The sequence below is a fragment of the Schistocerca americana genome, chromosome 2 (assembly GCF_021461395.2).
Source record: "Schistocerca americana isolate TAMUIC-IGC-003095 chromosome 2, iqSchAmer2.1, whole genome shotgun sequence".
Classification (NCBI taxonomy): Eukaryota; Metazoa; Arthropoda; class Insecta; order Orthoptera; family Acrididae; genus Schistocerca; species Schistocerca americana.
In genome coordinates this window covers 719658780-719947137 of record NC_060120.1, presented here as the reverse complement: position 1 = coordinate 719947137, position 288358 = coordinate 719658780, and the positions used below count along the sequence as shown (strand labels likewise).

The 288358-nt window shown below is 46.2% G+C and overlaps 1 protein-coding gene across 1 annotated transcript; it reads right to left on the bottom strand.

Moving 5' to 3' along the window:
• Nucleotides 1-90227: 90227 nt before the first annotated feature.
• On the bottom strand, nt 90228-221990 carry LOC124594376 (juvenile hormone acid O-methyltransferase-like). Its single transcript, XM_047132745.1, has 5 exons — nt 221820-221990; nt 185692-185909; nt 180750-180882; nt 126510-126660; nt 90228-90403 (listed from the first exon to the last, which is right to left on the bottom strand). Exons 1-5 carry the CDS (start codon nt 221988-221990, stop codon nt 90228-90230), a joined length of 849 nt encoding a protein of 282 aa, XP_046988701.1.
• Nucleotides 221991-288358: the final 66368 nt, after the last annotated feature.

Genomic DNA, 288358 nt, shown 5'->3' with positions numbered 1-288358 from the left:
GGTGAGTAGCTCACAATTGGTTCACCTCTTACTTTAGCAACAGACAGCAAAAGTTCATTATTCACAGTGTTAAGAATGGCTGTGATGTGGGGTCTGAGTGGGGTACAGTCAAATGGGAGATGCCCCAGGGATCAGTGTTGGGGCCACTCCTCTCCCTTATTTATATAAACGATTGCCCTCTAGTATAACGGGTAGCTCTAAAATATTTCTCTCTGCTGATGGCAACAGCTTAGTAGTAAAAGATATTGTGTGCAACATTGGCTCGGTTTCAAATAGTGCAGTTCATGACATAAGTTCACAACTTCTAGTAAATAAACTAAAGCTAAATCACAGTATGACTCAGTTTTTACAGTTTCTAACACACGACTGATCAAAACCTGACGTTTTAATTTCACAGAATGGGCATGTGATTAGTGAAATTGAACAGTTCAAGTTTCTAGGTGTTCAGTAGATAGTAAACTGCCGTGGAAAACCCACGTTCAGTACCTTGTTCAAAGACTTAATGCTGCCATTTTTACTATTCGAACGGTTCTGAAATAAGTGACCGTTTGACACGAAAATTAGTCTACTTTGCTTATTTTCGTTCACTTATGTCGTATGGTATTATATTTTGGGGCATCTCCTTCCATTCTAAACTAATGTTTTTGGCCCAGAAACGGACGGTTCGGGCAAAATGTGGTGTAAGTTCAAGATCCTATAGTCTATCCCTGTTGACTAGTCTGTGTATTTTGACATTTCTCTCAATATATATATTCCTCACTGTCTTTTCTTGTTAACAGTATTAGCTTGTTCCCAAGAATAAGCAGCTTTCACTCAGTTAATACTCGGCAGAAACCAAACCTGCATTTGGATGCGACTTCGTTAATTCTTGTGCTGCTACAAGACTTCAAAAATTCTAGGCAGTAATCCGAGTGCCTTCTAATCGAAACTGAAGAGATTCCTATAGGGTCATCATTCCTTCTATTCTGTCGAGAAGTTCATTGAAAAATTACGCTGATTCTTGTTCTATTGCTGATTGCGTTTATTCAAACTTACGGCTTGACTTTTTTTCGGGATCATAAACATTTTATTTTTCTCTGTTATTACTTTCACGTTGTAATTTCACGTACTGACACGTTCGATAACCTTGGAGATTTACTCCTCAATTTGGTCCTACAGACCTTGACGTGTAAATGTAAAATAAATAACCATTACATTAACGTAATTTTAAATTCCGACGAAGGAAGTCAAATGGCACATCATTTTATGCTGTATAATACACTACTGGCCATTAAATTTGCTACACCAAGAAGAAATGAAGATGATAAACGGGTATTCATTGGACAAATATTTTATACTAGAACTGACATGTGATTACATTTTCACGCAATTTGGGTGCATAGATCCTGAGAAATCAGTACCCAGAACAACCACCTCTGGCCGTAATAACGGCCTTGATACGCCTGGGCATTGAGTCAAACAGAGCTTGGATGGCGTGTACAGGTACAGCTGCCCATGCAGCTTCAACACGATACCACAGTTCATCAAGAGTAGTGACTGGCGTATTGTGACGAGCCAGTTGCTCGGCCACCATTGACCAGACGTTTTCAGTTGGCGAGAGATCGGGAGAATGTGCTAGCCAGGGCACCAGTCCAACATTTTCTGTATCCAGAAAGGCCCGTACAGGACCTGCAACATGCGGTCGTGCATTATCCTGCTGAAATGTAGGGTTTCGCAGGGATCGAATGAAGGGTAGAACCACGGGTCGTAACACATCTGAAATGTAGCGTCCACAGTTCTAAGTGGCGTCAATGCGAACAAGAGGTGACCGAGACGTGTAACCAATGGCACCCCATACCATGACGCCGGATGATACGCCAGTATGGCGATGACGAATACACGCTTCCAATGTGCGTTCACCGCAATGTCGCCAAACACGGATGCGGCAATCATGATGCTGTAAACAGAACCTGGATTCATCCGAAAAAATGACGTTTTGCCATTCGTGCACCCAGGTTCGTCGTTGAGTACACCATCGCAGGTGCTCCTGTCTATGATGCAGTGTCAAGGGTAACCGCATGAGTACACCATCGCAGGTGCTCCTGTCTATGATGCAGTGTCAAGGGTAAGCGCAGCCATGGTCTCCGAGCTGATAGTCCACGCTGCTGAAAACGTCGTCGAACTGTTCGTGCAGATGGTTGTCGTCTTCAAACGTCCCTATCTGTTGAATCAGGGATCGAGACGTGGCTGCACGATCCGTTCCAGCCATGCGGATAAGATGCCTATCATCTCGACTGCTAGTGATTCGAGGCCGTTGGGATCCAGCACGGCGTTCCGTATTACCCTCCTGAACCCATCGATTCCATATTCTGATAAGTCATTGGATCTCGAGCAACGCGAGCAGCAATGTCACGATACGATGAACCGCAATCTCGATAGGCTACAATCCGTCCTTTATCAAAGTCGGAAACGTGATGATACGCATTTCTCCTCCTTACACGAGGAATCACAACAACGTTTCACCGGGCAACGCCGGTCAACTGTTGTTTGTGTACGAGAAATCGGTTGGAAACTTTCCTCATGTTAGCACGTTGTATTTGTCGCCACCGGAGCCAACCTTGTGTGAATGCTCTGAAAAGCTAATCATTTGCATATCACAGCATCTTCTTCCTGTCGGTTAAATTTCGCGTCTGTAGCACGTCATCTTCGTGGTGTAGCAATTTTAATGGCCAGTAGTGTAGGCTAATTGTGAAACATATTGACAGATCTCACATATATGTTATGTTTACGTAACATATTGATAGATCTCGTATTTATTTGATGTTTATATCAAAAACAAATAAATTATACGCAGGACATTGTTGAACTGGTGTGGAAGTATAAGAGGATCATTCCCCCTCATTTCGTCAGTGACCTGAGCTACAGAAACGGTAAGTGATATTAACTGACAGACAAATCTAATGTATTACCGTTACTCCGAAGAGATAACTATCTGTATAAGCCTATGAGTAAACACGGGATGAATAAGTCTAATTGCATTTTAATCACTTTATTCACATTGAAGGTATTAATTTATTGACACCGAAGGTGATCTCACACTAAAATTAAACATTCTAAGATAGTAATGTTGCAGGTCGTTCGTATTATCTCCTTGTTTTTCTGTCTCGTTTGAATCCTATGGTTTTCCTGTAATTCTGTGTCAGGATTTACCACAGTTGATGAATAAGAGTACCGCTACCGGTAGTTTAAAATATCCTCCAATTATACAACAGCACAGTAAGTTGCATTTTATAGCCGCATATAGCTGGAATCGTACTCGTGGGGGCTAACCGCAAACGGATATGTGCGGCGCGTGTGGCATGTACCGTTCAATGGGCTACCGGCACTGTGACTGTGGCTGCAGCCGTGGCGTTATACTATTTCACGCCCGTCGTTATTCGGCCGTGAAACAGAGCCCTTTTCGATGAAATGAAAAGCAACTTATGGACACTATAGACAGAAGTGTGGCCCTTGTCTAATACCTCATTCAGCGGTCGGTTGCCCGAAATGAACCCGCAAGCTGTTAAAAATAACACTTGTATCAGATGCACACAACACGAGCTCACATATTGCATGAGAAAATCAGACACCACAGTGAAAATCATAAAAACCAAGGATGTAATTTGCCATGTCCCCGTTCGGTTCAATTTATTTTATTCTATCTAGGATGCAATAATTACTTCGTTAAACGTGTGTGGCAATCGGACTCGTAAATTACGGGAGACCGTAGCGCTTTTTAGGTGGCGATGATGCGGGAGTTTAGTTCAACATGAACCACTTAAATTCGCAGCAATGCCTAATATTAATATGCCTATATTCACACATACGTATTTACTTTAAATTGGGCAACACTTTTCATAAAAATTAAGGTAGTGAACTTTTATTGAGTAACGTGATAAGCATTGAAGATATTTGCGAATTGAACGGGTAAAATATTTAACGTTAATATTATAAAAATTGTTCGGACAAGGTATGAAAAAGTTTAAGTCACTTGGCAACATGTGATCAGAAGCGTAATGGGCTTCAGTTACTACCTACACCTGACTTGAATTAACATAAGCTTAGATTTCGTCACACGCCACCGGTTTCGATTTGCAAAGTACACAAGCCACCACACTTTTCTTAAGAAAAGAAGTAGAAGTTTCACTTTAGCTTGTGGCGTCGTCTTCTCAACGGTAACAGCGACGCACAAACTTTATTAAAAAGTCTGGCTGGTTTATGATTTATATGTGAAAATGTCAGTGTAAATCGGTGAACGATGTTGTATTCAAATAAATACCAGCTTTTATCACTGTAAAAATCTTTGGTTAAAACACTGAAACTATGAGGACGTTGATTTTTAAATACATAAACAAACAAATTATATAAGAATTTGCTTTCTAAATAACCATTATTTTATTATTCAACTAGCAGTTCGAATTATGTCATGGATTTTACACTTTCGCTGACATTGTTTGCTTTCTCGAAGTCCACTTTACGTCATAGCACAAACAACATAAGACTGTTGCAAGTTGTAGCACAGACCAAATAAAACAGTTGCATTTACGTGATGACGAGCTATGTCCTAGTCTCTTTAACAAATGCTACTGAAATATGAAATGGCAGCTTAATATTTGTAGTTCTGAATGCTACAGGATCTTCAGTTGTACGTGCAGTCAGCAATAAGCCTCTTGCAGCTTTCAGAGCTCCATGATCCACAATACAACTGAGTTTTTGCTTCCCAGTAATGGCCTTGGCGCTCAGCGTTTGTGTCTTGAGAGATATCCAGAACGACGGTGTCCTGAGAGGAGCATGTTTGAAGCAATTGGTCGTCATCTTTGGGAGTGTGGGACATTTAAACCCAGTACTCACTACTTGGGGAAACCTAGAAGGACTATAACACCAGAACTGGAGAAGGAACTTCTGCGCCCAGTTGACGAGAATCCTAGTGTCATCGTAAGAAAATAAACTGCAACAAGTAATGTTGATCACATGAGTGCCTGTAGAGTGCCACGTTTCTGGACCCATGCCCATATAATATATTCTTCTACGTGTGAGGCCATATTTTTTTTGTTACACACTGCATTTGGCTACTCTCTGCATTGACTTGCAGACAAAACTATTCGTAATAGTTCTCTTTCTTTGTTTACTTGGATCCTGGAAGTAAAAATATCTGTAATGTTCCACAGTCTAGCTAATTCTTTAACGTAAGACGCAGAGACATTACATAATTTTTAATGTTATCGAGAAACACGGGTACTGCGAATTACAAGCAACGCTTTAAAGAAAAACACTGTATACTATCTACAGATTAATAGCAATGATTCTTCATTACTGGCATTGAAGTAAAGATGTTTTACACAGTGAAACAGCTAAAACTTCTTGAGTGTACATCTCAAATATACTGTTAGGACGCGAGCATCAGGAGGTTGAACGATGACCGGGGGTGAGTGATCCTGTAGAGCGCCAGGGAGCTAATGAAAAATCAGTCACATAAAAACCATTTACTGGCGAGAGTTTTACAATCAATCAGTCTCCTTTCCACCGTTGCCTAGCAGCAACCATCACGAGCCCCCGCTATTTCAGTGAGCGATGTGGCACATCAGTGCCTGGCGAGGAACTAGCTGAGCACAGATCCTGGCATTGTCTGTTGTCAGCGCCGCGGCCTGTAGGAAGGTGTGGCGACCGTGCTTCTCCGCAGCCCAGCTTGGCTGTGGACGTCTGTCACAGCCTCACCGCTCGCGTTGATTCAGTCTGCTCTTAGGCTCGATCCCAGAACACTGCATCACCCATACCCGGATGTCGAGATGGCGTGAAGGCAGAATACTCAACAGCAACATGAAGGACACACTGAGTAGCAGTCGCAGCCTGCGGCCAATAAGGCGGTACGTATACTGCCGCTGCCCAGTAGTAGCGACACATGCGTCGAGTGCCCACGTTCAACAGCTCGCAAACGGGCAGATCAGTTCTTCATCCATGGAAGATCAACTCGGCCCCATTCCTCAGTCATCGCTGTGACCAGGAGGATTGCAGCTTGTAGATCGAAAATCCCCTCCAAGATCGGACAGCTGTGGACTCGTAGCAGTGGACTCTAACTTCTTAACTGTTGAATTCACCATCCTGCAAATAAATAGAGCTGGTCTTCTACTGGTATCTGTGATACAAATGAAATGGTCTTACTCTGAGAACGAGCGGAGGTTCTATAGCAGGCGATGACGTGATCCCCTCCACACTTGTGACAAATGAGTTCTCGTTTTCTGAACCTGTCAGTGCTCTCGGCTGCTGTAGTGTTTAAGTTCAGGATTTCAGAGTGTTCCTTACTGCAAAGTTTGCATCCAGAGAAGAACTTATAATGACACCTCTTGGTGAAGTTACTATATTTAGCCTCTTTACACCACAATGTTCTGTCTGCTCTGCACTGTTATGAAACTACGTGATTATCTGTTCTTGGCTTCCCTCTCGCATAGTCTGATGAAATGAGCTCCTAGCATGTTTGAATTTCAGGCCTCCATTACTGACATTCAGTTACTATACCACTGCTTAGCCGGCAGATGTAAGCTACTTAGCGACGCCTCAGTTGGTTTCTAACGAAATATTATTCTTGTACTTACTTACTATTGTATTGTGCAACTAAAAGTTCGAAATAAACTGAAAAGTCGAAGAAACTAGTATAGGCATGCCTATTCAAATATAGTCAGCGCACGAGCGATGGGACACAGGATCTCCGAGGCAGCGATGAAGTGGGGATTTTCCCGTACGATCATTTCACAAGTGTACCGTGAGTATCAGGAACCCGGTAAAACATCCAATCTCCGACATCGCTGCGGCCAGAAGAAGATCGTGGAAAAAAGGGAGCAAACGATGACTGAACAGAATCGTCAAACGTGACAGAAATTCAACCCTTCCGCAAATTGCTGCAGTTTTCAATGCCGGCCATCAACAAGTGTCAGCGTTTGAACCATTCAACGAAACATCATCAATATGGGCTTTCGGACGGCTTCACGACAGAAAGCTTTACACCTCGCCTGGGCGCGTCAACACCAACATTCGACTTTTGATGACTGGAATGATGTTGCCTAGTCGGACAAGTCCCGTGGACGTGTACCGGTATGAAGACAACCTCATGAATCCACGGACCCTAATGTCAGCAGGGGACTGTTAAATCTGGTGGAGCCTCTGTAACGGTATGGGGGAGGGGGGGGGAGAGGTGTCCAAATTGATTGATGTGGGAACCCTGATACGTGTAGATACGACTCTGACAGGTGACATGTGCGTAGGCATAATGTCAGATCACCTGCATGCATTCGTGTCCGTTGTGCTTTCAGACGGACTTTGGAAATTCCAGCAGGACAATGCGACACACCACACGTACAGAATTCCTGCAGAGTTCCTCCAGGAACACTCTTCTGAGCTTAAACACTTTCGCTGGCCACGAAAGTCCCCCATGAACATTATTGAGCATGTGTGGGATGCCTTGTAACGTGCTGTTCAGGAGAGATCTCCAACCACTCGTACTCTTATGGATTTATGGACAGCCCTGCGGGATTTATGGTGTCAGTTCCCTCCAGCACTACTTCAGACATCAGTCGAGTCCATGCCACGTCGTATTGCGGCAGTTCTGCGTGCTCGCGGGGGCGCTACACGATCTTAGGCAGGTGTACCAGTTTTTTTGGCTATTCAGTGTATTTTCAGTATTGCAGAATGAACTCATGGGCATTTGTCTTACAGTAAATTATGTATTTGACACTTGTGTTGCTACATGAAGTAACTAGTACTGATTCATTTATAGAGCAGAGAACAAAGGTGAGCAGCAGCAGTACCTAGTTCATATGTAGTGTTGTGACCTCTAGCCGTTACGAAACACAGCCACACATACATTACTGCCGAGCTGCCTATTATGCAGGTGCTACTGAGTAAAGACTAGCCTCCAACAGAGGGCGGACAAGACAACATTTATTTCATGCTTCCTCCTTCCCTCATACAAATAGTTCCAATGGACATTTATCCCCGAGACACAGTTATGAACGGACACACAGCTCCTCTCACATCAGACAGTACCGCAAAGTATTGCAGAGCATCAGGACAAAGTTTATAGTCGCCACCAATGAGAGTGTAATTGGAATCACACAATTACTGTTCACTTGAGTGATGACTAGATGAGAATTAAATATAGATCAGTGCAAGAGATTACTGAACTGCTGCCACGCGCCATCTCACAAGTATTTCTGATGTTTCTATAAATAAATAATTGGTGAATTGTTGCTAATCTGTGTTGCCATTATTTTGCCGCAGCTGTTACCTAATTATTTGGCAATGTGAAGAGACTATCTACATTCTGCGTGCAAGCAGATCATCTCATGAGGACGTTCTCTTCTTGCGATATTTACACAGTTCAGTCACACTGCAGCACAGACGTGCACAAAGAGAGTTAATGAGATGGTGAAATGTACTGAGAGGGATGTGGAACAATACCGACCCTGGCGCCACGGCCAGCTGTTCTAGGTTTCTCGGTTGAGGTTCCATAGCACGAACAGCCCAATCGAGCTGTCCCTTCAGATTTTTGATTGGGTTTAAATCCGAAAGGGGGGGGGGGGGGGGGGGTTAGTGGCCAGGAAAGTACAGCAAAGTCATCATGGCGCTCTTCTAACCACGAACATATACTGCGAGCTGTATGACATATTGCATCACCCTGCTGGTAGAAGCCATTGTGCCCATGGAAAAACAAACAGCATATATAGGCGGACATGATCCCCATGGATAGATTCATACGTGTGTTAAAGCACTGTGCCTTCCAGAATGACGATATCACCCAGGGAAGGCCACGTTAACATTCCCGAGCCCGTAATGCTCCCTCCTCCGGCGTTGATCTTTTTGCTTACAGATGTTTCACACCGCACAAGAAAACGGACATCTGTCCGATGGGGCATAAAATGTAATTCGTCTGAGAAGGACACCTGTACTTCCAGTTGCAGTACTCGCTTGCAAATTCCAGCCTTCGTCGTCGACGAACAGCAGTCGGCATGGGCGCACGCAGCAGGCACCTGCTGCCGAGGCCTACACCCAGCAACGTTCGCTGGACCGTCATTGGGGAGACACTTTTGGTAGTCTGTTTACTCATCTGGGCAGTCAGTTGCAAGTCTACTTGAAGGTTAACCTCTGTCATCTATGGTCCCCAGTGCACCGCAGTTGCCTCAGCACCGATTTCTGATCGCACTCTTTTGCCATGCACGGTATACTTTATCCACAGCAGTACGCGAACATTTTACAAACTTAGCCGTTCCGGAAATGCTTCCACTCTTGGCCTGAAAGCCAATGATCATGCCCTGTTGGACGCCACTTAGATCTCTCCGCCTCCTTATTACCACAAAGACTGCACCGTTTTTCGCATCCCCTCTACATGCTTCACACAGCCTCTACTGGTAGTGCTGCCACCATGCAACTGCGAGTGGTTATTGCACGTTCACATCGAACACAGTCGATGATCACATTACTATATGAAGTGTATTTTGTGAGTAGAATATGTAGCTTCTAGTTTGCTCTTTTTTGTACGTGCTTTTGAGCGTAACAGACCAAAAGCTGTCTATTTGGTGTGGTGAGAAGTGTTTTCTAGTATTTAAATATTCTGCGAGCGTTGCTGTTGTCTGAGCTAACTTCGTAGACTAATAACGGCTAGGAGTAGCATAACAGCAGTTCTCAAGATGATAATTTGGTACTACTTGTGTTATTTAATTTTTTGGTGTGAATTTAGTTCGAGGTAAATAGAGACTGCTACTGTTGCGTGCAGATTCAGCAAAATTTTGCCTCTACATGGAAACAGTTGCAAGCAGACAGCATCGATAGCGGTTGACAGACTATACACTGCTGCCTTGCTCTGTATTGGTGTTTAGACGCTTACAGCGAAAGCAATGGCAATCCTGGTGTGTGTAGCTTCACATTGGATCGCCGATGTCGCACCGCCCTCCCATCTCCCCTCGTCTCACCCGCTCAAGCTCACCTGAAGGTGGGTGGAGAACACTGGTGTTGTGACTAATCTCTGGCCGGAGACCGGAACGATACAGGCCGCCCAGCTATTTCCCACGACTTTAAAAGGGTTTCTTATTACATTATCTTCATTGTGGGTATATCTGAGAATATCAGTTGCGACTATGGTCGATGTCCGTGACAGGTGCTGATATGTACAGTGAGTGAGCTCGCTGGTAACTAAGAGCTTCAACTTTAAGCAGGTGGTAGCCAAACAAAAACTGAACCAAATCAAAAATAGCGTATGTAGAGCCACAGGCAAAGCTTTCAAAGAATGTGAAATGACACTCCTGCTTGAATACCGGTTCCTTGACTTCCGAAACACACTCGAAACAATGGTAGCTTACAAAATATTCGTTCGACCGATTGTCGCTAATTCCTCCAGTCCGGCACTATTATGAGGTAGAATAGACAGGAAAGGAATAAAAGCAATGTTTGCTTAGTATGACCGAATGCGTAATGGATAAGCTCATCCAACACCAATGGGAAGTCGTATATTGAAGAATTTGGGTACCACAGTGTGGTTTGGTGTTAATGTTCGGAGAGCGAACGTTCCCGAAAGATTCAGTTCATATATTGTTCCTTCCTATGTATCGATAAAAGAGCAGAAAGATAAAATTAAAGACATTCGAACTCACAGCAACGTTACTATCAGCGGCTGCTCCAGCGCGTCATTCGCGACTGGAACAGAGGTGTGTGAATAAGTGTCAGTGGTGACTTTACAGTCCACTACACACCGTACGGTGGTCCTGTCGTAACAGATGAAAAAATGTCAGTCCATTTTACAATCTCCATACAGTATAATGAAATGTTGTATGCCACCTTGGTTTCAGTGTAACTAGCGTTTGTGGGCAGAGGGGCGGGGGGAGGGGGGAGGGGGGAGGGGGGGGGGGAGGGGTTGGCAGGCCATAACAAGTAATCGGAAATTCTATTTCAAACTTCAAACACCATTCACATTTAGATGGCAAAGTTTAACAAACATTTATTTTAAAGAATTAATTTACACATCAGGAATAATGAAATTACTTGAATCTTGATTCTAAATCATCTATAAAAGCAAATTTTGAGAAACAATGTTTAGATGGCTGCCTTCGGCGATAAGAATTAATTTGTAAACCATTGATAACGAAATTGCAGAAATCTTGATTATACCACTTGTGTAGTTAATATCCATTTGTCTGCGTAGGCCTACGTGGTAGTGTTCGTGCTGTGTGGGGGTCATCGAGTGGCAGAAGCTTCTTTAGCAGGTACTCTGCCGCACATCTCCAGCACTGCGTCACTGTAACGTTTTGTCGTTTTAGTCTTGATATTACCGTTGGTGTTTTTATTCTCTAGTTCGTATTTTGACGTTCTCTCCCCCGATGTTATTCTGTTACTTAGTCCTGACAAAACTATCTCAATGGCCCTATCTTGTTTTTTGTAATTCATCTTATCGTCGTTTTTCTTCAAGACATGGCTGCAGCATGATTACTTTTCCTTGTGTTGTCTTTGCTCGTTGGTAGTATTGTCTTTTGTCTCGCGAGTCCTTCCTTAGTTTCCTTAATAATGTCGACCACGGTATACTGTGTTTACGTATGTCATTAGTTTGTGGGACTGCAGTAAGTAATTAATATGTGTGCTCTGTAACCAATACTTCCTCGGCTGGTGAGCAAGGGGAATTTTCTATAGTATCTTTTAGCGGCTGCCAGTTTGCCCTGTTCAGCAGCAGTCGCAGGTGGTGCTGAGCGAATGTGTGTGCGTTTATACGTGTAGCAGTGTGTATAACTATTGCATTGTGATCGCTGTGTGTTTGTTGCTCATATAATTGCTGGTCAGCGATATGTGTTTCAAAAGTTCCGTTTGTTAATGAAATGTATGTGTTACCGATACCTTCAGCATTTCCACTGTATGTCGGTGCTTATCCTGCCTTATTGAGCACAAAAAGGCTGAACTCATTTAAGATGTCCGTTATTGCTTGTCCCTTGGAATCCATCCCATCAGCATGCCAGAGTGCTGAGTACGTGTTAATATCTGCGAGGGTGAGCAGTAGCAGTATTTCACCCCTGGAGAAACCTGGTGTTTCCCTAAATGAGTTTGCAAAATGCTCAACGTCATATGAGAGCTGTGCGTCAATGATATGACTATTCATTTCTATTGAACAATAGGTAGTTAAGTAATTTTTGTCACTGTGTTTGTGTGTTGGTCACCGTGTGTGTTGCATCGGCGCTTGTACTCATGTTATTGTCATATGTTTGTTGGGAGAACAGTTAATTTACAGTCACGCATGTATGGTTCCTATAAACAAGCGACATCCACCTGTACTTTCTCCATCAAACTGCTTAGTTCTTTCTAACCACTCTTCTACTCATAAAATTCGGTTCTACGATCTTCACAACAGTGGGTGTCCTGTGTATGCGTATCTCCTGGGTTCAGTTTCTTTAAATTCTAAGTAAACTCGCGCGTGTGCTCTCACTAAGTCCTAGTAGAGTTTATTTAGGGTCAACCTCTCTTCCTTTCGTCTCATACCACTCCCAAGACTCTCGTTTGACAGTTGGAAGGTTTTCTGGTCATAGGATCATGCGATCAGTCTGTTCCGTAGTTGGGAAACATATTTTATTTCCTCCTGGCTGCTTGACTGGTGTTACTAACCGCAGGGCAGTCTGAAGTACATATCTATTTTCGAGCCTGCTTATGTGTAGATTCTCCTTAAGGTCCCTGCAGTCAACTGTTGTTCCTTTATTGTGTTCCTGTTTATTGTTCTAATCTTGAAATGTGTTGGTTTGTCGTTAGTGCTTTTGTGGTAGTCGTGTCTGGCTTTGTTGTTTGTGTCTTGTAATAGCTCGTGTTTGTTATTTGTCCTTACTATCGATGTATCTTCAACAGTTTGTTCATCATTGTTGCTTCCTGATGGGTATGCTGTGCCTGAGCTCTTGGTTTATCATGTATGTTTATGGTTTGGATATCTTTTATGGATACTTTTATAGTTTGTGTCTTTGTGATGTCGCATTTCTATTTGTCTGCTTCTATTGTTTCAGTCTCAGGTTCTTGGCTGTTTCAGTCTTGGGTACTGCCACCATGAAAAATACATACTGGTTTAATATACAGTTTGCACTTCGAGGTGTCTTATTCGGGTTTGGTAAACTGATATTGTATCGTTTTGTAATCTGGCCTTAGATGTTGGTCTTCTTTATTGAATCTTCATGTGCTACTTGTTGTGCTAGTGATTGGAGTGTTCATAGTCATGCCGTAAATGTGTCTCTCAGGTACCTTGATGTATTTGCAAGTTTGACTAATTTATCAAATTTCTCTGATTTTTCGTTATCCCTGCACACTGTTTCGTCATCCAGTTCCTCCAGTTGTAGAAGAATCAGAGTCTGGAAGGACGCCCACTAAAACATGTCCTGTTTAAGCCGCCTAGCTACGTAGTAGTTAATGACATCTTGTATACATGCGTCGCCATCGTAATCTGTAATACGAATGTATTAGTTCTGTACTATTTCACTTAATGATTTTGATATCACTGTCTCGATATCTGGGTCAGTAGTTTGCAGTAGCAGCATTTTCTGCCTTTAGGCTACTATACACGGCCAAGCTCTTATTTTCGTGCACGGTGATTTGTGTTTGCGCCTGCTGTTGTGATGGGAGGGTAACGTGTCTCCCATGTAGCATTACTCCACATCAGTGAACTTTGTGGAAAACTTATTCTGTGCTCTGAATTTGCCGTTCATATAGCTGTTTGTATCTTGGGCGTTCTGGGTTCCCTGCTTTATCGCAGACACTGTTTCGGTATTTGCATGAGATGCAGCCAATGGTTACCTCCCACTGACAGTCTGCCTTTTTGTGTTCTGGCTTTGCACATTTGTCAGATCGTTTAGGTGAATGTCCAAGGCCGCAGCAACTGAGACATTTTTGTACAGTTACATATTCTTTGGAGTAGGAGTATGCGAACCCTCCGGGCAGACCTCAATCGTGTTAGCTGCACGCTTCCCCTCTCGTTCTGTCTTGGATTTTATTGCTACTTCTTTAAATTCTTCCTTTCAAACATGATCACTCAAGATTATTTCATGAAGTTATTCTCGGAAGACTCATCTGTTAGTGTTGTAGGTATCTGATAGACACCCAGAAGTGGACTAAGTTTTTTGGGATCCTCACGTTTGATACTGTTTACCTGTGCAGTTTATGATTTTTCTTTTATTCTCCTGTGTCTCCGCTTTCAGAATAACCGTATTTGCTGGTGACCTGATGGCCTTGATTTTGATCTTATCTGTTCTATGGTTGCTAGTCTTCGTTAGGGTTTCTGTTACAACCTTACCAACTTGACTAACCGATTATTTAAAGAAAATAAAGCTTGCTTGTTTGTTTGGCTTCAGCTTGTTCAATGGATTTTCCAAGCCCAATTTTTGGTTTAAATGTTGCACCGATTGCAGTGATCGCCGCAAATGATAGTGGAACGGGCCTGCTTTTTCTTCTGCCTTCGGTTCTCTCCTTTAAGGTCTGTTATATCTGCCTCCAGGCGCCAGATTCTGTCCTGCGTATCTGGGGTATTGGCAACGGCCAGTTCTTTCCGCAGTATATCATTCTCTTTGCGAATTTCTTCGTTGAGGCCTTCTAGTTTATATTTTGTGTGTGTGTGTGTGTGTGTGTGTGTGTGTGTGTGTGTGTGTGTGTGTGTGCAAGCGCCCATATCTTGTTTCGTAAATTGGCTGAGATTGCAGTGGATGCTCTGTTCTGTTTGAATTCGTTTACAAATTCAGCCGAGATGTCATCAACTACAGCGACCTCGTCTGCATTTGACGCATCTAAGTGTGTTGCCATATCGGCAGAATAAGGCCTTCGCACTGCACCAGTGTTACGTCTGTTATTTCCCCCTCCTGAGGGTATGGCGCTGCCACTAATGGAAGTCGCTGTGGCTGCAGCCAGCTCGGAACAAGTAGTTTTTCCAGTGCCTCAGAGTAAACGTGGGGGCGGAGACGACAAAGTCAAAGAAACGCGGAGCACACATCTTAAATTCTTCCCTGTAAGAGGTAGACTGAAGCGCCTAAGAGACTGCTATAGGATGCGTATTCAAATACAAAGATATGTAAACAGGCAGAATACAGCGTTGCGGTCGGGATCGCCTATATAGGACAAAATGTGTCTGGCGTAGTTCTTACATCGGTTGCTGCTCCTACAATAGCAGGTTATCGAGACTGAAGCGAGTGTGGATGAGGTGTTACGGTTGGCGCCCGAGCGATGGGACACAGGATCTCCGAGGTAGCGATGGAATGGGGGTTCTCCTGTACGACTATTTCACCAGTGTACCGTGAACATCAGGAATCCGTTAAAATATCAAATCTCCGACATAGTTGCGGCTGGAAAAAGATCTTGCAAGAATGGGACCAACGACGACTGAAGAGAATCGTTCAACGTGACGGAAGTGCAACCCTTCCGAAAATTGCAGCAGATTTCAATGCTGGACGATCAACAAGTGTCAGCGTGAAAATCATTCAACGAAACATCATCGATATTGGCTTTCGGAGCCGAAGGACCACTCGTATATCCTTAATGGCTACACGGCACAAAGCTTACGCCTCGCCTGGGCCCGTCAACACCGACATTCGACTGTTGATGACAGGAAACATGTTGCCTGCTCAGACGGGTTCCGTTTCAAATTGTATCGAGTCGATGGACGTGTACGGATATGGAGACATTCTCATGAATCTATGGACCCTACGTGTGGGCAGGCGCCTGTTCAAACTGGTGAAGGCTCTGTAATGGCGTGAGGCGTGTGCAGTTGGAGTGATATGGGACGGCTGATACGTCTACATACGACTCTGACAGGTGAGACGTATGTAAGCATACATTCATGTGCATTGGGTACTCCGACGGACTTTAGAAATTCCAGCAGGACAATGCGACACCCCACACCTTCAGAACTACTACAGAGTGGCTCCAGGAACACTCTTCTGAGTTTGAACACTTCCGCTGGCCACCAAACTCCGCAAACATAAACGTTATTGAGCATATCTGGGATGACTTGCAACGTGCTGTTCAGAAGAGATCTCCACCCCCTCGTACTCTTACGGATTTATGGACAAACCCGAAGAATTGATGATGTCATTTCCCTCTAGCATTACTTCAGATATTAGTCAAGTCTATTCCACGTCGTATTGCGGTACTTCAGCGTGCTCGCTGGGATATTGGGGGGGGGGGGGGGGGTGAGTGACGGGGGCTGGACCTACACGAGGTGTACCGGTTTCTTTGGCACTTTGGTGTATTTGGAATTAGTGTCGCCTTGGTGTCGATATAATTCTTTAATAGGTTTTGACCAAACTGGCTTTTAAGATCCACACACCGCCCGCAAGAAGAGCAGTCGTACGAAGTGCACCGTCTGTAAAGGGATCTTCTGGTTCCGCTTGCTGAGGCAGCCGTCTAGATATACTGGGAGAGCAGAGAGAATCACTGGGGACTGCAGACGTGTTGGTTGCCGTTGCCGCTGACGTCGAGGTGTGGTGCAGTGCTGCGAAGCTTGGCGCGGTGTGCTGACACCAGGCGCGCGGCTGACACACCCCGGTCGGGCGAGAGGGCGGCGTACTTCTCAGCTCACGCCACGGACAAGCGACGGCGAATGAATCACCACAAAACGTCATTCGTTCTTCCTGTGAAAATTACAATGTGTGACGAGTAAGCTATAAATACACTCCGTAAAAAACCAATCTCGGCACCTGCGAACGTAAATATCAACTCTTCTTATTCAACTTTAACCTAAGAAAACTGCGTCAGAATGTGGAACCACATCACACCACTATCGGCTGGGCAGCCATCTTGGAAGTACAACCACAGCAAGTGTCCCCGGCTCACCGCGTTGGTACTTCATCTCGCTGCTCACTTTCTGATGCTTGGCCGAGGCGTACCTGCACTGCTGCTGCCCGGTGATTCGGAAACGCGCTAACCACAGTTCCTCGGCGCATGCCATCTAGCTATTGCTGTGTGGCTCACAGTCAAGTGGTACAAGTTCAGACGCAAAACGAATCGATAGGTGCCTCCTTGGGTCAGATGGATCAACACACCGTTGGCGTGAAACACTGTCTAGTACCCGAATGTGACTCCTCTAGAATTTTCTTTTGGTGCTACATCTGATTTTATCTTTATGAGAACCTTGTGCAATCGGAGAAGGATCTGGTTCAAAATGGCTCTGAGCGCTATGGGACTTAACATTTGTGGTCATTAGTCCCCTAGAACTTAGAACTACTTAAATCTAACTAACCTAAGGACATCACACACATCCATGCCCGAGGCATGAAGCGCCTAGAACCGCACGGCCACACCGGCCGGCGGAGAAGGATCTGGAAGTGCGCATTACCGAGGTGGCAGGAGTGGTTCGTCATTTTATCAGCATAAATACCAATTGTGCTTCAGACATTATGGTCGCCATTTCCACTGCACCATTCTGATACGGCAAACATGATACTATACTCTATGTTAATTTAACAGAGGTATCTACAATACTATAGCTATTCTCAGAATATTAAATTACCCCTGTGCACCAGAGTTATGTCAACTAATTATTTCTCAGACGAAGCCTTGAGCTACACGAAATTAGGTTTACATTAATAAATGCGTCATGAATATGTTTTACATGTGTAAGATACGTACGATAAAGTAACGCCAATAGAATTATCGCAAAGGGGGCCACACTTAGCAGCGTAGGAAGAGAACTGAAACCCATAGTTGGATGAAAACATTTTTTTTTTCGCTACTCAAATTGCCATCACCAGATTGAAAGAGGAAGGAATCTAAGGCAGTGCAGTTGCGGAAGACTTGTAGACTTGTTATTACTCTTACGGACGACGAACATTACTTACGAGTCCTTACATGCTTCAACTTTACACTAGAACTGAACCTGATACGCGTAGAGCGGAACCAAGTTGTTTCCACTAACTACTGTTCATATTAAAGTTGCTATTTTTACTAGATTCTTAGAAAAGAGAATTTCGATATATAACGGAAGTAGCCAATGTCACTATGGATTAAAAACATCTCTTTATCAGTTAGTCAAAATGACCATTCGCGTACTTAATGGAGTTACTGAGAACGGTTCACACTTGTTATGAGCTGAAAATACAAGGAAAAAAATCTGCAAGCAATTAAAAATGCGACTCGGATTGTGTTAGAGAGTTTAAAAGGTAATAAACAGCCGTTTTCCAATGAAACCAGGCGGATAATCGTGTTATTTAAGGGCGAGCGGGAGCGTATTCGGCGGCTTGTTAAAAAATTGTTGCACAAATTAAATGCGTAACACGGAGGCCATAAAGAACAGCACGCAGACTCGGCGGACATTTGAAGCTACACGAGCTAATTTACATTCATTTAAATGCATTCCGAGTCGTCGCTGCTTTCACCGGCTTGCAATTAAAATATCTCACTGGAGGCGAATTAGCCACCTGCGCTGTGGAAAAGAGACTGTCGCTTCTCACTGGATTTGCGTAAGCTCATAATATAATGGCTGACGAGTTTTTATGTTTCGCCGAATTAGGACGAAAACTTCAATTAAAAAGAACTTATACTAGTACTTTTTTTCTTCGATACTTGTGAAACAGAAACAGCACTTTTTTCCTTTTCCACGGTTCTCTGCGGAACCATCAGAATATCCATACTGGTTGTAAAGGGAGATTTGTGAGTAAAGACAGATCTGCCTAACATTAATACCGAAAAACTGCTGTATTTCATGAACGTGATCAATGAGGTTTTTGTTGTGTGGCCTTCACCTACCTTGGAAACCCTTTCATTAGACGTCACATTAGCATCATGCGTGTGAATGGCACTGTTTACTATATGCAAACAATTTCTTATTTGGTCTCACAAAGCTGAATGCATTATTTCCCAGATCTTTCTACATTAAGATAACATTAAGTGGCCACCTGTAATACAGCCGTCGAGTTCTCCACATCAACAGGCAGTAGCACTGGTTCCTACAATGCGGTGTTGACGATTTATAATTATTACGAAACTCTACGAGGATGTACAAAAATTTGGGTAATGGGGAGGTAAGAGAGCGACATTGCTACATTACATTCTAAATTACAGCATGAGGAGCGCTTGTATAGGTCAGTTGATAGCAAAAGACAAAGAGCCCACCTAACATCCAAATCACCGTGGAGTTAAAGCAGACCACTGCTGTTCAACATATACAGGGCGTTTTTTTAATTTCAATCACACATTTTAAAGCTGGTAATACGAAACGAGGAATTGTCGTTGTAAATAGAAATCATTTCCGCTGCCGTAACATTTCCGTTCTGTAAGAAGAAACTGGTTAAACAGTGTGATCAGTGTTCCTGTGTTGGCTGGAGACAGATAGAAATTACTGTGACTCAAGTACACATTACGCCGATTTGAAAAGATCGTTTGTGAGTTAATGAGCATTGCACTCATATTCAAAAATATAGCCGAAAAAGTCAGCCTACAGGAATTGTGAAACGAACCCTGTCGTCCAGGACCGCATGCCACAAAAGGCGCAGATTCACCACGAGATGGGGAACCTGACAGGAGTCTATTGTCCATTGTCGATCGAGGCCTAAGCGCTGCAGTGTGCGAGTGAGACAGACGAGAACCCACGTCATAGGGGAAACCCAGTAGAATCCGTTTGTGGCCAAGGAGAGATAGCAGTGTTAAATATGGCGGACCTAATATCAGCTGTAAAGGGAAACATTTATGAAAACTATTTAATTCTTTAGTAATGCAGGGACTCAGGCTACAGTAATTTTAATGTGCCAATTTTCAAGGTGCTCCCACTTAAAGGTGAATACTGATCATATCTATAATATTGTAGAATTTACTGTTAAAGTGAAATTAACAAGTAATGTAACAGAGATCTGTATGCTAAACTCTGATCGCTTTGGTCGATCTTAACGATCGACATTTCATAGAGAAGCGAATCATTAAAATGACAAACGTTGTAAATATCAACTCTGTAACTTTATTTATTCAAAAGATATAGTAAATTTAAATTACCAGTATTTACAGTTAAGCATCAGATCATCGTTTCCTCCACACAAAACACACTGAACGCTGACAGCATGAAACCTTACTGAATCATTAGGTAATAGAATATTTGGTGTAAAGTTTAGTGCAAAATAGTTACTTTGGTCTTTATTTATTTATCAGGAAGCACATTGGTGCAAGGCTTCTGGCCGTGGCATTCAAAGTTAAGAAGGAAATTGTATTGGTTTAATGAAAAAGAATTTTACGTTTATTATGTAGTGGATATTATTGTTACTTTATTAAGAGGGTTTGAATTTAACAGTGGCAACTACTTATTCACAACCGATACAAAGGAAGTTACATGTTTGCACCTATTACTGTCCTTCAAAGTAGTCACCAGTGTTGTGTAGAACCTGTTGCCAGCGATGTGGAAGGCGTAGTATACCGTTAGCAGAGCCTTTTCTGTTGATGGTGCAAATGGAGGGATCTAAAGTTCTGGTGATTCTCGTGTACGACTGTAATGATGTTATCCTAACGCATTCCGTTCCTGCACGGCAGACCGTCAATGCACAGTATTACTGTTCGCTTTTGGAGCGTCACCTGCGACCAGCTTTGCGAAAGAAGCGGCGACACTTTCTGCGCAACCCACCAATCATTTTGCACGGCAATGCGCGGGAGCATACAGCGCAATTTGTGACTGATTTGTTATGTCTATGGGACTGGGAAGTACTGTACCATCCACCATACTCCCCAGACTTAAGTCCTTGTGACTTTGATTCCGAAGATGAAGGAACCACTTCGTGGCATCTATTCAGAACTGTTCCAGAGACTCGACAGGCAGTAGACCGCTCCATTCCCACCATCAACAGAACAGGCTCTGCTAACGTTATGCTACTCGTTCCACATCGCTGGCAACGGATTCTACACAACGCTAGTGACTACTTTGAAGGACACTAACTGTTACAACCATTGAACTCTGTCGTATCGGTTCTGAATAAGTAGTTGCCACTTTTTAAGTTCCAGCCCTCGTAGAACGTGAAAGTGGTCAAGCTTTGATTATTTAAATATGTTAAAATGTAAAATAATGTAGAATAAGAAGTTGACAATTAGATGGACGGCTTCAGTGAAGGAAACTGCACTAGTCAGTTGAGCGACGATGCTCGGCACGCGGGAGACGCGGCCGGGGACTTGCAGAGAGGGCAGTTCTGGTATAGACACCAAAGGGTACAGTTGGGCGGAAGACACCAAAGGGTACAGTTCGAATTGAGACGCGAAAGCGGACAGTCGGTCTTTAGGCAGCGAGGAAGTGAAACGACTTAGGAAATTTCGCATTGTGTGATATCGCGCTGAGAAGCCACGCGCCTGGGGTGAACTCTAACTTTTCGCGCAGGTAACTTGTATTTCGCCATAAGATTGCGAATGATCGAACTGTGTCAAATGTATATGCGCTCGAGTGTAACAGTAACTCTAAATGCGGCCACTTTCGCTATTAGTTTGCTTTCTGATTAAACATTATTCTAACCAAATCGCAACTGTGTGGCCTACATCACTTATGGGTTGTTAATTTAGTTCCCGATATTACTATTACTGTTATTATGTGTTATATTAACTTCGTATTTCGCAAAGGGTCACAAGTGTCTAATTTAGGGCGCGTAGTGCGGCACGTGCGGTTCAACCCCTAGACGAGTTTGAGCCAAGACATTTCGATGAAAAGCAACCGCATGTGAGCCAGAACATCTTTGGGACGTTAGCCCGCAATTGAACGATAACCGGTATTACTGCAATCGTGCAGTACACAGACATCCAATAGAAGAATACCTGTCTGTAACGGAACCCATGAATAGCATACATTCCGCGTGGATCTCAGTTTTCCGTACAGTGGAGGTGGGAGAACACAAAACTTTGTATTAACGTCTGCTGTCGTGGTAGGTTTATAACCAGTGCGTTCCCCAACACAACCGGTTAAAGTTCACGTAATAGAAGGCATGATGTCTCAGGGAACCGTACCGATTTGTAATCACAATTAAGAATGATATCGTCGTGGACAGTCGAAATGTTTTATTTGAAGAACTGGTTTCGTTCCGTGACACACGTCGTCGTCAGAGTCATACATCTAATTTCTGCGAAGCGCAGCTTGACAGTGGCGCGAGGATTCAGAAAAGACTTACATGAACTGTATTACAACCATCAGCTGTACATTGGAATGACGACAGAAAACTCGAAGTCGCATTCCCCACTTATCGCGAGCGCTGGCGTGCACGTCGTACACACATTGCTGACGACATACGGAAAAGATACGCCGAGAGCCAGTAGTAATTGTCCAGGTGAACTAAACTTTTGTCATGTGATAGGGAGGCACTGGAGAATTTGAGGAGGAAAAAAGAAAGATAAGGAAACGCAAAGGGTCTATAACACTACCTTGGGGAACGCCAGAAATCACTTCTGTTTTACTCCATGACTTTCCATCAGTTACTACGAACTGTGACCTCTCTGATAGGAAATCACAAATCCAGTCACATAACTGAGACGACATTCCATAAGCACACAGTTTCACTAGAAGCCGCTTGTGTGGTACAGTGCCAAAAGCCTTCCGGATATCCAGAAATAATGAATCGATCTGAAATCCCTTACTAATAGCTTTCAACACTTCATTTGAATAAAGAGCTAGTTGTGTTTCACAAGAACGATGTTTTCCAAACCCATGTTGACAGTGTGTCAATAGACAGTTTTCTTCGAGGTAATTCATAATGTTCTAACACAATATATGATCTAAAATCCTGCTGCATATCGACGCTAACGATATGGGCCAGTAATTAAGTGGATTACTCCTACTACCTTTCTTGAATATTTGTGTGACCTGTGCAACTTTCCAGTCTTTGGGAACGGATCTTTCGTCGAGCGAACTGTTGTATATGATCGTTAATTATGGAGCTGCTGCATCAGCATACTCCGAAAGGAACCTAATTAATATACAGTCTGGACCAGAAGACTTGCTTTTATTAAGTGATTTAAGTTGCTTCACTACTCCGAGGATATTTGCTTCTACCTTACTCATGTTGTCGGCCGGGGTGGCCGAGTGGTTCTAGGCGCTACAGTCTGGAACCGCGCGACCGCTGCGGTCGCAGGTTCGAATCCTGCCTCGGGCATGTATGTGTGTGATGTCCTTAGGTTAGTTAGGGTTTAGTAGTTCTACGTTCTATGGGACTGATGACCTCAGAAGTTAAGTCCCATAGTGCTCAGAACCATTTGAACCATTTTTCACTGATGTTGGCAGCTGTTCTCGATTCGAAATCTGGAATATTTACTTCGTCTTCTTTTGTGAAGGCATTTCGGAAGGCTATGCTAGTAACTCTGCTTTGGCAGCACTGTCTTCGATAGTATCTCCATTGCTATCACGCTTAGAAGGCATTGATTGTTTCTTGCCACTAACATAATTCACATACGACCAGAATCTCTTAGGATCTTCTGCCAGGTTTCGAAACAAAGTTTCGTTGTGGAAACTGTTATAAGCATCTCAAATTGAAGTCCGCGCTAAATTTAGAGCTTCTGTAAAAGATCGCCAGTCTTGGAGGGTTTGCGTCTGTTTAAATTTGGCGTGTTTCTGTCGTTGTTTCTGCAACAGTGTTCTAACCCGTTTTGTGTACCAAGGAGGATCAGCTCCGTCGTTTTTTAATTTATTTGGTATAAATCTCTCAACTGCTGCCGATACCACTTCTTTGAATTCAAGCCACATCTGGTCTACACTTATTAATTTGGAATGAGTGGAGACTGTCTGTTTTTTGAATAGGTATACTTTTCACTTATTTTTGGAGGATTTGGGGATTACAATATTCAATCTCGCTACGACAACCTTGTTTTCCCTAATCGCTGCATCAGTTTTGATGCTCGTTATTAACTCAGGATTTATTTGCTGCTGAGAGGTCAAGTGTGTTTTCACAACCGTTACTATTCGCGTGGGCTCATGAACTAACTGCTCGAAATAATTTTCAGAGAATGCGTTTAACACAATTTCGGATGATATTTTATGCGTACCTCCACCAACATATCGAGGGTAAATTAAAGTCATCACCAACTATAATCGTATGAGTCGGGTACGTGTTTGAAATCAGACTCAAGTTTTCTTTGAACCTTTCAGCATCTGTATCATTTGAATTGGGAGGTCGGTAAAAGGATCCAACTATTATTTTATTCCGGCTGCCCATACTAACTCACAGGAAGTATCTACTTCAATTTCACGACAAGTTAAACTACTTCTAACAGCAACAAACACGCCACTGCCAACCGTGTTTAGCCTATACTTTTGGAACACAGTTAGGTTCTTCGCAAAAATTTCGGCTGAGCTTATATCCGGCTTTAGCCAGCTTTCAGTGTCTATAACGATTTGAGCATCAGTGCTTTATATTAGCGTTTGGAGCTCTGGTACTTTCCCAACACAGCTTCGACAATTTACAACTGTTATACCAATGGTTCCTGTATCTACGTTCTTCCTGTGTTCAGCCTGCACCCTTTGTGACTGAAGCCCTTGTTCTGTTTTCCCGAGACCCTCTAACCTAAAAACCACCCAGTCCACGCCACACAGTCCCTGCTACCCGTGTAGCAGCCCCCTGCCTATAGAGGACACCTGACCTACTCAGCGGAACCCGAAACCCAGCCACCCTTTGGCGCAAGTCTCGGAATCTGCAGCCTACACGGTCGCAGAACCGTTTGGGCCTCTGATTCAGACCCGCCACTCGGCTCTGTACCAGAGGTCCGCAATCGGTCCTGTCGACTATGCTACAAATGGTCAGCTCTGCTTTCATCTTGCAAGCAACAACTTACAAAGGGCTCATCATCATCGCTCTCATCCAAATTCTTAATATACGCACGACTGAGGCAAAAATGAAAGTGACAGAGGCTCCCAATGGGAGAGAGTTAGGAAAAAATAGCATTTTCGATACATGCAGCGAGACATTAGCCGTACAAGATACCGTGATGTGAAGGAACAAGTTGGCGCAGCGCAAAGATTAGAGAACGGTAAACCGAAAGTTGTAGGATCGAGTCTCTCAGAGACCTTTCTTACGCTGCAAATAAAACCAGATACACGCCTTACATTCCCTTCCTGCAAATTTATTTGCAATGTGACTTTTTTTTATGCCGTTCCTTTTCGTGCCTTTCATTAAAGTATTAATAAATACGATGTATTCAGCATTATTTCGGTTTGTTAGTGTTTGGACTCTGCTACTCACTCCAACTGCCACCTAGTGGCAGCTTTCAAACTGGGCAGGTCAGATTGTCCAGTATAGTCAGCTCCCAGTCGGGGAAACCTTGCAACCTACACGCAGAAGTGGATCTCCCAGGTCCTTTGTGCCCGCAGGTTGTAACGGCCGAGCAGGTAGCTTCAGGACCCCGTAGCGGACGTACGTGTATGTCTCCCAGCTAAGCCAGGAGCCGCAGTTGGCGCACTGCCTGTGCAAGTTGTAAAGTTTATTCTAATAAACACTTATACCACACGACTTATTCCAGCCAATTACTGAGTGGAAATAAAGGGAAAATAGTGAGTCATCTCGTACTGTACACTCACACTCACACTCCAATGCGCCACCACAGGAGGAAGAGCCTGTGTGTACATTTTTTGGTCCACCGGGCCGGGTAAAGTGATCACGCGGAATTTACGTTCGCGCAGATTTATTTTTCAGTATTTCTGAACTTTTAAAAACACACGTGTGAGTTGCGCACGTTATCGGTTTCGTTGGTGACCGCTATCGAGTGTCCCAAGGCCTGTTTGGGACTTCGACAACTGTTTCAACAGCCGAAGTATCTTCCAGACTAAAGTTACCCCGAATCTTAACAATGGTATTTCTTGATCACAGTACTGTTAGCTGTTTCTCCTCTCAGGTCTTCAAAACGTAGAATGTTATGCTCGTATGTTGTGATTACTAGAAAATACATGTTCGCATGACCAATGAAAATAGCGTTTAGAAATTTCAGATGGCAACTATCCAAGCGAAGAACGATCGTTATCATTCACGACTTAATCGGTAGAAGACAGTCCACGGTAACAGATGATTGAGATCGTGATGTACTGATACAACCAGTAAAGCATCGTGTCTTAGAAAGGAGGTAAAATAAGTTCTATTGCATTCCCATTGCAACCTCGCAGTCACTGCAGACATCAGCTTCTCGAGTATTAACATACCTTCACTTTTTGCAACATCGGCGCGCATCACAGTCTCTCTCTCTCTCTCCCTCTCTACTTCTGAGTCATAAGGATGATGGTGTTACTACCGCTAGAACACAGTTTTTCTTGTGCTACAATTCATTTCCATATTACGAGATGTTTGTGCCTCTATCTTCTAACAAAGAAATGCGGACTACGACTGCCTCGGTAATAAGCTTACTGGCGCTAACCAGAATTTAGCATTAAACTGGGGTTTCAATGGAAGGTGTAAAGCAATCTCGCAGTGTAGTGGAGTTTTAAGAGAGATGCAGCACTCTTCATGCATTTATCGTCTTAAAAATAATCGCACTTGGAAACAAAACAGCGCTTACTGATGACGTGAACACTTCCTAGACAGATAAATATTACCAAGAAGAAGAAGACGGAACGATTACAGTTTTATATCTCTGGGAGCAATATTTATTGCACTACAGAGAGTAATTTGGTTTACTTCTGTTTTGTGTCGGGTCACAGTGATTAGAATCGCAGTGTCCAAGATTTAGCTGGATGAACTATTAGGTACAACTAAAATCATCTTGTGATATTCAATCTCACGAACACTGATTTTCTCTTGCAGTTCCTAGTGGGCGGTTGATTGTTATGGATTCTTGATGACAAACCCTACAACACTCCAGACGGTTTTTATTATAGATATATTTGGCAACTCTGTTCGGTACAGCGCCTGAAAGAGAACACGTGGAGATGGCAACGGTGATCGGGACATATTTGTGAACGTTTAATGTGTCTCTTATTCAAACTAGAAAAGCACAGAAACGTGTCGGTGCCAGCATCATCGGTGACGGTCACCTCTTGCTCCCGCCGAAAATTCGCGCCGTCAGAGACTCCAGCGCCTGCCTGCCACGCCAGCTGCCAGTGCCCGTGACGCCGCTGCAGCCTGGTAAGTGCAACTGTTGGCTTCCTGCTATCATCTTTCCCGGTCCTAAAATGGAGCCCTCAGGGGAAACAAAATTAGTCAAGTAGAGAGGTGTAGCAAAGGCCGCAGCATCGAAATTTGGAGTCAAAATTAAGTCGATTGACTCGGATTCTGACCGAATTTGAATCGTCTCTAACATGGCAGGAAATTGAAGACGAATCAGCATATCATAGAAAGGACAGGGCAGAATTCGAGGGATTTCGTTGAATCCACTATCAAGGGTTTAATGAGGAGGTACACCCAGCTTTCGCAGCCTTTGGGCTCGAATCCATCAGGCAATGTCAGTTCTTTGAAACTACCTGCTATTAACTTGCCTTAAGTGATCGTCATACAGGGATACATTTTTGAGCCTCAATATGAATAACAATTCAGTTGATGACATTCAAGAACTTCATTGCCTTAATTCGTCTTTTCGAGGCGAAGCTGAAGGCCTATTGAAACATGTACCTGCTACAGCAGGAAACCTATCGATAGCCTGGGGACTCATTACGCAGAGGTATAATAACTCAAAAATAATTGAAACCAGACATGCTAAGGCTTTATTGGCCTAACCTACAGTCGGCCATGGCGCAGTGAGCGATTATAGGCTACTAATTAATCGTGTATATAGCCGTTTGAAGGCCTTAGAAGCTCTCAAATCTGATATTCCACTTCATGAAGTTATTCTTTCGGAAGAGATTCTGTCTAGTATGCGACCCACGGATCGTCATGAATGGGAGGTGAAGATGTCAGGGTCAACATTCACCGCATTAAAACAACTAATAGATTTTTTGGAAACAAAACGTTAGGCCCTTGAGTTGATCAGATTCAGGGATAACACCTCAACGAATTCGCAAGGAAGTGCCAATAACTCAAATCAAACGAGACCTTTGAGGAGGGCTCATCTCGCTAATGCTGATACTGAGGAGTCATACAATTTTTGGAGTTAACCTCATACTATCACTAAATGCAAGGGGGTTTCAATCACTAAATGTCGATGAGCGGCGGGCATATATTTTTTGTGCACCCGTTCTGGTCATTTATCAGAGAAATGAAAAATTTCTCCTTGTAAGACCTGTAAAGGAAGGCACAACATACTGTTTCACAGGCCTGCTGAACCAAGTTATGGGCAGAATAGTGAACCAGGAGGCCATTCCTTGGCCAATCAAGCTATGAACGGGAAAGCAAACATCCATTGTAATGTTTTGTTGGCAACAGCAGTTATTAACATTAAGGACAGCATGGGTGGACAGCAGGCTTGCAGAGTTCTGCTAGATAGCGTGAATCAGCTATTCTTTATATCTAAGGGCATGACAGAGAAATTAAAACTGAAGCGAAGTAACAATTCGTTTCCTGTGAAAAGCATAAACAATACCTTCGCAGCCTCAGTGTCTTACACATCTGATGTTGAGCTGTCGTCCAGGCTCAACTACTTTCATGTCAGAATCACTTGCGCTATCGTAGACCATGTCACCATTCAACTACCAGCGAGCAAGATAGACACAAGGTCCTGGAGTGTCCCATGTAATCTCCCGCTCGCTGATCCAGAATTCAGCAAGCCTGCCACAGTATATTTAATTCTTGGTGTTGAGGTTTTTTGATGTTTGTAAGGAAAGGCGGGTGAAACCAAGTCATCCTTCACTGGTCGAAACAAGATTTGGCTGGATTTTTTTCTGGTAGGATGCCTTCAGCTGCATGCAACATGCCTCATTCTACAGTGACTTCGTGCTTTGTTAAAGGTGACAATTTAGATACCAAACTGCAAAGGTTTTGGGAGTTAGAGGAACTGTCTACGAAAATGATGAGTAAGCAGGATAAAATATGTGAAGCTCACTTTCAGCGCCACAAGGCACGAGATGAAGAAGGGAGATTTGTGGTTCGACTACCAGTGAAACCAGACTGTAAATCCTTAGGTGAATCACAACAACAAGCCTCTCGGAGACTTAAATCTCCTCTCAAGATTTGCCAAAGGCATCCGAATCTACAGAAGGAATAGGCTGCATTCATGCATGAATATGTCAAAATGGGACACATGGAGATCTCTAAATCTCAAGGTATTATTGGTCAAAGCTGTCTTCAAAAAATGCGGCTCCACTACTAAGTTGAGGGTAGTATTTTATGGCTCTGCTGTCACTTCTAATGGAGTATCTCTCAATGATATCTTGATGGTTGGTCCCACTGTCCAGACAGATTTATTTTCTATTATTATACAATTTCGCTCCTTTAATGTGGCTCTGTCAGCTGACATAGCAAAAATGTATTGCCAAGTGTCCCTCCATCCGGATGATAGGAACATCCAGAGAATTCTACGGTTGGAATCACCGTCTGAACCGATGCAAGAATATAGACTGTGTACACTCACATATGGAACCGTTCCTGCTGCCTTTCTTGCTATCAGGTGTCTTCAACAGTTGGTTTTGGAAAATCAAAACAGGTTTCCAATGGCATCGCAAGCCCTGATGTCTAGCTTTTATGTGGACGACTTCTTAGGTGGCTCAGTTATGGAAGCTGAAGGTCAGGAACTTTAAACCTAGCTGACTCAACTACTTGCTTCTGGAGGGGGGGGGGGTTACACTGAGGAAACGGTGTTCCAATAGCCACAAGGTCATGGAAAAAAAATTCCTGTGGAGGAAGGACAGAGAAACGTCTTTGCCTTGTTATCTTACTGGTGAACAACCCATAAAAACGTTAGGCATATTATTGCACCATGGCTCCCACAGATTCCAGGGCCATGTGCAGCTGAAAAGTCATCGGCTCTCAAAGGTTACCAAATACAATGTCCTGTCTACAACAGCGTCAATCTATGACCTGCTGGGGCTTCTAGATCCAGCAGAATTGTTCTTGTAGCCCTTGTGGCAACTAAGCCTTGATTGGGATAAAATTATTCCATCCAACCTCACTGATGAATGGAATGCTGTTTGTGTCCAGCTGCCTGCCCTAAATGGTATTTTGATTAACAGGAAAATCATTCCTTACCCCCAGTATGTTAAATTAGAAATACATGGTTTTCGTTATGCCTAACAGTCGGCATATGGTGCGTGTGTATACGTCAGATATGTTCTTCCCAATAACAGTGTGTTGGTCTCGCTGGCTGCAGCCAAATCTCGGGTTGCCCCTGTAAAACAACAGTCTCTTTCACGGCTGGAATCATGTGGTGCTCTGCTTCTTGCTCGGTTCATTCACAATGTGCCTTAGACATCATAGATAGTGGCGACATTCATTTGTGGACGGACTCCACAATAGTTCTCTGTTGGCTGTAACGTAGTCCTCTTCACTGGAAAAACTTTGTCGTCAACAGAGTCTCTGAAATCCAGGAACCGATTTCAGATACCAGCTGGAGACATGTCAGATCAGAGGATAATCCTGCTGACCACTTAGCGCAGGAAGTTCTGGATCCCCAATGACCGTAACACAGTGAAAGGCGTTATCACGAAATGATTAAAATGCTTTAGGCTAAGTCCAAGGCAGCAGTGCTACTGATGGATCAGCTACCTGCAGCTAGAGTAAACCAGTCTCGTCTGTTCTATCACTGTGGAGTAGATTATGCAGGCCCTGTTGCTGTAATGCATGGTGGAAGACTGAGTAAAGGTACCACCAAGGATTATATTGCTTTATTCATTTGCATGGTAACCAAGGCCATCCACTTAGAGTAAGTTAGTGACTTGGTAACAAGCCCATTTTTGGCTGTCGTCAGGAGATTCACTGCAAGAAGAAGGAAACCTTCTCACATGTACAGTTACAATGGCACCACATTTGTAGGTGCAGACAATGAGCTTAAATGTTTTTTCTCTAATGATGCTACTGTTGATGGTGTGGAGAATTTTTTCGACCTCAGAGGGATTCAGTTGGAGGTTCGCTCCACCTCGTGCCCCACACTTTGGTAGACTCTGGGAGGCAGAAATCAAATGCATGAAGACACATCTCAAACGCCTCATCAGCAATGCAGTACTGACATTTGAAGAACTGACTACAGTGTTAATTCAGATAGAAGTATGCTTTAATTGAAGGTCGTTGTGTCTTCTCTCTGATCTAGATTCTCCTGCCGCTCTCACTCCTCGTCATTTCCTAATCGGACAGCCCATTGGTGCTCATCCTGAACCCACTGTCCTTGAGGTTCCCCCAACAAGTTGCACAGATGGCAACTTGTACAGCAGTTGCATCAGTCCTTCTGGAAGAGGTGATCCACAGAATATGTACATGATCTGCAGCAACGCAGAAAATGGGCATCGAAAGCAGAGTGGCAACCACAGGTTGGCGATCATGGGCTGGTCAAGGAGGATAATTTCCCTCCCTTGGTGTGGAGGCTGGGTGTCATTGGCCAGCTGTTTCTCGGTAATAAAATGTGTGTGCGTGTGGTGATGGTAAAAACTGCTACTGGGCAGATTAACAGATCTATAGTAAAATTATGTCCCCTGCCTAAGCAGTGAATCAGTTAAGTGTTCCCTCAGATCCGTGTAGAGGTATATGATACATAACCACTGCCGAATTGCCATTTACTGGAACAGCTTCATAATTCATAAGATCAGTTTGAGAATCTGTGGATGTTTCTTGTGGAATAACTGCTGTTAGTACTGATTTTCATGTTTTTGTGCAGAATGATATTAATACTGTATTGCTTTGTGTCCTACATGTTAGTACCCATCGTATTTCACATGTAGCGTGAAAGTGGCGTATGGTAATGTGGACATCCCAAATGTTAGTGTATTCATGTTTTATATACATTGATGTTGTGCCTAGTTATATTTTTATTGTTTTGGGTGTGTTGTTTGTTAAAATTACGGTTATTTGTAAAATGAGAGAACTCTAAAATGAGTGGGAGTATGTTTGGACTCTGCTACTCACTCCAACTACCATCTAGTGGCATCCTCCAAACTGGGCAGGTCAGATTGTCCAGTATAGTCTGCTCTCAGTCGGGAGAACTTGCAACCTACACGCAGAAGTGGATCTCCCAGGTCCTTTGTGTGCGCAGGTAAGACTAGCGGTTGTAACGGGCGAGCAAGTAGCTTCAAGACCCCGTAGTGGACGTGCGTGTATGTCTCCCAGCTAAGCCAGGAGCCGCAGTTGACACATTCCTCGTGCAAGTTGTAAGGTTTACTCTAATACACACTTACACCAGATAACCTGTTCCGTCCAATTATTGTGAGTGGAAATAAGGGGGGGGGGGGGTGGTAGTGGGTCCTCACGCAATATGCACTCACCCTCCAATGTGCCACCACGGCACGGGAGGAAGACCCTGTGCATTCACTTAGCAATGTAAGTAAATAAAAAAAAAAAAGAAAATAAAAAGAAAAATTTGATCCCCAGAGACAGTCGAACCCACGACGCCTTAATTACCGCTCTTTACACTTACCGTTGCGTCAACCGCTGCCTGAAACTACCGTAACGTATATGGCACCTGTCTCACCCTATTCACCCCGAAAAAGCTAATTGCTTCTAAACGCTCAGCTGTCTACAGCTCGCAGAATGTCACTTTCATTTTTGACCGAGCCTGCATATGTTGCACGAAATCCGTGATGACTAGTACACTCGTTTCCCTTCTAAGTCCTATTAAGCCTGAAAATAACTCCTGATTTCCAAGGGAATCCTGTCATTGTTGCTGTCTTCCTACAGATTATGATATCTAGAAGTTAATATATTGACAAAAAAGTAACACGAAGGAAGTTTAATCTGTTAGTGACTCGTACAAGGTCTATTTCCTCGCAGTTTGCTTGCAGAGAGCAAGTCTTTTTGTATCAAGATAAAGTAATAAGTCTTCAAAAATTCACATCCCTATTGCTACAAGAAACAAAACGCAGGACCTTACTCTTTTTTTTTTCTCGAATCTTCAGATGTGTTTCCTAGCTTCGTTCCATATTCGTCAGTTTGCAGATAACGTACCAAATTCGCCATTTGGAAGATAAGGCAGAAAAAGAGCTAAACGGTGAAAATAAGAACGTTAATCAATGGCTGTTAAACAACGCACTATCAACATCACTAGAAAAGTCAAATGTTCTATTACTTTCGATGAAGATCCTCTGCAGAACTTTGTCTTGACTGGAACTGGTCTCAAAATTTCCTGGAAGATTAGTACGTTATGCTGTACACAGACCTGTTGGCGTTGCCTTTCGAGCTGCACTAACTCAACCATCCGTACAGAAATCATTACTCACGCTCACGGGTTTACTTTGCCTAGTACCTCGCAACCATCTTCCAAATTCCACAGACGTTTTTCCATCACACTTTTCGAAACTTTCACACATCTTGAAAGTTGTGCTGTGTGGGCAGGTCGTGATTTGTGTCGGAAGAGCTTCGTTGGTAGAGGTAGAGGTAGAGCATTTTCCGGCTGAAGGCAAACATTCTACGATCGTGTCATGTGTGAGACACAGTTTTAAACTCCTACGAAGTGTGAAATCAAGCACGCTCTGCTGCGGACTGAGATGTCATTCTGGTTCTGGGCTTAGTTACATTTGCACTGAAATTAGATTCCTCGGAACTCAGCTTTATATCCCATATCAATTATGTAATTGCAAGCTCTAAACAGTCACTTAAAATTTCGGGCCGGCCGATGTGGCCCAGCGGTTCTAGGAGCTTCAGGCTGGAAACTCGCGACCGCTACGGTCGCGGGTTCGAATCCTGCCTGGGACATGGATGTGTGTGACGTCCTTAGGTTAGTTGGGTTTAAGTAGTTCTAAGGAGGACTGATGACCTCAGATGTTAAGCCCCATAGTGCTCAGAGCCATTTGAACCATTAAAATTTCGAAACTATAGTAGGGGATCACATCACAACCTTTTGCTCTTTGTTCTGTTTGCAACCGAGTGAGATGGCGTGGTTAGCATTTGAGAGGACGACGGTTCAAACCCGCGTGCGGTCATTCTGATTTAGGTTTTCCGTGATATCCCTAAATCGCTTCAGGTAAGTGCTAGGATGGTTCCTTTGAAAGGGCGCGGCCGACTTCCTTCTCCTTCCTGCCATAACCCGATGGGATTGATGACCTTGCTGTTTTTTTTTTCCTTCTCCAAATCAACGAAACTGATTATAGCAGATTACGGCCGAATTTTGGAGCGCAGTGCTAACAATATCTGTGCGGAAAAAATCAGATGCATTACAACAGAGATGTACACGAATATGTATCAGCGACGGAGACTGCATTAGAGGCGGAGGAGAAGCTGTGGTTTTGGGACGGATATTGAATTCATGCCCCTGGTGGCAGCTGTATGCATTGTTGGTAGTTAAACTCTGATCAGAAAAACTTTATGATTGTTGCTTTTCTGGTGGGTATTACCGTTTCAGATTTTTTTGCGACCTGTTTCGGACACTGTTAAAAATTGACTGTTTGTGAAGCTATACCCTATAGAGATCTTTATCAGGAAGTATGGTTGCAATATGTAAGGTATAATTCATCACTGTCAAGTGGACTGAATTTTCGCTATGCGTAATAGTTACCATACTGCGTAGTGATCCACATTTTCTGTCACATGTTGTCCTGTTGTATTTGATGAGAGCACGAGCTTTATATCGCTCTCCAACCTGAACTCCCATGAACATTTACTTTTCTTACATCAAGCTGCAACAAGGGCTGGAAAAAGGGGAAAGGGAAGAAATCCACACAATCCCTTTCCAGATCCCACGCAGATGCGAACCGCATCGATCCTGGCGCCCTCTCCCGACCGTGCCTGAATTCACTGCTCCTGCAGGCACGGCGCATCGACTGCTTCTGTTGCGGAACGTCTTCGTATTGCGTATTTACGACCACAATGTGACATCACGTGTTTTCGCACATTATTACAAGAATAGAGCATAGAACAATGCAATTTCATCCTATACATCACTGACCATTAAAATTAATACACCACGAAGATGACGTGCTGCAGACGCGATATTTAACCGACAGGAATAAGATGCTGTGATATGCAAATCATTAGCTTTCCAGACCATTTACACAAGGTTAGCGCCGGTGGCGACACCTACAACTTGCTGACATGAGGAAAGTTTCCAACCGATTTCTCGTACACAAACAGCAGTTGACCGGCGTTGCCTAGTGAAACGTTGTTGTGATTCCTCGTGTAACGAGAAGAAATGCGTACCATCACGTTTCAGACTTTGATAAAGGTCGGATTGTAGCCTATCGCGATTGCGGTTTATCGTATCGTGACACTGCTGCTCGCGTTGGTCGAGATCCAATGACTTAGCAGAATATGGAATCGGTGGGTTCAGGAGGGTCATACGGAACGCCGTGCTGGATCCCAACGGCCTCGTATTACTAGCAGTCGAGATGACAGGCACCTTATCCGCATGGCTGAAACGGATCGTGCAGCGACGTCTCGATCCCTGAGTCAACAGATGGAGACGATTGCAAGACAACAACCATCTGCACGAACAGTTGGACGACGTTGCAGCAGCATGACTATCAGCTCTGAGACCATGGTTGCCGTTACCCTTGACGCTACATCACAGACAGGAGCGCCTGCGATGGTGTACTCAACGACGTACCTGGATGCACGAATGGCAAAACGTCATTTTTTCGGATGAATCTAGGTTCTGTTTACAGCATCATGATGGTCGCATCCGTGTTTGGCGACATCGCGGTGAACGCACGTTGGACGCGTGTATTTGTCATCGCCATACTGGTGTATCACCCGGCGTGATGGTATGGGGTGCCATTGGTTACACGTCTCGGTCAGCTCTTCTTCACATTGACGGCACTTTGAACAGTAGACGTTACATTTCAGATGTGTTACGACCCGTGGCTCTACCCTTCATTCGATCCTCGCGAAACCCTACATTTCAGCAGGATAATGCACGACTGCATGTTGTAGGTCGTGGACGGGCCCTTCTGGATACAGAAAATGTTCGACTGCTGCCCTGGCTAGCACATTCTCCCCATCTCTGACCAATTGGAAACGTCTGGTCAATGGTGGCTGAGCAACTGGCTCGCCACAATACGCCAGTCACTACTCTTGATGAACTGTGGTATCGTGTTGAAGCTGCAAGGGCAGCTGCAGCTGCACCTGTACACGCCATCCACGCTCTGTCTGACTCAACGCCCAGGCGGATCAAGGCCGTTGTTACGGCCAGAGGTGGTGGTTGTGGGTACTGATTTCTCAGGATCTATGCACCCAAATTGCGTGGAAATATAATCACATATCAGTTCTAGTATAATATATTTGTCCAATGAATTCCCGTTTATCATCTGCATTTCTTCTAGGTTTAGGAATTGTAATGGCCAGTGCTTTTCGAAGTGTAAGAACTTTCGTATGAATAAACTTATGCCAGTAGGTACTGAAAACTCATTAGCTACTGAAACGTCCCCTTAGAAAAATTAATTAATTACTGTGCTGATAAACCTCTTACATTATTCGATTTTCAAACAGCTGAGCAGAACTGAACGTAATTAGAAATTTCGCTCTTTACCTATTCTGATCAACACTAAACCGACATAATATTTTTTAGTGCAACGCAATCTGACTTAATAGTCCCTACAAAAGAATAGCCCTGACTAACAATATCCTATGCCTGTCATGAATCACTTACCTCACAAAAATCTGCAATACAGCGAGCGCCAATACTGCCAGCTAAATAAAAGATACTAACTACTGATGTCACTAACTACTGATGTCACTAACTACTGATGTCACTAACTACTGATGTCACTAACTACTGATGTCACTAACTACTGATGTCACTAACTACTGATGTCACTAACTACTGATGTCACTAACTACTGATGTCACTAACTACTGATGTCACTAACTACTGATGTCACTAACTACTGATGTCACTAACTACTGATGTCACTAACTACTGATGTCACTAACTACTGATGTCACTAACTACTGATGTCACTAACTACTGATGTCACTAACTACTGATGTCACTAACTACTGATGTCACTAACTACTGATAGGCATAGTTAGCAAATGATAGATTTTGATAGAGATCAAACAATGTATTTACCTTAATAGTGTTCAAAAGTCATATAATATATATCTCAGTTCATTACATCCGGTCTTACGAATTTACTGTCTCTGATGGACACGTCCAGATCATCCGCTCTCAAAACCCGCCATTTCTCTCCCAACATCCACCACTGCTGGCGACTCACCTCCTACTGCGCAACGCTACGTGCTGTTAGCATCCAGCTGCCCAACACTACAATAGCCAACAACAATGAAAACCAGCCACAGACTGCACACAGCACAGCCAGTGATTTTCATACAGAGCGCTACGTGGCGTTACCAATATAAAAACCTAAACAGCCTACTTACAGAGCCCCCATGCTCCCCACAAAAAATTTTACAAATTGTTTTGGGTAATGGTCAATACAGATTTGAAAAAAATTGTCATAATTACAATAACGAAGAAATCAAATGCACACAATTTTTGATACACTGTTGGTGAAAAGCAAAAATCTTTTCATAAAGACAGTCCTGATCATTTATCGCAATAGTAATTACAGTATTTTTCACAAAGTCATTAGTAAAAGAAAATGCACACGGAAGTAGTGGATTTCCATGCAGTCTTGAAGAAGTAGTGTTGTCCTTCCAACGGAAAGATATTGCTGACTCTTGACATGCCGACAGGTAATGGGCCACAACAGAACAAACCCACCACAGAGTCAGTCGAAGTTGAAGAATATTGGTAGGTAGGTCATCACAGAGCAGACCCACTGCAGTCATGGGAGAGCTTACGGTATTGGTTGGCCACCAGAGGTGCAGACCCACTGCAGTCCTTGTAGAAATAATGGTATTGGTGAGTCATCAAAGGTGTAGACCCACTGTAGTCCTTGTAGAGATGGCTAGCAGCCATCCATTGCTACTGTGCAGGTGCACAATCACCATCGAAGAGTCTTGCGGAGAATATAGCAAGTCCATATACCACCACTTGTGCACTCACAAAGTTTTTCGAGTTGTCCTTAGAACCAACAATGCTGTTAACCAGTCCCTTGCTGAATTATTAACACACGTGCAAACACTATCAGTCCCTGCTTCTCACATATTGTCCACATACTATGACCAACAGAAACGTGTGCCTGGCTAGGAGGAATATTATGTCTGCTAGACTTTGTCAAGCTGATGTATACATTACAAGGTCAATAGAAATAAATTACATTACAAGTTCTGGGACTATACGATTTATTCCGTTTGTCCCTGTCAGTACTTATTTCACACCTAAATCTCTATCGACAAGTCGATTCAGTGTGAATCATGTATAGCAAGCTACACGTTTGTTTTTATAGTTGTTATAACTATAATGTAAAACAAGTTTATGTTACTGTATTACACAGCATGTTACAGGATTACGCTATTTATTCCTGTGGTCTTATCTGTGTGTCCATGGTAGCTAGTATTCTAGCACCATGCTAGTACGTGAATTTCGTGCTATCTGTTGATAGCGTAATACCGTGATTGTATAACGCCAACTAAGTGATTTCATTGTATGGTTTCTGTACTTATAATGATGGATTTGTGGTAGTTACGAGTGGAATAGTGAATGTTTCTTTTGTAGTTCTTCATGCTTGCGTAACTACTCCGAGATATCAAATTGCAGTCTATGTATGTTGATGCCTTACGTTGCCTGCATTTTATGACATGTGAATCTTATTTTATTTTATTTCTTGCCATATGACTGCCTTCACTTCTTTTGGATACCTTAAGGTTCAGTGTTTCCCCTTATATTGCAAATGTTCTTTTAAATTTTGTGTAACGTTAATTTTTAATTATTAAACAAAATAAGCGTAACGTACTCTAACTTACGTTGTTTAGTGTTCGTCTGCAGCGCAATATTCTTGGATTGTTGGTTTGTCTTTGTGTATTACGTGACGACGACGTACTTTTGTTTGTAACTACCACCATATTGCCACCTTGCCCTGAGAATATATCATTCTGGTAATGTACGATTATGAGTTTGTACTAGCAGTGCCATATGTTAGCTGTGTTGTGTACTAGTAGTATATGATTGACTTGCTCATATACTACTGTTGTGTTCGTGAAATATCGTGCTGTGGTATGATAGAATGTAGGACACATTTGGTAAAGATTCAGTGAAATGTAGTGCAGAAGGAATGTTACATTTCACAGAATCGTCCATGTTCTAGTTGAATTTACCATCTCTTTAGATCTGATCCCATTGTGCTTGAAATGATCTATGCTTTACAGATATGATGCCGCCGACGAAGTTTGCTGAACACTATCATCACAATAAATGATGTACAAAAGCTATCTTCGCTGTTTCAAGTTGCACTTCTGTTTCGGCACCAGCTGACCGATCAAAATTCCATGATTGACAGTCGCAAGCGGGCTCCATCAGTGTAGTAGAGTGGGGGCGATGTCGGCCACAGAAACGATAGTGAGCTGGACACGAATGAAGCCCTGGCGACGGGAAAGTTTCGAAGGCTGGCGTATTGCTATCAACTGTGCCCTGAACAAAAATACTGCATATTTTTCAGCAGCGGACGTAATTACTTTCCGAAAATGTGGAAAGTACAAACTGTCCTAAGTAGACAGGAGGAAAGTAGAACGCCATTAACTTACGAGTTATAATAGCCAGGCAAAATTGTGGCATATAATGAGATATCTAGGTATCGACGGAAGGTATTGTAATATAAGAAAACTAACAGTTATCAAGTTTGTTGACATTGTCAACAGGGATATATGCGATCCGTTTTAATTTTTTTAAATGTACGTTAAGGATTGAAAACCTATGAAATCAAGACCGCACGAGAATTAACCTTTATTTCACTTGATTATTAGTTTCGGCTAAATCTAGCTATCTTCAGATCTCGGAACATTAGTAGTGTCGGGGCCATCACGGCTTCACAAATCGTTAAAACCTTCCTTAAGATGACAACATCGATACGTGATACAATTAAAACCAGCTTTTCATCGTTTGTAGTCAGCGAACTTGAACTATCGTCATAAAACACAGGCGTTATACCGCTACAGCTTAGTAACTGACACAATCACGAATTGATGCAATACTGATTGTGTCAGTTACTAACGGAATAACGCCTCTGTTTGATGACTATCGTTCAATTACGCTGGCGACGAACAACGAAAAGCAGTTTGTTATGTCACGTATTGATGTAAATTTAGGAAAGATTTGAAGAAGGTATGAAACCGTAATGGTACGAACACTAATCAGGGTTTTATGATCTGAAGATGGATAAATTGTTTGCCGAAAATAGTCATCAATGCAAATGAAGATGAAGATTTTATGTACAGTTTTGACTTCAGGGGTTCTCAGACCCTAAAAAAATGTTAAAAATAATAAGTAACCATTATTTAGAGTGGTGGTATGGGGACATGTTGCCCAGGACGGACAGCAGTGGACTGGAAGGGCCATTGTTGAAGAGAATGTAGCTGGAGCCTGAAGGAATCGGACCAGTTGCAAGACGCTGCTGCCCAGTTATGCCCAATTACGTTTCCTCTTTGAGTATGTGACGTAAGTAATGTATCCGCAAGTCAAATCACACAGGAAGTCAAATCACACAGGAAGTCAAATTTCGTTGGTGATCTGTATCCATTTTTATTTGTAACAAGTTCGCAAAGACAGCTGCCAGACAATGAACAAATGAGCCATTACTACAATTCATATAGGTAAGCTGGGTGTCATTATTCCACTATTTAGTGCCTGAGTGTTGTGACTTCAGTGTCACTGATGACCATTCGGTTGCGACGAGGAATAGATTTCTTTGTTCTGCATTCATGAGAGAGTTCCTGCAGCTTTTTTAAATACCTTCGCGGTGTGGTAGCGAGACCTATGTGGGAGGTAGAGTTTTCGAAGCACGTAATTGTGGAGGGTACCGAGCATTCTGGTGCAAGTAATGTTTTCTTGCTTGTTGGTAGTGGTGGGAAGACAGTAAAAAGTTAAGTTCGCGATAGCAACGAATTATGATCGAATAATCTGTAACTCTGTCCAACTGCTGTACCGAATGTACACGTACGAAGTTTGAGGATGCTGGACCTCGAGAACACACATTGCTACGCTTCAGGATAGTATCCCTAGTGGACACTAAAAATTTGTCCATGTTCTAACTTGGCAGTTCCAGAAACCGAACTACCTTTATCTGCGAACAATCCGCCTATGGGGAAATTCTGGACGTTGCGGCAAATATGGAAGCTATCGCTGTGCGGGGAACGACGAAACAGCCAGATCCGCTAGCTAAGCACAATGATATCATAGAAGCCGAAAGATAACGTCATGCTAGTGACAAAGCGGAGTTTCCTAAGGAAGACTAAGTACAACTAAATAGTAAATAGTCAGGTATGGAAAGAGCCTCTCAAAGGTCAAGTTGCGAATGCCTTGAGTCACTAGGGGATATGACAGTGACGAAAAACCTGGGCACATGTCATAGCAATCTGCACCGCCTCAGAGTGCACGGGATGCGACAACGTAAATAGCCCACTCTTCATAGCAATGTTGCATTGCTGGGTACCGAGTGTCTACTGCCTAGTCCCCAGCCCTTGCATCAGTTGCAAATATCCAGTGAGAGGGGAGGCTGTTAAGGTCGACCCCCCCCCCCCCCCCCCCCCGGCACACGTAGCTTTCCTTGATCTTCTGTGGAACCAGTAGGCCAGCTGGGTAAATGCTGCTGCTGCCAGCTGCACAGCCAACTTCCGAGATAACACTGATGCGGCACGGAGGCCGCCATCACCGTGTGTGACCCAGATGCTGACCGTCATCCGCCTTTGAAAGGGGACACTGCTGGCTGTCTCCTAAACGGAGGCTGAGAGTCGCCACCTCCGGGCCAGCGAGTACTTCCAGTGGACCTGGGTCCTGAGTGCGAATCCTCTACGTCAACGAGCCCTCTTTGGAGATCGATACGTAGAGCTGGAAGTCGCCTGAGTCCGGTGATCGACAGACGCCCCGTGACGTAGCAGCCTCATCCCATGTTTGCTGCACTGGCGGTATGGCGAGTTGACTCCATGGTAGCCTTCTGCTGCTGACAAGGTGCTGTTCCGCCACCTCAGCTGTGACGCAGACAATCTTATATTACTGCGTAATAAATGTGTTGTCAATGTTGTTTTCTTGATGGTCTCTAGCGTAACTCGGTTCCCCCTGCTGTATCCCACTCAGCTCTCTCCTGATAACTGTAAGAATCTGGGACCAGACTCTTATAATGTTTACCATATTTCTCTGATTCATACAATGATTAATTGCTTTAACATTGCTATTTTAGCTTCACATTCTCAGAAATACTCGTGGCCAGTGTGCTGGTATCTTTCTTACAGGTAAAAATCAGGTACGTGACACGCGGAGAAGGTGCAGTACGTGTATAGTCACTAAATCCATTCAGCCCTGTTAGACTGCTACTTCCTGATACAGGCAGTTTACATGTGTTACATTTGTTATTAGGTACTGGACCGTCACTGCTTCCTCTCATAGGTACTAAAATGGTAACAAGTCAAGTTCATGAAAAGTACAAGGGGGGAGAGAAGGGAACAGATGTAGTGTGATTGCAAGTTGTTTTATGTTGGCTCGTACTCCACAATATTCGTTTTTCATCTGTCTCCTCAGCATTGCCTAACGAATATCATTATGTTAGTGTGTCTTGTACGTCGACGACAGCAAGTTGTTCATTGTTTAAAGTGGCAGATTAAATGAAGGTCAATTTCGCACCTTAGAAAATTGTTTTATACATCATAACGGGAAGGTGAATATGACACCCAACTTACTTCGGCGGTAATGAGCAGATTTGCCTTTATGTATGTAATCGAAAGGCATGACACTCGACTGATGGTATTAACACATCGCTCCTATATAATGCATGTCAATGAGCAGACGGTGAAACAAGCAGCGAGAGGAAACGTTTTGTGTGGAAGCAGGTGTGAGCAGAAGCAGAGGCCGCACCACGCGAGGCACCACAAAAACCTTAGGAAGCGCCCTGTGGCAGAAGTCTGCGACCGCAAAGGTGACATACTGGAGAGCAAGTAACGGGCCACCAGGAGAACAGAAAGAAGCTTTAGAAAACCGCATTTCGGAATTCCAAATAGACATGAACAAAACCAGTGATGCAGTTGATCACATGAACAGCGAGTGGTAGACATGTGATGTACGCATGTAACTTTAGGCGTCTGGAGCAGGCACTAAACGTCCAGTTGGTGGAAACTGGACCAGAAAGGAGTAAAGTGCCGAGATTTCGACGCAATTTAATAGTAAAGCCCTTCGAATTTGCAGACTTTCCACAAAAAATAAGAGGAACGCTCCTATTGGTCGAAAACAGTTGTGATGTGGAGACCAAAAGAACCCAGGTGGGGAGACAGTTCGGCTACGAGAAAGACAAGAGCAAAATTTTTGGGGACTCTTCTCTGAACTGGCGTCAAGTGCAGAATAGGGCGCATAACACTCTGTACAACGCAGGGGAGAAATTTGTGTGAACACTGCATTCACTGCAGCTGACATTCAGCCAGATATTAGCTGATTAGCTGTAGCATCATTGAGCTCCAACTGTGGAGAAATGAACCAACCAGTTAACTGTTGTTGTGAGGACTGAGAGGGCATTTTAATATGCACACTGCTCCGGCGATGTGTGTCCACATCGCCATATTCCAAGACTATGGATGAGTACATGTTTTCTCGCATAATGAGAAACATAGGGAGAGTCTCTGCTGGAAAAATCAGCAAAGGCTTAAATAGTTTTTATAGGAATTTCAGAGGATTAGAGTAGCCATGAAGATGAAAACTCATCACAGCTAAGGTAAATACTGCGATCAGAGGCGTAAATGTGTTGGTTCACTAGCTTGTGTCCACTGTAAACTCGAGCGACCTTGGGTAATCTTGCTCAATTTGTCACTGAAACTGAGCATTCTCCGTAGACTTGATTGTCTTCCTAAATCGTACCGAACTTGGAATCGGATGATTTATCGTAGTATTGGCCAACACCACAACATAGGTGCAAGAATAATTTTGTAAGGAATCTTCTAGTTAAAATTTACCATTGTTGTGTTTAGGATTATCTCACATTCTGAGGACGAGATGCGTTCGTTTGAGAACTACCGTCCCACCGTCACACCGTGAACTGTGAACTGTGTAAATGCGTGTATTTCTGTGATGAGATTGCAACATTAAACCAAAAATGTTTACACCTTACACAGTAATTGTAATGTTATGAAAACCTCACAATTGTTTCGTTACATATGTTAATATTTATGTATTGGCTACAAAGAAGTCGAAATGATGCAAATTCAGAAAATGAAGGATGGATTGCTTATAGAAACCAGGCAACTTTTATGTCGATACTCGTGGGTAGTCGCCAGCTACACCCAAATCCCTATGGAACAAATCCTAATATGAGAATATTGTTCTAAACTCCACCTCTCTCCGCTCCCACATACCAGTTTCATATGGACCCCGACTTCGGGATTATCATACTGCGCGCACAGGGGCATGTAAACAGACTTTCTCCACGTGCACCATAAGCGAATCTAATAGCAATAAATGGAGATACGAGGTACAATGGGAAGTACCCGCTACCATGCACTTTACATTGAATGCATATAGATGGGGATGCTGTTCCCAGTAGACGATAGATGAACCGATCTGGTTGGAAGACAATGCCCAATAAGTCAAAGTTGGACACGCCTAGTGAAGAAACTAACCACCTAAGTAGTTATTTCATTGTAGTCCATGGTCAAAATCATCAGTGGTTTAGATCCTATTAAAACAGTTTTCAAATAAATGTTAACCAGTTCAAAAATGTTACGTTGCTTACTGTCAATGACGCTGCACACATTTCACATCAGCAGGGTTGTTTACATCTACGATTGGCCTGAAGTTCTACGCTGAACCAAATTAGTTATCACTGTGAAAATAAGTGAGATACCAGCTAAAACGGAACTACTAATGGCGAAGACGTCAGTTTTGAGGTTGGTTAATACACATTGCTGCTGATCAAAATATACGCACACTCACGAATCTTTAACGTTTATGCTACATGTTTCACGGCAATAATAACGTGAACTGCAAGAATTTAAGAAATACCCTCCACCAGCTGAGATGCAACTATCTCAACAAAATTAAATGAAAAAATGCAGAGCTGTTTGTTACTTTAGAGATGAAATAGTGTTACTAAAAATGCTCATGAAATTTACGCAACTTTGAGATACTCATCCTTGAAGTATATCTTCACTACAAATACTGCAGAATTCTATTTTGTTGGTGTGCAAAATTCTTCGTGTTATGTACGTAATAAATTACAGGTGCAGATTTTCGGCAAAATTTGGTTTACTCGCAAGCAAAATGTTCGGTGGCGAAAAGCAAAGTTCTACAGGATGTTCTGTTGTTGCTTGGTATCAAACTTCCCTCCTGCTTTACGCAAACCGCTGGTATTTAGATGATTTACAACCATCATTAACGTTCACAATTTACAGATCTTGAGAAATGACGGAACGGTGCAAGAAAATTAATTCGGATATAGAAACAAAACTAAAATAACGCTTTACAATCGTGTGTGGACGGGGATATGATCTTGTTAAGATTTCGGAAGCAAATTACAAGTTCCAGAAAATAATATGTATTACATTTTAGTTAATTACAGTCTAAAGAAACGAAAATTATTCCTACCATTTATATGAATTATAAATGTTTATCAAAAAATAGCTAGCCGAACATAAATTTGTAAGATGCAAAATACACTTTGTTCGCATCGGTGTAGCAAGTTAAAATCAATTAAATTACTTAGCAGTTGTTGGAAGCACAATATTCTTAGCGTATTCACAAACTTGTTATTGAGTGCAGAATACAATAGCGGATTTTACGCAATTTGCCTCAGCCAGACTTATTACTGGTACAGTGGCCTTGTAATCCTGTACATTAAAAATTAAGCATAAATAAATGTCTCTTAAAGGGGTGTCAAGTAATATCCAAGGGGCTGTTTTATTACACAACTCCCTTTGAAGAATATGTACGCACTTGCCTTCTGCAGGAACTCTAAGGTTGGTAAATATTTATGAGACACCACAGGGATTGACATTATAGCGAACTATCTTCCCTGAGCTAAAGGTGATTAAGGTGTAAAGATGAGTGCTGTTCAAAAAATGGTTCAAATGGCTCTGAGCACTATGGGACTTAACGTCTATGGTCATCAGTCCCCTAGAACTTAGAACTACTTAAACCTAACTAACCTAAGGACATCACACAACACCCAGTCATCACGAGGTAGAGAACATATCTGACCCCGCTGGGAGTCGAACCTGGGAACCCGGGCGTGGGAAGCGAGAACGCTACCGCACGACCACGAGCTGCGGACCCGATGACTGCTGTTCTACAAAGTAAATCTCACCTGATGATTCCAAGACCACTGGCAGTTTGCCGGCGGTAAATGGAGTAACACACAACCAGATTTCACTGGTCTTTCTGACTGGTTGTTGAACCCTTGGGTTTTTGGCTTCAAGACTTTTGTCGTGAACACCAAGGGGGGGGGGGGGGGGCGGGGAGGAAGAGAGAGAGAGAGAGGGGGGGAGGAAGAGAGAGAGAGAGAGAGAGAGAGAGAGAGAGAGAGAGAGAGAGAGAGAGAGAGAGAGAGAGAGAGAGCGCCGGTTATAGCTGGCATGTTGGAGGAGATGCCATCTGGTAAGCACGGGGAATTATAGTCACACTGGAAAGGAAATTATAGTCACACTGGAAATTTGGGGTACGTCCGCACTAGTACATTTTACAGGACGCCAATTAAAAATAAAAAAAGACATTCCTACAGTTTAAGAATTTATTTTTAGTAGAGCGTAATTACAATCCCAATTACATACCTTGGAGTTGCTATATGAATAAAAACACTAATCAAGAGATCCTGATCAGGGATTAAATATTTAGTGCCAAATTATTTGTACAAAAAAACACGATCACTGTGGAATTTTTCAATATTTTCAGGAACCTGGAAAGAATTTGATTGCTTATTGTAAACCAGTTAACAATATTGTCACAGAAAAAGCTGAGTAGTACAGTCGCCATAGTGTAGTGGTTACGATCCTAGACTGTTGCAAGGAGGGTCTTGAGTTCGAAACTCACCTCAACTGTAAAATTTTAATTTCTATATTCGGCTCGAGTACATTCTAGAAGTATCCACAAATGTCAAGAATCACTGTACTATAGTGTTCTGGCCGGAGGCAGTTCGCTCCGCGCTCTTGTATGTGCAAGTGCTGAATAAACCTTCATTAAGTGAAGTTAGTGTTCATCATTTATCTAATTACACCTCCTTCGCGACAATATTTTGGTGGCCACAGTCGTGTAACAGTGATGTGGTAGAAAGACGAGACATGTGGTAAAGACAAGGAGCAAGATAAGACTCATGGACGGGGAGGGTGGCAAAGTAGTAGCCTTTAGTTGCTCTAAGTATCAATGTAAATAATTTATAGTATTCGTGTTTTCTTTGGTCAAACTTAAGAACTGACATCTACTTAATGTTTCTGAGAAGTAGTGAGTTGAGACATGGAGGCTCTGAATTGCAGTGATGGCAATATAAACTGGAGTCATGAATTCAGAATGAGTTCTTTATAAGTACATAAAACTTCATATGGCAACACTTATGTGTTTAAGGGCCATTGTGAGCAGTTAACTATTGTTACGGCGAAGACAATCGGAAGCGCTTGTCAATAAACTATATGGTTTTCCATGTTCCCAGCTCTTATATTTACAATGTTATTGCTTTACTTTGAGTCTATGATATTCCACAAATTTCAACGGAAGTAAGTATGAAGACTAGTCTTAACTATTTCATTTTTGTTGTGGACAAACCACCAAATACTTCTGGCAGTATGCTTACTACCATTGTGCTATTGAAAGATGGATGGTCATCTGCATATATACCCACACCACGTGAGGCAGAGGGACTTCATGTGCCACGGATTCCATTTCGAATCTCTATTTGTCACATCTGCCCAGTTGTCTACGTTTATCAATACGTCACGTAACCCAGTACTTCTTAAATGAAATGAAGGCTTACGACCCCTGTCGAACTTAAGCATCCACAAAGAAGCGCAACAGATGGGAAAAACCAACGCGTTAAAAACTATACCGGTATTTGAGTTCTCAATAACTGATATATATTTGGTTCTGTTGCAACAAGTGTTTATTTTCTACCAATAACCAACTGTAAACCGACGTCTCAATTAGCCTCAATATCAGTGCTAAACTTTCATTTTTAAATAAATCTCTTTTGAAAAAGGAGGTAACTTGTTCTTGAAATTGGAATTGGTTGGAAATTTTCCATTGTTATAGAAAATGGGGAGACAGTAACAACGCCGACAGGAACGAGCAACAACATGGCGTAACTACTCGTTCGGCATTGATGAGGCACTGCACCTAAGCCGTTTGTCGTGGCTTAACACTAGCACCGCCGAGTGGTCAATCTGACCACATTACATGTATATTTGAAAACAGATTATTTAAAGATTGTTGTGCGTCACTCCTGGGATTTATTCTTAGCACTCAACAATGTACTAAATATGTTGGTTACTGAACTTAATTCGCATTGTTTGAATTTAAAAGCTCAACAATGCAATATGTCATTTATTGTTTGCTATTGGGTTTCACATAAACAAGACTGATTATTTGAGTACTGGTCTCAGAGTAGTAGACATGGCTCAGATGTCAGCGATACAAACCACGGCCATGGCCACTTTCAGATGAAGAAATTGTCACACTTTTGTATCTATCGGATGCTGAAAATGATCCTGAAGTTGAGGACCTTGTGGAAGATTCTTCAGATGAATATCACCAACCTGTCGCTAACGTGGAGAGTGACAGCTCCGAGACTGAAGATGAAGGTAATTTACATTCGTTATTATTGTTACTATATGAATAATGATCACTATTATACTAGAGCTGACACTACTTCTGCTACTTCTGTTACTGCTATTTTATTGTGTTGTATGTTATCTTTATAATGAGTTGTAACTTTCTAATTTTCTCTCTCCTCATGCAGTTGCTGAACCAGGGCCAAACAGTAATATAAACAATGTTAGAGAAGGACCTAACTTGAGTAAAAAAAGAACTGCACCTCCTGCAAGTGGACCAATACCGAATACACGTAGGAGAGCAGAACGAAGTGAGGGTTCACTTCCTGAACCTGGCTCAAAACTCCTGGGGAAGGACGGGCTCACGGAGTGGACTGTAGCAGACTTCGGTGTTACTACTCCAGGTAGGATAGGTCAGCAGAATATATTGAAAGAAACACGGGGACCTACTCCACACGCAAAGCGGCACGTCTCAAATGGTAATGTTTCGAGTGCCTGGCGCCTTTTAGTTGAACAATCAATGTTGAAACACAAAGAAATGCACAGAAGCAGAGGCACAACGGATTCTTGGAAATGATTCCTGGTGTTTGCATTTAGAAGAATTAGATGCATTTGTTGCTTTATTACATGTTCGTGGGGCACTAGGTGCCAGATGTGTTGAAGTAGATGAGTTGTGGTCGAAAAAGTGGGGAGCCCCATTTTTCACTTGCAGAATGAGCAGAAACAGGTTTCGAGAAATTTTGAAATATCTGCGTTTTGATGAAAGAAATACACGGTCGGAACGTTTGAAAAGTGACAAATTTGCACTTATATCAACTACTTGGAACCACTTTATAGAAAAGTGTCAGTTGAATTACACACCTGGATCAAATGTCACTATGGACGAACAACTTTTCCCCAGCGTAACCAGGTGTTCGTATTTGCAATATATGCCAAATAACCCTGATAAATTCGGAATCAAATTCTGGCTTCTAGCGGATGTAGAAACAAAATATCTTTGTAATGAATTCCCTTATGTAGGAACGAACGAACAGAGGGCACCTAATGGGGAAACTTCCAGAAGAAGAAGAAGAAGAAGAAGAAGAAGAAGAAGAAGAAGAAGTAGTAATGAAGTTGGTAGTTCCATATCGCAATAAGGGGCGAAATGTGACTGATGATTTTTTCACTACGGTCACACTTGGGGAGCGACTGGAAAAAGAGAAAATTAGTCTTGTCGGCACAATCAACCGTGCAAGAAAAGAAATTCCGAACACTATTAAAAAAATTGAAAACTCCCCTTTATACGTCTGTTCTCTTGAAAAGTGAAGGTGGTACTCTGTTTACAAAGGGAAAAATGAACAAAAATGTCCTTCTGTATAGCACCATGCGCACAGATGTTGAAATACAAAGTAATTCGAAACCCCTTCCCGAAACAGTGAGCTTCTACAATAGCACAAAATTTGCTGTAGATGTCTTGGACCAGATGACGAGGAAATATTCTGTCCGCTCTGGTACTCGTCGATGGCCTGTACACGTATTTCACAATATCCTTGATTTAGCAGCCATCAACGCATGGACCATTTTCAAGCTGGTGACAGGGATCAAAATAGGTAGTAGGAATTTCATCCTAAATCTAGCATAAGAATTACGTAGAGCCTATATGGAAATCAGGAAAGGGTGCCAAGTGATGGAAAAGAAAAAGACAATGGTGGTAATGAAAGAAGGAGCGGAATTTCCTGCGAAAGTAAGAAAACTATGCCAAACGAGGAAATTCAGAAACAAGACAAATGAAGTGTGCAGTAAATGCAAGAGATATGTTTGTGGGCCGTGTACATATAAAGCAATAAAGAGTTTTTTCTAATGCTTGTAAGTAAGATTAGGTACTATACATGGTCATATTTTATGATTGGTCTCTCTCTTAACATATTCATGGGTACTTAGTTTCTCCAGTAAGATTAATTTCTATTAATTTTAAAACTACTGCAATACAATTAATATGGTTGCAGATAAATATTGTGAACTATGTTCTGTTATATTATGTTCCCATTGTTGTAAAATACAATGATACTGCTATTAAACGTAATTAAAGTGATTGTTATCAAGGTCATTAATATTTACATTAAAGCTATTTATGGCAACAGTAGTAAATTACGAACTTCATTCAGTCACAGTATACAATACAGGGTGATTAAAAAAGAATACCACAACTTTAGGAATTTAAAACTCTGCAACGACAAAAGGCAGAGCTAAGCACTATCTGTCGGCGAATTAAGGGAGCTATAAGGTTTCATTTAGTTGTACATTTGTTCGCTTGAGGCGCTGTTGACTAGGTGTCAGCGTCAGTTGATGCTAAGATGGCGACTGCTCAACAGAAAGCTTTTTGTGTTATTGAGTACAGCAGAAGTGAATCGACGACAGTTGTCAGCGTGCATTTCGAACGAAGTATGGTGTTAAACCTCCTGATAGGTGGTGTATTAAACGTTGGTATAAACAGTTTACAGAGAATGGGTGTTTGTGCAAAGGGAAAAGTTGTGGACGGCCGAGAACGAGTGATGAAAATGTAGCACGCATCCAGCAAGCATTTGTTCGCTCAGCTCGAACAAGAAGCACAACAATTCATATTTCAGCAGGATGGAGCGCCACCACATTGGCACTTATCTGTCTGTAACTACCTAAACGTCAACTACCCGAGGCGATGGATCGGCCGCCAGGCATCCCGTGACAGAGCACTTCATCACTGGCCTCCAAGAAGCCCTGATCTTATCCCCTGCGATTTTTTTCTTATAGGGGTATGTTAAGGATATGGTGTTTCGGCCACCTCTCCCAGCCACCGTTGATGATTTGAAACGAGAAATAACAGCAGCTATCCAAACTGTTACACCTGATATGCTACAGAGAGTGTGGAACGAGTTGGAGTATCGGGTTGATATTGCTCAAGTGTCTGGAGGGGGCCATATTGAACATCTCTGAACTTGTTTTTGAGTGAAAAAAATCTTTTTAAATGCTCTTTGTAATGATGTATAACAGAAGGTTATATTATGTTTCTTTCATTAAATACGCATTTTTAAAGTTGTGGTATTCTTTTTGAATCACCCTGTATAAAGGAAGTACGTTGTCTGCTGCCTATGTCTACATAAGATGCCTTTATCTGTGTGTAATTCTTGAAAATAGACAAGTTAGGATTAATCATAGAGTTCTTCCACCTCAGTTTTCACCCCGTAACACTGACTAGTCACTATGCCCAAAAAGTGGTTGATCCCAATTACAACATTATTATTGAGCAGAGTTTCAAAAAAACTATAGTTACCAAATGCTGGTGATTTTGTTGTACTGAACCACTAACCAATTACCACTTTTAGAGACAAGCAGTTAACGATGGAGTGACTTATTTTCCTTTTGTCAATCTTTGTTCATTTTGTGTGTTTATGGCAGGAAATGATAAACCGAAAATCTTATTTCCGAAGTCACTTTTGGGGAGATTGTAACAGTCAGGTTAAACCAGCGTGGAAACTAATTTATACAGCCGAAATACAAGTTGTTTCAGCGATAACCGCCATGCCCGAGATGCACTGACCAAACTAAGGACTTTATAGTAGCTACATATGTTTGGGCTGTATCTCCATACACTGGATTCAACAATAATAGAAGGGAATGAGTTTACCAACTATTTGATATAGAGCTTTTCAAATAACCGCTGAACAGACATTTTTATACTAAGAATTATTTGACGCTGTTCGTAACATAGCAAAACTTTCGTTTTATTTTCCCTTGTAACTAGTCATTCACAATTCCTAATACCAAGTTTTACAACGAAGGCAAATTTGGAGCTAATTCATGAAAGGGCAAATACAATTTTACAACACGGAGAAATAAGTATATTCTTTCTCCCTGTCTTCTAATCTGTAATTTTTCCTGTATTATTTCGTTAGGTAACTAATACTGTTTTCATATTAACACTGAACAATTGTGCCTGCGGAGTGCACAGCAACTGATATGCAGGTGCTGAAAGGCGTACGTCGATACGACCAGCTCCCTGAACAACCGCATTCGAAACCTGGGCAGCTGTGGCTACCGTAGAGGTGGCTTAACGTGACAGCGGCATTGCGGGAGAAGCTCTTAGACCAACGACTGATCTGTTTGCATACCAGATCCAGCGGGCAGCAGCGTACAACACTTAAAGAAGTTTTGTGAATGTCTTCAGAATTCATCTTTATAGTGACACTAACGGGAAATAGCCATCTCCTGCGTCAGGTCCAACAAATGCCTCGGGAGCAGAGACTAACACCTCAGCTCTATACGTATGGCCTGCATTGCGAGCTAATGCTGCAATACATGCACAAAGATCAGTAATGGGAATGAACACTTTATCATCATTTTTCACCGAACAACTTCGTTGTATTCCCACCTTATTGGCTACCCATCTTGTCAATTTTCTAAATAAATTATCACTACAGAATTTACAACGATATTTCAACTTTTTGTATACAATTTATTTAGCTCTATTTCTTTGTGTGCTCGTCCGTAGCTACATACGATCCACGATCTACTAATCTTCAACACTTGTTCGTCAGGTGTATCCTTTGTTGAACATATTCGTCAATAATTCCTAGTTATTGGATGTGCTGGGAGGTAACTAATTGAGACGTCGGTTGCTCGTAATTCCTGTTAGGGTAATATTTCGCTTAAAAACCCTGTCTAAGAACAGTCCATCGCGTCGGTATCTTTTTTAAGAACACTATTAAAAGCTTTTATAGTCACTGGTACGGAAGGCACGTGAAAACAGTTGAGCACTGCTTGCTTCTGGGCTCGTGTTAGTAGTGGTGGTGGTGGTGGTGGTGGTGGTGGTGGTGGTGGTGCGAAGTGGTATCCAAATACTATTTGTGTTCGTGGTGTTTCTATACACTGTTCCACAAAGTCGTCAGACCTATATACCAACGTATTTAAGAACGGGAGACCGGCTTCACTCTCGACCTCCAAGGTAAAACTTATTTTCGGGTGAATTCTGTTTAACAAGTTGTGGAACCCATGGAGCTGTCTTCGCTGAGCGGCCATGTAACAAATATCATCCACAAATATTGTTACAGAGGTTTGGTTAATTGTGTTCCACAGCTTTGATAAACCGTAGGTATGTCGTGAAGAAGCTGCTGTGCGGTATTTTAACTCTTCCTACCAGCTTCTTTTGGAAGCAATTTCCCATTACAAATTTATTTTAATAGAAGGTATTTCTGTATGCACGTACACACAGGTCAAAAGATTTTCTGAACAATTTTTATACAGAGGTAGATTCAAATCCTTCAACAGGGCCGCATGTCGTTAACAAGCCTCTGTCATCTACACAATGTCTGGTATCTACCTTCGTGAACCACTGACTGATATCAGAGTCGTGAAGTCTAAGCCGTCAGAAATGACTTATTACTGCTTGCTACTAAACTTAAGGGATTAACGTCTTCGTAACAAGTAAACTTATGATAGTTCAGCTGACATTGCAGGTCATTTGTAGTATTAAGTCACGCTGCAACGTACGAAATATACAAACCCAGTTCACCAAATTTAAAGTTTATCAAGTGTGTAATTGGTTTGGTTCGAAATTCTTAATTCGATATTACTGTTGCAGGTACAAGTATCATTAAAATTACAATTTGAACAGTTTGAGAGTGTGTGAGCAACAAATCTGTTCTGTAGTACGAATTTGAACTGAGTTTTGTGGTATAATGACCACTCACGTACTTAATGGCCCATCACGGATTCGGAAAGGCCGTACATTGGGGAAACTAAACACGAACATCTGCTCAGTAGCGTAATATTCAACGTTTGTAATGAAATACAAAAGCGATTTAGCTTTATACGAATTCACCAAGTCAGACGGTTTTCGGATGTATGTGGCACCAGCTGCGTGCGAACATTTCACACAATACCGTTGATTACAAGATGGTTTGTGGGTGCAGAGCTGGTGTCAGAGCGTCTCAGAGGTTCCATCGCGCTCATTACGTTAATTTGGCAGCTACGTCAACGGTGGTTCACTATCATACCTTCAAACCACTGTAGCACGACTATGGCTTGGTTACACTTACAGTTGCAATGCTGGAAGACGCCATCCTGATCAGGGAAGTAGGAAGCCTGAAGGGTTGAAGTGGCCCGCAATAATGTTGAGATAGTTCACAGCTGTCATGGTACCTTCAGTTACCTCCACGGGTTCCACCAAAATAGAAGTTAATGCCCCCACAACGGAGAACTGTTCCCACTGGCCGGCTTCAGCGAAGCAGTGAACGTTTCCAACAGCTGTTCACCGTACTCTGATGACCATCGACCTGGTGTAAGACGTAATGTGATTCATCGTATCAGACGGCACGGCTCCAATCATGACCATCCCTCGCCCACTGCAATCTTAATTGAAGATGTCATGAGTCAGCATGGGAACACGTATAGGTCGCCTACTTCGGAGCCTCAAGTTCCATCATGTGGGCTTAATGGTGCGATCCACAACACGCCTGCAAGCACCAGCAGTCTACATTGCTGCCAGGTCTTCTGCAAACAGCCGGCTATCCTCCTCGACAGAGTGGGAAAGGCCTCAAACAACTATCACCGCCTTGTCACTAATGATTTCACTGTACAGGTAGTCCGCTGTAGCACACCAACAGCTGAACAACTTAGTTTCTAAAATGCTCGTTCCCAGGTGCCAAGCCAAAATCAGCCTTACGTTGAAGTTGTTTGGCAGATGTTTCCCCGTTTGCGGCCCATATTGTCCTTACACTGATTCCCATTGTCTACGTTCCCTTACGAGGAACTTACTTTACAGCGTCACATTCCTACAACGCCACCAATCCACATCCACTCTCGCGTTGGACAGCGGTGGTAACATTTGTCTCAATGGATATTTTCGACTTTTGACATTTTCCTGCATGTGAAAACTTTGACCAGTTGGCTGGATATACACCAGATTGTACTTATTTAGGTGTACCGAAGATCTTTGAGTCTCGTTCAGCGTAATTAATTTTTGGCACCTTGCCGAAGAGATGCGAATGTTCTTACCACCAAAGACATAGTGTCTTGTTGATTTAACGAGCAATACTCTCTATTGCATGTTTTTTTCCAGGACTTAAATGTTCAATGTAACTTTACTGATAATTAAAATGAAGTTCATTGTTACCCAATATTGTCAATTAAATGACTTAGTATTATTTCTATTAGTACTGTTCTTTCCGAAAATCTTTATTGGCCAAGGTAACACACAGGGAAGTTAGTACTTTATTTCGACCGTTATCCGCTATGTTCCGATCAAAATACACACAGCGGCATCTACGGTAAGACGCCACGTCGTCAATTGCATTGATAACAGCCAATTGAACTTTCCTCTTACACATTGTTCTGTACTTTGACCTTCAGATGACGTAACGATAGAAACTAGCTACCGAATTTCCATTGTGCGACTTTCACTAGTTAAGATTTTAAGGAAGTATTCAAAAATTAAGATGCTTTCTACTCTGCTGAAGTGGTCAAAGAATGAACTGGTTTTTGCGATCGTTATGGCCTTACTATTTAAAAGAAGTTCGTTTCTCTTAACTGTACAGTGTTTCATCGTATCACTGTCTACTGTCGTCATTTACCATTCGGCATCTGCTATCAGTTTCTTGAATACGAAATGAATAGTTCTGAGGTTGCACCCACTGATCCTGATTTTTTGCGTTAATGCACTAAAATATTTCTTTTCATTTCGTGTCAACGATGCTGGAAGATACATGTCGTACATTTGGAACATTTAGTTCTCTGGAACTGGTCATTAAATACTTGCCACACCATGTAACTTAATGTTTCATATTTTTAGTTCCTAAACAGATTCGGCTGTAATTTGTAGATAGGTGTAAGGTGTTTCACCTCTTTCGTTTTAATTCCTTAATACATTTTTCCAAGCCTGAAACTCGCAAAGGCGACCATAAGTCAACCGGATTTTTGTAATTTTTGTGTGTATGATAAGCTCAGAACACATACGTAACCCTCCGTAAGCGCTTCGGTGAAACTGAAAAATTCCCGAGAATCTTTAATATATCCAATCACGCTTAATATGTTAAAATAAGGAAGCATCAAACAACGTAAAATCCATGGCGGAATAATGACAATATTAGGAAAAGCGTAGATTGCTACTCACCACACAGCAGACACACACGAAATGTATTCGCATTTGAGACTAAGAATAATCATCTATATGATCAACAACAATTTGTTCCAGACCGTGACCAACCGCAATTTCCCGCTTATCAGTTGACCATACGAGCGCGACTCACGGCCAGACCCAAACTTCCATAAGTAGTTGACCATGTGCCTACAACCTGCACTCTTCCATACAGTATGTGTATTCCCAGTCAGGGGAGACATTTTATTTGAAAGTCTAACCTGGTGTCTGCGGATAAAAACGATATTGCAATGTCTGTGTTATTCCAAATTACGGTATTTATCCGCCGGCACCCGAGCAAGCCATTTTCAAGTAAAATGCGCCCGCCGTGTTTGTAGAGAGGATTCAAGTGGCATAGCCTTGAAGCAGTCATTTAAACGAAAAATTTGGTGTTGTGCAGCATGCTCAGCAACTGAGTTGTCCAGCTGTTACTTAGCCATAGATTTCTGGTGGCCATTATGTGGACATACAGCTTCGTGGTTGTCATACCCACATAGAACATAGCACAGCGATTGCACCTTAGCTTTTAGATCACATGACTAATTCGACATGTCTCCCTGCCTCCGACAGGGTAAGTGATGCTTGTGACTGGACTGGGGGTATGTATGTGACAGGTCTTGCATCTAATTCTTTTACAGGAATACAAACCGTGAAGCAAGGGATTGAGAGCATTTGTTGTGTGTGGATGGAACTAAGTGCCAAGGCGAATGCTCTTCAGTGGCTGGTCAGAGGGACTTTGGGAGGTGCAGGTGACCTGAGATCTGCAACTGCAGAAGGTTTGGAGGGCAATTACAGTCTGAAGGCCTCAGTTAAATCCTTTGTGTACTTCTGAAAGGACAGTTAATGACTACAGAATCTAAGGCAATGGGTGGCTAGGCAGTATGGGAAGGACTCTTTGACCTGGAATGGGTGACAACCGTTTAAGTGGAGGTATTGCTTGAGGATGGTAGGTCTGATATGGATGAAGGTACCGATGTAACCATCTTTGAGGTGTCCAGGAAGGTGACTTGTTGGTTTTAGGAGGACCAGGTGAAGCAAATTGTGGATTAGTAGTTGGGATTCTGGAGGAGCATTCCTCTCCCGTAAAGGAACAGCCCTTCACGACTCAGAACCATCAAGGACTGGAACAACTGAATCACGCTCTCTACCACTGTTTTAAATGCTAAATGACGAACGAACATCCCTTCCCAGATGTCCCACAGCGGTATTCCATTACCTCTGTAAACTACACAGTACCTTTGTCCATCCCTGTACCATATACGACCCAGGTATGAAGACATCCACCACCACCACCACCACCACCACCAATTCGAGGCAGGGCTGCCTATGAAACTAGTCATGTAATTTACAAGCTAAGATGGAACCACAGTACTGGGTCCTCCATGGGCCTCACTAGTAGGAAGCTCGAAGTCCACACACATGGCCATCGACGATCTTCAGCCAAGAAAGAGCTGGCCCACCAAGTTGCTGAGCACTCTGCACAACACTTTCATTTGAATGGCTGCTTCAAGCCAGTGCTGTTTGAATCACTCCTATTAACACCAGTTTTTTGAACTGCACAGATGAGAACTATCTGCAGTATGTTTCTGTAACCCTCCTGGCATCAACAATTATTAGTAATTTTCCTATCCCCTTCCCTGTTGCCACTCCAACACTACACAGACCTATTCCATCACTGCATCCACAGTCCACTTTCCTCCTCGTCTGCCCCATCCCCTGCCCTCCATTTAATTTTCCAAGTATATCTAGCTGCTCTACCCACTCTGCACATTGTTCCTGTATACTCCCACAAACAGAACATTACTGTCCCCACTCCTACCCTGCTATCCCCCCTCCTTGCTGCCACAGCCTCCTTCACCAGCACTGGACATACTGCTTCTCCCACAATGGGAACTGCTCACAGACTGGCCTTGGCAGCCAGAGTGTGGTCATGTGAGTCATACGCTTTATCGCTAGACCACCATGACCGACATGTAGATAATTCATCTGTAGATTTTGACGAGAGAGTTCGCTAGTATCAAAATATTTGACAGTGTCGTATCTGTTGACTCCACTAGCTTAGAGACTCAAATTATTTCCATAGCCAACGGACCATATACCTCAGCACCTCAAATTTCAATTTCACCTGAACCCACTCCTGAAATACAGGAAAAAACGATCTTTAACAATAAAGTGATTCTATATGGGTATCCTTACGAATTATGTATGGAAGCCTAAAAATGATTCGTGTGTGTTAATTGACATATATTTGATAAGTTTTGTATTTAATTCAGGTAGGTATTCCAACTGAATGTTGTTGACAACCAGAGAAACAATGAGCAAAACAAGACTCCGTGCACGTTTATAAATTCTACACTTTGCAGAAATGCTACTGGAACATACATCTTTATTTAAAAGTCTCATTCCAACTCATGCCCCTCAGGAAGCGAGCAAGCATTACCACTTATTTCAAAAATATTTCATTGTATTAAATACCATGAATCAATGTTATGAATCACATTAAAAATTTAATCCAAATTTTCAACGTTAATCAAGGAATTTACCAGTTGAATAAGCAATTTAACGAAGCAGCAATATCAGTCAATACTCGTATCGTCAGCGTAACTGATTTTATCTTCTTGCGAACGTTGTCACTGTGATATGCTGGTATGTTTCTTTAATTATTAGATGTAAATTAAAGAGCAGAATTTTGAAATGTGCCACAGAATTTGCCAAATAATATTTGTTTCATTGAGGGTTTGTTATGTCAGTTCTTTCAAAGACTATTTGATTACGATTCCACAATTTGTGGTCTGAGTACTTCATAATTTTTGTAATTCACGCTTCATATGCATGTGTAACTATGTTATCTCTGACCTTTAACGACGTAGTGCAGTTATCTGCCTATTAACAAATGAATTTCGTTTTTTCAGTATGGGAACCATCGAACTTGCAACCTGCAGATCACTGTTGATATAAAATGGTCCCTTGTTCACTTAAGAAACGCTAGCTTACCTCTGAGCTATTTTCAACTGCCAGCACGTGTATACCTGTGTACTACTGGCTTCCCAAGATTACATTTCTGACAAAGATTTATTTGGCTAGTACCGATTGCTTTCAGACTTTTATTTTCGCTGCCCCATGTCGCACTGGAAATGTGTGTTATTTTTCCACAACATGCCATTCGATATTTAGGTACACCATTTCTGTTTTGTTCCTCACTTCGCCTTTCTTTCTGTAAACTATGTCTGGTTGTCTTAGTGGTCTGATCGTTGAGAATTTATTTCCACAAAACATTTCCTTACACGCTGGAACCGTCTATACTTTACACATGTACCGGTGCTTTGAGGTTTTTGGCCCTGGGTTACTAATAATTTAGATGTAACGTTGTCTGCATTTTCTTTTATAGTAGCAGCGGTAAGTTTTAAGAAACTTTCGAGGTCTCGTTTATGTCAACTAATCTTTAACCCAAATGTTTGTAATCTGTGTGTGGCTGGCTGCATGTGTACTTTATTACTATAATTTTCCGCAGTTAGTGTTAACGGTTTAAGACCTTCCTGGGGTTATAATCTTCGGTAACAAATAGTTGCATTGTGTAGTAATCTTTCGAAATAATACAGTAGTTAGTTTTTGTCTACACACACACAAACACACACACACACACACACACACACACACACACACACACACACACACACACAAACAGTAAATAGCGACATACATTTAACTGCCGAGAATTCCATATTCTGCTGGGTACAACGCTGAAATATAGTCAGTTAATGCAGGTTTTTGGTTTTCCCCTGGCATTTAAGCACCAAGAGGATTAAAGTAGCAGCACAGGGAGCTATCCCTTGATGCTGGCACAGGTCCCCTCTTATGCACTGTCGTATTGTTAAATGCTAATAAGAATTGAGGCTGCTTGCGAACTAATGACCAATTGTTGCAATGTTACTTATTACATGTAGAACTCTCTGCTAGACACTCATTTTTCCGTTTCATGAGACATTTGTGGTCTTTAAGTCTTTATGAAAATCATAAAACTAAGTTTCATATTAGTAACAGAGGTTACACTAATTATACCTCTGTATTGTGCTACTCTGAAGTATCGTTCCGCCAAGTGCACGTAACTTATGTTGACTTGTTATCTCTTAGGCTGAAGTCCAGAAGTGGCTGATTTAAACAGATTTTACAGTCGGAATTAAGAGGGGTGGAGTTCTTTTCTTTATTTTACTCTGAACTCACTAGGTATTCATTTTTCCCATATAACGTCAGTCTCTACCTAAGTGAACTTAAGTATATTCCATTAAAGTTTATAAAATTCAACAGGCAAGGTATCTCGTCCTAAGGACTTCTTTTAAAGTTGAGTTACAGGCTGTCTCGCGCATTTTCTGTTCACGGAGTTTAAAGGGTGAGACTGAAATAATCCAAAACCCACAAAATGTAAATTTTTCAGGTGGAGCATTTTAAAACTTCGAATAAATGCATAAATCGTATTTCAACTTTTCGGGTTTTTTGACAAAACTGTTTCTCTAATGTGTTAATATACATGTATGCATAGTTACACTGTGAACAAAGTTAAACGTTATTAATTAAAAAAATATTTTATCCCTGGGTGACAACATTGGGCTGTGGCCTATCTGGTACCAACTTTACACAAGGTTTACAAAAAATGTGTACATCAATAGCCAATATTTATTACCTCTGTTTCATATTCATCATTTTGTTCCTGTGATTCACTCCGACTGTTTAAGTATCCTTTCGAAACATCTGGTATGTATGGCATTTATGACATAACATCTTTGAGTATTTTGAAACGAATTGGAATGGGCTTTAAGTATTTCCTTGAGAGCTGGAATGAATTACTCTTCTGATGTGCGCATCGTTTTTTTAGTGATATTTACAGTTCTGAATTCTTCAAATTCAGTGTACTGATACTTCACTTTTAAATGTGATAGCATTCATTCATCAAAACGAAAAGCTGTCGCTTCAGAGAATGGGAACCGAGATCCATGATGTTTGTCCTTTTTTGCAATATTTATCTGTGGGGGTGTCAGATCTGTAAAGTCTGCTTGCATCATTTTAACGACTGAGAATGGCTTATTCTTGCACGATTCTTTAATGACTGTAACCCAATCATGAGGGATGTACACAGTGGAGTTTCTGTTCTTAACGTGCTTCTCAATTCGACTGAAATCTGTCACAGGGCAGTCATGTGTGTCCTACTTGTGGAAACCAATGTTCATTGGCCTTAAATTTTCCTTAACGGACTAGTGATCTCTAGTGCAACAATTGCCTAGGTTTTGCCTTTGCCTCTGCAATTACCAGTAATAATGTGAAGAATGTTTGCCGAGACTTTTGTGTTTCTAAGAATTTTATCAGATGGCTTCTTATCTCATCAGATTCAAGCTTTGCTTTGCTTCATCTTCACTCCACACGAACGTATGTCCCTTCTCAGACCCACAATTGTGACTACCGAAAGCGTAAGTCCACAACTTCCTCTTATAGAATGCAGGTCGAGACATAAGCCTTGGTGTTGGAAAGGTTCGTTGTAGATCAAAGACTACTCTAAGGTACTCTTCAGGATTTTCCCTAGCTAATTTTGAAAGCTGTATAATGATTTTTGTCCAGCAGATGCTTTGGCATGATGTAGGTCCCTTTCAATTTTTAATCTCTTAATAATACACTCCTGGAAATTGAAATAAGAACACCGTGAATTCATTGTCCCAGGAAGGGGAAACTTTATTGACACATTCCTGGGGTCAGATACATCACATGATCACACTGACAGAACCACAAGCACATAGGCACAGGCAACAGAGCATGCACAATGTCGGCACTAGTACAGTGTATATCCACCTTTCGCAGCAATGCAGGCTGCTATTCTCCCATGGAGACGATCGTAGAGATGCTGGATGTAGTCCTGTGGAACGGCTTGCCATGCCATTTCCACCTGGCGCCTCAGTTGGACCAGCGTTCGCGCTGGACGTGCAGACCGCGTGAGACGACGCTTCATCCAGTCCCAAACATGCTCAATGGGGGACAGATCCGGAGATCTTACTGGCCAGGGTAGTTGACTTACACCTTCTAGAGCACGTTGGGTGGCACGGGATACATGCGGACGTGCATTGTCCTGTTGGAACAGCAAGTTCCCTTGCCGGTCTAGGAATGGTAGAACGATGGGTTCGATGACGGTTTGGATGTACCGTGCACTATTCAGTGTCCCCTCGACGATCACCAGTGGTGTACGGCCAGTGTAGGAGATCGCTCCCCACCCCATGATGCCTGGTGTTGGCCCTGTGTGCCTCGGTCGTATGCAGTCCTGATTGTGGCGCTCACCTGCACGGCGCCAAACACGCATACGACCATCATTGGCACCAAGGCAGAAGCGACTCTCACCGCTGAAGACGACACGTCTCCATTCGTCCCTCCATTCACGCCTGTCGCGACACCACTGGAGGCGGGCTGCACGATGTTTGGGCGTGAGCGGAAGACGGCCTAACTGTGTGCGGGACCGTAGCCCAGCTTCATCGAGACGGTTGCGAATGGTCCTCGCCGATACCCCAGGAGCAACAGTGTCCCTAATTTGCTGGGAAGTGGCGGTGCGGTGCGGTCCCCTACGGCACTGCGTAGGATCCTACGGTCTTGGCGTGCATCTGTGCGTCGCTGCGGTCCGGTCCCAGGTCGACGGGCACGTGCACCTTCCGCCGACCACTGGCGACAACATCGATGTACTGTGGAGACCTCACGCCCCACGTGTTGAGCAATTCGGCGGTACGTCCACCCGGCCTCCCGCATGCCCACTATACGCCCTCGCTCAAAGTCCGTCAACTGCACATACGGTTCACGTCCATGATGTCGCGGCATGCTACCAGTGTTAAAGACTGCGATGGAGCTCCGTATGCCACGGCAAACTGGCTGACACTGACGGCGGCGGTGCACAAATGCTGCGCAGCTAGCGCCATTCGACGGCCAACACCGCGGTTCCTGGTGTGTCTGCTGTGCCGTGCGTGTGATCATTGCTTGTACAGCCCTCTCGCAGTGTCCGGAGCAAGTATGGTGGGTCTGACACACCGGTGTCAATGTGTTCTTTTTTCCATTTCCAGGAGTGTATCTTCATAGCTGGTCAACTGTGCATTTTTATTTGCATTTGGAAGTAGTCACACGACATGTGTATGAATGCAGCAATTTAAAACCAATATTAAAATCTTGGTTAAATATATCTCGAAATTTCGAAACTTTTACTTGTGGTGCATTATTTTTTCACGATATTTCAAATGTTCTTGATATAATGAAGAAAGAGACATGTCATGGTATAAGTACACTTTATTGGGGTTCTGTGAGTTGCTGTAATGACTGGCATACTTAAGTATATTATTTATGAATGTGAACTGTCTGAACTGATTCTTGTGAAACTTTCCTTGATTTGTTTCCTTTTTTCCTGGAAAGAAAAGAAAAAAGTGATTTTAAAGGTAAATGCCCAGGTGAGATAAATTTAGTGAACGTGTGTCTGAATATGATATGTAAAGAAAAACACTGCATAAATAAGCACAACAGAACATAATTATGGTTTTTCTTGGAAGCAACATTAATTTAATCATTGAATACCTCTTTTGTGATTTGGAGAAGTGGAGTGTCCGTCACGCAAGTATTTTTGTAAATACTTAAGATGTCCTTGATTGTTCTGAAGCCCATGCACACTTAAAAATGCTTCTCTACATACCAAGATATTACAGCCATTAACCTTAACCTGGTTTGAAAAAGTGACCATTCACCGTGAAATTGTGCTTTTCCTTTTCTTTGGGTACCTTGAAAAGTGAACTATATTAATCAGCATAATATTTTATTTATAAAAAGTACATGACAAAAATCAATTTCAAATTATCATTAATCATAGTTACCTCCTTTGCACTTGTTGCGTCTTATTATTGCTCAGAAGGTAATTATCTTGGAAAATTAGATCACCCAGATCCCAAGAAGAGTTTAATATCTGCTCTACACGTTCATGAATGTTGCTCCAACACTTTTTTTTACATTTACATCCAGGACTAAGAATTTTAGCACCACAATCTGTCCCGTTTTATCAGATATGTACTCTCTGCCATAATTTCTACGAGGTTTACTTTTTCCCTTTTCCAATTGCTCACATTTCTCATATTTTTTCCGCCTTTAGGTTCTTTAGCAGGTGATACTTCAGGAGACCTTTCACATTCATCAGCATCCTAAGCCAAATGAAGTTTTTCAAAATGAGAAAGACCAAAGCCACTTTAACACATATACCAAGCGTTAATATATTATTCAAACAGGCTTATAATACTTAAATTACCAATACTGCATTAATAGGAGAAGTAAAATTTGTTAATGATTCACATGTACATATTTTAATCAGGGAGTATACAACAGTTATGATTATGCAATAATATTTCACTATGATAGACCAAGGCCTCAATGTTTTAAGTGTTTAATAAAGTAAGTATTTTAGACTTACCATGTCATTTTCAGATTAAAATTCATCAGAGGGACAATAACGTCTGCCACTGGACGAAAAATCGTCTTCGGAACTAGCCATTTCTGTACCAATCTTCTTTTACGCGTATGCGTGGAAGTAGCCTCATCTTTGGAAATGCCGATGTACTGTGGCTTTGAGTTGTTTCAGACGCAAAAAAGACGGCTTCCTTACAGTATGAGAACAACAAGTATTAACTCCTCTGCCATCTAGTGAGGGAAAATTAAAATATTTACGCAGTAGCTTCCTCTGTTGAGTAGAAATTGAACTAACACAAAAAACTTAGTTTGAGTAAAACGTGGCTTTGGGCCCTACCATCCTCGCCCCTTTAATTTAACGATATTATTGCTCTTGTGAAAAGTGAAAGACTGATGTCAATGAATCCAAACGACCCTTCACATAACCTACCTGCAGTTTAGAGACAACAGAAGCCTCTGCCATCAGACTGCACAACTGTATCATCATTAGTTACTTTTGATTATCAATGAGGGTTCGTGGCCTACTCTTAACGTGCGTCAGGAGATGATACAGAGAAGCAGTTTTAGCCTACAGTTCAGTCTTTGCCTTTGATTTTGAATTCAGGCCTTCAGTCTGCTCGACCTTAATGCTTAACAATATGACATTTTTTAAACCTTCCAAGCGAATGTTTGACACTTTTATCGCACATATTTCTCAACAGCAGGTAACAAAATGGTTCTTTTCATACGTCTATATCGCTGCCGACTACATTGGATACAGAAACGACACATGCATAAATACTGTGTACGAAAACAAAGTTCCGAATATAATAAGAAACGTCACTTAACTTTGTGGATGTAAATACAAAACGACAAAACACACACATACAGAAAACCCACAAGAGTCATCTTCAATGAAACTTCAAATTGCACACAATTACAGGCAACTATCACATACATTTTAAACAGACTGAACAGCGTTCCCATAAACCCTTCTGATTGGCAGAAAGAGCTAGCTGTTATCAAACGAATAGAATTAAAAATGGACATAATGGTCGACAAACTGAACAGAAAAATGGAAAGAAGTAATGAAAACCATCAAAGAAACAAGGCATAAACATTGCTTACAAAACAAATATCTCAATACAAATGTACATCCCAAAACAAATCAAAACCAGACATACCAACAATCAATTATCTATCAGCTCAGTTGCAGAGAATGTGGAACGATAGGCACTGGCAGCGCAGTCACTAGATACAGTATAAAAACCACTTCTGAGCATTTGAATACGGTAGAAACCATTGAACAATTGCCGATCTAAAACAAGAACACCAGAGGCCAAGCAATATTTTAAAAATTACTACTACCATAAGAGTCAGGAAACAAAGACGCCTCTTCCCTTTCTAATAAAATTTGTACATAGAGGATTAACACAAAATAAATAGTTGCTCAATGAAAAAAAATTTGAAACCAGAGTCTCTAGAATAATAGATGAAATAACGAAGAAGAGGAGCCTTTTCAACCCTTTACCCCTCACACTCTCCCACCCAACCTCCCCTTCCAAATTTCATTTCACTTCTTGTTCCTTATCTTCTCCTCTAACTTACGCTCCATCACACTAACACACATTTATGTCCACTCATCATGGTTTCTCCATCCCAACCCAGGAGAGAGAAATTGAAGAAACTATTCCTTCCCTACTCTCACACAGCATATAAACACACAGCAACAAATAGAATTACAACAACAGAATAAGAAGAATAGGTCAAACCAACTACTGCCATAGTCATTTCAGCAACACTAGAAAACACCAACCACAACACATTTAGGAGTAAAAAACACACAGAAAACAATGTTGTGCGGAAAAGAGTGCTGTGAAAAACGTAAGTAATGTGAGAATTGTAAGAAATGCATAGTGCTACAGAACTAGGAAGACGTCAATTGTTAGTGTGTATAAAGCATAAAAACATCGTTGTCCTAGGAGTCTGCATTTCGCGATGTAAGCGAGGAATCAAGCGAAAATCACCGTAGTTAGAAATTAACATATTGTCGCAGAAGAAGCTGAGTAGCACGGTCACCGTGGTGTAGTGGTTATGATACTACACTGTTGCATGGAAGGTCTCGAGTTCAAAACTCACCTGAACTCTTAAATTTTTGTTTCTATATTCGATTCGAGCACATTCTAGAAGTATCCACAAATGTGAAGAATCATTGTACTGCAATGTTCTGTAACTTTATATATACCATGTGTGTTCTGGCTGGAGCCAGTTCGCTACACACACTTGTATGTGCAATTGCTGAATAAACCGTTAAGTTGCTGTTCGTCATTCATCTAATTACACCTTCTTCTACGTGACATTAGTCTGGTGGAGGCTCTGGTTACTGGAACTTCTGATAGCGCACGTTATCGACGACACAGTGGCTCCCATCAGGCCACGACAGGGACACCGTTTACGTGGCGAGAAACACGAGTTCGAGCCGTATTCTACATTCCGCAATCTATCGGAGGCAGAAGATTTTTTTTTGTGGTTTTAGGGCGCACAACTTCAACGGTCATTAGCGCCCAGACTACGTTAGGAATGCACCTCGAGTCACAAGTTTAAAACAGCAACGAAACGGAAAATACTATAAAAGACAGACTGACAGGCATAGGATAAAAAAACAGCATAATCAAATGTCCTAAGAGAGGGTTGTCAAATGAAGAACGCGAGCAGCTGCTCGTGGGTCATCCGCTAAAATGGCATCTAGAATATATGGCAGGCCAAGATCAAGACGCAGTGTATTAAAATCCGGACAGGACGTTAAAATGTCACGGACCGTCAGCAATTGCCCACATGGGCAGAACGGCGCCGGCGCAGCCGTCAGCAGATGGCGATGGCTGAACCGGCAGTGTCCAATTCGTAACCGGGCCAAAACTACCTCCTCCCGCCGAGAAGGGCGTGAGGAGGACGTCCAAGCCGCGGGAAGAGGTTTCAAGGCCCGAAGCTTGTTGTCTGTAAGTGCAGCCCAATCGGCATGCCACAGCGATAAAATGCGCCGACAAATGACCCTGCTGCAATCTGATGAAGGGACACAACAAGAAGCTGTCCGAGGCTGGAGGACCGCAGCCTTGGCCGCGGCATCTGCGGCTTCGTTCCCAGGGATACCGACATGGCCAGGAACCCACATAAAGCTAACTGGAGAACCGACGTCCACCAGCTGCTGGAGAGAGCGTTGGATCCGGTGCACGAAAGGGTGAACCGGGTACGGATCACTGAGGCTCTGGATGGCGCTCAGGGAATGGGAGCAGATGACATAAGCAGAATGTTGGTGGCGGCAGATGTAAAGAACAGCCTGGTAGAGGGCAAAGAGCTCAGCTGTGAAGACCGAACAATGGCCATGGAGCCGGTATTTGAAACTTTGTGCCCCCACAATAAAGGAACACCCGACCCCGTCATTGGTCTTAGAGCCATCTGTATAAATGAAAGTCATGTTGATGAACTTCGAACGAAGGTCAACAAAACGTGAGTGGTAGACTGAACCGGGGGTAACCTCTTTTGGGAGCGAGCAGAGGTCAAGGTGGACGCGAACCTGAGCCTGGAGCCAAGGTGGCGTGCGGCTCTCGCCAACTCTAAAGGTTGCAGGGAGTGAAAAATCAAGGTGTTGAAGGAGGCGACGAAAGCGAACTCCAGGGGGTAGCAGGGCAGAGACATACAACCCGTATTGACGGTCGAGAGAGTCATCAGAAGAGGAACGATAAGACGGGTGGTCGGGCATTGCCAGTAGCTGACAGGCATACCGACAAAGCAGTATATCGCGCCGGTAGGTGAGTGGCAATTCACCAGCGTCAGAATGATGACTCTCGACGGGACTAGTATAAAACGCTCCGATCGCAAGTCGTAAACCCCGATGTTGTATGGATTTGAGGCGGCGTAAGATGGATGGCCGTGCAGAGGAGTATACGAAACGCCCATAATCCAGCTTGGAGCGGACGATCGACCGATATAGGCGAAGTAGGACGGTTCGATCCGCTCCCCACGACATACAACTGAGAATACGGAGAACACGGAGGACATTTAGAGAACGGGTACAACGGGCAGCCAAATATGACATGTGGAGACCAGCTAAGCTTGCTGTCAAATGTAAGACCTAAAAATTTTGTTGTCTCCACGAATGGGAGAGCAACGGCACCGAGTCGTAAGGACGGTGGGAGAAACTCTTTGTAGCGCCAGAAGTTAATACAGACCGTCTTCTCGGCAGAAAAACGGAAGCCATTGGCGACACTCCGAAAGTAAAGATGGTCAAGAGAAGGCTGAAGACAGCACTCCAGGAATCATGTACGCTGCGCGCTGCAATAGACGGTAAAATCGTCCACGAAAAGGGAGCCTGATACATCAGCTGGGAGGCAATCCATTATTGGATTGATCGCTATGGCGAAGAGAGCGACGCTCAAAACTGAGCCCTGTGGCACCCCATTCTGCTGGCGAAATGTGTGACAGGACAGAACCAACACGTACCCTGAACTGTCGATCCATTAAAAAGGAACGAATAAAAAGAGGGAGGTGACCGCGAAGGCCTCATGTATGCATGGTGTGGAGAATGCCCGCCCTCCAACAGGTGTCGTAAGCCTTCTCCAAATCAAAGAACACAGCCGCGGTCGGGCGCTTCCGCAAGAAGTTATTCATAATGAAGGTCGACAAGGTAACCTGATGGTCAACAGCAGAGCGGCGCCTACGAAATCCACATTGTACATTGGTAAGTAGGCGTCGAGACTCGAGCAGCCAAACCGAACGTGAGTTAACCATTCGCTCCATCACTTTACTGACACAGCTGGTAAGCGAGATGGGTCGATAACTGGAAGGCAAGTGCTTGTCCTTCCCCGGCTTAGGGATCGGGACAACAATAGACTCGCGCCAGCATGCGGGAACATGACCCTCAATCCAGATGCGATTGTAGGTACGAAGAAGAAAACCTTTACCCGCAGGAGAAAGGTTCTTCAGCATCTGAATATGAATAGAATCAGGCCCTGGAGTGGAGGACCAGGATCGGCCAAGTGCGTTTTCGAGTTCCCGCATGGTGAATGGGGCATTATAACTTTCACGATTAGAGGAGCGGAAGTTAGGTGGCCTAGCCTCCCCTGCCTGTTTGCGGGGGAGGAAGGCAGGGTGGTAATGAGCGGAGGTCGAAACCTCTGCGAAAAAGCGGCCGAAGGCATTGGAGACAGCCTCAGGGGCCACAAGGTCGTCATTCGCGACCGCTAAACCAGAAACTGGTGAGTGGACCTTAGTGCCAGATAGCCGGCGCAGGCTACCCCAGACAACAGAAGGAGTAAAACTGTTGAAGGTGCTTGTAAAAGCAGCCCAGCTGCCTTTCTTGCTTTCTTTAATAACACGACGAAACTGCGCACGTAATCGTTTATAATTGATACAATTCACCACTGTAGGGTGGCGTTTAAAGGTGCGTAAAGCATGTTGACGAGCACGTAAAGCGTCTCTACATGCTGCGGTCCACCAGGGGACCGGTACGCGACGTGGAGAAGAAGTAGGTTGAGGGATGGAATATTCAGCAGCAGTGAGAATGACTTCCGTGAGGTGTGCGACCTGACGATCGCAGCTTGTGAAGGTTTGATCCTGAAAGGTCGCCCTGGAATAGAAGAGCCCCAGTCTGCTTTGGAGATGGTCCAACTAGATGAGCACGGAGAGGGGGTATGCTGCAGGAGATGGATAACACACGGGAAGTGGTCGCTCGACTATGTATCAGAAAGTGCATACCACTCAAACTGGCGTGCAAGTTGGGAAGTACATATAGAGAGGTCTAAATGGGAATAGGTGTGAGATGTGTCTGAAAGAAAAGTAGGGGCGCCAGTATTGAGGCAGACAAGATTGAGCTGGTTGAAAATGTCTGCTAATAGGGAGCCCCTCGGACAGGATGCTGGAGAGCCCCAAAGGGGATGGTGGGGATTGATGTCTCCAGTTAACAAAAATGGTGCAGGTAGCTGAGCAATAAGTTGCATCATGTCTGCCCTGGTAACGGCAGACGACGATGGAGTGTAAACGGTACAAATGGAAAATGTAAAAGTGGGGAGAGTAATGCGGATGGCAACTGCCTGCAGGCCGGTGTGCAACGTGATGGGATCGTAGTAAATATCATCCCGGACCAGCAACATAACCCCTCCATGAGCCGGGATACCTACCACAGGGGGTAGGTCAAAACGCACAGAGGTGTAGTGTGCCATGGCAATTTGATCGCATGGGCGTAGCTCCGTTTCCTGGAGGGCTACGACGAGCGGATAGTGCAAGCGGAGCAGGAACTTCAAGTCCTCTCGGTTGGAGCGAATGCTGCGAATATTCCACTGAATAAGTGCCATCGTAAGAAGAAAAGGAAGATGAAAGAAGGGGTCACCTCGAAGGCCGCTGAGGGCCTGGCTTCGAGCGAGCACTGCCGCCGCTATCAGTAAGCGGACAGTCATCGTCCATTGGTTCTATAGGTTCATCGGCCATCTTGGTAAGATGGCCGGGAGGGGGAGCTTCCTCCGCCGGTGAACGGCCAGATGTTCGGCTACCAGCGGTGCGGCCAGGTGACACGGATGACGGCCTGGGGCGGCAACCGCTGGGTGGCGCAGGAGAAGAAATGCGCCGTGGCGGAGAAGGAGAACTGTGCTTCCTATGAGCCTTCTTGGAAGGTCGTTTGGTGGAAGTACCGGTCGATGGCTGGGAGGTCGAGGTACGTAGGAAGTCTGCACGGGACGGTTCCTTCTTGAAGGCCCGTGCATCTGACTTCTGGGTCTTCGTCTTAGCAGAAGCTGATGAAGGGGCTGGTGTCTGTAGGGTGATGGGAGGAAGAGGAGACGTCGACCGCGTGATCTTAGCACTGGCCGAACGGACGACCGTGGTGCTGAAGGTCAGATCGCATGTCTGGGTTGCCACCTCCCTGGTAGTCCGAGGAGAGGCGAGGACAGTAATGTACTTCCCCGCTGGGAGCAGCGTGGGCTTCCTACTAGCCAATAGCTTGCGAGCAGCCGAGGTGGACATTTTCTCTTTGACCCGAATTTCTTGGATACAGCGTTCTTCCTTATAGACGGGACAGTCGCGGGAGGATGCGGCATGGTCACCCTGACAGTTCACACAATGAGGAGACAGAGATGGACAGTCACCCTTATGGGCATCCCTGCCCCCAAGTGACACATTTAGCCGCATTGGAACAAGACTGGCGAGTGTGATTAAAACGCTGACACTGGTAGCAGCGCGTAGGTGTCGGGACATAGAGGCGAACAGAAATAACCTCGTAGCCCGCCTTGATGCGCGATGGCAGCTTAGCACTATCAAAGGCCAAGAAAAGTGTCCAGGTCGGTACAAGGTCATTGTTGACCTTCTTCATGACCTTATGGACAGCCGTCATGCCCTGCTCAGCGAGGAAAGATTGAATCTCCTCGTCAGTCAATCCGTCGAGGGATCTAGTATAGACCACACCACGAGACGAATTCAGAGTTCGGTGAGCCTCCACCCGGACAGGGAACGTGTAGAGGAGTGTGGCCCGAAGCAGTTTTTGTGCCTGAAAGGCGCTCTCAGTTTCTAGTAACAAGGTACCATTACGCAAAACGGTACAAGATTTGACAGATCCGGCTATGGCATCTACGTCCTTCTGGATAACGAAAGGGTTGACAGAGGAAAAATCCTTTCCATCCTCAGATCAAGAAACGACGAGGAACTGTGGGGTAGGCGATAGTACTTTCGTCACTGGGGGCTGGTCAAGTTTCCGTTTGTGGGCAGAAGTCGAGAAAGAAGAGAAATCCATTGCAGAGGAATCCCCATGATTGCCAGCGTCTCCGACTGTGCGCTCCTTCCTTGTGGGGACCCTCTCAGAGGGCACTCCCGCCTTAGGTGAATGTTTACACCTCAGGTCACACCTCCCGAGAAACAGACGTAGGGACCAATCTGCATGGTCAGAAGGTATCAGCTCAGGCAACCACCCCTCCCTGGGCCTGGCCTTTACCAGGGGGTACGTGCGTGCCTTACTTGTCTACCCAGGGCGGGAAATTACGCGCTACCCCGTCACCGGCTACGCGTGCGAACGCGTGGGTCTGCCTTCAGGGGCGCACAGGGAGGAAGGAAGAAGAAGAAGAAGAAGAAGAAGAAGAAGAAAAAGAAGAGAGAGGGAGAGAGAGGACAGACTGTCTCAAACGCCGAGGCGGAGACGAGAGGAGGCACGGAGAAGGAGGCAAGGAGAAGGAGGCAAGGAGAAGGAGGCAAGGAGAAGGAGGCAAGGAGAAGGAGGCAAGGAGAAGGAGGCAAGGAGAAGGAGGCAAGGAGAAGGAGGCAAGGAGAAGGAGGCAAGGAGAAGGAGGCAAGGAGAAGGAGGCAAGGAGGACAGCGAGATGGAGAAGAACAAAGAAATGAACTAACCAAAGAAGGAAGAAACCAACCAAAGAAGGAAGAAACGAGAAGCGAAAAACCAAGAAGACCACAAATATAGGTCGTGGGACCATCCGTCTCCGGACGCAGATGCCAACTACCCGCTTGAGGGGGATGGACTCCTTTTAGCCGCAGGAAGACCTCAGGCCTATTCTAACCCCTGGACCAACAGGGGGGGGGGAGGCAGAAGAGGACGTTACAATGACAGCAACTGTGTGCCACCACACGAGTCCTTCCGTGTTCTCTGCTTACTATGGCCAAGATCGAAATAATTGGGTGAAGGTGTATGAGTGTACTGCCAAATTTAACAAATGTGATGACATTGTGTTTGGTTAACGTAATTTTTTACTTGGAGGGCACTGCAAGCAATGGTATAAGAACGAGGAGAAGTTCACAAGCTGGGAAGTATTCGAAGCGGAACTGAACAAGTTATTTCGGCAACACACAACGACAGAAGTGCAAGGCTGAGGATCAAGTGCAGTGCACAGCGTTGAGGAGAAACTACTGTATCCTACATTCAAGACGCATTCAAGACGTTTTGGAGCTGTGTAGAATAGTGGATCCTACAATGGAGGGGAGGACAGGTTGCACATTTCATGAAGGGCGTTGCTCAGGACCTGTATCAATCCCTACCCCTGAACGAAGTTTCGACAGCATCCGATTATGTTACCAGTACATCAAAACAAGGCATAAAAAAAGAGTTACACGCAAGAATTTTGTACGGCTTCCAAAACTCGTATCAATGTCTGATGGAGGAAGAAACGTATTTCGCAAGTGTTCGTCAGATAGTGAGAGAAGAAGTTCAGAAGGCACTTGGATTGCACGGCGAACAGAAAACCGAAACGCTTCAAGAGGTCGTAAGTGACGAAGTGGAACAGACATTGAACCCAATCTCTCGTCCTTCGTTTCCCTTTAATAAGGTCAAAAGTCGCGACCCAGGCGAAGTTACGTTCCTACAATGCCGCATGAGGAACCTATTTGGGCACTAGGGAAGATTGACGTGTGGAGGACCCAGAATAAAGAACAGTGCGTTTCCTCTGCGGACGACCGGGACATGTGGTGCGCTATTGTCGAGAAAGGCGGCAGATATTTGATGACGCCCGAGCCAGAACACCACAGACCGATCTTAACAGACGCCAACTCCGGGACGACGTAGGTCACCACCGCCGCAAGCTAGCAGCTGGAGATGACGCTCCCCAACATGGTGATCAAGATTTCCATCGCCGTTTAGAAGCTCCAGCCGATCACCTAGGCGCTGCAACCTGGAAACTATACGGTGCGATCTTCCTTGAAGGTGAGGCTGCCAAAGAGAAAAATCCTCCGCCGTCTATCACTACAAAAATGATATGAAACTACGTCGATATCCTCATGGATGACCGACCAGCTCAAGCTCTTGTGGACTCTTGAGCATCATAGTGATTTCGGAGAAGTGCAGTCGCCAATTGCAGAAACCCGTATTCGCCGACAGCAAAACATCTCTACTAAAGGTGGCTAACGGGAACTATGTAAAACCTACAGGAAGATGTACCATTCGTGTGTGTAAGTGGCCATACAGATCCCTTAGAATTCATCGTCTTACAGGAGTAGTCATGACTACGTCCTCGGATGGGACTTTTTGAAAGCTTCTAAAGCAATTATAGATTATGGTTGCTCGAAGATCGTGCTAGAGGAGATGAGATACTGTGGACAGGAAGATGCGCATCCGAGTGTGTGGAGACTGTGCTGGATGGAGTAATCATTCCTGCAATCAGCGCTGGAAAGGTAACTGTCATGAGTCATACCACGCATCAACCCATGGATCTTTTAGTGGAATCTAAGAAAAGCATACCACCGAAGAATAACTGTCATACCAGCCTCTGTCATCTCGTTTAAGAACGGATTCAGTGAATTGTGGATGGTTAACTGTCGCCGAGAACCGCATTTCCTTCCAAGACTGATGTGCGTAGCAAACGCTAAACCGTTAATCGCCAAACAGCTGAGTGTTACAGAAACCTTCCATGCCAAGTCTTTGGGCGAAATTAGCGCTACCACCACGAGACAATTTGTTCTAGCTCGACTATCACCAGATCTCACTAAGGAACAGCAAAAGAAGCTACTTGACATTTTTCAAGAGTTCTCTGAATGCTTCAATCCACAGGTGAAGAGCAAATTAGACAGCTCGACGGTGAAGCACCGGAGTAGCAGCGGAGACCATCAACCAATAAGCCAGAGAGCATACTGTGTGTCAGGAACGGAACGTGGAATAATTCGCGACGAGGTAGAGAAAATAATGATGAATGGCATCATTCAGCCTTCAAAGAGCCCATGGCCGTCACCATTGGTTCTCGTCAGAAGAATGGCAGTTGGCGCTTTTGTGTTGATTACAGGAAGCTTAATAAGGTAACAAAACAGGACGATTACCCTCTTCCAGCATTTAACGATACACTAGATTGTCTGAAAGGGGGGGGGGGGGGCGAGTTTTCTTTTTTTTTGTAGGGATTAAGGGCGCTCAACTGTTGAGGTCATTAGCGCCCAGTCACTGGTGTGAAAGCACATGGAATCTGCTAAAACTCAAGGGGATGGGGGGACACCAGAAGGACCTGACAAAGATGCAGAGAAAATAAGTAAAAAGGTTAAATGTCTTTGGGCAAGCCAGTTAAAGTTATAAAACGCAGAATACGAGCAGCTGCTCGAGCGTCATCAGCTAAAACATCCGGTAAAGCAGATGGCAGGGACAGGACAACACGAAATTGACTAAAACGGGGACACGACAATAGAAGATGGCGCTCTGTTAATGCCTGATCACAAGGGCACTGCGTGGCTGGGTCACAGGAGAGCAGGTAGCGGTGGCTAAACCGGCAATGCCCAATCCGCAACCTGGTCAGAAGGACCTCCTCGCGCCGAGATGGTCGGGAGGATGTTGTCCAAGCAGTTGGGAGCGGTTTTACTGCCCGGAGCTTGTTTCCTTGGAGGGATGACCAAGCATCCCACCACAACGACACAAGCCTCTTACATACATCCCCACGAACGTCAGATGACGGGACAATGGGAGGCTGGCCGAGGCAGAAGGACTGCAGCCTTGGCTGCAGCATCCGCAGCCTCATTCCCAGGCACTCCTACATGTCTGGGGAACACGCAGGAAGCTGACAGGAGAACCATTTTCAGCGAAAGAATGGAGGGACTGCTTTATCCGTTGAATCAAGGGATGGACCGGATAGGGAGCTCCAAGGCTCTGAAGAGCACTGAGTGAGTCAGAGCAGAGTACATACGATCAATGGCGGTGGCGGCGGGCATACTGAACGGCCTGATGGAGAGCAAAAAGCTCGGCCGTAAAGCTGGAACATTGGTCAAGGAGCCGGTATTTAAAGGTGGCGGCCCCATCGAGAAAGGCACAGCCGACACCGTAGTCAGTTTTGGAGCCATCGGTGTAAATAAAGGTGTGACCGGCAAGTCGAGCACGAAGTTCGACAAACCGTGAGCAATACACTGCAGCCGGAGTACCCTCCTTCAGGAGTGAGCTGAGGTCGAGATAAATATGAACCGGAGCCTGGAGCCAAGGTGGTGTCGGGCTCTCACCCTCTCTGAAGGTGGTAGGGAGGGCAAAATCCAATTGTCGAAGCAGACGACGGAAGCGGACTCCGGGGCGGTGGGGGGGGGGGGGGGCAGCAAGGCAGACACACACAACCCGTACTGATGGTCGAGAGAATCGGCGAAGAAGGACTTGTAAGAGGGGTGGTCGGGCATAGACAACAGCCGGCAGGCATACCGACACAGCAGTACGTCGCGCCGGTAGGTCAATGGTAACTCGGCAGCTTCAGCATAAAGACTCTCGACAGGACTAGTGTAGAAGGCTCCGGTCGCAAGACGTATCCCCCGATGGTGAATGGAGTTGAGCCGGCGTAAGAGGGATGGCCGAGCGGACGAGTAGACGAAGCTCCCATAATCCAGCTTCGATCGGACTATGGACCGATACAAGCGAAGCAGGACAGTGCGATCTGCTCCCCAAGATGAACCGCTAAGAACTCTGAGGACGTTAAGGGAACGTGTACAACGGGCCGCCAAATAAGAGACATGTGGAGACCAACATAGTTTTCTGTCCAACGTGAGCCCTAGAGACTTATTTGTTTCCACGAATGGGAGAACAATGGGACCGAGATGTAAGGATGGCGGAAGGAACGCTGTATATCGCCGAAAGTTGATACAAACCGTCTTCTCTTCAGAGAACCGGAAGCCATTTGCCACGCTCCATGAGTAGAAGCTGTCTAGACAACGCTGGAGGCAGCGCTCCAGGAGGCATGTTCTCTGGGCACTGCAGTAGATTGCGAAGTCATCGACAAAGAGAGAGCCTGAGACATTAGGTGGAATACAATCCATAATTGGATTGATCGCAATGGCAAAAAGGGCTACGCTCAAGATGGAGCCCTGAGGCACTCTGTTCTCCTGGAGGAAGACGTCGGACAATACGGAACCCACACGTACCCTAAACTTTCGATCCGTTAAAAAGGAATCAATAAAAAGAGGCAGGCGACTGCGTAGGCCCCACCTGTGCATAGTGCAGAGGATACCTCCTCTCCAACAGGTATCATAAGCCTTCTCCAAGTCGAAGAACACTGCTACCGTTTGGCGCCTTCGCAAAAAGTTGTTCATGATGAATGTCGACAAGGTCACAAGGTGGTCAGCAGCGGAGCGGCCGCGACGAAAGCCGCATTGGACATTAGTAAGTAGTCGTCGAGATTCAAGAATCCAGACTAACCGAGCATTAACCATGCGCTCCATCACCTTACAGACACAGCTTGTAAGAGAAATGGGGCAGTAACTGGAAAGAAGGTGTCTATCCTTCCCGGGTTTGGGTATAGGAACAACGACGGCGTCACGCCAACGCATGGGGACCTGACCTTCGGTCCAGACGCGATTGTAGGTATGAAGAAGGAAGCTTTTGCCCGCCGGAGAAAGGTGTGCCAGCATCTGAACGTGAATGGCATCTGGCCCTGGAGCAGAGGACCGGGACAGTGCAAGCGCACGTTCGAGTTCACGCATAGTAAAGGGGGCATTATAAGTTTCCAGATTCAGCGAGTGGAAGGAAGGTCGCCGAGCCTCTTCTGCCTCTTTCCTGGGAAGGAAGGCAGGATGGTAATGGGCGGAGCTTGAAACCTCCGCGAAAAAGCGGCCAAAGGCGTTGGAGACAGCCACAGGATCAACAAGGACCAATTTAGTGCCAGTTGTGGGACAATAGATACTGTTATGTCCCCTAGGCGGTCGCACGCCTGGAGGGCTGCTGACTGTGTGGCGGAGGTGGTCTTTTTTTTTTTTTGTGGTTTTAGGGCGCACAACTTCAATGGTCATTAGCGCCCTGACTACTCTAAGAATGCACCGCGAGGCACAAGTTGACCACAACAACTAAAAGGGAAAACACGACAAAAGACAGACTGACAGGCCTAGGATTAAAAAACAGCATCATCAAATGTCCTTAGCGAGGTTTGTCAAATTGATAAAACGAAGAACACTAGCAGCTGCTCGTGCGTCATCCGCTAAAATGGCATCGAAAGTATTTGGCAGGTTAAGATCGAGGCGCAGTGTGTTAAGATCTGGACAGGACATTAAAATGTGTCTAACCGTCAGCAAGTGCCCACATGGGCAGAACGGCGCCGGCGCAGCCGTCAGCAGATGGCGATGGCTGAACCGGCAGTGTCCAATTCTTAACCGGGCTAAAACGACCTCCTCCCGCCGAGAACGGCGTGAGGACGACGTCCAAGCCACGGGAAGAGGTTTTAAGGGCCGAAGCTTGTTGTCGGTAAGTGCAGCCCAATCGGCATGCCACAGCGATAAGATGCGCCGACAAATGACCCTGCTAAAATCGGAACAAGGGACACAACAAGAAGCTGTCCGAGGCTGGAGGACCACAGCCTTGGCCGCGGCATCTGCAGCTTCGTTCCCAGGGATACCGACATGGCCAGGAACCCACATAAAGCTAACTGGAGAACCGACCTCCACCAGCTGCTGAAGAGAGCGTTGGATCCGGTGTACGAAAGGGTGAACCGGGTACGGATCACTGAGGATCTGGATGGCGCTCAGGGAATCTGAGCAGATGACATAAGCAGAATGTTGGTGGCGGCAGATGTAAAGAACAGCCTGGTAGAGGGCAAAGAGCTCAGCTGTGAAGACCGAACAATGGCCATGGAGCCGGTATTTGAAACTTTGTGCCCCCACAATAAAGGAACACCCGACCCCGACATTGGTCTTAGAGCCATCTGTATAAATGAAAGTCATGTTGATGAACTTCGAACGAAGTTCCAAAAAACGGGAGTGGTAGACCAAACCAGGGGTGACCTCTTTTGGGAGCGAGCTGAGGTCAAGGTGAACGCGGACCTGAGCCTGGAGCCAAGGTGGCGTGCGGCTCTCGCCCACTCGAAAGGTTGCAGGGAGTGAAAAATTAAGGTGTTGAAGGAGGCGACGAAAGCGAACTCCAGGGGGTAGCAGGGCAGAGACATACAACCCGTATTGACGGTCAAGAGAGTCGTCAAAAAAGGAACGATAAGACGGATGGTCGGGCATTGACAGTAGCCGACAGGCATACCGACAAAGCAGTATATCGCGCCGGTAGGTGAGTGGCAATTCGCCAGCATCAGCATGAAGACTCTCTACGGGACTGGTATAAAATGCTCCGATCGCAAGTCGTAAACCCCGATGTTGTATGGAGTTGAGGCGGCGTAAGATGGATGGCCGTGCGGAGGAGTATACGAAGCTCCCATAATCCAGCTTGGAGCGGACGATCGACGGATATAGACGAAGTAGGACGGTTCGATCCGCTCCCCACGACATACCACTGAGAACACGGAGGACATTTAAAGAACGAGTACAACGGGCGGCCAAATATGACACATGTGGAGACCAGCTAAGTTTCCTGTCAAGTGTAAGGCCTAAAAATTTGGTTGTCTCCACGATTGGGAGAGCAACGGGACCGAGTCTTAAGGACGGTGGGAGAAACTCTTTGTAGCGCCAGAAGTTAATACAGACCATCTTCTTGGCAGAAAGACGGAAGCCATTGGCGACACTCCAGGAGTAAAGACGGTCAAGAGAACGCTGAAGACAGCGCTCCAGGACACGTGTACACTGCGCGCTGCAATAGATAGTAAAATCGTCCACGAAAAGGGAGCCTGATACATCAGCTGGGAGGCAATCCATTATTGGATTGATCGCGATGGCGAAGAGAGCGACGCTCAATACTGAGCCCTGTGGCACCCCATTCTCCTGGCGAAAGGTGTCGGACATGACAGAACCCACACGTACCCTGAACTGTAGATCCATTAAAAAGGAACGAAAAAAAGAGGAAGGCGACCGCGAAGGCCCCATGTATGCATGGTGCGGACAAAGCCCTCCCTCCAACAGGTGTCGTAAGCCTTCTCCAAATCAAAGAACACAGCCGCGGTCGGGCGCTTCCGCAAGAAGTTATTTATAATGAAGGTCGACAAGGTAACCAGATGGTCAACAGCAGAGCGGCGCCTACGAAATCCACATTGTACATTGGTAAGTAGGCGTCGAGACTCGAGCAGCCAAACCAATCGAGAGTTAACCATTCGCTTCATCACTTTACTGACACAGCTGGTAAGCGAGATGGGTCGATAACTGGAAGGCAAGTGCTTGTCCTTCCCCGGCTTAGGAATCGGGACAACAATAGACTCGCACCAGCATGCGGGAACATGTCCCTCAATCCAGATGCGATTGTATGTACGAAGAAGAAAACCTTTACCCACAGGAGAAAGGTTCTTCAGCATCTGAATATGAATAGAATCTGGCCCTGGAGCGGAGGACCGTGATCGGCCAAGTGCGTCTTCGAGTTCCCACATGGTGAATGGGGCATTATAACTTTCACAATTCGAGGAGCAGAAGTTAGGTGGCCTAGCCTCCTCTGCCTGTTTGCGGGGGAGGAAGGCAGGGTGGTAATGAGCGGAGGTCGAAACCTCTGCGAAAAAGCGGCCGAAGGCTTTCTTTGATAATACAACGACACTGAGCACGTAATCGTTTAAAATTGATACAATTCGCCACTGTAGGGTGGCGTTTAAATGTGCGTAAAGCACGTCGACGAGCACGTAAAGCGTCTACATGCTGCGGTCCACCAGGGGACCGGTACGCAACGTGGAGGAGAAGTACGGTGAGGGATGGAATATTCAGCAGCAGCGAGAATGACTTCCGTGAGTTGTGCGACCTGACGATCGCAGCTTGTGAAGGTTTGATCCTGAAAGGTCGCCCTGGAAGAGAAGAGCCCCCACTCTGCCTTGGAGATGGTCGAATTAGAGAAGCACGGAGAGGGGGTATGCTGCAGGAGATGGATAACACACGGGAAGTGGTCGCTCGAATATGTATCAGAAAGTGCATACCACTCAAACCGGCGTGCAAGTTGGGGAGTACATATAGAGAGGTCTAAATGGGAATAGATGTGAGATGTGTCCGAAAGAAAAGTGGGGGCGCCAGTATTGAGGCAGACAAGATCGAGCTGGTTGAAAAGGTCTGCTAACAAGAAGCCCCTCGGGCAGGATGCTGGAGAGCCCCAAAGGGGATGGTGGGCATTGAAGTCTCCAGTTAACAAAAATGGTGCAGGTAGCTGAGCAATAAGTTGCATCACGTCTGCCCTGGTAACGGCAGATGACGATGGAGTGTAAACGGTACAAAAGGAAAACGTAAAAGTGGGGAGAGTAATGCGGATGGCAACTGCCTGCAGGCCGGTGTGCAACGTGATGGGATCGTAGTAAATATCATCCCGGACCAGCAACATAACCCCTCCATGAGCTGGGATACCTACCACAGGGGGTAGGTCAAAACGCACAGAGGTGTAGTGTGCCAAGGCAATTTTGATCGCATGGGCGTAGCTTCGTTTCCTGGAGGGCTACGACGAGCGGACGGTGCAAGCGGAGCAGCAACTTCAAGTCCTCTCGGTTGGAGCGAATGCTGCGAATATTCCAGTGAATAAGTGCCATCCTAAGAAAAGGAAGATGAAGGAAGTGGTCACCTCGAAGGCTGCTTAGGGCCTGGCTTCGAGCGAGCACTGCCGCCGCTAACAGTAGGCGGACAGTTATTGTCCATTGGGTCTATAGGTTCATCGGCCATCTCGGGAGGATGGCCGGGAGGGGGAGCTTCCTCCGCCGGTGAACGGCCAGATGTACGGCTACCAGCGGTGCGGCCAGGCGAAACGGATGACGGCCTGGGGCGCCAACCACTGGGTGGCGCAGGAGAAGAAATGCGCCGTGGCGGAGAAGGAGAACTGTGCTTCCTATGCGCCTTTTTGGAAGGACGTTTGGTGGAAGTACCGGTCGAAGACTGGGAGGTCGAGGTACGAGGAAGTCTGCACGGGATGGTTCCTTCTTGAAGGCCCGTGCATCTGACTTCGATGTCTTCGTCTTAGCAGAAGCTGAGGAAGGGGCTGGTGTCTGTGGGGTGATGGGAGGAAGAGGAGACGTCGACCGCGCGATCTTAGCACTGGCCGAACGGACGACCGTGGTGCTGAAGGTCAGATCGCATGTCTGGGTTGCTACCTCCCGGGTAGTCCGAGGAGAGGCGAGGACAGTACTGTATTTCCCCGCTGGGAGCAGCGTGGGCTTCCTACTAGCCAATAGCTTGCGAGCAGCCGAGGTGGACACTTTCTCTTTGACCCGAATTTCTTGGATACAGCGTTCTTCCTTATAGAAAGGACAGTCGCGGGAGGATGCGGCATGGTCACCCTGACAGTTCACACAACGAGGAGACTGAGGTGGACAGTCACCCTCATGGCCATCCCTGCCACAAGTGACACATTTAGCCGCATTGGAACAAGACTGTCGAGTGTGATTGAAACGCTGACACTGGTAGCAGCGCGTAGGTGTCGGGACATAGGGGCGAACAGAAATAACCTCGTAGCCCGCCTTGATGCGTGATGGCAGCTTAACACTATCGAAGGTCAAGAAAAGTGTCCGGGTCGGTACAAGGTCATTGTTGACCTTTTTCATGACCCTATGGACAGCCGTCACGCCATGCTCAGCGAGGAAAGATTGAAACTCCTCGTCAGTCAATCCGTCGAGGGAGCCAGTATAGACTACACCACGAGACGAATTCAAAGTTTGGTGGGCCTCCACCCGGACAGGGAACGTGTACAGGAGGGTGGCCCGAAGCAGTTTTTGTGCCTGAAAGGCACTCTCAGTTTCTAGTACGCAACCTGGTACAAGATTTGACAGATCCGGCTATGGCATCTACGTCCTTCTGAATAACGAAAGGGTTGACAGAGGGAAATTCCTTTCCGTCCTCAGATCGAGAAACTACGAGGAACTGTGGGGCAGGCGGTAGTACTTTTGTCACTGTTGGCTGGTCACGTTTCCGTTTTTGGGTCGAAGTCGAGAGAGATGGAGTAGAATCCATTGCGGAGGAATCCCCCATGATTGCCAGCGTCTCCGATGGCGCGCTCCTTCCTTGTGGGGACCCTCTCAGAGGGCACTCCCGCCTTAGGTGAATGTTTACACCTCAGGTCACACCTCCCGAGAAACAGACGGAGGGACAAATCGGCATGGTCAGAAGGTATCAGCTCAGGCAATCACCCCTCCCCGGGCCTGGCCTTTACCAGGGGGTATGCGCGTGCCTTACATGTCTACCCAGGGCGGGGACTTACGTGTTACCCCGTCACCGGCTACGCGTGCGAACGCGTGGGTCGGCCTTCAGGCACGCACAGGGAGGGAGGAAGGAAGAAGAGGAAAAAGAAGAGAGAGAGGGAGAAAGAGGACAGACTGTCTCAAACGCCGAGGCGGAGACCAGAGAAGGCAAGGAGAAGAAGGCAATGAGAAGGCAAGGAGAAGAAGGCAATGAGAAGGCAAGGAGAAGAAGGCAATGAGAAGGCAAAGAGAAGAAGGCAATGAGAAGGCAAGGAGAAGAAGGCAATGAGAAGGCAAGGAGAAGAAGGCAATGAGAAGGCAAGGAGAAGAAGGCAATGAGAAGGCAAGGAGAAGAAGGCAATGAGAAGGCAAGGAGAAGAAGGCAATGAGAAGGCAAGGAGAAAAAGGCAATGAGAAGGCAAGGAGAAAAAGGCAATGAGAAGGCAAGGAGAAAAAGGCAATGAGAAGGCAAGGAGAAAAAGGCAATGAGAAGGCAAGGAGAAAAAGGCAATGAGAAGGCAAGGAGAAAAAGGCAATGAGAAGGCAAGGAGAAAAAGGCAATGAGAAGGCAAGGAGAAGTCAAGGGAAAGAGTAAGGAAGACAGTGAGGTGGAGAAGAGCAAAGAAAGGAACGAACAAAAGGAAGGAAGAAACGAGAAGTGAAAAACCAAAAAGACCACGATTATAGGTCGTGGAACCGTCCGTCTCCGGACGCAGGCGCTAACTACCCCCGTGAGGGGAATGGACTCCTTTTAGTCGCCTCTTACGACAGGCAGGGATACCGCGGGCCTATTCTAATCCCCGGACCCGCAGGGGGAGGAGGTGGTCTTGATAAGAACGGACCCTGAACGCATCTTGCTGAGAGCTTCGATTTCCCCGAAGATGTCCTCAATGTGCTGAACAAAGAACATGGACTTGGAGGTGGCGAATGTCCCCCATCGGTTCGAGAACAGACCAAATAGCGGGGGAAGTACTTCGCCCCAAGCCGGCGGGCCTGTCCCTCCTCCCATGGAGTGGTTAAGGGGGAAAGAGCAGGAGAACCGGAAATAGAAACGGTACCTTTTCTTTTGAAGGACTCGGCCGCAGAGCGACCTGATACGTGTTGACGTTTTATCTGCGAAACGTCCGCCCCGATACCACCCACTCCGACCAGGGGCTCTCCCCACGGGTGCCACCCAGCCGCAGCAAGGGCCACCTGGCAGGATGACCATTGCCAGGGGTCCTGATGCCCCAAGGAGACGGGCATCTACTCCTTGGCCGACGTGGGGAGGGTACAGCTCAGGTATCGGCAGTACGATCCCTGTGTTGTCAGGGGGCTACAACCTAGAGGGTACATGACGACCCCACCACAACGGGCTGGCTACCGTGCTGGATTTCTGGTGCCATGGAAAGTCCATCATGATCGTAGGTGCAGATGGAGATTCACTATGGGTGTAACTTGGACAACCCATCAGGCGTTTAGGCCCAATTTGAGGAATAGTGGGTATGGTTACAACGCTGGTACAATGCTGAGTGCCAAGGTCTTAGTGCACTTAGGACCAGTGGTACACCACGTAAGGTGTCCTTCCCCAAAAGGCTCTTACTTCTGTAGAATTTTGAAAAATGGAGGTCAAACCCCAAGGGGGACCGTCACTTGGAAGGCCGAAACGGTTGAACTCCTTTTAGTCGCCTCGTACGACAGGCAGGAATACCTCGGGCCTATTCTTACCCCGGACCCGCAGGGGGGGGACTAAGAGCGTAGCGGCAAAGGAAGTTCTAATAAGATCGCCGCCAGAGCGAAGATCAGGCAGCGGGAGTCTGAGTATGCAGGAGCGATGACTCGTTCCCGGACTAGGGGGGCGTAACACCTAGACGCTGTTCTCTTAAGGAGGGAGCAATGTCGTATAAGAAGCTGAGTAGCACAGTCACCGTGGTGTAGTGGTTATGATATTAGACTGTTGCATGGAGGATCGTGAGTTCAAATCTCACCTGAACTGTAAAATTTCATTTTCTATATTCGATTCGAGCACATTCTGGATGTACCCATAAATATCGATAATCTTTGTACTGGAATGTTCCGTAGCTGTATACATACCGTATGTGCTCTGGCCGCATGTAGTTCGCTCCGCGCTCTTGTATGTGCAAGTGCTGAATAAACGTTCGGTAAGTGAAGTTAGTGTTCGCCTTTCATCTAATTGCACCTTCTACGTGTTGACAAACTTCCTTGGATCATAAAGCAAATCAAAATGTAACTAAATTACGGACAATGATTACGTTTTACCTCAAAATGAAACGAGTCAGCTGAGTAAATACCCATTTTTGTAGTTGCGACGATATAAGAAATACACCATTAAGACATATCCTGTCATCTTTAAACCGGACATCACGACTTCCTGCAATAAGACTGCCTCAGTTATGAAAAATATTTCTTCAGAACAGCAGCTTTTAGTGCTAAAATTATTCTGTTAAGTTTCAGTTTTTGTCTTACAGGCTTACCATAACATGGTAAGTATGAAACTTCTTGAGTAAGTAGGGAACTGAATATATGGAAAATTAAATGGAATTACATAGTTATAGATGGTTCTGTCTGACACTTTGCAAAATATTTTTCCAAATGAACATTATAAAATTGCTCTATTTCTCATTTCGTTGTTTATTTCATCTGAGTCTGGGAAGGTCGTAGATTCCGTCACTTGTGTATTCTGGATTTCTCTCTTCAAGATTTAAATATTTAGCCTGTGTGTTGTCGTTTTGATGCTTTTATTTACAGTGATTATGAGGAGTCTTTGGGCTAGGTTGCGATCTGATCAAGCTTCACCGTGTGTGCCTTGTAAGTGTCCTTGTTTGGCTATGTTTCCATAGGGTCACAGGAGTAATCCTTGCTGCTTATTTTCTATTGGAACTACCATCGGGACATCTGCTGTTGATTAGTGCATTCAGCCACTATTTCTCCTTTTCAAAGGGGATCTACCTTATTGTAGAAGTCATTTCAGAATCTTCTATTTCCTCGAGAATTTGAGAGTTGCACCGAAGCCTACTTAGATAAGATATTTAATTCTCCAACTCTTTTAGAAAAAACCCCAAAAACTCGTTGCCGTGTGGACACCCTTGTCTTTTATGTGGCACATGTGACGGTACGTCACATAAATACTGACATTTTTAGCGGTTGTAAATCTTAGTTTACATATTTTATGAATATAATTAGTGTAAAAGATATAATTAATGTTCTTGAAACAACTGATATGCAGCGATAGCATCTTTCTTTAATGTCTATGAAAATAAAGGATCAAAAGAGACGCGATTGTACGGCCTAGGAGGAAAGACTTTTGTGGTAGACACCCTGTTTTGTTTCGCTATACGGAAGGCAGCCATTGAGCGGCTACAAGTTTTATGTAAGTTATTCGTATTTCTACTTAAACTTATTATTATTACAAAATGAATTTCTTTGTAATAGTTGTCACCTCAAATGCTCGCAGTGGCTAACTATTTTTAGTAAGCATTTTTTCAGTAAGTTGCGCTGCGAGAAGCTTATCTTCCTATGCAGCCTCTGGTCGGCCATTACGCGCCGAAGTATTAATTTATTTTTCAGTATTAACAGTAAACTTAAATGCGAGATATTTCTTTATAAGAACCTTTTTAAAATACAACAGATAATTTACGTTAAAGTTAATGTTTTTGAACTACACAGATTGCATGAGCTCAGTAAGTTTTATCATGGCCGCTCCACGGCAACAATCTAAATTCTCTCAAGCCTTACTTTGCAATCAATAAATAGAAATTAACAAAATTACATTCAGTTCAGTTAACGGCAACTATATTTTAGTCATCACGTTCAAAATCTAAAGTTTGTACATGAATAACTGAGGCCCTTCAAGAACCCGTTTCATATTTACTTGTGCACGTAAGTAAAAGTGGTAAGAGGAGACAATATCCATGAGAGAAAGTATCATGCCGATATTAAAATAAAAATATATAAAATATATATGTAGTTTCTTTTGTATGTAACGAGTAACTAATGACAACGACGTCACAAGGGGCGACACACACATTACCTGTATTTCATTCGTCCGTTATTTGCGTCAGACGACGTTCAACTTAGTAGTATCGTCAGTATCTCACATTACTTCCGTCACGCTGTTTCTTTTCTTTCTGACGCTGTTTCGAAATTGTCGTTATAGCTACATCACCTGGAAAGTGGCAATATTTCCGCACACCTTTTAGTTATAATCTCTGCGGGCGTGAAAAGGTTCGAAAGTTTTAGTTCCTTGCACCTTTCTTGTATTACCCATTGTAAAACGTAGCTGAGGAAATGTACGATAGTAACACGTTATCCAACTCCTGCCTTGAAATCCAAAATTTGTCCCCTGAAGGTTTGGAAACCAACCCCGCTTTGGCATACTCAGCATTATGTATGTCGTTGTTTCCTAATACAAACATAAAAATTATGTTGACTGCCAGTTTATGAATTATTCCCCTTTATTTTAAGCTTTTTGTCCTAGCCATTTCAGGATGGATAGTGGTAGGAGTGTTTGCATTACTGGAAAGAAGAACGTGACTTTTTACCTCTGCTATTCTTTTTACGTAGAAAATGAGCCATTGACTTATCAATTATCTTTGAGTTCTCTCGTATGTTTGCTATGGTTTATGTGAAGTTTTTACTGGTTATTCACGTACGTAACTGCATAATTTTGGTATTCTGGCGGCTTCACTAGCAAGAATTTGTTTAGTCTACTTATCTGTTATTTGTCTTCATTCACATCCAGAGCTGACAGGGTGGGTAGGGGTGGGGAGGGGAGGGGAGGAGAGGGAAGTGAAGGGGACGCCGTATTGGTAATTTTACATAAAAACTGGCTAATAGATGTAACTAGTAATGCTGTAGGACAGCGTGCATTTCTGAACGTACACCTTCAGCAGTGCCTTCTCGCTGGCTATCCAGAAGTACCTTCGCGGCTATTAAAGCAAACCACTCGTGCGGTGTACTTCTCGATCGTGCTTTCTCCCTTTGGAGAGTAACGTACGTAATTCTAAGAAACGTACTACACGTAGGGAAAAGATAACTGATTCGAGTCTAGACATCAGTTACCGAAAGACCACCGATCTTCCAAGGAAGTGTTATTGTCCCGATGCTACAGCTGTTACGTTCGGCGAGGTTTCTGAGTTGAAACATATAATTATCGAACAGAGCACGTTCGGAAGTCCCCGCTAAGACGTAAGCAGCTGGACTGGAGGCAGTTTGGCTCTAACACGAGAGGTTTTCACAAAAATTAGGTTACCCTAGTCGTTCTGTAAGCTTTGCTGCACTTTGGTAAATTACTACTTGATCTCTAACTTTGTTCGAGCCCATTCTTATGTTTTATGAAGCGTATTCTTTTCAGCGTGCATCACGAAATTCGTGAGAAACCTGTTTTGTTGAATTAGTTTCATTATCTGACGTAATCGTACGCAGGTGTTCTGATGCATATGAATACTGAATAGATCTATGTTTACATCACGAAGCTGGCCATTCTCGGTGGGGGGAGGGGGTGGGGAGGAGGGAGATACGGAAGGAAGCCATGAATCCTTACGCTTCCATAAGGGAACTCATCACTAATGGTCCGTTCTCTTATTGCTCTACATTCCGAACTTAGAGTAGTTCTCGTCGGGAACTTTTAAACCTTATCTAACATTTAGTGGCGTGGTGGTGTGATTCATTGCATCTACATTTTCGTCTTTCACATCGTCTGCTGACCTGTAATAGCAATGAACAACACAGTCCTTAAATAGCGTAATCTGAATGCAAAATTAATTTACCTACCTACGCTCTAAATGGAGTTTCCTCGATAGGTGCTTCATTAGAATAGGAAGCACCATGTCTTTCCAAAGTGCAGTTAATGTGCCAGACGGGACGCACAGCCTCCTATTTGCTTGAGAGTCACTTTTTTCGTACGACCACAGTCAGTCTTGAGAAATGCAGCCTGTAATGACCAGTTTCTTCTGCAACTGTCACTCCGCACAGGCCCTTGCACCATTGGTATACATCCTCAATGTAGTTCTGTCTCACCTGAAGTGGCATGCGGTGTACGAAGGGGTCAACGGCGGTGAAGTAGTCTGAAAAGAGAAGAAACATCAGGCCTTTATTAGGGGAACTTACAGAGTAGCATATGCTTTTTTGCATCTTATTCATATGTGACGTTGTGGCAGTACTGTGATGAAGGCTGGGACTCTTACCTCTCTAGTAGGGATCAGTGTTTGCTGTGGTTATCCAGTGTACTTTGGTAAAACACTGGACAAAAAGCGCGTGGTTCTGCGCCCGACACAGGAAAGAAGCGTAACGGGTTAGCAAGACTGCATTGTGAGCTCGTGTGCTCCTACCATATGCAGATATCCAAATAGCCATTACAGATACATTGACTCTACAGAGGCTGGCTGGCTGACGAGAAACGAAATATTAAATAATGGAGTGCAGAATAATACGCCCTGTTAGTATTAGGGAGTATTATTTGCTGAACTATGTCACTGAGTGCCATGTTAAGAGTAGTTACGGAGCGTTTCCTGGAAACACTCTGTCATTACTGCCGGACAGTCACTGATCAGGGCTCTGGAGGGAATGCAAAAGACTTTAGTTTGCTAACCCGGCTGATTTTCCCCACTTGGAACAGACAATCTTACATAGTGCTGCTCACTGAACTACTAGATTTCAGGGAATACGCAATGCTTGACTGAAGGAGAGTCTTAGCCAAAATTATGCCAGGTGGCCGGCCCGTCCTTTTCCATTGGCAGCTGCGTGTAAATACGATTGCATGCTGGTAAATAATACCACCGCTTGTTGTATGTGAAAATCTTAAAGCTTTTTAAATAGAACAAACGTCAGCAATATTCTACATATTTATTCTTGGTGTCTACATACATATTTCAACAGTCAACCTGCCGACTAACATTTCTCTCAAGGAGAAATCAGTTTTCTGACACTGTCATCATTGACTGACTGACGAAGCCACAACCTTGCCTCCGCTAGAACCACTTCAGAACTATCAAAGTGATGTCTAGGAAGGTGTTCTTTAATCTCTGTGAACGGGTTAAAATCGAATGAAGACAAGTCAGGACCGTATGGAGGATGTTCGATGTCAGTGAACCCGAAGTGTATTTTAGATTTGTCAGCGCTCGTGTAAGAAGAATGGAGAGTTCCGAGGGCGCCCTACATCTTCGAATTCTGAACTATTGCACCACGTTGGCTCTCAAAGCGACGCATTTGCGTTGCTCTCTGCCATGTTATACGCTACAATTCGGAGTCTTCTAGCGGCAGGAGACTGCAAATATGTTGATATGAGAAGAGCTGTAAAATATTAAGGTCTGGTTTAAGACGACCCACAGTTTCCACATAAATTTAGGCATTACTTTTCACCACATCCTCGTAATATCGGGAACTGCTTGTGTTTCGCATGTATTGTGAATCCCGAATACGGAGACGCACTTCATGCAAGTTTCTCAGTCACTTCAGTATCTGAGCACGAGTCCCAGTCTTCCGCACAGACGTAGGTAAGGGAGTTAACATAACTTCAAAATTCGTTTTCATGTGACGTGTCACTTTATGGACACTTGTGTGCTGAGCCAGTGAAGAAAGCACACCAATCTGTGCTGCTTAGAGTGAAGAATGATTAGGAAAATGTGCAATCTTGACTTTTTGCCGTGTAAACCCTCGAGCTTCCGGCGATTTTCACTGTCGTTTTCGATTGGAGGACTACTGTCGAAATTGTTACTGTGATGGGCTTCCATAGCCCAAAGACTGCTTAGGATTGGTTGCTGGTTAAGTCATGCTGTTACAGACGGTGTCAACGACTGTGCTGCTCGCGTGACTACTTCAGCCGTAGCGAAAACATCGCAACTAATACCGCTCGCTTTAATTGCTGCATCGAGAGTTCGCTTCCATACAGCGGTAAGATCATATACGCCGTCACGGTTTAAGGTTCTCTCACATTTCTACAATCTCTGCAGTTAGAGTGTGCCGGTGTGTGGGAGACTGGGATGAAATTTTTGTTTCGTCAAACAGTATCTTATGTCTGCTTGTGAGGCTCTGCTCAGAAACTACAGGTTTCTACAATAAACGGTTGTTAATATGCCGTTAGTATTTTACACACTGGTCGGAAGCCGTGCGGGTGGACCGAGTCATTTAACTAATTTCGCACCCATATGCGGTGTTGTAAATCCCATGAATCCCGAGCCCGAGGCTTTCGTTTTGTTTTGTTTTGGTTTTTAGGGCGCAAAACTGCTATGCTCACTAGCGCCCGGTCCGTGACTTAGGAATCAGTAAAAACCGAAATTGAAAATCAGCAGCAATGGGAACGAAAGTCATAAAATTGGAGAAACTAAAAGCAGAAGGAATGCTCAAAAATCCACCACAGAAAGGGGTTGGTTGTCCCCAAAAAAAGCTTCAAATGACTGACGTCATTTCACTGGCACTAATAAACTGGAGAACGCGGTCGGCTGAGCGCGTGTCATCTGCTAATATCGACGATATATCAGGCGATAGCTGTAGACGGGAGCGTAATGGATTAAAATAGGGGCACCCAATTAAAAGGTGTCTTACCGTCCACAGCTGAGAGCAGTGGGGACATAGTGGGGGAGGATCGCCGCTTAAAAGATGTCGATTGCTAAAAAGACAGTGCCCTATCAGGAGTCGAGTTAAAATTACCTCCTCCCGACGACGCGTTCTGGAGGAAGAGGTCCAAGCACAAGGAAGAGGTCCAAGCACAAGGAAGAGCTTTCACGTCCCGCAATTTATTATGGGGAAGTGTCGACCAATGCGCGTGCCATAAATGAACACGACGACATAAAACGCTCCGTAGATCGGCGAAGGGGGTCGATTGAATAGCTGGCCGAGGAAGAGAGACTGCAGCCTGGGCTGCAATATCAGCCGCCTCATTTCCACAGATACCAACGTGTCCCGGGAGCCAGAGGAACGCCACCGAGACGCCCCCCAGGTGGAGCAAGCGCAGACAGCCCTGAATCTGGTAGACCAGAGGGTGCACAGGATAAAGAGCTTGGAGACTGAGGAGAGAGCTGAGAGAATCTGAGCAGATAACGTACTGTATCCACTGATGGCGGCGGAAGTAGTGGACAGCCTGGAGAACAGCGTAAAGCTCCGCAGTATAAACCGAACACTGGTCGGGAAGCCGAAAGTGATTTTGGGTGTCGCCAACAATATAGGCACTCCCTACACCTAACGATGTTTTCGAGCCGTCGGTGTAAATAAATGTGGCGTCCGTCACTTGTGCACATAGAGCAGCAAATGCCCGATGATACACAAGTGAAGGGGTACCATCCCTGGGAAATCGACAAAGGTCACGGAGCAGGCAGATCCGGGGACGGAGCCAAGGCGGTGCCGTACCCCAAGTTGTCAAGAAGGTTTTAGGAAAGCGGAAGGAAAGAGAATGGAGCAGTTGACGGAAGCGGACTCCCGGTGGTAGTAGGGAGGAGGGGCGGCCTGCATACCCTACATCAAAGGAGGCGTCGAAAAAAGGTCATGGGCTGGATTAGCAGGCATGGAAGACAGATGGCTAGCATAACGACTCAGAAGGACTGCACGCCGATTGGACAGCGGAGGTTCAGTAGTCTCAGCATAAAGGCTTTCCACAGGGCTGGTGTACCACGGTGGTGGATAGAGTCGAGACGCCGAAGAATAGACGGCCGAGCAGAGGAGAAGATTAACTATGCTTCCATAGTCCAATTTCGACCGCACTAAGGCGCGACAGGGGCGGAGAAGGACCACTCGGTCCGCTCCCCAGGAGGTACCATTCAGGACACGGAGGGTGTTAAGGGATCGCAGACAGCGAGCCGAAAGATAGGAAACGTGGGAGGACCAGCACAGTTTTCTGTCAAACATGAGACCCAAGAATTTAGCGACGTCGGAAAACGGAAGGTTGACAGGACCTAGATGTAAGGAGGGCGGAAGAAACTCCTTACGTCGCCACAAATTAACACAAACTGTCTTACTGGGAGAAAAACGGAAGCCGGTTTCCATGCTTGAAGAGTGAAGGCGATCGAGACATCCTTGAAGACGTCGTTCAAGAAGGCTGGTCCGTTGAGAGCTGTAGTAGATCGCAAAATCGTGCACAAAGAGGGAGCCCGAGACATCAGGAAGGAGAAAATCCATAATTTGATTGATGGCAATGGCAAACAGTACAACACTCAGCGCGGAGCCCTGGGGTACCCCGTTTTCTTGGGAGAAAGTACGGGAGAGAGTAGTGTTCACCCGCACCCTATATGTGCGCTCTGCCATAAATTCGCGAAGAAAAAGGGGCAGCCGACCTCGAAAGCCCCAAGAGAACAGTGTGCGGAGGATGCTCGTCCTCCAACAGGTATCGTATGCTCTCTCCAGATCAAAACATATCGCTACTGTTTGGCGTTTCCGGAGAAAATTGTTCATGATATAAGTGGAGAGAGCAACAAGATGGTCAACTGCAGAACGATGCTTTCGGAATCCGCATTGGGCAGGTGTTAAAAGACTGCGGGATTCCAGCCACCACGCTAAACGGTAATTCACTATACGCTCCAAAACCTTACAGACACGTGAGAGAAATGGGGCGATAGCTAGAGGGGAGATGTTTGTCCTTTCCAGGTTTCGGAACAGGAACGACAATAGCTTCCCGCCATCGTCTGGGAAAAGTACTGTCGGTCCAAATTCGATTATAAAGGCGAAGGAGGGAACGCAGACTATGGGTTGATAAATGCAGCAGCATTTGGACGTGGATACCATCCGGTCCTGGGGCGGAGGAGCGAGAAGAAGAATGCATGTTGGAGTTCCCGCATCGAGAAAACAGCTTTGTAGCTTTCGCGATTTTGAGAGGAGAAAGCAAGAGGTCGCACTTCCGCTGCACGTTTCTTCGGGAGAAACGCTGGCGGGTTATTTGAAGAGCTCGAAATCTCAGCAAAGTGCTGACCCAACGAGTTAGAAATTGCGACGGGGTCCACTAATGTGTCATGTGCGACAGTGAGCCCAGAGACCGGGGAGAAACTAGGCGCGCCCGAGAACCGTCGAAGCCGACTCCAAACTTCCGAGGAGGGGGTGAAGGTGTTAAATGAGCTAATAAAGAATTTCCATCTTGCCTTCTTGCTATTGCGGATGACACGACGGCATCGCGCTCGGAACTGCTTATAGCGGATACAGTTGGCCATAGTAGGATGGTAGCGGAAAACGCGGAGAGCACGTCGCTTTCCCTTATTGCATCACGGCATGCCTCGTTCCACCAAGGAACTGGGGGGCGCCGGGGCAATTAGGAGATGTGTGGTATTGAACGTTCCGCAGCTGTGAGAATGAAGTTGGTAATATGTGTGGCCTCATCGTCGACGTTGGGAAAGTGACCGTCATCGAATGTCGCTAGAGACGAAAAAAGTGTCCGATCAGCTTGGGCAAACTTCCAGCATCACGGGCACATGTAGGGCAGTAGAGGCTGCTGTCTAAGGACACATGGAAAGTGGTCACTCGAGTGTGTATCATCAAGGGTGAACCATTCGAAGCGCCGAGCTAGCGGAACAGTAGCGACCGCAAGGTCCAAATGAGATAAATTTGTCGTGGAGGCAGACAAAAATGTAGGGACCCCAGTGTTGAGGCAAACTAGATCTGCTTGGTGGAAGACGTCTAGCAATAGTGAGCCACGTGGACAAGGATGTGGAGATCCCCAAAGTGGGTGGTGGGCATTGAAGTCCCCAACCAGCAAATAGGGGTGTGGAAGCTGATCAAGAAGATGAAGGAGATCAGCTCGTGCCATTGGTGTGGACGATGGAATGTATACAGTACAAAGAGAGAACGTGTATCCGGAAAAGGAAAGACGGACGGCGACAGCTTGGAAGGAAGTGTTTAAGTGGATTGGGTGATAATGGAGAGTTTCATGGAGAAGAATCATGAATCCTCCATGTGCAGGAGTGCCTTCAACAGAGAGATCATATCGGATGGACTGAAAATGAGGGAGAACAAAGCGGTCATGGGGACGCAGCTTTGTTTCCTGAAGACAGAAGATGACCGGCGAGTAGGATCGTGAGAGGATCGACAATTAATCCCGATTGACTCGAATACCGCGGATATTCCGGTGGATAATGGACATAGGGTGAACAGAAAATGGAGGAATGTGATTAAGGTCGCTGTCAACTCAATGACTGCTCAGAGCTTGCGACTGACAGCAGGGAATGGCATTCAGCCTAAGGCAGAAGAACGTGATCCATAGGTTGTTCAGGAGCAGCTCCTGCCACCAGCGATCGGCCGGTTGATCGGCCACCAGCAGTGCGCTTCGGCGACACAGTAGACGGCAGAGGGCGATTTCCGTCAGGTGGTGCTGTAGATGGGACACGCCTTGGCGGAGAAGGAGAGGAACTGGGTTTCTTTGTAGCCTTCTTGTAAGTATGATGTTTAGAGGAAGGAGGAACCGATGGTTGCGAACTTGCGGTACGTAAAAACTCTTCACGAATATGCTCTTTTTTCGAAGTCTTGGTGTCTGACTTTTGGGCTCGAGATTTAGCAGAACTCGACGAAGGGTGAGCCAGAGAGTGGGCAGGCGAAAGTGGTGAGGTGGAACGGGCGATCTTTGCGCTGGCCGATCTGACGGCCGTGGCACTAAAGGTGAGGTCGCAAGTCTGCGTGGCTTCCTCCTTTGTTGGCCGAGGAGAAGCAAGGACAGTGCTGTATTTTCCTGTCTGAGGCACGGTGGGCTGTCGACTGGCTAATAATTTTCGAGCAGCAAAGGTCGACACCTCTTCCTTCACTCTAATTTCCTGGATGAGCTTTTCGTCCTTAAAAATGTGGCAATCTCGAGAGGAAGCAGCGTGGTCACCCATACAGTTGATGCAGCGAGGGGATGGAGGTGGACAAGCACCCTCATGGGCATCCTTGCCACACGTAACATTTGGCCGGATTGGAACAGGACTGGCTGATGTGATTGAACCGCTGACACCGATAGCAACGCGTAGGGTTTGGGACGTAAGGGCGAATGGAAATTATCTCATAGCCTGCTTTGATTTTCGATGGGAGTTGAACTTTGTCAAATGTCAAGAAGACCGTGCGGGTTGGAATGATGTTCGTGTCAACCCTTTCCATAACCCTATGAACAGCCGTTACGCCCTGGTCAGACAGGTAGTGCTGAATTTCTTCGTCAGACAATCCATTGAGGGAGCGTGTATAAACGACTCCACGCGAGGAATTTAAAGTACGGTGCAGTTCCACCCAGACAGGGAAGGTGTGTAGCAGTGAGGTACGCAGCAATTTTTGTGCCTGGAGGGCACTGACTGTTTCTAACAACAGGGTGCCATTCCGTAATCTGGAACAAGACTTTACAGGACCTGCAATTGCGTCGACACCTTTCTGAATAATGAAAGGGTTGACCGTGGAGAAGTCGTGACCTTCGTCAGACCGAGATACGACAACGAACTGTGGCAACGATGAAAGAACTGTGTGGCTGAGACTCAGTGAACGTATGCTTGTGAGCAGACATAGTGGAAGGTGAGGAAACCATTGCGGAAGAATACCCCATGATTACCGGCGTCTCCGATGGCGCGCTCCTCCCTTGTGGGGGCCCTCTCTGAGGGCACTCCCGCCTTAGGTTTATGTTCACACCTCAGGTCACACCTTCCGACAAACGGACGGAGGGACCAATCGGCACTTGCGGAAGGTATCAGCTCGGGTAATCACCCCTCCCTACGCCTGGCCGTTACCAGGGGGTACATACGTGTCCTACCTGTCTACCCGGTGCGGGGAATTACGCGTTACCCCGTCACTGGCTACGCATGGAAGTGTATGGGTCGGCCTTCAGACATGCACAGGGAGGAAAAAAGAGGACGGGAAAGGAAAGAAGAGGGGTCTCAAACGCCGCAGCAGAGAAAAGGGCAAAGAGAGGAGGGAAGGAAAAGAGAAGGACAGAGGAAGGACGAAGACTTGCAAGTGTAGAAAGCAAGGAATTTGTAACAGTTTTGAGCGTCCGTCTGCGGACGTAGGCACAAACCATACTCCCAGAGGGGGAGAAAGGGAAGGAAAGGGCCAGGGGTGAGTGGGGGCGAAGATGGGGGACGGGGGAGGATGCGGAAAGGGAGGGTATGCAGCCCGGAAAGGAAGGAGGGCCACATTAGCTCGGGGTCGCGTGCTCGCTACGCACGTATCCACAAAAGAGTTGTGGACCCCTGGGGGGGGGGGGAGGGGGAGGGAGAGAGAGAGAGAGAGAGAGAGAGAGAGAGAGAGAGAGAGAGAGAGAGAGAGAGAGAGAGAGAGGCTGTCAACAGGGCATAGGATCTGCTTGATATTGTTAGCAGGTCAGAAAATGGAACATATTTTTCAAAGACTATGCCTATTTTACTTTATGTAGCGCCCTCATAGAAGGAAAGGAATGCAATCTGTGGCTGATCACGTGAATGTTTTAACTTTTTTTCCGCTTGCGTATCTAAGAACGTGACCCATAGCCTTTCGTTCCGAAAACACACTTCAGATAATTGAGTTATGAATCAGAGTTTGCTCATAAGAATAAAATTCAGATGCTACGCAATGTTAACTTCCCATGTGGGTGCGGAAGCAATTACGTCGGTCGGCACATCCACACCGTTTCAGACAGCTGTGAAGAACACAAACGGCATATTAAGAACTGTGAATTGGAAAAATCTGCAGTTGCCGAGCGCAGCCTCACAAATAAAGGTAAAATAGGTTTTGACGAAACGGAAGTTCCATCCCAAGCTCCCACATACTGGAGCACACGCTAAAGAGGCTGTAGAAATAAAACAGAGGAAACCTTCAGCCGTGACGGCAGATATAATCTTAGCGGTGCATGGAAGCGAGCACCCTGCTGACACGATCTGCGACAGAATGACAACTATCGACCAATCAGAAGCCGTCTTTGGGCTATGTAATGGCAGCGGATTAGCTTTTATTTACGTTTTAGTGTCCGGAATCCAGGTCACAACCTTTCAGGCCAGTTTAGGCCATAAATTTTCTGGGCTCCACCAGAAAGGGCAGTTTGGGCAGGCGAGCGAATGTTCCATATCCTGCACAGCGCCAGTCACATTTATCATCCGTGGTTCCAAGACCCCACCTATTCGTATTTGTCTTCACTGGAGCCACCCCTGTCCTTATTCGGTTCAGTATCCCCTACGCCTTCTAAGTGTTTGTTGAATCCGCTGGGCACTTCCTGTGCAGGCACGTAATCAGCTGGTGGTTATTTACACTCACTGCCAAAAAGGGATGCCGATCGTCAGTAGTTTGTCTGGAACTCTGAATTCATGTGATGTTCTGCGAGAGTTGGGATTTGCAAACCCGGCAGCTCTATAAAGTTTTGGTAAACTAGTCTGTTTAAAAGAGGGGCGCAAAGGACCAAACTGCTCGATGATCAGTCCCATGTTCCGAATAAAACAATGACATAAGGGTAAGAATATAACAAGCGGGACAGACAATACGAAACAGGGGGAAAGGAAAAACCACAAAAATGACGGAAGGGCAACAACACTCTTTAACAATAGAGGAGGAGAAGACCACAGAAACGCAAGGAACAGGTAGAAGAGATTGAAACGACAAAACGGATTACCATGGGTGGCCAACCCTAAGAATAAAAGGGAGAAGCCAGTTACTCTGCAACACATATAAACCTCCATCGTAGAAGTACTGGGGTGGAAGACAGAGGGACGAAGGGTATGCGATAAAACTTAGACCAAGTAGTAGAACCCACGCTCACGAATAACACGTAAAACTATATCAGCCGATGAGGCGTTGTCAGAAAAAAGTAGCGGAAATAACCAAATATTTCGTCGCAGGGCAGTGAAAGTGGGACAGTGCACGAGAATATGGCCTACTGTCAACCGGGGGCCACATCGACACCGAGGCGGTCCTTCACGGCGCTGGAGGTAGCCGTGGGTCGCCCAAGCGTGACCAATGCAGAGCCGACAAACATTTAATCCCTGCGAGAGGCCAGCATGGAGGACTGGCACACAATCGCAGTCTCCTTAATAGGAAGCAGTTTGTTGTTCGTACTTAGACTATCCCATTTCGTCGACGAAAAACCTGGCGGCGTAAAAATGAACGCAGGATAGTTATTGGAATGCCGATCTCCATAAGCGGTTTTCGTGTAGCCTGTCAGCAAGTTCGTTGCCTGGGATTCCGACGTGTCCTGTGGTCCACTCAAACACCACTGAACGACTGGAGCGTTCCAAGTCACATATGGACTCCTGGATGGTAGCTACCGAAGGAAGACAAAGGTAGCACTGGTCGATAGCTTGTAGGCTGCTCAAGGAGAAACTACTCCATAGGGCATGAACGGATGTGCTCAAGATCACGAGATATAGCCACCAGCTTTGCCGTGGAAACACTGGAGGCATCGGGCAAGGACTACCATTAATTTTGACCCCCATGGACATTCCCGAAGACCACGTAACCATCAGCCATCGAGCCAACGCAGTAAACCACTTTATGGCCTCAGTACATTTCAATAATCTAGAGGAAGTGACAGCGGAGAGCCGCGGGTTAACTGAGTCCTTTGGGCCATGTGAGTGGTCCAGGCGAAGTCGCGGCCTATGTGTTCACCATGGAGGTGTATGCGGAAGGACATGCAGTATAGGTGGTGAAGGCAAGGATTCCAGATAGAAGAAATCGGACGTGGACTGCAGTTGTAAGCCCTGATATGGGCCACCGATTGGGGATATAAACCACTGTGGGTGGGAAAAGGAGACGGTAATTTGGATGCGCAGTAGACCTACGAACGTGTGCAACGTAACTGGCGAGCAGTTACGCACGCCTAATCTGCAATGGAGGGAATATGGTCACCGGACTACTACTAAAATATCCAGTCGGTAGTCTAACTCCACAGTGGTGCAATGGGTAGACCAAATGCAACGCTGCGGGCGCCGCTGAACCGTAAACCAGACTCCCATAGTGAAGCCGGGTTTGAGCAAGGGCTGTGTAGAGCTGTATCAGCTTAGAGCTATCAGCACCCCGTTGGTGTCGCTCAGGCAGCGGAGTGCACTGAGGAGCTGCCAGCAATTCCGCTTAGGTTGACGAAGATGAAAATCGATATGTCTCCACTACAGTGAAGTAAAATTCTGGTTCTGGATGAACAGTACGACGGCGACAGAAGTGCACAACGCATGACTGTGGCCGAGAACTGGAGGCCGTGGGCTAGAACCCATGACTGCTTCCTGTAGGCGCCACTGAATAATAGCAGTACTGATTGAGCAGTACGAAATGTCTAAGTCGTCTGCATACAGAAAATTTGAGACAGACGGCCCCATAGCTCCTGCTAGACCGTTAATGGCCACTAAAAATAGACACACACTGAATACAAAGCTCCTTAATATGGAGGAAATATGGGAGCACCAACTTGGACACGGGATGTACGAAGCGACAGGAAATTCTGAATAAAAATCGGGTACGGGCCTCAGACCACACTTGTATAATGTGGCAAGATGTTTGTTTGATCATCTGACTGGATCCTATCTGGACCAGGAGCTGTGTCAGGGCAATGTGCGATGGCACTGAGGAGCTCACACTCTGTAAATGCGGCTTTATAGGGTTTACTGTGGCGTGCAGTGAACGAGAGAACGTCCCCTTCCACCCACCATTTGAGAGTACGTAAGGCGGGGGGGGGGGGGATGGCGTAATTCTCCGACGCATAGGCGCGAGCATAATGCTGCGTTTGTGTGGCCTTGCTACTGAAGTAGGTGCTTTGGGAGGAACAGAGGGAGATTTCCCCATACCTCCAAGTGGGCAGATGAACTTTGGTGTCCCTGAGGACCCACTGTTCATGGCACAGAGTCAGGAACGATTGGCACTTGGGATGGTGATGGTGGCAGCTGCAGCGCATGTCGACGTCAACCGAATGGGGTGTAATCTTGCTAATTTACACTTAGCTTCTAAGTCATACGGTCCAGGGTCTTCTGTTTTCTTCTCCATTTGGAGTACTGTGCAGTATGGGTGCAGTGGATGTCAACAGCTTGTGGCGCTGGAAGTGCAGCAGGAAGACATGTGCCCTAACTTCCAGCACTTAAAGCACCGCATAGGGGGAGGGACGTATGGTTTAACGTCACAGCAGTGAACCATCACCTTAACTTTTCAGGCAATGCATCACCCTCAAAGGCCAAGATGAAGACACCGATAGCAACCCAGTTGTCTTTGTTCCCCTGTAAACGCACTGGATGAAAGTAACACCCCGCCATTCTAAACTGGCGCGGACTGTAAGGAGGGGATGTGTCCGAATCAGGACTGTGCCGTTTTGCATCTTTAACAGCGCTGTCACTTCTCCAAACTTATCCTCAACGTGTTCAACGAAAAATTCATGCTTCGTAGGTAGAAAGGAGTCCATCAGTTCTGCTACAGACTAAAAACCTAGGCGAATATGGCTGTCTCCGTTCTGTCGTCCTACATTCCTCCCACGGTGTAGCGAGGGAGGGAAACGATTTACAGTCATACCTGTCGGCGTAGTATTCGATCTCTGCCTTCTTATAGACTGCTGGTGCCGTACAGTCACCTGCAAGAGATGACTGAGTCCGCTTCACTGCCAGTTATCCGCACTGATGCCATCCACTCTGATCAGGGGCTCGCCCCACCGGCGCCACCCAGCCACAGCATAGGCCAACTGGCGTGATGGCCGTTGCCGAGAGTCCTGATGCCCCCGGAGGACAGCATCTACTCCTCTGCATACAAGCGGACTTTACAGTTCAGCCATCAGCGGCGTGATCCCTGTGTTGTCTGGGGGCTACCACCAAATGGGTACGTGACGGCCCACCACAACTGACTGGATAACGTGCTGGGTATTGGGCACAGAGAAATCCAATATTGCCAATGGGGCGAAAGAGGGAAGGAGACAATGGACGATTATGACATACCCCGGAAAGTGTTCTTGCCCAAATAGTTGAATCTCAGGTGGAGATGCAAAGCCATGACAAGAGGTGAAGTAGATCGAATGTAAGGGCACTGTTGGTAACTTGAGCAAAACCTAAGGCTTCCTTTCCCCTATGGACCCCATTTCTGTACAATTTTTAATGTTGCAGGTCATACCATGGAATGGGAACTGAACTCTTAGGGCCGAAAAGTGATAGACTCCTCTTACGACAGGCATGAATACCTCAAGCGTATTCTAACCCCCGGACCTGCAGGGGGTAGTTTTGGTAGGAAAGTAGGTGTCATGCATCCGTTGTCAGGAGCAACTCACTGTCATAATTGCCAATCTGGTCGAGTAATCAGATTAGCCATGTTGACATCGAGTTGCTCCTGACGAAGTGAACGTCGAAAGCTCGAGGTTTTACCCTGAGTAGACGCTCGAAGAAGTCCGGGAATAGTTTATACTACAGTGCCGTCGTGAAAGACTTCAGTCTCAATTTCTGGAATAGTTGTCGCCTATCAATCGCTGTCGTTGCAGTGAAATACATTAAAAATAGTTGGTTTGAAGGTTGGTAGTATTTGAACTCACCAGATAGTTTTCACCTTGCTGCACACTTTTTTGAAGGAAGTAAACCACAATCACAGCGGTCACGGATGTGACTATAAGGAAGATTTCATATCTTTAACTCTTTATATTGGGGTCTACGAGAGGGTGTGCCATCAGTTTAGGTAACGTGTAATGAAATGATCTTACGGCATTTTTGATTGAGGGACGATTTCTACGATTAATTCGGCCAGTAATCCTTTCTACTTTATGTCTCTTCGGTCACTAACTTTGATGTGAAATGACAACGTGAACACCCAGCTCCCGAACGGAAAGTATCTCTTACCTGGCTGGAATCGAACCCGGGACCCTGAGAATTTAGAGGCAGCTGTGCTAACCACCAGAACACGAGATGTGGACAGTAATAATGAGCTGTAACACTAATCTAAAGTTATGAATTTTGGCTGAATTGGCTTCTAAAAGGAGATGATGTGACACCACCATCGCACATTACCGTCACTGGAATGACGGGCAACCAATAGTTCCGGGCAAACTTTTGTTCAGCAAGCTCAGCACAACGGAACACCAGCTGAAACTTCCGTTTTACTGAGGAAGTTACCATTTTTAACGGATGCGGCCATTCAGGCTTGGTACATAGTACTTATTTAGAAACTGCTTTACCGCTAAATTTGTTGTGATGCGTTAGGAGTAACAAAACTCAGATAAGCTTAAATACAAATACTTTATGACCAACATATGAGGAACGAAAGTACTCATTGCGTGTACTTACTTATGCACTTGGAAGAAAAATAACTAAGCAAGACAAGAAGTACTCACGTGCAATTGCCGTTAAGCGTATTTTCGAAAGATGTTACGTCGGGACGTCGCATGCCAGACTGAGGGCACCAGACTCGAGAACGTATTACTTCATCCTGGCGCCAGATGGCATTGATCTCTAAACATATGAACTTATCAGGACGTATAGTTTACAATATACGAAATGGTTCAAATGGCTTTAAGCACTTGGGACTTAACATCTGAGGTCATCAATCTCCTAGAACTCGGAACTGCTTAAACCTAACTAATCTAAGGACATCATACACATCCATGGCCGAGTCAGCAGCGCGGTTCCGGACTGAAACGCCTAGAACCACTCGGCCACAATATACAAAACATCGTAAAAATTTCTTATCATATTTCATGTGTCTCTTACAATAAACGTCATATCGTCAAAATGTAACGTTATGAACAAAACCTGTCATGGAACACACAAGGAAACGTAAAGCACACTGTACACGTTGTCCAAATATTCCATCGACATACAGTAACGTAAAGGCCGCCATTATGAAGGGAAACATTATGAAGGTTTTATTAATTTTTCAGAAAGCACGCAGCCGTCAGTCCATTGAACCCATAGATGTGACTTCTCAAAACAAATTATGAATAAATTTTTTAACCGTGTTAGAATGGACTGGGGAGAGAGAGAGAGGGTGATGAGTAGGGGCAGCAAGGTGGAATGAAGACATGGAATGGGGAGGGACAGGGGTGAGGTGGGAGTGCTTAGTAGAACAGGCAGTAGGCGGAGGATGTTGGGGAAGAAGGGGTGGAGAAACCAGAAACTGGAAGGGAGAGTAGCACAGAGGGACAGTGGGGAACAAAGAACGAAATGGGAAATGTTACACCAATGATACATTTTTATCGATTTGTGTGTGTTGAACTGTTATTCTCATACCTGTGAACATATTCGTAAGGTTTCAACTTAATAGTCCGTTTTAAAGTGTTATTCATAATCGTAAGATGCCTTCTGTCACAACTAATCGACAGGTTGCATGTGATTTAGAAACATAGTTATATACTCTGAGACGTGCTATGATATTTTAATATATTGCCCGTGTATGCTTTAGATGAAATTACGTCCCTGGGAATTTTCGTTCTAGAAAAAACAAATGGTCAACATGTTTTAACATTTGAAGTTTTAAGTTTATTACATAAAATTTGGTTGAAGTTTACCATTCGAACAATCCTCCATTCCTTCTTTGGTCCCCTCCGTTCCATCATACTACTGTTCCTTCCTGTTCCTCATTCTTCCAACCCCTCTTCCTACCATCGTCCCTTGTTTACTTTCTTACCTACTTTTCACTCTTGCCCCATCCCAACAATATCTTGCTTTGACCAAATCTCTCCCTTCCTTAGCGTTAGTGTCCCTTCTCCACTATCTAGTGCCATTCCACCCCTATATGGCCGGAAAAGTCATTTATGATTTCTTTTTTTTTGGTGGTTTTAGGGCGCACAACTTCAACGGTCATTAGCGCCCAGACTACGTTAGGAATGCACCGCGAGTCACAAGTTTAAAACAGCAACGAAACGGAAAACACGATAAAAGACAGACTGACAGGCATAGGATTAAAAAAGAAAACAGCATAATCAAATGTCCTTAGAGAGGGTTGTCAAACTGATAAAATGAAGAACACGAGCAGCTGCTCGTGGGTCATCCGCTAAAATGGCTTCTAGAGTACATGGCAGGCCAAGATCAAGACGCAGTGTGTCAAAATCCGGACAGGACGTTACAATATGGCGGACCGTCAACAATTGCCCACATGGGCAGAACGGCGCCGGCGCAGCCGTCAGAAGGTGGCTATGGCTGAACCGGCAGTGTCCAATCTGTAACCGGGCCAAAACTACCTCCTCCGCCAAGAAGGGCGTGAGGAGGACGTCCAAGCCACGGGAAGAGGTTTCAAGACCCGAAGCTGCTTGTCTGTAAGTGCAGCCCAATCGGCATGCCACAGCGATAAAATGCGCCGACAAATGACCCTGCTACAATCTGACGAAGGGACACAAGAAGCTGTCCGAGGCTGGAGGACCCCAGCCTTGGCCGCAGCATCTGCAGCTTCGTTCCCAGGGACACCGACATGGCCAGGAACCCATATAAAGCTAACCGAAGAACCGACGTCCACCAGCTGCTGAAGAGAGCGTTGGATCTGGTGCACGAAAGGGTGAACCGGGTACAGATCACTGATGCTCTGGATGGCGCTCAGGGAATCGGAGCAGATGACATATGCAGAATGTTGGTGGCGGCAGATGTAAAGAACAGCCTGGTAGAGGGCAAAGAGCTCAGCTGTGAAGACCAAACAATGGCCATGGAGCCGGTATTTGAAACTTTGTGCCCCGACAATAAAAGAACACTCGACCCCTTCATTGATCTTAGAGCCATCTGTATAAATGAAGGTCATATTAATGAACTTCGGACGAAGTTCGACAAAACGGGAGTGGTAGACTGAACCGGGGGTAACCTTCGGGAGAGAGCAGAGGTCAAGGTGGACGTGAACCTGAGCCTGGAGCCAAGGTGGCGCGTGGATGTCGCCCACTCGAAAGGTTTCAGGGAGTGAAAAATTAAGGTGTTGAAGGAGGCGACGAAAGCGAACTCCAGGGGGTAGCAGGGCAGAGACATACAACCCGTATTGATGGTCGAGAGAGTCGTCAAAAAAGGAACGATAAGACGGGTGGTCGGGCATTGACAGTAGCCGACAGGCATACTGACAAAGCAGTATATCGCGCTGGTAGGTGAGTGGCAACTCACCAGCGTCAGCATGAAGACTCTCGACGGGACTAGTATCAAACGCTTCGATCGCAAGTCGTAAACCCCAATGTTGTATGGAGTTAAGGCGGTGTAAGATGGATGGCCGTGCAGAGGAGTATACGAAGCTCCCATAATCAAGCTTGGAGCAGACGATCGACGGATATGGGCGAAGTAGGACTGTTCGATCCGCTCCCCACGACATACCACTGAGAACACGGAGGACATTTAGAGAACGGGTACAACGGGCAGCCAAATATGACACATGTGGAGACCAACTAAGTTTTTTGTCAAATTTAAGACCTAAAAATTTTGTTGTCTCCACGAATGGGAGAGCAACGGGACCGAGTCGTAAGGACGGTGGGAGAAACTCTTTGTAGCGCCAGAAGTTAATACAGACCGTCTTCTCGGCAGAAAAACGGAAGCCATTGGCGACACTCCAGGAGTAGAGACGGTCAAGAGAACGCTGAAGACAGCGCTCCAGGAAACACACACGCTGCGCGCTGCAATGGATGGTAAAATCATCCACGAAAAGGGAGCCTGATACATCAGCTGGAATGCAATCCATTATTGGATTGATCGCTATGGCGAACAGAGCGACACTCAAAACTGAGCCCTGTGGCACCCCGTTCTCCTGGCGAAAGGTGTCTGACAGGACAGAACCCACGCATACCCTGAACTGTCGATCCATTAAAAAGGAACGAATAAAAAGAGGGAGGCGACTGCGAAGGCGACCGCGAAGGCCCCATGTAATGCCCGCCCTCCAACAGCTGTCATAAGCCTTCTCCAAATCAAAGAACACAGCCACGTTCGGGCGCTTCCGCAAGAAGTTATTCATAATGAAGGTCGACAAAGTAACCAGATGGTCGACAGCAGAGCGGCGGCTACGAAATCCACATTGTACATTGGTAAGTAGGCGTCGAGACTCTAGCAGCCAAACCAAACGGGAGTTAACCATTCACTCCATCATTTTACAGACACAGCTGGTAAGCGAGATGGGTCTATAACTGGAAGGCAAGTGCTTATCCTTCCCCGGCTTAGGGATCGGGACAACAATATACTCGCGCCAGCATGTGGGAACATGTCCCTCAATCCAGAAGCGATTGTAAGTACGAAGAAGAAAACCTTGACCCGCAGGAGAAAGGTTCTTCAGCATCTGAATATGAATAGAATCAGTCCCTATAACGGAGGACCGTGATCAGCCAAGTGCGTTTTCGAGTTCCCGCATGGTGAATGGGGCATTATAACTTTCACGATTCGAGGAGCGGAAGTTAGGTGGCCAAGCCTCCTCTGCCTGTTTTCCGGGGAGGAAGGTAGGGTGGTAATGAGCGGAGCTCGAAACCTCTGCGAAAAAGCGGCCGAAGGCATTGGAGACAGCCTCAGGGGCCACAAGGACGTCAATCGCGACCGCTAAACCAGAAACTGGTGAGTGGACCTTAGTGCCAGATAGCCGGCGCAGGCTACCCCAGACAACAGGAGGATTAAAACTGTTGAAGGTGCTTGTGAAAGCAGCCCAGCTGGCTTTCTTGCCTTCTTTAATAATACTACGACACTGTGGACGTAATCGTTTATAATTGATACAATTCACCACTGTAGGGTGGCGTTTAAAGGTGAGTAAAGCACTTCGACGAGCACGTAAAGCATCTCTACATGCTGCGGTCCACCAGGGGACTGGTACGCGATGTGGAGAAGTAGTAGAGTGAGGGATGGAATATTCAGCAGCAGTGAGAATGACTTCCGTGAGGTGTGCGACCTGACGATCGCAGCTTGTGAAGGTTTGATCCTGAAAGGTCGCCCTGGAAGAGAAGAGCCCCAGTCTGCTTTGGAGATGGTCCAACTAGCAGAGCACGGAGAGGGGGTATGGTGCAGGAGATGGATAACACACGGGAAGTGGTCGCTCTAATATGTATCAGAAAGTGCATACCACTCAAACTGGTGTGCAAGTTGGGGAGTACATATAGAGAGGTCTAAATGGGAATAGATGTGAGATGTGTCCGAATGAAAAGTAGGGGCGCCAGTATTGAGGCAGACAAGATTGAGCTGGTTGAAAAGGTATGCTAACAGGGAGCCCCCTCGGACAGGATGCTTGAGAGCCCCAAAGGGGATGGTGGGCATTGAAGTCTCCAGTTAACAAAAATGGTGCAGGTAGCTGAGCAATAAGTTGCATCATGTCTGCCCTGGTAACGGCAGATGACGATGGAGTGTAAACGGTACAAATGGAAAATGTAAAAGTGGGGAGAGTAATGCGGATGACAACTGCCTGCAGGCCGGTGTGCAACGTGATGGGATCATAGTAAATATCATCCCGGACCAGCAACATAACCCCTCCATGAGCCGGGATACCTACCACAGGGGGTAGGTCAAAACGCACAGAGGTGTAGTGTGCCAAGGCAATTTGATCGCATGGGCGTAGCTTCGTTTCCTGGAAGGCTACGACGAGCGGACGGTGCAAGCGGAGCAACAACTTCAAGTCCTCTCGGTTGGAGCGAATGCTGCGAATATTCCAGTGAATAAGTGCCATCGTAAGAAGAAAAGGAAAATGAAAGAAGGGGTCACCTCGAAGGCCACTGAGGGCCTGGCTTCGAGCGAGCACTGCCGCCTCTATCAGTAGGCGGACAGTCATTGTCCATTGGGTCTATAGGTTCATCGGCCGTCTTGGGAAGATGGCCGGGAGGGGGAGCTTCCTCCGCTGGTGATCGGCCATGTGTTCGGCTACCAGCAGTGCGGCCAGGCGAAACGGATGACGGCCTGGGGCGGCAACCGCTGGGTGGCGCAGGAGAAGAAATGCGCCGTGGCGGAGAAGGAGAACTGTGCTTCCTATGAGCCTTCTTGGAAGGTCGTTTGGTGGAAGTACCGGTCGAAGGCTGGGAGGTCGAGGTACGTAGGAAGTCTGCACGGGACGGTTCCTTCTTGAAGGCCCGTGCATCTGACTTCTGGGTCTTCGTCTTAGCAGAAGCTGATGGAAGGGCTGGTGTCTGTGGGGTGATGGGCGGAAGAGGAGACGTCGACCGCGCGATCTTAGCACTGGCCGAACGGACGACCGTGGTGCTGAAGGTCAGATCGCATGTCTGGGTTGCCACCTTATTGGTAGTCCGTGGAGAGGCGAGGCGGGGACAGTAGTGTATTTCCCGCTGGGAGCAGCGTGGGCTTCCTACTAGCCAATAGCCTGCGAGCAGCCGAGGTGGACACTTTCTCTTTGACCCGAATTTCTTGGATACAGCGTTCTTCCTTATAGACAGTAAAGTCGCGGGAGGATGCGGCATGGTCACCCTTACAGTTCACACAACGAGGAGACGGAGGTGGACAGTCACCCTCATGGGCATCCCTGCCGTAAGTGACACATTATCCGCATTGGAACAAGACTGTCGAGTGTGATTGAAACGCTGACACTGGTAGCAGCGGGTAGGTGTCGGGACATAGGGGCGAACAGAAATAACCTCGTAGCCCACCTTGATGCGCGATGGCAGCTTAACACTATCAAAGGTCAAGGAAAGTGTCCGGGTCGGTACAAGGTCATTGTTGACCATTTTCATGACCCTATGGACAGCCGTCACGCCCTGCTCAGCGAGGAAAGATTGAATCTCCTCGTCAGTCAATCCGTCGAGCGATCTAGTATAGACTACACCACGAGACGAATTCAGAGTTCGGCGAGCCTCCACCCGGACAGGGAACGTGTACAGGAGTGTGGCCTGAAGCAGTTATTGTGCCTGAAAGGCGCTCTCAGTTTCTAGTAATAAGGTACCGTTATGCAACCTGGTAGAAGATTTGACAGATCCGGCTATGGCATCTACGCCCTTCTGGATAACGAAAGGGTTGACAGAGGAAAAATCCTTTCCATCCTCAGATCGAGAAACGACGAGGAACTGTGGGGCAGGCGGTAGTACTTTTGTCACTGGTGGCTGGTCAAGTTTCCGTTTTTGGGCAGAAGTCGAGAGAGAGAGAGAGAGAGAGAGAGAGAGAGAGAGAGAGAGAGAGAGAGAGAGAGAGAGATCCATTGCGGAGGAATCCCCCATGATTGCCAGAGTCTCCGATGGCGCGCTCCTTCCTTGTGGGGACCCTCTCAGAGGGCACTCCCGCCTTAGGTGAATGTTTACACCTCAGGTCACACCTCCCGAGAAACAGATGTAGGGACCAATCTGCATGGTCAGAAGGTATCAGCTCAGGCAACCACCCCTCCCTGGGCCTGGCCTTTACCAGGGGGTACGCGCGTGCCTTACATGTCTACCCAGGGTGGGGAATTACGCGTTACCCCGTCACTGGCCACGCGTGCGAACGCGTGGGTCGACCTTCAGGCGCGCACAGGGAGGAAGGAAGAAGAAGAGGAAAAAGCAGAGAGAGAGGGAGGGAGAGGACAGACTGTCTCAAACGCCGAGGCGGAGACCAGAGAAGGCAAGGAGAAGAAGGCAATGAGAAGGCAAGGAGAAGAAGGCAATGAGAAGGCAAGGAGAAGAAGGCAATGAGAAGGCAAGGAGAAGAAGGCAATGAGAAGGCAAGGAGAAGAAGGCAATGAGAAGGCAAGGAGAAGAAGGCAATGAGAAGGCAAGGAGAAGAAGGCAATGAGAAGGCAAGGAGAAGAAGGCAATGAGAAGGCAAGGAGAAGAAGGCAATGAGAAGGCAAGGAGAAGAAGGCAAGGGAAAGAGTAAGAAAAACAGTGAGGTGGAGAAGAGCAAACAAAGGAACCAACCAAAGGAAGGAAGAAACGAGAAGTGAAAAAGCAAAATGACCGCAAATAGAGGTCGTGGAACCATCCGTCTCCGGACGCAGGCGCTAACTACCCCCTTGAGGGGGAGTGACTCCTTTTAGTCGCCTCTTACGACACGCAGGAATACCTCGGGCCTATTCTAATGCCCGGACCCGCAGGGGGTAGTGTGTTTTGACCTGGCCCGTCTGTCGTATCAGTAGGTTGACAGATACTTGTTTTGTTTGAATAATAATTTAAAAACGCATATTATTGTCTTCGTTGATAATGATGGCCTTTACATCGCTGTATCTAGACAGAATTTTTGGAGTCTGTGCCTAGCATGCTGTACGCTTATTGTTTAGTCCCATGATAGGTATTATGTTATTTTATATTTGTTCGTTGACGACTTGACGTTAATGTAAAAGCAGATGTAATGTTTCAAGGGACATTCTCGATTTTTTTTTTTTTTTGTGGTTTTAGGGCGCAAAACTTCTATGGTCATTAGCGCCCAACCCGTGACGTAGAAAACAGGAAAAAAACGAAATTTAAAATCAGCAGCAATGGGAACAAAGTCATAAAATTTGAGAAACTAAAGGCAGAAGGAATGCTTAAAAATCCACTATAGAAAGGGGTTGGTTGCCCCCCAAAAAAAGCTTCAAATGACTGACGTCATTTCACTGTCACTAATAAACTGTAGAACGCGGTCAGCTGAGCGCGTGTCATCTGCTAAAATCGACGATAGATCAGGCGATAGCTGTAGACGGGAGCGTAACAGATTAAAATAGGGGCATTCAATTAAAAGGTGTCTGACCGTCCACAGCTGAGAGCAGTGGGGACAGAGTGGGGGAGGATCACCGCTTAAAAGATGTCGATTGCTAAAAAGACAGTGCCCTATCAGGAGTCGAGTTAAAATTACCTCCTCCCGACGACGCGTTCTGGAGGAAGAGGTCCAAGCACAAGGAAGAGGTCCAAGCACAAGGAAGAGCTTTCACGTCCCGCAATTTATTATGGGGAAGTGTTGACCAATGCGCATGCCATAAATGAGCAACTTGGCGACATAAACCGCTCCGTAGATCGGTAAACGGAAGAGACTGAATAGCTGGCCGAGGAAGAGAGACTGCAGCCTTGGCCGCTATATCGGCCGCCTCATTTCCACAGATACCAGCGTGTCCCGGGAGCCAGAGGAACGCCACTGAGACGCCCCCCAGGTGGAGCAAGCGCAGACAGTCCTGAATCCGGTGGACCAGAGGGTGCACAGGGTAAAGAGCTTGGAGACTGAGGAGAGAGCTGAGAGAATCTGAGCAGATTACGTACTGTATCCGCTGATGGCGGCGGATGTAGTGGACAGCCTGGAGAATAGCGTAAAGCTCCGCAGTATAAACCGAACACTGGTCGGGAAGCCGAAAGTGATTTGGGGTGTCGCCAACAATATAGGCACTCCCTACACCTAACGATGTTTTCGAGCCATCGGTGTAAATAAATGTGGGTTCCATCATTTGTGCACATAGAGCAGCAAATGCCCGACGGTAAACAAGTGTAGGGGTACCATCCTTGGGAAATTGACATAGGTCTCTGAGCAAGTCGATCCGGGGACGGAGCCAAGGCGGTGCTGTACCCCAAGTTGTCAAGAAGGTTTTAGGAAAGCGGAAGGAAAGAGAATGGAGCAGTTGACGGAAGCGGACTCCCGGGGGTAGTAGGGAGGAGGGGCGGCCTGCATACCCGACATCAAAGGAGGCGTCGAAAAAAAGGTCATGGGCTGGATTAGCAGGCATGGAAGACAGATGGCTAGCATAACGACTCAGAAGGACTGCCCGCCGATTGGACAGCGGAGGTTCAGCAGTCTCAGCATAAAGGCTTTCCACAGGGCTGGCGTAAAAAGCTCCAGACACCAAACGTAATTCACGGTGGTGGATAGAGTCGAGACGCCGAAGAATAGATGGCCGAGCAGAGGAGTAGACTATGCTTCCATAATCCAATTTCGAGCGCACTAAGGCGCGATAGAGGCGGAGAAGGACCACTCGGTCCGCTCCCCAAGAGGTACCATTCAGGACACGGAGGGTGTTAAGGGAACGCAGACAGCAAGCCGAAAGATAGGAAACGTGGGAGGACCAGCACAGTTTTCTATCAAACATAAGACCCAAGAATTTTGCGACGTCGGAAAACGGAAGGTTGACAGGACCTAGATGTAAGGAGGGCGGAAGAAACTCCTTACGTCGCCAAAAATTAACACAAACTGTCTTACTGGGTGAGAAACGGAAGCCGGTTTCGATGCTCCACGAGTGGAGGCGATAGAGACATCCTTGAAGACGTCGTTCAAGAAGGCTGGTCCGTTGAGAGCTGTAGTAGATCGCAAAATCGTCCACAAAGAGGGAGCCCGAGACATCAGGAAGGAGACAATCCATAATCGGATTAATGGCGATGGCAAACAGTACAACACTCAGCACGGAGCCCTGGGGTACCCCGTTTTCTTGGGAGAAAGTACGGGAGAGAGTAGTGTTCACCCGCACCCTAAATGTGCGCTCTGCCATAAATTCGCGAAGAAAAAGGGGCAGCCGGCCTCGAAAGCCCCAAAAGAACAGTGTGCGGAGGATGCCTGTCCTCCAACAGGTATCGTATGCTCTCTCCAGATCAAAAAATATTGCTACTGTTTGGCGTTTCCGGAGGAAATTGTTCATGATATAAGTGGAGAGAGCAACAAGATGGTCTACGGCAGAACTATGCTTTCGGAATCCGCATTGGGCTGGTGTTAGAAGACTGCGGGATTCCAGCCACCACGCTAAACGGTAATTCACCATACGCTCCAAAACCTTACAGACACTACTCGTGAGAGAAATGGGGCGATAGCTAGAGGGGAGATGTTGGTGCTTTCCAGGTTTCGGAACGGGAACGACAATAGCTTCCCGCCATCGCCTGGGAAAGGTACTGTCGGTCCAAATTAGATTATAAAGGCGAAGGAGGTAACGCAGGCTATGGGTGGATAAATGCAGCAACATTTGGACATGGATACCATCCGGTCCTGGGGCGGAGGAGCGAGAAGAAGAGAGTGCATGTTGGAGTTCGCGCATGGAGAAAACAGTATTGTAGCTTTCACGATTTTGAGAGATGAAAGCAAGATGTCGCACTTCCGCTGCACGTTTCTTCGGGAGAAATGCGGGCGGGTAATTTGAAGAGCTCGAAATCTCAGCAAAGTGCTGACCCAATGAGTTAGAAATTGCGATGGGGTCCACTAAGGTATCATGCGCGACAGTGAGCCCAGAGACCGGGGAGAAACTAGGCGCTCCTGAGAACCGTCGAAGCCGACTCCAAACTTCCGAGGAGGGAGTGAAGGTGTTAAATGAGCTAGTAAAGAATTTCCAGCTTGCCTTCTTGCTATCGCGGATGACGCGACGGCATCGCGCACGGAGCTGCTTGTATCGTATACAGTTGGCCAAGGTTGGATGGTGACGGAAAGTGCGAAGAGCACGTCGCCGCTCACGTATTGCGTCACGGCATGCCTCGTTCCACCAAGGAACTGGGGGGCGCCGGGGCAATTCGGAGGTGCGTGGTATTGAACGTTCCGCAGCTGTGAGAATAACGTCGGTAAAATGTGTGACCTCATCGTCGACGCTGGGAAAGCGACGGTCATGGAATGTCGCTAGAGACGAAAAAAGTGTCCAATCGGCTTGGGCAAACTTCCAGCGTCGCGAGCGCATATATGGCAGTTGAGGCTGCAGTCGAAGAACACATGGAAAGTGGTCACTCGAGTGTGTATCATCAAGGGCGAACCATTCGAAGCGCCGAGCTAGCGGAACAGTACCGACCGCAAGGTCCAAATGAGATAAATTTGCCGTGGAGGCAGACAAAAATGTGGGGACCCCAGTGTTGAGGCAGACTAGATCCGCTTGGTGGAAGACGTCTAGCAATAGTGAGCCACGTGGACAAGGATGTGGAGATCCCCAAAGCGGGTGGTGGGCATTGAAGTCCCCAACCAGCAAATAGGGGTGTGGAAGCTGATCAAGAAGATGAAGGAGATCAGCTCGTGCCAGTGGTGTAGACGATGGAATGTATACCGTACAAAGAGAGAACGTGTATCCAGAAAGGGAAAGACGGACGGCGACAGCTTGGAAGGAAGTGCTTAAGGGGATTGGGTGATAATGGAGAGTATCATAGAGCAGAATCATGAGTCCTCCATGGGCTGGAGTGCCTTCAACAGAGGGGAGGTCATATCGGACGGACTGAAAATGAGGGAGAACAAAGCGGTCATGGGGACGCAGCTTTGTTTCCTGAAGACAGAAGATGACCGGCGAGTAGGATCGTAAGAGGATCGACAATTCATCCCGATTGGCGCGAATACCGCGGATATTCCAGTGGATAATGGACATAGGGTGAACAGAAAATGGATAAACGGGACCAAGGGTGCTGTCAACTCAACGACTGCTCAGAGCTTGCGACCGACAGCATGGAATGGCATTCAGTCGAAGGCAGAAGATCCTGATCCATAGGTTGGTCAGGAGCAGCTCCTGCCACCAACGATCGGCCAGTTGACCGGCCACCAGCAGTGCGCCTCGGCGACACAGAAGATGGCCGAGGGCGATTTCCGCCAGGTGGTGCTGTAGATGGGACACGCCTTGGCGGAGAAGGAGAGGAACTGTGCTTCTTCGCAGCCTTCTTGGAGGTATGATGTTTAGAGGAAGGAGGAACCGATGGTTGCGAACTTGCGGTACGTAAAAACTCTTCACGAATATGCTCTTTTTTCGAAGACTTGGCGTCTGACTTTTGGGCTCGAGATTTAGCAGAACCCGACGAAGGGTGAGCCATAGAGTGGGCAGGCGAAAGTGGTGAGGTTGAACGGGCGATCTTTGCGCTGGCCGATCTGACGACCGTGGTACTAAATGTGAGGTCGCAAGTCTGCGTGGCTGCCTCCTTTGTTGGCCGAGGAGAAGCAAGGACAGTGCTGTATTTTCCTGTCTGAGGCACGGTGGGCTGTCGACTGGCTAATAATTTTCGAGCAGCAAAGGTCGACACCTCTTCCTTCACTCTAATTTCCTGGATGAGCTTTTCATCCTTAAAAACGGGGCAATCTCGAGAGGAAGCAGCGTGGTCACCCATACAGTTGATGCAGTGAGGGGCTGGAGGTGGACAAGCACCCTCATGGGCATCCTTGCCACACGTAACACATTTGGCCGGATTGGAACAGAACTGGCTGGTGTGATTGAACCGCTGACACCGATAGCAACGCGTAGGGTTTGGGACATAAGGGCGAACGGAAATTATCTCATAGTCTGCTTTGATTTTTGATGGGAGTTGAACTTTGTCAAATGTCAAGAAGACAGTGCGGGTTGGAATGATGTTCGAGTCAACCCTTTTCATAACCCGATGAACAGCGGTGACGCCCTGGTCAGACAGGTAGTGCTGAATTTCTTCGTCAGACAATCCATCGAGGGAGCGTGTATAAACGACTCCACGCGAGGAATTTATGGTACGGTGCGGTTCCACCCGCACAGGGAAGGTGTGGAGCAGAGAAGTACGCAGCAATTTTTGAGCCTGGAGGGCACTGTGTGTTTCTAACAACAGGGTACCATTCCATAATCTGGAACAAGACTATATAGGACCCGCAATTGCGTCGACACCTTTCTGAATAATGAAAGGGTTGACCGTGGAGAAGTCGTGACCTTCGTCAGACCGAGAAACAACAAGGAACTGTGGCAACGATGGAAGAACCGTCTGTGGCTGAGACTCAGTGAACTTACGTTTGTGAGCAGACATAGTGGAAGGTGAGAAAACCATTGCGGAAGAATCCCCCATAATTACCGGCGTCTCCGATGGCGCGCTCCTCCCTTGTGGGGGCCCTCACCGAGGGCACACCCGCCTTAGGTGATTGTTGACACCTCAGGTCACACCTCCCGACAAACGGAGGGAGGGACCAATCGGCACTTTCGGAAGGTATCAGCTCGGGTAATCACCCCTCCCTGGGCCTGGCCGTTAGCAGGTGGTACGTACATGTCCTACCTGTCTACCCGGGGCGGGGAATTACGCGTTACCCCGTCACCGGCTACGCATGGAAGTGCGTGGGTCGGCCTTCAGACACGCACAGGGAGGAAAAAAGAGAAAGGGAAAGGAAAGAAAAGGGGGTCTCAAACGCCGCAGCGGAGAAAAGGGCAAGGAGAAGAGGGAAGGAAAAGAGAAGGACAGAGGAAGGACGAGGACTTGCAAGTGTAAAAGCAAGGAATTTGGAACAGTTTAGAGCGTCCGTCTCCGGACGTAGGCACAAACCATACTCCCAGAGGGGGAGAAAGGGAAGGAAAGAGACAGAGGTGAGGGGGGGGGGGGCGAAGATGGGGGACGGGGAGGGATGCGGAAAGGGAAGGGAAGGTATGCAGCCCGGAAAGGAAGGAGGGCCACATTAGCTCGGGGTCCCGTGCTCGCTACGCACGTGTCCACAAAAGAGTTGTGGACCCCCTGGGGGGGGGGGGGGGACATTCTCGATGTTATGTACATTGTTAACGTTATGTTTTGTTTCTAGATCCGAGATTTCTTTGGGGGGTTTAAGGGTTCTCAACTACTGAGGTCATTAGCGCCCAGTCACAATTGTTAGAGCACATAGAATATAGTAAAACTCAAGGGGGGGGGGTGGGACACCAGAAAGTTCTTACAAATATGCAGATAAAGTAAGTGAAAGAGATGTCTTTGGATAAGCCACTCAAAGTAATAAAACGAAGAACACGAGCAGCAGCTCGAGCGTCATCAGCTAAAATATCCTGTAAAGTAGATGGCAGAGACAGGACAACACGAGTGACTAAAACAGGGACACGACAATAAAACATGTCGCACTGTTAATACATGACCACAAGGGCACTGCGGGGCTGGGTCACCGGAGAGCAGGTAGCGGTGGCTAACCCGGCAATGCCCAATCTGCAACCTGGTCAGAAGAACCACCTCTCGCCGAGATGGTCGTGAGGAGGTTGTCCAAGCAGTTGGCAGCGGTTTTACTGCCCGGCGCTTGTTTCCTTGGAGGGATGACCAAGCATCCCACCAGAACGACACAAGCCTCTTACATACATCCCCACGAACGTCAGATGACGGGACACAATGGGAGGCTGGCCGAGGCAGGAGGACTGCAGCCTTGGCTGCAGCATCCGCAGCCTCATTCCCAGGCACTCCTACATGTCCAGGAACCCGCAGGAAGCTGACAGGAGAACCATCATCAGCGAAAGAATGGAGGGACTGCTGTATCCGTTGAATCAAGGGATGGACCGGATAGGGAGCTCCAAGGCTCTGAAGAGCACTGAGTGAATCAGAACAGAGTACATACGATGAATGGCGGTGGCGGCGGGCATACTGAACGTCCTGATGGAGAGCAAAAAGCTCGGCCGTAAAGCTCGAACATTGGTCGAGGAGCCGGTATTTAAAGGTGGCGGCCCCAACGACAAAGGCACAGCTGACACCATCGTCAGTTTTGGAGCCATCGGTGTAAATAAAGGTGTGAACGGCAAGTTGAGCGCGAAGTTCGACAAACCGTGAGCAATACACTGCAGCCGGAGTACCCTCCTTCGGGAGAGCTGAGGTCGAGATAAATATGAACCGGAGCCTGGAGCCAAGGTGGCGTCGGGCTCTCACCCTCTCTGAAGGTGGTAGGGAGGGCAAAACCCAATTGTCGAAGCAGGCGACGGAAGCGGACTCCGGGGGGCAGCAGGGCAGACACATACAACCCGTACTGACGGTCGAGAGAATCGGCGAAGGAGGTCTGGTAAGAGGGGTGGTCGGGCATAGACAACAGCCGGCAGGCATACCAACACAGCAGTACATCGCGCCAGTAGGTCAATGGTAATTCGGCAGCTTCAGCATAAAGACTCTCGACGGGACTAGTGTAGAAAGCTCCAGTCGCAAGACGTATCCCCCGATGGTGGACGGAGTTGAGCCGGCGTAAGAGGGATGGCCGAGCGGACGAGTAGACGAAGCTCCCATAATCCAGCTTCGATCGGACTATGGACCGATACAAGCCAAGCAGGACAGTGCGATCCGCTCCCCAAGATAACCGCTAAGCACTCTGAGGACATTAAGGGAACGTGTACAACGGGCCGCCAAGTAAGGGACATGTGGAGACCAACACAGTTTCCTGTCCAACGTGAGCCCTAGAAACTTAGTTGTTTCCACAAATGGGAGAACAACGGGACCGATATGTAAGGATGGCGGAAGGAACGCTGTATATCGCCAAAAGTTGATGCAAACCGTCTTCTCTTCAGACAACCGGAAGCCATTAGCCACGCCCCATGAGTAGAGGCTGTCTAGACAACGCTGAAGGCAGCGCTCCAGGAGGCATGTTCTCTGGGCACTGCAGTAGATCGCGAAGTGATCGACAAAGAGAGCCTGAGACATTAGGTGGAATACAATCCATACTTGGATTGATCGCAATGGCAAAAAGGGCTACGCTCAACATGGAGCCCTGAGGCACTCTGTTCTCCTGGAGGAAGACGTCGGACAATATGGAACCCACACGTACCTTAAACTTTCGATCCGTTAAAAAGGAATCAATAAAAATGGGCAGGCGACCGCGTAGGCCCCACCTGTGCATAGTGCAGAGGATACCTCCTCTCCAACAGGTATCATAAGCCTTCTCCAAGTCGAGAAACACTGCTATCGTTTGGCGCCTTCGCAAAAAGTTGTTCATGATGAATGTCAACAAGGTCACAAGGTGGTCAACAGCGGAGCGGCAGCGACAAAAGCCGCATTGGACATTAGTAAGTAGCCGTCGAGATTCAAGAATCCAGACTAACCCAGCATTAACCAGCATTAACCATCACCTTACAGACACAGCTTGTAAGAGAAATGGGGCGTCACGCCAACGCATGGGGACCTGACTTTCGGTCCAGACGCGATTGTAGGTACGAAGAAGGAAGCTTTTGTCCGCCGGAGAAAGGTGTGCCAGCATCAGAACGTGAAAGGCATCTTGCACCGGAGCAGAGGACTGGGACAGTGAAAGCGCACGTTCGAGTTCCCACATAGTAAAGGGGGCATTGTAAGTTTCCAGATTCAGTGAGTGGAAGGAAGGTCGCCGAGCCTCTTCTGCCTCTTTCCTGGAAGGAAGGCATGGTAGTAACGGGCGGAGCTTGAAACCTCCGCGAAAAAGCGGACAAAGGCGTTGGAGACATCCTCAGGATCAAGAAGGACCTCATTACCTGAAGTCAGGCCAGGTACCGAGGAGTGGGCCTTAATGCCCGATAGCCGGCGCAGGCCACCCCAGACGACAGAAGAGGGAGTGAAACTGTTAAAGGAGCTGGTGACAGAGGCCCAACAAGCTTTTTTGCTGTCTTTGATGAGACTACGATATTGCGCTCGGAGTCGTTTGCATCCAATACAAATCGCCAACGTAGGATGGCGGCGAAAGGTGCGTAAAGCACGTCATCGAGCACAGATAGTGTCTCTACAACCCTCATTCCACCAGGGGCGGAAACGCGACGTGAAGAAGAGGTAGTACGAGGAATGGAACGTTCGGCAGCATTGATGATAACAGCTGTGAGGTATTCGACCTGACTGTCACAACTGAGAAAATCGTAGTCCGGAAAGGTCGCTAGGGAGGAGTAAAGTCCCCAGTCAGCTTTCGGTATGTTCCAGCTCGAAGGACGTGGGGATGGGTTGTGGTGCAGGAGACGAACGACACAGGGGAAGTGGTCGCTCGAATAGGTGTCAGAAAGGACATACCACTTGAACCGACGGGCAAGAGTGGGAGAACAGATCGAGAGGTCCAAGTGGGAGTAGGTATGAGTGGAGTCCTAGAGGAAAGTCCGGGCGCCAGTATTGAGGGAGACAAGATTGAGATGGTTGAAGACATCCGCCAAGAGGGAGCCTCTGTGACAGGATGCAGGAGAGCCCCAAAGGGGATGATGGGCATTGAAGTCGCCAAACAATAAAAACGGCGGAGGAAGCTGAACAATCAGGTGCATCATGTCAGCCCGACTAACTGTGGATGACGATGGAGTGTAGACGGTACAAACAGAAAAAGTAAAGGCAGAAAGAGTAATACGGACAGCTATTGCTTGGAGTGGGGTCGTCAATGGGATGGGATGGTAATATACATCGTCCCGAACGAGCAACATGACCCACTATCAGCTGGAATACTGTCCACAGGGGTGATGTCAGACCGCTCCGAGGTATAGTGGGTAAAAGCAATACGGTCAGTTGGGTGCAACTTGGTGTCCTGGAGACCAAGGACGAGTGGACAGTGCAGGTGGAGGAGCAGTTGTAATTCCTCCCGATTAGATCGAATACCTCTGATGTTCCAATATAACAAAGCCATCGCTAGTCAGAAAAAAGGGGGAACGAAACGGGTGAAGAGCTGGTCACCTCGACGGCTGCGGAGGGCCAGGTTTCGAGGGAACAACACTACAACCGGCGGGAGACGGATCCTGTTCCATCGAGTCGTCGCCAGCTGCGGCCGCTTTCCCGGGTTGCGTAGGAGGGGCAGCATCATTCGCCGACGAGAGGCCAGCTGAGCGCCTGGCAGCAGAGCGTCCCAGCGAAACTGATGACGGCCGGGAGCAGCCACTCGCGGATGGAGCGTCAGACGAAACGCACCGAGGTGGAGAGGGGGATGAAGACTACTTCTTGGAGGCCTTCTTGTAAGTCCGATGAGGCACAGGGATGGTAGGCTGGACCCAAAGAACGTCCTCACGCGCGGGGTCCGTTTTGGCACCCCAGACCTCAGAAGCTGGGGTCCGGAACGGTTCCCCGATGGACGCCTTAGAGGAGGATCGCTTCTCAGGCGGCGGAGGGGCAGAGGGGGCATGGGCCATGAGGGGAGGAGGATTTGGAAGGGAGGGATTTGGGAGGCAGAGGCATGGACCCCGGATGGGGTGAGGTGGAGGGGGGACAGGATAGGGGTGAGGATACTGTGGAAGGAGTGGAAACGACTGAGGCAAACGCAGTTGTGTCACGGGATGTAGGCGGTCATACTACTTCTTGGCCTCAGAATAAGAGAGACGGATCAAAGTTTTTAATTCTTGAATCTTCTTCTCCTTCTGATATGCGGGGCAGTCTAAAGATCTAGGCAAGTGGATACCAGGACAATTGACGCACTGAGGTGGTGGGGTGCATGTATGTTCCTCACGAAGAGGACGTCCACAATCGCCACAAAGGGGCTCAGCCTCACACTGTGACGACATGTGCCCAAAGCGCGAACACCGAAAGCAGCACATAGGAGGCGGGACGTAACCCCCTGCGTCCTATTCAGTGCCAGATGCGGGACAATAGACACTGGGATGTCCCCTAGTCTGTGACACGCCTGGAGCGCCGCCGACTGTGTGGCAGAGGCAGTCTTTTTAAGAACAGACCCCGAACGCATTTTACTGAGAGCCTCGATTTCCCCGAAGATGTCGTCGACGTGCTGGACAAAGAACATGGGCTTGGAGCTGGCGAACGACCCCCCATCGGTCCGAGAACGGACTAAATAGTGGGGGAAGTAATTCGCCCCAAGCCAGCAGGCCTGTACTTCCTCCAAGGGAGTGGCCAAGGGGGAAAGGGCAGGAGAACCAGAACTAGAAACAGTACCTTTCCTTTTGAAAGACTTGGCCGCAGAGCTACCTGATACGTGTTTACGTTTCATCTGCGAAACGTCCACTCCGATACGACCCACTCCGACCAGGGGCTCTCCCCACGGGCGCCACCCAGCCTCAGCAAGGGCCACCTGGCAGGATGACCATTGCCGGGAGTCCTGCTGCCCCAAAGAGACGGATATCTACTCCTTGGCCGATGTGGGGAGGGTGCAGCTCAGGTATCGGCAGTACGATCCCGGTGTTGTCAGGGGGCTACAACCTAGAGGGTACATGACGACCCCAACACAACGGGCTGGCTACCGTGCTGTATTTCGGGTGCCATGGAATGTCCATTATGATCGTAGGTGCAGATGGGGACGCACTATGGGCGTAACGCGTGCAGCCCATCAGGCGTGTAGGCCCAATTGGAGGAATAGTGGGTGTGGTTACAACGCCGTTACAATGCTGAGTGCCAAGGTCTTAGTGCACTGAGGACCAGTGATACACCACGTGAGGTGTCCTTCCCCAAATGGCTCGTACTTCTGTACAATTTTGAAAAAAGGAGGTCAAACCCCAAGGGGGAACATCACTTGGAATGCCGAAACGGTTGAAACTCCTCTTAGTCGCCTCTTACGACAAGCAGGAATACCTCGGGCCAGGGGGGAGATCTGAGATCAACGCCAGCTGGCGCCAAGCTGAAGGAATACGGTTCCTAAGGCTGCTGACTCGTCTGGCATGTGACGTCTCTGAGTCCAGTCTTTTGAAAATACTCTTTACTGCACTTTCACAGGAGTGTAATTTTTCTTTTATTGCTGACTTTTGTGAGTTTTCGGAAACATGTTTTAAGTACTTACACTCTACGTGCGTTTTTGTTCCTGATGATACCGCCTCGTATTTGTATTTAAACTTCTGTTATTTTGTCTTTTGTGGTAATTTTGGCCCCACTTTTCCAGTGATTTCTCGACATGTGCTTTCGCATGAGAGGCTGTTTTGCTAAAAGCGTACAATGTTTACGTTCTATTCTTTATGCAATCCTTGACTTCCTACCTAGAAAATAATCATATCTGTCTTCTTAACTACAAGAAAGATCTTCGATGGTCATTCGTATTCTACATTTCATTTGACCCTGTAACATAGGGGGCGTGGTAGAGTGCTTAAAGAGCTTGAAGTCCCATTTAGGATCATGGATTTTTACACGTTCCAGTCCCTGCACGTCCACTCAGCCTGCTATGAAGATAGTATAGGGAAATTTTCTCAGGGCTACAAGGCGGCCAGGGTTATGGGGCTACTCATCTCTTGGGGTGTGATGAAGGAAAAGCCATACTCTAGTTGCAGTCAGTCCCCAAGCCTGTCCAGGCCTTTTACACCACACATTTTACACCTTACCTATTTGTATGCCATCCATTGTTAAATACATATGAAGATTACGACTCTCGTAGGTTATACACGAAGTCTCTTCATTCTCTAATTATAACCATCCTGGACAATTAAATTAAGGATTTGTATTGTTAGTAGTGTTAGTGCCTTGACTTGCCATCAGGCGCCAGTACTGGTATGGCAATGTAGGACTGATTATAATTGCCGTCAGTCAATACGGATCTGGACAATGCGAGCAGTCCATCAGTTAAAGCTGCCTTATCAGAAAAGCAGCAATAGTACTGCTGTTCTTTGCAGATATTTATGCCTCGAAGGAATATGGAGAGGTCCTCTTTCCACACTGGAGCCGAATGTTAATCTCAAGTTCGAATTAACTGGTGATTTAGGAACTGCTCTTTGGAGAGGCCAATGGCCATTTGCGCCGCGAATTGTTTAAGTTAGTGTTGCCATTTCTGAGAATGCTGCATACAATTTGCGATCCTCTAGCAGTGTAAGATCTGTTATAATGGTTGGACATTCAATGTTCCACCGTTCGAAAAGCGTTGCTAACAATTTTGAAACCGTCAACACAGCGTCGTTTCATTAGCTACCCTTCAGTGATTTTAACAGGAACATTTAATTTATTCAAATCTTCCATCAACAAAGTTATCAAGGAATTACTGGCGGTTAACTGCTAGTGGGCAATGGTTTACACCAATGGGAAAATTTGAAAATTTGTCCAGACTGGGATACAAACCTGGGTCTCTTGCTCACTAGGCACACACTGACCACTAAGCCATCCGGCCAGTGACCTTCACAACTGCACATACTACCCCAACCCTCCCTCCCTATCAGATCCAAATTCTGAACTTATCCACACACTACTGACGTAGTGCTCCTGTCCATCATTACTCGTGGAGCTTCGAAGTTTCTTTTATGACTTCAAGCGTGTGGATCATTGGCCAGCCTGTCTTTATTATGTGTGTTGTGTCTTTAAGTCATCTGAAAGAACTGGAACCTCATTTATATTGTCTTCCGCCTCCTGAGTATCGTCTATGTACAATAAACTGCTGGAGGACTGTATTTATATACTTATATATTTAATGTTTTAGTATTTTATTTCCTGTAGCTAGGACACTTTCAGATTGAAATTTAGCGACTGTGTGGGATGGTTCGTTTGTGTTCTCATCTAGCTTTACTGTGCACGGATGTAAACCTTGCTGACTAACTGTTCACATAAGAACATTCTCCTCTATTTGGAGGCCATCAACAACAAGTGAATTTAGTTGTATTTGGTAAGAACAATTTCCAATTAAAATCTCAATTATGTGAAACTCGGGAAAATATAACAAGTCTAAAGGGAAGTACGCCAGAAGGTGATAACTGGTGGAATGTGTAACCACTCCTTGGACGTGTTTGACCTTTAGGTTCTGCTAGGTTGTATGTTCACCTGACCCTCTGTTCTATCACTGCCCCCTTTCATACTAATTTCAGCAGTTGAAAGAAAGTGGGCAACTCTAAAGGGTGTACTCAAGATAGTCAGTGCAAAAGAGAAGGTGTTAACATGAAACAGTGAAATTTGCTCTCAACCCACCATAGAGGCATTACATATCGAGACTGGTTGGAGGTCACATGGCGTTTTATCGCCGCGACGAACAACTTTAATGGAAGGACTAGCAGAAAGTACTAAGTTTTTTAGTTGTATTTAATCTCACATACCTTTCAGTTCCTCTAGAGAGTTGAAAACAGAGAATGCGTGGTTCTCTGGCACCCATGTCAACAATTCAAATCCCTTGAAGTTCATTTGTGCAACGTCAGTCAGCCAATTTGTTGCCGGCGCGTGGTAAGAAGGCAGGTAGTTATTCACATCCTGAGGAAATAGAGAATTATTACAGAGCTGCTACATTTATTTTATGAATATACTTACGCAATAAAAATTTTTCTGTATGTTTTGCCAATGTTACCATGTCATACGTCACAATACTGAAAAAAGCGGTTACTTGGAAAGAAGACAATTGTGGGAGGAAATGCATAGGACACATTCCAGTGAGTAGAGATTCCGACAGACGGCAGTGAGGCATTACAATCGTCGTCGATCCCACCTTTGGACGATTGTCAGGACAAAGACGTCCCTAGTTTGCACAAAGGGCAGGGTACGCGGGATGGTCAGGGAATTTGCGAATGTGGCATATCGTAATTGCGTAAGAAACCGAGAGTAGCCTTTGTCGTATTCGGAGAAGGGTAAACCCTACTTCTGCGAAGACCGAACGGAATTATCGCGAAAGGCACCAATAGCCAGAAACACCCCACAATGGTGAACAGGGTCAAGTATTTGCAGCGTAGAAGGAGCAGCTGAGCCATAAACCTGACTACCGTAATCTAGTCTCGACAAGACTAGAGCGTAGTAAAGACGGAGACAGGTACAGTCTGCACTCTACAATGTATCAATGTATGGGACAGACTACTATTTTCCCCCCATCAGCTTTTTATCAAAAATAAGGCCAAAGAAACGTAACTGCTATGAAATCGAGGAGCTGGTCACCTAAATAAAGATCTTGATCGGAGTGTACTGTGATTCGACGACAAAAATGCACATCCTGCATTTTGGTGGGAGAAAACTGGAAGCCATGGGAGATGGCCCACGCAGAGCCCCCTCAGATGGGGCCTTTGAGCCGGCGCTCAGCAGATGCTACAGAGTTGGAGCGGCACGAGATGCAAAAATCTCTACGTACAACTGGCCCAACAGAGGTTACAAGCCCATTGATGGCTATGAGGAAGAGTGACCCTTTACACAGAACCCAGTGGGATACCATTCTCCGATGGGATCCACGGAAGACGCAGACCCAGTCATGCCATTTGTGTGCTTAAGGAAACCACAACAAGGTGCCGGCAGTTAGTAAAAGCCGGTCGGATTGCTGTTTCCAATATAAGTAATGCGTCAGTTGGCGATCGTCGTTCCTGGAAGCCACACTAATATGGGGACGGAAGCCCCCGAGATTCGAGTACCAAACAATCTCATAATAACCATTGTCTTGAGCAGTTTACGAAGTATATTTATCAGACTAGTCGGGTGGTAGCTGTCGAGAGACGTTGGGTTCTTCCAGGGCTTAAGGTTGGAATAACTGTACTGTCTCGTCATTGAGATGAGGAAGCACCCAAAGTCAAACGCAGTTGAAAACCCTGAGGAGATGTTGCCTCTGGAGAATTGGTTGGTTGGTTGTTTGAGGTTAAAGGGACCAAACAGCAAGGTCATCAGTCCCTTGTTTCAAATAGACTCCATTCTGCTAACGGGACATCTCAGTAGTCAGAAAAATAAAACAGAAAAAGGGGAAACGTAAAAGGGCAGTCACGTTGTCATTAGTAAAAACAAATGGAGGAAGTTGGCAAGAGAACGGACCCAACACTATGCTGAAGCAGCATAGGCAAGACCACCTGTGTCTTAAAAGGTACAACTGCTATAATGCAGAAAGTACGGATGGGAATAGAAAAACTAACCAAGCCTTAAAAAGAAGGGGTAAAAACAGAGTAAAAGGGAAAGAAAAGAGGATTCCGGTCAGGGAGGTGAATCGGGAATCTCTGAACACTGCCTACAGTGGGAGACACCCAAACACTCACCGCCCCGCCCCAACACCAGAGGGAGATTAAAAACTTTAAAACTGAGAATAAAAACCACTCTCCCGGAGGAAACCTAGAACCAGAGAGACCATCCGGGAATCGTCAGCCAACATCAAAGGTAAAGTGTGGGGGAGTCTGTACTTAGCACGCAGAGCCAAAAGAAGGGGGCATTCAACCAAAATGTGGGCCACTGACTGGAAGGCTCCACAACCACATAGCGGGGGTGGCTCATCACGCAAAAGGAAACCATGGGTCAGCCTGGTATGGCCAATGCGGAGACGACACAGTGTGGTCGAGTCCTTGCGGGAGAGGCTAAAGGAAAAACGCCATGGGCCTGGATTCACCTTAATGGCACGAAGTTTATTAGACAGTGGAGTAGCCTCCCAAGAATTGGCCCATGACTGTGCAAAGTGGGATTTGATGTGAAGCCGTAAATCCGCTGCAGGAGGGGTTACAGAAAACGGGGGGTAAGTAACTGCTCCCCCAGCCAAACGATCAGCGAGCTCATTACCCGGGATACCCACATGGCCCGGGACCCATAGGAAATCAATGGAACAAGCAGCACGGTGAAGATCAGCGAGATGGTCATGGATGGCAGAGACCAAGGGATGGCGCGAAAAACACCGGTCAATAGCAAGAAGGCCACTCAACGAGTCCGTACATAACAAAACGCGGTTGTGTTGGGATTGTTTAATAAAGGTAAGGGCCCGGGAAATTGCCATCAATTCCGCAGTAAACACCCCACATGAGAGTGGCAGTAGATGATTTTCCGTTCCAACAAAGGACGTGAAGGCATACCCAACATGATCAGCAGATTTAGAGCCATCAGTGTAAAAAACAACAGCATCCCGAAACTCCCATAAAATTTGGCGGAAAAAGGAACGGAACACCACCGGGGGGATGGAATCTTTCGGACCGCGGCGGAGATCCATCCGAATTCGAGGCCGAGGAACTAACCAAGGAGGGGTGGAGGGGAGGGAGCGAGGAAGACAGGACAAAGAAGGAAGCCGAAAATCACAGCAAAGAGACGCAAGGCGCAGCCCAACCGGTAAACCCGCCCGAGGGCGGGAGTCAGGCGGGCGACGTCCATGGTCTGGGAATAGGATAGAATAGGAAGGATGAGCGGGAGAAGAACGGATAGTAAGGGCATAAGACACCAGAAGCTGGGACCGCCGAACAGAAAGGGGGGGATCCCAGCTTCAACCAGGAGACTATCAACAGGGCTAGTAGGGAAGGCACCGGTGGCCAAACGGATACCACGATGGTGGACTGGATCCAGCACGTGCAGCGTGGAAGGAGCAGCTGAACCATAAACTTGACAACCATAGTCCAAACGTGACAGAACTAGAGCACGATAAAGACGGAGGAGGAGGGAACGGTCCGCACCCCAGGAGGAGTGGGCAAGGAAGCGAAGGACATTGAGTTTACGGAAACATCCTACCTTCAGGAGTCTGATATGGGGCAGCCAAGTGAGCTTGTTGTCGAAAAGAAGACCTAGGAAACGAAACTGTGGAACCACAGGCAATCTTTGTGCAGCGAGATAGAGCTCTGGATCAGGGTGGACCGTAGTACGGCGACAGAAGTGGACCACCCGCGATTTTAAAGGAGAGAATTGAAACCCGTGGGAGAGGGTCCATGCAGAGGCACGCCGTATAGCCACCTGGAGCTGCCGTTCTGCAGATGGCATCGAGGAGGAACTAACCCAAATGCAGAAATCATCCACATACAGGGCAGGGGCGACCAAGGGACCGACAGAGGCCACAAGTCCATCGATAGCAATGAGGAAAAGAATGACACTCAAGACAGAACCCTGTGGGATGCCCGTCTCCTGGGTCCGTGGAGAACTAAAAGCAGTACCAACTCGAACTCTGAATGACCGATGGATCAGGAACTGGCGGATAAAAATCGGGAGTGGGCCCCGAAGACCCCACTGATGAAGGGTTAGTAAGATGTGATGGCGCCAGGCCGTGTCATAGGCCTTGCGAAGGTCAAAAAACACTGCAACCAAATGGCGGCGCTGGGAAAAAGCCTGCCGAACTGCGGATTCCAAGCGAAGTAAATGATCGATTGGAGATCGTCCCTCTCGAAAGCCACACTGGTAAGGGGACAATAGATCCCGAGATTCGAGGACCCAAGTGAGCCGACGGGCTACCAGCCGTTCAAGGAACTTACAACCAACATTGGTCAAACTAATTGGCCGATAGCTGTCAACAGATAGGGGGTTCTGACCAGGCTTAAGGACAGGAACCACAATGCTATCCCTCCACTGAGAAGGGAAGTCACCCTGGAGCCAGATACGGTTAAACACCCGAAGAAGATGGTGCCGTTGTGGAGCACTGAGATGTTGAAGCAGCTGGTTATGAATGGAATCTGGGCCAGGAGCCGTATCATGAGAAGCAGATAGAGCAGAAAGAAATTCCCATTCAGTGAAAGGTTCGTTGTAAGATTCTGACTCACAAGTGGTGAAACATAAGGTGACAGCTTCAGCCTGCTGTTTTTGATGAAGGAAAGCAGCTGGATAGGAGGCCGACGCTGATGCCACTGCAAAATGGGTCGCAAGATGTTCTGCGAGAACTAATGGGTCCGTACAAATGCCATCTGGGAGGTGAAGGCCTGGGAGGGTGGACTGCCGATGGCAACCTTGGAGAGAGCGAAGTGTAGCCCATACCCGTGACAGAGGGACAGTGGAACCAAGGGAAGAAACGAATCGTTCCCAACATATCCGCTTGCTCTGTTTGATTAAATAACGGGCTTTAGCGCGAAGGCGCTTAAAGGTAGAAAGGCTGGCTACAGATGGGTGCCTCTTAAAGTGTTGCAAAGCTCGACGGCGATCACGGATGGCAATGGCAATGGCCGTACTCCACCACGGGACTTGCCGACGACGAAATTGTCCAGATGAGCGCGGGACAGCAAGGTTAGCAGCGCGAACAATCGCGTCAGACACGTCACGTAGGACGTCATCAATACAACCCGACAAAGAGGGAGAAAACTCGACCTGTGCAGTATATAGAGGCCAATCGGCGCGGTGGAAAGACCAACGAGGTAACCTCTCCATCGGGGAGCGGGAAGGGAGCGTGATAATCAACGGGAAATGGTCACTATCACAAAGGTCGTCGTGTGGCGACCAGTGTAATGAAGGGAGGAGAGAGGGAGAAGAAAGAGAAAGATCAATGGCAGAAAAGGTACCATGACCAGCACTGAAATGAGTAGGGGAGCCATCATTAAAAAGGCACAGGTCGTGGTCTGCAATAAATTGGTCGATAAGAAGACCTCGTCTAGATGGAAAGGCACTGCCCCACAAAGGATGATGAGCATTAAAATCCCCAAGGAGGAGGAAGGGAGGAGGAAGTTGCTGAAGAAGGGTGGTTAAGGCAGCAGGTGTAAGAGTCCTGTCAGGAGGGAGATAAAGATTGCATACTGTGACTGCAGAGTCTAAGTGGACCCTAACAGCAACTGCTTCCAATGTAGTTTGGAGAGGAATCCACGTGCTAGCAATGTCTGTACGGACCAACGTACAAACGCCACCAGAAGCCCGCAAGGGTCCGACCCGATTTCGACAGAAAACACGGAACCCACGGAGGGTCGGTGAGTGAGCATCAGTAAAATGAGATTCCTGGAGAACCACACAAGCTGCTGAGTAGGACGAAAGAAGGGATTTCAATTCCGGAAGGTGACGATAGTAGCCATTACAATTCCATTGGAGAACCACAGAACGATGGATTAAATGAGGGCTGAACACGCTAAATCCAGTCATACCGCCGGGTCCCCACCCGTCACCGACAAGGAGGGGGCGACATCCATAAACGACAGGTCAGAATCCGGTTGTGAAGCCGGGGAAGGGACCTCCGGTAACACCAGAGGCTCTTTGTCCCGGGACTTATGTTTCTTCTTCTTTTCAGGCTGAGATCGAGGAGGGCTGTGTGGCATAATGGAGCCAGCTGCAGCAAGATCAGGAACAGAAAGAGATCGGGCGACCTGGGGGCCGATAGACCGCGGCTCTCGCGGTCGCCGCGCTGCAGCAGACCTTTGACCTGGAAGGTGCCGGGAAGGGGCATCCCGGGAGAGGCGCCCTTGACCGGCAGACGCCGAAGGAGTGGGACACTTCTCCGGCTGGGGAGGGGGAGCGGCGCGCAGAGGAGAAGGTGTGGGAGCCGCAGGGGAGGGGGGAAGGAGAGGGGTCCGGGACGGGGGTAAGGAAGGGGGAGGAAGGGATGAAGATGTAACCAAGGCGTAACTAGATGTCATGGACACAGGGTGCAATCGTGCATATTTCTTACGGGCCTCTGTGTAGCTTAAACGATCAAGAGACTTATACTCCTGTATCTTTTTTTCTTTCTTATAGACTGGGCAATCTGCTGAACGTGGAGAATGACTACCATGACAATTTACACATACAGGAGGGGGAACACAGGGACTCCCCTCATGGAGTGGACGTCCACAGTCACCACAGAGAGGGTCCTGGGTACAGCGAGAAGACATGTGGCCAAAACGCAAGCACTTAAAACACCGCATAGGAGGTGGGATGTACGGCTTCACATCACAGCGATAGACCATAATCTTAACTTTCTCAGGAAGGGTATCCCCTTCAAAGGCCAGGATAAAGGCACCAGTATCAATACGATTATCTTTAGGACCCTTCTGAACACGCCGAACAAAGTGAACACCCCGCCGTCCGAGATTGTCCCGAAGTTCCTCATCAGTTTGAAGGATGAGGTCTCTGTGAAAAATCACACCTTGTACCATATTTAGAGACTGGTGAGGGGTAATGGACACGGGAATTGTGCCAAGATGGGTACAGGCACGAAGGGCCGCAGATTGGGCAGCCGAAGCAGTTTTTATCAGTAACGAACCCGACCGCATCTTGCTCAGGGAGTCCACTTCGCCGACTTGTCTTCAATGTGTTCCACAAAGAATAAAGGTTTGACACTGGTGAAAGTATCTCCATCAGTCCTGGTGCAAACTAGATAACGGGGGAAAGGTTTTGCCCCTAGACGACGGGCCTGACCCTCCTCCCAGGGGGTAGCCACGGAAGGGAAGGCCGAAGGGGCAAGAGAAGCAGCACTTGAGGAATCAGTACCACGCAGAGAGACGGCCGCAGAAGAGCGGCCAGAGGTTTGGACCCTTATGCGTTTCATCTGCATAGCGTCCGCCCTGATACCACCCACTCCGATCAGGGGCTCTCCTCACGGGCGCCACCCAGCCACAGCATAGGGCCGTCTGGCACGGCGGCCATTGCCGGGAGTTCCGATGCTCCAGGATGACGAGCAACCACTCCAAGGCATGCATGAGGAGGTCACAGCTCAGGTATCAGAAGTGTGATCCCTGTGTGTTCAGGGGGCTCAACCAAAAGGGTACATAGCGACCCCACCACACGGGCTGGCTACCGTGCTGGCTATGCACCCTAGCATCAGACAACGACATAGAAGAAAAGGTGGAATATACTAGGAGGGCACACGTCGGAGACACTAGGTAAGGTGCTCTTCCCCAAATGGCTCACACTACGGAAGAGAAATTTTGGAATGGAGGTCAAACCCCAGAGGGGGACCAAGGAATGCCAAAAGGAGGAGATGATTACGCAACAAAGCCAGAGTGTAAAACCAACAGAACCAGGAGGATAGCGGGGGCCAACATAAGCAAGGACACCAATAGAGAGAGAGGAGAGGGCGAGGGGAAAGGGGTATGGAGGGGAAAGGAGGGGAAGGGGAAAGGAAATGCAGCCCGGGAGAGAAAGAAGGCTGCAATGGCTCGGGGCCCCGTGCTCGCCACGCACGTATCCACGAAAGAGTTGTGGACCCCCTGGGGGGGCCTCTGGAGAAGGTCCCCATGTTGGATTATGTGGTTCTGGATGGAATCCAGGGCTGGGGCTGTGTCAAAGAGGTAAGAGCCTGCAAGAATTCCCTTTCATTGAAGGGTTCATTACAGGGTTCAGCATGATGCTGGTTGAAACAGAGGGAGCCCATTCAGCTTGGCATTTCGGCTGGAGAAAGGTAGCAGGATAGGAAGAGTACGCCAGTTGTGACGTTCTACAAGAACCTACTGATCAGAGCACAGAGCTCCTTCGTGGTTGAGACCCTCGGCAGTTTACTGTCGCTGGCAGCCCATAAGGTTTCAGAGTGTGGACCAAACCTATGCTGAGGCATACGCTCCCAGGGAAGAGATGTAGCCCACCCAGCGTTCCATTTTACTCTGCTTAACAAGACCGTGAGTCTTAGCACCGAGACGCTTAAAAGAGAGAAAGTTGATCTGTGAAGGGTGGTGTTTAAACCACTGCAGTGGTCGTCGGCGGTCCTGAACAACGACTGCTATATCGCTGGTCCACTACAGTACCAGTCAACGACAAGGGGGGCAGGACATGGATAAAGGGGAAACCAATGGCAGCAGCAAGAAGAGTAGTGGCAGAAACGTCTTGCCCGACTGCATCAATTCTGTCCAAAAGGGAGGTGTCTTAAGTGCACAGCAGACACACATGAAGGCCAATTGGCCCTTCAGAATTCCCAACTGAGGCCTGTCTGCCTGGCGGTAGCAGGGTGACAACAGATTGACCGGAAAGTGGCCACTGTGAAAAGAGCATCATTGGATGACCAATGCATGGAAGCCATGAGAGCGGGGGAAAAGATCACGAGGTGGATAGCAGGAAAGCTGCTGTGAGTGGCACTGAAGCAGGCGAGAAAACATTGAGATAGAAATCGGAGTCTGTAAGTAGTTGGTCAATTAGGAAACCCCTTACTCATTGAAGTGACACTTCCCCACAGTGGGTGGTGCGTACTGAAGTCCTGAAGGAGGAGAATGGGGGTAGGAGTGGTTTTGAAGTAGATTATTCAGCATAAGGAAGTTTAATTTCAGTGGATTATGTGCCGCGAGTCCACGCTACCCATTAAGAAGCTGAGGTGCGATCACATCATCTGGTCAGTAGTAGTCACGAGGATATGGGGACATCCGTAAGAACTTTGTCTTAGATTGAGGAGGTGGTGAAGCCCCATGGGATGCTGGGGAAACTGTCTTTTGACTTGGGCTGCTGCTGCTGCTGCTGCTGCTTCTCCCTCAGGGGAGTGTGTGTTTTTATTTAAGGAGGTGGCAGCTTTTTCCAGATCGGATAGAGAGCAGGTGGCATTGAGGCCCTCTTAGTGTGGGTACCTCGTCCAACCTAAGATTGCATGCTTTCTGTTTAGAGAATGCAGGGGATTGGTATTCTGAGACGGAGCCCCATGCCTAGCAGGAGTCAGAAGAGGAATTATTCTTCATCGGACGAGTTCCTTGAGGGGAAGGGGTAAGAGCTGCTGGTGGGAGGAAAGGGAAATGCGGGGGAAGGGGAGAGCAGACAGAGAGGTGAGGGGGCTGGAAAGGAAAGTATGTAACAGAGGCGAATGTAGAATACATTGACACTGAGGGGAGTCAATCTTTTTCACAAGCCTCGTTGTAAGAGGGACGATCGAGTGATTTACACTCTTGGATCTTTTATTTCTTGTAAGCTGGGTGATCTGGTGAGTGTGGAGAATGGCCATGACAATTTAAACGATGGTGACTTAATACAGCAGTGTCCACTCGCCACCCACACAGAGGGTTCATGAGGTGGGGGGACAGCTTCACTTCACACTGATACGCAACCTTGACCACCTCTGGGAGGGCGCGCGCGTGTGTGTGTGTGTGTGTGTGTGTGTGTGTGTGTGTGTGTGTGTGTGTGTGTGTGTCTCTCTCTCTCTCTCTGTCTCTCTCTCTCTCTCTCTCTCTCTCTCTCCCATTCTATCTCTAGCCAGTATTGGTGTTGTATTTAGGACCTTTCTTAGAACGTCTAACAAAATAAATGCTGCATTGCTCCAGACTAGCCCAGTGTTCAGAAGTTCGTGATATGAGGTATATGAGAAGTCACTCCCTGGGTGATATTCAGAGACTGTTTAAGGGAACAGACACAACGTCGTCACCAAGACGATCGGAACCATGAAGGGCTGCAGATTTGGTGGCAGAAGAACCTTTGATCAACAGGGAGCCCCACTGCATCTTACTGAGAAACTATTTCGGTGAACTTGTCCTTGATATTCTCAAAAAAAAAACTGCGTGTGCACGTGTATGTGTTCCTGTTCATTCTAATACAGACCAGATAGCAGGGAAAGGGTTTCATCCCAAGACAGCGAGCCTGGCCGTCCTGCAAGAGAGTAGCCAACGAAGAGAAGGCTGCAAGGACATATAAAGTAGCTTTCAAGGATCCAGCAGCACTCTAAGACACAGCCATTTGGCAGCAGGCAGAGTTTTGCAGTTTGATACACTTCATGTGCAAGCGTCCACCCTAATCCCACCCACTCTGATCAGGGGCTCTCCCCATGGGTGTCACCCAGCCACAGCAATGACCAACTGGCACAGTGGCCATTTCCAAGCTTTCCAATGCTCCAGGATGACAACCACTGCTTGGCATAAATGGGGAAACAAGAAGCTCAAATATCAGTAGGTCAACCAGATGGATGCGTAACAGCCCCACAACAGGGGACTGGCTACACGTGCTGGTGAAGTAGCTTGGTGGACGGAGACTACAGCGAGGAAAGAAGAGCAAGAAAGGGGGGGTGAATCCTATGTGCAGACGATAGGTAGTTCTCCCAAATGGCTCAGTGGCTCACAATATAATAATGGGGACCAAAAAGAATCAAACAACAGGCAAGAGAATAGCAAGGAATGCACAGAGCCAAGTGGACAGCTAGGTGGACAAAGTATAGAACCGAGAGAGGGGAAGGAGGGGATAACAAGGAAGGATCGAGTATGAGGGAGGGGCACAGTGAAGGAAATGCAGCACAGAAAGGAGTGAAGAGCTGCAATAGCTCAGGGCCCATGTGCTCCACGAGCAAACTGACAAAACTACTACTTTCCTCGGAGGGGGTAGGTGGTCATTATCGAGTCATCAGTGTGACTCGTTCGATGGGGTCCGCCATGAATTGCTCTGCTGTGCCAACCTTTCCATCTGAGAATAGCAATTTTAATTGTAGTCTTTAATTATTTCCTGGATGTATTCAAATCTCCATTTTCCTCTACAGTTTCCTGTGGTACCATGGAAGTTTTCCTTGCAGTCTTATGTATCATTCTTTCCCCTATTGTTCTTGTTTTCTACGTATTCCTTCTCTCTCATTCTGTAGAGAATCTCAATCCTTACCTTATCAGTGTGATTTACAACATTTATCTGTAGCACCACATCTGAAATAAACGCTCTTCTGCTCCAGTTCCAAACGCAAATCAAGTATTTCTCAAATGCTTATGTTTGATACTAGCGGTCTTCTCTGGTCACGAATTCCCTTTTCGCCAATGCTGGTCTGCTTTTGACGTCCTCATTCCTCTGTCCATCATTGGTTATCTTGCTGCCTAAGTAGCCCAGCTCCGAAATTTCATATACTACATCACCACCACCATTCCTGCGAAGTTTCACACTATTGTCATTTTTCCTACTTCATTACTTTTGTCTTTATTTACTCTAAATCCATATTCTGTACTCTCACTATTCCATTCAGAACATCCTGTAATTCTTCCACCTTCACAGAGAAAAGTAAAGCCTTCAGCAAATCTGGCCATTGATATACTTTCAGCCTGTATTTTAATCTCATTCCTTAACATTACTTTTATTTCCCCTTATTGCTTCTTGGATGTGCAGACTGAACAGTAGGGGTCAAAGTCTACATTCCAGTTGTACACCCCTTTTAACCCAAGCACTTCGTTCTTAGTCTTCCAGTCTTATTTCCCCCCCCCCCCCCCCCCACCATTCCAGTCCATGTTCTATACTACCCATCTTTTCTTGATAGCTTACCCCTATTATTCTCAGGATTTCGAACATTTCGGACCAGATGTTTTCTAACGCTTATTCCAGATCGATAAATTCTAAGAACATGTTTATTTTTCTTGAGTTTCGCTTCCATTAACTTCAACGTCGCGACTTCCTCTCTGGTGCCTCAATCCTTTCCTGTTTTTCTGCACTTTGTCGGAGCTTTGCTACATGAGACGTTACGCCGGTTGTGTGCTAATTCTGCCGCTTGCCTGCTTTGCTATTTTCTGTATTGTGTGGATGTTTTCCGGATGTCTGATAGTGTATCTGCAGTCTCTCACATTCTACGCACCATCCTGATTGGTCCTGTGTTTCCTTCCCGCAATTATAGAAGTATTATGTCTCCTACCCTAGTTTACTCGTAATTCGTCCAATATCTGAAAAACTGATTTTAATACAAGCTCGTTGGTATCTGCCGTATGAACTTATGTTTCTTCTTCGGTCAAGTGATTTGGAAGCCCTTCCTCTCCAACAGGCCTTCGATATAATTTTTCGACCTATCCGCTCCTCTGCCTTTGCTAGTGTAATTCCCTTGGCATTATATTACTACCCCATCCTTTTAGTTCTTATATGCTGAGCAGATCTTTCCGACGATGTATTCATTTTCGAATTCTTCACATTTTTCATGCAGCCGTTTCGCCCTACTCTCTTTATAATTCCTATTTATTTGATTCGTGGATGATTTCTGTTTTTCTGAATTTTTCTTCAGCCAATCAACTGTAGTATTTCTTCTGTTACCCGCAATTTCTTCGTGATTACCTTCTTCCTACGTATGTCGTCATTTCCAACTTTAAGACTACCCTGTTTTAGAGATGTGCAGTCCTCTAACTTAACTGCTTACTGAGGTAAGCATTATTGCAGTATCCATGTTCTCAATGAACTTCAAGCCCCTCTCCACCTCTTTACTTCTTGTTCTTTGCTCCTGGATTATCCCTGACCTGTGTGGATATCCAATTTCTCTTCATGATTTGTGATCTGGGTCTGCATCTGCTCATGGGTATGCAGTATATCCGTGATCCGTTTCTGGTGTGCGCGCGCCTGACCATGAAGTGATCTGACGTTTTCCTTTATTTCTCGGTTTTTGTAAATATACAATTTCCTGTAGTGTTTCTTTAGCATACTATTCGATATTAGTTGCTGAAATTTATTACATAACCCAATCTTTCTCCTCTCTCATTTGTCCTACTAAGCTCATATCCTCCCATAAATGTTTGTGCTCCTTTACCTACAGTCTCTTTCCACTCCCAATGATAATTACATTTTGATTTCTCTGCAGGTACTGCATATTTGTATCTCTCTCTCTCTCTCTCTCTCTCTCTCTCTCTCTCTCTCTCTCTCTCTCTCTCTCTCTAAATGTATACCTGAACTATAGCTCTCAGCGCTCCTTTGCTGTCGATTCTGAGGAAAACAACCCTACCGCTGAACTGTTCACCCTTCCTTCGTGTTCATGAAGAATTGTAAAGTTACCGATTTTCTGCTGCTGTTATATTACCATACATTCGTCTGACCAGAAATCACGAACCCCACTACTTAGACTGAGCACGAACACTGCAGTTTTCACAGTTTCCAACTTCCCTATGACATTCAAACTTCTGTCAGTTCGCGGCACGACTTGGAACATTTCCCTTCCGTTGGCGGTTCCTCGCCTCCCGGAGGTGTGAATCTATACAAATCCGGAATGTTTTGACAAAGCAGTAGTCATGACTTTCTTGATTACAGGTCATTTGTCCAGTGGACACACATTTCGCCTTAAATGCAGTGGTTTTCATTACCTTCTGAATCCACATACCGTTAATCATTGCTGCTGCTTACGCCCTTTAGTGGTTGTTTCCCACCCCAACAGTGAGAGTGTGCCCTGAACCTCTGACCGCTTCTCCGAGCTTTTAGACAAGGCAGTTGGTAGAACGAGGGTTACGTCTTACGAGCGCCATTGCTAATTATTTTTGTTCAAAATTCACGCAGTAGCGAATCCAGTACAAAAGACGTTAGTAATCAACGTCGCTACCGGTTTTTCCCTTGGGCTTACCTTCTGAGGTAGCTTAGATCAATTTGCAAAAACACAAAATGATATCTACCCTTACTTGGCACAGCCACTTGTCCATTGCCACTGGCGTTTTTTATGTCCATTACCGTATAAAGTATCTACAACAAACTCATGCTGCATTGCCAATGCCTCAATGAATGCAGCGTTCCTGAATCGCTTTTCATTGTCATTGCTTGCAATTCAGGTCATTCTGTCTTCGATGAGACACTGCACCGTATGTTACCCTGAGGCTGCCACTCCCTAATTAGCTGGGAATTAACGAAAACGCTGCGTAAATTTGCGAAGAGCGTACGGCATCTCGGCGTGCGTGTTTTGAACGTACCACCAGTAATCAAGTTCCACTTTCTCCCATTCGCCGAAGATTTAATCTATTGTAATTCCATTGAACAAGTAAGCCCATGATGTTTCGCGAGAGGAAAGTAACAGTCAACCGGGCAGAGGGGACCGTGACTCAGTCGTATCAGGTGGAAGACGTAGGTAACAAGCTAAGGTTATTTGTGACAGTGGCCAAACGACGGAAGACTGCAGGTACGTGAAGCGATTTTCACCAGGAACTAACATGTGAGACAGGCCAAAATGTAGACGCCGTCAATCCAATAGCGTGGATCCGGTGTCTCTAAGCGTATTTTTTGTTCGTAACTTGATACCACGTGGCGCGGGCGATGGTTGGCAGAAAGCAGTGGCTTGTTTATCACACTCTCGGCCAATTGACAGTTGGGTAATTTGTTTCTAGCACTTTACGCGGAACTGTCCACGGAAGGACAGTGTGGAAATCTTTCGCATTCGGTTGGCGCGTTCTGGGGAGATCAGAGGCCACATTCTGTAAGCCAGAATGATTAACGATACATGGGAGAGCTGTGACGCGATCTGCGTCACCGGCACCAGCGGGACGTCCAATGGACGACATGAGGGAGGCGTGTCGACTGGTCCATAGGTTTCCACGTGGTGCTCATATAAAGGACTTAACCAGTCCCTGCCCTCCACTGCGTAAGGAGAGGATGACAGTGCAATAACGCACTTCAAATGAGCGTCCTGTGGCTAGGAAATAACCGAAGGCCGCAGTGTGCGCAATAGAGCGAGTCTGCGACGTATGGCCACTGACAGGGGGAGGACCTGTGCCAAGTGACAGTTTTTAGCCACGTAAAGGTTCAGGTATTCCTCGTGTTGCAGCTGGTTCAAGTCCCAAAGCAAGTTCTGGCACATCATGCTTACAATCTTTTGTAACTGTCGATCGTTCGCCGCGTCCGTTCCGTACACATCCTTGTTTGAAAGTGACTTCCAAATACCTCACTTCTGTAACTAGCGGGAGAGGGGCGACAGCGCCCGGCCCGAGACGGCACCTGGTATCCAGCGCCGCCGACTTGATATCCAGAAGACTGTCCGGAACCAGTCCATATTGCTCGATCCGGTTTAGTACGCTCGGGACCTCATCGGCGGAACGAACCAGCTGGTCATCGGCGTACGCCTTATTGCGGTAGCTGGTGTCTCGCAGGGTGATGCCAAATAGACCGGTTGAGAGCCCTGGAAAGTCAATCGAGCCACATTGCCTAACAGTAGGTAGAAAGGGGCATTCTAGTCGTAGTGACTTCTTCAGTATCGTACCGACCGTCCATCCACGTGGATCTGGGAGCTGGCTGCTGCCAGATGGCGCCGCAGGGTGCCTGTGAGCCTGGGAGTAAATCCCATACGGTCCATCACCTCTACTACGAAGTTGTTCTGCAGTCTCTCAAAGGCCCGATTGAAATCTACGGGGACTATTGCCGCTCGTAGGTGGCATGCCGAGACGGTCACTTCAAGCGCCTACAGTCGGTGGTGGCCATGTGGAAGTTGTCTCCACTGTGAAGTCTCTTTTGGGGCGAGAATCACTCGCTAAGTCGCCTTAAAGCGGCCTGCTGTAAGCCTGACCGAGAGCTTTTAGTCGGCGCTCAACAATTTAAGTAGCCGATACTGACCGATTGCACTCCTGCTGGCATGCGTACTGGTGTGAAGTCCTACGAAGGAACGCGGTATAGTGCAGTCCCCGGAGCACGATTTCTCTGAATATTTAATCCAGTGGGGCATCATGTCACCTTGCGTCCAGCACAACTCTACTTGTAATTCACTGGGCCCGTGGCCTAGTTGACCACACCTAATCCATGCCATCGTTCACCACCTCAGACGAGACTTCCTCTTGTAATGCCCTGTCAATATTGCATGTCACCTGTTTTAGACGCTTCCGCAGTAGCCTAGTCGTCTACAGCTCTTTCCTGATAAACCTGACTAAAATGATCATCTCTTTCAATATGGTTTTTTGGGTCGTATAGGAGCGATTTCCTTGCGTCGTATGCGAGTGACTATGTGTGCAGTCTCGACTAATATCTGCCACAATGTGATGCATGGTGGGCACCTCTATTCTGTCGTGTCACCGCGTGCGGACTACGGCGCCTTCAAAGCGGCGCTTCGTCAACAATGTTATCTTTGATTCGGTGTTTTCGTTGTCTGTCCGGTGATGGTGGTAGGGTTTCGAGGTCCCCGAGAGCCTCATAATAGAAGTCCAGGGTCTGCCGGTACCACACAGCCTTCCTTGCGGAACTGCTCAAGTGTCTTGCTGACTGCCGGTTTGGTGCAGAGGAGGCACCACGCCAAAGTCGATTGGTATCAGGAGTGATGTTCAGTTGGCACACGCTGCGGCGTCTTGCCTACCGCAGTCGAGGTCCTGGAGGTGTGTCATTCATCTTCCAAAGGTTGTTACGATGCCGGACTTTAGTGTGGAGATGCATCGTGCAGACGTAGCAACTACGATCGGGAAAGGCCGGAGGCCATCGTTCGGCAGCCACCAATACCTGTGTAAGGCTGTTTTGACACATGGACCTCATTGGTTCGCCAAATAACGTAATGTAACACCGAGAAAGAAGAATGCATGGCACCTGCTACCGATATATAACCTTTTTTGAATTTATGTAAATATTTTTAATTTAAATGCTTTCTTTTACTAAGTAAGGACATTGCTTCACGGTATGTGTACATTTAGGTGGAAGTCTGTTTACGTTTCATTGTATTTATCTGTGTTCTTGTGAAACTTTTAAGCTCTGGGGAAAAAAGCAAAGTAATTTTTATTTGCATCGACTAGCAACAATAGCAGTGCTTGTGCGTTGTAAAATCTTTGGGGTAAGGGGTTTTTGCGGGGAGAGCGAGTAACGGGTTCTAGCGCTTTTTTTATTTTGGTTTTAGGCCGTAAAACTGCTATGGTCATTAGCGCCCGGTCTGTGACTTAGGAAACAGTAAAAAACCGAAAATGGAAACCAGCAGCAATGGGAACGAAAGTCATAATATTGGAGAAAAAGCAGAAGGAAGGCTTAAAAATCCACTACAGAAAGGGGTTGGTTGTCCCCAAAAAAAGCTTCAGATGACTGACGTCATTTCACTGGCACTAAAACTTGAGAACGCGGTCGGTTGGTTGGTTGGTTGTTTGAGATTAAAGGGACCAAACAGCAAGGTCATCAGTCCCTTGTTTCAAATAGACTCCATTCTGCTAACGGGACATCTCAGTATAGTCAGCAAAATAAAACGGATAAAGGGGAAACGTAAAAGGGCAGTCACGTTGTCATTAGTAAAAACAAATGAGGGAAGTTGGCAAGAGAACGAACCCACCACTATGCTGAAACAGCATAGGCAAGACCACCTGTAACTTAAAAGGTACAACTGCTATAATGCAGAAAGTACGTATGGGAATAGAAAAACTAACCAAGCCTTAAAAAGAAGGGGTAGAAACAGAGTAAAAGGGAAAGAAAAGAGAATTCCGGTCAGGGAGGTGAATCGGGAATCTCTGAACACTGCCTACAGCGGGAGACACCCAAACACTCACTGCCCTGACCCAACACCAGAGGGAGATTAAAAACTTTAAAACTGAGAATAAAAACCACTCTCCCGGAGGAAATCTAGAACCAGAGAGACCATCCGGGAATCGTCAGCCAACATCAAAGGTAAAGTGTGGGGGAGTCTGTACTTAGCACGCAGAGCCAAAAGAAGGGGGCATTCAACCAAAATGTGGGCCACTGACTGGAAGGCTCCACAACCACATAGCGGGGGTGGCTCATCACGCAAAAGGAAACCATGGGTCAGCCTGATATGGCCAATGCGGAGACGACACAGTGTGGTCGAGTCCTTGCGGGAGAGGCTAAAGGAAGAACGCCATGGGCCTGTATTCACCTTAATGGCACGAAGTTTATTAGACAGTGGAGTAGCCTCCCAAGAATTGGCCCATGACTGTGCAAAGTGGGATTTGATGTGAAGCCGTAAATCCGCTGCAGGAGGGGTTACAGAAAACGGGGGGGTAAGTAACGGCTCCCCCAGCCAAACGATCAGCGAGCTCATTACCCGGGATACCCACATGGCCCGGGACCCATAGGAAGTCAATGGAACAAGCAGCACGGTGAAGATCAGCGAGATGGTCATGGATGGCAGAGACCAAGGGATGGCGCGAAAAACACCGGTCAATAGCAAGAAGGCCACTCATCGAGTCCGTACATAACAAAACGCGGTTGTGTTGGGATTGTTTAATAAAGGTAAGGGCCCGGGAAATTGCCATCAATTCCGCAGTAAACACCCCACATGAGGGTGGCAGTAGATGATTTTCCGTTCCAACAAAGGACGTGAAGGCATACCCAACATGATCAGCAGATTTAGAGCCATCAGTGTAAAAAACAACAGCATCCCGAAACTCCCATAAAATTTGGCGGAAAAAGGAACGGAACACCACCGGGGGGATGGAATCTTTCGGACCGCGGCGGAGATCCATCCGAATTCGAGGCCGAGGAACTAACCAAGGAGGGGTGGAGGGGAGGGAGCGAGGAAGACAGGACAAAGAAGGAAGCCGAAAATCACGGGTAAGAGACGCAAGGCGCAGCCCAACCGGTAAACCCGCCCGAGGGCGGGAGTCAGGCGGGCGACGTCCATGGTCTGGGAATAGGATAGAATAGGAAGGATGAGCGGGAGAAGAACGGATAGTAAGGGCATAAGACACCAGAAGCTGTGACCGCCGAACAGAAAGGGGGGGGATCCCAGCTTCAACCAGGAGACTATCAACAGGGCTAGTAGGGAAGGCACCGGTGGCCAAACGGATACAACGATGGTGGACTGGATCCAGCACGTGCAGCGTGGAAGGAGCAGCTGAACCATAAACTTGACAACCATAGTCCAAACGTGACAGAACTAGAGCACGATAAAGACGGAGAAGGAGGGAACGGTCCGCACCCCAGGAGGAGTGGGCAAGGAAGCGAAGGACATTGAGTTTACGGAAACATCCTACCTTCAGGAGTCTGATATGGGGCAGCCAAGTGAGCTTGTTGTCGAAAAGAAGACCTAGGAAACGAAACTGTGGAACCACAGGCAATCTTTGTGCAGCGAGATAGAGCTCTGGATCAGGGTGGACCGTAGTACGGCGACAGAAGTGGACCACCCGCGATTTTAAAGGAGAGAATTGAAACCCGTGGGAGAGGGTCCATGCAGAGGCACGCCGTATAGCCACCTGGAGCTGCCGTTCTGCAGATGGCATCGAGGAGGAACTAACCCAAATGCAGAAATCATCCACATACAGGGCAGGGGCGACCAAGGGACCGACAGAGGCCACAAGTCCATCGATAGCAATGAGGAAAAGAAGGACACTCAAGACCGAACCCTGTGGGATGCCCGTCTCCTGGGTCCGTGGAGAACTAAAAGCAGTACCAACTCGAACTCTGAATGACCGATGGATCAGGAACTGGCGGATAAAAATCTGGAGTGGGCCCCGAAGACCCCACTGATGAAGGGTTAGTAAGATGTGATGGCGCCAGGCCGTGTCATAGGCCTTGCAAAGGTCAAAAAACACTGCAACCAAATGGCGGCGCTGGGAAAAAGCCTGCCGAACTGCGGATTCCAAGCGAAGCAAATGATCGATTGGAGATCGTCCCTCTCGAAAGCCACACTGGTAAGGGGACAATAGATCCCGAGATTCGAGGACCCAAGTGAGCCGACGGGCTACCAGCCGTTCAAGGAACTTACAACCAACACTGGTCAAACTAATTGGCCGATAGCTGTCAACAGATAGGGGGTTCTGACCAGGCTTAAGGACAGGAACCACAATGCTATCCCTCCACTGAGAAGGGAAGTCACCCTGGAGCCAGATACGGTTAAACACCCGAAGAAGATGGTGCCGTTGTGAAGCACTGAGATGTTGAAGCAGCTGGTTATGAATGGAATCTGGGCCAGGAGCCGTATCATGAGAAGCAGATAGAGCAGAAAGAAATTCCCATTCAGTGAAAGGTTCGTTGTAAGATTCTGACTCACAAGTGGTGAAACATAAGGTGACAGCTTCAGCCTGCTGTTTTTGATGAAGGAAAGCAGCTGGATAGGAGGCCGACGCTGATGCCACTGCAAAATGGGTCGCAAGATGTTCTGCGAGAACTAATGGGTCCGTACAAATGCCATCTGGGAGGTGAAGGCCTGGGAGGGTGGACTGCCGATGGCAACCTTGGAAAGAGCGAAGTGTAGCCCATACCCGTGACAGAGGGACAGTGGAACCAAGGGAAGAAACGAATCGTTCCCAACAAATCCGCTTGCTCTGTTTGATTAAATAACGGGCTTTAGCGCGAAGGCGCTTAAAGGTAGAAAGGCTGGCTACAGATGGGTGCCTCTTAAAGTGTTGCAAAGCTCGACGGCGATCACGGATGGCAATGGCAATGGCCGTACTCCACCACGGGACTTGCCGACGACGAAATTGTCCAGATGAGCGCGGGACAGCAAGGTTAGCAGCGCGAACAATCGCGTCAGACACGTCACGTAGGACGTCATCAATACAACCCGACAAAGAGGGAGAAAACTCGACCTGTGCAGTATATAGAGGCCAATCGGCGCGGTGGAAAGACCAACGAGGTAACCTCTCCATCGGGGAGCGGGAAGGGAGCGTGATAATCAACGGGAAATGGTCACTATCACAAAGGTCGTCGTGTGGCGACCAGTGTAATGAAGGGAGGAGAGAGGGAGAAGAAAGAGAAAGATCAATGGCAGAAAAGGTACCATGACCAGCACTGAAATGAGTAGGGGAGCCATCATTAAGAAGTCACAGGTCGTGGTCTGCAATAAATTGGTCGATAAGAAGACCTCGTCTAGATGGAAAGGCACTGCCCCACAAAGGATGATGAGCATTAAAATCCCCAAGGAGGAGGAAGGGAGGAGGAAGTTGCTGAAGAAGGGTGGTTAAGGCAGCAGGTGTAAGAGTCCTGTCAGGAGGGAGATAAAGATTGCATACTGTGACTGCAGAGTCTAAGTGGACCCTAACAGCAACTGCTTCCAATGTAGTTTGGAGAGGAATCCACGTGCTAGCAATGTCTGTACGGACCAACGTACAAACGCCACCAGAAGCCCGCAAGGGTCCGACCCGATTTCGACAGAAAACACGGAACCCACGGAGGGTCGGTGAGTGAGCATCAGTAAAATGAGATTCCTGGAGAACCACACAAGCTGCTGAGTAGGACGAAAGAAGGGATTTCAATTCCGGAAGGTGACGATAGTAGCCATTACAATTCCATTGGAGAACCACAGAACGATGGTTTAAATGAGGGCTGAACACGCTAAATCCAGTCATACCGCCGGGTCCCCACCCGTCACCGACAAGGAGGGGGCGACATCCATAAACGACAGGTCAGAATCCGGTTGTGAAGCCGGGGAAGGGACCTCCGGTGACACCAGAGGCTCTTTGTCCCGGGACTTGTGTTTCTTCTTCTTTTCAGGCTGAGATCGAGGAGGGCTGTGTGGCATAATGGAGCCAGCTGCGGCAAGATCAGGAACAGAAAGAGACCGGGCGACCTGGGGGCCGATAGACCGCGGCTCTCGCGGTCGCCGCGCTGCAGCAGACCTTTGACCTGGAAGGTGCCGGGAAGGGGCATCCCGGGAGAGGCGCCCTGGACCGGCAGACGCCGAAGGAGTGGGACACTTCTCCGGCTGGGGAGGGGGAGCGGCGCGCAGAGGAGAAGGTGTGGGAGCCACAGGGGAGGGGGGAAGGAGAGGGGTCCGGGACGGGGGTAAGGAAGGGGGAGGAAGGGATGAAGATGTAACCAAGGCGTAACTAGATGTCATGGACACAGGGTGCAATCGTGCATATTTCTTACGGGCCTCTGTGTAGCTTAAACGATCAAGAGACTTATACTCCTGTATCTTTTTTTCTTTCTTATAGACTGGGCAATCTGCTGAACGTGGAGAATGACTACCATGACAATTTACACATACAGGAGGGGGAACACAGGGACTCCCCTCATGGAGTGGACGTCCACAGTCACCACAGAGAGGGTCCTGGGTACAGCGAGAAGACATGTGGCCAAAACGCAAGCACTTGAAACACCGCATAGGAGGTGGGATGTACGGCTTCACATCACAGCGATAGACCATAATCTTAACTTTCTCAGGAAGGGTATCCCCTTCAAAGGCCAGGATAAAGGCACCAGTATCAATACGATTATCTTTAGGACCCTTCTGAACACGCCGAACAAAGTGAACACCCCGCCGTCCGAGATTGTCCCGAAGTTCCTCATCAGTTTGAAGGATGAGGTCTCTGTGAAAAATCACACCTTGTACCATATTTAGAGACTGGTGAGGGGTAATGGACACGGGAATTGTGCCAAGATGGGTACAGGCACGAAGGGCCGCAGATTGGGCAGCTGAAGCAGTTTTTATCAGTAACGAACCCGACCGCATCTTGCTCAGGGAGTCCACTTCGCCGAACTTGTCTTCAATGTGTTCCACAAAGAAGAAAGGTTTGACACTGGTGAAAGTATCTCCATCAGTCCTGGTGCAAACTAGATAACGGGGGAAAGGTTTTGCCCCTAGACGACGGGCCTGACCCTCCTCCCAGGGGGTAGCCACGGAAGGGAAGGCCGAAGGGGCAAGAGAAGCAGCACTTGAGGAATCAGTACCACGCAGAGAGACGGCCGCAGAAGAGCGGCCAGAGGTTTGGACCCTTATGCGTTTCATCTGCATAGCGTCCGCCCTGATACCACCCACTCCGATCAGGGGCTCTCCTCACGGGCGCCACCCAGCCACAGCAAGGGCCGTCTGGCACGGCGGCCATTGCCGGGAGTTCCGATGCTCCAGGATGACGAGCAACCACTCCAAGGCATGCATGAGGTGGTCACAGCTCAGGTATCAGAAGTGTGATCCCTGTGTGTTCAGGGGGCTCAACCAAAAGGGTACATAGCGACCCCACCACACGGGCTGGCTACCGTGCTGGCTATGCACCCTAGCATCAGACAACGACGTAGAAGAAAAGGTGGAATATACTAGGAGGGCACACGTCGGAGACACTAGGTAAGGTGCTCTTCCCCAAATGGCTCACACTACGGAAGAGAAATTTTGGAATGGAGGTCAAACCCCAGAGGGGACCAAGGAATGCCGAAAGGAGGAGATGATTACGCAACAAAGCCGGAGTGTAAAACCAACAGAACCAGGAGGATAGCGGGGGCCAACATAAGCAAGGACACCAATAGAGGGAGAGGAGAGGGCGAGGGTAAAGGGGTATGGAGGGGAAAGGAGGGGAAGGGAAAGGAAATGCAGCCCGGGAGAGAAAGAAGGCTGCAATGGCTTGGGGCCCCGTGCTCGCCACGCACGTATCCACAAAAGAGTTGTGGACCCCCTGGGGGGAGAACGCGGTCGGCTGAGCGCGTGTCATCTGCTAAAATCGACGATATATCAGGCGATAGCTGTAGACGGGAGCGTAATGGATTAAAATAGGGGCACTCAAAAGGTGTCTTACCGTCCACAGCTGAGAGCAGTGGGGACAGAGTGGGGGAGGATCGCCGCTTAAAAGATGTCGATGACTAAAAAGACAGTGCCCTATCCGGAGTCTAGTTAAAATTACCTCCTCCCGACGACGCGTTCGGGAGGAAGAGGTCCAAGCACAAGGAAGACCTTTCACGTCCCGAAATTTATTATGGGGAAATGTCCACCAATGCGCGTGCCATAAATGAACAACACGACGACATAAAACGCTCCGTAGATCGGCGAAGGGGGTCGATTGAATAGCTGGCCGAAGAAGAGAGACTGCAGCCTTGGCTGCAATATCGGCCGCCTCATTTCCACAGATACCAACGTGTCCCGGGAGCCAGAGGAACGCCACCGAGACGCCCGCCAGGTGGACCAAGCACAGACAGTCCTGAATCCGGTGGACCAGAGGGTGCACAGGGTAAAGAGCTTTGAGACTGAGGAGAGAGCTGAGAATTTGAACAGATAACATACTGTATCCGCTGATGGCGGCGGATGTAGTGGACAGCCTGGAGAACAGCGTAAAGCTCCGCAGTATAAACCGAACACTGGTCGGGAAGCCGAAAGTGATTTTGGGTGTCGCCAACAATATAGGCACTCCCTACACCTAACGATGTTTTCGAGCCGTCGGTGTAAATAAATGTGGCGTCCGTCACTTGTGCACATAGAGCAGCAAATGCCCGATGATACACAAGTGAAGGGGTACCATCCCTGGGAAATCGACAAAGGTCACGGAGCAGGCAGATCCGGGGACGGAGCCAAGGCGGTGCCGTACCCCAAGTTGTCAAGAAGGTTTTAGGAAAGCGGAAGGAAAGAGAATGGAGCAGTTGACGGAAGCGGACTCCCGGGGGTAGTAGGGAGGAGGGGCGGCCTGCATACCCGACATCAAAGGAGGCGTCGAAAGGATTGTCATGGGCTGGATTAGCAGGCATGCAAGACAGATGGCTAGCATAACGACTCAGGACTATTCGCCGATTGGACAGCGGAGGTTCAGCAGTCTCAGCATAAAGGCTTTCCACAGGGCTGGTGTAAAAAAGCTCGACACTAAACGTAATCCACGGTGGTGGATAGAGTCGACACGCCGAAGAATTTACGGCCGAGCAGAGGATTTTTTTTGTGGTTTTAGGGCGCACAACTTCAACGATCGTCAGCGCCGAGACTACATTAGGAATGCACCGCGATGCACAAGTTTAAAACAGCAACTAAAAGGGAAAACACGATAAAAGATCGACAGGCATAGGATTAAAAAAACAGCATAATTAAATGTCCTTAGACAGGTTGGTCAATTTGATAAAATGAAGAACGCGAGCAGCTGCTCCTGGGTCATCCGCTAAAATGGCATCAAGAATACATGGCAGGCCAAGATCAAGACGCAGTGTAGTAAAATCCGGACAGGACGTTAAAATGTGGCGGACCGTCAGCAAGTGCCCACATGGGCAGAACGGCGCCGGCGCAGCCTTCAGCAGATGGCGATGGCGATGGCTGAACCGGCAGTGTCCAATTCGTAACCCGGACGAAACTACCTCCTCCCGCCGAGAGGGGCGTGAGGAGGACGTCCAAGCCGCGGGAAGAGGTTTCAAGTCCCGAAGCTTGTTGTCTGTAAGTGCAGCCCAATCAGCATGCCACAGCGATAAAATGCGCCGACAAATGATGACTGCTGCAATCTGATGAAGGGACACAACAAGAAGCTGTCCGAGGCTGGAGGACCGCGGCCTTGGCCGCGGCATCTGCAGCTTCGTTCCCAGGGATACCGACATGGCCAGGAACTCACATAAAGCTAACCGGAGAACCGTCGTCCACCAGCTGCTGAAGAGAGCGTTGGATCCGGTGCACGAAAGGGTGAACCGGATACGGATCACTGAGGCTCTGCATGGCGCTCATGGAATCAGAGCAGATGACATAAGCAGAATGTTGGTGGCGGCAGATGTAAAGAACAGCCTGGTAGGGAGCAAAGAGCTCAGCTGTGAAGACCAAACAATGGCCATGGAGCCGGTATTTGAAACTTTGTGCTCCGACAATAAAAGAACACCCGACCCCGTCATTGGTCTTAGAGCCATCTGTATAAATGAAGGTCATATTAATGAACTTCAAACTAAGTTCGACGAAACGGGAGTGGTATACCGAACCGGGGGTAACCTCCTTTGTGAGCGAGCTGAGATCAAGGTGAACGCGAACCTGAGCCTGGAGTCAAGGTGGCGTGTGGCTCTCGCCAACTCGAAAGGTTGCAGGGAGTGAAAAATCAAGGTGTTGAAGGAGGCGGCGAAAGCCAACTCCAGGGGGAAGCAGGGCAGACATACAACCCGTATTGACGATCGAGGGAGTCAATAAAAAAGGAACGATAAGACGGGTGGTCGGGCATTGCCAGTAGCCGACAGGCATACCGACAAAGCAGTATATCGCGCCGGTAGGTAAGTGGCAACTCACCGGCTTCAGCATTAAGACTCTCGACAGGACTAGTATAAAATGCTCCGATCGCAAGACGTAAACCCCGATGTTGTATGGAGTTGAGGCGGCGTAAGATGGACGGCCGTGCAGAGGAGTATACGAAGCTCCCATAATCCAGCTTGGAGCGGACGATCGACCGATATAGGCGAAGTAGGACGGTTCGATCCGCTCCCCACTGAGAACACGGAGGACATTTAGAGAACGGGTTCAACGAGCAGCCAAATAAGACATGTGGAGACCAGCTAAGTTTCCTGTCAAATGTAAGACCTAAAAATTTTGTTGTCTCCACGCATGGTAGAGCAACGGGACCGAGTCGTAAGGACGGTGGGAGAAACTCTTTGTAGCGCCAGAAGTTAATACAGACCGTCTTCTCGGCAGAAAAACGGAAGCCATTGGCGACACTCCAGGAGTAGAGATGGTCAAGAGAACGCTGGACAGCGCTCCAGGAATCATGTACGATGCGCGCTGCAATAGATGGTAAAATCATCCACGAAAAGGGAGCCTGATACATCAGCTGGGAGGCAATCCATTATTGGATTTATGGCAATGGCAAACAGTACAACACTCAGCACGGAGCCCTGGGGTACACCGTTTTCTTGGGAGAAAGTACGGGAGAGAGTAGTGTTCACCCGCACCCTAAATGTGCGCTCTGCCATAAATTCGCGAAGAGGAAGGGGCATCCGACCTCGAAAGCACCAAGAGAACAGTGTGCGGAGGATGCCTGTCCTGCAACAGGTATCGTATGCTCTCTCCAGATAAAAAAATATTGCTACCGTTTGGCGATTCCGGAGAACATTTTTCATGATATAAATGGAGAGAGCAACAAGATGGTCAACTGCAGAACGATGCTTTCTGAATCCGCATTGGGCAGGTGTTAGAAGACTGCGGGATTCCAGCCACCACCCTAAACGGTAATTCACCATACGCTCCAAAGCCTTACGGACACCACTCGTGAGAGAAATGGGGCGATAGCTAGAGGGGAAATGTTTGTCCTTTTCAGGTTTCGAAACAGGAACGACGATAGCTTCCCGCCATCGTCTGGGAAAAGTACTGTCTGTCCAAATTCGATTATAAAGGCGAAGGAGGTAACGCAGACTATGGGTTGATAAATGCAGCAGCATTTGGACGTGGATACCATCCGGTCCTGGGGCGGATGAGCGAGAAGAGGGGAGTGCATGTTGGAGTTCCCGCATGGAGAAAACAGCATTGTAGCTTTCGCGATTTTGAGAGGAGAAAGCAAGAGGTCGCAATTCCGTTGCACGTTTCTTGGGGAGAAACGCTGGCGGGTAATTTGAAGAGATCGAAATCTCAGCAAAGTGTTGACCCAACGAGTTAGAAATTGCGACGGGGTCCACTAATGTATCATGCGCGACAGTGAGCCCAGAGACCGCGGAGAAACTAGGCGCGCCTGAGAACCGTCGAAGCCGACTCCAAACATCCGAGGAAGGAGTGAAGGTGTTAAATGAGCTAATAAATAATTTCCAGCTTGTCTTCTTGCTATCGCGGATGACACGACGGCATCGCGCACGGAACTGCTTATAGCGGATACAGTTGACCAAAGTAGGATGGTGGCGGAAAACGCAGAGAGCACGTCGCCGCTCACGTAGTGCATCACGGCATGCCTCGTTCCACCAAGGAACTGGGGGGTGCCGGGGCAATTCTGAGGTGCGTGGTATTGAACGTTCCGCAGCTGTAAGAATAACGTCGGTAATATGTGTGACCTCATCGTCGACGCTAGGAAAGTGACGGTCATCGAATGTCGCTAGAGACGAAAAAAGTGTCCAATCAGCTTGGACAAACTTCCAGCGTCGTGGGCGCATATATGGCAGTTGAGGCTGCAGTTTAAGGACACATGGAAAGTGGTCACTCGAGTGTGTATCATCGAGGGCGAATTATTCGAAGCGCCGAGCTAGCGGAACAGTACCGACCGCAAGGTCCAAATGAGATAAATTTGTCGTGGAGGCAGACAAAAATGTAGGGACCCCAGTGTTGAGGAAACTAGATCTGCCTGGTGGAAGTCGTCTAGCAATAGTGAGCCACGTGGACAAGGATGTGGAGATCCCCAAAGTGGGTGGTGGGCATTTAAGTCCCCAACCAGCAAATGGGGGAGGGGGGGTGTGGAAGCTGACCAAGAAGATGGAGATCAGCTCGTGCCATTGGTGTGGACGATGGAATGTATACAGTACAAAGAGAACGTGTATCCGGAAAGGGAAAGACGGACGGCGACAGCTTGGAAGGAAGTGTTTAAATAGATTGGGTGATAATGGAGAGTTTCATGGAGAAGAATCATGAGTCGATGTGCATGAGTGCCTTCAACAGAGGGAGATCATATGGGACGGACTGAAAATGAGGGAGAACAAAGCGGTCGTGGGGACGCAGCTTTGTTTCCTGAAGACAGAAGATGACTGGCGAGTAGGATCGTGAGAGGATCGACAATTCATCCCGATTGGCTCGAATACCGCGGATATTCCAGTGGATAATGGACATAGGGTGAACAGAAAGTGGAGGAATGTGACTAAGACTGCTGTCAACTCAACGACTGATCAGAGCTTGCGACCGACTGCATGGAATGGCATTCAGCCGAAGGCAGAAGATCCTGATCCATAGGTTGTTCAGGAGCAGCTCCTGCCACCAGCGATCGGCCGGTTGATCGGCCGCCAGCAGTGCGCCTCGGCGACACAGTAGACGGCAGAGGGCGATTTCCGCCAGGTGTTGCTGTAGATGGGACACGCCTTGGCGGAGAAGGAGAGGAACTGGGTTTCTTTGTAGCCTTCTTTGAAGTATGATGTTTAGATGAAGGAGGAACCGATGGTTGGGAGGTTGCGGTACGTAAAAACTCTTCACGAGGATACTCTTTTTTCGAAGTCTTGATGTCTGACTTATGGGCTCGAGATATAGCAGAACCCGACGAAGGGTGAGCCAGAGAGTGGGCAGGCGAAAGTGGTGCGGTGGAACGGGCGATCTTTGCGCTGGCCTATCTGACGACCGTGGCACTAAAGGTGAGGTCGCAAGTCTGCGTGGCCGCCTCCTTTGTTGGCCGAGGAGAAGCAAGGACAGTGCTGTATTTTCCTGTGAGGCACGGTGGGCTGTCGACTGGCTAATAATTTTCGAGCAGCAAAGGTCGACACCTTTTCCTTCACTCTGATTTCCTGGATGAGCTTTTCGTCTTTAAAAACGGTGCAATCTCGAGAGGAAGCAGCGTGGTCACCCATACAGTTGATGCAGCGAGGGGATGGAGGTGGACAAGCACCCTCATGGGCATCCTTGCCACACAACACATTTGGCCGGATTGGAACAAGACTGGCTGGTGTGATTGAACCGCTGACACCGATAGCAACGCGTAGGGTTTGGGACATAAGGGCGAACGGAAATTATCTCATAGCCTGCTTTGATTTTCGATGGGAGTTGAACTTTGTCAAATGTCAAGAAGACAGTGCGGGTTGGAATGATGTTCGTGTCAACCCTTTTCATAACCCTATGAACAGCCGTTACGCCCTGGTCAGACAGGTAGTGCTGAATTTCTTAGTTAGAAAATCCATCGAGGGAGCGTTTATATACGACTCCACACGAGGAATTTAAAGTACGGTGCGGTTCCACCCAGATGGGGAAGGTGTGTAGTAGTGAGGTACGCAGCAATTTTTGTGCCTGGAGGGCACTGACTGTTTCTAACAACAGGGTGCCATTCCGTAATCTGGAACAAGGCTTTACAGGACCTGCAATTGCGTCGACCCCTTTCTGAATAATGAAAGGGTTGACCGTGGAGAAGTCGTGACCTTCGTCAGACCGAGAAACAACAAGGAACTGTGGCAACGATGGTTGATTGGTTGGTTAAGGTTTAAGGGAGCAAACAGCAAGGTCATCAGTCCCTTGTTTCAAATATGCGCCATTCCGCTAATGGGACAACTCAGTAAAATCAGAACAATAAAACGGAAAAAGAGAAGAACGTAAAAAGGCAGTCATGTTGTCATTGGTGAAAAACAAAATGAGGGAAGTCGGCAAGAGAACGAACCCAACACTATGCTGAAGCAGCATAGGCAAGACCACCTGTGACTGAAAAGGTACAACTGCTAAAATGTAGAAAGTACGTATGGGAGTAGAAAGACTAACCAAGCTTTAAGAAAAAGGGTAAAAACAGAGTAAAAGGGGAAGAAAAGAGAAATCGGTCAGGGAGGTGAATCAGGAATCTCCAAACACTGCTTACAGTGGTAGACACCCAAACAATCACCGCCCTGTCCCAACACCAGAGAGAGATTAAAAACCTTAAAACTGAGAATAAAAATCACTTTCCTGGAGGAAACCGAGAACCAGAGAGACCATCTGGGAATCGTTAGCCAACATCAAAGGTAAAGTGTGGGGGAACCTGTACTTAAGCACGCAGAGCCAAAAGAAAGGGGCATTCAACCAAAATGTGGGCTACTGACTGGAAGGCTCCACAACCACATAGTGGGGGTGGCTCATCACGCAAAAGAAAACCATGGGTCAACCGAGAATGGCCAATGTGGAGACGACACAGTGTGGTCGAGTCCTTTCGGGAGATGCGAAAGGAAGAACGCCACGGGCCTGGTGTCACCTTAATTCCACGAAGTTCATCAGACAGGGGAGTAGCCTCCCAAGAATTGACCCATGACTGTGCGAAGTGGGATATGATGTGAAGCCGTAAATCCGCTGCAGGAGGGGCTACAGAAAACGGGGCTAAGTAACTGCTCCCCCAGCCAAACGATCAGCGAGCTCATTACCCAGGATACCCACATGGCCAGCGACCCAAAGAAAGTCAATAGAACAAGCAGCACAGTAAATATCAGCGAGATGGTCATGGATGGCAGAGACCAAGGGATGGCGCGAAAAACACCGGTCAATAGCAAGAAGGCCACTCATCGAGTCCGTGAATAACAAAACGCGGTTGTGTTGGGATTGTTTAATAAAGGTAAGGGCCTGGGAAATTGCCATCAATTCCGCAGGAAACACCCCACATGTAGGTGGCAGCAGATGATTTTCCGTTCCAACAGAGGACGTGAAGGCATACCCAACATGATCAGATTTAGAGCCGTAAGTGTAAAAAAACAACAGCATCCCCAAACTACCATAAAATTTGGCGGAGAAAGGTACGGAACACCACTGGGGGGATGGAATCTTTGGGACCGCGGCGGAGATCCATCCGAATTCGAGGCCGAGGAACTGACGAAGGAGGAGTGGAAGGGAGGGAGCGAGGAAGACAGGACAAAGAAGGAAGCTGAAAATCACGGTTAAGAGACGCAAGGCGCAGCCCAACCGGTAAACCCGCCCTGGGGCGGGAATCGGATGGGCGACGTCCATGGTCTGGGAACAGGATAGAATAGGAAGGATGAGTGGGAGAGGAACGGATAGTGAGTGCATGAGACACCAGAAGCTGGGACCGCCGTACAGAAATGTGGGGATCCCAGCTTCAACCAGGAGACTATCAACAGGGCTAGTAGGGAAGGCACCGGTGGCCAAACGGACACCACGATGGTGGACTGGATCCAGCAAGTGCAGTGTGGAAGGAGCAGCTGAACCATAAACTTGACAACCATAGTCCAAGCGAGACAGAACTAGAGCACGATAAAGAGAGGAGGGAACGGTCCGCATCCCAAGATGAGTGGGCAAGGAAGCGGAGGACATTGAGTTTACGGAAACATCCTACCTTCAGGAGTCTGATATGTGGCAGCCAAGTGAGCTTGTTGTCGAAAAGAAGACTCAGGACACGAAACTATGGGACCACAGGCATTCGTTGTGCAGCGAGATATAGCTCTGGATCAGGGTGGATTGTAGTACGGCGACGGAAGTGGACCACTCGCGATTTTAAGGGAGAGAATTGAAACCCGTGTGAGAGGGTCCATGCAGATGCACGCCGTATAGCCACCTGGAGCTGCCGTTCTGCATATGCCATAGAGGGGGAACTAACCCAAATGCAGAAATCATCCACATACAGGGCAGGGGCGACCAAGGCACCGACAGAGGCCACAACTCCATCGATTGCAATGAGGAAAAGAAGGACACTCAAGACAAAACCCTGTGGGATGCCCGTCTCCTGGGTCCATGGAGAACTAAAAGCAGTACCAACTCGAACCCTGAATGACCGATGGATCAGAAAATGGCGGATAAAAATCGGGAGTGGGCCCTGAAGACCCCACTGATGAAGGGTAAGTAAGATGTGATGGCGCCAGGCCGTTTCATAGGCCTTGCGAAGGTCAAAAAACACTGCAACCAAACGGCGGCGCTGGGAAAAAGGCTGCCGAACTGCGGATTCCAAGCGAAGTAAATGAGCGATTGAAGACTGTCCCTCTCGAATGCCTCACTGGTAAGGCGACAATAGATCCCGAGATTCGAGGACCCAATTGAGCCGACGGGCTACCATCCATTCAAGTAACTTACAAACAACATTGGTCAAACTAATTGGCCGATAGCTGTCAACAGATAGGGGGTTCTTACCAGGCTTAAGGACAGGAACCACAATGCTATCCCTCCAATGAGAAGGGAAGTCACCCTGGAGCCAGATACGGTTAAACACCCGAAGAAGATGTTGCCGTTGTGGAGCACTGAGATGTTGAAGCAGTTGGTTATGAATGGAATCTGGGCCAGGGGCCGTATCATGAGAAGATAGAGCAGAAAGGAATTTCCATTCAGTAAAAGGTTCGTTGTAAGATTTTGACTCACAAGTGGTGGAACATAAGGTGGAAGCTTCAGCCCGCTGTTTTTGATGAACAGCTGGATAGGAGGCTGACGATGAGGCCACTGCAAAATGGGTTGCAAGATGTTCTGCAAGAACTAATGGGTCCGTACAAATGCCATCTGGGAGGTGAAGGCCTGGGAGGGAACGAAGTGTAGCCCATACCCGTGACAGAAGGACAGTAGAACCAAGGGAATAAACGAATCGTTCCCAACACATCCGCTTACCCTGTTTGATTAAATAACGGGCTTAAGCACGGAGGCGTTTTAAGGTAGTAAGGCTGGCTACAGATGGGTTCCTCTTAAAGTGTTGCAAAGCTCGACAGCGATCACGGATGGCAATGGGAATGGCCGTACTCCACCACGGGACTTGCCGGCGACGAAATTGTCCAAATGAGCGCGGGACAGCAAGGTTAGCAGCGCGAACAATCGCGTCAGACACGTCACGTAGGACGTCATCAATACAACCCGACCAAGAGGGAGAAAACTCTACCTGTGCAGTGTATAGAGGACAATCGGCGTGGTGAAAGTACCAACGAGGTAACCTGTCCATCGGGGAGAGGGAAGGGAGCGTGATAATCAACGGGAAATGGTCACTATCACAAAGGTGACCAGTGTAATGAAGGGAGGACAGAGGGAGAAGAAAGAGAAAGATCAATGGCAGAAAAGGTACCATGACCTACACTGAAATGAGCAGGGGAGCCATCATTAAGAAGGCACAGGTCGTGGTCTGCAATAAAGTGGTCTATAAGAAGACCTCGTCTAGATGAAAAGGCACTGCCCCACGAAGGATGATGAGCATTAAAATCCCCAAGGAGGAGGAAGGGAGGGAGGAGGAAGTTTCTGAAGAAGAGTAAGTAAGGCAGCAGGTGAAAGTCCTGTCAGGAGGGAGATAAAGATCGCAAACTGTGACTGCAAAGTCTAAGTGGACCCTAACAGCAACCGCTTCCAATGTAGTTTGGAGAGGAATCCACGTGCTAGCAATGTCTGTACGGACCAACGTACAAACGCCACCCGAAGCCCGTAAGGGTCCGACCCGATTTCGACAGAAAACACGGAACATACGGAGGGGCGGTGAGTGATCATCAGTAAAATGAGATTCCTGGAGAACCACACAAGCTGCAGAGTAGGACGAAAGAAGGGATTTCAATTCCGGAAGGTGACGATAGTAGCCATTACAATTCCATTGGAGAACCACAGAACGATGGTTTAAATGAGGGCTGAACACGCTAAATCCAGTCATACCACCGGGTCCCCACCCGTCACCGACAAGGATGGGGCGACATCCATGAACGACAGGTCAGAATCCGGTGGTGAAGTCTGGGAAGGGACCTCCGGTGACACCAGAGGCTCTTTGTCTCGGGACTTATGTTTCTTCTTCTTTTCAGGCTGAGATCGAGGAGGGCTGTGGGGCATAAAGGAGCCAGCTGCAGCAAGATCAGGAACAGAAAGAGACTGGGCGACCTGGGGGCTCTCGCGGTTGCCGCGTGGCAGCAGACCTTTGACTTGGAAGGTGCCGGGAAGGGGCATCCCGGGAGAGGCGCCCTTGACTGGCAGACGCCAAAGGTGTGGGACACTTCTCCGGCTGGGGAGGGAGAGCAGCGCCCATAGGAGAAGGTGCGGGAGCCACAGAGGGGGGGGGAGGAGAGGGGTCCGGGATGGGCCTAAGGATGGGGAAGGAAAGGGTGAAGATGTAACCAAGGTGTAACTAGATGTCATGGACACAGGGTGCAATCGTGCATATTTCTTACGGGCCTCTGTGTAGCTGAAACGATCAAGGGACTTATACTCCTGTATCTTTTTTTCTTTCTTATATACTGGGCAATCTCGTGAACGTGGAGAAAGACTACCATGACAATTGACACATACAGGAGGGGGAACACAGGGATTCCCCTCATGGAGTGGACGTCCACAGTCACCACAGAGAGGGTCCTGTGAACAGCGAGAAGACATGTGGCCAAAACGCAAGCACTTGAAACACCGCATAGGAAGTGAGATGTTCGGCTTCACATCACAGCGATAGACCATGATCTTAACTGTCTCAGGAAAGGTATCCCCTTCCAAGGCCAGGATAAAGGCACCAGTATCAATACGATTATCTTTAGGACCCTTCTGAACACGCCGAACAAAGTGAACACCCCGCCATCCGAGATTGTCCCGAAGTTCCTGATCAGTTTGAAGGATGAGGTCCCTGTGAAAAGTCACACCTAGTACCATATTTAGAGACTGGTGAGGGGCAATGGACACAGGAATTGTGCCAAGATGCTTACAGGCACGAAGGGCCGCAGATTGGGCAGCTGAAGCGGTTTTTATCAGCAACGAACCAGACCGCGTCTTGCTCAGGGAGTCCACTTCGCCAAACTTGTCTTCAATGTGCTCCACAAAGAATAAAGGTTTGACACTGGTGAAAGTATCTCCATCAGTCCTGGTGCAAACTAGATAATGAGGGAAAGGTTTTGCCCCTAGACGACGGGCCTGACCCTCTTCCCAGGTGGTAGCCCTGGAAGGGAAGACCGAAGGGGCAAGAGAAGCAGCACTTGAGGAATCAGTACCACGCAGAGAGACGGCCGCAGAAGAACGGCCAGAGTTTTGGACCCGTATGCGTTTCATCTGCATAGCGTACGCCCTGATACCACCCACTCTGATCAGGGGCTCTCCTCACGGGCGCCACCCAGCCACAGCAAGGGCCGTCTGGAACGGCGGCCATTGCCGCGAGTTCCGATGCTCCAGGATGACGAGCAACCACTCTAAGGCATGCATGAGGAGGTCACAGCTCAGGTATCAGAAGTGTGATTTCTGTGTCTTCAGGGGGCTCAACCAAAAGGGTTCATAGCGACCCCACCACACGGGCTGGCTACTGTGCTGGCTATGCACCCTAGCATCAGACAACGACATAAAAGAGAAGGTGGAATGTACTATGAGGGCGCACGTTGGAGACACTAGGTAAGGTGCTCTTCCCCAAATGGCTCACACTACGGGAGAGAAATTTTGGAATGGAGGTCAAACCCCAGAGGGGGACCAAGGAATGCCAAAAGGAGGAGATGATTACGCAACAAAGCCGGAGTGTAAAACCAACAGAACCAGGATGATAGCGGGGGCGAACATAAGCAAGGACACCAATAGAGGGAGAGGAGAGGGCGAGGGGAAAGGAGCATGGAGGGGAAAGGAGGGGAAGGGAAAGGAAATGCAGCCCGGGAGAGAAAGAAGGCCGCAATGGCTCGGGGCCCCGTGCTCGCCACGCACGTATCCACAAAAGAGTTGTGGACCCCCTGGGGGGGATCGCACTAAGGCGCGATAGAGGCGGAGAAGGACCACTCGGTCCACTCCCCAAGAGGTACCATTCAGGACACAGAGGGTGTTAAGGGAACGCAGACAGCGAGCCGAAAGATAGGAAACGTGGGAGGACGAGCACAGTTTTCTGTCAAACATAAGACCCAAGAATTTTGCGACGTCCGAAAACGGGAGGTTGACAGGTCCTAGATGTAAGGAAGGTGGAAGAAACTCCGTACGACGCGAAATATTAACACAGACGGTCTTACTGGGAGAAAAGCGGAAGACTGTTTCGATGCTCCAAGAGTGGAGGCGATCGAGACTGCCTTGAAGACGACGTTCAAGAAAGCTGGTCCGTTTAGAGCTGTAGTAGATCGCAAAATCGTCCACAAAGAGGGAGCCCGAGACATCAGGAAGGAGACAATCCATAATTGGATTTATAGCAATGGCAAACAGTACAACACTCAGCACGGAGCCCTGGGGTACCCCGTTTTCTTGGGAGAAAGTACGGGAGAGTGTAGTGTTCTCCCGCACTCTAAATGTGCGCTCTGCCACAAATTCGCGAAGAAAAAGGGGCAGCCGACCTCGAAAGCACCAAGAGAACCGTGTGCGGAGGATGTCTGTCCTCCAACAGGTGTCGTATGCTCTCTCCATATCAAAAAATATTGCTACTGTTCGGCTTTTCCGGAGAAAATTGTTCATGATATAAATGGAGAGAGCAACAAGATGGTCAACTGCAGAACGATGCTTTCGGAAACCGCATTGGGCAGGTGTTAAAAGACTGCGGGAATCCAGCCACCACGCTAAATGGCAATTCACCATACGCTCCAAAGCCTTACGGACACTACTCGTGAGAGAAATGGGGGCGATAGCTCGAGGGGAGATGTTTGTCCTTTCCAGGTTTCGGAACGGGAACGACGATAGCTTCCCGCCATCGTCTGGGAAAAGTACTGTCTGTCCAAATTCGATTATAAAGGCGAAGGAGGTAACGCAGACTATGGTATGATAAATGCATCAACATTTGGATGTGGATACCATCCGGTCCTGGGGCGGAGGAGCGAGAAGAAGAGAGTGCATGTTGGAGTTCCCGCATGGAGAAAACAGTATTATAGCTTTCGCAATTGTGGGAGTAGAAAGCAAGAGGTCGCAATTCCGTTGCACGTTTCTTGGGGATAAACGCTAGCGGGTAATTTGAAGAGCTCGAAATCTCAGCAAAATGTTGACCCAGTGAGTTAGAAATTGCGACGGGGTCCACTAATGTATCATGCGCGACAGTGAGCCCAAAGACCGGAGAGAAACTAGGCGCGCCTGATAACCGTCGAATCAGAGTCCAAACTACCGAGGAGGGAGTGAAGGTGTTAAATGAGCTAGTAAAGAAGTCCCAGCTTGCCTTCTTGCTATCGCGGATGACGCGACGGCACCGCGCACGGAACTGCTTATAGCGGATACAGTTGGCCAAAGTAGGATGGTGGCGGAATACGAAGAGCACATAGCCGCTCACGTATTGCGTCACGGCATGCCTCTTTCCACCAACGAACTGGGGGGCGCCGGGTCAATTCGGAGGTGCGAGGTATTTAACGTTCCGCAGCTGTAAGAATATCGTCTGTAATATGAGTGACCTCGTCGTTGACGCTAGGAAAGTGACCATCATCGAATGTCGCTAGAGACGAAAAAAGTGTACAATCGGCTTGGGCAAACTTCCAGCGTCTCGGGCGCATATATGGCAGTTGTGGCTGCAATCGGGCACATGGAAAGTGGTCACTCGAGTGTGTATCAGCAAGGGCGAACCATTCGAAGCGCCGAGCTAGCGGAACAGTACCGACCGCAAGGTCCAAATGAGATAAATTTGCCGTGGAGGCAGACAAAAATGTGGGGACCCCAGTGTTGAGGCAGACTAGATCCGCTTGCTGGAAGACGTCTATCAGTAGTGAGCTACGCGGACAGGGATGTGGAGATCTCCAAAGCGGGTGGTGGGCATTGAAGTCCCCAACCAGCAAATAGGGGGGTGGAAGCTGACCAAGAAGATGAAGTAGATCAGCTCGCGCCATTGGTGTGGACGATGGAATGCATACAGTACAAAGAGAGAAGGTGTATCCAGAAAGTGAAAGACGGACAGCGACAGCTTGGAAGGAAGTGTAAGGCGATTGGGTGATAATGGGGAGTATCATGGAGAAGAATCATGAGTCCATGTGATGGAGTGCCTTCAACAGAGGGGAGATCAAATCGGACGGACTTTAGATGTGGGAGAACAAAGCGGTCGTGGGGAGGCAGCTTTGTTTCCTTAAGACAGAAGATGACCGGCGAGTAGGATTCTAAGAGGATCGTCAATTCATCCTGATTGGCTCTAATGCCGCAGATATTCCAATGGATAATGGATATAGGGTAGACAGAAAATGGATGAATGGGACCAACGTTGCCGTCAACTCGACCACTGCTCAGAGCTTGCGACCGACAGCGTGGAACGGCACTCAGCTGAAGGCAGAAGATCCCGATCCATAGGTTGTTCAGGAGCAGCTCCTGCCACCAGCGATCGGCCGGTTGATCAGCCGCCAGCATTGCGCCTCGGCAACACAGAAGACGGCCGATGGCGGTTACCGCCAGGTGGTGCTGTCGATTGGACACGCCGTGGCGGAGAGGGAGAGGAACTGGATTCCTTATTAGCCTTCTTGGGACCATGATGCTTAGATGAAAGAGGAACCGATGGTTGTGAAGTTGGAGTACGTAAAAAATCTTCAGGAGTATGTCTTTTTTGCAAGTCCGGGTGTGACTTTTGGGATCGAGATTTAGCAGAACACGATGAAGGGCGAGCCACAGAGTGAGCAGGCGAAAGTGGGAAGTTTGAACAGGCGATCTTTGTGCTGGCCGATCTGACGACCCTGTCACTAAAGGTGAGGTCACAGGTCTGCGTGGCCACGTACTTTGTTGACGGAGGAGAGGGAAGAACAGTGCTTTATTTTCCTGTCTGAGGCACAGTGGGCTTTCGACTGGTGAATAATTTTCGAGCAGCAAAGGTCGACACCTTTTCCTTCACTATGATTTCCTGAAGGAGCTTTTCGTCTTTAAAAATGGGACCATCTTGAGAGGAAGCACCCTGCTCACCCATACAGTTAATGCAACGAGGGGATGGAGGTGGACAAGCACCCTCATGGTCATCCTTGCCACGCAACACATTTGGCCGGATTGGAACAGGACTGGCTGGTATGATTGAACCTATAGCAATGCGTAGGGTTTGGGATGTAAGGGCGAACGGAAATTGCCTCATACCCTGCTTCGACCTTCGATGGGAGTTTGTAGAATGTCAAGAAGACAGTACGGGTTGGAACGATGTTCGAGTCGACCCTTTTCATGACTATGGAGAACCGTTACACCCTGGTCAGACAAGTAGTGTTTAATTTCCTCATCGGACAATCCGTCGAGGGACGGTGTATTAACGACCCCACGTGAGGAATTTAAAGTGCGATGCACTTCCACCTGGACAGGAAAGGTGTGTAGCAGTGAAGTACGCAGTGATTTTTGTGCCTGGAGGGCACAGACTGTTTCTAATAACAAGGTGCCATTTCGTAATCTGGAACAAGACTTTACTGGACCTGCAATTGTGTCGACACCTAACTGAATAATGAAAGGTTTGACTGTAAAGAAGTCGTGACCGTCAGACCGAGAAACAACAAGGAACTGTGGCAACGATGGAAGAACTGTCTGTGGCTGAGACTCATTGAACTTACGCTTGTGAGCAGACATAGTGGAAGGTGAGGAAACCATTGCGGAAGAATCCCCATGATTACCGGCGTCTCCGATGGCGCGCTCCTCCCTTGTGGGGCCCTCTCTGAGGGCACTCCCGCCTTAGGTGATTGTTCACACCTCAGGTCACACCTCCCGAGATACGGACGGAGGGACCAATCGGCACTTGCGGAAGGTATCAGCTCGGGTAATCACCCCTCCCTGGGCCTGGCTATTACCATGGGGTACGTACGTGTCCTACCTGTCTACCCGGGGCAGTGAATTCGTGTTACCCCGTCACCGGCTACGCATGGAAATGCGTGAGTCAGCCTTCAGACATGCACAGGGAGGGAAAAACAAAGCGAAAGGTGAAGAAGAGAGGTCTCAAACACCGCAGCGGAGAAAAGGGTAAAGAGAAGAGGCAAGGAAAAGAGAAGGACAAAGGAAGGATGACGTGCAAGCAGAGAAAGGGAAGAATGCGTTTCAGTTTCAAGCATCCGTCTCCAGACGTATGCACAAAACATACTCCCAAATGGGGAGAAAGGGAAGGAAATAGCTGGCAGTGAGGGGAGCGGGGGGGGGGGGGGGCGAAAATGGGGGATAGGGAAGGATGCGGAAGAGGAAGATATGCAGCCCGGAAAGGAAAGCGGGACATATTAACTCGGGGTCCTGTGCTCGCTATGCACATATCCATAAAAGAGTTATGGACCCCCTAGGGGGAAGGAATGGTGGTGTGGGGCCACCAGAGGATTCTGTTTCTTAGCAGACTTCACAGTTAGCTTGCTCTCTCGCTTCTCATTGGTGGCTTGCTGGGAATATTCCTCTGAAGAAGCTTCAGGAATGGAGAAGACCATGAAGCTGCTCTTCCAGCATCTCTCAGCTCTTTGAGCCACTGGCATTAGTGGAGACCTTGTGAATGAGGGGATCCAAGGGACACCTTGCCCCTTGCGTACTAGAGGAGCCAGAGGAGGCTGTGCTTCTCTGGTGGGGGGGGGGGGAGGGGAGTGAACAAATGTCCCATGCATTTGGGGAGGAGGGGGCCTTACTCGCAAAGTAGGTGCTTTAGGAGAAAAAGAGGAAGATTTTTTTCCCCTACCTCCAAGGGAGCAAATGTACTCTGGTGTCCCTGAGGACCCACTGTTCGAGGCACAGAGTGAAGAACGCTTGGCACTTGAGACAGTGATGGTGACATAGCTGCAGCGTATGTCAACGTCAACTGAATGGGGTGTAATCTTTCATATTTCTACTTAGCCTGCAAGTCATCCGGTCCAGGGTCTTTTACTCCATTATTTTCTTCTCCTTTTGGAGTGCTGGGCAGCCTGGGTGCAGTGGACGTCCGCAATCTCGACATATGGCACTGAAAGTGCAGCAGGAAGGCATGTGCCCTAAGTTCCAGCACTTGAAGCACCACATAGTGGTGCAGCAATAAACGATCACCTTGACCTTTCAGGCAATTGATCACCGTCAAAGGCCAAGATGAAGGCACCAGTAGCAACCCAGTTGTCTTTGGGTACCTTGTAAACGTGCTGGATGAAATTAACACCCCGCCATTCTAAATTGGCGTGGAGCTCTTTGTCAGACTGCAAGAGGTGGTCACAATGGAAAATAATCCCTTGGACTATGTTGAGGCTTCTATGGGCTACCACAAAATAGGTATAGGACAGACCCACCCCAACTGACTGGATACTGTGCTGGAGATTGGGCGCAGCGAAATCCAATTCGGTCATGGGGGCGAAATATGACAGGCGACAATGGAAGATGACATACTACGAGAAGTGTCTTCACCCAAATAGTTTAATTACAGGTGGAAATGCAAAGCTATGACAAGAGATTCATGATATCAAATGTAAGGGCACTATGAGTAACTCGTGCAACCCGTAAGGAGTCTTTCCCCGCATGGCCTGCATTTCTGTAGAATTTGGAAAGTGGTAGGTCACACCATAGAATGGAACCTGAACTCTTAGGGCCGGAAAGTGAGAGGCTCCTCTAAGTCTCCTCTTACGACAGGCAGGAATACCTTGGGCCTATTCTAACCCCCATATACACAGGGGAGGGGAGGGGGGTGGGCATGTATTTGTTACGGATTCATCATAGATGACAAATATCCGATCTTGTGTTAGACTACAGTGCGTAAGCAAACTGTACGTTTAGTTTCGTGTTCGGAAGGTGGTGTGAATATTTACGGCATAGGTGTCTACATTATGCCTCATTATTAGGATGTGTTTATGTTCGAGGACGTTTCATTAAGGACAGACGTACGTGCAGGTGTAATCTGTATGGCAGAGTATTTCTGCATTTTGCTAATAATGATTTAAGTGATACAGGAGCTGGTTCGTAATTGAGCGAGAGCGAGAGCGAGAGCGAGAGCGAGAGCGAGAGCGAGAGCGAGAGCGAGAGCGAGAGCGAGAGCGAGAGCGAGAGCGAGAGCGAGAGCGAGAGCGAGAGCGAGAGCGAGAGCGAGAGCGAGAGCGAGAGCGAGAGCGAGAGCGAGAGCGAGAGCGAGAGCGAGAGCGAGAGCGAGAGCGAGAGCGAGAGCGAGAGCGAGAGCGAGAGCGAGAGCGAGAGCGAGAGCGAGAGCGAGAGCGAGAGCGAGAGCGAGAGCGAGAGCGAGAGCGAGAGCGAGAGCGAGAGCGAGAGCGAGAGCGAGAGCGAGAGCGAGAGCGAGAGCGAGAGCGAGAGCGAGAGCGAGAGCGAGAGCGAGAGCGAGAGCGAGAGCGAGAGCGAGAGCGAGAGCGAGAGCGAGAGCGAGAGCGAGAGCGAGAGCGAGAGCGAGAGCGAGAGCGAGAGCGAGAGCGAGAGCGAGAGCGAGAGCGATCTTTTCAACAATGGACGATTCAAAATTTTGGGGACTATCTAAGAGGGCGTGTGGGAAAGCAACATCTGAGTTTATGTGAAACGTAATTAAGCTTTTTTGAGGGGTTAATTTTAGTAACGTTGTATATACTTATTCTTCATGTCTACACATTCATTTCTTAAGATTCACAGTGGAGACAGACATTTCTCCCAACGTGAAACCCGTTTTTGATACCGTCAATGTACATTGTTCGACTTTGCTGGCGGAGCCACTACCTCACGTCTGCTTGTGCCGCTTAATTATCTAAGTGAAGTCCTCGAATGTCTTCTTTACGTTCTGGAAACATGAAAATATTATAGGGTCAAGTCGGGCCTGTATGGAGGATGACGACCCGAGGTGTCTGATTTCGCGGATGTCCCAGCGCTGTTGCTTGGTTTGGCATTAGCATGCTGAAGTAGAGGGTGCTAAGTGTGTGGACCGTGTCTTCTGTGTTACAGTATGCTGTTTCTCACTCACCGACATAGTTACGTTTCACGTTAAAATTTGGAGGCCTCCAGTGGCAAAGTGCTTCAAATAGGTAGACGTTACGAATGGAGATTTGGAATGTTACTAACATTGAAGAAGCTGTTGAGTTTTTACATAAATGCGGGGACGTTACTTCACAACACGACCTCATATTTTCAACACAACACCAATTTACGCCACATTTTCCATCACTAAGGTCTTCTCCGGTCCAGCCCTTCCCCCCACCTCCTCCCCTCCCTCGTTGTTGCTAAAACAGAACCATCTGCTTTGTAATTCTGCAGTTTCATTTATTTCTTGAAATTAATCCGGTGGCTGTAGCTATTCACTTTAAGTGCTGGTCTGGAGCAGGTGACAGGATTTAGAATCACTTTGCAAAGATTTCACTAAGGGAGATACCATGGTTATAGTGGGTGGGCCAGGTAATGGTATTGACAGAGATACTGGGTACAGTATAGAGTGTGACCTCGCAATGATTGCATCAGCATCGAAACATACTGGTGTTGAGTTTGTATCTGTCCTCGGGCGCGTTGACCGACCTCATTTGAACTCTTCTGTCAGTGTTCATTTGGAGTTGGAACGGCTACTTATGTCGGGTGCAGTGCCACACATTGGTGTGGTTCCTGTTGATTCTCTCAATAGGTGCGATTATACTAGGCATGGCCTTCAACTAAACAGGAAAGGGAAGTGTAAACTGGCTGGGAAAATACCAGAAAAGTTGAAGGGGGAGGCACTGTCAGGTGTGGGAAATAACGGTCGTTATAGAGTTGAGAAAAGACCATTTTTTAAGGTAGCGAGGACAGAAAGAAACGAAATTTTAAGAGAGGTTATGATTGAGTTTGAGAAAGAAATCAAGAAACATAGTTCTTGGTTATTACTTCAGCATAAACAGCTACTGGTAAAGAATTTTCAACAACAAGCAAATATTTTAACTACCCAATTTGAACTCAGTCTTTATTGCATCAAAATATTCGAGGACTGAGAAATAAAAGTTATGAATTAATTACCTGCATAAACGAATTAGAGTACTCAAACCCAGCTGAAAAATCTGCCTCTTAACATGATGTGAAGACTGACTTAGAACTTAAGTGTTACTGGGTTTAGGTTAGCGTTTCACTTTTGTAGAGCAGAAATGGAGGATGGAGGAGTTGGCAAATTCATCAGGAACTGTGAAATTTAAGAACAGACATTCATAACTTTTTCCTTTAACAGCATATGGAAGCATTAGCAACAGAAGTAGAATTTCACAAAAATCCATGATTTTAAGTGTATATCGAGCTCCTGCAGGTAAGTAATCTGTTCATTAACCACCTTAGAACTGTACTTGTCCATTCAACAATCAAAAAGAAATAGTGGTTGCTGGCGCTTTCGATGTAGATTTCCTTGAAGGCTGTCCCAGTGAGAACTTATTTGGGCCACTAACACCATGATTAAACTTAATTCCCACTGTAAAGTTCCCCACTAGGGTAGCCAATTGCTCACAAACAGCCATTGCTAATATCTTTATAGGAAGGTTCAACGAACAATATTCTATATCTACATCTATACTCCGCGAGCCACCTTACGGTGTGTGGCGGAGGGTACTTATTGTACCACTATCTGATCCCCCCCATCCCTGTTCCATTCACGAATTGTGCGTGGGAAGAACGACTGCTTGTAAGTCTCCGTATTTGCTCTAATTTCTCTGATCTTTTCGTTGTGATCATTACGCGAGATATATGTGGGCGGTAGTAATATGTTGCCCATCTCTTCCCGGAATGTGCTCTCTCGTAATTTCGATAATAAACCTCTCCGTATTGCGTAACGCCTTTCTTGAAGTGTCCGCCACTGGAGCTTGTTCAGCATCTCCGTAACGCTCTCGCGCTGAGTAAATGTCCCCATGACGAATCGCGCTGCTTTTCGCTGGATCATGTCTATCTCTTCTATTAATCCAACCTGGTAAGGGTCCCATACTGATGAGCAATACTCAAGAATCGGACGAACAAGCGTTTTGTAAGCTACTTCTTTCGTCGATGAGTCACATTTTCTTAGAATTCTTCCTATGAATCTCAACCTGGCGCCTGCTTTTCCCACTATTTGTTTTATGTGATCATTCCACTTCAGATCGCTCCGGATAGTAACTCCTAAGTATTTTACGGTCGTTACCGCTTCCAATGATTTCCCACCTATGGCATAATCGTACTGGAATGGATTTCTGCCCCTATGTACGCGCATTATATTACATTTATCTACGTTTAGGGAAAGCTGCCAGCTGTCGCACCATGCATTAATCCTCTGCAGGTCCTCCTGGAGTACGTACGAGTCTTCTGATGCTACTTTCTTGTAGACAACCGTGTCATCTGCAAATAGCCTCACGGAGCTACAGATGTTGTCAACTAAGTCATTTATGTATATTGTAAACAATAAAGGTCCTATCACGCTTCCCTGCGGTACTCCCGAAATTACCTCTACATCTGCAGATTTTGAACCGTTAAGAATGACATGTGTTCTTTCTTCTAGGAAATCCTGAATCCAATCACAAACCTGGTCCGATATTCCGTAAGCTCGTATTTTTTTCACTAAACGTAAGTGCGGAACCGTATCAAACGCCTTCCTGAAGTCCAGGAATACGGAATCAATCTGCTCGCCAGTGTCTACGGCACTGTGAATTTCTTGGGCAAATAGGGCGAGCTGAGTTTCACATGATCTCTGTTTGCGGAATCCATGTTGGTTATGATGAAGGAGATTTGTATTATCTAAGAACGTCATAATACGAGAACACAAAACATGTTCCATTATTCTACAACAGATTGACGTAAGCGAAATAGGCCTATAATTATTCGCATCTGATTTATGACCCTTCTTGAAAATGGGAACGACCTGCGCTTTCTTCCAGTCGCTAGGTACTTTACGTTCTTCCAGCGATCTACGATAAATTGCTGATAGAAAGGGGGCAAGTTCTTTAGCATAATCACTGTAGAATCTTAAGGGTATCTCGTCTGGTCCGGATGCTTTTCCGCTACTAAGTGATAGCAGTCGTTTTTCAATTCCGATATCGTTTATTTCAATATTTTCCATTTTGGCGTCCGTGCGACGGCTGAAGTCAGGGACCGTGTTACGATTTTCCGCAGTGAAACAGTTTCGGAACACTGAATTCAGTATTTCTGCCTTTCTTCGGTCGTCCTCTGTTTCGGTGCCATCGTGGTCAACGAGTGACTGAATAGGGGATTTAGATCCGCTTACCGATTTTACATATGACCAAAACTTTTTAGGGTTCTTGTTTAGATTGTTTGCCAATGTTTTATGTTCGAATTCGTTGAATGCTTCTCTCATTGCTCTCTTTACGCTCTTTTTCGGTTCGTTCAGCTTTTCCTTATCAGCTATGATTCGACTACTCTTAAACCTATGATGAAGCTTTCTTTGTTTCCGTAGTACCTTTCGTACATGATTGTTATACCACGGTGGATCTTTCCCCTCGCTTTGGACCTTAGTCGGTACGAACTTATCTAAGGCGTACTGGACGATGTTTCTGAATTTTTTCCATTTTTGTTCCACATCCTCTTCCTCAGAAATGAACGTTTGATGGTGGTCACTCAGATATTCTGCGATTTGTGCCCTATCACTTGTTAAGCAAATATATTTTCCTTCCTTTCTTGGCATTTCTTATAACACTTGTAGTCATTGATGCAACCACTGACTTATGATCACTGATACCCTCTTCTACATTCACGGAGTCGAAAAGTTCCGGTCTATTTGTTGCTATGAGGTCTAAAACGTTAGCTTCACGAGTTGGTTCTCTAACTATCTGCTCGAAGTAATTCTCGGACAAGGCAGTCAGGATAATGTCACAAGAGTCTCTGTCCCTGGCTCCAGTTCTGATTGTGTGACTATCCCATTCTATACCTGGTAGATTGAAGTCTCCCCCTATTACAATAGTATGATCACGAAACTTCTTCACGACGTTCTGCAGGTTCTCTCTGAGGCGCTCAACTACTACGGTTGCTGATGCAGGTGGTCTATAGAAGCATCCGACTATCATATCTGACCCACCTTTGATACTTAACTTAACCCAGATTATTTCACATTCGCATTCGCTAATAACTTCACTGGATATTATTGAATTCTTTACTGCTATAAATACTCCTCCACCATTGGCGTTTATCCTATCCTTGCGGTATATATTCCATTCTGTGTCTAGGATTTCGTTACTGTTCACTTCCGGTTTTAACCAACTTTCCGTTCCTAATACTATATGCGCACTATTTCCTTCAATAAGAGATACTAATTCAAGAACCTTGCCCTGTTACAAAATAGTCAATGGCCTCTCAGACCATGACACGCAGTTCCTCCTGTTAAATGTTAATACTGAACGGGATATGAAATCTGTCAAATATGAGCTCAAGAGGGTAATAAACAAAAAATTGCTTATTTTAGGACACTCCCCAGAAACATTCACTGGGCTGATGTTTACAGTGCTCATGATATGAATGTAAAATGTAACACTTTTGAAGATAATGTGCTTACCTTATTTCAGCACTGTTTTCCTCCAAAACTAACCAAGGTTAGAGCAAAGTTTACTAAGAGGCCATGGATTACTCAAGGAATAGGTGGTATCTTGTAAAACAAAAAGAAAACTTAATCGGAAAAAGTTCAGTAGATTACAAGAAACACTGCAAAATTTTGAAGACTGTAGTACGAAGACGGCAATTATATTACAAGGAAAAGATAGTCATATTAGGTAACAAAATGAAGACAATATGGGATATAGTGAAGGAGGAGACCAGTAGAACCAGATATGAAGAGGGACAAACAGCATTAAGAGTAAATGATACATTGGTGACGTGTATAGTGTTCTACATCTACATCCATATTGCGCAAGCCACCTGACGGTGTGTGGCGGAGGGTACCTTGAGTACCTCTATTCCAGTACCTCCTATTCCAGTCTCTTATTGTTCGTGGAAAGAAGGATTGTCGGTATGCCTCTGTGTGGATTGTAGTCTCTCTGATTTTATCCTCATGGTCTCTTCGCGAGATATACGTAGGAGGGAGCAATATACTGCTTGACTCTTCGGTGAAGGTATGTTCTCGAAACTTTAACCAAAGCCCGTACCGAGCTACTGAGCGTCTCTCCTGGAGAGTCTTCCACTGGAGTTTATCATCTCCATAACGCTATCGCGATTACTAAATGATCCTGTAACGAAGCGCGCTGCTCTCCGTTGGATCTTCTCTATCTCCTCCATCAACCGCATCTGGTACGGATCCCACACTGCTGAGAAGTATTCAAGCAGTGGGCGAACAAACTTACTGTAACCTACTTCCTTTGTTTTCGGATTACATTTCCTTAGGATTCTTCCAATGAATCTCAGTCTGGCATCTGCTTTACCGACGGTCAACTTTATATGATCATTCCTTTTTAAATCACTCCTAATGCCTACTCCCAGATAATTTATGGAACTAACTGCTTCCAGTTGCTGACCTATTTTGTAGCTAAATGATAAGGGATGTATCTATGTATTCACAGCTCATTACACTTGTCTACATTGAGATTGAATTGCCATTCCCTGCACCATGCGTCAGTTCGCTGCAGATCCTCCTGCATTTCAGTACAATTTTCCATTGTTATAGCCTCTTGATACACCACAGCATCATCTGCAAAAAGCCTCAGTGAACTTCCGATGTCATCCACAAGGTCATTTATGTATATTGTGAATAGCAACGGTCCTATGACAGTCCCCTGCGGCACACCTGAAATCACTCTTACTTCGGAAGACTTCTCTCCGTTGAGAATGACATGCTGCGTTCTGTTATCTAGGAACTCTTCAATCCAATCACACAATTGGTCTGATAGTCCATATGGTCTTACTTTGTTCATTAAATGACTGGGGGGAACTGTATCGAACGCCTTGCGGAAGTCAAGAAACACGGCATCTACCTGTGAACCCGTGTCTATGGCCCTCTGAGTCTCGTGGACGAATGGCGCGAGCTGGGTTTCACACGACCGTCTTTTTCGAAACCCATGCTGATTCCTACAGAGGAAATTTCTAGACTCCAGGAAAGTCGTCATACTCTAACACAATACGTGTTCCAAAATTCTACAACTGATCGACTTCAGAGATATAGGTCTATAGTTCTGCACATCTGTTCGACGTTCCTTCTTGGAAACGGGGATGACCTGTGCCCTTTTCCAATCCTTTGGAATGCTACGCTCTTCTGGAGACCTACGGTACACCGCTGCAAGAAGGGGCAAGTTCCTTCGCGTACTCTGTGTAAAATCGAACTGGTATCCCATCAGGTCCAGCGGCCTTTCCTCTTTTGAGGAATTTCAGTTGTTTCTTCATCCCTCTGTCGTCTATTTCGATATCTACCATTTTGTCATCTGTGCGACAATCTAGAAAAGGAACTACAGTGCAGTCCTCCTCTATGAAACAGCTTTGGAAAAAGACAATTAGTACTTCGGCCTTTAGTCTGTCATCCTCTATTTCAGTACCATTTTGGTCACAGAGTGTCTGGACATTTTGATTTGATCCACCTACCGCTTTGACGTAAGACCAAAATTTCTTAGGATTTTCTGCAAAGTCAGTACATAGAACTTTACTTTCGAATTCATTGAACGCCTCTCGCATAGCCCTCCTTACACTACATTTCGCTTCGCGTAGTTTTTGTCTGGAAGGCTTTGGCTATGTTTATGTTTGCTGTGAAGTTCCCTTTGCTTCCGCAGCAGTTTTCTAACTCTGTTGTTGTACCACGGTGGCTCTTTTCCATCTCTTACGATCTTGCTTGGCACATACTCATCTCCACTGATCCTCAACACTATCTGTACTTGAGACAAAACTTGTGTGTTGAGCGGTCAGGTACTCTGTAATCCGCTTTTTGTCACTTTTTCTAAACAGAAAAATCTTCCTAACTTCTTTAATATTTCTATTTAAGGCTGAAATCCTCGATGCCGTAACCGCTTTATGATCGCTGATTCCCTGTTCTGCGTTAACTGTTTCAAATAGTTCGGGGGTGTTTGTCACCAGGTCTAATATGTTATCGCCACGAGTCGGCTCTCTAACTGCTCAAGGTAGTTTTCAGATAAAGCACTTAAGAAAATTTCACTGGATTCTTTGTCCCTGCCACCCGTTATGAACGTCTGAGTCTTCCAGTCTATATCTGGCAAATTAAAATCTCCACCCAGAACTGTAACATGGTGGGGAAATCTACTCGAAATATTTTCCAAATTATCCTTCAGGTGTTCAGCCACAACAGCTGCTGAGGCAGGGGGCCTACAGAGACATCCAATTACCATGTCTGAGCCTGCTTTATCAGTGACCTTCACCCAAATTATTTCACATTTCGGATCTCCATCAATTTCCTTCGATACTATTGCACTTATCGCTATAAACACGCCTCCCCCTTTACTGTCCAGTCTGTCTGCGGTATACATTCCAATCTGAGTTTAGGATTTCATTACTGTTTACGTCTGGTTTCAGCCAACTTTCTGTCCCTAGTATTATATGGGCGTTGTGACCGTTAATTACTGAGAGCAGTTCTGGGACCTTTATATAGACGCTCCTACAGTTTACTATTAGCACATTAATATTGTTATTCCCTGTTGCATTTTGCCTACTCTTACCTTGCCGGCGGAAGGCGTTGGTTGGTTGGTTGGTTGGTTGGTTTGGGGAAGGAGACCAGACAGCGAGGTCATCGGTCTCATCGGATTAGGGAAGGACGAGGAAGGAGGTCGGCCGTGCCCTTTGAAACGAACCATCCCGGCATTTGCCTGGAGTGATTTAGGGAAATCACGGAAAACCTAAATCAGGATGGCCGGACGCGGGATTGAACCGTCGTCCTCCCGAATGCGAGTCCAGTGTCTAACCACTGCGCCACCTCGCTCGGCGGAAGGCGTCTTGTCGGGCCTAGGGAAGGAATTCTCTAACCTAAAAACCCCCATGTGCACTCCACACGTACTCCGCTACCCTTTTCGTGCACACCTGACCTGTTCAGGGGGCCCTACATTTCTCCACCCGATAGCGGAGGTCGAGAAATTTGCACCCCAGATCTCCACAGAATCGTCTGAGCCTCTGGTTCAAGCCTTCCACCCACTCCAAACCAGAGGACCGCGATCGGTTCTGGGAACGATACTACAAATAGTTAGCACTGATTCCACCCCGCGAACGAGGCTTTCCGCCTTCACCAATTCCACCAACCGCCTGTACGAACTGAGGATGACCTCTCAACCCAGACGGCAAGAGTCATTGGTGCTGACATGACCAACAATTCGCAGTCGGGTGCACCCAGTGCTCTCTATCGCTGCCGGCAGTGCCTCCTCCACATCTCTGATGAGACCCACCCGGCAAGCAGACAGAGTGAACTGGCCTCCTTCCCCGACCTTTCCTCTAAGGGGCTCCATCACCCGCCTAACGTTGGAGCTCCCAATAACTAATAAACCCCTCCCCCCGTGTGCCTGCTCGGACCTTGATGAAGGAGCGGCCACATGCCCACTCACAGGCAGAGCGGGAGATGCCACACGGCCAGCCTCCACATTTACCTTCCGCCTCGTGCGCCGCGAACGCCGCTGAACCCGCCACCCCCTTGGGGAGAGGATGGCCCAACCGCGCCCGGTACCCGCGAAGATGTCTCGACAGCAGGGAAAGTGGGTGAAGCATCTAACACCTGGGGGTGTACCATGCGACGCACCAGACTCCCCATTGCCGCTACACTCCGAGGCAGCAGCCTGAAGACGGCTGACCGCGGCCATCAACACGTAACACGTTCAGCTGTTCGCGAACAGTGGCCAGCTCCTCCTGCGTCCGTACACAGCAGTCACACATCCTATCCATCCTAAGAAATCGATTTACTGTAGAGAGTTAATCAACTTAACTAGACAGCTAATTCACTAAAGGCGGCTGATTGTTGACTAAACTGTGGTTGCTAGCCACTTCTTGTAGGAAACAATGGAAATAGCACTACCTGTCTCTGGACTATTGAAAAAACAAACACTGGCACTACTGGCATTATGGCTGACTATAGGGACTCCCTCTGTATTCAAGACCAAATCTATGGAACACTTACTAGCACTGGACAATTAAAGCTTCCTAAAAGCAAAAACACACGGAAGAAGTGACAAGAAAAATACAGTTAATACTTACATTAAGGTAGCTCACTGCACAGCAGACGTGAAGCAGACGGCAGTTATGACGTTGCTGAACTTTTTAACGAACATTTTGTAACTGTTACTGACAAGATGGGGTTGTCAGGTTCTGTAGATGCTGCTATGGAGTACCTGAGACCAGACATTTCAATATCTTCCATAGTACGAATTTGACCCTCACTACAACAGCAGAAATGATCTCCAGCAGAAAATAGTCGATGATGAAATATCAACAAAGTTAATCAAAGAATGTGGTTCTGCGGTAAGTAACACATTAAGCTGTCTGTGTAACCAGTCGTTTATCACTGGATCATTTCCTGAATGGTTAAAATATGCTGTAGTTAAGCAATTGTTTAAGAAGGGAGATAAAGAAATAGCATCAAATTTCCATCCAATTTCACTTTTGCCACCATTCTCAAAAATTTTTGAAATAGTAATGTACACTCGGCTTTATAACCATCCTATCTCAAATAACACACTGTCAAAGTCACAGTTCGAATTTCTAAACGGTTCGGATATTGAGAAGGCTATCTACACTTACAGTGAAAATGTGCTTAGTTCATTAAATAAAAAATTGCAGGCAACTAGTATATTTTGTGATCTGTCAAAGGCATTTGCCTCTGTAAATCAAAATATCCTTTTACATAAATTGGGATATTATTGTTAACAGGAAATGCTGAAAAATGGTTCAAATCTTTATCTCTGGCAGGAAACAAAGGGCGTTAGGAAAGTGGCATGTATTACGCTATCGGACATCATCGAAGTGGGAACTAATTACATGTGGGGTCCCACAAGGTTCCATTTTAGGGCCCTTTTTCTTATGTATGTCAATGACTTTTATGAGTAACATTACCAGATGGCAAGTTTGTTTTGTTTGCGATGATAAAAAATTGAAATAAATAGCTAATCAAGTGTAGTCTGTGGAGTATCGGCTAATAAAATGTTTGTTGATATTAATCACTGATTCCTAGCCAATTCTTTGTCATTAAACTTTGAAGAAACACTCCACAACCAGTTCAGAATTTGTAAACTGTGTCCCATGAGTATATGCCTAACATATGACAAGGAGATGGAATAGGTGGATCGTGTAAAGTTATTGAGATTACGACTTGATAATAAATTCAACTGGGAGGAGCACACCACAGAACTGCTGAAGCGTCTTAACAAATATCTATTTGCAATGCGAATTGAGTCAGACACAGGGATATAAAAACGGAAAAGTTAGCATATTATGCTGACTTTCATTCCATTAGGTCATATGGCAATACTTTTTGGGGTAATTTATCAAGCCAAGCTAAAGTTTTCCGGACACAAACTCGTGCAGTACAAGTTTTATGTGGTGTCAATTCAAGAACATCCTGCAGAAGCAGGTTTAGGGAACCAGGGATGCTAACTACTGCTTCCCAATATATTTCTTAACGAAATTAGTCATTAAAAATTTAACTTTCAAACCAACAGCTCAATTCATGGAATCAATACTAGAAATAGGAACAATCTTCGCAAGGATTTAAAGTCACCTAGCCTTGTACAAAAGGATGTGCATTATTCCGGGACACACATTTTCAGTAACTTGCCAAGAGGCATAAAAAGCTTAACAACCAATGAAATTCAGTTTAAGAGAAGCCTAAAGGATTTATTGGTGGCCAGCTCTTACTCCATTGATAAATTTCTCAATAGAACCAACTGATTATATATCAGGTGATCAAAAAGTCAGTATAAATTTGATAACTTAAACCACGGAATGATGTAGATAGAGGGGTAAAATTGACACATGCTTGGAATAACATGGGGTTTTAGTTTTCAAATTTATACTGACTTTTTGATCACCTGGTATATATAACTTCTGCACCATTTCAGTGCAGTAATGTGTTCATTGTAAAGAAGTATTGTAGTAATTGTATTACTTGTTTATTACCTTACAAACAAAAAATTTATTTATTTTAAAGTCAGTGCATTAGTGTTTGTAAACGATTGTCATGTAGTATTCATTTAAAAAATGACGTATCATTCCACTTGGAACCTGTGGAATGTACATCAGCTTATTTGTTTCAGTTGTAAATATTTGTCATATTTTATTGTTTTTCTGACATGTTCTACATCCTGGAGGACCTCCTCACTACGGATCATTTGGAATGAAAGAATCTGATCTAAAAAAGGAGACAGTACCACTGTATTGGTTGCTGTGAAGTCCGTACCTCCATGTAGTGGCAGTATCTTCCAAGTCCTGCCAACCATTTGTAAGTACTATATAGAGGAGAAGACGGGATGATCATCAACACCGCTTCTCCACCAGTTGCCAGCAGCTCGTGAACTGCTCTTAAAGGAACGCTGGAAAGAAAGATACTTACGATAACCAACTGTCTTTCAGAACAGACAGAATTAAGTTCAGTAATGCTTTTGACGTAATTGCAAGAGATTTTGAGAACGCTTCCAAGGTAAATACTCTCCACTATTTTGTGTCCCTAAAAGTTCATTACAAATATTTCTTACTTTTAGTATTTCTAGGTTCTTCACAGCTGTGAAGTGATCGTGGGACCTATCTCGTGTTTTGAACCAGCAACTGTCACCTTGTCTGAGTCACCAATTGGCTCGCTTTTTGGGAAATTTTGAAGAATGCATGTCAAACCCTACAGGTTGTAACACCGTTATTTTTATCCCGACCTGATCTGAATGAATAGCAGCCCAGTATTTATTATTAACATGACCGTGAACCTAATGGGGCTGGTAATCTGAATTGACTGCTACGGGAGTTTTACCTTGCAGTTAGTCCTGTGCAATACTGAATGTATGGTAATAAGGAACACCATTCCCGCCAACCACTCTAGCGCATCTCGACACTCTCACTCTCTCTCTCTCTCTCTCTCTCTCTCTCTCTCTCTCTCTCTCTCTCTCTCTCTCTCTCAACACGTCACAATCTATTGTTCGCCCTATCGACCTGTGCCGAGTGCAAAGTTATAGCAAGGGCCTACGGACCCTGTAAAAGGTGACCATCACATAAGGGCCGAAACGTGTGAAATTTGTTTTAGTCACCTCTTACGACAGGCAGGAATACCTCGGGCCTATTCTTACACCCAGACTTGCAGGGGGGATAAAGTTAGACCTATTGCTTTCGCATCGGAAGTGTTATCCGAAGCCCAGTGCAACTATTCACAAACTGAAGTGGCAGTAGCTATTGTGTATGTCGTCACCCAATTTCGCCACTATTTGTATGGCAGAAAATTCTACTTAGTCACGGATCACAAGGCTTTGCAGTCTGATCCGAGGAAATCGGTTCCTGTATGAACTGCCCAAGAATTGCAACGATGGGCTTTGTTGTTTCAACAGTACGAGATTGTGTGTTGTTCGACAGCGCAACATGGTAACGCGGACGCACATGCACGCCTTTCGGTTGGCCCTGACAAATTTCCACTTAATCTTGTCACATCGATGCTCAGGATTCTGAATTGCTTCAGTCTTTTCCGCTGAACTATACGAAAATTTCAGCCCACGGAAGATCCTGATTTGGATATTTCGCTCAATTATGTTTACACTTTTTTGCCTCACTCCGTGAATAGCATGAAGAATTCTGTAGTTCACCGAGACTTTGCACGTCGGCATAGCGTCGCTGTACAGAAAGGCGTGGATTTTGTTCAGAATGACAACGGACGGTCACATGTAGTGGTATCTAGCTTTGCAAATAGTGTTGCAATTACTTCACCAAGGACACTGGGGACTGTTCGTACCAAACAGTTATCGCGTCGACAATGTACTTGGCAGGATATGGACGCCCCAATAGAAGAGATGACTGTCATCTATGTGCGGAAACTCAGTCCGGTCCGCCACTGAAGTTCTTTGCTTGGTCGAAGTCGCAATCAATATGGCAATGTGTGCGCACTGACTTTACGTAAACTTTTTGGAACACTAGCAGGTTCACCGTGGCTGACTTGGTTTGCTGTGCCAATGAACTTTGCAACATCACGTAGTATAATTCAGGTGTTGTCTTCGACTTTTTTCCTAGGTTTACTCGAAGTCTTAGTGTCACACGATGGATCTCTGCTCACGTCAGATCAATTTCAAACGTTCTGTGCATGCAATGGCACACACACACGCACACGCACACGCACACGCACACGCACACGCACACGCACACGCACACGCACACGCACACGCACACGCACACGCACACATTTTGCAATGTTTCTCGCCTCTTATCGTTCGCACCCACAAGACTGAGCATCGCCGGCGGAATTTCTTAACGCCCGCCGCCATCGCTCACTGCCTCCCTCCTCAGCATTTGGCACCGCACAAGGCCGCAAGTGCTACTTCGCGCTGCGTGATATTTTCTTTTACAGCGTTTTTAGCGGCAGCAGGCGGTGGTGGGCGCGAGGCGAAATCGTCCATCGACTAGGCGCTTGCAGGTATCTTGTTTCAGGTCTGGATGGTTTGCAGCGCCGCCATCATAATCAACTTCGGTCCTGTCACGTACACTATCTTTCAGTCTCTCTTCCCCCAGGTTCACGGGTACAGAGGACAGCGCGACCGCAGCAGCCGCCGAAGGGTGTCGTCATGACATCGCAGGACGACCCAGTGGAGACAGAACCTTCGCCGCCTCCAACTCCTCTCGTCCTACCTATGGAGCGGGACCTACACAACGCAGCAGTCGCCGCCTTGATCTGGTTCATGGCAGCAGGAGGTGGACGCGTACCTTTCTGGTCGTTTTCAGGGTAAGTTTCCACCAGAGCGCAAGCCAGATGGCGGGGTACGGCCGGAAGGTGGTCGTCAATGAAGTCACAGCTTCCGGCCCATCAGAGCGTCCGCCCTCCTGCATCCCCCGCCGTTGTCGCACGCCGTACGTGACGACGGCCCGTCGCTTTGGGGGAGAGGAATGTTCTGGCGTAACCACCAACGCCGGAACGAAAACAAAAGGTTGGAGAAGGCAGTGAAGAAACGGCGGCCAATGGTGCGCGGAATCTGACCGCGCCGCTCCAGGCGCGCCCCCTACAATAGATGAGCTGCGTATAAAATCTCCTACCATCCTCGGTCGCACATAATCTGCCCAAGTCTGCAACGTGATTAGTGCTACGCTGTCAGATCCGTATGGAGTGCTTCCTTGGACACTGTGTACCAAGAACTGTTCTGTTCTCACGCCGCCTCTCACTAGCAACATTTGCTGTAAAGAAATTAGAGTTGTCAGTTTGCTTTCTGGAAAGTAAAATACTAATGTTTGTTTGAAATTTTTGTATAGCGTTCCAAAAACGCTGCATCCTGTAGGCGCCCTATTAGTGAGGAGTGGGAAAGACCCCATATGGGTTGCAAGAGCTACTCAGATGAAGAGGTTGACACAGGAATGTAATTCGTGGCGTGCCGCATCAAACCAGTCTGAAGACTGATTACTAAATTAGGTCATCGTCAGTGAGTCAAGGGGAATCTAACTCTTACAAATACCTAGGTTTTACCGTCTGTGGGTGGTGCGAAATAGAATAATGTAACACTCATTTTAAGGTGAAGCTAGCAGCAGATATTTGTTTCCTCAGAAGGGTGACATCAGTGTAAAACAAAATCTTGGCATTCACTGTAGAATGCAGATGTCAATGGTTCCATACCAAACAAGCGTAGGACATACTATACGTTGAAGAGGAAGGACAACACGAATGGTCACTACTGTGTGAAGTCTACCGCAGTCTTACTGGTATGTCTCCTTGAGACACGAACCATCATACGAAAGCCTATTTTGGAAGTTTCATGAAGCAGTTTTAAGTCTAGAATCGGTAATACTACAGTCCTCTACGAATCACACCGATACCGACACGAATGACAGCTATTTAACGCTCTTACCCAGTCTCATACGGCACGAAGCCTGTGAAATAGGCTTTGGCGTGGAGTTGAGTGGTTTGCAGATTATGCCTGCACAGGTAAAAGGATTTTCTCTGCCCGTTCCGAATTCGAACCTGAATTAGTGCGTTTCTCAGACAGTGCGCCACGATTTGCAGGCACAGGACACGGCTGGCTGTAATAGTGTCACCAGCTGCTCGCTTCCTTTCGTATACTCTGAATTGAGTCTGGGTCGGTCCGTGAGGCCCGGAAGGTATGGGTCCGGAATCTAGTCGAATCAATAGTTTCTGAAGTTTTTCTAGATTTAAATACGTCAATTTTAACTTGGCAATCGTAATAAGCCCAGAGAAACTAGCAAGAGTATCATTACATTTGAGATATACTAACTAATTATGACGTGAGGGAAGGCGGATTAAAGTTATTTCGTCTTCTCCCTGTGGACAGTGCAAGTGGCATGTTGCATCTTTTGTCGAACTTTCCTCCTGCTTATAACGGAAGCTTATTTCATAACCGAGCGATGGACATTTTGATGACATTGTAAGGAGGTGGAAATGCGAAGTTTCTGATGACTAGGTAGCATGTGGATAATACAAGTACTATTTCATGGAGAAACTTCCTAAGAGGCTTTAACAGCTACATGTAAGCTAATAAGATCCGGTTTTGTCTAATTTCCCTACACATGTTCTCTGCCGAATCGGCGAGGAACGATATGTCAAAAACTGACAGGAAGATGACAGGGAGGATGGACTGACATCTCAATACGTCGGTAATGACTGGTGATCCTGAAGGGACCTGCAAACGTTAGTCACTTTGGGGGAGAGACTGGACTACAGCAAATTGACAACGTTTGATCCAAGCCATAGCCTTGAGAGCAAATCGCGGCGGGATGCATCAAACGAAGCTGATGACCGACCTTCCTCATATTCTAGGTAATAATCCCTATTCCAACATCATGACTGGTATTTCTCTTGGTTTCCCTAAATTACTTCAGACAAACGCCTACTATAAATCCACGGACCCATTCTTGTTGATTTACGCCTACAGGGAAGTGGTCCACTGAACAAACTATTACTAACATTTTATCCCTCTACCAGTCATGCAGTTAGTGCACTTAATTTTGTATTTTGCGACCGCCCCTGCACTGAAGACCATTTTTTTTTTTCATTTCCTTATTGAAAATTTACGTGTACACAATAAGAACCGTTTTAATTTCTGAGACTGGCGACATTGTGTAGTTTAAACTGACACTGAAACCTCAACTTGATGGCAGTGATCTGTGCAATGTCTGTTTACTATGGAGAAGTCGTACTCATGCTGAATGCTTACCTGTCTGTGGACAGCGACTTCACGTAGTTGAAGGAGAATATCTGCCAGAACGGTTGCAGCCTCCACAGTGTCGTTTCTCTCACTTGCGGCCCTGCGATGTCCGCCTGTGTGTAGAACATGCCGGGGTTGAGGCAGTGAAGCAGGGCGTAGTGCACCATGGCGAGGTCTGGATCCGCACCGACTACTTGTACCGTCTCGGGGAATCGCGGCGCCAGCACCTGCAACGTTTTGGGTACATGTTTCAGCACCTGGCAGATACTTCTGTCATAGCCGAATGGCTCAAAACACGGCCATTTTTAATTACCTGATTCCATTACATAAACGTTTTGCCATATTTGATCCTTGTCTGAAAGTATTTTTCCTGCGAGTGTCATTTTCTAGGTGAAGTAGTGAAAGGCAGCCACGAAGTACATGGGTGTGAGTTCCTTACTTTAATGTTTTTGTGCTGGGTAAATCACGACATGGAACGCAGCGAAACGGTATACGTTCAGAAGCGAGTTATCAACTGTGTGGGGTTTTGCTGAGCTTTTAGGGACTTTTGTTTTGTAAGCCAAACCGGAAGTAGGTGCAAATAAAACATGACGGAGACTGGTTCTAGACTTAGAGGACTGTAACTAGATTCACGTTTCTAGTGATGGTGTTTTCCCAATGGCTGAACAGTGGCTAATATAGTGGCCGTCACTAAATTACGTTCCTCAAGGTCACACCCCCTGCCTGCAGTCCACACCCGCTAAGCGCTGTTATGCGCTGGCCTCATTACTTTGTAGCCACACTAATGTGTATTAGGTCGGCCCCAGCTGAATGTTCAATGTTTCCGTCCGATACCGTATGTTCACGTCTGGCTGAGTCTTCTGTGGTGCAGTGTATTGACATGCGTGTGATAGTGAACCAAATGCGGAAGCAAGGGCTCGTGTAGAGGGTGGAAACACATTCGAAGGTAGTCAAACTGTGTGGAATTACTGAATTTTTTTGCTTACCTGCGCAAGAGCGAAGAAATCAGCAATAGTTTTGTCTAAGTTCATAAAATGACGGCAAAACTTTGTATTTCTAAATCTACTCTTTTACAAATTAACAACGCAGTTGCGTCGGCAGAATCCATCTGCGCAGATGTTTACTTTAGATACCACGACCGATAGGAATATTATATGGCTAGATAAATACAGGGCGATGTCTGCGATTACTACTTATGAAGATAGTAACTGTTCTCGAAAGAACAGGTACTATTAATGACTTGCAGCTTCTCTAGAATAAATGATAATTTAAACCCTCAGCTACCGACAGATGTTCTTGATATACCTCCATGATAACAGCTGAAAATCTGTGCCCCGACCGGGACTCAACCCGGGATCTCCTGCTTACATGGATTACATATGTAGGTTGTGGACAGTTGGGAATGTGGGTCTCGCGGGAAGTGTGCAATGGATAAGTACCTGCAGTCGCGCTATTCAACTATGTCCACGGTGGCTCAGATGGATAGAGCGTCTGCCATTTAAGCAGGAAATCCCGGGTTAGAGTCCCGGTCTGGGCACATTTTCAGCTGTCGAGGGACAACACCACCTGTCAGCAGCTGAGGGTTTCAATTATCAGTAATTACTTCGGCTCAGAAGTCCGTACTTAGTGTTCTCCGTTCACTTTGTTTTGTTCAGAAAGTGTAACGATAGGCAAAACATTTTAATGGAATGCAGAGCCACTTCTGCTGTAAGAATAAAGCTGTCTGTGTACCACGCCCTTGTTACTTGTTGAGGACAACAGTCTAGTGTTATACATAGAACTTGGGTTTCACGAAAACCCTCCGCAAATACATTTTTCTCTCTCCTTCAAACGAAGTAGTGGCCTGAAAGGACTTAGTTACAGCCTATTTCTGTAGTGTACATCGGCAATATAGGCGATGGGTGCAATGGAAAAGAATTGTAAAAAAGTTCGGGAGGTAGAGAATACTCTCGGTCGTATTAAGAAGAACTGCAGTAACTACTGGGAGCAGCCTACAACTACTATCACGCTGCCATTCACTGAGTGTTTCGCAAATAAAATCCGTAGATAGGTGACCCGATTGAACAACGTTCCCAAAATTAATTTTATAGCTTTCTCAACAACTTTCTCAGTAGAAAGTTCTCCAAGTTCTATTGGAACTCGAATCCATCAACGACGACAGTTTTTGTTACACAGGTGGAACACTTTCACGTCTCTTACAATATGTTTTTCTGTATCTCAATAGTTTTATGTTTTCACAATAGAATATGGGTCACGTACGTCTATTAACTTCCACAATTTTCTTTCATTTAAAAATGTGTGGGAAGCTCTGTTTTATCAACAGGTTGAAGTACATTTTTCTTGAAAGTTTTAACGTTTCCGTAGCAGCAGGTAAAATTTATCTTTAGGAAAGTACTGCACAATATTCTGAAGTAGAAGTAGAGATCGCTAATTTTTTCGGAATTTTTACAAACATTTGAAATTATCAATGGCAATGCTGTAAGATAGTGAGGTGGCTTTGACGTGCGTGTTTTCGTGACAGTCACTGTAGTCCCTATGAAGTCATCTGAACAAATGGAGAAGTTTTTGTAGTAAAACATAGATCAAGAGCTGCGACGCTGTCACAAGAAATTATTAAGAACATTGCAAACAGTATCGGTAAAAGGGTATATAGTACAAGCACAGTGAATGAAGGTGCGGCGTAGCAAATACGCAGCCAAAGTTTCTCACAAAATGGTTTCTCGGTCGACTCCAGCTGAGTATGCTGTAAAAAGAGGCATTTATTCAATTACGGGCGACAAGGACCAGTAACACGGAAGTCAAATATTGGTAGGTGAGATCTGGATTTTGTATCCGGATGAGGAGCTGGGTTGGCATCCTCTGATAGAATCCAATCGTAACAGGTGGTCGCTTTTGATTATGCACCTTTGAGGTTTTTTTTTTTTTTTTTTTTTTTTGTGGTTTTCGGGCGCACAACTTCAGTGGTCATTAGCGCCCTGACTACTCTAAGAATGCACCGCGAGGCACAAGTTGACAACAACAACTAAAAGGGAAAACACAATAAAAGACAGACTGACAGGCATAGGACTAAAAAACATCATCAAATGTCCTTAGCGAGTTTTGTCAAATTGATAAAACAAAGAACACGAGCAGCTGCTCGTGGGTCATCCGCTAAAATGGCATCTAAAGTATTAGGCAGGTTAAGATCGAGGCGCAGTGTGTTAAGATCTGGACAGGACATTAAAATGTGTCTAACCGTCAGCAAGTGCCCACATGGGCAGAACGGCGCCGGCGCAGCCGTCAGCAGATGGCGATGGCTGAACCGGCAGTGTCCAATTCGTAACCTTGCTAAAACGACCTCCTCCCGCCGAGAAGGGCGTGAGGAGGACGTCCAAGCCACGGGAAGAGGTTTTAAGGCCCGAAGCTTGTTGTCGGTAAGTGCAGCCCAATCGGCATGCCACAGCGACACAACGCGCCGACAAATGACCCTGCTAAAATCGGACGAAGGGACACAACAAGAAGCTGTCCGAGGCTGGAGGACCGCAGCCTTGGCCGCGGCATCTGCAGCTTCGTTCCCAGGGATACCGACATGGCCAGGAACCCACATAAAGCTAACCGGCGTACCGACGTCCACCAGCTGCTGAAGAGAGCGTTGGATCCGGTGTACGAAAGGGTGAACCGGGTACGGATCACTGAGGCTCTGGATGGCGCTCAGGGAATCTGAGCAGATGACATAAGCAGAATGTCGGTGGCGGCAGACGTAAAGAACAGCCTGGTAGAGGGCAAAGAGCTCAGCTGTGAAGACCGAACAATGGCCATGGAGCCGGTATTGGAAACTTTGTGCCCCAACAATAAAGGAACACCCGACCCCGTCATTGGTCTTAGAGCCATCTGTATAAATTAAAGTCATGTCGATGAACTTCGAACGAAGTTCCAAAAAACGGGAGTGGTAGACCGAACCGGGGGTGACCTCTTTTGGGAGCGAGCTGAGGTCGAGGTGAACGCGGACCTGAGCCTGGAGCCAAGGTGGCGTGCGGCTCTCGCCCACTCGAAAGATTGCAGGGAGTGAAAAATGAAGGTGTTGAAGGAGGCGACGAAAGCGAACTCCAGGGGGTAGCAAGGCAGAGACATACAACCCGTATTGAAGGTCAAGAGAGTCGTCAAAAAAGGAACGATAAGACGGATGGTCGGGCATTGACAGTAGCCGACAGGCATACCGACAAAGCAGTATATCGCGCCAGTAGGTGAGTGGCAATTCGCCAGCGTCAGCATGAAGACTCTCTACGGGACTGGTATAAAATGCTCCGATCGCAAGTCGTAAACCCCGATGTTGTATGGAGTTGAGGCGGCGTAAGATGGATGGCCGTGCAGAGGAGTACACGAAGCTCCCATAATCCAGCTTGGAGCGGACGATCGACCGATATAGACGAAGTAGGACGGTTCGATCCGCTCCCCACGACATACCACTGAGAACACGGAGGACATTTAAAGAACGGGTACAACGGGCGGCCAAATATGACACATGTGGAGACCAGCTAAGTTTCCTGTCAAAGGTAAGGCCTAAAAATTTGATTGTCTCCACGATTGGGAGAGCAACGGGACCGAGTCGTAAGGACGGTGGGAGAAACTCTTTGTAGCGCCAGAAGTTAATACAGACCGTCTTCTCGGCAGAAAAACGGAAGCCATTGGCGACACTCCAGGAGTAAAGACGGTCAAGAGAACGCTGAAGACAGCGCTCCAGGACACGTGTACACTGCGCGCTGCAGTAGATGGTAAAATCGTCCACGAAAAGGGAGCCTGATACATCAGCTGGGAGACAATCCATTATTGGATTGATCGCGATGGCGAAGAGAGCGACGCTCAAAACTGAGCCCTGTGGCACCCCATTCTCCTGGCGAAAGGTGTCGGACAGGACAGATCCCACACGTACCCGAAACTGTCGATCCAGTAAAAAGGAACGAATAAAAAGAGGGAGGCGACCGCGAAGGCCCCATGTATGCATGGTGCGGAGAATGCCCGCCCTCCAACAGGTGTCATAAGCCTTCTCCAAATCAAAGAACACAGCCGCGGTCGGGCGCTTCCGCAAGAAGTTATTCATAATGAAGGTCGACAAGGTAACCAGATGGTCAACAGCAGAGCGGCGCCTACGAAATCCACATTGTACATTGGTAAGTAGGCGTCGAGACTCGAGCAGCCAAACCAATCGAGAGTTAACCATTCGCTCCATCACTTTACAGACACAGCTGGTAAGCGAGATAGGTCGATAACTGGAAGGCAAGTGCTTGTCCTTCCCCGGCTTAGGAATCGGGACAACGATAGACTCGCGCCAGCATGCGGGAACATGTCCCTCAATCCAGATGCGATTGTATGTACGAAGAAGAAAACCTTTACCCGCAGGAGAAAGGTTCTTCAGCATCTGAATATGAATAGAATCAGGCCCTGGAGCGGAGGACCGTGATCGGCCAAGTGCGGTTTCGAGTTCCCGCATGGTGAATGGGGCATTATAACTTTCACAATTCGAGGAGCGGAAGTCAGGTGGCCTAGCCTCCTCTGCCTGTTTGCGGGGGAGGAAGGCAGGGTGGTAATGAGCGGAGCTCGAAACCTCGGCGAAAAAGCGGCCGAAGGCATTGGAGACAGCCTCAGGGGCCACAAGGACTTCATTCGCGACCTTCAAGCCAGAAACTGGGGAGTGGACCTTAGTGCCAGATAGCCGGCGCAGGCTACCCCAGACAACAGAAGGAGTAAAACTGTTGAAGGTGCTTGTGAAAGCAGCCCAGCTGGCTTTCTTGCTTTCTTTAATAATACGACGACACTGAGCACGTAATCGTTTATAATTAATACAATTCGCCACTGTAGGGTGGCGTTTAAAGGTGCGTAAAGCACGTCGACGAGCACGTAAAGCGTCTCTACATGCTGCGGTCCACCAGGGGACCGGTACGCGACGTGGAGAAGAAGTAGAGTGAGGGATGGAATATTCAGCAGCAGCGAGAATGACTTCCGTGAGGTGTGCGACCTGACGATCGCAGCTTGTGAAGGTTTGATCCTGAAAGGTCGCCCTGGAAGAGAAGAGCCCCCAGTCTGCCTTGGAGACGGCCCAACTAGAGGAGCACGGCGAGGGGGTACGCTGCAGGAGATGGATAACACACGGGAAGTGGTCGCTCGAATATGTATCAGCAAGTGCATACCACTCAAACCGGCGTGCAAGTTGGGGAGTACATATAGAGAGGCCTAAATGGGAATAGGTGTGAGATGTGTCCGAAAGAAAAGTAGGGGCGCCAGTATTGAGGCAGACAAGATCGAGCTGGTTGAAAAGGTCTGCTAACAAGGAGCCCCTCGGGCAGGATGCTGGAGAGCCCCAAAGGGGATGGTGGGCATTGAAGTCTCCAGTTAACAAAAATGGTGCAGGTAGCTGAGCAATAAGTTGCGTCATGTCTGCCCTGGTAACGGCAGATGACGATGGAGCGTAAACGGTACAAAAGGAAAACGTAAAAGTGGGGAGAGTAATGCGGATGGCAACTGCCTGCAGGCCGGTGTGCAACGTGATGGGATCGTAGTAAATATCATCCCGGACCAGCAACATAACCCCTCCATGAGCTGGGATACCTACCACAGGGGGTAGGTCAAAACGCACACAGGTGTAGTGTGCCAAGGCAATTTGATCGCATGGGCGTAGCTTCGTTTCCTGGAGGGCTACGACGAGCGGACGATGCAAGCGGAGCAGCAACTTCAAGTCCTCTCGGTTGGAGCGAATGCTGCGAATATTCCAGTGAATAAGTGCCATCGTAAGAAAAGGAAGATGATAGAAGTGGTCACCTCGAAGGCCGCTGAGGGCCTGGCTTCGAGCGAGCACTGCCGCCGCTATCAGTAGGCGGACAGTCATCGTCCATTGGGTCTATAGGGTCATCGGCCATCTCGGGAGGATGGCCGGGAGGGGGAGCTTCCTCCGCCGGTGAACGGCCAGATGTACGGCTACCAGCGGTGCGGCCAGGCGAAACGGATGATGGCCTGGGGCGGCAACCGCTGGGTGGCGCAGGAGAAGAAAGGCGCCGCGGCGGAGAAGGAGAACTGTGCTTCCTATGCGCCTTTTTAGAAGGACGTTTGGTGGAAGTACCAGTCGAAGGCTGGGAGGTCGAGGGACGGAGGAAGTCTGCACGGGATGGTTCCTTCATGAAGGCCCGTGCATCTGACTTCGGGGTCTTCGACTTAGCAGAAACTGAGGAAGTGGCTGGTGTCTGTGGGGTGACGGGAGGAAGAGGAGACGTCGACCGCGCGATCTTAGCACTGGCCGAACGGACGACCGTGGTGCTGAAGGTCAGATCGCATGTCTGGGTTGCTACCTCCCGGGTAGTCCGAGGAGAGGCGAGGACAGTGCTGTATTTCCCCGCTGGGAGCAGCGTGGGCTTCCTACTAGCGAATAGCTTGCGAGCAGCCGAGGTGGACATTTTCTCTTTGACTCGAATTTCCTGGATACAGCGTTCTTCCTTATAGACAGGACAGTCGCGGGAGGAGGCGGCATGGGCACCCTGACAGTTCACACAACGAGGAGACGGAGGTGGACCGTCACCCTCATGGGCATCCTTGCCACAAGTGACACATTTAGCCGCATTGGAGCAAGACTGTCGAGTGTGATTGAAACGCTGACACTGGTAGCAGCGCGTAGGTGTCGGGACATAGGGGCGAACAGAAATAACCTCGTAGCCCGCCTTGATGCGCGATGGCAGCTTAACACTATCGAAGGTCAAGAAAAGTGTCCGGGTCGGTACAAGGTCATTGTCGACCTTTTTCATGACCCGATGGACAGCCGTCACACCCTGCTCAGCGAGGAAAGATTGAAGCTCCTCGTCAGTCAATCCGTCGAGGGAGCTACTATAGACTACACCACGAGACGAATTCAAAGTGCGGTGGGCCTCCACCCGGACAGGGAACGTGTACAAGAGTGTGGCCCGAAGCAGTTTTTGCGCCTGAAATGCACTCTCAGTTTCTAGTAATAAGGTACCGTTACGCAACCTGGTACAAGATTTGACAGATCCGGCTATGGCATCTACGCCCTTCTGAATAACGAAAGGGTTGACAGGAAAAATCCTTTCCGTCCTCAGATCGAGAAACTACGAGGAACTGTGGGGCAGGCGGTAGTACTTTTGTCACTGTTGGCTGGTCACGTTTCCGTTTTTGGGTCGAAGTCGAAAGCGATGGAGTAGAATCCATTGCGGAGGAATCCCCCACGATTGCCAGCGTCTCCGATGGCGCGCTCCTTCCTTGTGGGGACCCTCTCAGAGGGCACTCCTGCCTTAGGTGAATGTTTACACCTCAGGTCACACCTCCCGAGAAACAGACGGAGGGACCAATCGGCATGGTCAGAAGGTATCAGCTCAGGCAATCACCCCTCCCTGGGCCTGGCCTTTACCAGGGGGTACGCGCGTGCCTTACATGTCTACCCAGGGCGGGGACTTACGCGTTACCCCGTCACCGGCTACGCGTGCGAACGCGTGGGTCGGCCTTCAGACACGCACAGGGAGGAAGGAAGAAGAGGAAAAAGAAGAGAGAGGGAGAAAGAGGACAGACTGTCTCAAACGCCGAGGCGGAGACCAGAGAAGGCAAGGAGAAGAAGGCAATGAGAAGGCAAGGAGAAGAAGGCAATGAGAAGGAAAGGAGAAAAAGGCAATGAGAAGGCAAGGAGAAAAAGGCAATGAGAAGGCAAGGAGAAAAAGGCAATGAGAAGGCAAGGAGAAAAAGGCAATGAGAAGGCAAGGAGAAAAAGGCAATGAGAAGGCAAGGAGAAGTCAAGGGAAAGAGTAAGGAAGACAGTTAAGTGGAGAAGAGCAAGGAAAGGAACCAACAAAAGGAAGGAAGAAACGAGAAGTGAAAAACCAAAGAGACCACGATTATAGGTCGTGAAACCGTCCGTCTCCGGACGCAGGCGCTGACTACCCCCGTGAGGGGGATGGACTCTTTTTAGTCGCCTCTTACGACAGGCAGGAATACCTCGGGCCTATTCTAATCCCCGGACCCGCAGGGGGACCTTTGAGGTTGTCATTGGAAAGAGAAAGAATTCATAAACACCAGGAGTTTGGACTGGTCGTCAAACTCATCAGCATGGAACTCTTTTCTCCTACCTGGTTTCCAATACTCTTAGGACTTTTGCGCCTAATAGTTAACTTCATTTCGAAAAATGTTAATATTGGACCCAGGAAAATATTGTATTGTGATTATGCACTGTTCACTGTTTAATTACCAGTCTGTAAAAGGGTGTTGCGGGTATCCTGATACAAGCCTCAGACGAGTAAGCTTCCAAATAAGGTTTTCGTAGATAATACCTTTGTAGGGTATCATTGGATCTGTAATCTGGCATCGATGAAATTGACTGTCACTGTCACGAATTGCCGTGGACACGCTGTTTTATCAGATGCGCGACTAGGACTGCATAGCCGTATTTTAGAGAAGGTGCCATGCCATGGTGGTGCTAAAATGCGTTTGGGGTTCTGTACTCTTGGTACGTTAAAATCCCTGCCCTACTAGTTGACCCTACTATTTGCATTCTCGTTCCCCAAATACAACTGTGGTCTTTTGAATCAGCCTGTGGCCATAAGAGGGGTAACTGCAATCTCCTGCTAGGATTTATTTCTGACGGGGGGTGGTTGGCGGGGTAGGGGGGTGGGGGGGGGGGGGGGGGGAGAGAAAGACGGCAGTGTCAGGAGACTTAAGCAGCAAACCGTTACCCAGGCAGACAGCGTAATTCTGATGGGTACTGCGTTAAGTGTTTTGTCTCTCACCAACTGCTCGCTTAAAATCGACGATTTTTCTTGTGTGCAAACGCCTTCTAAAATCCCACCATCACCTTAGTCCGTTTATTATTAAAAACGGTTTTCGGGCTGTAGACAGGTGATCTTCCAGTGTAGTACACTGAGGAGCATCTCAACTGCTTTAGTGCAGCCAGCTGGCGGCAGCATCTGGTAAAATTCCATTGTATCAAGGTTAAAATACGGAGTTTTGGAACAGTGAAAGTGAGGAGCAGTGAAGTCACTGTCCCTATCACGCCTTCTTTTAAGACGCGTGATATCTATGTAAGAAGGTAGTTCCTACAGGGTAAGATACCACGTAGGACGGTTAGATTTAAGAGCTTTCTAGTGTACATCTTTGCCTTTTCTGTTTTTGTAGATAACTTGAATTCCCGTGGAGCCTGTCCGGTTGGTATTTTGGCAGAATTAGTTTTCCAGGTACTGAGAATGCGTACGTAGTCATTCTACGGAATGCCACCAGAATTTATGAAAAGGAAACATACGCAAAAGCGGGGACATGACCGACTTATCGAAAGGTTTACAGAAGATTTAAAAGGAGCAATCATTACTACCCAAGCATTTGCGCGGTCAGTATAAATACGTAACACTTGAGTCAAGATTTCAAGTGGATGGAGTCGGAGAAGGAAATGCAGCTACCCTGAGTCTCATTCTCGCCACACGTAAGCACGACGGATCGGTATATTTTTTAAATTACTTAGACGGTGATGATACGACCTTATTTTGAACAATTTGTTTTGTTTTAGGGCGCAAAGAAACAAATCAGAAGAACCAATGTCAACCTTAGACCACTGGCAAGTAAGTAGTTGAAACCAATACGTTAAGCCTAATCGACGTAAGGAAAGAGCTATAAACAAAGACTTCCCCTTACAGTAAGGGCTACAAAACACACCTAGAGAGCGCGGAGGTCCCTAACCAAAGTCCATTTTATTGCTATGACGAATTAATACTATAACGTGATCGACAGACCGCGCTGAAAAGCCCGATAACTCATGCGGCAGAGAGACAGCGACGTAAGCGGTTCAAAAAAGGTGCAGTGGGTAATGAAACTGCGAAACGTCGAAGGTTGATAATGAACACGAAGTGGTGGGAATCACGTAGTAGCAAATGACAATGGTTGAAATGAGAGTGCCCAGTGCGCAAACTAGCAAGAATGATCGTCTCGCGGAGAGGTTGGCCAAGCCGTTGGGAGAGACTTGAATCCCCAGAGCTTGTTCCCGTGAAGAGAATACCACTACTGATGCTGAAGTGACCATCTGCCGACAGACGGCGACACGGGTATCATCCGGAGGAGTATTACAGCTAGTAGGCTGAGGTAGGACTGCAACCTTGGTAGCAGCGTTAGCAACCTCGTTTCGGATCACACCGACGTGACCAGAAACCCGTAAGAACATCACGGTGGCTCCCAACAGCAAACAAATGGAAGCTTTCTTGGACCCGTTGCTCTAAGGGATTGGCTGTGAAGCACACAGAGGCTCTGAAGAACACCGAGACAATCTCGTCAAATGACAATTTGAAAGGTTGTTGCGCTAGATGTACTGGGTGGTCTGATAGAGGATGAAAAGCCCTGTTGATGATGACTGGTTTGTGGGGCGCTCAACTGCGCGATCAGCGCCCAAGAGCTCTAATGTAAAAATATATCCTTTCTGGAAGCTGATACAGAAAATGGTTGGTGCCAGTGACGAGGACACATCCGACACCACAGTCGGTCTTAGGGCATCAGTGTACATGAAGGTGCTGTCAGTTAGTTGCATGTGGAGATAGAGGAACCCACAGCGATAAATCGATTCCGGAGTAGTGTCCTTGGGAAGCAAATGAAGTACATGATGAACACGGGACGCTGCACAAAGCCAAGATGGGGGTGGGGGTTCACAACCTTCGGGAACGTAGGAAGTTAGAACGAAGTCAAGCTGCCGGAGCAATAGCCGTCGTCTTTGACGTAAACGGACCGGGAGATGCCTGACAGGAGTGTGCATAATGTGTTAATGACTCTAGGAGAGAGGAAGACGCTCAAAACTGAGCCTTGAATCACTCCGTTCTCCTGAATAAAAGTGTACGACAGCGCGGGAAACACGTGTAAATCGAAAACCGCCGTAAAAACTCCCGAAGGAAATGGTGCAGGCGGCGTCAGAAACTCCTAGTACATATAATATGGAGGATACGAGTCCTCCAGCAGGCGCCTTACCCTTTTTCCAAATAAACCATGAGCAGTCTCGTATTTTCAAGGAAAACGGTTGATGAAATGTGTTGAAAATATGACTAAATTGTTAACTACGGAACGCCGTGCACATTGTATAGTGGTCAGTAGATTGCGGGACTCCAGTCACCAGCCAGCCATGAATCTTTTTCATCACCATGAAAACACAGCTGGTGAGAGAAATCGCGAGGTAGAAGGAAGCTATTTGTTTTTACCAGCCAAAGGTGTGAGTACGAATGTGGTTTCACACCATCGTCTGGGAAACGATCTACGCAAATGCAGTTGTACATATGAAAGACATCGTGCTTGCCCACAAGAGAAAGGTTCTGCAACGCTTGAATGTGAACCTTGTCCGGCACTAGGGCGGAATACCGGGACGAAGTGACAGCACCTGTCAAGCTCCCTTATTGTAAAGGCGGCACTGTAGCATTCACGATTCTGAGAAAAGCATCACGTGAACCACGTCAATTCGTTTCCCAGGGAGGAAGGCCGGGTGACAGTGGCTGAATCTCGACGTCTTCGCAAAGTAGCGGCGCAGGGTGTTTAAGAGAGCAACAGCTGTGAATGCTACAGTCAGGTCGGAAATCGGAGTGAGCCTTCGTCCCAGAGCCGACGGAGGTTGCCCCGCACGATGGAAGAGGGAGTGAAAATGTTAAAAGTAAAGAAGTAAAGAAAATCCAGGTAGTCATATTGCTACACACGAAGCTGTTTATAATGAATACAATTCGCCATCGTAGGATGATTAGAAATGCAGAGAGCATGTTCCTCATGCGAATCACGAAGCAGCACGCTTCAGTCCACATGGGGACCGGAACACAGATAGGTAAAGTAGTGCAAGATATGGAATATTCTGTGGCAGTAAGGTCGTAAGGGAATAGTGCATAGCCAGCTGCAGATTGTTGCACATGTCGGCACAAACGATGCCAGTCGTCGGGGTTCCGAGGAAATCCTTGGGTCCTTTCGACGGCTGGCTGAAATGGCGAAGGCGGCCTCCATCTCTCGAGGAGTGGAAGCCAAGCTGACGATCTGCAGCATCGTACCCAGGGTGGGCCGGGGTCCTCCGGTTTGGAGTCGAGTGGAGAACCTAAACCAGAGGCTACGTCGACTGATGAAAATGGTTGTAAATTTCTAGATCTGCGCTATGGGGTGAAAGGTTTTAGCACGCCCCTCGATAGATAAGGGGTGCGCTACACAAAGCAAGCATCTACATGGGTAGCACAGTACTTGTGGCGTCGACATGGTTTTCTTTTTAGATTAGGTTCCTCCCGCGGGAAAAAAACCGTTGGCCTGAAAAATTACCAGTTCATGACACTGATGGTGCGCCAACTGTAAAAGTTGTTAGTTCACCTAAACATATCATTCCAAAGGATTTTAATATGCTAAATCTCATGTTAGTAAATTGTCGAAGAGTCTGTAGCAAGATCCCATAGTTACTCTTCGAAATAAACAGTAATAATGCCAATTTTGTCTTAGGTACCGAAAGACGGTTGGAACAAGACATTAATAGCAGTGACATTTTGATCTCTGATTGGACAAGGTTTAGGAAGGATAGGACTGATATGGGAGGCGACGTGTTCATTGCAGTTAAAAGTGGTTTGAAGGCAGTCGAGATCGATAATGAGTCTTACTGTGAAACAGTCTGGATGAAGCTGTCAATCACAGAAGGAGCTACCATTGTATTAGGATGCTTTTATAGACCATCAGCAACAAACGTCGCAGAGCGTTTCAGGGAAAGTATTGAGTACATAGGAAAAATATCCAAATTATCTATTGGTTGGAGACTAATCTGGCGTCCATTGACTGGGAAAATTACACGATTATCACAGGGGCAGAAGCAAAGACTTGTGAAGTTATTCTACGATCGCTCAATGTACAACCTTGAGCAATCTGTAATAAAACCAACTTGAGATGGGAACATGTTAGGTATGTTGGGCAACAAACAGATATGATCTCTGTGAGGAAGTTAATCTAGAAGAAGGTGTTAGCGATCATAATGTCGTTGTGGCTTCTATGTCAGTGTAAGTTGCAAAAAATCCAAAGAAACAGTGCAGAGTTTTCTTGTTTCTGAAAGCAATTAAAGTGTCAATGACTATCTTCATAGTCAGCTCCAGCCATTCACCGCTACACACAAAGATATTGAGCCTCTTTGGTCTGAATTTGAAGGTACTGTCCACGTGCTAGAGAAGTATGTGCCTAGCAAATATAGGGGAGGGAAAGGATCCACCTGGGTTCAACAAACATATTAGGGAGTTGCTGAGAAAGAATTTAGCACAGTCGTTTTACACGTAGTCACAGACAAACAATTTATGGGAAATGAAAGCAGCTGTCAAAAGATCAATGAGAGATTTTAACGAATTTGAAAGCAATGTTTTTATCTGCAGATTCTAAAAATAACAAAAAATTTTGGTCGTACGTAAGATCTATAAATGCTACAAATAATTCAGTATCTTATTTTGCTGTCAGAACGGGTAATGTGATGGCTGACAGTGTTTAGTGTATCAGGAGTTGTAAAACAGTTAAGGTCCTTAGACGCCAGGAAGGCATCTGGCCGAGACGATATTACGGTAAAATTTTATGATGACTATGCTACCGATATAGCAAAATTCGTATCTTCTATGAGGTATCATTGTAACAGCGTAAGTTCCACGGGACTCTAAGAAGGCACATGTCATAGCAATCTATAATAACGGGTAGAAAATCGGATGCACATAATTACCGATCAATTTCACTGACATCGATTTGTTGTAGAATCATGGAACATATTTTGTGTTCAGACAATGACCTTTGAAGGTTCTCAGAAGCTCATCTGCAGAAACTAGCGTGGTTTCAGGAAACAGCGGTCATGCGTGGCCCTCTTTGTGCATGATATACTCCAGACTTTCGTTTATTGGTAGAATCCTGAAGCCATGCACTCTCAACGAAGGAAATTGCTTACAATGCTTTAGTTCGTCCAGTCTTCGAGTACTGATCGTCTGTGTGTGACCTTTACCAGTTGGGTCTGATTGAAGAGACTGAGAAGGTCCAAAGAAGAGCGGCAAGATTCCTGATTGGTACATTTAGCCACCGCAAAGGAGTTACAAATCCCATAGAAAGTTTGATGTGGTACACTTCCAGATAGACGACGCGCTAATAGGAAGAGGTGCTCACTAAATTCCAAAATCCAATCTTCGCTGAGGGTATAGAGCATGTATTATTACCACTAACCTGCAAATCGCGCAGTGATCGTATCTTTACTCTTCTTAGCATAATTTGAAATTTGGAGTCTTTCTTAAATGTTTTAGGGATGTATGTATGTATATGTATGTATGTATGTTTTGAAGATTAGTACAAAGGTTCTTTTACCAGTATCTTTATATTTTAAGTACAGTTAAAGATCTGTTTCTACTACAGTGCTCAGTATGTACTTTGTCAGAATCGCCACATCCAATTGTGTGTATCCCTTAACTACTAAGCCGATGTTCAGTATTTGTGTGCGTGTTCTAATATTACTAGTGTTTTCAGTATGGAACCTGATGTTTGCATTCGTATTCTGAACATTTCTGGCTATTTTGTTAGGAATAATTCCACAACAGGACATCTCTACGAATTTAGTTATTGCGTTTGGCTTCCTCTTTCTAGAGTACGATATCGGCCGCTATACGGTTACCATACCTTCAAATACGCGCGCCCCAATTACTCCGTGTTTCCTACAGCAACCACCATGACAGAAGAGCGTTGACACGTACTATTACGCCACTTCCAATGAGATGCAACCATCCCCTCTGGAGCTCCAGTGGCGTGTGTACTGAAGTTCAGACACCGATGGGCAGACCTCATTGTATGTGTTTGCCAGCGAAATAACTTTTACGGACTTTCATAGATACGCGCAAGTCGCCAAAGTGGCGTCAAATCGAAAGACTTGCACGCGGCGAACGGTCTTTTATAGTGACCAGGGCTCGACATCATTTCAACAGACATTGTATTGAATAGAGACAGATTTACGAATCTTTTGCATTTGTACACATTTCTACGTTCACGTCTCTTTGCAACTGATGCTACAAATACAGCAACAAAGTTTATTACTAATTTGATTGTAGATTTACAATAAATTACTATCTGAATTCTGTGTTTATGAACGGCATCTCTTCCTAGCTCGTGGATCCATTGAAGAATCACGGTGTGCAAAAGAATACGGAACAGGAATTTCATTTTAGTACGATTTTTGCTTGATTTTCAGTTTGTAAATTATAATATTCTGTTTCATGTAAATGTATTTTCAGTGCGCTTGCATTCTACATTTCTATCCTAGGAAGTGATATTCCATTTTCTATAGTAACACAAAACCACTGGAAAATGGACTTAAAGGCTGCAACTAGTTGTGAACTAAATATTACAGCAGAAGTGGAGAACGCCACCTTTTAAAGAATTCATTGCTGTGTTAACTACGAACAAAATATTTTTAACCATTTGTTGCAGAATTCTGGATGATTTCCAAATTTGGTAAGTTCCTGCAGAGAACACGTTTACCATTTTGTCTGGAAACTCTGGTCCTTACACGTTTTCCGGAAGTTATGTTACTGAACCAATATGTCGATAGATACTACACAGTAACCTCGTTACGCGTATGTGACTGTTGAACCGTAGTCCGCTCCACTTAACGACGAAAGAACACTAAATTTAGCACAACAGGAGCGCTGCCGTTCACAATACAGTTCAACTGTATCATCTATCACAAAGCAGCACTTTTCCGACAATGAGGTCTGGAACTGAATATGAGCCATGTACACGTTTTTTTTTGCACCGTATACCGAATGACAGATCTGTAAACGTATGTACGTAAGGTGTATGGAATTAACTATTGGTATGAGAGTGCGTGGGGAGGCGGAGACGCTGACAAGTGGAACGTACGAGGGCTATCCACAAAGTACATTACGTTTTGGAATTAAAAATAAAGTATTAGAAAATTCTTTTATTATATACAGATGAAAGTCACACTCAAATACTACTTTTCTACATAGCTGCCATTTAAATTAAGGCACTTATGATAGCGATGGACGAGCTTGTAAATTCCTTCGTCGTAAAATTCGGCCGACTGCGGCTTCAACCACGTGGTTACCTCTTCTTGAAGCTGTGCGTCGTCATCAAAACGCTGCATAGCCAACCACTTCTTCATTGCTGGGAATAAGTTGAAGTCGCTCGGTGCCAGGTCGGGACTGTACGGCGGATGAGGATACAACTCCCACTTAAAAGATTCGAGAACTTCACGAGTGGCATTTGCCGTGTGGGCCCAACTTTCCCCTGCGCTTGTTTTGTATTGTTCTTCTGAGGTTGTGCAGAGTTTGGCAATATCTTTGAGAGTTTATTGTAGGGCTTCTTTCCAGGAAATCCACAAAAATCACACCTTTTCTGTCCCAAAAGAGGTAACCACTTGGTTGAAGGCGCAGGCGGCCGAATTTTACGACGAAGGAATTTCCAAGCTCGTCCATTGCTACCGTAAGTGCCTTAATTTAAATGACAGCTATGTAGAAAAGTAGTATTTAAGTGTGGCTTTCATCTGTATATAATAAAAAAGTTTACCAATACTTTATTTTTAATTCCAAAACGTAATGTACTTTGTGGATAGCCCTCTTATTTCGAGTCGTCAAATACGGAGTGTTGTACCTATGAAAGGAACAGAATCTGTTTGAATTCTACTGGCGATGCTGTTCCAGTCTTAGGGATCCTCACACTGACTGCAGCGCACAGGGTTGGTTGGTTACTTGAGGTTTAAGGGACCAAACAGCAAGGTCATCAGTCCCTTGTTTCAAATATGCTCCATTCCGCTAATGGGACATCTCAGTAAAGTCAGAACAATAAAACGGAAAAAGGAATAAAGCGTAAAAGGGCAGTCACGTTGTCACTGGTAAAAAAACAAAATGAGGGAAGTCGGCAAGAGAACGAACCCAACACTATGCTGAAGCAGCATAGGCAAGACCACCTGTGACTGAAAAGGTACAACTGCTAAAATGTAGAAAGTACGTATGGGAATAGAAAGACTAACCAAGCCTTTAAAAAAAGGGTAAAAACAGACTAAAAGGGGAAGAAAAGAGGATTTCGGTGAGGGAGGTGAATCAGGAATCTTCGAACACTGCTTACAGTGGGCGACACCCAAACACTCACCGCCCTGCCCAACACCAGAGAGAGATTAAAAACCTTAAAACTGAAAATAAAAACCACTTTCCCAGAGGAAACCTAGAACCAGAGAGACCATCAGGGACTCGTCAGCCAACATCAAAGGTAAAGTATGGGGAGTCTGTACTTAGCACGTAGAGCCAAAAGAAGGGGGCATTCAACCAAAATGTGGGCTACTGACTGGAAGGCTCCACAACCACATAGTGGGGGTGGCTCATCACGCAAAAGAAAACCATGGGTCAACCGAGAATGGCCAATGTGGAGACGACACAGTGTGGTCGAGTCCTTTCGGGAGATGCGAAAGGAAGAACGCCACGGGCCTGGTGTCACCTTAATTGCACGAAGTTTATTAGACAGGGGAGTAGCCTCCCATGAATTGACCCATGACTGTGCGAAGTGGGATATGATGTGAAGCCGTAAAGCCGCTGCAGGAGGGGCTACAGAAAACGGGGGTAAGTAACTGCTCCCCCAGCCAAACGATCAGCGAGCTCATTACCCAGGATACCCACATGGCCAGGGACCCAAAGGAAGTCAATAGAACAAGCAGCACGGTTTTTTTTTTTTTTTGGTGGGTTTAAGGGCGCTCAACTGCTGAGGTCATTAGCACCCAGTCACTGGTGTTAGAGCACAAGGAATCTGCTAAAACTCAAGGGGATGGGGGGACATCAAAAGGACCTGACAAAGATGCAGATTAAATAAGTAAAAAGGTTAAATGTCTTTGGTCAAGCCAGTTAAAGTTATAAAACGCAAAAGACGAGCAGCTGCTCGAGCGTCATCAGCTAAAACATCCGGTAAGGTAGATGGCAGGGACAGGACAACACGAAATTGACTAAAACGGGGACACGACAATAAAACATGGCGCACCGTTAATGCCTGACCACAAGGGCACTGCGGAGCTGGGTCACCGGAGAGCAGGTAGCGGTGGCTAAACCGGCAATGCCCAATCTGCAACCTGGTCAGAAGTACCTCCTCGCGCCGAGATGGTCGGGAGGAAGTTGTCCAAGCAGTTGGGAGCGGTTTTACTGCCTGGAGCTTGTTTCCTTGGAGGGATGACCAAGCATCCCACCACAAGGACACAAGCCTCTGACATACATCCCCACAAACGTCAGATGACGGGACACAATGGGAGGCTGGCCTTGGCTGCAGCATCCGCAGCCTCATTCCCAGGCACTCCTACATGTCCGGGAACCCACAGAAAGCTGACAGAACCGCCATTATCAGCGAAAGAATGGAGAGACTGCTGTATCCGTTGAATCAAGGGATGGACCGGATAGGGAGCCCCAAGGCTCTGAAGAGCACTGAGTGAGTCAGTGCAGAGTACATACGATGAATGGCGGTGGCGGCGGGCATAGTGAATGGCCTGATGGAGAGCAAAAAGCTCGGCCGTAAAGCTGGAACATTGGTCAAGGAGCCGGTATTTAAAGGTGGCGGTCCCGACGACAAAGGCACAGCCGACACCATCGTCAGTTTTGGAGCCATCTGTGTAAATAAAGGTGTGACCGGCAAGTCGAGCACGAAGTTCGACAAACCGAGAGCAATACACTGCAGCCGGAGTACCCTCCTTCGGGAGTGAGCTGAGGTCGAGATAAATACGAACCGGAGCCTGGAGCCAAAGTGGTGTCGGGCTCTCACCCTCTCTGAAGGTGGTAGGGAGGGCAAAATCCAATTTTCGAAGCAGGCGACGGAAGCGGACTCTGGGGGGCAGCAGGGCAGACACATACAACCCGTACTGACGGTCGAGAGAATCGGCGAAGAAGGACTTGTAAGAGGGGTGTTCAGGCATAGACAACAGCCGGCAGGCATACCGACACAGCAGTATGTCGTGCCGGTAGGTCAATGGTAACTCGGCAGCTTCAGCATAAAGACTCTCGACAGGACTAGTGTAGAAGGCTCCGGTCGCAAGACGTATCCCCCGATGGTGGATGGAGTTGAGCCGGCGTAAGAGGGATGGCCGAGCGGACGAGTAGACGAAGCTCCCGTAATCCAGCTTCGATCGGACTATGGACCGATACAAGCGAAGCAGGACAGTGCGATCCGCTCCCCAAGATGAGCCGCTAAGAACTCTGAGGACATTAAGGGAACGTGTACAACGGGCCGCCAAATAAGAGACATGTGGAGACCAACACAGATTCCGGTCCAACGTGAGCCCTAGAAACTGAGTTGTGTCCACGAATGGGAGAACAACGGGACCGAGATGTAAGGATGGTGGAAGGAATGCTTTATTCCGCCAAAAGTTGATACAAACCGTCTTCTCTTCAGAGAACCGGAAGCCATTTGCCACGCTCCATGAGTAGAGGCTGTCTAGACAACGCTGAAGGCAGCGCTCCAGGAGGCATGTTCTCTGGGCACTGCAGTAGATAGCGAAGTCATCGACAAAGAGAGAGCCTGAGACATTAGGTGGAATGCAATCCATAATTGGATTGATCGCGATGGCAAAAAGGGCTACGCTCAAGACGGAGCCCTGAGGCACTCCGTTCTCCTGGAGGAAGACATCGGACAATACGGAACCCACACATACCCTAAACTTTCGATCCGTTAAAAAGGAATCAATAAAAAGGGGCAGACGACCGCGTAGGCCCCACTTGTGCATAGTGCGGAGGATACCTCCTCTCCAACAGGTATCATAAGCCTTCTCCAAGTCGAAGAACACGGCTACCGTTTGGCGTCTTCGCAAAAAGTTGTTCATGATGAATGTCGACAAGGTCACAAGGTGGTCAACAGCGGAGCGGCGGCGACGAAAGCCGCATTGGACATTAGTAAGTAGTCGTCGAGATTCAAGAATCAAAACTAACCGAGCATTAACCATGCGCTCCATCACCTTACAGACGCAGCTTGTAAGAGAAATGGGGCGGTAACTAGAAGGAAGGTGTCTATCCTTCCCGGGTTTGGGTATAGGAACAACAACGGCGTCACGCCAACGCATGGGGACCTGACCTTCGGTCCAGACGCGATTGTAGGTACGAAGAAGGAAGCTTTTGCCCGCCGGAGAAAGGTGTGCCAGCATCTGAACGTGAAAGGCATCTGGCCCCGGAGCAGAGGACTGGGACAGTGCAAGCGCACGTTCGAGTTCCCGCATAGTAAAGGGGGCATTGTAAGTTTCCAGATTTAGCGAGTGGAAGGAAGGTCGCCGAGCCTCGTCTGCCTCTTTCCTGGGAAGGAAGGCAGGATGGTAATGGGCGGAGCTTGAAACCTCCGCGAAAAAGCGGCCAAAGGCGTTGGAGACAGCCACAGGATCAACAAGGACCTCATTACCTGAGGTTGCGAGGGAACAACGCTACAACCGACGGGAGGCGGATCCGGTTCCATCGACTCGTCGCCAGCTGCGGCCACTGTCCCTGGTTGTGTAGAAGGGGAGCGCCTGGCAGCAGAGCGTCCCAGAGAAACTGAGGACGGTCGGGAGCAGCGAATCACGGATGAAGCGTCAGACGAAACGCGCCGGGGTGGAGAGGTGGATAGATACTACTTCTTGGAGGCCTTCTTGGAAGGCCGAGGAGGCACAGGGATGGTGGGCTGGACCCGAAGAAGGTCCTCACGCGCGGGGTCCGTTTTGGAACGCCGGACCTCAGAAGCTGGGGTCCGGAACGTTTCTCCGATGGACGCCTGAGAAGAGGATCGCTTCTCAGGTGGCGTGGGGGGTGGAGGAGGAGGAAGGGTGGCCCCTGGGGCAGAGGAGGTGGGGGCCACGGGGGAGGAGGATTTGGAAGGGAGGGATTTGGGAGGTGGAGGCAGAGCCCCCTGATGGGCAGAGGAGGCGGAGGTGGGACAGGATAGGGGTGAGGATACAGCGGAAGGAGTGGACACAACTGAGGCAAACGAAGTGGTCAGTGACACAGGATGAAGGCGGTCGTACTTCTTCCTGGCCTCAGAATAAGAGAGCCGATCCAAAGTTTTGATTTCTTTTATCTTTTTCTCCTTCTGATAGGCGGGGTAGTCTGGGGATCTAGGCGAGTGGACGCCAGGACAATTAATGCACCGAGGTGGTGGGGTGCAAGTATGTTCCTCACGAAGAGGACGTCCACAATCGCCACAAAGGGGCTCAGCCTCACAACGGGACGACATGTGCCCAAAACGCAAACACCTAAAACAGCGCATAGGAGGCGGGACGTAAGGTCGCACGTCGCACCGGTAGCACATCACCTTTACCTTCTCCAGGAGAACGTCCCCCTCGAAGGCGAGGATAAAGGCCCCGGTGTTGATGCGACGGTCTTTGGGGCCGCGCTGGACTCGCCGGACGAAATGCACGCCACGGCGCTTCAGGTTGGCCCTGAGCTCCTCATCAGATTGTAGCAGGAGGTCACGATGAAAAATAACCCCCTGCGTCCTATTTAGTGCCAGATGTCGGACAATGGATACTGGGATGTCCCCTAGGCGGTCGCACGCCTGGAGTGCCGCCGACTGTGTGGCAGAGGTGGTCTTGATAAGAATGGACCCTGATCGCATCTTGCTGAGAGCCTCGATTTCCCCAAAGACGTCCTCAATGTGCTGAACAAAGAACATGGGCTTGGAGGTGGCGAACGTCCCCCCATCGGTTCGAGAACAGACCAAATAGCGGGGGAAGTACTTCGCCCCAAGCCGGCGGGCCTGTCCCTCCTCCCATGGAGTGGCCAAGGGGGAAAGGGCAGGAGAACCAGAACTAGAAACGGTACCTTTTCTTTTGGAGGACTCGGCCGCAGAGCGTCCTGATACGTGTTGACGTTTCATCTGCGAAACGTCCGCCCCGATACCACCCACTCCGATCAGGGGCTCTCCCCACGGGCGCCACCCAGCCGCAGCAAGGGCCACCTGGCAGGATGACCATTGCTGGGAGTCCTGATGCCCCAAGGAGACGGGCATCTACTCCTTGGCCAACGTGGGGAGGGTGCAGCTCAGGTATCGGCAGTACGATCCCTGTGTTGTCAGGGGGCTACAACCTAGAGGGTACATGACGACCCCACCACAACGGGCTGGCTGCCGTGCTGGATTTCTGGTGCCATGGAAAGTCCATCATGATCGCTGGTGCAGATGGAGATGCACTATGGGCGTAACTTGGACAACCCATCAGGCGTTTAGGCCCAATTTGAGGAATAGTGGGTATGGTTACAACGCCAGTGCAATGCTGAGTGCCAAGGTCTTAGTGCACTTAGGACCAGTGGTACACCATGTAAGGTGTCCTTCCCCAAAAGGCTCGTACTTCTGTAGAATTTTGAGAAATGGAGGTCAAACCCCAAGGGGGACCATCACATAGAAGGCCGAAACGGTTGAAACTCCTTTTAGTCGCCTCTTACGACAGGCAGGAATACCTCGGGCCTATTCTTACCCCGGACACGCAGGGGAGAGCAGCACGGTGAATATCAGCGAGATGGTCATGGATGGCAGAGACCAAGGGATGGCGCGAAAAACACCGGTCAATAGCAAGAAGGCCACTCATCGAGTCCGTGCATAACAAAACGCGGTTGTGTTGGGATTGTTTAATAAAGGTAAGGGCCTTGGAAATTGCCATCAATTCCGCAGTAAACACCCCACATGTAGGTGGCAGCAGATTTTCCGTTCCAACAGAGGACGTGAAAGCATATCCAACATGATCAGCAGATTTAGAGCCATCAGTGTAAAAAACAACAGCATCCCGAAACTCCCATAAAATTTGGCGGAAAAAGGAACGGAACACCACCGGGGGGACGGAATCTTTCGGACCGCGGTGGAGATCCATCCGAATTCGAGGCCGAGGAACTAACCAAGGAGGGGTGGAGGGGAATGAGCGAGGAAGACAGGACAAAGAAGGAAGCTGAAAATCACGGTAAAGAGACGCAAGGTGCAGCCCAACCGGTAAACCCGCCCGAGGGCGGAAGTCGGGTGGGCGACGTCCATGGTCTGGGAACAGGATGGAATAGGAAGGATGAGTGGGAGAGGAACGGATAGTGAATGCGTAAGACACGAGAAGCTGGGACCGCCGAACAGAAAGGGAAGGGGGGATCCCAGCTTCAACCAGGAAACTATCAACAGGGCTAGTAGGGAAGGCATCGGTGGCGAAACAGACACCACGATGGTGGACTGGATCCAGCAAGTGCAGTGTGGAAGGAGCAGCTGAATCATGAACTTGACAACCATAGTCCAAGCGAGACAGAACTAGAGCACGATAAAGACGGAGGAGGAGTGAACTGTCTGCACCCCAAGAGGAGTGGGCAAGGAAGCGAAGGACATTGAGTTTGCGGAAACATCCTACTTTCAGGAGTCTGATATGGGGCAGCCAAGTGAGCTTGTTGTCGAAAAGAAGTCCCAGGAAACGGAACTGTGGGACCACAGGCAATCGTTGTGCAGGAGATATAGCTCTGGATCGGGGTGGATTGTAGGACGGCGACAGAAGTGGACCACTCGCGATTGTAAAGGAGAGAATTTAAACCCGTGTGAGAGGGTCCATGCAGAGGCACGCCGTATAGCCACCTAGAGCTGCTGTTCTGCAGATGCCATAGAGGAGGAACTAACCCAAATGCAGAAATCATCCACATACAGGTCAGGGGCGACCAAGGGACCGACAGAGGCCACAAGTCCATCGATAGCATGAGGAAAAGAAGGACCCTCAAGAAATAGCCCTGTGGGATGCCCCTTCTGGGTCCGTGGAGAACTAAAAGCAGTACCAACTCGAACTCTGAATGACCGATAGATCAGGAACTGGCGGATAAAAATCGGGAGTGGGCATCGAAGACCCCACTGATGAAGGGGAAGTAAGATGTGATGGCGCCAGGCCGTTTCATAGGCCTTGCGAAGGTCAAAAACACTGCAACCAAACGGCGGCGCTGGGAAAAAGCCTTCCGAACTGCGGATTCCAAGCGAAGTAAATGATCGATTGAAGACCGTCCCTCTCGAAAGCCACACTGGTAAGGCGACAATAGATCCCGAGATTCGAGGACCCAATTGAGCCGACGGGCTACCATCCACTCAAGTAACTTACAAACAACATTGGTCAAACTAATTGGCCGATAGCTGTCAACAGATAGGGGGTTCTTACCAGGCTTAAGGACAGGAACCACAATGCTATCCCTCCAATGAGAAGGGAAGTCACCCTGGAGCCAGATACGGTTAAACACCCGAAGAAGACGTTGCCATTGTGGAGCACTGAGATGTTGAAGCAGTTGGTTATGAATGGAATCTGGGCCAGGGGCCGTATCATGAGAAGAAGATAGAGCAGAAAGGAATTTCCATTCAGTAAAAGGTTCGTTGTAAGATTTTGACTCACAAGTGGTGGAACATAAGGTGGAAGCTTCAGCCCGCTGTTTTTGATGAAGGAAAGCAGCTGGATAGGAGGCTGACGCCGATGCCACTGCAAAATGGGTCGCAAGATGTTCCGCAAGAACTAATGGGTACGTACAAAGGCCATCTGGAAGGTGAAGGCCTGGGAGGGTGGACTTCCGATGGCAACCTTGGAGAGAACAAGGTGTAGCCCATACCCGTGACAGAAGGACAGTAGAACCAAGGGAATAAACGAATCGTTCCCAACACATCCGCTTACCCTGTTTGATTAAATAACGGGCTTTGGCGCGAAGGCGTTTAAAGGTAGTAAGGCTGGCTACAGATGGGTGCCTCTTAAAGTGTTGCAAAGCTCGACGGCAATCACAGATGGCAATGGCAACGGCCGTACTCCACCACCGGACTTGCCGGCGACGAAATGATCCAGATGAGCGCGGGACAGCAAGGTTAGCAGCGCGAACAATCGCGTCAGACACGTCACGTAGGACGTAATCAATACAACCCGACAAAGAGGGAGAAAACTCGACCTGTGCAGTGTATAGAGGCAATCGGCGCGGTGGAAAGTCCATCAGGGAGCAGGTAGGGAGCGTGATAATCAATGGGAAATGGTCACTATCAAAAAGGTCGTCGTGTGGCGACCAGTGTAATGAAGGGAGGAGAGAGGGAGAAGAAAGAGAAAGATCAATGGCAGCAAAGGTACCATGACCTACACTGAAATGAGTAGGGGAGAAATCATTAAGATGGCACAGGTCGTGGGGCCATTCGCCACCTCCAAGCCCATGTTCTTTGTTCAGTACATTGAGGACATCTTCGGGGAAATCGAGGCTCTCAGCAAGATGCGTTCAGGCGTGCATTTCGTCCAGCGAGTACAGCGCGGCCCCAAAGACCGTCGCATCGACACCGGGGCCTTCATCTTCGCCTTCGAGGGGGACGTTCTCCCGGAGAAGGTAAAGGTGATGTGCTACCGGTGTGACGTGCGACCGTACGTCCCGCCTCCTATGCGCTGTTTTAGGTCTTTGCGCTCTGGGCACATGTCGTCACGGTGTGAGGCTGAGCCCCTTTGTGGCGATTGTGGCCGTCCTCTTCGTGAGGAACATACATGCACCCCACCACCTCGGTGCATTAATTGTCCTGGCGTCCACTCGCCTAGATCCTCAGAGTGCCCCGCCTATCAGAAGGAGAAGAAGATAAAAGAAATCAGAACTTTGGATCGGCTCTCTTATTCTGAGGCCAGGAAGAAGTATGACCGCCTTCATCCTGTGCCATTGACCACTTCGTTTGCCTCAGTTATCTCCACTCCTTCCGCGGTATCCTCACCCCTATCCTGTCCCCCCTCTGCCTCCTCCGCCCATCAGGGGGCTCCGCCCCCGCCTTCCAAATCCCTCCCTTCCAAACCCTCCTCCCCTGTGGCCCCCACCCCCTCTGCCCCAGGGGCCACCCTTCCTCCTGCTCCTCCCCCCACGCCACCTGAGAAGTGATCCTCTTCTCAGGCGTCCATCAGGGAAACGTTCCGGACCCCAATTTCAGAGGTCCGGCGTTCCAAAACGGACCCCGCGAGTGAGGACCTTCTTCGGGTCCAGCCCACCATCCCTGTGCCTCCTTGGCCTTCCAAGAAGGCCTCCAAGAAGTAGTCTCTATCCCCCTCTCCACCCCGGCGCGTTTCGTCTGACGCTTCATCCGTGAGTCGCTGCTCCCGACCGTCCTCAGTTTCTCTGGGACACTCTGCTGCCAGGCGCTCCCCTTCTACACAACCAGGGACAGTGGCCGCAGCTGGCGACGAGTCGATGGAACCGGATCCGCCTCCCGTCGGTTGTAGCGTTGTTCCCTCGCAACCTGGCCCTCCGCAGCCGTCGAGGTGACCAGCTCTTCCCCCGTCTCGTTCCCCAACTTTGTGACTAGCGATGGCGTTGTTTCATTGGAACATAAGAGGTATTCGATCTAATCAGGAGGAATTAAGACTGCTCCTCCGCCTGCACTGTCCAGTCGTCCTTGGTCTCCAGGAAACCAAGTTGCGCCCAACTGACCATATTGCCTTTACCCACTATACCTCGGAGCGGTATGACCTCACCCCTGTGGACGGTATCGTAGCTCATGGTGGGGTCATGTTGCTCGTTCGGGACGATGTCTATTACCGTCCCATCCCATTCACCACTCCACTCCAAGCAATAGCTGTCCGCATTACTCTTTCTGCTTTTACTTTTTCAGTTTGTACCATCTACACTCCACCGTCATCTGCTGTTAGTCGGGCTGACATGATGCACCTGATCGTTCAGCTTCCCCCGCCGTTCTTATTGTTTGGCGACTTCAATGCCCATCATCCCCTTTGGGGCTCTCCTGCATCCTGTCAAAGAGGCTCACTCTTGGCGGATGTCTTCAACCATCTCAATCTTGTCTGCCTCAATACCGGCGCCCCGACTTTCCTCTCGGACTCCTCATACCTACTCCCACTTAGACCTCTCGATCTGTCCTACCACTCTTGCCCGTCGGTTCGAGTGGTATGTCCTTTCTGACACCTATTCGAGCGACCACTTCCCCTGTGTCGTTCGTCTCCTGCACCACACCCCATCCCCACGTCCTTCGAGCTGGAACATACTGAAAGCTGACTGGGGACTTTACTCCTCCCTGGCGACCTTTCCGGACCACGATTTTCCCAGTTGTGACAGTCAGGTCGAATACCTCACGGCTGTTATCAATGCTGCCGAACGTTCCATTCCTCGTACTACATCTTCTTCACGTCGCGTTTCCGCCCCTGGTGGAACGAGGCTTGTAGGGACGCTATCCGTGCTCGACGACGTGCTTTACGCACCTTCCGCCGCCATCCTACATTGGCGAATTGTATTGAATGCAAACGACTCCGAGCGCAATGCCGTAGAATCATCAAAGACAGCAAAAAAGCTTGTTGGGCGTCTTTCACCAGCTCCTTTAACAGTTTTATTCCCTCTTCCGTCGTTTGGGGTAGCCTGCGTCGGCTGTAAGGCATTAAGGCCCACTCCTCGGTACCTGGCCTGACCTCAGGTAATGAGGTCCTTGTTGATCCTGTGGCTGTCTCCAACGCCTTTGGCCGCTTTTTCGCGGAGGTTTCAAGCTCCGCCCATTACCACCCTGCCTTCCTTCCCAGGAAAGAGGCAGAAGAGGCTCGGCGACCTTCCTTCCACTCGATGAATCTGGAAACTTACAATGCCCCCTTTACTATGCGGGAACTCGAACGTGCGCTTGCACTGTGCCGATCCTCTGCTCCGGGGCCAGATGCCATTCACGTTCAGATGCTGGCACACCTTTCTCCGGCGGGCCAAAGCTTCCTTCTTCGTACCTACAATCGCGTCTGGACCGAAGGTCAAGTCCCCAGGCGTTGGCGTGAAGCCGTTGTTGTTCCTATACCCAAACCCGGGAAGGATAGACACCTTCCTTCTAGTTACCGCCCCATTTCTCTTACAAGCTGTGTCTGTAAGGTGATGGAGCGCATGGTTAATGCTCGGTTAGTCTGGATTCTTGAATCTCGACTACTACTTACTAATGTCCAATGCGGCTTTCGTCGCCGCCGCTCCGCTGTTGACCACCTTGTGACCCTGTCGACATTCATCATGAACAACTTTTTGCGAAGGCGCCAAACGGTGGCCGTGTTCTTCGACTTGGCTTATGATACCTGTTGCAGAGGTGGTTTCCTCCGCACTATGCACAGGTGGGGCCTACGCGGTCGCCTGCCCCTTTTTATTGATTCCTTTTTAACGGATCGAAAGTTTAGGGTACGTGTGGGTTCCGTATTGTCCGACGTCTTCCTCCAGGAGAACGGAGTGCCTCAGGGCTCCGTCTTGAGCGTAGCCCTTTTTGCCATCGCGATCGATCCAATTATGGATTGCATTACACCTAATTTCTCAGGCTCCCTCTTTGTCGATGACTTCGCGATCTACTGCAGTGCCCAGCGAACATGCCTCCTGGAGCGCTGCCTTCAGCGTTGTCTAGACAGCCTCTACTCATGGAGCGTGGCAAATGGCTTCCGGTTCTCTGAAGAGAAGGCAGTTTGTATCAGCTTTTGGCGATATAAAGCGTTCCTTCCGCCATCCTTACATCTCGGTCCCGTTGTTCTCCCATTCGTGGAAACAAATAAGTCTCTAGGGCTCACGTTGGACAGGAAACTGTGTTGGTCTCCACATGTCTCTTATTTGGCGGCCCGTTGTACACGTTCCCTTAATGTCCTCAGTCCTTAGCGGTTCATTATGGGGAGCGGATCGCACTGTCCTGCTCCGCTTGTATGGGTCCATAGTCCGATCGAAGCTGGATTGTGGGAGCTTCGTCTACTCCCGGTTGGGCTGCGCCTTGCGTCTCTTACCCGTGATTTTCGGCTTCCTTCTTTGTCCTGTCTTCCTCGCTCCCTCCCCTCCACCCCTCCTTGGTTAGTTCCTCGGCCTCGAATTCGGATGGATCTCCGCTGCGGTCCGAAAGATTCCATCCCCCTGGTGGTATTCCGTTCCTTTTTCCGCCAAATTTTATGGTAGTTTCGGGATGCTGAAATTTTTTACACTGATGGTTCTAAATCTGCTGATCATGTTGGGTATGCCTTCACGTCCTTTGTTGGAACGGAAAATCATCTACTGCCACCCTCATGTGGGGTGTTTACTGCGGAATTGATGGCAATTTCCGGGGCCCTTACCTTTATTAAACAATCCCAACACAACCGCGTTTTGTTATGTACGGACTCGATGAGTGGCCTTCTTGCTATTGACCGGTGTTTTTCGCGCCATCCCTTGGTCTCTGCCATCCATGACCATCTCGCTGATCTTCACCGTGCTGCTTGTTCCATTGACTTCCTATGGGTCCCGGGCCATGTGGGTATCCGGGGTAATGAGCTCGCTGATCGTTTGGCTGGGGGAGCAGTTACTTACCCCCCGTTTTCTGTAACCCCTCCTGCAGCGGATTTACGGCTTCACATCAAATCACACTTTGCACAGTCATGGGCCAATTCTTGGGAGGCTACTCCACTGTCTAATAAACTTCGTGCCATTAAGGTGAGTACAGGCCCATGGCATTCTTCCTTTAGCCTCTCCCGCAAGGACTCGACCACACTGTGTCGTCCCCGCATTGGCCATACCAGGCTGACCCATGGTTTCCTTTTGCGTGATGAGCCACCCCCGCTATGTGGTTGTGGAGCCTTCCAGTCAGTGGCCCACATTTTGGTTGAATGCCCCCTTCTTTTGGCTCTGCGTGCTAAGTACAGACTCCCCCACACTTTACCTTTGATGTTGGCTGACGATTCCCGGATGGTCTCTCTGGTTCTAGGTTTCCTCCGGGAGAGTGGTTTTTATTCTCAGTTTTAAAGTTTTTAATCTCCCTCTGGTGTTGGGGCGGGGCGGTGAGTGTTTGGGTGTCTCCCACTGTAGGCAGTGTTCAGAGATTCCCGATTCACCTCCCTGACCGGAATCCTCTTTTCTTTCCCTTTTACTCTGTTTTTACCCCTTCTTTTTAAGGCTTGGTTAGTTTTTCTATTCCCATACGTACTTTCTGCATTATAGCAGTTGTACCTTTTAAGTCACAGGTGGTCTTGCCTATGCTGTTTCAGCATAGTGTTGGGTTCGTTCTCTTGCCAACTTCCCTCATTTGTTTTTACTAATGACGTGACTGCCCTTTTACGTTTCCCCTTTATCCGTTTTATTTTTCTGACTATACTGAGATGTCCCGTTAGCAGAATGGAGTCTATTTGACTTTAACCTCAAACAACCAACCAACCAATTAATTACCACCCTGCATTCCTTCCCAGGAAAGAGGCAGAAGAGGCTCGGCGACCTTCCTTCCACTCACTGAATCTGGAAACTTACAATGCCCCCTTTACTATGCGGGAACTCGAACGTGCGCTTGCACTGTCCCAGTCCTCTGCTCCGGTGCCAGATGCCTTTCACGTTCAGATGCTGGCACACCTTTCTCCGGCGGGCAAAAGCTTCCTTCTTCGTACCTACAATCGCGTCTGGACCGAAGGTCAGGTCCCCATGCATTGGCGTGACGGCGTCGTTGTTCCTATACCCAAACCCGGGAAGGACAGACACCTTCCTTCTAGTTACCGCCCCATTTCTCTTACAAGCTGCGTCTGTAAGGTAATGGAGTGCATAGTTAATGCTCGGTTAGTCTGGATTCTCGAATCTCGATGGCTACTTACCAATGTCCAATGCGGCTTTCGTCGTTGCCGCTCCGCTGTTGACCACCTTGTGACCTTGTCGACATTCATCATGAACAACTTTTTGCGAAGGCGCCAAACGGTAGCCGTGTTCTTCGACTTGGAGAAGGCTTACGATACCTGTTGGAGAGGAGGTATCCTCCGCACTATGCACAGGTGGGGCCTACGCGGTCGCCTGCCCCTTTTTATTGATTCCTTTTTAACGGATCGAAAGTTTAGGGTATGTGTGGGTTCCGTATTGTCCGACGTCTTCCTCCAGGAGACCGGAGTGCCTCAGGGCTCCGTCTTGAGCGTAGCCCTTTTTACCCTCGCGATCAATCCAATTATGGATTGCATTACACCTAATGTCTCAGGCTCTCTCTTTGTCAATGACATCGCGATCTACTGCAGTGCCCAGAGAACATGCCTCCTGGAGCGCTGCCTTCAGTGTTGTCTAGACAGCCTCTACTCATGGAGCGTGGCAAATGGCTTCCGGTTGTCTGAAGAGATGATGGTTTGCATCAACTTTTGGTAATATAAAGCGTTCCTTCCGCCATCCTTACATATCGGTCCCGTTCTCCCATTCGTGGAAACAACTAAGTTTCTACGGCTCACTTTGGACAGGAAACAGTGTTGGTCACCACATGTCTGTTATTTGGCAGCCCGTTGTACACGTTCCCTTAATGTCCTCAGAGTTCTTAGCGGCTCATCTTGGGGAGCGGATCGCACTGTCCTGCTTCGCTTGTATTGGTCCATAGTCCGATCGAAGCTGGATATGCGAACTTCGTCTACTCGTCCGCTCGGCCATCCCTCTTACGCCGGCTCAGCTCCATCCAACATCGGGGGATACGTCTTGCGACGGGAGCATTCTACACTAGTCCCGTCTAGTCTTTATGCTGAAGCTGCCGAATTACCATTGACCTACCGGCGCGACGCACTGCTGTGTCGGTATACCTGCCGGCTGTTGTCTATGCCCAACCACCCCTCTTACCAGTCCTTCTTCGCCGATTCTCTCGACCGTCAGTACGGGTTGTATGTGTCTGCCCTGCTGCCCCCCGGAGTCTGCTTCCGTCGCCTGCTTCGACAATTGGATTTTGCCCTCCCTATTACCTTCAGAGAGGGTGAGCCTGACACCACCTTGGCTCCAGGCTCCAGTTCATATTTATCTCTACCTCAGCTCACTCCCGAAGGAGGGTACTCCGGCTGCAGTGTATTGCTCTCGGTTTGTCGAACTTCGTGCTCGACTTGCCGGTCACACCTTTATTTACACCGATGGCTCCAAAACTGACGATGGTGTCGGCTGTGCCTTTGTCGTTGGGGCCGCCACCTTTAAATACGGGCTCCTCGACCAGTGTTCCAGCTTTGCGGCCGAGCTTTTTGCTCTCCATCAGGCTGTTCAGTATGCCCGCCACCACCGCCATTCATCGTATGTACTCTGCTCTGACTCACTCAGTGCTCTTCAGAGCTTTGGAGCTCCCTATCCGGTCCATCCCTTGATTCAACGGATACAGCAGTCCCTCCATTCTTTCGCTCATAATGGTTCTCCTGTCAGCTTTCTGTGGGTTCCTGGACATGTCGGAGTGCCTGGGAATGAGGCTGCTGATGCTGCAGCCAAGGCTGCAGTCCTCCTGCCTCGGCCAGCGTCCCATTGTGACCCGTCATCTGACGTTCGTGGGGAAGTATGTAAGAGGCTTGTGTCGTTGTGGTGGGATGCTTGGTCCTCTCTCCAAGGAAACAAGCTCCGGGCAGTAAAACTGCTCCCAACTGCTTGGTCAACATCCTCCCGAGTATCTCGGCGAGAGGAGGTCTTCCTACCAGGTTGCGGATTCGGCATTGCCGGTTTAGGCACCGCTACCTGCTCTGGTGACCCAGCCCCGAAGTGCCCTTGTGGTCAGGCATTAACAGTGCGCCATGTTTTATTGTCGTGTCCCCGTTTTAGTCAATTTCGTGTTGTCCTGTCCCTGCCATCTACTTTACCAGATGTTTTAGCTGATGATGCTCGAGCAGCTGCTCGCATTCTGCGTTTTATAACTTTGGCTGGCTTGTCCAAAGACATCTAACCTTTTTACTTCATCTGCATCTTTGTCAGATCCTTCTGGTGTCCCCCATCCCCTTGAGTTTTACTAGATTCCATGTGCTCTAACAACAGTGACTGGGCGCTAATGACCTCAGTAGTTGAGCGCCCTTAAACCCCACCAAAAAATAGAAGAATCAAACAGATACCTGAGCTGTGACCACCTCATGCATGCCTGGGAGTCGTTGCTCGTCATCCTAGAGCATCGGAACTCCCGGCAATGGCCGCCGTGCCAGACGGCCCTTGCTGTGGCTGGGTGGCGCCCGTGAGAAGAGCCCCTGATTGGAGTGGGTGGTATCAGAGCGGACGCTATGCAGATGAAACGCATACGGGTCCAAAACTCTGGCCGTTCTTCTGCGGCCGTCTCTCTGCGTGGTACTGATTCTGGAAGTGCTGCTTCTCTTGCCCCTTCGGCCTTCCCGTCCATGGCTACCCCCTGGGAAGAGGGTCAGGCCCGTCGTCTAGGGGCAAAACCTTTCCCCCGTTATCTAGTTTGCACGAGGACTGATGGCGATACGTTCACCAGTGTCAAACCTTTATTCTTTGTGGAGCACATTGAAGACAAGTTTGGCGAAGTGGACTCCCTGAGCAAGATGCGGTCAGGTTCGTTGCTGATAAAAACTGCTTCGGCTGCCCAATCTGCGGCCCTTCGTGCCTGTACCCATCTTGGCACAATTCCTGTGTCCATTACCCCCCACCAGTCTCTAAATATGGTACTAGGTGTGATTTTTCAGAGACATCATCCTTCAAGCTGATGAGAAACTTCGGGACAATCTCGGACGGCGGGGTGTTCACTTTGTTCGGCGTGTTCAGAAGGGTCCTAAAGATAATCGTATTGATACTGGTGCCTTTATCCTGGCCTTTGAAGGGGATACCCTTCCTGAGAAAGTTAAGATTATGGTCTATCGCTGTGATGTGAAGCCGTACATCCCACCTCCTATGCGGTGTTTTAAGTGCTTGCGTTTTGGCCACATGTCTTCTCGCTGTACCCAGGACCCTCTCTGTGGTGACTGTGGACGTCCACTCCATGAGGGGAGTCCCTGTGTTCCCCCTCCTGTATGTGTAAATTGTCATGGTAGTCATTCTCCACGTTCAGCAGATTGCCCAGTATATAAGAAGGAAAAAAGATATAGGAGTATAAGTCCCTCGATCGTTTAACCTACACAGAGGCCTGTAAGAAATATGCAAGACTTCACCCTGTGTCCATGACATCTAGTTACGCCTTGGTTACATCTTCACCCTTTCCTTCCCCATCCATAGGCCCATCCCGGACCCCTCTCCTCCCCCCCTCTGTGGCTCCCACACCTTCTCCTATGGGCGCTGCTCCCACTCCCCAGCCGGAGAAGTGTCCCACTCCTTCGGCGTCTGCTGGTCAAGGGCGCCACTCCCGGGATGCCCCGTCCCGGCACCTTCCAGATCAAAGGTCTGCTGCCGCGCGACGACCGCGAGAGCCGCGGTCTGTCGGCCCCCAGGTCGCCCAGTCCCTTTCTGTTCCTGATCTTGCTGCAGCTGGCTCCTTTATGCCACACAGCCCTCCTCGATCTCAGCCTGAAAAAAAGAAGAAACATAAGTCCCGAGACAAAGAGCCTCTGGTGTCCCTTCTTTCGTCCTACTCTGCAGCTTGTGTGGTTCTCCAGGAATCTCATTTTACTGATGCTCACTCACCGACCCTCCGTGGGTTCCGTGTTTTCTGTCGAAATCGGGTCGGACCCCCTCGGGCTTCTGGTGGCGTTTGTACATTGGTCCGTAAAGACCTTTCTGCCTTAACCGCCCTTCTTCAGCAACTTCCTCCTCCCTTTCTCCTTTTCGGGGATTTTAATGCTCATCATCCTTTGTGGGGCAGTGCCTTTCCATCTAGACGAGGTCTTTTTATAGACCAATTTATTGCTGACCACGACCTGTGCCATCTTAATGATTTCAATACTGAGTGCCAAGGTCTTAGTGCACTTAGGACCAGTGGTACACCACGTAAGGTGTCCTTCCCCAGAAGGCTCGTACTTCTGTAGAATTTTGAAACATGTAGGTCAAACCCCAAGGGGGACCATCACATGGAAGGCCGAAACGGTTGGAACTCCTTTTAGTCGCCTCGTACGACAGGCAGGAATACCTCGGGCCTATTCTTACCCCGGACCCGCAGGGGGGAGGGGGGAGAGAGATATCAAGAGGATAGACATGCAAAAAGAAAGGGGGAAATGCGCTGAGGACTGGGGCACAGTGGTAGCCAAGCATGAACCCGCCAAAGAGTGACGACTATCAGGGTTGGAAGGGGGGTGGGGGGGAGGAAGGGAGATGAAGCCGAGGTCGGTTAGTTGCTCGTTGCTAGCGTTACCAAATATATGATAGGCACACGGGCTAGAGAGATAGGAGACCATTAACGTACAAAAGGTGACAAAACTAGGAACAAATGATCCGCACTTCGTGCGAATAAACCCAGCGCCTCCGGCGGCGTGCACGGCGCTACACTTCATTGCAATTTTTCTGCATCTGCAGCAATCACTTTGCCGCCTGTGACCATGGATACCCTAATTCTCTTTGGCGTGCGCTGTAGCCCTAAGCCTGCCGTACTGTGTGCATACTCACTCCTTTCGTGATGTCACCGCTCCTACTGCCGAGATGCAGAACACGCTGTGGGCGGCCGTCGTCGCGGGCAGGGAAGGTCAGCCACGGCCATACTTTGTCCAGCGTCTCTGAGACCGCTTGGCGCAGCTGTATGTTGACCTTGGTGCAGTATTCTGGGTTTAATGCCTCCATGGTAGCGAGCGCCGGCTGCCGATACTAGTCCTGAACGGAACAGTGAGAGGTATTTAAAGAACAAAAGAGTAGGCGTTTACAATGTTTATCTGTATACAACATGTACAAGAAACACCAAGGCTGGCAATAATGGTTACGTTTGGCTACATTGACTGAGGAGTAAATACTTTGTATTCTGTTTATAAGTCACCTATTTGTTTTGTATGTAACGTACTGCAACGTATTTCGAGCTTGTTTGCTCCTCGAACTAAATTAACATCTGCATTTTCGTGTATTTTTAGCTGACGGAGCGGTCGTTGAGGAATTTGAAGGAGTTGAGGGGGCTGTGGTTGGCCAGAAATTTATGACCACCGGTCTCTCCTGGTGTGGAGCTGTTTCCCGTTGTTTATTACGATCGGCATAGAAGACCATGTCGAGAAGACTTAAGATTTTGCGTCAGAACGCTTTGTTTGAGTCATTGGTTCACTGACCGAACTGTTTTGTTACCCTATTTAACTACTTTGGCACTCGGCATACGCTGGTAGTACAGTAACAAGAACAAATAATGTTGAAATAAATCAAATCCACCAGCTGCAAAACCATAATGCCCTGGCAGTAAAATCTGTTAAGCGTTCCACAATGGTTGCGTGTGAAGATGTTTAATACTCTAACTCTTCAATTCTTTGCTAACTACGTTCGAGTCCAGGTTAACCTCACACCAAAATTCCAGCTTTAAAAGGAAATGCCACAACAAAAACAACCTTTTCACTAAGTATAATTCTCGGCCCCTGAATTCAGCACAGGCAAATAACTTCTTACTATCATTTAACGTAAGCGAACAAGCGCGAGAATTCTGAATTTATGAGCAAACTATTGTTTATAGCTAGTTTAAGGGGTCTGAGTTTATAACATTCCATTGATATGTTTTACTCTTGTTTAACATAAGTGGTGTTCAAATCAAACTGTGTTTGCGCTCCTCTTAAAAAACCTGAAGTTTGCGCGTTTTCTAGGATATACATGACGACTTACTACGTTACATCAAATTGTGCGTGCCAGGTTACAGTGATTTCAAGGAAAGCAGTGGATTGTTGCTCCAACCAGTCGGGACCTGAAGAGGAAATGGTTATGAAAGGAACCCTGGAAATTAGAGATACCAAGAGATTTTTTATCAAGTTCATCTACCGTCTGTCTCTTAACGCGTCCATATACAATTGTTCCGACTGTTAATCTGGATGGCAATTGGCTGGAAAGTTATTGCTCTGTGTGAAGTTGCATTCTTTCACGTGTGCATTATTTTGCTAGGGCCGTAGTGAATGTTTACGTCACAGCAAGCAGGAGTGGGATAAAGGGCGCAAGAGAACATCTATGGCATGATAATTGCTTTTTAACAATAGCTGGTATAAGTAACTTGTTTCATTCCTCGTCTCTGTGTAAAAATCTTACTCTTCTAGAGCGAACTATCCCTCCAGAAGCGTGTGATATTGCAATTCATACCACCAGGAACCCTTTACCAAATTCAGCTTGAATTTTTTTCCGTGTCCCAGCAACTGCGCCTTAAAGGATAGCCAGTTTCACAGTAAGCTCCGCGACAGACAGCTCCGTAGTCGGTTGCATGCCTTCACATTCCATCAATTATCCATTCATAGCCATATGATTCTATACGTATTCTTTGCGACTGGATGGCTAGTTCAACGTTCTGCACGGTTTTAAACTCCGAAGTAGTTCACCTTCGATCTTTATTCAGCGAACCTCTTGCCACTATCGCGCGCTGTTTTTCGTTCTGTGCTCCGGGCGCAAGTTGTTTGTTTTGAACATTTCTTGAAAGTCGACGATACACGTTTTGTGAAGCATAATACGTACACCCCAAGCACCTCCCGGACAATTTCTGTCAACCACCCGATTCACTGTTGTATGGTGCGTCATTAACAGCTATTATGTTTCCTGTCAATCAACGTAACACTTTCAGATGAGCCATACTAAAGACAATCTGTGACCTCGCACTCGAGGGGTTTCTTGATAGATCCGACAGGAGCCTGAGGTAACTGGTGGTTTCAGTCGCGAAGGTCACTGATTTCTGGCGGTGAACGACCGCTCGAGTACGTTCATCTTTTCAGAGTTGAAAACGTGTTCCAGTTCTCAACTTATTTTTCGCCTTGCATTATCGAATTTCTACTCAGAATTTATTTGGGGGTGGCAAAAATTTTGTGATTTGCTATCATGGAATCTACATCAACATGGATAATCTGCAAATCACATTCAAGTGCCTGGCAGAGGGATCATCGAACCACATTCACAAATCTCTATTATTCCTATGTCGTATAACCCGCGGGAGGAACGAACACGTATCTTTCGGTACGACCTCTGATTTCCCTTATTTTATCGTGGTGATCGTTACTCCCTATGTAGGCCGGTGTCAACAAAATATTCTCGCATTCGGAAAAGAAATTTGGTGATTGGAATTTAGTGAGAAGATTCAGTCGCAATGAAAGACGCCTTTTAATGATTTCCAGCCCAACTCCTGTATCATTTCTGTGACTATCCCATATTTCACAATAATAAAAACGTGCTGCCTTACTTGAACTTGATCGATGTACTCCGTCAGTCCTATCTTGAAGGATCCCACACCGCGCAGCCATATTCTAAAAGAGAACGCACAAGCGTAGTGTAGGCAGTCTCCTTAGTAGGTCTGTTACATTTTCTAAATGTACTGCCAATAAAACGCAGTCTTTGGTTAGCCTTCCCCACAACATTTTCTGTGTGTTCCATCCAATTTAAGTTGTTCGCAATAGTAATACCTAGATATTTAGTTGAATTTATGTCTTCTATATTAGACTGCTTTATCGTGTAACTGAACTTTAACGAGTTACTTTTAGCACTCATGTCGATGACCTCAATTTTCGTTATTTAGGGTCAACTGCCATTTTTCACGCCATTTCAATATTTCTTCTAAATTGTTTTGCAGTCTGTGTCGACCTCCTTATGGCTTTATTAGTCGATAAACGACAGCGTCATCTGCAAACTACCTAAGACGGCTGCTCAGATTGTCTCCCAAATCGTTTATACAGATAAGGAACAGCAAAGGGCCTGTTACACAATATTGGGGAACGCCAGGAATCACTTCCGTTTTATTCGATGACTTTCCGTCAATTACTACGAACTGCGACCCGACAGGAGATCACAAATCCAGTCACACAACCGACGATATTCCATAAGCAAGCAATTTCACTACGAGTCGCTTGTGTGGTACAGTGCCAAAAGCCTTCCGGAAATTCAGAAATACGGAATCGATCTGAAATCCCTTGTCAATAGCAGTCAATAGCAGTTGCGTTTCACAGGAACGGTGCTTTCTAAACCAATGTTGACTGTGTCAATAGACCGTTTTCTTCGAGGTAATTCATAATGTTCGACCACAATATATGTTCTATTATCCCGCTACATATAAACGTTGTCGATATGGGCCTGTAATTTAGTGGATTACTCCTACCTTTCTTGAATATTTGTGTGACCTGTGCACCTTTCCAGTCTTTGGGTACAGATCTTTCGTGGAGCGAAAGGTTGTATAGGATTAAGTATGGAGCTAATGCATCAGCGTACTCCGAAAGGAACCTAATTGATATACGGTCTAGACCAGAAGTCTTGCTTTTATGAAATGATTTAAGTTGCTTCACTACTCAGAGGATATTTATTTCTACTTTACTCATGTTGGCAGCTGTTCTCGATTCGAAATTTGGAATATTTACTTCGTCTTTTGTGAAGGCACTTCGAAAGGCTGTGTTTAATAATTCTGCTTTGGCAACACTGTCTTCGATAGTATCTCCATTGCTATCGCGCAAAGAAAGCATTGATTTCTTGGCGCTAATCTACTTCACATACCACCAGAATCTCTTTGGATTGTCTGCCAGGTTTTGAGACAGTTTAGTTGTGGAAAGTGTTTTAGGCATCTCGCATTGATGTCCGCGCTAAATATCGAGCTTCTGTAAAACATCGCCAATCTTTCGGATTTTGCGTCTGTTTAAATTTGGCATGTTTCGTTGTTTCTCCAAGTGTTCTAACCCGTTTTGTGCCGAGGAGGTTCAGTTCCGTGTCATTTGTTAATTTATTTGGTATAAATCTATAAATTGCTGCCGATACTATTTCTTCAAATTGAAGCCACGTCTGGTCTACACTTACTCTACGTCTCGTGAATTTTCATCTGCTTTTTTTGTTTGGTATATTTTTCGCTTACTTTTCGAGGGTTTGCGGATTACAATAATCAATCTCGCTACGACAACCGTGTGTTCATTAATCCCTGGATCGGTTTTGATGCTCGTTATTAACTCAGGATTATTTGTGGCTAAAAGGTCAAGTGTTTTCACAACCGATTACTATTCGCGTGAGCTCATGAAGTGCTCGAAATAATTTTCAGAGAATGCGTTTAGCACAATTTAGGATGATATTTTATGCGTATCTCCGAAATTAAACATGTATTTTCGCCAAAAGTCTAGAGTGAATTAGGGTAACCACCAAGTATAATCGTATGAGTTGTGCACGTGTTTGAAATCAGACAAGTTTTCTTTGAAACTTTCAGCAACTATCATCTGAATTGGGAGGTCGGTAAAAGGATCCACTTATTTTATTCCGGTTGCGAACAATGACGTCTGCCCACGATCTTACAGTTTTCGCGTATCTTTCATGACTAGTTAACTCACGGGGATTTTGCTGTAATTCTTGTAGGGCACTGAACAACTCACTATATTTTCTTATATGTTTGTATTGTAACTGTTTTTGATTGAACCAAAACTTGACAATCCGCAGGTGTCATCTACATCAGATTCAGAAGTATGGGAAGAACCCTTATTATTTCTTAGGAGTATTTAACGAATCTCGATTTTATCAATTCAGTCCCTTTCACTGTTCAGAGATGTCAGTAAACCCGTCCGAAGATGTAAAGAACCACAAATCAGCGCCTATTAGACGGAAGGATTAGGACAGCCGTTAAGTTCCAGTCATTCCACCAGGAAGGAAGTACACGGTTCGTGTTGTCTGTAGTTCAACCATGCCTGGACTGTCGGTATCTGTTAGATCGCCTCCGCATTGTTACTTTGTGCCAAGAGGGGCTCTGAAGGGAAGTATCCAGGCGTCTGAGTGAACCAAAGAGATGATGTTCGGACGGGGACGAGACACAGAGACAGTAACTATCTGGCATGCCTCGCCAGGCCGCCCGAGGGCTCCTATGTTTTGGATGACCGCTACCTACGAATGATGGCTCGGAGGAACCCTGACAGCAATGCCACTGTTGAATAATGCTTTTCGTGCAGTTACAGGATGTCGTGCATGATGCGCAACTTCACTCCCGACGCAAATGGCGAGCTCCATTTCTGCAACCACGACACCGTGCAGCGTGGTACAAATGGGCCCAAAAACATGCTGATTGGACCGTTCAGGATTGGCATCACGTTCTCTTCACCGACAAGTGTCCCATATGCCTTCAACCAGACGATCGTCGGAAAAGTGTTTGGAGGCAAGCCGGTCAGGCTGAACGCCTTATACACACTGTCCAGCGAGTGCAGCCAGATGGATTTCCCAGCTGTTTTGGGCTGGCATTATGTGGGGCTGACGCACGCCGCTGGTCATGGAATGCGTCGTAACGGCTGTACAATACGTGAATGGCATCCTCCGACCAGTAGTGCAACCGTATGGGCAACATTTTGGCGAGGCATTCGTCTTCATGAACGACAATTCACGCCGCCCCCCCCCCCCCCCCCCGCCACACCCCATCCTGCACATATTGTGAATGATTTCCTTCAGGGTAACGACATCGCTCGACTAGAGTGGCCAGCATGTTCTCCAGATATGAATCTTATCTAACATTACGGTATATTAATTTTTACTTATGGACCGTCTGACAGCAACTGAATAAAACAATTTTAGTGCCATACGCGTTTCGCCTTTATTTTCTGCAAAGCATCATCAGTGGCAGGTTGCGTGGACAATTTCCTACATATTACGCGCCTGTTGCATTTTTGGTGTTGTTCTTATGAACGCCAATTTGCGGTTTTTCCCCATTCCACAATACTATGCACTGAACGCTTGTTTTAAAGCAATGAAAAACATTGCTTTAAAACAAGCGTTCAGTGCATAGTGTTGTGGAATGGGGAAAAAACATTGCTTTAAAACAAGCGTTCAGTGCATAGTGTTGTGGAATGGGGAAAAAAACCGGAAATTGGCGTTCACAAGAAGAACACCAAAAATGGAACAGGAGCGTAATATGTAGGAAATTGTCCACGCAACCTGCCACTGATGATGCCTTGCAGAAAATAAAGGCGAAACGCGTATGGCACTAAAATTGTTTTCTATTCAGTTGCTGTCAGACGGTCCATAAGTAAAAATTATTAATATACCGTAATATTGCACGCAACTGAGGAAGACAGGACTATAAAAGTTTAAGATGTCTTATCGAACATGCTTGGGACAGATTGAAAAGGGCAGGAGTGGGACAATCTGGACCAACTGCTCCTTTAATTTCTTGATAGTATGCCACGACGAATCCAGGCATGCATCAATGAAAGTGGGAGGGCTACAGGGTATTAGAGGTGCCGGTGTGTACAGCAATCTGGACGATCACCTCTGAAGGTCTCGCTGTATGGTTGTACAACATGGAATGTGTTTCCATGAGCAGTAGGAAGGGCGGAACTTATGTTTATCTCCATACCAATTTTCTGTACGCGTTCCTCAACTCTCGGAATCGAGGTGATGCACTACTTTTTTCATGTGTGTATTATTTGAAGTCTCCTGAGTGAGCGCGCAAAGTTTGTCACTTCGAGCAGAGTAGCTGCAGGACAGTTTCAAAATTGCGTCAAATCTCCAAATGGAGTGTTAATTCCTAAGGGATCAAACTACTGAGGTCATCGGTCCCTAGACGTACGCACTGCTTAAGGTAACTTATGCGGAAAACACGAACACCCATGCCCGAGAGAGGACTAACCTCCGGCGTGATGGGCAGCGCAATCCGTGTTACGTCTCTAACCGCGACAAAATTGAGTTTGTAGGTAACTTACATTAAAAGTAACATGGCGTTATTGAATTTCTCCCTGCAGAGAGCAACTGTGTTGAATATTCACAAACGCTTAAGCAAAGTCTATGAACCATCTGCTGTCGACAGAAGTGCAGTTAGTCGCTGGTCACTGAGGGTGAAGTCATCAGAAGCCGGCTCGGTGGAGCTCCACGATTTGCATTCTCGAGGACAGACGCAGACGGGATGACATTCGTGGAAGAAATTGAGGACGACGAGGTGATTAACATACCGCAAGCACTGTCTTCGCCACCAGTACAAGGAATGTTACGAACAGGGCATACTCGCCTTTGTTTCGTGCTGGAGGAAGGCCATAGTACAGAATGGAGATTACGTGGTAAAGTAGGGTGGGTAGATAAAACTATGTTCTTTCGTGTTGTCATTGTGTTAAAGAATTGTTTAAAAATGCAGTCCATTACTTCAACCGATTTAAGGAAGTTTTTCCATTTCTCACGTATGCTTTTATGACTTACATTCCATGCACTAAGGACAAATGCTTTTGGAGCCACCGTACAGGGAAAGAGGTAAACGTCATCCGTTAAGACAGTGCGGACGTAAATGTGAGTCGAGTGACTGCGATCGACGGTCACTGGAGAGGATTGGGACAAAAATACGGTGACAATTGCTAAAGTCTCTGCAGAAAAAAGTCGCACTTGCGTACACTATCAACATGAAACACTAGGGGATCTCCAGAAGCAGTGCGAGCTAGAATTCGAAAACTATTCTCATATGGTGCAAGAGCCCGAACAGGAAACCGTGATGATGAAGCCATAAAACCAGGACTATAGTCCATATGTTTGACGAGTTGTTTCGCACTGTTGTCAACTTCTGACTGTAGAGTTTACGCCGCTGGAGTGGAACGTGGCGGGGTTTCGGTGGTGATATAGGCAGTCATGCTGTGGTATTCCAGGAGCCCCGTGGTTGCTCTCCAAGATCCTGTTAGTGCCTTTCTTTGGCAGTTTTTCTGATGAGGTCCATCATATAATAGAATGTTTCTTCCTGAATGGTGGTGATGTGTTCAGACTACAGAGCCCCGTTCACACTGGGGCTGGATACTTATTAAAACATCGGAAATCCTATTTATCGATATTTAGATATTATCACGATCGGCTCTCGACATACCGATGTACCTATATCTCAGAGTATCTACGTACCGGATGATAAAAATTCCGGCTTCACATTGCAGATGTACTGCCGGTTGTAGAGCTGTGTAAGGATTTCTTTTCAAATATTTTGTACATCAACAAAGTAGCAGCCTCCTATCCCACTTAGAGCAGGAATTTGAAGGACAATGACGCACATTCACGCTTGGCAATAACCACTGTGCTAACATAACTGCATGTAATGAGCACAATAAAAGGTGTCCGATGTGCCCGTCGCTCGGTTTCGTCGCATGTAGGATTTTTCCCGAACACTTTATGACGACTTCTCATTTCTGCCTACGCTAGCGACCTAGCGCTTGTGTCAAAATTACGTGGTGAAGCCAAAAGTTGCTGTTTCCATTGGTAGCTCTGTGCACCGATTACGTCAGTCACTTTCCCCACACCCCCTCTACCTAACACGAAGACCAATCTTTTTTAGACTTCTGCTCATTTTGAGCAACTATTTTTGAGGAATGCCACACTAGTTGCGCTAAATTTTTTTTAAGGTAACTGGTGTGCTATTTCGTCTCATCAGGAAACTGGTTATTTTATTCACACCACCACACCGCAGTAAAATCTCCAATTCTTTTATTCCACATATACTTGCTTCACACAGTGTAAGAGACTATGTAATTAAAGCTCAAGAAGTAGACTTCTTCACACAATGGACGTAAAATTATGTTATACTACAGTTTCAAAAAACTTAAAATATGTACAGAAAATTGTTAAATATAATATAAAATAGGTACTCAATATTGCTATTTTGATACTGATGTATCTGTGAAAATGTCGCCGATGTATATAGTTTTTTGAAAATTTAACAGCCGTACGTCAGAGCTCGCTCCACCTGGGACAGGTTTTGTGAAGATAAGAATAAACTGTCTGGCCAACAGTCACCAGATTGCTGTGTTTTTGAGCCTTTGTGCTCTGCTTTTGAGTAAAGGGTGTGAGATTACTATCCACCACCACCGTTACTTTAAGTTGCCGCTATTTTGCCAGAACATGGTTTAAGATTCTCTGGAAACCCATACGGTACCCGTATTTAATCATTCCGAGACAAAAGGTGACTTGAGTGCTAACAGTTTTCCTACATTGTATCATGATAGGTGATTTTTGTGTTTCCGTATTTTTTCCCATCCCACTGTAGCTCCTCAGTTGAGCTTACACCCAGGGTAGTGTTTCAGTAGCTGCCTTGCCAACTAGATCTTTTTTTTGTAATGTAAGTTAAGCTTACCCAAAGCACAGATTCGTAACAATTAGCACATCAGTACTTCAAACTTCAACTACACTCGCAACAATGCTGCTGACTCTTAATGCAAGGCATATACAAATTTAAGTGCTCCCTGTAATTAATGAGATTCAAGTGAGTCTAGATCCATCATACTGACTCATGAGACCGTTGTGATGTATGATTTCATACCTCCTTCCGAAAACGTTAACCTATGCAACAAAAACTGAAATACAAGAAAAGCTGATCTATGGAATATATGTGTTGTGGAGGAGTCGATAAATTACAAGCCAACTTCGATAATTTAAACCTACCATAATTGGAACCCTTTCCTCCTACCCATAATCATTCTGCATCATTAATCTCAAATTTTTGCCAGCACAAACTGCCAAGCATAGAACGCTTTGGGTAAAGTATGAAACCACAAATTTAATGGAAACCATATTTACTGCTTCTCAAAGCGAAGAAGTCCGTCTGATCCCTTTATCACTAATATGAAGACGCACAACTTCCATACTGAAGAGAAGGCAGTAGCGAATGACATACATTAGCGACTCTGAAGTGGTGCGAACCACAGCCACGACAGTACTGCCATCTAGTGCAACAGAAATTAGGTCAAAACATTACGTCGAATACAAAGAATGTTTACACCTCTGATGTGCAAGTGACAAACGGGAACTTAACAGCATGAAACAGAAAAAATGATTCTCCTGGGGAGAAAAAAGATTGAATGAAAATGAGAAGAAACAGTTTTCTTAAAATATGTCCGAGAAATTCTAATTATCCGAGGACTGCATGCGAGACTGAAGTTTTGCGAAAAATCTAGCGAGCTGTGATTGTCCTGGGAAATCTAACGCCAATATAGAAAATTAATTACGTTTGACACTGCAATAAGCGGCGGCAGAGAGAGTCTGCTAGTCAGATATAGTGCTGCCGTGTGTGAAATGCAGTATGTCATTTTCCGGATTACGATGAGAACACGCGGAAAAGGAATTACTTTAAATATTAAGCTAAAATGCTTTGTGTGTTGCCTACGTCTATTCCAACAGACAAATTTTCTATAACTACAATATGCTGTTATTAGCTGTAATACACTGGATACATCCTTACATATTTGTGTTGCTAGTCACTGTAGCTAGAACGTCCCTATATTCCGCTGACGTTCATTTTATTCTCCACAGTTTAAGCTTTTGACTGGCGTCAAATATGAACACTTGTGGCAATATCTGCTGTTAGCTGTGGCTCCAAAACCTCCAAAGGGTAGTAGTAGTAGTAGTAGTAATATGTGAAGCTGGAGTGCCGAAATAATGGGAGCTGAATTTAGCATACTCAACAGCAAGACATGAACGCTGAGGTTTTTGCTAATAGTGAATCCCGTCAGGGGACAGCTACACCCGACGTCCAATTTCGATGCGGCTTAACACTACAAAAATAACACTTGCTGGAGGGCTCAGGTAACTACGCTTGACTGCAACAAAGAAACCATCTGTTCCTCGTGTTGGGTCTCCCTCAATTCGTTTCTACAATCGATGAGTCACAGGAAGCTGGAACATATTTACCGATTGACTCTTTGGGACTGTGTTTTGCCGAGTACTCATCAGAAACTGGAATGAAAACTTTTGTCTGCCTGAGTGACAATATAGCCCAGTCAACGGAGACCAAAAAAGATAGAGGAAGAGAGAAAAATCGCGTAGCCGCAAATTTTTGTACAGTGGTAGGAGGGACCCATGACAACATTAAGAATGCCAGCCGCTGTGGTGTGAACATGGGCGGATTGAGCGTGGGAGGCTTTACAGGTAACTTAAGGTTTTTGTGACAACTTCGAAACAGCGGCTTCGAATTGATATGTTTCCAAGCAAGAAATTAAAATTTTAAATTTTCTGCAGAAAGCGCATTCTTTTATCTAGGACTGGAGTGTCCGTGTTGCAAGAGATGGAATAGCTGCAGATTATTAAAACAGCTTTTAAATAGCATAGAATTAATACTGTTGAATGAAGTGGCTTAAGAACAAATAATGTACAATGATTTTAGTAGAGGCATATTAAGGGGTAATTTGTGTTCGGGGTAGAAGCATGAGGGAAGGTAGGTGGCGAACTAATGAATCAACAAACTACACTACCACTGCTGTGTTACCGGTAGACTGCGAAAACTTCTCCCACTCAAGAATTTCTCCTCCTCGTAGAAAGGGGTGCAGCTAGATGAGCCACGTACTACAAATCCACAGCATACTTTTTCAAGTTGTGTGTGAATTGTGAATACGTGAAGTCTGGAACAGTAAACTGAAAAATTGCTTGAATTACCACAAAACCTAGGTGACTTCCGCTGCAGGAGACAGTTTAAACCCCTGGGCCTATTAGCATGTTGAGAGAGCTGGGGCTAGGATGATTAATTTGATACCCACATGCTGCGCAAAGTATTGCAGCCACTTGTCTGGGGACAGTGAAATCGACATTTTCGAATACGTCTTTATAGCATGTTACACATGGGACTGGCTTTCCGATGTGGTAGACAGCTTAACGGAAATTAACTTAGCAGGTGATTCAAGACTATCAAGCCCACTTTGTCAAAGGAAACAAGTACAGGGTATTTGGTTGGATTAAAATAGGGGGAAAGGGATGAAACTACGAAGTCATCAGTCCCTTGTGCCTAGTAATGTCACAAGTGTGAGAATAAAACAAACGAGTGACAACTGAAAACGGAATGAAAGGATAAATCACAAGAACAATGAAGGGCAACAAACATTTAAATGGACAAAAGGGGGCAAAAAACCATACAAACGCAAGAAACAGGATGACATTAGAACAAAGCAGATCATTGCTGGCTGACCATGAGAATAAAGGAGAAGCCAGCGACTCACATTAAAACCTCCACCGTAGAATCACTAGGGTGTAGGGGCACAGTGACGAAGGACATACGCTAAAACTGAGATCAAATGATAAAGCTTACCCTCACGAATAAAACTTTGAACTAAATCAGCCGATGAGGAGTTTTAAGATAAAATTAGTGGCAACGAGTCCGGTAACCCAAGATTTCGTTGCTGGGAAGTCAAAGTGGGACAGTGCACCAGAATATAGGCCACTGTCAACCGGGCGCAACACCGACACTCAGGCAGGTCTTCACGGCGCATGAAGTAAACGTAGGCCGCCCAAGCGTGGACAATGCGGAGCCGGCAGAAGACAACTGATTCCCTGCGAGAGGACCGCATGGACGTCTTTCACACAATCACAGTCTCCTTGATGACACGCAGATTGTTGTGTGTACTGTTATGTCATTTTTTTCTCCCAAAGCCGAAAAACCCTACGGCGTAAGTCAGAATGCAGTTCAGGTTCAGAGATCCCATCTCAAGAAGCGGTTTCCACGTAGCTTGTTGGGCCAACCTGTCGCAGAGTTCGTTGCCTGGGATTCCGACGTGTCCAGGAGTCCTCACAAACACCACTAAACGACAGGACCGTTCCAGGGCCTAGATGGACTCTTGGATGGACGCTACCAGAGGATGGCGAGGGTAGCACTGGTCGATAGTTTGTAGACTGCTCAGGGAGTCAGTACACAGAAGAAACGATTCCCCAGGGCATGAGCGGATATACTGAGAGTCCTCCGAAAGGTCCAGACGAATCTGAGGCCTAGGTGTACACCAAGGAGGTGTATGCGGATTGACCTGAATGGGAGGCGGTAAAGGGAAGTACTCCAATTTAACGACGGATATCACGCGAACCGCAATCGTTAACCCTGACCTGGGCCACCGATGCAGAAGATGAACTGCCGTGGGTTGCGAAAGGGTACGGTAATTCGGATGCTCAGAACTATGAATGTGTGCAATGTAACTAGCTAGCAGTTGTGCATGTCGGATCTGCAATGGATGGACTCCAGCCTCCACCAGGACACTGGTCACAGGACTAAGCTCTCGTCGCTAGAAAAACGCCACAGTGGTGCACTGGGTCGATTACACGCAACGCTGAGGGCGCCGCCGAACAATAAATCAGACACTTAGTCAAGGCAGGATTGAACAAGGGCTATTTAGAGCTGCAGCAGCGTAAAGCTATCTGCACCGCAGTTAGTGTTGCTCAGGGAACGGAGGGCATTGAGGTGCCACCAGCACTTCCTCTTAAGCTGATGAAGGTAAGGTAACCAAGTCGATAGGGCATCGAAAACCAGTCCTAAGAATCGATATGTCTCCACTACAGGGAGTGGATCGACATGAAGTTCTGGTTAACAATCAACCTTACGACGCCGAGAGAAGTGCATGCCACACAACTCATCGCCTGGAAACTGGAAGCCATGGGCGAGAGCCCGTGATTGCGCCGTGTGGATGGCTCCCTGTAGGCGCTGCTCAGCAACACCAGTGCTAGTGGAGCTGTACAAAGTGCAGAAGTCGTCTGCATACAGAGAGGGTGAGATGTACGGCCCTACAGCTGCTGCTAGACCGTTAATGGCCAATAAAAAGTGATACACTCCATACAGAGCCCTGTGGAACCCCATTCTCCTGGATATGGGGGCGAACTATGGGAGGCACTAACTTGGATACAGGAAGAACAGAGCGACAGGAAATTCTTAATAAAAATCGGGAGCAGGCCTCCGAGACCCCACCTGTGTAATTTGGCAAGGACGTTATGTCGCCAGGTGGTGTCATACGCTTTGTGTATATCAAAAAAGACGGCAATAAGGTGTTGGCGTCTCGACAAAGGCTGTTCAGATGGTAGACTCTAGGGACACATTATCATTGGTAGAGCGACCTTGGCGGAAACCGCCCTTACAAGGAGCCAAAAAAATGGTTCAAATGGCTCTGAGCACTACGGGACTTAACATCTGTGGTCATCAGTCCCCTAGAACTTAGAACTACTTAAACCTAACTAACCTAAGGACAGCACACAACACCCAGCCATCACGAGGCAGAGAAAATCCCTGACCCCGCCGGGAATCGAACCCGGGAACCCGGGCGTGGGAAGCGAGAACGCTACCGCACGACCACGAGATGCGGGCTTACAAGGAGCCAGTAGGCCATTGACTCCAGGACCCAACCTAACCACTGAGAAACCATATGTTCCAGCAGCTTACAGAGAACGTTGGTGAGGCTGATGGGCCGAAAGCCACCCAAGTTCAAGCGGGATTTTAACGGGTTTGAGCACCAGAACGATGGTGTTCTCCCGCCATTGCGAAGGAAAGACGCCATCGCACCAGATCCGGTTGATGATGACAGGGAAATGGCGCTTGTCAGGCAAGAGACGTTTCATCATCTGACTAGATTCGATCCGGCCCAGGAGCAGTGTCGAGGAAATGTGTAAGTGCGCCAGAAGTTCCCAATCTGTAAGTGGGGCATTATAGGGTTCACTGTGGCGTGTAGTGAACGAGATGGACTATTTTCCATCCGCCGTTTGAGTATGCGAAAGGATGGGGAAACTTCTGGCACGGAGGCTCGGGCATAGTGCTCAACAATCGCGTTTGCGTCGGTTTGTAGCACGCCATTGATAGTAACGCCAGGGACACCTGTTGAGGTCTGGTACCCAAAAAGACGGCTGATCTTCCAGACTTGATAAGGTGACGTCTAGCGCCCAATGTTCGACACGTACCTCTTCTAACACTCCTGGTTCCGTCGTTTTTTAAGCAGGGATATACAGGCACAGAGCTGCTTAATGGCTGTCAGATGCTCTAGGGAATGGTGTCGTTTATGTCGCTGTAGAGCTCGCCGACGCTCTGTAATTGCCCCAGCGTCCACCAAGGGACTGTCTTTCGCCGGGGCACCCTGAAGAGCGAGGGACAACGTTTTCTGTCGCAGAAACGATAGTGGTAGTCACCTGTTCCACCATCACATCGATGTCACATGGGGGAGAGTCAATGGTAGAGTCAGAGAAAGGTTTCCAGATGTGGAAATGGTCCTCCTGGATGCCATGAAGAGCACAGGGTGCAGCCAACTGCATGTGGTAGCTCACGTCGGCACCGATGATGTGTGTCAGTTTGGAGCAGAAGAGGTTCCCTCTTGTTTCGAGCGGCTAACAGAAGTGGTAAAGGCTGCCAGTGTTTCTTGCAAGATGAAAGCAAAGCTGACCATTTGCTGCATGGTCGACATGACCGATTGCGGACCTCTGTTACAGAGCCGAGTGGAGGGTCTGAATCAGGCTCAGACGGTTCTGTGACCGTGCAGGCTGCAGATTCCTCGACTTGCGCCGAAGGGTGGTTGGGTTTCGGGTTCCGCTGAATATGTCAGGTGTCTACTACACGCAGCAGGTGGCTACACGGGTAGCAGGGGCTGTGTGGCGGGGACTGGGCAGTTTTTTACGTCAGAGGGTCTCGGGAAAACAGAAGAAAGGCTTCAGTCGAAAAGGGTGCAGGCTGAACACAGGAAAAACGTAGATACAGGAACCATTGGTGTAACAGTTGTGAACTGTCTTAGATGTGTTGGGAGAGTACCAGAGGTCCTAGCACTAACGGAAAGCACTGATGCTCAAATCGTTATAGGCACTGAAAGCTGGCTGAAGCCGGATGTAACCTCAGCCTAAATTTTTGCGAAGAATCTAACGGTGTTCCGAAAGGATAAGCTAAACACGGTTAGCGGTGGCGTGTTTGTTGCTGTCAGAAGTAGTTTAACTTTTCACGGAATTGAAGTAGATACTTCCCGGGACTTAGTATTGGCAGATATTGTTAGCAACCGGAATAAAATAATTGGATCCTTTTACCGACCTCCCAATTCAGATGATAGTTTTTGAAAGGTTCCAAAAAATCTTGAGTGATTTCAAACACGTACCCGACTCATACGATGATACCTGGTGGTGACTACTTCCGATATGTTAGCGAAAATACATTTTTAATTGCGGAGGTAAATATGACAAATTATCCGAAATTGTGCTAAACGCATTCCCTGAAAATTATTTCGACCAGTTCAGGAGCCCACGTGAACAGTAAACGGTTGTGAAAACACACTTTACCTCTTACCAACAAATAATCCTGAATTAATAAGCACCAAAACCGATTTATGTATTAGTGAACACAGGGTTGTCGTAGCGAGATTGACTACTGTAATCCCCAAATCATCGAAAAATAAGCGAAAATATACCTAATCAAAAAAGCGGGCAAAAATTCATTTGACGCCTTCCTGAGAGAATCTCCACTCATTCCAAATAACGCAATTTTAGACCGAATGTGGCTTCAATTCAAAGAAACAATATCTGTAGCAATTGAGAGATTTCTACCAAATTAACAAACGACGGAGCTGATCGTCCTTGGTACACGAAACGGGTTGGAAGACTGTTTCAGGAACAAGGAAACAACAATCTCAAGATTGGCGATGTTTTACAGAAGCTCGAAATTTAGTGCTGACTTTAATGCGAGATTCCCTTGACAGTTTCCACAACGAAACTATGTCGAAACCTGGCAGAAAATCCAAAGAGATTCTGGTCGAATGTAAAGTATGTTAGCGGCAAGAAACAATCAATGCCTTTTCTGCACGATAGCAGTGGATATACTATCTAATACAGTGCTGCCAGAGCAGAGTTACTAAACACAGCCTTCCAAAATGCCTTCACAAAATAAGTAAATATTCCAAAATTCGAATCGAGAACAGCTGCCAACATGAGTAACGTAGAACTAACTATCCTCGGAGTTGTGAAGAAACTTAAACTCAAGTCTTCTCGTCTAGACTGTATCAGTTTCCTTTCGGAGTATGCTGATGCATTAGCTCGATACTCCTCATATACAACCGTTCGCTCCACGAAAGATCCGTATCTAGAGTGGAAATTTGCACAGATCACACCAATATTCAAAAAAGTAGGAGTACTCCACTAAATTACAGTTCCATATCGTTAACATCGATACAGCAGGATTTTAGATAGTGTGTGTTCGAACATTATGAATTACCTCGAAGAGAACTGTCTATTGACACACAGTGAACATGGGTTTAGGAAACACCATTCCTGTGAAAAAACTAGGTCTGTATTCCCATGGAATGTTGATAGCTATTGACAAGGGATTTCAGATCGATTCCGTATTTATTTCCGTAAGGCTTTCGGCACTGTATCATACAAGCGGCTCGTAGTGAAACTGCGTGTTGATGGAATAGCATCTCAGTTATTGGACTAGATTTGTGATTTCCTGTCAGAAAGGTCACAATTAGTAATAACGGAGAGTCATCGAGTAAAACAGAAGCGATTTCTGGCTTTCCCCAAGGTAGTTGTATAGGCCCTTTGCTGTTCCTTTCTATATTAACTGTTTTGGAGACAATGAGCAGCCTTCTGTTTGCAGATGACGCTGTCGTTTATTGACTAATAAAGTAATCAGAAGACAAAAACCAACGGCAAAACTATTTAGAAAAGTTATCTGAATGGTGCCATAAGTGGCAGTTTACCCTAAATAACGAGTAGTGTGAGGTCATCCACATGAATGATGAAAGGAACTCAAAATTAGGTTACACGATAAATCAGTCTTATCTAAAAGCTGTAAGTTAAACTAAATACCTAAGTATTACACTCACTAACAACTTAAATTTTAATACATACAAAATGTTGTGGGGAAGGCTAACCAAAGACAGTTTTATTGGAAGGACACTTAAAATGCAACATATCTACTAAGTAGACTGCCTACACTACACTTGTCTGTTCTCTTTTAGAATACTGCAGCGCGGTGTGGGATGCTTACCAGATGACTGACGGTGTATATCGAAAATGTTCGAAGAAGGGCAGCATGTTTTGTATTATCGCGAAATATGGGGGAGAGTCACAAATGATACAGGATTTTGGCTGGGCATCATTAAAAGAAAGGCTGTTTTCGTTGCGACGGCATCTCACGAAATTCCAATCACAAACTTTCTCCTCCGAATGCGAGAATATTTTGTTGACACCGATCTACATAGGGAGGAACGATCAAGATAAAATGAGGGAAATCAGAGCTCGTACGGAAAGATGTAGGTTTTCATTCTTTCCTCGCGGTATGCGAGATTGGAATAATAGAGAATTGTGAAGGTGGTTCGATGAAACCTCTGCCAGGCACTTGAATGTGATTTTCAGAGTATCCATTAAGATGTAGATGTAGATCTAACTAGAAACCATCCACTGGTGGAGGTTGCAAAATGCAAATCTTGAGAGAGAGAGAGAGAGAGAGAGAGAGAGAGAGAGAGAGAGAGAGAGAGAGATGGAGGGAGGTAGGGGAGAGGGGGGGGGGGAGAGGGAGAGGGAGAGGGAGAGAGAGAGGGAGAGAGAGAGAGAGAGATGGAGGGAGGTAGGGGAGAGGGGGGGGGGGAGAGGGAGAGGGAGAGGGAGAGAGGGAGAGAGAGAGAGAGAGAGAGAGAGAGAGAGAGAGAGGAGAGAGAGAGAGAGAGAGAGAGAGAGAGAGAGAGGTAGGGTAGGTTGAGGTAGGCTAGTTGCTCTGCCCAGAATACAGTTGGTGATTCCCAGAGCATGGTACGCAGTGATACACCAGATACACCCTCTGCATCCCCGAGCACCTCACCGTCCATTACCCCAAGGAAATGAGCAGCACCGACATAGAATTATAGGAAAGAAAATACTGGAAACTTAAGATAACAAGGAGGATAAAGCGGTGGGAAGGGCGGGAACGACGTAGGAGCGCCGAGCATGGGCCGCCATGGGACCACTGAGCCGAAGCAGGCGAGGTCTGCCCCTCCAACTCTCAGGCAGTCAACGAGGCAAAAGTGCCCCACCTCACAGACATGCAGAAACCACCACCTTTGTCGCTTTGGCGTCGTCCACTAGCTCCAGAGGTAACATGCCAGAAAAGTGGAGATACCGCCGCAAGGCAGCCAAATTTAGGCAATCTAGTAGGATGTGGGCCACCATCAGACAGGCACCCCACCGGCATTGGAGAAATTGCGATGTGTTCAGCTTCCATGAAGAATAACGTGACGAAATTAACAATTTACTCTTTGTAAACTTTGTCGAAACGAAAAACCCAACCGATGATCCTTATTTTTATAATGATCGCAGGAAATAAAATGTGAGTTAAGACCAAAATTCGTTTACTAGACGTGGGAGTAACATGGATGCATTGTCTTTCCTACTATTTTGTGGGCATACAGGTGGAAAATATCAAATTATCGTTTCTAATCTTTCGTCTTTGTTTGGCTAGTCAAGATCTCTCTACTCCAAGTACGCTTAGTTTCGCCTGCGATTGTTCTTTGACATCACATCCAGAATATTTGAACCGAGTGAATTGAAATTGATTTGCTACGAATTTGAGACCCGAGGATGCTCTTACCTGGGTGGCACTTTGGTTTATTCCACTAACAACAGAACTGTTTGGTAGTATTATAGCCCCTGGATTACTTTATATTTACTGCGAAGTGTTTTTCTTTACTAATGCCTCACATTTCGAAAATTTTATTACCATCCACAAACATATGTCCTTATAAGTTCATTCCTTAACGACTGCAGGTGATTTGCAGAACCGCCATGAGAATTACGTCAGACTATCCAAAGGACGTACTCTTAGATTACTTCTCAACACTACCTCAAGGAAGAGACTATCATAGGATGGCCAAACTATCTCGACTAGGAACTGAACGTAAAAATTTCAAGAGAAAGCTGCCTAGGGTGTTAACACTAAAAATCGAGAAGACGGCTAACACTGGATAGAAGATAAAGTACGAAGAAAAGTTTTAGATCTCCACAGGAAGACATTCTCTAAAATACCTCCAAGAAGGGACGTGTCAAAGACCCAAGAATATTGAACATGGGGCTGAGAATTTCACATGCCTCGCTGTTGTTCCATGGCGAGCTGAGATTGCTTAATCTGAAGAGTATTTGTTCAAGAAGCCATTCTTCAAGATTCTCACTTTGCAGTTTACAACAGATAAAAACTTCAAAAATTTTTTAAACTTTCAATTTTTGTAACTGATGTTCAGTTACGTACGAATATAAACAACGAACTGTAGTGCTGTAGAGGAAGTTTAAGACCAATCTGATAGGACACTTTATGTGGAGAAACTACCACAAACTGGCTACGAAGTCACGTCAGCTTTATCAGATGCGAGATTGATATTTTCTCTCCGCAAGCCAACTGTTGGTCCTAGAGAAAAACGAATAGGAACTCCTATAGGAAGCTTAATGGAATCTAATTTTGTAGTGGGATACGTCTTCGATAGAGGTCACAGTTTTATAGTTATTCAAGAAAAACTTATGCAAGTCGCCTTCGGACTAACCCGCACCTACTCCGAAAGCCCTCCGGTCTGGATTTGTATGTTGCTCGTGGATCCTCCTCGTACCACTGGGCAAAAAATAGTGCAACTACACGAACTATTTCCCATACTGTTTTGAATAGTGACATCGAATCTGTGGACAACCGCTCTTTCATGAAGCGTAAAATTCACAGAATAAGAGTTGAGAAACCACATCCGTGGTCTCTTTCCCCAGACTGATTTCAGTATGACCTACGTCCCGCATGAAGCTACTAGTCGGTGTTACCATAATGTGCTTTGGACTAAGTGGAGAGGCAAAATATTTGAGTTCTATCTACTCACAATGACTAGACTCAAAATCAAAGTTCAGATAGTACAGAGAGCCCTACATTAAAAACTTAACACTGAAGTGCGAATCCACAAGGTTGCATCCACTCTACTTCCTGAAAAGCAGTTCTCGCCAGCTATCATCCAACACTATTTTCGCTATACAACGTTGTACCATCAGTCAACATGTTATAGCTATCTCGAAATCCAACTCTGGCAGAAGACAAATGTAGTATAAGATTATAGAAACAAAATTTGTATGGCTGTCCACCAGGAAGTTTTCCTCGAAATGGGGAATGGTTGCTCAAGTTTGCACCCGAACATTTAGATGCCATCTTTGTTCTACACGTATTTTGTGTCAAACGACTGAACAGGAAATCCTACAATGTTGCCACCACGTGGCACTTTACGGAACTCATTTAATCATGCAATTTGTTAATGCTTAACACTGAATAGACATATCGTCAATTTTCATTCTACGTTCGTCGCGACAGTACATGGCAGAACAAATAGTTACTCACTTGACACCTATACGACCGAACAGACTAACAAACACTGAAGTCACACTAAGAAAGTAGCGTTACTTCCGCTATTCTAACAGTGCTGAAACAGTGACAACATATGCTCTAATAAATTATTTCACTCTCCTCTAGATAACCTGAAGAAGACGCCAGCAAACAGCAGCGTTTAATACCTATGAGGTCAACATAGGATGTGTTTTGAGCGACCAGATATTGGTTAACAATTCCTACCCAATGATATACATCTGTTCCTGTATTTTAAAGACATTACACGACGTACGGCTACATCATTTGAAGACTTACTATAAGAACAATACTCTTAATTCGGAATACCTGTAGCAAATGAGATGCATTGCAACACTGCTGTGACTATTTGGAGAGGAAGATTTAGTCTCCAGGCTGAACTAGCACATCCGATTCGAACATATTTAGAAAGCCAGTTCAATTACATGTAATACCAATAATACAATTTCCAGTAAATGTATTTTTTGCAAAAAAGTAAGCTAGATTTGTCTTGGAATTTACTTTTACACACAAAAATTTATACGTTTCATCGGACTTCTAATACGAAAATCTTCGAAACTTAGTTCTATGTCTTTCCCCATAAAAAATATGTAGTCGAACGAATTCTTCGTAAAATAACTAGCTGAAATATCCACATTACTTGTACATTACATCATTTGATTCACTTTCTACCACATTTGTTGGCGTTAAAACTTACCCTTCCCTGAACAAGCCTGTGATCGGCTGCGTAACGGAGTGCCTTGCAAACCACACACGGTCAGCCTGACGAGACAAGGGGTGCTACTACCGCCATCTGGAAACGATTCGTCAATAGTTACAGTAAATTATACATAAAAATACTTTTTATAGTAATTTATAACGGAACCTTCTCTCCTTAATGCAATTATTAGTTTTTATTTCTTAGCAAATATTCGCGTTAAGTTCTGATGCCCTTTGTGTGTGAGAACCACTGTATCGCCAACGACCCTACAACCTTAGAGGCCCATACACACGACCAATTTATCGGTGGGCCGACCTACCGACAGATCGATCGATCGCCCGACCAATTTCGTGGCAGCCTACACACATTCAGTGATTACAGCACCATATTGTTGCTGTGATACGTTTATCTCAATAAATTGTGTTTGTGTTCTACGATGTCCTGCTTGGTTGTGCACAGAAACAAAAACAGGTGCTTGCCTTGCCTGTTTTAGGGGTAAGAAGGTCAAAACAAATCGATAGAAAGCTGTGGGAGAAGAAGTGACTAATGCAAGGAAAAAAATTCACCCAAGTTATGTTACGTAGGCAGCTCAGGTACGACGATTTTCGTAACTATATAAGAATGAATGAATCATGCATTTCGGATCTGCTGAACATGATCAAACCATTCTTAACGAAAAAGACTTCAGGCAGAGAGGGGCTGTAGGCCACGAGGAGAGGCTACATTATGATTTCTAAAAAAAAAAGGTTCAAATGGCTCTGAGCACTATGGGACTTTACTTCTCAGGTCATCAGCCCCTTAGAACTTAGAACTACTTAAACCTAACTAACCTATGGACATCACATACATCTACGCCCGAGGCAGGATTCGAACCTGCGACCGTAGCAATCGCACGATTCCGGAGTGAAGCACCTAGAACCGCTTGGCCACCGCGCCCGACGATACGGGAAGATTTCAGTTAGATGATGTCATGGTCAGGCAGAGATCCCAAAATCAGGTACTGGACTGCAGGCGTACCAAGGAGCAGATATTGACTCAGATCGCAATTTAGTAGTGATGAAGAGTAAGCTGGTTAGAGGAATTAAGGAAGAATCAACGTTCGAAGGTCTGGGATAGGAAGTAATAAGAAATGAATAGGTATGCTTGAAGTTCTCTAAGGTTATACATACTGTAATAAGGAACAGCTCAATAGGCAGTTCAGTGGAAGAGGAATGGGCACCTCTAAAAACGGTAATCGCAAAAGTTGGTAAGAAAGCCGTCGGTACAAAGACGGTAACTGCGAAAGAACGGTAAGTAACGAAAGAAATACTTCAATTGATCGATGAAGGACGGAAGTACAAAAATGTTCAGGGAAATGCATGAATACAGAAATACAAGTCACTGAGGAATGAAATAAATAGGAATTGTAGGAAAGCTAAGACGAAATGGCTGCACGAAAAATGTTAAGAAATCGCCAAAGAAATGGTTGTCGGAAGGACTGACTCAGCATATAGGAAATAGGAATTGCACTGTTAAATGCAGAGAAGAGAGCTAATAGATGAAAAGAATACACTTAAGGCCCCCTGAGGGATGCGACGTTTCTGATGGCGTGTTAGATGAAGAAACAGGAGTCGATATACAAGAGATAGGGGATCCAGTATTAGAATCAGAATTTAAAAGAGCTCTGAGAGACTTAAAATAAAATAAGGCAGAAGGAATAGATAAAATTCCATCAGAATTTTTAAAATAATTTTGAAGGAAGTTGCAACAAAACGACTGTTCACGTTGGTGTGTAGAATGTATGAGACTGGTGACATACCACCTGACTTTCGCAATAACGTCATCCACACTACTGCGAAGACTGCAAGAGCCGAAAGAGAGAGAACTATCGCACAATCCGCTTAACAGATCATGCATTCAAGCTGCTGACAAAAATAGTATACAGAAGAAAGAGAATTAAACATACGTTAAATGACGATCACTTTGGCTGTAGAAAAGGTAAAGGCACCAGATTGGCAATTCTGACGTTGCGGTTGATAATGAAAGTAAGACTAAAGAAAAATCAAGACACGTCCTTAGGTTTTGTCGACCTGGAAAAAGCGTACGACAACGCAAAATGGTGCATGACGTTCTAAATTCTGAGGAAAGTAGGGATAAGCTGTAGGAGAGACAGGTAATTCACAAAACGTTCAAAATGATGATGTTGGTTCATGGGGCGCTCAACATCTTGGTTACCAGCGCCCACACAGATTCCCATTCTTTCCATTTGCAGTTTCACCACATCCCGTATGATGATGAGATAATGAAAGAAACACAAACACCCAGACCCCCGACGGAGAAAACCCCGACTTGACAGGGAACCGAACCCGGACCCTGTGGTCCAAACGCAACAACACTAAACATTACACCACGAGCAGCGTAAAATACAATTAAAGCCAAGAGAGAACAACAGTTGTGGAAGTACGATGTTCTCGGATTAAAAAGGGTGTAAGACTGGGACGTAGTCTTTCGTCCCCACTACTCAGTCTACACACAGATGAGGCAATGACGGAAATAAAAGAAAGGGTAAATAGTCGTAAGGATATCAATATAAGATTCGCTGATGACATTGCACTACAGGATCTGATGAATGGAATGAACTGTCTAATGAGTACAAAATATGGATTGAGAGTAAATCGAAGAAAGGGGAAAGTAATGAGAAGTAGCAGAAGGGAGAATAGTGAGAAACTAAACATTCATATTAGTTTAGGAATTCTGCTACTTAGGCAACAAAATAGCCAATGACGGATGGAGCCAGGAGGACATAAAAAAAACACTAGAAAAAGGTCCTTCCTGACCAAGAGAAGTCTACTAGCATCTAACATAGACCTCAATTTGAGGAGAAAATTTCTTAGAATGTACGTTTGGAGCACAACATTGTATGGTAGTGAAACATGCGCTATGGGAAAACCGGAATAGAAGTGGCTCGAAGCATTTGAGATGTGGTACTAAAGAAGAATCTTGAAAATTAGGTTGACTGATAAGATATAGGATGACGAGGTTCTCCTCAGAAACGGCGAGTAAAGGAATATACGGAAAACACTGACAAGAAGGAGGGAGAGGATGGGAAGACATGAGTTAAGACATCAGGGAATAGCTTCCATGGTATTAGAGGTAACTGTAGAAGGTAAAAACAGTAGAGGAACACAGAGATCGGATTACATCCAGCAAATAATTGAGAACGGATGTTGCAAGTGGTAATCCGAGATGAAGAGGTTGGCACAGGAGAGGAATTCGTGGCGGGTCGCATCAAAGCAGTCAGAACACTGATGATCCCCCCTCCCCCCCCCCCCCCAAAAAAAAAGAAGAAAACACACCACTCCCTCCTGCGTTCTGATTTATAAGTAACGTTGCAGAAACTAGTTATGGAACATATTGTGTTATCATCTGTTTTTCTTTCCAAGAGACAAACAAGATCTCTGCGGGAGACAAATGGTTTATTACCAATTGCGATAGTGTGAACTTTCGACCTCCATGTTCATTCACGAAATCCAAAACGCTGCATGTAGGCAGGTATCTGCTGATAATCTGATTCATTATCTCTTTTTATTTTGAATACTCAGTCATCAGACTGATTTGATGTGCCCCTCCACGAACGGCTCTCCTATGCCAACGTCTTTGTCGTACATTGCACCTTACCACCTATCATTTTCGTTTATTTGTTATATGTATTCCAATCTCTGCCTTCCCCTGCAGTTATTAACTTACACAACTCCGTCAATTACCATGGAAGCTATTTCCTGACGTCTTAGCACATGTTCCATTATCTTCTCCCTTCTTCTAGTCAGTGCTCTCCATTTACGCCTCACCATGGCGGTTATACGAAGCACTTTCCCATTACTTATCTTACTGGCATACCTAATTTTCAATGTCCGTCTATAGCACCACATCTTAAAAGCTGCGAACCTATTCAGTTCCGGTTATCCCAAAATCCAAAATTCCCTTCTGTACATTCTTGAGTTCCAAATGTACATTTTCAAAAATTTCTTCCTCAGATTAAGGCCAACCGCTGACACCAGTAGTTTTTTCTTGGCTATCATTTCCCTCGCTGCATCTGGTAGTCTACTCCTCATGCCGTTCTTGTTTTCTCTGTCAGGTGTTACTTTGTTTCCGAGGTAGCACAATTACTTCACCTTGTCTTCTCTGTGATCACCAACTTTGATAAGTTCATCCCCAGTTTAGTTTCTACCACCCTTTATTACTTTCATCTCTCTACGATTTGCTCTCAGTGTATAGTGTGTTTGGTCCTTTCAACTGGTGCTGCGATTCTTCCTGAGCGTCATCTACTAATCTAATTATTGATATCCATTCACCCTGACTTCGTATCTAGTACTTCTCTTTTATTTTCATCATTGGTTCTTCGATGTGTAGATTTAACGATTGGGGGAAAAGACTACTTGTGTTAAACTCTGTAATCTGGCTACTTCCTATTTGGTCTTCCACTCTCATCTTTGGTTCTGCACGTACTATTCCCTATTGTTTACTTCAGTTTGTCCAAGAATTTCGAATACACTACAGCATTTTAAACTGCTCAACGCTTTTCGTAGTTCGAAAAGTCCTATGAATGTGTATTGATTTTTCTTTGCTCTTGCTTCCATTAACAAGCTCAACGTCAAGAACTGCCTCTCTAGTGACTTTGCCTCTCCTAAAGCCAAACTAATAGTCATCTAACAGATTATCAATTTTCTTTTCCATTCTTCTGTATATTATCCCTGCCATCAAATTTAAGCAAGATCAGTTAATATTATTGTGGAATGATTCTTGCACGTACAGTATTTACTAGCTTTGGGATTGTGTGGATTACATTTTCCCCATAGTCTGATGGTCCATCTGCAGACTCCAGAGTTAGGAATGGATCTGAAAGATAATGGGGCCAGGCCACACCGTTGCCAGGTCTCGTCTCCCTCCCCCCACCCTATAATCCTTATATATATCTTTTACGTACGTTATTATGTATATATTATTTATCCCTGTATACAGGATGAAGAAAAATTCGCGCACTCGTACTTCGGAGGGCGATTACTCACTTCTTAGCAATACAAAGATATCTCTCACAGAATTTCGTTCTGCGCTTATTTCCAGCAGTATATAGACTTTAATTGGCAATCTGGCAACATTGTTATCACATGTACGGTAACTATTTCTGTCAGCACACAGAACTAGCACTGGGCAGGTGGCGCAATAAACAGAGTTTTGGGTTAGCATGCAAGTGGTCGAGGTTTCGATTCTGGGTCAAGGCGCATTTGTTTTCATCAGCGTTTCATTCTGACAAATAATGCTGTAGTTTTCGACATTTACAGACTATATTTCTAATGAAGTGCGGTGGACCTGAAGGTGGCAAGAATAATGGTTGGCACTAATCGACGGGACGTTGGGCGGAGGGGACACAGAAAACAGGTTTGGGATATAGTAGATGTAGTGGTTACCATGAGAAAAGATTGAATAATCAGCGAAAGGATAACGTTCTACGAGTCGGGGCGTGGAAAGTCAGAAGCTTGAACGTGGTAGGGAAACTAGAGAATCTGAAAAGGGAAATGCAAAGGCTCCATCTAGATATAGTAGGGGTCAGTGAAGTGAAGTGGAAGGAAGACAAGGATTTCTGGTCAGATGAGTATCGGGTAATATCAACAGCAGCAAAAGATGGTATAACAGGTGTAGGATTCGTTATGAATAGGAAGGTAGGGCAGAGGGTGTGTTACTGTGAACAGTTCAGTGACCGGGTTGTTCTAATCGGAATCGACAGCAGACCAACACCGACAACGATAGTTCATGTATACATGCCGACGTCACAAGCTGAAGATGAACAGATAGAGAAAGTGTATGAGGATATTGAAAGGGTAATGCAGTATGTAAAGGAGGACGAAAATCTAATAGTCATGGGCGACTGGAATGCAGTTGTAGGGGAAGGAGTAGAAGAAAAAATGTTACAGGAGAATATGGGCTTGGGACAAGGAAGGAAAGAGGAGAAAGACTAATTGAGTTCTGTAACAAGTTTCAGCTAGTAATAGCGAATACCCTGTTCAAGAATCACAAGAGGAGGAGGTATACTTGGAAAAGGCCGGGAGATACGGGAAGATTTCAATTACATTACACCATTGTCACACAGAGATTCCGAAATCAGATACCGGACTGTAAGGCGTACCCAGGAGCAGATATAGACTCAGATCACAATATAGTAGTGATGAAGAGTAGGCTGAAGTTCAAGACATTAGTCAGGAAGAATCAATACGCAAAGAAGTGGGATACGGAAGTACTAAGGAATGGCGAGATACGTTTGAAGTTCTCTAACGCTATAGATACAGCAATAAGGAATAGCGCAGTAGGCAGTACAGTTGAGGAGGAATGGACATCTCTAAAAAGGGCCATCACAGACGTTGGGAGGGAAAACATAGGTACAAAGAAGGTAGCTGCGAAGAAACCATGGGTAATAGAAGAAATACTTCAGTTGATTTATGAAAGGAGGAAGTACAAACATGTTCCGGGAAAATCAGGAATGCAGAAATACAAGTCGCTGAGGAATGAAATAAATAGGAAGTGCAGAGAAGCTAAGACGAAATGGCTGCAGGAAAAATGCGAAGACATCGAAAAAGATATGATTGTCGGAAGGACAGACTCAGCATACAAGGAAAGTCAAAACAACCTTTGGTGACATTAAAAGCAACAGTGGTAACATTAAGAGTGCAACGGGAATTCCACTGTTAAGTGCAGAGGAGAGAACAGATAGGTGGAAAGAATACATTTAAAGCCTCTATGAGGGTGAAGATTTGTCTGATGTGATAGAAGAAGAAACAGGAGTCGATTTAGAAGAGATAGGGGATCCAGTATTAGAATCGGAATTTAAAAGAGCTTTGGAGGACTTACGGTCAAATAAGGCAGAAGGGATAGATAACATTCCATCAGAATTTCTAAAATCATGGGGGGAAGTGGCAACAAAACGACTATTCAAGTTGGTGTGTAGAATATATGAGTCTGGCGACATACCATCTGACTTTCGGAAAACCATCATCCACACAATTCCGAAGACGGCAAGAGCTGACAAGTGCGAGAATTATCGCACAATCAGCTTAACAGCTCATGCATCGAAGCTGCTTACAAGAATAATATACAGAAGAATGGAAAAGAAAATTGAGAATGCGCTAGGTGACGATCAGTTTGGCTTTAGGAAAAGTAAAGGGACGAGAGACGCAATTCTGACGTTACGGCTAATAATGGAAGCAAGGCTAAAGAAAAATCAAGACACTTTCATAGGATTTGTCGACCTGGAAAAAGCGCTCGACAATATAAAATGGTGCAAGCTGTTCCAGATTCTGAAAAAAGCAGGGGTAAGCTATAGGGAGAGAGGGGTCATATACAATATGTACAACAACCAAGAGGGAATAATAAGAGTGGACGATCAAGAACGAAGTGCTCGTATTAAGAAGGGTGTAAGACAAGGCTGTAGCCTTTCGCCCCTACTCTTCAATCTATACATCGAGGAAGCAATGATGGAAATAAAAGAAAGGTTCAGGAGTGGAATTAAAATACAAGGTGAACGGATATCAATGATACGATTCGCTGATGACATTGCTATCCTGAGTGAAAGTGAAGAAGAATTAAATGATCTGCTGAACGGAATGAGTACAAAGTATGGTTTGAGAGTAAATCGGAGAAAGACGAAGGTAATGAGAAGAAGTGGAATTAAGAACAGCGAGAAACTTAACATCAGGATTGATGGTCACGAAGTGAATGAAGTTAAGGAATTCTGCTACCTAACCAATGACGGACGGAACAAGGAGGACATCAAAAGCAGACTCGCTATGGCAAAAAAGGCATTTCTGGCCAAGAGAAGTCTACTAATATCAAATATCGGCCTTAATTTGAGGAAGAAATTTCTGAGGATGTACGTCTGGAGTACAGCATGTATGGTAGTGAAACATGGACTATGGGAAAACCGGAACAGAAGAGAATCTAAGCATTTGAGATGTGGTGCTATAGATGAATGTTGAAAATTAGGTGGACTGATAGGGTAAGGAATGAGGAGGTTCTATGCAGAATCGGAGAGGAAAGGAATATGTGGAAAACACTGATAAGGAGAAGGGACAGGATGATAGGACATCTGCTAAGACATGAGGGAATGACTTCCATGGTACTAGAGGGAGCAGTAGAGGGCAAAAACTGTGGAGGAAGACAGAGATTGGAATACGTCAAGCAAATAATTGAGGACGTAGGTTGCAAGTGCTACTCTGAGATGAAGAGGTTAGCACAGGAAAGGAATTCGTGGCGGGCCGCATCAAACCAGTCAGTAGACTGATGACAAAAAAAAAAAGATGTAGTGGCGCGAAATGATTGCGTCCACAACGTTCACAAGACTTCTCTAAAGGCTGGTTAATGAAAACTATTGTACTCCCACTTTCGTTTTTGTAGTACTTAAAGTGCATATGTTTTATAGAAAACCCACTGTAATCACTGTTAACGATTAAGGAGGATTTCCAGTGTTTGACGTCCATTTACCGCCGCAAATATGCTCAGGACGAAATTTTGTGACAGACATTTTTGTATTGTTGGTACGTTAGGAATGGCATTGTGAAATCCGAGTGCACGAATTTTTCTTCACCCTATATATCTTAGAAGGACGACTGTTTATACTCTGCCAGCTCGCATACAACACTTTGTGGAGAATATCTCATAACACTGCTAGTCGCCCTTTTAGCTGTTTCACCTAGATATAGAGCAACGGTAGAACGAATATGTGCCTCTATCAAGTAACTTTAAGCTTGCTATTACGGTGAATCAGTGCGACTTGTGCTCCGCAATAGGGAAGATATGGAGGGATTCATTCTACGGTGGACATATCTTAAAACTATTCTACGATTATGTTGTCAAGTATTTGATGAAATATAAAGTTAGTGCCGTTTCTTGTGTGTGTTGTGCGTGGTATTAAATACTTTGATGCTGTCTTGCTCCAATATATTCTTGAGGGGTAATAAACCTGAATGCAACACATTCGGGAGAATATCTTGTGTCACTGCAAGTCTGTCCGTTTTGCTATTCCACCAGCAAATGGAGCAATAGGAGAACGAATATGCGTTTCTGCTAAATAACTTCAAGCGTCAATGAGTGGTGAATCTGTGCTCCTTGTACTTTGCAATATGGATCACTATGGAGAGAGACTCTATCCAAGATGAACGTATCTTAACTGCTCTTCAGTGATGTTGTCAGTTACATGTTGGAACGTAAAGTTCCTGACTTCTGGTCGGTATTAAATACAGAGTGCACTGACATCTGATGCTTATCACTAGTGGCTGTTTCTCGTGTTGAAATGTTGAGGATATGTAGGTAATGGACCATTGCTCTCGTAAGTTTTCGCTGTTTCGTCACATAAATTTTCCTTCCCTTATGATCATTTTATAGAAATGATGTGAGCAAAACACAATTTACGAACCGTAATAGGACGCAATTTCGTAAAATTTTGACGTCATACATCTCCAAAAATATGTAAATGGTTTGCGTCAGACTTAATCAATGTTGTATTTGGTGTGTAATGTAGCAACGTCAGCCTCCGAAATGTTGTGGCCATAACGTGTGGAACTTGCTGGCTGTGTGTATGTTTAGGGACTGTTTGGTCGTGTTCTGCACTCCCATCTTTTGTGCATACGTCTGATTCTCAAGAAAGGCGAAAAGTTGTCTCTGAGTTCAAAAATAGCACTTCCCATCAGAAGTCTGTGTGGAACGTTCAGTTTCCAAGTTGTGGCAGTTCCAGGTGTGTGGTAAATATGCGAATATCTTAACGTGATAATTCAGTGGGGCCGGCCGGAGTGGCCGAGCGGTTCTGGGCGCTGCAGTCTGGAACCGCGCGACCGCTACGGTCGCAGGTTCGAATCCTGCCTCGGGCATGGGTGTGTGTGGTGTCATTAGGTTAGTTAGGTTTAAGTAGTTCTAAGTTCTAGGGGACTTTTGACCACAGCAGTTGAGTCCCATAGTGCTCAGAGCCATTTTATCTATCTAATTCAGTGGGAAGTATTACCATACGTCGGAAATACACCTGTTTTTCGAGTAAGAAGTTGTAGCATTATATGAGTATGTGCAATATTGTCGGATCTACTTTGCGTCACGTGAGTGTAGGGGAGTCGAAACAAGTAGTGACAAAGGACGTCATATCAGCATGAGATTTTTTTTTTTTTGTAGATGTAATTCATTTCTAAATTTTATTGATTATTTGCAGAGTAAAGAATTTAATTATATATAACATTTATAGGTAATGAGTTTTAATGAGATAGATATAAATATGTTATGACATAGCAAATCATCTTGTTGCATTGTGCGTGATATGTTTTCAGTTTGTAAGAAAAAATACCTTCCATGTTGCTCGAGTGTGTGATCAAGTAGTCATCGAGTGCAGATCTTCTGTAACTTTCATAAATGAGCATAGAACTGTTAATTTACAACCCGGAGTTGATTTAAAAATTCGTTCTAGGGAACCACGGCCCCACTTTGGTGCAAACAAATTGCGCGCGAATTCTCAAATATTGGCGCTGGATATCGGGCGTTATCGTCGCGTGTAGGATTCAGTAACATTAACCGCAATTTACTGACGTTAGTTTGATAATAACTATCCAAGACTTATATGAGCGGTATAGTAATCGTCTTGATGCTTAAAGCAAGCGAGAAGCGATTTACTGTCGGGATACGACAAATATTGATCATTGCATAGTCAGCTTGTTGACACGTTGCTTAGCAACTCATAAATCGACAGTGGTAGAATTACTGAAATGATCTTTGAAGTATCAATGACCACTACACACACACACATCAGAAACTAATTACTCTAACTGTGAGTGACTTCTGGATTGGATGAGTTTTTTTTATTTCAGCTAATTGGTATTAGTAAACTTCTTTCGAGGTTGAAACTTCATCAATGGTGTCGCGCTCATTCAGTTCAGTGGAACGATAGGTAATACTAGCTATGCTACTATTTATAGTTTTAAAAGAAAAGAGAGCACATACCTGTTTTCAGTTCTCAAACCAGAGGCACTAGTGATACTCCCTCACAGCACAACATTATCGTGAACCATCACACACATGTGCCCCCTTTTCACTACATTTCTGCATTGCAAATTCTGAGATATAGCCGCACTAGGAAGAAGGAAGAAAGAAGATAGAAGATCAGTGAAAGAAACGGAGCAAAGAGGGAAGGGAAGGTCACAAAGTTATAGTAGCAATGTAAAATGTATGATGCGACGTATCTTCGAGTTTATGCGCACAACGAAAGGTCTACATCGCTAGTCAGGTGCTCATGTTTGGAAAACTTCCTATGTCCTTTCTGGAGACAGAATAACAACAACATACATTCTATCCCTTCGAACATATCAGGAGCTTGCCCAATCTAAGTAATAAAAAATCGCAATACTGTGGAAAGAGGTGGAGAGATGGACCAATAAGGCAGAATTCAGTGTTGTTGGTAAAACATTCGTTTTAAAGCATAAGACTACACATGGAAATGGTTTATCACTTATTTAGGTTCACTTTGATACGTGATTTTACCGTTGAGTGACCAGAATCGACGTTGAATTTGTATACCAATATGCTGTTCAACAGCCATTCCCATTTTTCAAGGACTGGCAGTAAATGTCATATAATTTCTGTGTTCTCTTGAGACGATATCGCATTGCTCGCGGTATTTCAATGTTCGACTTAGAAATCGTATGGAAGCGTCTTATAGAATCCTTACTAAAATGACTATCTATGCTATGCAGACCTTTAAGCAGCGGCGAATAGTGAGGGCAATCGGCCATCGCGCCCCTGTAGTGACAGCTCTCCGCCCAGTCATAAGGAGTGCAGCCTGTGACTATGGCGTGCACGACTATGCGACTCTATGCAGCCGCTAAAGCTTCCACTCGTTATTCCCGTCAGCCTCTGGCTACATTCTTGAGATGTTACCTTCATAATTCTTTCCCCCACATGGATGGAACGATCTCTGCTGCGTTCTTGGGCGATGCTAGAGTCATCCACAGTGAGTTGACCCTGCACTCTGTTGTGAAAGTAGTTCAACATGTCGTACTGATATGACATGTACATGTAAGGAAGTGACGAATATTCTGTTAGAAAATATCATACTTTTCCTTCACATTTATTTGCTACGCTGTATTTGTCTTGTGTATATAGTTCTGCGTAGTCAGCGCTTACACAACTTTCACACTAGAGCGCGCCCCGCTAAGCACAACAGCGCAGGCGCAGCGCTCGTCCGTCTCCGCACTACGAGATGGCGCTGCCTTAGAGACGGACCAAATTCTGCTTCCGCCGATCCGCGTATTAACATGTAACACAGCCAATGAGATTGCTGCTAACGTAGAACCTTTCCTCATTGCGGATCACACTCGCACAGTGATACCTGAACATGCGAGGTATTATAACAAGTGTACAGACCTCTGATTAGTCAGTCTGCATTTGTCTGCACCAGACTGTACCAGTCTGCATTAGTATGCACCAGTCTATAGTCAAGTTTCAGTCTGCACCTAATAAGATTATCATATTCCTGTACATAGCCATGAAGAGAAATGTATAGACGCTTTGTCAAGTATCAGAGATATGTGAAAATAAGATTAACGTACCAAGACCAAAGGAACTTCAGATTGTCAATCGTAAATAGCATCCTGAATCAAGTTACATAAGGTTTATGCTTATTATTATTTTATTAAATGTGTGTGAAAATTAATCAAGTTCTGTTTAAAGTTGGTCACCATCAATCTGCTACTCAAAGCATGCAAGTGGCATTTCTATCGTCTGACCTAACGGCAGAAGATAAACACACCACGATAAGACCACGAGACATATTGCTGACACTCGCCTACTTCGTTAGAGCGACAAGTCAAATAATCTGATGATGTGTGTACGGAAGGTCTTACAATACGCACACTACAATTTGCCACATTTTGATAGGAAACATTCTTAACAGCTTAACATCTGCGACATCCTGCATACGGAACTAGAATATGAAACTCAATTTTGGCGCATGACAGAGTGGTAAGAGCTTACTCTACCTCCGTCACAGGATGCCTCTTCACTTTCAAACTCTCTTAAAGTAACCAAATGCTCCGTCACCTACGAAGGATCTCAAGGTAGCACGACAGAGGAGCTGTAAATATCAGGTTTACACTATGTATCACTTTATAAATTCGGTAATCTAGTAGACTATATTACTATGATCATCCATCCCTGTGTTGGTGGGAGATTGAAATTCCATGAAAAGATCTCGCCGCAACGATAAACGCCTGATTACTGCTCCAGCTACTGAATCATACCTGTAGAACTCTCATCATCGCTTCCACCCGCCCATCGGCACATCATTGGTTTCAAATTGATTGACTGATTAATAAAGATGATCATGAGAGTCTCTTTGCATGGTGAGTAATTTTTTTCCTACAGTCGGATTACTCTCGCCAGCTAACCGTGATGCTCTGGAGACTTGCCACACTATATACTTTTTCCGACACCAAAATGGGTGGTAGCCATCGTCAAACAGCTGATGACATCCAACGCTAATTGCGTTCTCCCATTGCCTTGTCATGCTGGTGGAAATACATCACTTAGAATCCTGGTATATTGTTCCCGAACTAATCGTGCTAGGACCGGTCGGTCTGTTGGGGCTGTAGAAAGTTTAATTCTTTATTCGACACCTGAAATGCCTCTGCCCCCATCCTCGCCCCCGCCAATGGGTCGCATGTGAACAGCTGCCACCGCTGCCATCGGGCTACGAACAACCGCCCACTCGTCTGGGTTCTACCGCTCCTCGTGGACAACCCACTGCTTGCCATACCGGCCAAATGTTACCGATACCAGACTCGCAAAAGTTGCCCTACCCTTCTCAGAAGGACGGGGCGCTTATATGTTGCTGGGGTATATACCACAATGCTCAACAATATGCCCCCCTCATCCTCATACATCTTGCGAACATAAACTTTTTGAGGTATGTTTTGGAAAAATCCCACAATGGCTGACCCAGTGGGCAACAGCAAATTATTTGTGTACTGACCAACACATCCCAAATGTGTATGAGTCTCCATACCTAAATTTCCCTTAGAATACTGGCACGGAGAAGTGTTCCTCTTAGCTCCCGCCAAATTAGTAAGCTGGTGTTTTGAGAACTTAAATGGGAATCCCTGGAGAGAATGTGACGTTCTTTTCAAGGAACACTACTGAGAAACGACATTTGAAGCTGACTGCAGAAAGTTTCTGATTCCGCCGATGTACACTTTGCTTATGGACCATGAAGATAAGATACGAGAAATTAGCGTTCATACGAAGGCATATTTACAGTCTTTTCCTCCCTTGCTCTATTTGCACGTGAAATAAGAAAGAAAATGACTATTAGTGGAACAGGATATCATCCAGCAAGCACCGTACGACGAACTGCGAGGTATGCTTATGGATGTAGATGTAAATTTAGTCCCCCTATTAAGATGTCACTCCATCCATTTATAGGCACAAAAAACTCGCGGAAGAATGTTGTCTCTTATTTATCGAGGAAACGAAAACGGAACTTTTACTGCTGATTGTGTCTCTGTAGAAACTTTCGTATTAGCTCCTAATTTTCTCGTTGCAGTCACCTTGAAAGATCTACGAGAGACTGTAATACGTTTATCCACAATACTTAGAAGAAACGGTGTAGATCCCAGCTCTCAACTCCTCTTTCATCAGAGTATAGGTTACCTGACGTGTTGTCACAAATCCTCCAAACTTCGGTATATAGGATTTGAATCCACCTAATTTCAGTGATTAAGAGATATCCCCCGCCTTGTTACAGACCCCTGCCAATTATCTCGAAATCCCATGACTGCCAACAGCACTGTTGTACTTGTTAGGAAGCTATCTACTTCTCCACTTGTCAATAACCAGGTTGAGAGTTATCACAATAAGAAAAATAGCACACTAACATACAGGAGGAAATTCATAACTATGCAGAGTACTTCTGGATTGCACAAAGAAATTGAGAAGCGTAACACCTATAGTTCATCGATATTGAATGTCTATCTGTAACTATCCACCTGTACCTGACCTAATCTCCTTTAACTTATTCCTGTGATTACTACACAAGAAATACGACAGTGTAATAGGTCAGAGTCTTCATTGACAGCACAGTCTCTCTCTCTCTCCTTGCTATTTTTATAACACACAACAGAGTAAAACAATAAAAACCTCGCTAATGTCACCAGGTAGAGAACTCAATGAGATTTTACCGTGTCTCTCTCTTCTGATATATCGAAAACAGGCGCTCTTAGCGTGTTGACATAGAGCATATGTGGTTACCGCATTAAATATATACGCATATGTCCAGTGGAGTAGGTGGCGAGTGTTCTAAGCCGCTTACTCAGATCTGTGTAACTTTTCGTTGCCTGTATTAGAGGAAGACCATATCCCACAGACTATCAGTCAAAAAAGAGGTTTTTTGTGTTGCTGTTTCATAAGCAGTTTGGTACATTGTTTTCCTTTCTTTTTCTTCTGTAAAAGATCCAAGCAGTGTACGACTACAGCTTTCTACACTGCCACACACTTTGCTTTTCTACGAAGACTTTTAGGTTCGTGTCAGGCGCTAAACTGACATTAACATGTTTCAGTCCATTGGCCCTCACAGAAATCTGGACACCGCATGATGCAAGGTAAGCTGCTCCTACAAAACACAGGACGTTGAAATAAAAGACAGAGGCTTTGTTTCTTATTGACAAAAATGTGGAAGATAGTATTACATAAGGAAACTGTAATAGTTGCGCCATTGTGTAACGTTTCCAAACAGCTGTCTGGACATCATGACCTCTACATTTAATCTCATCTTCCACAGTGACTGGGTAGCAGATGTCTCAGTGTTCCATTTTCAAAGAGACCAAGAGCTTTGATTTATCGTATTGGTGATATATATTGCACCCAGGTTATGTATGCCCTGTTTCGGTGTACTATGTCATGCTCATCCTGATCTCCAAATCTTTGGACACTGTGTCTTCTGTTGTTATGGCTTATAATGCATAACCACATGTGGAGGAAGGGGTATTGTGCAGGACCCACATAGCACGGACAGTATGCACCATCAGTTGTCAGTCGCACTGGTCCAAGAGTGGAATGATTTTCAAACACCGAGCATGCAGGTGCCCTTATTCATCCAAATTTGGTCGTATTCACCTCAGTTTTCCATCAGTTTGAGTAATTTAACCAGGTTGTTCGTAATTTAAACACATTTCACCCAATTCCTTGAGTTCCAAACCACCACTCTCGACGGATTGTCACATCAACAAAATGGATCATCAAATTGAGCTTGTGATGTTATCAGCCTGCCAATGACATTGCAGCATGATTCTCAATTTATGTATCTTTGTTAAACCACCCACTCATCTATTTATTTTGCGAGTACTATACACAAGTGAACATGTCATGAAACCAGTTACACTGACATCATATAACAATGTACGGTATCCTAGTGTAGGAAATAGCCATTAGCAGAGAGGAGCTGCAAAAACTACATTGATTAGTCAAAGTACTTTATAAATTCAGTAAGATTTTATTCCGATTATCCATCCCTCTCTACATGGATGAGGATCACAAAATATTCCAGCAGTTGTGGTTCAAATGGTTCAAATGGCTCTGAGCTCTATGGGACTCAACTGCTGTGGTCATAAGTCCCCTAGAACTTAGAACTACTTAAACCTAACTAACCTAAGGACATCACACACATCCATGCCCGAGGCAGGATTCGAACCTGCGACCGTAGCGGTCGTGCGGATCCAGACTGTAGCGCCTTTAACCGCTCGGCCACTCCGGCCGGCCCAGCATTTGTGGATCGTCAGAAAAACTCTAGATGGTTTCTTTATGCATCTTGATAACTCTTTCTCTCTGTCTTTTACGAAGCCTGCCTGCAACATTGTCTCAGATTTAAATTGTAACTGACCAGAAGTATAAGGGCACTATACCAGCTGCGTTTGACGTCTAGTGAAGAAACAGAATGAGCTGATAACAGCGTAAGCAATACACCTTGATATTTTGCATTCGTAAAGAGCATAACACGTGTTCCAAACTGGCACAACCGAGTGGCGCTAGTCATGTAGACAGGTATTCTCATTCCTATACTGTAACCGCCATTCTGCAAAGACTGTTCTCTACCATCTTATTCACGCCATCCATCCAATTAAACACGATCTCTCTAGATGCATGTTCACTGAGGAGAAGAGCACTCCTTATTGCTGTATAGTAGATACGAGTCTGATGCACATGAGAGTATTGTTGTGATACAACCGATTGTTAAGAAGAATAAATATATGATTTACTCATGATCGAGCCCCTGATGCAGAGAATTTGACTAGTGTTACATAAATCTCTTGTACTGCCAATTCCATAGTATTGTTGTAGTGTTTGCATTCCACATCAAGAAGGAACTGGAAAGAGAAAAATGATTGTAGAACATAAACTCACACTGCTAAGGCTACATGATTCTGAACTTAAATATGCTATACAGTTAAAGCAGTGTGATTTCCAATATATTAGTAATGTGGAATGCAAAGGTGATGACAACTGTACTACATTTACAAGCAAATTTAGAATACGTGGCGAAAAGTGATGTCATTATCACGCCAGAGAAAGCGACATAAAATCAGTAAAATTACGAAAGTTTTTTGGAAAATACGTATAAATTGACAAAAAATACGCCAAAATGCGGGGAAATTGAGTGAGAATAAGGGAGTACTTATATGTGTGCTTGGCGCAGAAAAATTCTTGTACATGGGAACGAGTATGTGACAGCAAGAGGAATATGAGAGAAAGTTGAGATGAAACCACCAGGAACCAGGGAAATAGTCATTTGGCGTGAACGGCGATGAGACCGTTGAAATATATTGTTTGACGTGGATGACCAGCAAATGTGAAGTAATAAATTTACATTTATGTAAGTCTGCAGACTTTCGTGGCTGTTGTCACTGAAGTTAAAATCTTCTGGGTTATTAGGCCGCGTCATGTTTCTTCTAAAATGTTCGACGTTTCGACCCCTCTGCTAGGATCGTCCTCAGGATCTTTTGGTGTCCACTACTGCTAGAACACTGTCAGAGACGAGTGTCACGTCCACTTATAAAGGGGGAGTTTTCTGGCGTTCATGCTGGAGAAATGATAGTATTGCTTAAAATTCATATGGCTACCACTGGTCGCAATAGTCATAGGCTAATTTCCCCGCTCTGATGCAGAAGATGGGGTGCTGGTAGCTCGTCTCCTGTGGATACCATTGGCGGTTCATCGTCATTGGATAGAAAGGCACTGTTCCACACTTATGCTGGAGAAGGGTTATTGGTTGAAATGCCTGCTACCGCTATTTTTTGGTCATCAGTGGCTAGATTCGAAACGGACGGAGCAAGAGAGGGGGAATGTTTACCCAAAATATTATTGTCCGCCGAGGTGACTTACAGCGCATTGTTTATGCCGCTCACACACCGCGGCCGCGAATTTACTTCCTTGATGGTGGGGAACCATGGTGCCGGAAGGATATAGCCGTCCTCTCTGTTGAAATTTGATGCATTCTTAGAAATTTCAACCGCTTCTCGGACCTTTCTTCTATAAATGTTTGTTTCTTTAGCCAGTACTCGGCCGTTATTAAAATCGATGTCAGAGCCACAGTTCTCGTGATGTTCCGCTACTGCCGATTTTGCACTTTGTTTTACCCGCATGTGCCGTTCGTGTTCCTTCATGCGTTCTTTAACAGTTCTTCCCGTTGCACCTATATACACTTTGCCGCAGCCACATGACACTCGATAGACGCCTGCATTGTGGAGGTACTCAGGTGCATCCGTTTTCCGTCGGAAAATGTCTTTTATTTTGTTTTGATTAAAGAAAGATGTCTGAATATAATTTTTCTTTCAGATTATGCTTATGCGGTCAGTAACCCCAGAAACGCACGGTAACCTGACGGAGTAAGAAGGCGGTTCCTCATCATTCGTATTAGAGGTATAAATAATCCGCCTAAAAGCCCTGTCGATTGAAGAACTATTATACCCATTTGCCTCCATGTCCTCTGTAAAATTCAACTCCGATTCCAAGTTGTCGTCATCGCTGATACGGAAGGCACGTGAAGACAGAGTGTTGAGTACTTCTTGCTTCTGGGCTGGGTGGTGGTGCCAAGTGGCATCTAAATATCTGTTTGTGTTAGTCGGCTTTCTGTACAATCTGTGACCTAGAGTGTTATCAGATCTGTATACCAACACATCTAGGAACGGGAGACCGACCTCATTCTCAACCTCCTAGATGAATTCGATTTTGGGGTGAATTCCACTTAAGAAATTGTGAAACGCATGAAGTTCTTCTTCGTCGTGTGGCTATATAACAAATGTATCGTCCACATTTACATTTGTCGGATCAAACGTCTAGGTGTGGCCTCGAAGTTATCAGCAACCACCTTATAGATTTTTATAATGCATCCTTCGCTAAAGAGCATTATATTAGCAGCTTTGGGACTGTAACACACAATTACAGAACGGATCGCGTGTTTGACACTGTGTAACACTGTTTAAATGTTTTAATGCCTAATGAACAGTATTTACAATATGTGTTTCTGTACTCGCTACCAGCCACAAAAAAATGGCTCTGAGAACTATGCGACTTAACTTCTGAGGTAATCAGTTGCCCAGAACTTAGAACTACTTATACCTAACGAACCTAAGGACATCACACCCATCCATGGCCGAGGCAGGATTCGAACCTGCGATCGGAGCGGTCGCTCGGCTCCAGACTGTAGCGCCTAGAACCCCACGGCCACTCCGACCGGCTACCAACTACAACCATGTGGTTCAAATGATTCAAATGGCTCTGAGCACTATGGGACTTAACTTCTGAGGTTATCAGTCCCCTAGAACTACTTATACCTAACGAACCTAAGGACATCACACACATCCATGCCCGAGGCAGAATTCGAACCTGCAACCGAGCGGTCACGCGGTTCCAGACTGAGCGCCTAGAACCGCTAGACCAGCGCGGCCGGCGGCTGATTACTTATTCATACGTATTCTAGAACCGCCTTACCTACATTATAGGGCAGTTGCCGCGTGGTTTTTAACATTCTGCAGTTTGTCTACTGAGGTAATAGGAGTACATGCAAGGTGACTGCCGTCTTTGTCGGCTGTGGTGCCGAGCGGTTCTAGGCGCTTCAGTCCGGACCGCACTGCTGCTACGGTCGCAGGTTCGAATCCTGCCACGGGAATGGATGTGTGTGATGTCCTTAGGTTAGTTACGTTTCAGTAGTTCTAAGTCGAAGGGACTGATGACCTCACATGTTAAGTCCCATAGTGCTTACAGCCATTTGAACCATTTTTGACTGCTGTCTTTGATGCTTTCCTGGGAAAGAGAACCATCTGCCTCTAAATTTATATGGATCTGCATCGAAGGATGCTAGAGAGTACTTGGAGTAATGTGTTTAGAGGGGTTGTAATGAAGTACGATTTAATGGTAGACTGACGACGCATTTTAGAGAGAGGGAAAGGTTGAGCCAGGTCATTTAGTACACATTTAATCATTTTTTCCGTTGTCCTCTCAGGGTGTATGAGGTGTGTGTCGTAATCTGCGTTCGACTAAGCCACGTTGGGACTACACATCCACGACGCTGGCATCGCCAATCCGGTTCAGCTGACCATCCTAGAGGAATCGGCTTCTGAACAGGACTAGCACGGGGCATCGACCGTCCACCTCGGGTGCCTCCTTTGGCAGGACTAGCCCCTGTTCCACGTCCACTACTTTCCAATCCTGCCTATCCATGTTGGACTAAGTATTGATGCTGGACAGAAGAGTATTGTTACCGTTGCAGGGTGGTATGGGACTCCAAGTCCCACAGCAACACCTCCAAAGTGTATTGCAGTGACGCAGTGCCACTGCCCTATGGTTTCTATTTACTGGCTCACTAACGCAATTAGACCGTGGAAGGCAGGTGATGCTGTGATGTACCGTATCACAAAAAAAGCTGCATTGGACAATATGATTACTATTTTCTGAAAAGTTTCATATACTCACTAGGAGTGGCCTGTTGTCATCCGGCCACCATAGAGTTGGCGCCTTACTGTACCAATCCTCTGTACCTCCACCATTGGAGGGTGGCACAGAACGTAAAGTTCCACCGCTACACTTTCAAAGTGCTATGTTCGGCTGTAATTCAGCCGTTGCTTTGAATCTCCTCCACTTGTCCTCCGAGATAGTTGGACCGAATCTGAATCAGTGACACTGTGTAATAGTACACTTCTAAAAGAAGCACTGGGAACAAACCCCCGTCTGATACCTCTTCCTATCGTCCAATCTGCCTCACCTCCATGTTCAGTAAGGTCTTCGAGGCCATCCTTTCCCACCGTATTCACTGCCACCTACACAAGCACCACCTCCTTCCCCTTACTCAGTGTGGCTTCTGGCCTTCCTTCTCAGCTGACAACCAGCTTCTTAATCTTACCAATCTTCTTTCCCTCCCACTCAATACCGTCACTCCACTTTCTTTGTTTCCCTTGACCTCAAGAACACCTACAACCGTGTTTGGCATCCCAGGCTCCACTTAAAACTCTAGACCTATGTTCTCCCTATCAATTTCTTCCGTCTCATTGCTTCTTTCGTCTCCCTTCGTCTCTCCTGTGTCACTATCCACAATTCCAACTCCCATATCTTCTATCCCTCCGCTGGTGTGGCCCAAGGCACCGTCCTTTCCCCTCTCCTCTATCTCCTGTACACTGCTGACATGCCCAAACCTCCACTGCCTGTTCATCTCCTCCAATTTGCTGATGACACCGCCTTCCTAGCACTTTAACCTACCCTTCAACGCTCTCAGTGTACCTTTCAAACCCACCTTGACCAGTTCACCACCTGATGAAACCAGTGGTTCCTTTGTATCAACCCCTCCAAGACCCAGGCAATCATCAAAGGCCACCCCACCTACTCCTTCAATCTCCATGATTTCTACCTAACCATTAATGGCCGTCCTATCCACCTCACTACTACCCTCAAATACCTTGGCCTTAACCTCGACCACCACCTCACCTGGACTCCCCATCTCCTTACCATCCAACACAAAGCCCAAAACAGTCGCCACCTCCTGAAACTCCTGTGCAGTTGCACATGGGGACTGCATCCTTCCGCCATCCTTCACCCTTACGAAGCATTGATCTGTCCCATCCTTTGATATGCCAGCATTGCTTGGATTTACAGCCCTCCCAGATTCTGTAACACTCTCCAAATCCTCAAGCGCCATGCACTTGGCCTCACGTTTGGTATCTGCCTTCTGTCCCCCAAGTGCATCCTCTGTGACCTCATCCCCTTTCCCCACCTTCTCATTTTCCCTGAACACATCTGCACCCTGTATATTACACACCGAATCGATCCCCCCACTCCCTGGTGTCGCCCTTCCTCTCCACCCCAAGCCCATTGGCACACCTTTACCGTTGTGTCCCGCCCTCTCTCCATCTCCACACTCTCCACTTTCTTTCAAAACACGACTTCCAGCACCTACCACCACCAAATGATGAACTTCACCTTGATGTCAAACCCTCCTACCATCTCTAACCCCACCTTCTTACTGCCTCCTCTTCAGGACCCTCTCCTCCTCCTCCCTTCTCCTGAGTGGCTTTCCCCCTCCTACACCCCTTCCACCTCTCATGCTCCCTCTCAGTGTCTCTGCACTTGCCTGTCTTGTCTTCCCTCTTCATCTCCCACCCTACCTGCCTCTTGGGGCGCCCCCCTGCCCCCACCCCTTTTCCCTCTTCCTCCCGCCTCTCCATCCCCCCTCCCTCTTTTTCTCTCCTCTCCAAACTCCAGTCCCTTGGCTGGTCCCTACCAGTGTTTTTTTGTAAGTGTTTTGTCGTTTAGAGTGGTTTTGTTTTTTTAGTGTCACACTCTGTGTGAATTTTAAACTGTGGCTGAGTTTTATCTTGTGTTTAACTTCAGAGATTTTAAGTACACAACGAACTGCTAGCTGTGTTCTTTTAACTTTGTTGACATTGTCGACTTTAATTGTCCCCCAATGTCCCCGTATTAGCGTATATTTTAACTCCCATCATCTCCATTTACTCTATTTTATGTCTCCCTTTTACCCCATTTTTTATGTAAGAGTGGGTGGGGAAGGCGGAACTGTCCTCATATTCTCATTCAAAAGCGCGAAATTCAAGAAGTGCCCCAGAATTGGCAGGACATGCTTTGGAGGGGGGGGGGGGGGGGGAGATGTGTCCCAGAACCAAACAATATGTAAAGTGGGGGGGGGGGTGACAAAGAAAAATTTGCCAGCACCGGCATTCAAAAGTGCGCAAAATTCAAAAAGTACGTCAGTATCGGTGCGAGATGGGGGAGGGATCGTATGCTAGCTGGGGAAAACCCATGTCGCCATCAGGGGAGGGGGAATTCATTGATCAACTAATTAATTAATTTCCATAATTAATATGGTATCAGTTTGATATAAAGTGCACCAGAACATACATTTTACAGATTCCCTCCTCTGCCCCTCTCTGGGAATGTATGTGGCACCGTCCTTGCTAAAAAAGAATTTTGGTTCAAATGTGGCGGACGCTGTCTGGGTAACTTCTTTAGTTTGTGTCTTTTTCATTGTTGATCCACTTTGTTTGATCGTAAACGAACTAACACTTTTTCAGCGTGATTGCTGGACCCGTGTGAAGTTTTTTATGGTTAACTGTCTGCATTCACTGTGAGTATGGTGACACATTCCTGTGAGTGAATGCGTTTTTCCTCTTTAGATTCACTCGTTTCAAGGTGATGTGATATCGCTGTGTTGTTTGAACTGCCTGCATTGTTATTCGCGATCGTGTTATAGCTTTGAATGAATGTTTTATGCCTTACTATCTTCCATTATGTTCCAAAGAGTGTTTTTAGTCATCATGAATTAATTCGGACGTATTTTGGAGGTAAAATCTTTCGTGTCACACTGTACACATTTAGGTAACATACTCCCTATGAATAAGTAATCAGCCGCCGGCCGCGCTGGTCTAGCGGTTCTAGACGCTCAGTCCGGAACCGCGCGACTGCTACGGACGCAGGTTCGAATCCTGCCTCGGGCATGGATGTGTGTGATGTCCTTAGGCTAGTTAGGTTTAAGTAGTTCTAGGTTCTAGGGGACTGATGACCACAGATGTTAAGTCCCATAGTGCTCAGAGCCATTTGAACCAATAAGTAATCAGCCAGACAGCACTTAAAATTTAATGAGAGGCATACTTAACAGAGCGTTTCTGACCGTTAGAACCCATGTAGTACACATCCTAACGGCATCAACAGCTCGTTGGAGACAGAATTCGGTGTATTGCTCGTGGCAGCTGAAGATTACATAATATTACGATCGGAAGCCATACTTCGTTCACGCATTTCGCCTTTACGTACTCATTGTACAACTATGAACAAAGGTGTTTCGCTGCAGTGACCATATATAGAAGACGAAAAGTGTGTGCCACACAGACGCTTGCGATTGCCACTGATCTTCCAGTTGAATCATCTGGACAAGCTTCCGACCTTCCAATACACTGTCCAGAGAGGTTTTACACGAAGAGCAACATGGTGATACAGGATAAAGCGCTGAGGCAGCCGTGATCCTGGGAGGTTCGCACCTGGCACGGGTCCAGTGGCTGCCGGAAAATGTCTGGTCAGGGGTGAGGAGAGGGGGAGGTGTACTACGTTATGGCCGAGTTGTCTTCCTGCTGCGTGTAAACGTTGCCCGCCCGCTGGAAGACACTAACGGTGCGCCGTTTCTCTGCAGTGCTGCCACGGAACCTGCAGAGAAAATAACTCTCAGAGACGCTGGTAAACGTTTTACTTGGCTAGGGAATAGTTCATGAAACACCTAGTAACTTTAGCGTAAACTGTGACTAGTATTTGAAGGTATTATGTATTATCACGCAAATTCTGCGATACATAATCTATGTAGCGTAAACATTCAGGAGGACTTCAGTTATTAGAGTTACATTTTTTCTTATACATTTCTGCCAGCTGGTTCTCGCAGATCGCGTAACACGAATGTAAAGTCACAAGCATACGCAGTACAGTAACATTCTCCTCAACTGCGTCCAGATGCTGATACCATTTCACACGGTCTGCAAAGCTAAGGGCCTTAACGGCAGCTATTCGAGATCAGCCACAATGAGTTTTATCTTAACTTCCTACATGAAAGACCACGCAGTGTAATCGATTCTGGTCTATTTATCTTAAATAAAAAAAGCTGAAGCATCACTGTTTCCACGGTATGACGCAATTCCAAATTTTTGAAGGCGTAAGCTGAAATAATTGCTATAAAACGAGACTGGTCTGTGAAGAAAAATGTTTTTGACGAATCTTGTGTTTGGGGATTTTACGTGAATTTGAGATCTAGTCTCCTTCAGTAATAGATCTCCACGGTGAGCTAGTTCTCAGAGATGAACATGGCTCAGTTGCTGTTTCTCTGGCTATAGTTTGAAATGCCAGTGCCCAAACATATCGGACTGATTAATAGTACTACAGCAAGGCGATTTCGAATTAAAAGTCCTTTGTTTTTCATTTTTTATGTCATGTTAATCAGAATAGCATTCAATGAAAGAAAATTTCCATAAAAAAATAGTTTGTTTTGCAATAGAAGTTACAACAATGCAAAATTTCACACAGCTCTTATATTCCTCTTCATAACACCAGATATACATTTTACTCTTTAACAGTAATTGTAGTCGGGTTTTGAGCTTCTCTGGTATTTGAAATACTACACTATGAATTAAAGGTATCCTTAATGGAAATTTTTTGATATTTTTACATGAAAAACGATAACGTGAGCCAAAAACTGAAAACTACTCTACCTAAAAACTGAATTTTTTGGAGCACTTATAATACAAAAATATGAATGGATCATGTGGAACATGGAATAGTACGAAATATTCGGAAACATCTGAATTACTGTTACATAGTTTATCATAATTCTATACATTGATTACACAAACACTTGAACCTTAAAAGCAATGCTATTACATTTATTTGCATTTGACGCTACATATCATGCATGATACTTGGTTTTCAGTATGTGTAAAACTGATCAACCTACGAGACAGAGATGAGTTATAAGTGAATCTCTTGTCCATGAGCTCGTAGAACTCCTACAGTATTACCGAGAACTTTCCCTTCTGCACCCTATATGGTACAGTTAATTAATGATTTATCACAATAATATTTTACTTAGTGAAAAATTACAGCGTCTTTGTTTTTCCTCTTGTTACATGGACGTCGCAGAGACCTGGCGAGGGCAGGAGGTTGATATTCGCGCTGTGTGGAATTGCCACGTCGCTGCATTCAGTACCCACCTGATCGACGCTTGTCCACTTCTTCTTCAGCGATTATGATTATACAATGAAGTAAACGAGTAATAATGGATATGGTAAGTGTTGTTAGTATTTTATGTAGTCTCATTTTGCCTCGTTGGAGCAAAGTTCAATTTCATTACGTATTCTTAACACGTAGCATAATATTGTATATCTCTGGTGGGTAACCAACATATTTGAAGTTAATATGAAAGTAATTTTTAATCGTTAAGATATGTGTATATGAAGAAGTTATTTGCAAATAAGTTTGTTATGGAAATATTAATCAACTGAGTACTCGCATTAGAGAAAAGTTTTTTGGTTGTGTGAAGTGCTAAAAAGGAGAAATAATATTTCTGATGTTAAAACATTTCGCTGAGATGCACTTGCATAACAATACTTAGTGTTTTAAAAACGGAATGAGCTATTAATGGAGAGATGAAGAGGAATATTTATTAAGATTATCTGTATGTAATCGTTGGGAATATTAATGTGAAATGCTTCCAGTTTCAGATACAACTGATACTGTAAAAAGCAGCGTCGTTTGGTTGAGTGCCGAGTTAAATGTCATAGTTGGTTGTCTGAGCAACAAAGAGAATCAGTAACTATACTACGACGACTTCTGTTAAAAATTATAAAGAAAGAAATTTTCGTTCTCACTTTCTTCGTCCTCGAATGAGGCGAAACTGAAAACTTTTTCGGAATTATCGATATACAATCAGAAAGCTTTAAATATCAAAAGAACATGTGTTGGAGGTTGCAGGACATGGTCATTAATAATCCCCATACATGTAAGTAGGACGTGTCATACCACGAGTTTACCGGATATTGTGGCCATATACGAACAATGCTAAAAGTTCGTCATTATAAAGGTTAGATCAAAGTAATATGTGACGGTTGAGTGACATTTAACATTTAGTTGTCAACAAAAAATAGTTTTAAAAACCGGAAGCCAGTTACATAGCGAATCATAACAATAATCATGTAAATTATTGAAAGACGCATTTAATATGACGTTGTTAATATAGGTAAATGAAATGAAAATATAGGAGTGATGGCTGGGAATCATACTTGGGGAAGTTCGGCTGCCGAGCTGCAAGTCTTTTCAGTTGACGCCACACTGGGCGAATTATATGTCGACGATGATGATGAAATAATGACGAGGACAAAACAACACCCAGCCTCTGAGCGAAGAAAATCTCCGACCCGGCCGGGAATAGAACTGGGTCTGCCGCAGGAGAGTCATGCACTCTGATCACTCAGCTAAGGGGGTGGACTGTTAATACAAATTTTCACATTGATTACTGTGATAAACTCAAACAACTTTTTTGCAATATTATTAATCCTTCTTCACTGAGGATTTAATTTTTGATACACTACAAATACAGAATGTAGCAATTATTATTGAACTCTAACGAACATTTTAATATGTACTTAAGGTCTGGAATATTTTCATAATTTATAAGTATTTATTGGATTAGTCTGTTGGGGAAGCTATCGTGTGGAAGCAGATAACCTTTATGTGATCAATGATAGGAATCTTCTTGTGAGGTATTATATCATCCAAAAACTTTTCGGCTTCTTCAGCTTCTTTAGTTTACTTTTACACTAGTGGCGACAATCTGAATTCATTTCACTCTCTGCGTCTCTCTGCTTGTGGCACTTGTGTTGGCGAACGCCTTCGCCAGCACACTCGTCGGCACCAGGAAGCATTGTATAGCAGGCGCTGAATTTGGAGCGACTATGACAAGAGAAGACGAAAACGCGCCCATAACGCCTCCGGGGGCTGCGTGCGTATAGGCCGCCGCCGACCGAGCTGTCTCACTCTTTAAATCTCAGTACATCAGCACGTTGCATCGGGACTCAGTTCGCATCGCACCTCAATACGTCGCACTGTGCTGTAGTCTTCCACGGTGATAGTCGCCATCTCGCACCTCAGCTAGCTATGAGGGAACGTTAGTCATTGTATACAGCGGGGTCCAATGATCGTGGCCGGGCCAAATATCTCTAGAAATAAGCGTCAAACGAAAAAACTGCAAAGAACGAAACTTGTCTAACTTGAAGTGGGAAACCAGATGGCGCTATGGTTGGACCGCTAGATGGCGCTGCCATAGGTCAAACGGATATCAATTGCGATTTTTTAAATAGATTTTATTACACATTCGTGTAGTACGTTAAGAAATATGAATGTTTTAGTTGGACCACTTTTTCCGCTTTGTCATAGATGGCGCCGTAAAAGTCATAAACGTATAAGTATGTGGTATCGCTTAACATTCCGCCAGTGCGGATGTGATGCTTCGTGATACATTAACCGTGCTAAAATGGACCGTTTACCAATTGCGGAAAAGGTCGCTATCGTGTTGATGTATGGCTATTGTGATCAAAATGCCCAACGGGCGAGTGCTATGCATGCTGCTCGGTATCCCAGACAACATCTTCCAAGTCTCCGGACCGTTCGCCGGATAGTTACATTATTTAAGGAAACAGAAAGTGTTCAGCCACATGTGAAACGTCAACAACGACCTGCAACAAATGCTGATGCCTAAGTAGGTGTTTTAGGTGCTGTCGCGGCTAATCCGCACATCAGTAGCAGACAAATTGCTCGAGAATCGGGAATCTCAAAAACGTCGGTGTTGAGAATGCTACATCAACATCGATTGCACCCATACCATATTTCTATGCACCAAGAATTGCACGTCGATGACTTTGAACGTCGTGTACGGTTCTGCCACTGGGCACAAGAGAAATTACTGGAAGATGACAGATGTTTTGCACGCGTTCTACACTCCTGGAAATGGAAAAAAGAACACATTGACACCGGTGTGTCAGACCCACCATACTTGCTCCGGACACTGCGAGAGGGCTGTACAAGCAATGATCACACGCACGGCACAGCGGACACACCAGGAACCGCGGTGTTGGCCGTCGAATGGCGCTAGCTGCGCAGCATTTGTGCACCGCCGCCGTCAGTGTCAGCCAGTTTGCCGTGGCATACGGAGCTCCATCGCAGTCTTTAACACTGGTAGCATGCCGCGACAGCGTGGACGTGAACCGTATGTGCAGTTGACGGACTTTGAGCGAGGGCGTATAGTGGGCATGCGGGAGGCCGGGTGGACGTACCGCCGAATTGCTCAACACGTGGGGCGTGAGGTCTCCACAGTACATCGATGTAGTCGCCAGTGGTCGGCGGAAGGTGGACGTGCCCGTCGACCAGGGACCGGACCGCAGCGACGCACGGATGCACGCCAAGACCGTAGGATCCTACGCAGTGCCGTAGGGGACCGCACCGCCACTTCCCAGCAAATTAGGGACACTGTTGCTCCTGGGGTATCGGCGAGGACCATTCGCAATCGTCTCCATGAAGCTGGGCTACGGTCCCGCACACCGTTAGGCCGTCTTCCGCTCACGCCCCAACATCGTGCAGCCCGCCTCCAGTGGTGTCGCGACAGGCGTGAATGGAGGGACGAATGGAGACGTGTCGTCTTCAGCGATGAGAGTCGCTTCTGCCTTGGTGCCAATGATGGTCGTATGCGTGTTTGGCGCCGCGCAGGTGAGCGCCACAATCAGGACTGCATACGACCGAGGCACACAGGGCCAACACCCGGCATCATGGTGTGGGGAGCGATCTCCTACACTGGCCGTACACCACTGGTGATCGTCGAGGGGACACTGAATAGTGCACGGTACATCCAAACCGTCATCGAACCCATCGTTCTACCATTCCTAGACCGGCAAAGGAACTTGCTGTTCCAACAGGACAATGCACGTCCGCATGTATCCCGTGCCACCCAACGTGCTCTAGAAGGTGTAAGTCAACTACCCTGGCCAGCAAGATCTCCGGATCTGTCCCCCATTGAGCATGTTTGGGACTGGATGAAGCGTCGTCTCACGCGGTCTGCACGTCCAGCACGAACGCTGGTCCAACTGAGGCGCCAGGTGGAAATGGCATTGCAAGCCGTTCCACAGGACTACATCCAGCATCTCTACGATCGTCTCCATGGGAGAACAGCAGCCTGCATTGCTGCGAAAGGTGGATATACACTGTACTAGTGCCGACATTGTGCATGCTCTGTTGCCTGTGTCTATGTGCCTGTGGTTCTGTCAGTGTGATCATGTGATGTATCTGACCCCAGGAATGTGTCAATAAAGTTTCCCCTTCCTGGGACAATGAATTCACGGTGTTCTTATTTCAATTTCCAGGAGTGTATTTAGCAACGAATCGTCATTCACGAACAGCGGTAATGTAAATCAGCATAATATGCACTATTGGGCAAAAGAAAATCCACGATGGCTGAGAAAAGTGGAACATCAGCGACATAGGCGGGTTAATGTATGGTGCGGCATTATGGGAGGAAGGATAATTGGCCCCCATTTTATCGATGGCAACCGAAATGGTGCAATGTATGCTGATTTCCTACGTAATGTTCTACCTACAGTATGTTACTACAGATGTTTCACTGCATGGCAGAATGGCGATGTATTCCAACATGATGGATGTCCGGCACGTAGCTCGCGTGCGGTTGAAGCGGTATTGAATAGCATGTTTCATGACAGGTGGATTGGTCGTCGAAGCACCATACAATGGCCCACACGTTCACCGGATCTGACGTCCCAGGATTTTTTTCTGTGGGGAAAGTTGGACATTTGCTATCGTGATCCACCGACAAAGTCTGACAACATGCGTCAGCGCATTGTCAATGCATGTGAGAACATTACGGAAGGCCAACTACTCGTTGTTGGGAGGAATGTCGTTACACGTATTGCCAAATGTATTGAGGTTGACGGACATCATTTTTAGCATTTATTGTATTAATGTGGTATTTACAGGTAATCATTCTGTAACAGCATGCGTTCCCAGAAAGTTCACAAAGATACCTGTATCACTTTGGAACAACCGAAATAAAATGTTCAAACGTACCTACGTTCTGTAATTTAATTTAAAAAACGTACCTGTTATCAACTGTTCGTCTAAAATTGTGAGCCATATTAAATGATTTGGACAAAAAACTTTTTTGTTTCAATTTCAAATGAACAAAATATGTTCCACGGATTTTAATACAATCCAGACATTCATTCAGCAATCAGAGACTCCATATCCGATATATTTCGCAACCGAAACTGTGAGTAGCCTACTTTAGAAATAAATGTTGAGTCTTGTTTTTCAGGTTTTGATGCAACTATAAACGATATCAAGATTTTTCAAAATCCCTTTACCGCCGATACAGAAACTCTTTTCCCCTAACTTCAAATCGAAATGGTTGATCTGCAATGTAACGATTTCTATAGAGAAAATATTTAACTTCATCACTGCTGAAATTGTATAAGTCTTCCATCCATTCACACAGTTTGATCAGTTGTAAAAGTTTATTCGTGGCTTTTTCTGCTTTCAGCACTACTTATCTCCGTGAAAAACATTCTCCAAAACGAAATAAACCGAAAATGTTTATAGATCCAAGCTAACTGATGACCATTTTAATTCGTTACTGAGCAGTTTCCGCTAGCAAGTTTGCTTCACAAGTGCAAATAACTGTTAAGTTGGAAATGACAGCTGCATAAATCTCATCGATCATAATTACAATACTTAATTTCATTACATGGATTACCCCTGTATGTCTCTTAGGTACGGCAAATTTTCAGGAAATGTCATATATTTAATTACAGTTAAAATATGCATTTACATCATACAGGATGTAGCGGCTATAAGGGCAGATATTTTTGTATGTCTTACATTAATACATTCACGCATCAGTGAGTTGGTTTTTTCTCCCTGAGTCTCAGTGTTCCCACAAACACGTCACATGATTCACTACGTGATGTTTTCTGGTCGGTCGTAACTGCACCACTAAGTGGACTACGCCTGTCAGTATAGACTACGATTTTTCATACATGCGTCCTCAATTCTAACTCTGACCTGCTGCCACAGGAGAAATAAACATTAGTGGATCGCTCTTGCCACACTAACTTGGAGGTACTAACCAACTTTAAACCACACTCTACGGTCGCAGGTTCGAATCCTGTCTCGGGCATGGATGTGTGTGATGTCCTTAGGTTAGTTAGGTTTAAGTAGTTCTACGTTCTAGGGGACTGATGACCACAGATGTTAAGTCCCATAGTGCTCAGAGCCATTTAAACCACACTAGACGTTTGATTTTCTTTCTGTGTTAGTGTTTTGTTATATTCTCATTTGTTGTTGATTAATACTGTCTATAATAGTAGTTACTTCCCTTGTAGAGCAAGTTAGTGATTATTGTAGTCAGTTTTTAACATCTTGTTATTGTAGTAGCGGAACTTAGATAAAGTTGTTTTCTTGTTTCAATAGCTGTAAAATTTTACCATGAGTGAGAAGTGTGGGCTTTGCTGTAGGTTCGTGAGTAGTGGATTGCGGTGTGAGACTTGTTCGAAGTATTTTCACTGGGGGGAATGCAGTGGGGAAGCCAGTGGGCATTCTGGTGAGATCCTCTCCTGGAACTGCAGGTTATGTAGCAAGAGTAAGTTGATAGAGGAGCAGGAGCGTAAGATCTGTGCCCTTCAGGTGCAGTTAAAAACGCACAAGAGGAGCTAGATAGGATGAGGAGGGAGAAGGGGGTTGGGTAATGGGAACTGGCTGTTGGCAAGAGATCTGCTAGGAGAAGGACATTTTCAGATAGTTTTACTATTGGTGTTTGTAACAGATGTGACCAACTGTCAGAGTCTAGTGGAGAGGAATCTCTAGTAGCTGTAGATGTAGGAAGTATGCAGCAGACCTCAGCAGTTACGGTGGCTAGGACAGTTGCAAAGTCTAAGAGAAAGAAGAAGGTTCCGTTGTTAGGTAGTTCTCATGGTAGAGGTGTAGGCCAGCAGTTGTAGGAAGTGTTGGGGAGTGAGTACCAGGTCACCAGCATTGTGAAGCCTAATGCAGAATTGGCTCAGGTGACTGTTAGCATAGGGCGGTTATGTAGGGATTTTACTAAAGAGGATCAGGTAGTGATTGTGGGTTGGCCTGGTAATAGTATTGACAGGGATGGGGAGTATGACATAGATGGTGACCTGGAAAAGATAGCCACTCAGACTGGCAACACGAATGTGCATTTCGTGGAACTGTTTCAGCGTCACGATCGGCCTCATCTTAATACAGCCGTCAGGCGTAATAACATGAGACTTGGGGGTGCGCTGATGACAGAAGGCATGGGTCACATTTCAGTGGTGTCGGTGGAGTCTATCAGCAGGACGGGTTTCACTAGAATGGCCTGCACCTCAACAGGTATGGAAAGGGGAGGTTGGCAAAGCTTATAGGTGACAGCATAGGTGGGGGTGGTGGGATCACTCATGGGAAAATTCCGGAAGTTGTGGGTGTTAGAGCTGTACCTTTTTTACATTGAAGTCAGCTGATAGGTATTCCTGCTTAAGGGGAGTATCTCTAACAAAGAAACCACTTTCGACAAAGCTTAGGTATCCGATTAATGAGGGAATTAGTATATTTCATCAAAATATACAAGGTATTAGAGATAAAGTTAGTGAACTGCTTATAGATGTTGACTCTGAAATTATTGGTATATCTGAACACTTCTTAACTAAGGAGATAATTCAGAGGCTTCCTTTACCAGGATACAAGTTGGCTGGCAGCTTTTCTAGGAGCTCTTTGCGGTGTGGGGGAGTAGCCATGTATGTGAAAAACGGTATCCCATTTGAGTCAATTGATGTTTCAAAGTACTGCACTGAAAAGGTGTTTGAATGTTGTGCAGGTGTGGTTAAATTTAGTGGAGCTAAACTTCTTACTGTTGTTATTTTTAGATCCCCAGACTGCGATTTCACAACATTTTTGCTAAAGCTAGAGGAGGTTCTTGGTTCACTTTATTGGAAATACAAAAAGTTAGTTATATGTGGTGACTTCAATTTTAATTGTATAAGTGATTGTGCAAGGAAAAGGATGCTGGTAGACCTCCTTAATTCATATAATCTTATGCAAACCGTATTCTTTCCAACGAGAGTGCAAGGGAACGGTAGAACAACCATAGACAATATTTTTGTTCATTCCTCATTACTAGAAGGGCATTCTGTTAGCAAAAAGATGAATAGCCTTTCAGATCATGATGCACAAATTTTAACTCTAAAAGATTTTTGTGCTGCAACACATCTTAAATATAGTTATCAACTTTTTAGGAAAGCTGATTCAGTTGCTGTAGAGACCTTTGTAAACCTTATCAAGGAACAAGAGTGGCAAGATGTGTATAGTGCTGATACAGTAGACGATAAATATAATGCTTTCCTCAAGACTTTTCTCGTGCTGTTTGAAAGCTACTTTCCGTTAAAACGTTCAAAACAGGGTACTAGGACAACCATGCAGCCTGGGTGGCTGACTAAAGGGATAAGAATATCTTGTAAAACAAAGTGCCAATTATATCAACACGTTAGAAACAGTCACAATCTAAATGCAGCAGCCCATTACAAACAGTATTGTAAGGTGCGTAAAAAAGTTATAAGGAAGGCAAAAAGCATGTGGTATGCAGATAGAATACCTAAGTCTCAGGATAAAATTAAAACCATATGGTCAGTCGTAAAGGAAGTGGGTGGTCTGCAGAGACAGGTCGAGGATATAGAATCAGTGCGTAGTGGGAATGTCCATGTTACTGATAAGTCGTATATATGTACAGTATTTAATAATCACTTTCTGAATATAGCAGGTGAACTAAATAGAAACATAGTCCCAACAGGGAATCATATAGCTCTCGTAGACAAAAGTGTTCCGAGACTGTTACCTGAAATGCTCCTCCATGATACTGACAAGAGGGAGATTGAGTTAATAATTAAATCACTAAAGAACAAGAACTCTCATGGATATGACGGGGTATCTAGCAAAATACTGAAGTACTGTTCTATGTATGTTAGCCCAGTACCTAGCCATATCTGTAACTTTTCCTTTACGAGTGGTCGGTTTCCTGACCGATTAAAGTACTCGGTAGTGAAGCTACTTTATAAAAAGGGAGACAGGGATAATGTTGACAATTATAGACCTATTTCTATGCCATCGGTGTTTGCTAAAGCTATCGAGAGGGTTGTAATTACAAGGCTACTGGAGCATTTAAATTCACACAATTTGCTGTCAAATGTACAGTTTGGTTTTAGAAATGGTTTAACAACTGAAAATGCTATATTCTCTTTTCTCTGTGAGGTTTTGGACGGATTAAATAAAAGGTTGCGAGCGTTAGGTGTTTTCTTTGATTTAACGAAGGCTTTTGACTGTGTTGACCACAAAATATTACTGCAGAAGTTGGACCACTATGGAGTAAGGGGAGTAGCTTACAATTGCTTCGCCTCTTACTTTAAGAACAGAAATATTGAGAATGGTAGTGATGTTCAGTCCCAGTGGGGCACTGTTAAGTGGGGCGTTCCCCAAGGGTCGGTGCTGGGGCCACTGCTGTTTCTTATTTATATAAATGATATGCCTTCTAGTATTACAGGTGATTCAAAAATATTTCTGTTTGCTGATGACACCAGCTTGGTAGTGAAGGATCTTGCATGTAATATTGAACCATTATGAACTAATGTAGTTTATGAAATAAGTTCATGACTTATGGAAAATAATTTGATGCTAAATCACAGTAAGACTCAGTTTTTACAGTTCCTAACTCACAATTCAAGTTGAACTGATATTTTGATCAGACAGAACGGGCATATTATAAGCGAGACGGAACAGTTCAAGTTCCTAGGCGTTCGGATAGATAGTAAGCTGTTGTGGAAAGCCCATGTTCAAGATCTTGTTAAGAAACTAAATGCAGCTTTATTTACCATTAGAACAGTATCTGAAATAAGTGACATTTCAATATGAAAAGTAGTCTACTTCGCATATTTTCATACGCTTATGTCATATGGTATTATTTTTTGTGGTAATTCTTCTGATTCAAAAAGGGTATTTTCGGCTCAAAAACGGGCTATTGGAGCTGTGTGTGGTGTAAGTTCGAAAACCTCTTGTCGACCCCAATTCAATAGTCTGGGAATTTTGACATTGCCCTCGCAGTATATATTTTCTTTAATGTCGTTTGTTGTTAGCATTATTAGCTTATTCCCAAGAGTTAGCAGCTTTCACTCAGTTAATACTAGGCAGAAATCAAATCTGCATGTGGAATGCAATTCCTTGACTCTTGTGCGGAAAGGAGTCCAGTATTCTGCTGCATCCATTTTCAATAAGCTACCACAAGAACTCAAAAATCTTAGCAGTAGCCCAAACGCTTTTAAGTCTAAACTGAAAAGTTTCCTCATGACTCACTCCTTCTATTCTGTCGAGGGGCTCCTGGAAGAGCCAAAAAATTAATCAAATTCCAACGTTACATTGTTCATTTTCTTTATTTAAACTTACGACTTGTCACCCGAATATGTTTCTTATATTTCATTTTACCTGTTTCTACAATCGTGTTATAATTTCATGTATTGACTCGTTCCATGACCATGGAGACTTCTCCTTAATGTGGTCCCACGGAAAAACAATAAATAAATAAAAAAAGTAAATAAACTACCTCTAATAGCTGTAATTATCAGTCTGCAAATGAAGTAAATACTGATGTAATGTTGTGCAGGACACTGTTCTCAGTCACCAGTAAAAATATCAGCACTTGTACTCATTACACCTTGCGGCCGTCAGTCAATGTGTTTCTTTATTAGCAATAAAGTAAAAACACTGTTTAATGTACGCATTTTGTATGATTCATTTTAATTGCAAATTTTTCGCGTAGTGAGAATTATTCGTCCTTGATGTTGCTGGTATTTAACAGCCGTGAAGGGAAACACTTTTTTCGTAGGAATCCATGCAGTATGCGAGAATGCGTTCCACTCTGAAAAGATAGGTACACTAACAGATTTAACAGATTTCTAAGTCAGAATTTTAATTTTTTATTTGTAGGAAAGTGCACCCAATTTTCGAAGAAAATTGTCTACGACTATGAGACAACGCATTATCGTTAATTTTCGTATCGTGCAGAGCTACTGCCTTATGGGTAACTTTAATGAATTCGTGTCAGTTAACGATGACAAATCACGACTGGTATTCATACACTGATACTTCTCAGGAAAGGGTTAAAGATCTTGCAACATCGTTGCAGAGAATTTGCAACATTGTCACGAAAGCGCGAGCAGTGGTTCGGCTACCAACAATTGCGATGCGAGTCGTATTGCGATCAGCACAGCTGACTGAATACCGCAATGTCGGAGCTTTTACTTTAAAGGTTGGTAGCTTATAATGTTCATTTATAGTGGCCAAATGGAGCGGTCTAGGCCAGATGGACGTTTTGAAATACACTCCTGGAAATGGAAAAAAGAACACATTGACACCGGTGTGTCAGACCCACCATACTTGCTCCGGACACTGCGAGAGGGCTGTACAAGCAATGATCACACGCACGGCACAGCGGACACACCAGGAACCGCGGTGTTGGCCGTCGAATGGCGCTAGCTGCGCAGCATTTGTGCACCGCCGCCGTCAGTGTCAGCCAGTTTGCCGTGGCATACGGAGCTCCATCGCAGTCTTTAACACTGGTAGCATGCCGCGACAGCGTGGACGTGAACCGTATGTGCAGTTGACGGACTTTGAGCGAGGGCGTATAGTAGGCATGCGGGAGGCCGGGTGGACGTACCGCCGAATTGCTCAACACGTGGGGCGTGAGGTCTCCACAGTACATCGATGTTGTCGCCAGTGGTCGGCGGAAGGTGCACGTGCCCGTCGACCTGAGACTGGACCGCAGCAACGCACGGATGCACGCCAAGACCGTAGGATCCTACGCAGTGCCGTAGGGGACCGCACCGCCACTTCCCAGCAAATTAGGGACACTGTTGCTCCTGGGGTATCGGCGAGGACCATTCGCAACCGTCTCCATGAAGCTGGGCTACGGTCCCGCACACCGTTAGGCCGTCTTCCGCTCACGCCCCAACATCGTGCAGCCCGCCTCCAGTGGTGTCGCGACAGGCGTGAATGGAGGGACGAATGGAGACGTGTCGTCTTCAGCAATGAGAGTCGCTTCTCCCTTGGTGCCAATGATGGTCGTATGCGTGTTTGGCGCCGTGCAGGTGAGCGCCACAATCAGGACTGCATACGACCGAGGCACACAGGGCCAACACCCGGCATCATGGTGTGGGGAGCGATCTCCTACACTGGCCGTACCCTGGCCAGCAAGATCTCCGGATCTGTCCCCCATTGAGCATGTTTGGGACTGGATGAAGCGTCGTCTCACGCGGTCTGCACGTCCAGCACGAACGCTGGTCCAACTGAGGCGCCAGGTGGAAATGGCATGGCAAGCCGTTCCACAGGACTACATCCAGCATCTCTACGATCGTCTCCACGGGAGAATAGCAGCCTGCATTGCTGCGAAAGGTGGATATACACTGTACTAGTGCCGACATTGTGCATGCTCTGTTGCCTGTGTCTATGTGCCTGTGGTTCTGTCAGTGTGATCATGTGATGTATCTGACCCCAGGAATGTGTCAATAAAGTTTCCCCTTCCTGGGACAATGAATTCACGGTGTTCTTATTTCAATTTCCAGGAGTGTATAAAAGACAAATAATTACACTAAACAGTGCCATTGCGTGAAACACCGTTAATTAAGCGACTCATTATGTTATATTTTCTTCTACTTGTTGTGCGAATCACTCGTTGTGGGAGGTACTCGATGAACAAGATAAGGAACGCCGGATACCATGCATATATGACCCGTTACCGAGGATCGGAATGATAATATTTGCGGGCCGGTGTTGGCCCGTAGGCCATAGTTTGGAGACCTCTGTCTTAATCTACAGTCCCGGGTGTCATTCTATCGCTGCCGCTCCTATAAATGTATACGTTATGCTCTATGATACTAACTAAAATGCACTTCTCAGTGTAAGTCCTCTCCAGTGGCAGGAACAACCAGTTCAGCTACCAGTCGAAGCTCTATGAGACACTCATCTACGAAGTTACATTCGTTTGAAAAAGATTTTTGTGCAAATAAATTACTTAATATGTGTGTTAGATTACTTTTCTTGCTGTCGACTGCTAGCACATACACTGATAATCGAAGAGTTCTCTGACTGTTAGCCGGTACATCATAAACAGTGTTCCTAAATTCGCTCCCCTTTCAAACTGAAAATGAGGTTTAAAATTATGATCCTTGGGACACCCTTCTTTTACAGGATTTATTTTACACTGTTGCATGATTAAAGTTCAGTGTATTTTACTCAAATTGAGGCCAAGTATTTTACTCAAATTGTGGCTGACAATGCTCTGGTTATCTCTGACTTTTTTATCCCATTTCCTGGCCAGACTCTTTGTTGCCTGTCTCACCATGATCGTCTGCTGTCTGTTAAGGCAGTGGTCATTCCGCAGCAAACCTGATCATCAGGAAAAAAACAGTAACAGCCACAGCCATTAATTTACTGTCGTTTTAAAACCTAAAGCTGAGGTGCCAACGAAAATTTTGAACAATAATGGGTTGACCATGGCAGCTGTGTTTCGTGGACAGTGAGTTGTCAGCTGTTAAGATCTCTTCTGCTTGCGTCACAAGAAGCGCCTAATTTAGAAGAGTGGTAAAAGTAGAGCAGACGCTGATGTAGTTACTCAGTCAACTAGAATGCTAGACAGTGTGCAGCAGTCAGTATCAAGTATTTTACAGTCTGTCCGTGTAATCACGGTCGACATTTTGAACGGCAATAAACAAATACTCTGGATAAGAATAGAACAGTGAAATGAGCAGCAGTGTCAGAAATATCTACATGCTTTTCCTGAGGGTTTCTACATTACTCATGTAATTTTTATCATCACTCTTTGTACACACTGTATTACTGATATCTACGCGTAATGATTAAGTTTTAAGACAAAAATCCAATTTCCATAGTTTCAGAGATATTAAAAATTTAACATAGTGCTAAATAGCAACCATTTAAAGACCATATTTCATTTACAAAGAACTTCCAACATCTTCCGTACCGTCAACTAGTAAGCTAGAATTTGCAGAGATTTAAGGAAATGCACCGGTGTGTGTATCAATTACTGCTAACGAAATTAGGGGTGTAGTTAAATCATTGAAAATAATACAACTTTCGCATTAGACTCCGTAACAGCTACATTTTAAAATCGTCCCAAAATGATTCATTAAGTTCTAGTGTTAATTTGTGAAGAAATATCGGAACCAGAGAAGACCGCAGGAGACTAGTAAGTGGCTCTAATTCATCCATTACACAAAGTTAATAACATGAGCTACGCAACTAGAGAGATGTTAGTCAGTTTCTCACACAATACGCTCAAATGTTTCACTGAATATCATGAAAACACGTGACAGTCATTTAAGTAAATGCTGATGTTTATTTAGAAATTGTAGTTGTTACATGGGGCAAATATTCAAATTAAAATTCGTAGTTCTCCACCGATTGCAAAATTCCAAGGACGTAGTAGTGGCTTTTGACTTCGTTGACAGTGGGCTTATGTAAAGTAATCTGGGAATTTCGAGTTAAAAATATATTAAACAGGAAGCAGTCCTCGCAGACTCTAAAACAAAAAATAAAGCTCCTTCGCAATAAAATGTTGAAGTAAGACAAGGATTTGATTTATCTTCAAGCATCTTCACAGAAAAGTTGTAAGAATTACCAGGTACTGGGAAGAAATAATAAAGGTGGTAAAGTTAGTAGGCTGACATTTCCTGAAAGTCTGAAAATGCAGTGTTGTATTCAGTCCCTTGTAGACAGCAACTGTCAAAACAATCTACCTAATTTAATACAACAAGAAATGTAATGCCATAATTTTTGTAATAAGTACTGGTAAAATAGAAGAAATAAAAATTCAAATATCTGAGAACAATAAGTCAAAAAAACTGGTTAGAAAAATCGGCTGTGTAGAAAATGATATACAATATGGGAAAGATGTCAGCATCATAACGAATGATTAAACAAATAATGCTTACATAACTATCTTAAAATAAAGCACTACAATTAATTGTTGACAGTAGAAGGCCTATTAAAAAGTAAATGCGGAATACTGAGTTTTAAATTAAGTGAAAAATATTGAGAAGAATAATTATAGGCAAATAATCCGCTCTTTAAATAGACATTCAAGTAAATGACGAATACTGAGTTTTAAATTAAGCGAAAAATATTGAGAAGAATAATTATAGGCAAATAATCCACTCTTTAAATAGACATTCCTAAAAACTGAGGAGTATTGTCGAAATTTATCGGAACATAGAAGAGACCGGATGACGACAGATTAAAGAAATACCTTTGGGAACAGAAAGTAAGAACCAGAGGTGGATTTAAGAGATTAGTAAATATATATAAAGAGGCCACATAAGTGAAGAAGAAGAACAGATAGAGTAGTTTTTCAAACAAAAGTGTTACAATGGATCAATTACAGGGCAAAAGGGCAGTAAGATTCAAAGGGTGAGGAACGAGAAACACAGTGGAAGGCTGAATGAATACTGTACGGAAAGAAAGAGAAAAAAATCAGAAAGTGAAGAATACAGACTAGCACACGAAACTCCAAGGACCATAAAACCACTAGAAGAGGAAGGAATCAGAAACTTTTTGCATAATTTCGGAAGACACTGGATTAATTTCGCGGTTTAGTAGTTTCAATGATCAACTGTCTGACGTTCCTCCATCGCTTCAAGCATAGAATATTCATGCTTAGATTAAGTAATTTCAGCATTATAAAATCTGTTTCCACAGAACCGTATCTAAATATTCGGTAATAATTTATAAAATCCAGCATTTATTTTTAGCCTAATGTTTGAGTGAAACGCTTTTACAGTATCCAATTCGTTCACTTACAGTGAGCACTGTTATGTTTGTTTGCTGGATTGAGATTAAACATTTTTAATCATGGGAGTCATCATTTATTAAATTAAGACAAAGAACTAGATATCTTCCATGGACATCATTTTTCTGCGCCTCTGTTCTTGAAATTTTCTGCTTGACTTTGGATGGTTAGAAGCATGGATTTCTATAACTTTTTCATTTCACCTTTGACACATACTTATCTGCACGCACTGCACAGCGACTGACCTACCTCTGTAATCGAGCTGTTATATTTGTCCTCAGGTAAGATTTCTAGCCAGATTTTCGTCGAATATGCGCAAAGAAATTAGTGTCATGTCGATTGGGAACACTAGGTCACAGAACAAAGGTTAGTGTGCCCTTTATGGATACGCGGAATGAATCTGTCCCTCTCAGCACGTAGTTCTCGGGGATGTAGCGCAGGTTGGAGTAAAGTTGTGCCCCTCTAGTAGACCAGGAAGTCGCAGGAGGCGCAGCCGAGTCGTAACTGCGCTGCGACGTCATGCTAGGGAGGCGGCGCCTGCGTGCAAAGTTTCCTTCCTCAGGAGAGACGCCGGTGCGAGGACCGGTGCAGTGGGACGCTTCCGCCGTTCTTTCCACGAAGTGGGGCGCCGGAAGTCCACGCGGTCGTAGAGTCCAGGACACAGTGCTACTAAGAGATGTCTCATTCGGCGCAAGGCGCTACTGTACTGTACGTTGCACTTGCGTTGACAAAGGGGTCCTCCAGACAACTTGCTGGGAAAATAGGATCTGCCATCTCCTTACTAGTAGAGCTGTGCTGTCGCAACTATTCACGTCCGTAGAAGGAGCCACTAAAGCTCTCGCAATGGGGCGTTAATCGAAGGTAGTTGGATTCGATCTGCGTAGTGGACGTTACAACCCTGCTCTCGTATGTCATGAGATGAGGACAAGAGACACTGTTACCTGTCATCCATCTGTGTGATGGAGAAGTTAAGCAGATGGAGAGTTTTATATCGAATAAGCATTAATAAGAGTCGGAAAAACTCCACTAAGATACCCAAAACAGTCAGCGTACTGTTACTGAAGCAACTAGAAAAGCAAGGCAAGTTTTAAACAATGCTAAATTTCCAAGATTGGGATTTACGGATACTCGACACTTAAAAGAGTCATCCATGGGAGAGTTTTTAATATTTTCCACACCGAAATTCTGACAAGAAATCTGATAAAAAAATGCAAAGAGGTTCTGGTCATACGCGAAGTACGTATATTAGTGGTGAGACACAGTCAGTACATCGACAACAAGATAGCGACAGCTTCACTAACTAAATACTGTTTTCTAAGAATGTATCTGAATCAAGAACAGCTACGTACATGACTAGTTTGGAAGTAGACATCCTCTGTGTATAGAAGTAACTTAAGTCTTCCATCTCAGATTGTTTAACCAATAGATTGATTTCGGCGTATACTAATATACAGCTTAATTTTCGCGCTTTTTCGTCTGATCGCTTGATAGTCTGCTTATTTATTCAGTACAAATCTTGCAATTGATTTTAAACTATCTTCTAGATGAGCTAGAGACTTGAAATTTTAAACATAGCTCAGAACTCGACGAAAGTATAATATTAATCCGCTTCCTTGTCGGTGAGAATGAAAAAGTTTGGTGTCACCTCACAGTCTGATTGCCCTGCGAATGCGATCCGAGTGGTATGCAAGTGGACGAACACGGCTGAGGATAAATAGGGGGAAGTGGAAGAGGACGGAGAGAGGAGGAGGAGATGATATATGTAACATACACCAACATTTGCGAAGCCACAGCAAAAACTAATATGTATCAACATATAAACAATTAATTTAGCGCCCACTGCTTCAACTGCGTAGAATGTGTGGTCTGCACAGATGTTTCTTCGTTTTTATTCAGTTGAGTTTATATATTATTACGTCCACTGCTCATGCGTACTCGTACATCCACACACTGTGCAAACAGTGTATCTAGTCCATGCAAACTAAGCCCTAGGTAGGATATTAAAATTGAGTAAAAGAGTTAGTGACCCTTTATATGGCTGCCAGTCATTGTCTAGTTAAAGTGTTCCAACGCGTTTAATTTAATTTCATATGGCGAACTAAAAAAAGTGAGAGAGAAATCGAATGAATGGTTCTGTAGCTACTAGCACTGAAATCTGTCACCTAAAAGGATATTCGTGTCATGTAATGGCACTAAAATGTTGTATCGATCTTCTCATTAGTAATTTTTAGTTTGCTTTG

What these genes read in the sequence shown, in the direction of transcription:
- LOC124594376 (XM_047132745.1), bottom strand. Translation starts at nt 221,990, where the DNA reads ATGGAGGCATTAAACCCAGAATACTGCACCAAGGTCAACATACAGCTG. An exon ending in AAGTCGCTGTCCACAGACAG is followed by an intron (nt 180,883 to 185,691) that starts GTAAGCATTCAG and finishes CTTTCTTTCCAG; the next exon opens with CGTTCCTTTAAGAGCAGTTC. An exon ending in CTCTCTAGAGGAACTGAAAG is followed by an intron (nt 90,404 to 126,509) that starts GTATGTGAGATT and finishes TTCTCTTTTCAG; the next exon opens with ACTACTTCACCGCCGTTGAC.